Source organism: Lycium barbarum, chromosome 1 (genome assembly GCF_019175385.1).
Source record: "Lycium barbarum isolate Lr01 chromosome 1, ASM1917538v2, whole genome shotgun sequence".
NCBI lineage: Eukaryota > Viridiplantae > Streptophyta > Magnoliopsida > Solanales > Solanaceae > Lycium > Lycium barbarum.
The window spans coordinates 10,001-293,394 of record NC_083337.1 but is presented as its reverse complement, the minus strand read 5'-3'; the positions used below and the strand labels follow the sequence as shown (position 1 = coordinate 293,394).

Sequence of the window (283,394 nt, the reverse complement as noted above, 5' to 3'; positions counted from 1 at the left end):
TTTTGATTTCAATTTATCAGTTTTATGTTTTATTGCTTTTGAGAATATGAATTAGTGTAAATGGAATCGCTTCCAATATCATATCAAAAAAACCGAATTGAAAAAACCGAAACCGAAAGAACCGAACCGAACTAGTTGGGTTCGGTATTCGATGTCCACCTTCAAAAAATCGAAATCGAAATAGCCGAACCGAAGTTTGATAAAACCGAACCGAAGAACCGAACGCCCACCCCTAGAAGTCAGGTTATAATCCACAATTTACAACCATTAGAAGTCATATTTAATCATATATATATATATATATATATATATATATATATATATTTAGCTCAAAATATCTTTAAATGTATTCCAAAACAATCCATACTCCTACGCCTCATCCTTTACTTTCTATTCGTAGATTTCATATATTTTCTTCTTCATTTTTCCCACTAACACATGAATAATACCAATAATCATAGTGATCATATATTCAGGTTATAATCCACAATTTACAACCATTAGAAGTCATATTTAAACATTCAAAACAGCCCCTACAAAATAGTGGCTTAACTTAACTTATTTCGATACAGTCTTGCGGTGTTTAGCCTTAAACAACTTTATCAACATCAATTTAAGCCAACACACGACCAAAGAGGTGTTATACATACATTAAGCAGTGCATACAACCAAGAATCGCGGCTGGATCAGTTCAACTTCACCCTCAATCACTAGACAACACCATAGGTTTGCTACTCTTGTAGTTTCTAACTTTCTTGATGGAAGATTTGGTTGTTTCCACTTGATTTGGGCTGAAATTTCGTGGGTGGAGGTTGGGAAAATATTCTAGAGGGTTGGGGAATATTTTAGAGGTGTTGGATGAAAAAAATAAGGGTAAAACCCCTTTTCTAGAGCTCTAGAGTCGATTTGGACCGACCTAGGGTCTTCGCCTCTTCGGTTACCGTAGCAGCGCGCAATGTAGCGCGCGTTTTTGCTCTGTCAGCCTAACTTTTAATGTCCAACGTTCTCTACTCCTATGTCGTATCGACGAGCAGTTTGTTGCGTTGGAAACTAGACTCGACGAACTTCATTTTAGGTTTTTGAAACACCTTAAAAGTCCTAATATATTAGGAGATATACCTCTCCAAAGTTGACTAAAAATCTGCCCAAAATTCTGCCAGCTTTTTCCAGATTTTCGACAAATTTATTTTCTTCGATTTGCTTGGTCCCGGAACTTTTAGACACTTGCTTAACACTTGTTAAGAGTATTCATTAACCTTATAAGAGTTCCATGACCTCTCCGAGCTTACTTTAGTTTACTTACAACGCAAACGGCGCGATTTTTTTTCGAGGTGTAACACTTTTATTTTTAGTTTATCCAAAAAAATGAAATATTTTTATATTTGGAAATAATTTAACTTAAAATTTCTCCTTTTACCCTTAATAGTTTCATTTACAATAACACAAATATTTAAGTCTTTTTTTAGACCACAAATTTTAAGAATCTTTATTTTTTTCTTAAATTTAGTGTCTAATCAGATTATATCGCATAAATCGAGACGGGGGGAGTACTTAGGGCTCGTTTAGCCATGAATTTTTTTTACTTTTTCCCGAAAAACATTTGCACTTTATTTGAAAATCAACGTTTGTTCATGAATTTGGAAAATACCAAAAAAATAACTTATTTTTACTTTTTTTCACTTTCAATACATTGAAATAACCAAATATTTTTTTGCAAAAATTATAATCCAACACAACTCCAAAATACCAAATAAAATGAAAAATATTTGATTTTTCATGGCCAAACGCCTACTTAGTTTTTGGGTTGCAATTAAAGCAGAGGACTGTCTTTTTCCCAAAGATGGATATGGATAAATAACAGCTGCTACTTCTCTAATTGCTAACATCAATTTGCCCAATATTTTATTCCAAAGTTGGAAGAAAATATCATGACAAGTGTTGCTGCCAAAGTTGCAGTCATCGGTAGTGGAAGTAAGCCCACCCCCCCCTCCCCCGCCCCCCACCCACGCCATCCACAAACCCAAAAAAGATTTACTAAAAAGTGATCAAAAGGGGTTTTTTATTTTCAGTTTAAGGAGCTAATTGTGAATATTTGACTTAAAACTGATTTTAAAAAAAGGGCTCTTTTTCTTTTTTCAGTTTCAGGAGCTGTTTGTGCGTCCACTTTGGCCAAGAATGGAATTTCAGTTACCCTTTTTGAATCTGCAAGAGGCCCAGGTGGCCGTATGTCACAAAGAAGGTGCTCTACTATTTTTTTTTAATGAAAAAATGAATCTTTTTATTCATTTAAGTAAATGGGGTTTCATAAAAATTGAATCTTTTTTTGAATTTAAGTAATGGGGTCTCATAAAAATTGAATCTTTTTGTGAATTTAAGTAATGGGGTTTCTTAAAAGTTGAATCTTTTTTTTTTGTGAATTTAAGTAATGGGGTTTCTTAAAAGTTGAATCTTTTTTTTTATGAATTTAAGTAATGGGTTTCTTAAAAATTAAATCTTTTTATTCATTTAAGTAATGGAGTTTGTTACTCCATTACTTAAATGAATAAAAAGATTCATTTAAGTAATGTAGTTTGTTAACAAACGAGCTCGTCGCACGGGCTTGTCTAGTGCGGGTTTCCTCTTTGGTGTGGTTTCGAAGCTATTGCACAGGAGTTAGGTTTACCTGTGCGCACCCAAAAGGTAGCGATTGCGGTTCCATGTCATAAAAAAAAAAAGTAATGGAGTTTGTTAAAAGTTGAATCTTTTTTTATGAATTTAAGTTATGGGGTTTCTTAAAAATTGAATCTTTAATTAGAGAAATGACAGAAGATGGGAAAGAGCTACATTTCGATCATGGGGCTCCATATTTTTCAGCTAGCAATACTGATGTGCTGAGACTTATTTGTGAGTGGCAATCAAAGGGACTTGTTGCTGAGTGGAAAGAAAAATTTGCTACTTTTGATTGTACTTCCAAGCAATTTCTTGATATTGAAGAGGTAGTTTTATTTTATCTTCTTTGTATGTTCTGGAATGGTTTTGAATGCTGACTGCTTTCATTTTTTAATACATTCAAGATTATTTCTTTATAGCTCATGTTTTGAATGCTTTCTTTTACTTTATTACTATTTTTTCGAAATGAGTTTGAATGGTTGGTAGATTGTGTTCACATTGTTAATATTTTAAGGAGAAAAAGATAGAAGATTTGTACACGTTCTTGTTGACTATACATGTGGATTGCTATACATTTATTCAATTTATTCACAAGGAAAGGTTTTCTGTTCAACAAAGGCTGGTATTCTTACTTTCTCAAATTTTGATTTTATGAGACCTTTGATTGTATCTTATAATAAAAGCTCTTTGATAAACATTTTGTAGATGATTCGATTTTAATATATTACTTAGAATCTTCGTGTGCACTTGTTGCCTGTCTTATTCGGCTAAGGCTGGCAAATCCAACTATTTTTTTGTTAAAAGGAGATCTCAAATCAAGGGCTATCGACCTGACAATGCTCCGTTACTTTTATGCACATGTCATAACTAAGGGATTAGTAAAGGTGTCTGGAGTTTATCTTGGGAAGTTCTGAATAAATGACCATGTATAAGATTATTGAGATAAAGAACATTGTTATGCATGGAATATAGTCACTAAAAGTTGTGTGTGGTATTGAGTTCCCAGTTCCCACGAGTCTTCCTATTATGTGGTTTATTTTTTAGAGCTTATGTCCCAAAGGATTCTTATGCCTTGCTCACAGGGGCAGAGTTAGAGTATTACTTACGAGTCCGGACTTTTGCTTAGACCCAATATTTGTATTAAAAAATCTATTAAATAGGCATAATATTAATTGCGTACCCATTAACTAAGACGAGTTATGAGTTCGGTGGCAGTTCAGTCGTAATCTTCAAATCCTGGCTCCGCGGGTCAGGCTTAAGTGCTTGCATTTCATACATGGTTTTGAGAGAACAGCTTAAGTACAATATCGGAAAATGATAAACGCAAATGTGTTTCCTTTGATGGAAAGTTTGCACTTTACTTGCCATAGAAATTTAATAATAGCACATAGCTATAGGGACTCGGGGTCAAATGCATATAACAATAAGGTTTTACTGGTACTTCTTTCTCTTACTCTTATTTTAATTCAGGAAGGTTTAGACAAGAAATACGTCGGTGTTCCAGGAATGAATTCAATTTGTAAATCATTATGCCAGGAGCCTGGTATGTGACTGATATCTCTAAATTTCATCCTTCGAATCTTTTTTCACTAAGACGAACTACTATTACCTATCATGTTTACTTTTTTTTTTTTTGAATTATGTAGGTGTTCAAAGTAGGTTTGGAGTAGGCATTGGGAAGTTGGAGTGGTTGGATAATGAAGATTCATGGTCATTGATGGGTTTAAATGGTGAAAGTCTTGGTTACTTTAAGGGAGTGGTGACATCAGATAAAAGTACATTTTCACAGAGGTTCACTCATGTAACAGGAAAACCTGTACCTATTGGTAAGACATATCTCTAAGTTTTTTTGGTTGGTTAATAATTTCATTGGGTTGACTTAATGTTTTGATTACAGTTGCATTTTTTTTTTAAGATCCACATAATAAGAAATATACTTCCTCTGTCCCAATTTATGTCATGGGTGTTTGACTGGACACGGAGTTTAAGATGAAATTAAAATTTTGAAACTTGCGGTCCAAAAGAAATCATCTAATTATGGGTAAAATGGGTATTTTAAAGTTAAATTGTTACTAAATATAGAAAGGTATCATTCATGTCTAATTTTTTTCCAATAAAGATATGTAATCTGACCTTCCTTGAATCAAGACATGTTAGCAAGGTTATCTATTAGATTTTGCTCCTTTTATGTAGACATGGGAAAATTCCCAGAAATACCGTTGAAGCTGACGGAAATTCCTGCTAGTCCATGCTTTGCTCTCATGTTGGCTTTTGAAGAGCCTTTGACAGAGGTAAAATGTGCTCTATAACCATGGATTTCATTTTGGTGAATGTCAAAAAATCTTTTAGTTTACATATGTCATCAGTTACATTTTCCAATTTTCAGTGCTACCCCCCCCCCCCCACCCGCCCCGCGCGCGCTCATTTCTGTTTAGATTCAGCTATACTTCCAAAGTGTTTTCCTAGATTATATGTAAATGCTTTTGGGAAAATATTTTTCCGCTTACTTATCAAACACTAGAAAATAAGTAAGAAAACCACTTAATTTCCAAGAAAACATTTTCCTTCACGCCAAACACACCCTTAGCCTCAACTAGTTGAATTGATACTATTGACAAGAATTTGTCTTCCTGGCTTATTTCCTGATAGAATATGTCTCTCTTTCTATCATATTTGAGATACCAATAAGAGGCTTCTCATTCAAGAGCTCAAAAGTTTTGCATCGGGCATTCTGTGACAGCAGCAAACCAGGGCGTTCACGCAATAGGTATATAAGTTTATGTTGTTAATGAGCAGATCAATATTCTAAGCTGACAACAATAAAGAAAAAAACTTGAACATCATATTTCCACCCATATTATCGCTGTATTTAATCATGTTGTTCTTTTCTTTTCCCCGATGAAGTGAATGCTGGGTGTTGCACTCCACGCCGGAGTATGCTCAGGATGTTATTGCCCAGACAGGACTTCAGAAGCCTTCCAGTGCAACACTAGCAAAAGTAGCTGAAGAACTATTTCAAGAATTCCAAAGCACACAGCTCAGTCTACCTCATGCATTTTTTAAGAAAGCTCATCGATGGTTGGTATCTGACATATACAAATTCTCATTTCAGTTTCAGATTTAGTTAGCTGCATGCATTCCTTCATCTGAAACAGACGAAATCCGTCTTCCAAAATTACCAGATACGACATTTCTTGTAGAGATATACCCAACGACCTAATACCGAATTATGTCATTCTTTTGGGACTGATTAAAAAGGAAAAAGTGTCACATAAATGAGGACGGAGGGAATAACAATTTAACTTCCAACTTCTCATTTTACTCATAGAAATGATTTATAGCCACAGAAATTTCTATGGCTTATTTTAGACTACAAGTTTTGAAAGTTTTCCCTTTTCACTTAAATTTTGTGCCCAGTCAAACACTTCAGATAAATCGGGACAGAGGGAGTAATAATCTATCAGCTGAAATTACGTCTTGGAATCTTTTAAGGCATGAAATAAATCTCTGTTGGTGGCTTGAAGTACTTACAACATGTATTCCTAGAAAATGCTGAATTGCATTATCAACTTTCCGCCCTCTCAAAGAAAATAGTTAGAATGAATTATAACAACACCTTCCTTTCTTTTTGCTCCTTGCTGTACTTATATTTCGCGTCATAGTTATATCGCTGTTGCATGTGAATTTCTCAGGGGCAGTGCATTCCCAGCAACAAGCATAGCAGGAGAAGATAAATGCCTTTGGGACGCGAAGAAAAGGCTGGCAATATGTGGAGACTTTTGTGTTAGTCCAAATGTTGAAGGGGCTATCATTAGTGGCTTGGCTGCTGCTGCAAAATGTTCTGAAGTGCTTTGTCGCTTATAGAATGACATATTATGTGTATCATCAAATAGACATTTTACTCGTTTCGTCATACTTGACTGAGAATATGAAATTGCAATAAATTTTACCTTTATTTAAAAAAAAGTATATGAAATTGCAATAGAGACCATAAACAAACTTTGTCATTCTACTATATTGTGGCAGTAGAGTCACATTGACCTATCAGTCCTAGCTTTGGGCCAATGATTCTGCATGAAAACTCATGTTCTACATCTCTGTTTTATCTGACCATTTTTTTTTTCTGTATTATTGGCTAAACTTAACTGAGCAATCTGTCTGTGACACTGTATTTTTGGAGTCTAAATACGAAAATTTGCAACTCGATTTGGACTAAACGTGCCATTCGACTTTCTAAGAGTATGAAATCTGTACAATGTTTGTATCTGACACTCACATAGTGATATTCTGCTTTTGGCCTAGGCTCGCAAGGCTTTAAAATGTGTCACTTAGGTTTTTCTGAGAAAAGGACATAAATGGTCCCTTAACTATGAGAGTAGGTTCAAAATAGTCCCTTAACTATGCACTTAACGGTTTTGGTCCTTTAAGTTTGCCACAAGTTAACAAAAATGGTCCCTCAACTATGAGGGTTGGTTAAAAATAGTCCCTTAAGTATGCACTTAACAGTTTTGGTCCTTTAAGTTCGCCAAATGTTAACACGTTTAGTCTTCGACAAAATATTCATCGAACTCTGTTTGTTAGATTTGACGAGAACTATGAAAAAATTAGCGAGAACTCACATTTGGGTGTACGCATTACTAAAGAAAAGGCCAAATACCTCAGGATAAAATCGACGGACATCAGTCGGTTATAGGAAAAAACAGAGGAAAAACCTACAGACTTGATAATGTCAGAAAATAGTGTCTCGGAACACAAAGACCGACGGACTCTGTCGATTAAAACCGACGGACTCCATCGGCTAAGTAAAATACACTAGACTCATTTTTACTGAAAACCCGAAAATAAATTCTTTCATCATAGTGATTCTTTTTAAAAAAAAAATAGTTTCTGCGTATTTTCCTTGAAAATAACCGACGGACGTTCGTTGGTTTTCGTAAAAAATAATAAAAGCTAAAAAAAATTAAAAAATAGTGTCCCTCGATTTTATCCATCGGTTTCCGTCCATCGTTTTTTTCGCTTGTTTTTAGTAGTGATAATTTTTGTAGCTTCTGCTATTTCTAATTTATTTCTAAGGTCTAGTGTATTTTACTTAGCTGATAGACTACCTCGGTTTTAATCGACAGAGTTCGTCGGTCTTTGTATTTCGAGACACTATTTTCTGACATTATCAAGTCTGTAGGTTTTTCCTCTGTTTTTTCCTATAACCGATTGATGTCCGTCGGTTTTATCCTGAGGTATTTGACCTTTTCTTTAGTAATGTGAACACCCAAATGTGAGTTCTCGCTAATTTTTTCATAGTTCTCGTCAAATCTAATAAACAGAGTTCGATGAATATTTTATCGGAGACTAAAAGTGTTAACATTTGGCGAACTTAAAAGACCAAAACTGTTAAGTGCATACTTAAGGGACTATTTTTAATCAACCCTCATAGTTGAGGGACCATTTTTGGTAACTTATGACAAACTTAAAGGACCAAAACCGTTAAGTGCATAGTTAAGGGACTATTTTGAACCTACTCTCATAGTTAAGGGACCATTTATGTCCTTTTCTCGTGGTTTTCTTATATATCCGCATCATCTCGCCCCCTGTGCTTTTGTCATTGTGCACATAAACCCTCTTAGGGACTTATTATCTAGTTGATATTTGCAACATTATTGCCTAAGGTTGCATGTTGAGTGGCTCGAATACATCTGTAACAGTCCAGTCCAGTCCAGTCCACTAGTGATATTGTCTCATTTAGGGACTCTAAGCAGGCTGATATTGTATGATTGAGGCCCAACCCAAGTCTTGGATCAGTGGCTCATTATATGAAGCATTGGACTCTTTTAGTTACAATCAGTTAGGCTTTAGCTAGTGCCGAAAGATTGGTAGTACATTCAGCATATCCACTTGCACTTTTAACAGGTAGAATTTCGCAATGGAAAATTAGATACTAATATAATTGAGGATTGGCACATCATAACAGCTTATTCAGTTTTTTTTTTTACAAGAAATCTGAATCATAGGAATAATAGCTTTTTCTATTGTTAACATCATAGTAAGATTAAACAAGTTTGACAGAGGTGTTTAGTTGGAAGATTATACGGAAACAAACAACTACTTGACAAGACCAGTCCAGTTTTTGACAAGATTTTAGGCCACTTCAAAAAGCTAGTCCAAAATTCTGATAACTAAACTAGTGCAAAAGCTCAATTTACTTTTTGGAAAGAACTAATGTTCATGTACAACTTTTGGCAGTGATAGACAGTTTAAGAATAGCAGGTGTGACTACATTTGTTTCATTCAATTCGACTAGTTAATTATATATATGTCGACTAATTGTAAAATACATATCTAATTTTGGATAGTCTTGGATTTCCTTAACGTGTGTTAATAGTCCATGAAAAATAAAAGAGGGATAACAGTAGGCGCATAAATGCTAGAACAAAAGCTCACAAGCGATTTCAATATTTGAAATTTATAACAAATAATTATAATTTAAATTAATATATAATAATAATTGAGTTTATCGTCAATTTTATATATATATATATTTGCATGTGAACTGCATTTAAAAGAGAATCAGAGAGCAGAAAACCGACAGTTCCTTTTAATATATAGATAAAAAGACGCAAGATATGATAACGAGCATACTGATATCGAAAGAGCCAAAGACAGTTCACAGTGTAGTACTGTAGTCATAATAAAAATATAATAGGAAAAAACAAAAGAAGCAGATTGATATAATCAAGGCAGGCTGGAGCTGGGCTGGCTGTCTAGCTGAGACTTTGAACTGCACAAACTTTAATTTTTGCATGTGTCCCACACATTCTGAACCCTTTTATATTTTGTATTTCTTGCTTTTGCAAATGTTTAAACTGTAATGCACCACAAAAATGTTTAAATTGTAAGTACCTTTTTCTTTTTTTTTTTTTTACTATGCCAATTCATGGAATGCCTTGCTTTCTTATCCAATCGTTCCTAATCATCATTAATATTTAGTCGCTAGCTAAATTTCTTTATAATATATGGTATGGAAAGATTCTATTCTTTGAGCCGAGGGTCTTTCGGAAATCACCTCTCTGCCCCACAAAGGCAAAAGTAAAATCTGCGTACATTCTACCCTTTCCAGATCCACTTATGATATCATGCTGGATATGTTGTCGTTGTTGTTGGTATGAGAAAGAATCGTCTAATTTATTTATATCAACTTGTAACAATTTCCTTCATTAACAATTGCAGCGTGAATAATCTTTACATTCCAAATTTCTCATCCAGTAAGTGAATCAGTTGATCCCTTAATCAGTTTCTGTCAGTTAAACAGAAAAATGAGGATAAAATAATACTGCCTCCATCTCAAATCATTTGTCATTTTTTTTTTGTTTTGTTTTACACACCCTTTAAGAAATATTAATTAGGAGGGGTATTTGACTAACTTTATCCTTATTTATGATAAGTTATAATCTCTAACCATTAAAAGTTTACCTATTATTGTGTGTCATCTTTGTTAATGATAAAATTTTACTAAGGGCAAAATGGGAGAAAAGATAATTAATTGTGCCTTAAACTTCTAAAATGACAAATGATTTAAGACAATTATTTTTAGTAACCACGACAAATAATTTGAGACGGAGGAAATAATCTTTTATAAAGTATGGGAATTTTTCCTTTCCCTTTTTGTGCCATAACAGAAAGAACTCCATTGCCATTTGTACCTGAAATATATTAGACATGTGAGGAGGGGCTTGGTTGCAGCACAATTATTCATGACCGACCCCTCTGTCTGAAATGCAGTGAGGGAAGGTGAAAAAGTGAGCAGACCAATGGTCATAGCCAAGCAACTTGTCATTTTGAAATCACAAATTGAGTGTTTGGTACTTGAAATTACTTTGTGTTGATTACAATATTCTCACAATTTTTAGAACAGCAAATTAAACTGGTTACTTATAGGTGTAGTGTAGAATGAGCGTTGTCTTCTTTGCATGATCATGAACAATGAGTGTGTTGTCTTCTTGATCTAATTTTAAGTAGAGTTAGATTGAAGATTTACTTTTTTTTTTTTTTTTGGATGATTTTAAGAGTCAGACCAATCCTGATTCTTGATTTATTCAATATTGACACTCTATAATTACAGACACGGATTCAGGATTTAAAGTTTATGAATTCTTACAACGAATTCAAGTTAATATACAATAATAACTAAATTAATTATAGTCAAATATGTAATAGATTTCTAACTATATGTATAGGATTTGTGCAAAATTTACTGAATTCCATTGAACATGTATAGTGTACTCTAGCTCCACCTTTGCATAACGATATATGTTGTTTACGCTCTATAATTCTACCCTTGTTATGTACGTATTTCTTTCTCTAGCAATATGATGTACATTTTCTTCTTCCTTTCCTTCTTTTTTAAAATTATCATTTTTAATTATTTTTTTGGTGAGCGATACTTATATTAGGGCTGATTAAATCCGAATTTATATCGGAAAGTTCTAAAAATAGGGTGTAAAACGTTCCCGATGAAGACGAGTCCATACCAAGGAATCGAATCGGGACCTTTAATCTGAATTTGAAATTAAATTCTGAGTTCATACCAAGCCCGAGTAAATTTGAATTTGAATTCACACAATAAAAATCTTATATTGGGAATAAAGTGCTCTTTAATAAAACGAGTCCCTACACTCAGAATTGGCATGCACTTAATTGTTTGTACACAAACGACACGCAGTTATTTCTCAATTGGAAAAATAAATGGTCCAAAACACCATTTATTTCACACTTGCAAGTACGTCCCAAGACATATATACAGTGATCATTCATCACAATGGACTGTATATAACAGACAGACACCACATGATAAAACATCAATCCTGCAAATGAAGAAACTCTGATGTAATGAACCGGATTTTATTCGGTACTACGGATCACGAAAATCTTTATACCAACCACAGCAATATTAGTAATCTTTCTTTCACAGTTTCCCATCTTCCACCATTAAAAGAAACTCAATAATTCATGATGCACGGGCAATTAATTAATTAGCACTCCATTCATCCATACATTGGGGTCGTTTGTTTGCTGGTTAGAGTTATACGGCGATAAATTATGCAGGATTTAGTAATTTATATAGTATTAGTTACTCACCTATTAGTTATTCTATATTTTGCCCCTGATAACTTAACACTTTACTTGGTGTGTTAAATTTTATCTAAAAAGCTATTCCCTTAGTCCCAAAAAAATTGTCTTACTTTCCTTATTAGTTTGTCCAAAAAAGATTGATACAGTTTTATATTTAGAAACTATTTAACGTTATGAGATGATTTACATCCACACAAATATCTAAGACTTGTTTTGTACAACACATTTCAAATGTCTTCCTTTATTTCTTAAATTCCGTGTTAAGTCAAACTAAGATAATCTTTTTGGGACAGAGAGAGACCAAATAGTATAATAGTAGCTTTGCTAATTTAGTACACTCTTCCCTTTTCAGACCCCACTTATGAGATTAAATTGGATATGCTTGTTGTTGTTGTTCCTAACCAACAACCAAACGACCCCTTAAGTTTCATGAGAATTATGACCGTCTCATCGATATGTTTACTATCTTTCATTAGCGCATTTTGAATATTGTAATACAGCATGCCATATCATTTTTATATAGAAGTGTCATCAAAGATCAAATAAAAATGTTGAGATTCAAACTCAGTACAGTCAAACCTCTTTATAGCAGTATCGTTGGGTTTAAATTTTTTTGACTGTTATAGAGAATTGTTGTTATAGACCTATAACAACATTGACATTTAAATAATATTTCGTTGTTCTAAACAAAAATGATGCATAAATTCTAATTTTTCATTTTTAATTGTCAAATTCTATGTTTAATCACATTTGTATAATGAAGGAAAATCTTTTTTCATCATAAATAGTGTATTAAAGGATCAAATATTTGATCAAAATCTCTACACTTATTATTGGTAATCATAGATATTATATTTTTATAAAGATGGTTAATTACTATATTACCAAATAAAAAAAAAATTGTTATATGGGCTAATTTTACAAAGGATGAACTGTTACAAAGTTAGTTGTTGCTGTTATAGGTAAAATGTTGTTTTAGAGAAGTAAAATATAACATAAAAATCGATTTCGAAAAAACTTAACTGCTATACAGAGATGCTGTTATATGCAGATATCGTTATAGAGAGATGTTGTTATATGCGGATGTCGTTATAGAAATATATTGTTATATGCGGATGTCGTTATAGAGAGATCTCCTACTTTATCCTTTGCTAATAGGCGCCTATAAAGGAACGTAAGCTAGGTAAATTAAAATGGATGAAGTAACAGTAGAGTAGCATCAAAAGGATGTACCTAGTAATTAATTAATTCAGCAGCTATTAGGTAATTTCTTCTCATTTGTCTGACTGTCCAAATTTTTGTGAACAAAATATTACCCGATACTAATAAATAGCAAGTATTTCTTGAATTAATCAAGATACGTGTAAGTTGGCCCGATTATAACGGACAAAGAAAGGTGCCAAAACTAATGCATGGCCACCTGCTCGACGCAGAAATGCTACAGTACTAAAAGCAGAAGCAACACGTGCTTTCCCAGTAGTTGCAAACAGAATCACACAAAACTCACAAGCCAACATCATCATTATGAAAAGAATCTAAACACTTTTCTAAAAGCTGAATCACACATTCCCTAATTAAATAAGATAATTTGACTAAACTCAGTCTAATTAAATAAATATTAGGATTTTATCATATAACATTTAATAGAGATAAATTTAAAAAAATATAATTAATTTTTTTTTAATTTAATAAGTGGACACTCTTTTTTATCCGGAAGAAATAATAGATTAAATAGCTTGCAGGGTAAAGCAAACACAAAAAGCAACTTTAATTCAACGATTCAATACACAAAAATCTAACATCAATAGCTCTCACCCTCATCATTAGTTAGCTAAACAAAAAAAGGAAGAAAATCATCCATGTAAACAAGAGTTAATTAACTCCCTGCATAGTTACATAAATCTTCTAAGCCTTGTAGAATGAAAAAAAATGAAGCTCTAAATTTTAGAGATTGAAATTGTTCTTCAAAGGTTAGGATTAGATTAGCTTTTACTTCAACTTCAACTTTATAAATTTCAAATAAAATGAAAAATATTTTATTATGGCCAAACCCCTACTAAGAAAAGAAACTTTTCTAAAAGCTGAATCACAGAATAGATTCCATAGTTTTCAGGTAAAGCAAAAGCATAGAAAGGATCTTTAATTCAACGATACAATATACGTAAGAATTGAAAAATTCTACTCCGTACAACATTAGCTTTCACTATCAAAGTTAGTTAGCTAAACAAAAAAGGAAGAAAATTGTCCATGCAAACAAGAGTTAATTCCCTGCATATTTACATAAATCTTCTAAGCCTTGTAATCCCACGAGTGGAGTCAAGGGTGGTAGAGTGTGCGGAGATCTTATCCCTACCTTGAGAAGTAGAGAGGTTGTTTCTGACAGACACTCGGCTCAAGAAAAAGCATAATAAAATCTTCTAAGCCTCGTAGAATCGAACAAAAGAAGGGCTCTACTGTTCTTGAAAGCTGAGGAATTAGATTACCATTGTAGCTTATACTTCATTATTTGATCCGATCAGTTCTCGTCTTGCTGCTACTATGATTTCTCTTGTTAATAACATTATAATTACCACCACCATCTTTTTTCTGCTGTGAGGAAGAAGAAGAAGAAGAAGAAAACAGAGGAAATCCAAATACACCAGATTTTGAAGAACCTCTAAGAGAACTGTATACTGGAACATTAAGAACTGGAGTAACACGAACATTAGCTGAATATGACCTTTCTACCCCTCCTCCTCCATGTTTATACCTTGGCCCACCATTGAAGCTGCTTGGACTACTTGAACATCTTCCTAAGTTGTGAAAAACAATCTTCCCTGAAGAATTCATTCGAGGACTATCGTCAATTGAAAGTCCGCGTACAATACTGGTACCTGTAGACAGTAGCAGATTCAGGATTTTCACTAAGACAAAATTACGTTGTGTCTACGGGGAGAAAATATTTACGCCACTAGCTCCCGGTTTACCCCATGTTTGTATATAAACACCTTTTATACACTATTATATACTTTTATACAAGGTTGATACATTATGTGTAATGCTTTTCCCAAGGTATAATGTTGTATAACACTATTGTATATTGGGCTAAGTGGCGTAATAATTTGGTGAAAACGTCTAATCTTGCATTAAGGGGATTCAAAATCTCTACATGTATATAAAAAATAAAAAATTATCATAAGGTAAAATTACCTGTAGAATCAGGTGGTTGTCCCAATCTTGTAGGGATAGGATTTTCCGACGATAAAGCTCTATGTTTCACTAATCGAATTCTAGGAGGATTAGTATTAATGTTTTGAGTGTTATGGCTAAGTGAACTTGGTTTATCGGAATCAAGTGAAAGTCTAGGAAGATCATCGTGTTCGTGGCCTGATGAGGAAGATGATGAAAGTGATAATCTGGAACTAGTAATTGATATCGACTCGTTATCATAGTCCTTATTGAGTAACGGAAGGTTAATAGAGGAGTCATCAATGGAAGAATAATTGGAGGATTTTGAGCTGCGATTGAGGAAATTTTTCAGAGATTTATGTGTGCTGTTTGTGCTACTGTTTTTTTGACCTTCGACCACACGGTTAAGAGCCTTGCGTTCTGCCAACTGAGCTAGACAATTTTTTTGAGCTTCTAGCATGTCGTTGGGCAATTTCTTCAAGCCTAGAAGCTCTCTCCACCTACTAGAACATCTAGGAGCTTTGGGAGAGAACTCCGTACGAGAAATCTCATTTCTCATACGGAGTTTTGGCGTCTCTGGCGATCTAACACCGGCTGAGGTAGAGGTTGCTACCTCTGCCGGACGGATCGCCGGGAGCTGCAGAGGCATGAGTTTTCCGTCAGAGAAAAGCTCATCTGCAGGCAACATATTCACTGGATCTTCGAGTCGAAACTCGAAATCTGTCATTTCGTTTAGGGTAACTTCTGGATCTAGTAATACTTCCGGCTTATCTGAAGGAGTTGTTTTTTCATTGGAGATTCGAGGACTTAACCAGCTGTAGGAGTTGTATTTGGTTGGAGAACAATCGGGAAAATTCTCAGGTGACATACTTATGTTGTTTATGCAAGCTGAAGCCATAGACTCAAGTTCATACAAATCTAATTGGTTTAGTGAGAAAAAGGAAACAAACTTGGAATAAAATCAAATATGCAGTTGAAAGAAGAAATTAATGTAAGGTATTGTTTATAAAAAAATGAAAGCTGGGAATCCCAAACAGCTTCATTTATATGGAGTTGCAGAGAGAGAGAGAGAGAGAGAGAGAGGAGATGAGGGATAGCTAGGGTTTAGAGTGGGGGTTGTGATAATATGGTGGAGTTTGGTTGAAGCTAAGCATAGCATAGCAAGTGTAGTGAAGTGAGTATGGTGTGGCGCCTAGTATTAGCAGTGTTGAAAATAGTGATTTTGCCTAGTATTAGCAGTGTTGAAAAGAGTGATTTTCTTTAATAACCTGCATTAATATTAGTACTTAGAAATTTGTTACTTAGTTGGATTAATTTAATTTGCTTTTACACCCATATATCATACTCGTTCCCAGGGGCGCAGCCAAGCGGATGCAATACATATACTCCCTCTATTTTAATTTATGTGAACCTATTTCTTTTTTAGTCTGTCTAAAAAAGAATGATTTATTTTCATATTTGAAATCAATTTATCTATATGTAATGATTTATAGCCACACAAATATATGTGCCTCATTTTATACCATAAGTTCAGAAGTCTTCTCTTTTTTCCTAAACTTTGTGCCCAGTCAAATGACTTCACATAAATTTAAACAAAGGGAGTATTGTTGGGTGTGTGAACAAAGTACCACACTGGTAGCTAAAAAGAAAAAGGAGCTACTTATAAGGAGTTAGATACTCCTAATGATGTGAGGCCTTTTGGGAAAAACCGTGCAGGCTTGGCCCAAAGCGGACAATATCACATCATGTTCAGAGTATCTTTGGACCATTTAGCCTAACAACTGGTATTAGAGTCAATGGTTTGGCAGGACGAATACGAAAATGGCGGAGTGTGGCGTGGGGCCAGGCTTAGTGCCTTTGCCCGCCTATCGGCAGGTTTACAACCTTTACCCGTAGCTTTGAAGACGCATACACAACCTTTGGGCTTCAGTGACCGTAAATACTCTGACGATGTGGGTGGCACATTGAAACGTTGAATCTCTGACCCGTAATGAGTCATGTGGATCGGTTTACCCCGTAGCCTTGAAGACGCATACACAACCTTTGGGCTTCGGTGACCGTAAAAACTCTGACGATGTGGGTGGCACATTGACACGTTGAATCTCCTTTGGGCTTCGGTGACCGTAAAAACTCTGACAATGTGGGTGGCACATTGACACGTTGAATCTCTGACCCGTAATGAATCATGTGGAACTTAGTTCTAGGGGGAGATTGTTGGGTGAGCGATTGGTAGCTGAAAAGAAAAAAAGAGCTACTTATAAGGAATTGGATACTCCTAATGATGTGAGACTTTTTGAAAAAAATCGTGCGGGCTTGACCCAAAGCGGATAATATCACATCATGTTTAGAGTATTTTTGGACCGTTTAGCCCAACAAGTATAATGTTAAAATTATATTTTATGTATATATAGTAGATATTGAATTTTCTTAACTTCGTATGCTTATTTTATTGTATTTTGAACCCCTTAAGTAAGAATTTTCCGCCAGTGCTCGTCCAATTGAGCTATTATAATCAAATATTGAAAAGTCTTTTCGAAGTGACAGAAGGAGAGAAGGCGTGCCAGCTAACATAACAATTTGTCGAAAGAACTTAGCAAGTTAGGCGGTTGCACACTGGCTTTCTCTGATAAAGACTTTGCATTTTTAAGCTCCGTACAACTTATACAAGGTGCAGACACATGGTACATGGTTGCCGTCAACTCATAGCGTGAAGTGTTGAGTTAAGTTCCAAAACAAACGCAACCCTTATGTTTAGTAGTCCTTATTGAAGTATTCTTCTATTGGATAGAATATTTCAAGAAAATAAAGCTAGAACAGAATGCGTGGTAGTCCAATTCTACGTAGTTCTGTAATCTACCTGATGAAGTGCTTCTAACGAACCGAATCGAAAGAAAGAAAGAATTCTCTTTGAAGGCTATTGGTGTTCTGGATAAAGTTCGTTAAAGGGAGATAATTTCAAAGAAAGATGCTTGAAAGCAAGTAGAGATTAACATTTTTTTTTTTTATGTATATATAATAAATGTTGAATCTCCTTAGCTTCTTCGTATGCTTACTTCATTATATTTTGAATCCACTTAATTAAAATTTTAAGTCCGCCACTGCTCGTTCGAATAAGTCATTGTAATCAAATATTGAAAAATCTTTTCGAAGTGATAGAAGGAGAGAAAGTGTGCTAACTAACATAACAATTAGTTGAAAGATGTTAGCTAGCTATTGGGGTGCACAATGACTTTTTCTGATAAATACTTTGAATTCCGTCCAACTTATACAAGGTGCAAACATCTCTCACTACAATAAAAATTATATTTGGCAATAATTTTTTTTTATTGTCATAGATTGATTATTGTTACAAAAAGTACTTTTGATAATAAAAAAATATATTTTGTTGCATGAACTTTTCCCAACGGCTATTATTGCAACAACGAGCAACAATTTTTTTTTGTTGCCAAAAGTACTTTTTGCAACAATAATTAATACTATGACAACAAAATTAAATTCTTTGGCAACAAAAAAATTATTTTCCAATAATAAAACTAAGTTATTATCAAATATAAAAAAATTTGTTGTGATTTCTATATTTTTTTGTAATGTCATGGTGCATGATCGTCGTTAGCTCATAGCGTAAGGTGTTGAGTTAAGTTTCACGACAAACGCAACTCTTATGTTTAGTTGTCATTATTGAAGTACTCTTCTACTAGGTAGAATGTTAAAAAAAAAAAAAACCAGAATAAAAGGTGTGACAGTCCATTTCTACACAGTTCTGTATTCTACCAGATAAATTGCTTTCCAACGAATCGGACCAATAGAAAGAAAGGAATATTTTTTCAAGGCTATCGATGCTGTTCATGGAGTCGGCTAAAGGGAGATAATTCCGAAGAAAGACGCTTGACAGCAACTAGATATTTTTTTTTCCTATTCAAAACACAAGAAAAAAGGGATAGGGTAGAGCTCGATAGAGGGTCCGAAAGTATGACAAGGTCATGTCCTTGTTAAGATTAAGATAATAAAAGAGTTTCAAATCTCTATGCATGCATCTCCTTACAGGTGATGCATATAAGTTTCCACCAGAATGATTGAGAAAGTTTCAACCAATTTGAACCATTTACAATAGTAATAATGTAAAGGTTGTGAGTCAGGGAGGCCATGACATATGCTTATTAGTGTCACATATCTACTACATGAACAACCCAATTATGCCTTACATGTCGCTTCCTTATTAAAAAATTCATTCTGAATGTTGAAACTTGAGACTTTTGACCAGGTGGATCTGAGTCATCCCACAAAAATATGGATAATAGCATCAACGGTACAGTGGGGTCTAGCTAGTGCATTGAGCAAATAGGGAGTTGCCATGTGGATACTTAGTCAAACAAAGGTATGTCACTTGAATTCTTCTTTCTTTTTTGGGAGATAGGGAAAATCCAAAAAAGAAAGGAGAAATAGCCTTAATTAGAGGAGGATGGTTCTTGGAAGCACCCGAATGTAAATGTAGAATATAAAAGGACAGGTGGGTGCTGCCACTATTGCTTTGGTTTTAATAAGTTTAAATCAACGTGCTGTGGAATAATTTTACCGCCATCCAAGATTTTTCTTCAAATACCAAGGTAAAACCCGCATCTTATTCTGATGTCTTGAAATCTTGTTTGTCATAAATATTATTTTAATATCCACAAATATTAAACATTTACCGACAATGATTATTATAAAGTGATATGTAGTCATTTAATTAAAGGATTGGAATTGAGCATTAACCATCTTTATTAGAGACCGTTTTATTCTTAATTTGGAACTTACCGAATGTGAAATTGGAACTTAGTCGGGTCCAAATTTAAAAAACTAAGAAAAAAATATTTAACTTCTTAATAATAAACCCTCATGTTGCACTTTCTTATTAAGTTCATGCCTTGTTAACTTACGAAATATTGAACTATTTTAACATATACAAATGCTAAAGTTCAGTGCTTGAAAATACTAGCTTAATTATCAAGACTGTAATTATTGAATTTATTATTTGAAATATTAGTATAAAATTATTCGATAAGTATTTCAACTTAAATAAGTATTTTTTATTACAAATTTTTCAGTTTTTTCAGGTAAAATTGATGTATAAATCTTACTAACTTTTAACTTTCTTTTTAAGCTTCAACTTTAAATGGAGAGTCCTTATTTTTCACTCAACCTCAATAAAATATTGTCCAATATCCTATAAAACCCGGGCCAGCATGAGAGCATCATTTGGATAACGACTTGAAAATTATTAGAAACGACCACCTTTCACTTGTACTTTGTCTTTTTGTGCTTTGTTTTCCTGAGACACGTGATAAATAGTAGTAGCCAAATACAAATAATTGTACATGCATCTAAAATAATGTCAACTAATCCACCATAATCAATTAAATTATATTGATATGACAAGAGTTATATAACATCCACCCTCCAATCTTTGCAATTGCATTTTGCTATAACCAACATATTTTCTTAAAGAAACTTTTCTATAATAATTTTTTACTTATAACAAAAACGTCCATCACAGAATTGAAAAATCACATCTATGTAACAAATACACATTTTCTGTATCCTTTCTAAAATAATAAGAAACAATCTATTAATTATATTTTATTGGAGATATAACTTAAAAATTCATGTGAACTTAAAACAAGAGAAATTAAAAGATGAAGCGATGAAGTTTTTGCATTTTGCCATTTTCCCACACATAAATATAGAAAAAATATTTTGTGATATTTTTTTTTCATAACAATCAAATAAGATTTAAATATCAAAATGTTATAGATGTATAAAAACCCATTTATATAGCATATATACAAAGATGATAGAAATAAGATTGTTATGAAGAGATTTGACTGTTAGATATTTTAGGTTTTAGTTGAGTAGCCTATGGGGTTTTTGGTAAGTAGTCGATCCTAACCTATAAAATTTTATGATTTCGTAACACGTTTTACATTACATTTATTTATTATGCTTTTATCAGTTCAAGATAAAGAAGCAAGTACAAGAATAGTGATTGAGATTTTTCAGTAGACTATCAACTTCCATATAGCAAAAGTAAAGTAGCACAACTATTTTGAATAGAAATTTGTTAAAAGTCAGTGTCCGTTTAATTCAGTTGATATCATTATTGAGGAAAGTCTTAATAAGAATAGTGATTCATAATTTTTCCCTGCTTACTTTCGTGGAATACAATTAATCAAATTAGAATTATATATCTAGAATTCAAGACACATAAGTTATCTGTCATGTGGAAAATTGATTGAATATTTGGATTCTTGTTTAGAAATCAAAATTTCAGTAGTGTAAATTTATTATGCAAACAACTCAGTTACTTAAAATTTTCTTTGAAACTTTTCCATTTAATATTCTGAATGTTTGACTGTCAATTTGAGAGCCTATTCTAAGCTTTTCACAAAAAAGTTTAAGAAGTAAGGGGTCGTTTGGTTGCTGGTTAGGAAGTGATTTATTTATGTATGAAAACGAGCATAACTAGTACCATGTTTGGTAGCATTTAGTTGCTACGTATAAAATCCAACAAACCAAGTACGATGTTTGGTTACCGGCTTACAATCCCGCATAACTGATACATCTATAAGTTACGAGGGAATGTATGTATTACTTACACAGGGTAAAAGATGGAATAACTGATATATAAATAGCCAAACCCTGGATAAATAATTCTTGTATTGCTAATACTTACATAACTCTAACTAGCCACCAAACGACCGCTAATTACACAAAAATTATTATGGATTTGGCAACCTTTCACTAATAGTACTAGATGATAAAACTTTGAGATGACTAGTTTGGCCATTAATGCAAACAGTGACGGAACGAACAAGGTATTTAAATTGGATTGGACTTTATGTTGCTGATGGTGAAAAGGTTACGGCGAAGCCCAATTAAGTAGTTTAAAATAAATTAATAATAATCAACCAGAAAAAAGGTGATGTGGCTGCTGGGATTCGAGCCCAGGTCTCCACGGCCACAACGTGGAATTCTCACCACTAAACTACAGCCACTTCATGTTGCCAAATGATTTATTTGACCTATTAGGACGTAGTTTACATATTTTTTTTGTCAATACTTCTATTAGAAGTAGTAAGTAAGATGGGTTCCATTTTGATGTCCTTCAATCTTTTTGAATGTTCTCTTTTCATTTCATCTTTCCTTTAGTTATATGTCCTTAAATTTTAAGGAGTCAAAAAGTAAACAATAATTTATCAATTTATGAAATGAATATGACGTCTATCCAAATTAACGAAAAATTATACTTTTCATGCTCCTGTTATATCAGTCATTATTACTCTATTACTTTTAACTTTCCATGCCTTTTTCCGTAGTTTCATACACGTAACATGATATCAACACATAATTTAACGGAACAACAATATGCTAGCTTTCATTTTCATTTTAGTTGATTGTTAACCCAATAGTTATGGATTTGTTGAGCATGGAGAGAACAAAAACAGATGCATATATAATGTAACGTTACATGATATGTACAACATCAATGGTCCAAACCTCTCCATGAAAGTAAGAGAACTCGCAATGCAATCAAATACAACACGAAAACTAAACACAAACCAAATCATAATACTTAAGCAAAAAATTAATGTGACCCCAGCGTCAAGCTAATGCACCATACATGAGTAATTAATTAATCAGGGCATAAAGTTCGTTTAATTAATTAATTCTTAGGAGGTGGTGGAGCGAAAAATGGGATTGATGAGATAGATGGAATTGTCGGGAAGGAAGGGAATGAAGAAGGCATTGGTGGCATTGTGAATTTTGGAAAATTAATAGTAGTTGGGATTGATGGAATTGGCGGCATTCCCTGTATTCTTGGAAAACGTGGCATGCCCGGGATAGTGGGAAAAGACGGTACAACCCCTGAGCCACCTGGCGGATTAATGTTGGTCTGCAACAGTTGACGAGCAGCTTCAGATTTCTCATTCATTGCCATGAACATCACAGCAACCATTAAAATGCAAGAGCAGACAGTTCTTGCCATAGTGTGTTGTATTTTGTGTGTATATGATAGCTAATAAGCTGATGAACTTGAAGAGATATTCTGAGATTCTTGATTAGATGATGATGAAGAAACTAATTGGTTGAGGTATTTTATACTGAGAGATTGATTGGGCTTTTGATGTAGTGATCATGCAATAAAATTGTAGTAGTAGTTAATTTTGGTTGTGACTTTTGATTGGTTGGTTAGGAACAGACAAAGCCTGATGGTGCATTCTTCTAGTATAAATTTAGTCCAAATTGTCAAAGTCTAAACAAACCAAAGCTACAGTTAAACAAACTATGTGTCTCTTAAATACCAATAATCTGTTGTTGGTTTTAATCAGGGAATTTTGGACTGGAAGTTGTTAAACGACCATATACTAATATGATGATGATCTTATCATGTTTACCAGACAAATGTAAAGATTATATGGAACTGACTATGTGGCTGCAAAAGTTTTGGCATGCTTGCACAAGTTTATGAATCCATATATATATATATATATATATATATATATATATATATATATATATATATATATATAAACAAATATGTCAATTCAATTGAAATGTCGCCTGTGGAGCTGAAAATCGAACCTTCTAATAAATGTCTGCAATAGTCAAATGAGTTCTAAAGAACGAATAATTATGTATTGGATAAATAAATTAGAGTCATCTAAAATACAAAAATCTACTTACAAGCTTGTTTGGCCATGAATTTTGGAGCTCAAATTTGAAATTTTATGATATTATTCATGAAACTAGATTATTGATAACTAAGGGAGCCACTCTATCTCATTTTAAAGGGGCTTTTACAATAATTTGGAGGGGAAAGAAGAGGACATGATGGGAAATACAAAAAAAATGATGAATTACTAGAATGTCCTGTCCTAATGTACGAATAAACTTGTTTTAGGAATTAGGGTTTCTTATACATCATATAAATTGGAAAAGAGGCCATTGAATTAGCCAAAGATCCCAACTGAGCTATCAGCGAAAGTTGTTGAAGAAATTTGAGCGAACATGAGGGCCAAGGTTAGTTTTTTTATTTGCTATCTCTTTCTATGCATCTGTATTGCTTTCTTATTTGCTTAGTTTCTGCCTGCAAATTATTGTATCAATGTGCCAATTAAATGTTTGGGAAGTAATAAAAATAAAAGCAAGTTCCTTTTTTTTGGATCAATCTTGTTGAGGGCGATTAATGAATAAAAATGTCACCTTGATTTGTTTTTCTTTCTTCGTCTTATATGCTTAAATTTATGCATTATTAAATGTTTGAGAAGTAATGAAAGTAAAATCAAGTTCCTTTATATTTTTTTGAGCAATCTTGTAGAGGGCGATTAATGGATCAAAGGGCTACCTTGATTTGTTTCGATAATCAAATAAAGATCTTTTTTTTGGAGGTGGTTAACCGGTGCTTAGAGAACTACCTGGGATGCTTTACAAGCGATATTCCAAAGGAATGGGAACATTGGTTACCATGGGCAGAATAGTGGTACAATACCACTTATCATTCGGAAACCAAAGAAAGAGCGTTTGAAGTGGTATATAGGCTCCAACCACCTCTAATTAGGTCCTATACTCATTAGTCCGACAAAGTGCATCAAGTTGATTGCGACTTACGCTAGGGATTGTGTTTGCAACTTTGAAAGGAGCTCACTATCAGGACGGACGGGTATAAGCGATTAGCGATAAGCTAACGTTTTTCAAAAAACAAGATTTTCCTTCCTTTTTTCGCTTTGTTTATTATTTTTTTTTTTTTTTGGATTGATTAAGGGCTTGTATTGTTTTTGTGCTTAAATAGATCCTACACTTTGGAGAGAGTGAGTCCTAGAACAATGGGTATCTTTGTATATTTTGATAACTGATGTCGTGGCCAGCTTGCGTGCACATAGAACATTGGGACGTTAATCCTATTCTCGAGCCACTTTAGAATTTTTTTGATCAATTATCAGTTGCCCGAAGGGATCATTTTGTAGATGAGGAAATATAATGAGTTCAACGTAAAATCATACAAGAGAGTCCAAACAATAATACTACGAGATTATTACTGTCAGCTTCACCTTTCGCATGCTTAATGTCTAATATACACCAGATGTATAATTCTCAGAAGTCACAACCGAATGTTTAAAGAAGAAAAAAACCCGCTAATATGTGATCTTTTTATAACTTCATTTTTAGCTCAATACATACTGTGATTTTGGAAGTTGAATGTCTTGTTTAATGTGGAGAAACACACTATCATCCTGTACCAGTTTGTAAAACTGCTTTTTGTGATCTTGTTTTAGTTCTGCTTTTAGCTCCATATATTGAAACTGAATTTCCTGCTTAATATATAAGGGAAAACCTCTATTTGACCAATTGGGGACGGCATTTCTTCAGTTAGCTTTTATTCTTTCTTGTGTTCCATCTAATGCTGTTAAAAATGCTTTTGTGTGGGTGGATTGTTTATAAGAAAGAAGTGTTTCATGGGCCTTATTTGTGTTTATGAAATTTCACCTCATTCATGTGTTCTTCAAGAATTTATGTGCTGGTCTAGTGTTTGGATCCATTAGTATTTAGTTCTAGTGAAAAATTCAGCCCAAGAGATTCAGAGGAGAACAAAAGTAAAGGAGATACTTTTCAGTCTCAGAAAATAACTAATATTGTTCTGTTATTTCAGTTGGGAAGCAGTATTTTATCCGTTAGTTCTTTTTGGTGTATAGAGGATTGGGTATCAATTGTAGAAAACCGTCTCTCTTTGTAGGTTTTCTGCTGTTTTGGTAAACCTCTTGTATATGGGCATGTTATATGCCCTTTCATTCATAAAATTTATTACTTTATAAAACAGATAACTAATGTTGTTCAAGTTCATTATATATCCAAACATTTGTTATGCTGTTGCAAATGGTCTTGAGAACAAACTTCAGCTACCTGCAGAATATTGTTTTCTTATATTGCTGTACTCGCAATGATTACTGATGTTTATCACTTATGCAGTGGAAGAAGAAGCGTATGAGGAGGTTGAAGAGGAAGCGCAGAAAGATGAGACAGAGATCCAAGTAGGGCAAGGATATGAATTATTAGGACGGCTTCTGGTTGAACTTGCTGCATCTTTTTCTATTGATGTCTGTCTTACGGGCAGTACTGAAGAATCGATAATGCTTGTTGTAGGAAGCTGATCTAGTCATATATTTTTGTTTTTATGAAGGGTCTGGTTCCAGTTTCATTTCATCCTCAACGATAATGTTTCTGTTCTGTTCTTGAGGTGTTTATTAGTCTTCATGTAAAAGATATTTAAGATTATGTTGATCTATTTCATTAAAGCTGAACTTAAATGGAGCATTATGGATGGGATTTCTGTTTGTCTTCTGTCCTATGAAACTTGATTAGGCTTCTGTTTTTTATTTGTTAAGTATTGTTGGAAAGTGCGCTTTTACTGTTTTTCATACTATCATTTTTCAGTTTGCTACTATTCAAAGTACTTATTTTGAAACTCTTAACTGATTTCAAAATTAAATAGATCTTTGAGGTTTGACTAATAGTTTAAAGCTTATGATTTTAATAGAGATATGTTAACTACAGCAAATTTGGAACAGGTAACTAAAGAAAGTATTCCCTCAATAATAATTTATGTGACAACTTATTGCTAGTTTGTCGAAAAAAATGAGACATTTTTATATCTAGAAGCAATTTAATTTTATACTCTTCATTTTATCTTAAATGTGATAATGTATAGCCATATAAATATACATGGTATATTTTATATCACAACTTATAAAAATATTTTTACTTTATTAAATTATATTCCCAATCAAGTACCTCATGGAAATTGGAACAAGGAAGTATAAAACAATACATTTCTTATACAAGGATTATTTTAAACCGCCTCACATTTGCTATTGATTCCAACATAACACCAATCTAAATCTTACATAAGGGTAATTTTTAACCATAGTCAAAACTAAATCTATAAATCTGGATCATTTTTCAGAAGTTTTTGACACATGAATATTTACCCAACCTACCTAAAGCTCTGTCATAGTCAAGTCCTATATGACTAATACTTTCTTATGGGAATTTTCAGTCAAGGTCTGATTTTGTTGGCCTACTCTTTGACTTATATAAAATCTAATCTCGTTCTAAATAGGGTGTCTTGAATTTTTTGGAGTAGCTTTTGATGAGAAGTAATCCCTCCATCCCATATTATTTGTCTACGCCATTTAAAACTCATAAATAAAAGTATATTTTTATTCTATTATCCTTACCTCTTTCTAATTAAATACACTCTAATCAATATTGATTATTTTGAAAAACAATTATTGTTAGGGCAAAGTAGAAAAAACTTAATGAATTCTATCTCGATTTTGTAAATGGACAACAAACAAGTATTTTGAGATGGATATTAAAATAATGTGGATAATTAATATGGGACGGAGGGAGTAGTGAAGTACACAAGAAAAACAAGGATCAACTAGAGCATTCAATAAAATTCTTACAAATCACATTTACTGATAATAATAAATAATACAATTTTAATTTATATGGACCGCATTAGACGCCATTTATAAGACGAGCGTGAAAATGCAATTTATAAGTGGTACTCCCTCCGTGACGAGGTGGATCTACAGCCCATTGCGGATGTTCACCCAAACACTTTTGATAAAAAATTACATTGTATATATAAAGTATTTTTATATATTTTATGTATATATATAGATTTTAAACACCCTGAGTTGATTCAGTAGTTTAAGGGTTTTAAAATTCACCTTGAGGTTTCAAGTTCAGGCCTTAGGTATTATATTTTTATTTTTTGAACCCCTCCGAGAATATTCTAGATCCGCCACGGCTTTCGTCTCATATTAGTTGTTCACTTTTCTATTTGCACATTTCTTAAGAAATTATAAATGAAAGATGTATTTTTACTATTTTACTCTTATTTTTCTCTAATAAATACACTCTAATCAATCTTGAGTAAGACAAGAAAGATTTAATTAATTTTCTTTTTATTTTTGTAAATGAATAAGTAATTTGAGAGATGTATTTTTAATAATGTGGATAAGACAAAGTGAGTATTTGACAAATGCGCGGCGACACAACAACCGACTCATCTCTTCTTTTAATAGAGTGCAGCAATTACAAATACACAAATTGCGTGTGTTTTTTGTCAAATTGAGTTGCAAAAATGAGGTCTTCATCTTCATCAAAGCAAGGTGCAGAAAACAACAGTAGTCGGGGTATTAGTGGTCACATATTAACACTTCATAAGCGCCTTTACCACGCTCTCAATCTCGGCACTAGGTAAATAAATCCTCTTATTTATTTTTCTTATAACTTTTCTCTCTTTACATTATGTAGAGCAGATTAGGTATGGATGATTGTTATGGTTTGACTTATTGATTGATTGATTAGAGATTCATACAACTTGGACCCGCAAGGGTGGCTTGGGCTTTCATAACGGAGGTCTCAGGTTCGAAACACTTTGCCTACGACAGGAGATTTGCTTTCTGTGTCAAGCTCTTCACACAGGACTTGCCTAGTGCGGGCTATTCTCCTGTGTGGTTTGCGAGCTATTGCGTAGGAGATGGGTTTACCTTGTGCGCACCCGAAGGGGTAGCGACCGCGGTTCCCATGTCATAAAAAAAAATAGAGATTCATACAACTTGGGGGGAATTTTGAATTATTGGGACTCCCATGCTTTTTTATGATGTACATATGATTTTTTTTCTCCTACAAATTGTAATATGTATTGGAGTTCCCAGAGCTTTGGTTCAACATAATTGGCATTCATAACTTTCCAAATTTATCCCTTCTACACTCAGAGGCGAATCCAGTATTTCAAGAGTGCATTTAGTAGGATTCGATCCCACAACCTTAGCACTTTGCCAGTGCTCCATTCGGTCTAGTTTGAGCATGTGTTTTTTTTAGTTAATATTAGATATATTTTACGGATTATATACATAATATACCTCGGGTGATCATGTGTTCACGTGACCCATTTTTTATACCTGGATTCGCCCTTGCTTCTAGTCCATTTTTTAGCTCTATGTATGTACAATATATTCCCTCCGTCTTAAAAAGATTGTCTTAGTTTGATTTGACATGAAGTTTAAGAAATAAAGGAAGACTTTTGAAATGTACGGTCCAAAACAAGCCTTAGATATTTGTATTGTTGTAAATCATTTCATAAAGTTAAATTGTTTCTAAATATAGAAATGTATCAATCTTTTTGGGACAAACTAATAAGAAAAGTAAGACAATCTTTTTGGAACAAAGGAAGTATTAAACTTTGGAATGTGTGCTTCCTATTTAAGTGGAGAAGGGTAGAGATATGGACTCATTATCTGCGGAGCTTCTAAGCTGGAAACAACAGATTTCTAGGTCATAAGAAAATAGTAATGACATCAAATGTGGATTTCTCCTCATAGTACAACAACCCAGTGTGATCCCACCACACGTGGGGGTTTGGGGAGGGTAGTGTGTATGCAGACCTTACCTCTACCTTGAGAAGGTAGAGAGGCTGTTTCAGATAGACCCTCGGCTCAACGAAAGATGAGAAAGGAAGGCAGGAGCTGATAATTTTGTTTCTTTTTGTATTTAGTCTTGGATTGAATTATTTATGCTTGGTTAGATTCGGCAAAGGCAATTGTGATTGGTTTCGTTGTAATTCGACTAAGAGAGCATATAAATTGGGTGTAGAGAGGAATGGCAGCGGAATATTTTGTTCGCCATTAGTGTATGTAACTGAAACAAGTTTAGCTGCATTGTGCTACACGACTGGGTCTAGCTAATCGCGGTGTGAAGGGGAAAAAAGGAGAAGACAATTGGTTTTCAATAGGTTGACTAGAGTTTAATGCTGTAAAGCAAGACGGAACTTATGTCTGCCAATTAAATGATGGATAAAGGAGAAGCACTTGAAATGCTTAAACCAAGAGGTAAATTAATTAATATGGTCTTGCTTCAAAATGTGGAATCTCGTTATTTTAAGCATGGGTATGATATGGAAACTCTGATTATATACAAGATAGCTATGGAAAGAGGTTGTCTTATGTGCACTAAGAATGGGTGAGTAAGTTTGCATCTTCTAGAATTTTTTTTAACATACAAGACCATAACAGTTAGTTCCGGTCTGTGGGCAAACAATTTCGGCCATAACCGAAGTTCAGCAGAGAGACAAATAGGTGGCCGTAAGGAAGTTAATAAGAATATAGAATTCTGAAGCCTAGTAAGCATATTGTGTGCCACATTGAGTTGTTCCAAGCTAACCAATACACCAAGCATACATAACTAACTTGTGGATGGGTGTGAAGAATTCCTGCTGACCCTCATTGTCAACTACACATATATTGCTTCATCCAGTATCCCCTCGCTGCTTGTTGGAGCTGCTGATTGGGAAAAGGGTTCAGCAGCCTTTTGCCACTGCTTGGAATTCGATTGATAGAACAAAATGGACAAATAGGTCTGGATGCATTGGCAAAGGGCAACCTACAAGTCCTGTTTTCCACCACACTTTAACAGCATATCGGAGATGTTCTTCGTTTTCTTTCTAGAAGTTAATTTATCCTCTGATATTACCGCTATCAATTGCAATCACTCACCACTTCTCTATCCAAAGTAGCTGGAGTTGGCCATATGAATCCTCTAATATTTTTCACAAATAAAAGTCCACTTGCCTTTGGATATAACTGATACGTATGCTTCATTTATCTGAGACAGTGCTGAATTGATAGCTCTAGCTTCACTATAACAGAGGAATTCAGGGTTGATAATCAGAGTGAGCATATTTTTCATGATTCCCTTGATATGCGATAGTCCTAAATTCTCTTTCCAGTTTTCCTCAAAGATCAAACTTGAAACACCATTTGCTCCTATGGTCAGTGAAAACTGAAGACATAACAAGCGCATGTTTCTGCTGGGGCGACAATCATTTTAATATGACTCATCCTATTCTTTACTCATTTACTTGTTTCTTGTAGAAATTGCGATGACAAGGGTCAAAAGTGGCATTATTCTGATATTGAGATTCAAAGGCTGGTGGTTCGTTCAGTTGATGCATTTCTTGATAGTATATCTGCTGAATCATTACAACACCAAGTTGTGAAGGTAATTTGTCTTCCACTTACCAACCTTGTATGAATTTGGAGAACACACGATCTCGTACTCGTTTGGATCGCCTATTATCTGTTGCTAAGAACGTGCAAGAGACAGAAATGAACTACAAATTGGAGATGCATCATGTTCATGCATATTTGATTAGAATGTTTTTGCTTTTGTAAAGCAGAAGATGTTTTATGGAAACCTTTAGCCTTCCTGAATAAAGTTAACTGGAATAATAGATCTATGTGATGAAAATCACCCTGAAAGGCAACCTCAGTGTACTAAGCTCACTTTGTGCATCCGGACCACCTTGCTACCCTTGCTTTCAGTGCACTAAGCTCCCGCTATGTGCATCCGGACCACCTTGCTACCCTTGCCTTTCAGTGCACTAAGCTCCCGCTATGTGTATCCAGACTACCTTGCTACCCCTAAAAAATTTCCTCAGTTTACAGAAAGAGTGATGAAATTTAGGTTGTCTTTGTAACAGCGAGCTTTGATGTTAATTCTCCAGTTGAGAGACCCAACCTCGTATATGTGAATGTGGATAGAAAACCGAAAACAAAGGGTTAGATTCCAGATAGTCTGTTGATTTCTTCGTATGAAAAGAACATAGTTGTGAGTATTCTAACTTGTAGATACTGGTGCCGAAAAAAAAAGAACGCCATCTACCAATACTTGGCTTCTCACTATGTTTTGCCTTCTTTTTTCCTTTAAAAGCATACTCATAAGTAATTCAAATTTACTATTTATTTTTGGAAGGCAATATAGACTTTACTGGTGCTATTTCCTGCTAGTTCTGTGATCTCTTGCGGGGATCTATACCTGTTTGAATAACTCTCTGTCTCTGGTATTTTCTTTCCATACCAGGAATCAGTTGGTGACATTGTTGGAGCTGTAGGAAGTATTCTAGCATCAAAAAGTGAAGCCACAATGAGATTGGCCTCAGATGTAGCTGTAAAGATCATCCACGTGATACCAAGTTCAATGCTGCAACCTCAGTTTTCCAATCTCATTCATCCTTTATCATCCTTGTTGAGTTTCCGGCAATTACGAGTAACCATATCTTGCGCCTCTGCCTTGAATTTGATTTTATCAAATCTGAGTTCTAAAAGAGAGAAAGAGGTTTGGAAGATCTTAAAAACCACAAATGTGGTTGGTGATCTAGTCCAGAATGTAAAAGGATACTCCACGGAAAATAAGCCGACTGAGTACTTTCAAGAGATGGCTTCTCTGCTAAGTAAAATTTTGTGGCGTTGGCCTCCTTCTCGATTCCATGTTTGGACTGATAAGAAATTGTTGAATATCTTAGCAACTTTCAAGCTCAACCCTGACTGCTCCATAAGAATTGCTGTTATGCAGCTATATTCTGCTTTAGGTATTCATATTATCCTGCAAATTTCTTACCTCTCTCCTCTCTGTAGCTTAGACTCATGATATTGCATTCTTACTTTGGGTGGCAGCTCTATGTGGCAATGGAACTGATAAGCTTTTGGAGGATGGGGAAGGTCTTGTAAAAATTATGGTGGACAGTTTGGACAGTTCAAACCCGTATTCTGTCCAGAAAGAGGGATTAAGACTTGCTCAATGTTTAATGGTAGCAATTGATACTGAACTGTTATCCTCTATCCTGCTTAGGAGCTCAATTTTTGTCCCTCGCTTACATTAATATATTTTGCTAATTGCTCAGACAAGTGAACAAGGATGCTCAAAAATTATTAAATTGTCTTGTGAGCCCATTGTGAAAGCCATTATTACCTTAATGAGTAACTGGAGTTTGGATGCGGGAAAGCTTACCAAGGGGAAAATGTCCATACTAGTCGAGGCATGCCGTTTAGCTCTGATCGCTCGTTGGGCAGGGGACCACCACTTCTATTTTTGGAAGGCAAGAGTTGATGGGGTTCTTCTTAGACTTCTCATAGGAAATTCTGACACAACTCAGCAGTCTCTACATAGCTTATCTCTACAAGAACAAATCATCAAGTTAGAAGAAGTTTTTGATACACATGTTCTTCTTCCACTGAGACCATATGTTTGGGATATCCTTGGATGCCTTGCAGCGAATTGTATGGAAGATTTCTTCCCCAAGATGCATGGAAATGAGACTTGGTTTAATGTTCTCATTGTTTGTGCATGGTAAATGAACCCAAGATCTTGGTACAATTTCAATTTTCTCCAAGTTTATCTATATGTTTATATATTCACATACACCACATATATACATAACATACACCCACATATGTGTGTGTGTATATGTGTGTGTGTGCACGCTCGCGTGCGTGTATCAAGTTACTTTGTTTACAGTGTGTAGAAGTGTAGAAATCCCTAGTGAGTGTAGTGATGTGAAACATTCCTAATCACTGTGCATGTGCTTCTGTTTGTTTTTGTCTTTGAAAGCTTGGCCTTCGTGGACTCTATCCTCATGTCTCGCCAAATTTCTCAAGGGAGTGTTTGTCATTCATCGGAGAGTGAACCAGCATCTAGAGCAGTCCTTATGATGATTTATTCTCCCAGCAAGTACATTGCTTCCAAAACAAGATCCATCCTATCTGAAGTTCTGGCACTAAAGGGAAAGGACTACGTGGGATATTTACTGGATAGTTTGAAAGCCGCATCTTCTGGAAACAAGTTTGCAATACCGAGTAATTTTAGACTTGTCATAAGCTTGATAAGTCTGGCATGTTATTCAGCTCTGCCAAAATATCATAAGCATGTAATTCAGCATGGAGGAATAGCCACTCTGTTGAGCTTCATTAGTTGGTGGTTAGACAATCCTGTCCACCTAAATAGATCTAGTGTGGCTCCTCATGTGCAAAACTTTTTCAGTGAAAGGACTTGTTGCTGGCCTTCTTCAGAAGATTGGGAAGGTGAAGATATGCTTTTACTTTTTGGACTTGTGGCTCTTGGTGAATTGATAAATGCGGAAAATTGCTGTGGCATCTTTCACGATCAGATGGAATTGCGAGCTGCTTTTATAAGAGATATCCAGAATATCTGTATAAACAATTCTAACTCTGGACCACGATGGTACGCTGCTTATATTCTTCGCCATCTTGGATTATATGGTTTTCCAAGTAAGTTCGGGAGAGAATGTCGGGAACTCCTTGCTGACAACGAGCATTCTGATGTGGAACTTATAATTAAAAATCAGGAAGCCGTGCATGTTCACGGTGTTGTTCTTCTGGTTAGATGTCCATCATTATTACCTCCTGAAAAATTGCTTAAAGAGAAAGCATTTGATTCCTCTTTAAAGCAGGAGTCAGATTCATGCAATAGGTTAATCACCAAAGTTCGTCTCTCAGCTCATGTTGATCGACAGTCATTGACAAAGTTATTAGAGTATATTTATTTGGGGTCCTTTGAAGCAGGAGAAGACCTTGTGAAGAAGTTGAAAATTTTAGCCAAACATTGCAATTTGCAACCTCTAGTACAATTGCTTTCTGGAAGGAATCCGAAATGGGGAACTCCATTCCCAACTTTCGACTTTACTTCTGCTCTTGGGCCTGCTGGACGTAATTTTTCGTATGAATCCTTTTTTCACAATTCATTTCGGGCATGTGTATATCGTATTAAACTTCTTTCTTTGTGTCTTTTTGGTTTAAATTCTCTTCCAGAACTCATTTGCAGGCATTTTTATGTTGTGGTGGGTGCATAGGTACAATAGTTTATTTAGCATGAGGCTGTTCACTGACTAAGAGCATGTAGACTTTATAAATGGATAACATTTGAATCTATCTTTAATGTTTTAAGCGTGCTTATAGATAAATGCTAAAGAGTTTCTAATATGAGCTGTTGGAATTTTTCTTTGACTTCTCTACTGTGTTAGCTATGTAGAGACACCTCAAGGTGTTATAATTTATCCTGCCTCTCAGTCCTCGAACAAACTAAGATATGACAATTTTCCCTTTTTCTTCTTGCAAATCAGGGATATTATTTTGGAGGCTGAAACTTCCCGACCAAGTAATCAGGAGTGCAATTCTTGCTCAATATCTGTTTTGCACCTGCATGTTCACAAAGTTATATTGTGGTCAAGTTGTGAATACTTAAGGGCCCTCTTTCAGTCAGGAATGCAAGAAAGGTATCCTAATAGGTTGCTTTATCATAATATGGATTCAGAGTTGAAAAACTTGGTTTACTCCATTGTTGGGTTGACTGTAGCTCTAACTTTTATGCCCTTCCCAACCCCCTGTTTTCCTGCATTATGTGCCTTATGACTGATGATTCTGGCCAATATATAGGCTCGAGTAGCATAAAATCAATTGAGTCTGCATAATTTTCCAAATATTGGATGCAAGATCTATTTCTTGAATTGAATTCAAAGACGGTTTCTCCAGGTGTTTTGCTGTAGGCAATTTTTCTCTCCTGCTACTGAAGATGCTAGGACTGGTATTTACTGATCCTAGTTCTCAAAGTGTCAGATACTCCTTTTTCTCAAGTTAAGGAATATTGTTTTTGTTTTCTGAATTTAGAATAGGAGAACCACCCAAAAGAGAAGAATAACTCCGTTATAGATAGGAGGTTATGGAGGACACGAATTTGGGTAGAAGGCTAGCAGGTGGTCGAGTGTTGTCCTACTTAGTCGTAGCTTTTCTGTCCTTTGATTTCTGCTATTGTCTGTTGTTTCTTGTACTTCTATTATCGTATTCTTATGTGGTAGTTACTGCTTCTCTGTTTTTCAGATAGCTTTTTCATGCTTTTTACAGTATTTTGTTCATGTCTTTTATACTGCTTTGAACTGCTTGTCCTTGTGCCAAGGGTCTACCGGAAACAGCCTCTCTACCTCCCATGGTAGAGGTAAGGTCTGCGTACATTTTACCCTCCCCAGACCCCACTATGTGGGATTTCGCTAGGTATGTTGTTGTTGTTGCTACATTAGCTTTCTCACTTCTCAAATGTTTAGCTGATTCCACGTTTGTTTGGTTTTGTTTCAGCCATTCACTGACCATCAAGGTGCCAGTTTGTTGGGATTCCTTGGTTAAGTTAGTCAGCTGGTTCTATTCCAGTGAGTTGCCTAGACCAATATCTGGCTGTCTATGGGATAATCTGACTAAGGAGGAAAAGCTACACGAACTCGAGCCCTATGTAGAACTATGTTCGCTTGCTCAATTCTGGCTCTTAGAAGACTTGCATGACAAATGTTTTAGACTGATTGTATCCATTTTGGATTCCTATCAGTACTTGTCTATTAAAATTATCCAGATGGCTGCTAACCTCAATCAGTGGAAACTGGTCGAAGTAGCAGCAGAGTATCTGGCCCCTATGTATCATCATCTACGTAACTCAAGTGAGTTTGATGCAATGGATGAGCATCTCATTGAAATTATTCGTGTCGCCTCAGTTCAGTTTTCTCGAAGAAATGGCCACTTGACATGATGTTTCCAGTCAGATTTTATATAACACGTCCTTTTGGACACGGAGAGCATACTTTTCAGGCATTGACAAGAATCAAGATTGGTTGAGTTTAAGGAAGATTGGTTGAGTTTAAGGTGTTTAGTAATAGATTGGAGGATCTGGTGGCCATACTTCATTATCTGTCCACTCAAGGTGTTGCAAGCAAATGGCTTGATTCAGTCTATTGATGCTGCTAACTCAATCAATCAACAATATTGACTAGCTGTCCCGATAGATTCAAAGTGACTCTGTGTTTGTGTGGACATTGAAATTTTTCTACGAGAAATATACATAGGTAAATGTTACCTTGTACAGCTCTGTATCTGTTAGAGAATAAACTTGTTCGGTGGTAGACCTTGCTCAATTTTGCTTAGTAGGGAGCATATTTTCTGTAGGAGTTTTAATTCGATGCTGATAGAAGCCTGAGCATTCGTGCATATTTTGCTGCCCCTGCTTTGATTTTACAACTTTGCATCTGTTATAGACGAAAGTACTGTGTGGTGTTAGACCTTGTTCATTTTTGCTCAACCAGAGTAAGGAGCATCATTCGAGTCGTTGCCACTTGTTGCTGCCCCTGCTTTGATTGTACATACCATAGTGCACATCAAGAATTCAGACAGTGTATATATAAATGGAAGTATCATTCTGGTTTAGTACTCTTTTGAGCTGCATTAGCTCTTACCGCGCGTGGGAAGTGTTACTCTTTTTTCCTTCTAGTGTCATCTTATCTTTTACGTGGGCAGAGGGCCTTAATGACTAATGTGCTGATCTTTGTGGTTAGCCTAAATTTGCTGTGAAGCGGCTGGCACTAAGTAATGATTTCCTATTATTCAAATCGCATATGGGTGTTTTTGATACGACTGGAAGTTATTTTTCAGATTACCTGTTTTTTAGGAAGTCATTTCCTCAAGAAAGATGTCTGCTGTTTATATAAATATATACAATATGTTACCTTCTCAAAAAAAAAAAAAACATTAATCCGAAACAATTTTCTCTTTTTAAAAAGTAAATGTATAATTCAAGTTAACTCATCACATGAATCCGTATGAATATTACGGTGCCAGGACAAACTAGCAACCATGCATAGTTTGCATGACAAGAACATGCATATGAATAACGGATTTAATTGGAGAAGACACTAAAATAAAGAGACAGGATAAACAAAGATTAAAGCATTTAACATTCAGAATTTCATCCTTTATACTTGTAATATTTGTTCCTTCTTGAACTCACATTAAGCCATCTACAGCCTTAGTAACATGAAATTTTCTGGGGCGTAACATTCAGACATGCATTGTTTTACCTAAACTTCAAGTAGAAATTTGAACTGGATAGACATACAAAATTCTTTAATAGATAAGTAGTACATATTACTTCATTTTTTGTTTATGTTGCATTACATATACGGTAGGGCCCATTCGGAGAAAACGCGATTTTTTCATACCCAAAACTCGAATCGAGACCTCTAATTAAGGGAGGACCAACCTCACACATTGCACCACATTCTTTAGTTGCAACCTGCAAAGCAGTAAACATTACATTACATAGAGCCCGTTTGAATTGGCTTATAAGTTGCTTATAAGTTTTTTTCCAGCTTTTTTGAGTGTTTGACTGACCAGCTTAAAGTCATTTTGTGCTTAAAATAAGTTCAAAAAAAATAATTGAGCCCATTTGACTTAGCTTATCTAAAACAGCTTATAAGAAAAAAAAATAAAATTAAACTACCCAACTTATTTTTTTTTAGGTTATAGGCATAAGCCCATCCAAACAGGCTCATAGTAATAATGTACAAATAGGCTACCCTTGACATTTTTACCACATTTCACATTGGATCACGTTTTACTTCAACAGCCCACTCGGCCCATTTTATTTATCTTAAAAATTTTACCCCGCCCAGAGACCCGATAAACCTTTTTCGCCCAAATGTACATACAACATCCCATCTTTAACCCCTCCAATTCCATCAAACATCTCTCTCTATCCTTAGGGTTTATCATCACAGGTGGGTTTCTCAGTAGTACCTTTTGCCAACAATGGCGAAACCAGGTCGAGCCCGTGCGGCTTCACCATCAGGCTCATCTTCTCGTTCGCGGTCTCGTTCTTACTCTCCTTCAGACTCTCGCTCTTCCAGTTCGCTTTCGCGTTCTCCGTCGCGATCTAGATCGCGTTCGAGGTCAATTTCGTCATCTTCATCTGTTTCTCGTAGTGCCAGTTCTCGTAGCCCTAGTCCTCGCCCTCCTCCTCAGCGACGAAGGTAATATATACTCTCTCTCTCTCTATTTAAACATTTATAAATATGTACTTTAGTAGTAATTTTCCGCTTGATTTTGCATTAAGGCCGAAAAGACCGTTGCATTTGACTGTTTTTACGACATTTTGGTTGTTTAGAGATTTGCTTGCTAATGAAACACATATAGATAGACAGTACTGAATGATATGCATCCTCAACGACGAATGTTTTATACGCTCTCTTTCAACGCCATTTAAATATTGTAGTAGTTACATAATGCATCTTTTTATTATCATTTTTCGTACTAATGCGGAAAATCCCGTTGTATGTACCTGTTTGAGCGTGATATTGGTTGTTTAGAGATTTGTAAAACACATACTAGAGGACAAATTATAGAGTACTGAATGGAACAGGGCGAAACTGAGAGTCTTTTATAGGCTTTTTGTCACACTAAGGCTGAAAAGCAATCTGCATTTACCTGTTTTAGCGTGATATTTGTTGTTTAGATATTTGTATGCTAGGAAACCACTTGGACAACCTCTCCTTTCACGCCATACAAATATATAGTAGTTACATAATACACTTTTATAGTCATTTTTTTTCGCACTAAGGCTGAAAGCCCTATGCATTTGCCTGTTTTAATGTGATATTGGTTGTTTAGGGATTTGTATGCTAGTAAACCACTTAGAGAACTTCTGTTGTTGGAGAATTAAATGAGTAGTAGTTACATAATGCACTTTTAATAGTCATTTCCGCGTAGGTTTGCAGTAAGGTCGAAGGCCCTTGCATTTACCTGTTTTAATATGAAATTTGGAGTATTAGATGACAAATTAAAGATTAGTTGGTTCCAAATGTGGAACGCATATAACTCACCTATACTTCTTGGAATTGAGATGTAGTAGTTGCTGCTGTTAGTTAATGTGTGATAAAGGTTCTATACTCTCTCTTTCACGCCATATAAATATTTGTAGGAGTTACATATGCATTTTAATAGTCATTTTCCGCTTAAGTTTTGCACTAAGGCCGAAAAGCACCTTTTATCTGCCTATTTTAATGTGATATTTGCATGCTAGTAAAATACTTAGGGCTCGTTTGGTTGGGAAACAACTTATCCCGGGATAACTAATCCCGGGATAAGTTATTCCACCCTCAAGGTGGGATATAATAAGGCTACAATCCCGGGATTAGTTATCCCGGATTTTTATTCCAACCAAACATGGGATAAGGAGGCACTAAAATTTTATCCCGGGACTATTTTTGCTTATCGTTCACACCAAACGACCCCGTAGAGAGTACTGAATAAAACACAGGTTCTGTACACTCTCTCACGCCATACAAATATGTGGTAGTTACATCATACACTTTTATAGTCAATTTTTTGCACTAAGGCTGAAAAGCCCTATGCATTTTGCCTGTTTTAATGTGATATTGGCTGTTTAGAAATTTGTATGCTAGTAAAACACTTAAGAGAACCTCTAGTGTTGGAGATTAAATTACAAACTATAGAGTGCTGAATGAAATGGGCTCAAATGTATAATTATGATTCATATAACCAAGAAGATTTGGAAGATGATACCAGCTGCCATCTTTTGGACTATATGGAATGAAAGGAATAGTAGATGTTTTGATGGTCTTTCAACTAGTCAAACTATGCTCAAAGCTAAATGTCTTTTTTATTTACATAGTTGGGCCTTTTTATCCCCAATAGATTCCCTTGATAGCCTTTTAGATTTTGTTTGCTCTTTAGTTATGTACTAGAGCTGACTTTCTAGTGCTCAATCTTTTGTAACTACTTTGCCTCTTCTGGATGCCTTGAATAGAATCAATTACTTCATCAAAAAAAAAAAAAAAACCAACCTCAACTTCTTTGAATTGAGATGCAGTAGTTGATGCTGTTAGTTATAAAACACTTAGATAACGTCTAGTGTTGGAGAATCAATTGACAAACTATAGAGTACTGAATGAGACCGGCCCAAATGTACACTAATGATTCATATGACCAACCTCAACTTCTTTGAAATGAGGTGCAGTAGTTGATAACTGTTAGTTTAAAATACTGAGAGAACCGCTAGTGTTGTAGAATTTAATGACAACTGAATGAAACGGGCCTAAATGTATGGTAATGATTCATTGAACCAACCTCAACTTCTTTGAATGGAGGTGTAGTAGTTGCTGCTATCACTTAATGTGCATATGGCTGCTCTAGTTATGTTAGATTCTCAAGGTTTTATGACATTGAAATGTTAAGGTTGACATGCTACATTCTATGCTAAGCTCCAAGTTCACTACCCTAATTAGGTGTCCTGATATTTTTTTTTTCATTTCTAGGATTTCTTTAGCACGATAAAAGTTCAATCATGCCCGTTGATACATTAAGAGTGTTTGGTTATTGTATCTTTAGATATGGCAGCTGGTTGAAGTTTTCAGATATTTGTAATCAGTGGTTAAAAGAACATTGTTAGGCACTACGTTTACAAATTTGGGTATATTGGGCTTAGAGTAATTCGGACACACATTAAAATTGCTGGTTGCTTTTGTTGGTGCTGAGTCTGAGTTCCGACTGTTGGCTGGTTAGATATAGGATGGATAGAGATTCTGTAGTTTTGCATTCCAAACATTATATAGGTCGAGAGGCCAGTTAGAGGCTTATAACTATCCTCCGTGGTTGTAATTCATAGTTGTTCCGTACCGTTCCACTGTCTGAAGAGTATAAGCTCTGCCCTCTATTTCCTGGGCTGTGTGACACAATTCTATGCTGTTATTCGTTTCTGCAAGTGCAGATGATTTATAGTTTGATAATTTATAGCTTTTCCTGCTGCTTTTCTTAAGTTGTCCCAACAGGCAGGTAACAAAAGTGCAAAACTAGACCATTGATTGCATATGTTTTTCTTTTCTTGCTCTTCTTACATTTAGACAACTAAAACTGATTGCAACACTACAAGACTATAAAATAGAGTTGGAAACAACACTCCAGGGCGTGGCATAATGGTCAATGAAATGGGTGAAAACCTTGGAGACCAAGGTTCAAATCCAACAGATATAAAAAACGCTAAGTTGATTCTTCCCATCTGTCTAGCAAGATATTTAAGCCTCTGATAGGCAGGGTTATGGATACATGTGTTGGTGGGGGATAGTAGGTACCTGTGGAATAGTCGAGGTGTGCTCAAGCTGGCCTGGGCACTATTGGAAAAAAAACTGGAAACTAGTTATACTATGGTTAATCTTGAAGACTGGCCTTGTTTTCGTCTTCATATATATTTGTTTATTTGTTATTGCGCTTAGACAGGTTGAACTAGCATGAAAATGTCTTGTAATGCTGCTGTGCCATTAGTTTTCCTTTCCGGCAAAACAGCTAAAGTTCTGCTCCAGTCTTCTTATTGCTGAATGATCCTAACCCTATCTTTTGTTGTTAATATGGTTTTGTTAGCCCTGCTGGAGTATCTAAGCGAGGACGCTCACCGCCACCACCACCACCACCAGAGTCTAAGAAAGCTTCTCCACCTCCAAGGTAATGTTTGTTGCTTAAGCTGAGATCCGACTTCAATTTATTCATTCAAACAACTACACACAAACCTCTTTCAATATTTAATGTGAAATCCTAATTCCTGTTTTCTTGGGAATTGCTTTCTTTTCCTTGGTTTTGTATTTCTCCTCTTCCAAGTGAAAATAAACATACCCATGGTTGTTGAAAATTATGAGCCATTTTGAATGTGGACTCACTTGCATTTGTCGAGATCTTTTTTGGGAGAATGCATTGCGGTTGACTAGGATCACTCAATAAATGATTTCGAATGCTCTTCAGTTCCTTTCCATCCGAAGTGCCCACATAGACGCAAGTGCTGGTAGTACAACATTCAGCCTCCACTTTTTCATCGTTTGATGAATGATGTTACAGTCAGAAAATAAATGCATGACCTTCTTTTATTGGAGTTTGATTGTCTTACTCTTTGCAAAATTAATTTTAGTCAGGCAGGAAAAAAAACCTATCCATTTTGGATGAAGTTGGTAAACACCAATATTTTCTTATAATGTAAAAATGAATCTGCATATAGCACTTTTGACAGATGCGGTTGTAGGTTGTTTTTTTTCTTTTCGATGTGTAACACTCCGGATCTGATTCCAGGAAAGTATCTCCTATACCTGAGTCGCGTGTGATTCATGTGGATCAGCTCAGCAGGAACGTCAATGAAAACCATTTGAAAGAAATATTTGGTATGTTCAGCACCTCTTTCTGATTACTGAAGTGCTTATCTGCCAAAATTGTAGAAATGATAGTCTAAGCTATGGCTGGAAATTTCAACCGATAACCCATCAACCCGGCCAGAGTTCATTGAGTTGGGCTGATGACTGGTATATAGACGGATCAAGATGGACTGAGCCCACAATTTCTCTGCATAGATATATGTTGGTATGTGTTGGACCTAGTGGCCTTAGGGTTTCTGACCATGCCCACTGATAATTTTAAATCACATAATACATGCTGAATCAATTTGTGAGTTATGATTTGAGTTGGACCAAGCTAATCTTAACCCTCACATTTCAGTTTGTTTTTTCCTTTCCCCCTAAATTTTTAATCCTTTAAGTATCCACTGAAATGCTAATGTCAATATGTTATTCCGGGAAGAAATTGGGGTGCAATGTAGTTTATTTCTCCTTTTCTGGATTTGTTTCCCTATGGAGAAATAAAAATCTGAGAAATATGAGGATGCATGATAATTTTCATATCAGAAAAGTATTCATGACGGACAACAAATGCTTTTACTTTTAGAAATCATATAATACTACTGCTAAATTGTTAATAAATTCATTTCAAAGAAATGCATATTCATTTGGGCAATGAAGATGTCTAATTTACATGTCGTGGACTCTTAATTTCATAAAATAAAAGGAATGTGACATTTTCCTACCTCACAATATTGTTTATATTTGTGTGGTTCGTAGTTTTTCCCAGTGAATTGTTTGGTGGTAAGTCTCCCATAGTTCTTACTTAGTTCTCTGCTTCTCTAATATCAGAATCGTGGCCTCACTTACCTGATTTTTTTTTAATCAGAATCGCGATCAAAGAAATGAATCTGTTTTGGGCAATAACAGATAGACTATGTACATATCATAGAGTCCTAGAAGCTTAGGAATATGAGTTGTTCATATCTTACTAATTGCTTATTATCCCACCCGGTGGGATTATACTGGGTATGTTGTTGTTGATGTTGTTGATCCATACTGGGCACGTGACCCATGACTAACCCAGCACACAATTTTCCTGCCAGCAAGCAAGGGATTTTCATTATTGTGAACCTGTTATTACCCACTAAGTATATCTAACTTGCTCAATTTCCACCCATAAAGGTCCATCCTTTTATAGATGATGTTCTTTCTGTTTACCTAGGTAGTTATATGTCATACGTTCTAGTCTAACTCTGTCATTGCAAGTTAGTAACAGTTTAAGGGAAGAGAGAACTGCTATTTTGGAAGCAAGTGTATGCTTGGTATCCTCATGGCGAGTGGCGACTGAGTCTTTTTCTCATTATTTTGGTTCTCCCAGAAGTAGCTAGTGTAAGCAAGCCAATCAACATGTTTGTATGGTGTGCTAGTTCCAGTGCATATCAATTCATGTAAAATAAATACATGGGCATAAAAGAATGGAGCAGAATTGCTCTGAAAATAGTATCTCCAGGTCTACAGGATATGGTTGACTGGATTTCATCAATTAGTTGATTTGAATACACCGGCACAGCAAGATGAATTTGCTCTGTCTATCTCACGGTCTTCATAACGGTTAATGTGTATAACTTTTCCTTTTGTAGGTAATTTTGGTGAAATTCTTCACGTGCAGTTGGCCATTGATCATGTTGTAAGTTAACAAGTGCCATATTCGTTAAACGGTGTACAGCGTAGCGTATGTGAGATTTTTTCTTCTTTCTAATATTATAAGAATTTACTTATTGCAGGTTAATCTTCCAAAAGGTTTTGCTTATATTGAGTTCAAGACTAGAATTGATGCTGAGAAAGCCCAACTACACATGGATGGTGTATGGTTTTAAGATTTGTACATTCACTTGGTAACTGCATCCAATCATTTAGATTGTTGAAATGGGGGATTAACTAACATGCTTCTTTGGTGTTAATGCAGGCACAGATTGATGGGAAAGTAGTTCATGCCAGGTTCACCCTGCCAGAGCGGAAGAAGGCTGCTTCACCTCCAAGGGCTGTTGCAACTTCCTCTAGAAGAGATGCTCCAAGAGCTGATAATGCCCCTGTTGATGTGGAGAAGGATGGACCAAAGCGGCAACAAGAGTGTATGATGCCCTCGTCATATTAGGAATTGTTCATTGTCTGTATGATGCATCAATTAATCTGGTTGTTTATTTTGATATAATCAGTATCTCCTCGTCGGAAACCTGCCTCTCCACCTCGGAGGTCTCCTATGGGACGAAGAGGATCTCCTAGACGTGATCCAGATTCTCCTGCTCGTCGACGTGCTGACTCTCCTATTCGCCGTCGAGCAAATTCTCCTTTTAGGCGTGGCAGTCCACCTCCCCCGCGGAGGAGGCCCACATCTCCCATTAGGCGCCGTTCACCATCTCCTCCACCAAGACGTCATAGGTCACCTCCTAGGTTCGGTATTTCATATTTGCTTTTGAAATTTTGATGTGGACCTTTACTGATTAAATCTTCAGCAGGGGCTCTCCCAGAAGAATTCGTGGCAGTCCTGTTCGAAGACGTTCTCCCCTTCCGCCAAGGCGACGGTGAGTTAGTGTTTTGTTTTCATAAACTGGAATAGTTGAAATAAATGATGATAATATCTTCTCCCTCACTCCATAACTAGAAAGTCCTATAATGTTTTGCATAGTGCTGTAGGGATAAGGTTCTTTAAACTGTTAAACCTGTGTGGTAGCATATACACTGTGGAACTGCTGTTTTCCCATGGTGGCGGCAATTGTTTTTCTTGTTAGTTGTAGTAGTACTTGTTATACTAAAAATATAGTCAACTGCAGCCGGAACTATTAAATATAGTCAACTACAGCCTGAACTATGTAAACACAGCTTTGATTTGTGTTTTCTAATGCACGTTTATTACTGAAAGTGGTAATTCATGGTATCGTTGTCTTTGTTTATAGTTCTCCACGACGTGCTAGAAGTCCACCCAGAAGATCTCCGATTGGTCGTCGGTCTAGCCGTTCACCTATTAGGAGGCCTATCCGTTCACGATCAAGATCCTTCTCTCCTAGGCGGTAATGCATAAATTTGTATCATTTTTATCATTAAAGTGTGGTGGCTAATTAAGGCAAATTTTGTTTCGTGTCTTTGGATTACTTGTCTGTAGTTTTCCTTTTATGCTCCCTCATTTTAAACTTACATACTTGTGCCTAGCCACTTCCTACATGGCATGTTCTGATGCCTGGTTTTTTCTCTTGGGTGTATCTAATCTCCACCACAATATTATCAGACATAATGATATTATCAAGGACCCGTTTGGCCATGAGAATTATTCACCTTTTTCCGGATTTTCCCCCCTACTTTTTTCACTTTATGGTTTTCTCCATAAAAATTCCAAAATTTGGAAAACAACTAAAAACTTGTTTTTCACTTTTATGTTGCTCAATTTTTACCCTAAAAGTTCATACAATTTTTTTCACTGGTCAGAGGCAATTTGTGTTGCTCAGTTGCTCTCCAATCCAACAAACATTGAACATCATGTGCTAAAAAAAAGCCTTTAAAAGAAAAGAAGCAGGTGGGAATTTTGCAACAAAGTCATATTTAGAGATGTTATATTTTCTGTGTACACCACTAAGCTTCGTAGTTGCAACCTTTTGATGGAAAAGAAACCATCAGTCTTGAGCACTCCACAAGCTGATCTCGAGTATAGTTGCTATATTTCTTGCACTTGTTATGTTTATTAATTGCTTTGGGTGGTTTTGCTAGTTTTTAGAAAATAGGGGTGCAAATCATATTTCATGTTTTTTAGAAAAGGTACATTTCAACAACCAAATATTATTTGCAAAAACTATGGCCAAACACAACTCCAACTCCCAACAAGTTCAATTTTTTTTTTTTTTTTTTTGGGTTTCTATGGCCAAATGCGTACTAAATTTAATAAAGAATTTCATTTCCTGTTTATATGAACAAGTAATATTTATTTGTGAACCCTTCATTTATAGGGGAAAAGGTCCAGCCGCAAGACGTGGGAGGTCATCATCTTACTCTTCTTCTCCCAGTCCTCGCAAGGTCTGTGTTTGGAACTCTATTTTAACAGACTTATCCGTTAGATTCTTTGTTTTTCCTTTGGGTCAACCCATTAGATTGTTTGACGTTGATATAATTTGCTGATTGTTTTAGGGAGGACCGCGTAAGATTTCAAGGAGTCGCAGTCCTAGAAGGAGGTGAGTTCAGTTTAATCTCTTGTTAGTTTGTACAATAGTATCTGTTTGTGTGCTTGCCATTGTTTTGGATTTATGAATTCTTGCTTTAGTTGGTCATTCAGATGGTAGGTTTTTCCTTACAATTAGAGAAAACTAAACTTTAGAGCTAAGACACTTATGTAGATAGTATTGCAATTTCAATACAGAAATGCCTGAAATACCTGAACGACTGAGAATTATCTTATTATTATGTTGTCGGTTATGATATGCTGGTGCTTCATCAAATTGCAGGCCTTTAAGAGGGAGGAGCCCCAGCAACAGTGACAGCAGCAGTTCGCCCCGTAAGCCCTAGGTTGTTGCTCATGCAAGGAAGCCCTATATATCTTACGACATGGGCGCTCTAAGGGATCTCCTCTTAATGGATGAGCTTTGTAATCTTAATTCTGCTGGAGAAAGAAGTCCATTAGGACACACCCTTCATCTCACTTGATTACTTCCTTTGAACGTATGAATGCGAGTTATTTTAATGGTTGTATACTATTGTCCAAATTCACATTATTGTGGTTGGTTGCACTGCTGTGCTTCATAGGTCTTCCCACAGAGTTTACAGTTACCAGTTTCAAAAAAGTGAAAAGGAAGAAGAGAACATTAGAAGACGAGTCTTGCTCGTTTAGTCAATGCTAACTCGCGTTAAAATTCATTATTAGGTACTGTAAATTCATGCGATAATTGGTTCATTAGATTCAAATCAAATATTCATATCTTAACTGTGTGCATAGAATTGGGGCCTTGCACAATGCGAGAGATCTTCATATAATACTTCCAATAAGTATATGCAGAATTTGAAAGTAGATAAGTGCACTATTGTAAACATCCAAATGCGGGAGCCTAAGGCCCGTTGATCTTTTATTTTTAAGTCAAAATAGATTATGCATTATTTTTGACAGAATTAGTGCTTAGACTATTAGCAAATGTATAACTAATCGTTATATAACAGGTCCCCGTATAACTCCTGCCAAACAAACAACCCTGGATTTAAGAACTAAGATCTCGAATTTTTTTTCGTGACCCATAAACGCTAAATAAGCAAGGTTAGTTACGACAAAGCTATTAGTATTAGTCACCAGACCATCTCCATCAAGTTTGGGTCTAAACAGAACTGATCGACTTCTTTTTTTCCAAAAATCTGTGACCTAACACATTGATAGCTGAGATGATCTCGAATTTGTGTGTCGTGACCCAAAAATGCTAAAAAAGCAAGGTCAATCATGATGAAGCTATTAGTATTGATCACCAAGCTATTTCCCCCAAGTTTGTATCTAAAGGGAGCCGATCATGTTATTTTGAAGAATATGTGAACTAACACACCAAACATTGAGATAATCTTGAATTTATGTTGTGTCCCAAAAACGCAAAATAAGCAAAGCCAGTCGTGATAAAACTATTAGTATTGGTCACCAGGCCATTGCCATCAAATTTCGATCTAAAGGGATTCGGTCATGTTATTTTGAAGAATCTGTGAACTAACACACCAAAAGCTGTGATGATCTCGAATTTTTATTTCGTAACTCAGAAACACTAAAACCACGACGCCAGTCATGACGAGACTATTAGTACCGGTCACAAAGCCATTTCCATCAAGTTTGGGTCAGAACGGAATCAGTCAATTTTTTTTTTTGAAATGTATATGGACTAACACACACCGAAGCTGAGATGATCTCAAATTTCTGTTTCTACACCAAGAAACGCAAAAAAAAAAAAAAAAAAACCAAGGTTAGTCATAACGAAGCTATTAGTATTGGTCACCAGATCATTTCCACCAATTGTGGGTCTAAACAGAGCCGATCGACTTTTTATTGAAAAATTTCATTGACGTTCTCACCGAAAGCTAAGATGACCTCAAATGTTTGTTTCGCGACCCAGAAATGCAAAAAAACCTATGGTAGTCACAAAGAAGCTATTAGTATTGGTCACCAGGCCATTTGAACTAAATTTTGATCTAAACAGAGCCGGATGATTTTTTTTTTTTTTTTTTTAAAATTTATGGACTAACACACACTGAAAGCATAAATGACCTCGAATGTCTGTTTCGTGATCAAAAAACGCAAAATAAGCGAGGTCAGTCATGATGAAGCGATTAGTATTGGTCACTAGGCTATTCGTACAAAGTTTGGGTCTAAACGGAGCCGGTCGATTATTTTTGAAATATCTATAGACTAACACACATCGAAGCTGCGATGATCTTGAATTTTCGTTTCTAGACCGAGAAACGTAAAAAAAGTGAGGTTAGTCTTAACGAAGCTATTAGTACTGATCACCAGATCATTTCTACCAATTTTGGGTCTAAACGGAGCCGATCATCTTTTTATTGAAAAATTCATGGACTAACAAAACTCACCGAAAATTGAGATGATCTTGAATTTATTTTTCGTGACCCGAAAATGCAAAAAAACGAGGCTAGTCATGATGAAGCTAATAGAATTGGTTACCAGGACATTTCCACAAAGTTTGGGTCTAAACGGAGCCGATCAATTTTTATTTTTTTTGAAAAATCAATGGACTAATACATACCGAAAGCTGAGATGATCTCAAATTTCTATTTCGTAACACAGAAACACTAAAAACGCGATGTCAGTTATGACGAAGCTATTAGTACTGGTCACCTGACAATTTTCATCACGTTTGGGTCTAAATGGAGTTGATCGATTTTTTTTTTTTTTTGAAATATCTATGGACTAAGACACACCGAAGCTGAGATAATCTCGAATTTCTGTTTCTAGGTTAGTCTTAACGAAGCTATTATTATTAGTCAGCAGGTCATTTGCACCTATTTTGGGTCTAAACGGAGCTGATCGTCTTTTTATTGAAAGATCCATGGAAGCACCCATTGAAAATTGAGAAGATCTCGAATTTATTTTTTGTGACTCAGAAATACAAAACAATGAGGCCAGTCATGACGAAGCTAATAGTATTGGTTACCAGACCATTTCTACCAAGTTTGGGTCTAAACAGAGACGGTCAATTTTTTTTTTTTTTTTTTTGAAAAATCAATGGCTAACACACAACTGAAAGTTGAGATGATCTCGAGTTTCAATTTCATAACTATGAAACACTAAAAACGCGACGTCAATCAACACAAAGCTATTAGTACTGGTCACCAGACCATTTCCATCAAGTTTGGGACTAAACGGAGCCAGTCGATTTTTTTTGAAATATTATGAACTAACACTCACCGAAAGCTGAGATGATCTTGAGTGTCGGTTTCGCGACACAGAAACGCAAAAAAATCTATGTCAGTCATGAAGAAGATATTATTATTGGTCACCAGGCCATTTGAACCAAATTTGGATCTTGACAGAGCCGGTCGATTGTTTTTTAAAAATCATAGACTTAACACACACAAACCTATGACTCAGAAACGCGAAAAAACGAGGTCAGTCATGACGAAGCTAATAGTATTGGTTACCAGGTCATTTTCCCAAGTTTGGGTCTAAAAGCAGGGGGTCAATTTTTATTTTTATTTTTTTGAAAAATAAATGGACTAACATACCGAAAGCTGAGATGATCTCGAATTTCTATTTCGTAAACACTAAAAGCTCCACGTCAATCATGACGAAGCTATAAATACTGGTCACCAGACCATTTCCATGAAGTTTGGATATAAACGGAGTCGGTTGATTTTTATAGAAATATCTACGGGCTAACACTCATTGAAAGCTGAGATAATCTCGAATGTCTGTTTCGCGACCCAGAAACGCAAAAAAGGCTAAGTGAGTCATGAACAATCTATTAGTATTGGTCACCATGCCATTTAAACCAAATTTGGATCTAAATAGAGTCGGTCGATTGTTTTTCAAAAAACATTATTGACTAAAAAACACCGAAAGCAGAGTTGATCTCGAATGTGTGTTTCGTGATCCAAAAACGCAAAATAAGTGTCACTCATGGCGAAGCGAATAGTATTTCTCACCAGGATATTCATTCAAAGTTTGAGTCTAAACAGAGCCGGACAATTATTTTTGAAAAATCTATAGACTAGCACACATCGAAGCTGAGATGATCTCGAATTTTTGTTTCTAGATCGAGAAACGCAAAAAAAAGCGAGGTTAGTCTTAACGAAGCTATTAGTATTAGTCACGAGATCATTTCGACCAATTTTGGGTGTAAACAGAGCCGGTCGTCTTTTAATTGAAAAATTTATGGATTAACACTCACCGAAAGATGAGATGATCTCGAATGTTTGTTTCGCGACCCTGAAACGCAAAAAAACCTATACCAATCATGAAGAATTTATTATTATTAGTCACCCGGCCACTTGAACTAAATTTGGATCTAAAAAGAGCCAGCCGTTTTAAAAATAAAATAAAAATTATGGACTAACACACACCGAAAGGAGAGATGACATCGATTGTCTATTTCGTGATCCAAAAACGCAAAACAAGCGAGGTCAGTCATGACGAAGAGATTAGTATTGGTCACCAGGTTATTCATAGAATGTTCGAGTCTAAACGGAGCCAGTCGATTATTTTGAAAAATCTATAGGCTAACACATATCGAAGCTGAGATGATCTCGAATTCTTGTTTCTAGATCGAGAAATGCTAAAAAAGCGAGGTTAGTCTTGACGAAGCTATTAGTGTTGGTCACCAGATCATTTCCACCAATTTTGGGTCTAAACGGAGCCGATCAACTTCTTATTGAAAAATTCATTGACTAACACTCACCGAAAGCTGAGGTGATCTCGAATGTTTGTTTCATGACCCAGAAACGCAAAAAAACCTATGTCAATCAAGAAGAATTTATTAGTATTGGTCACCAGGCCATTTGAACTAAATTTAGATCTAAAAAGAGTCGGCCGATCTTTTAAAAAAATTTATGGACTAACAAACATCGAAAGTAGAGATAACCTCAAATGTCTGTTTCGTGATCCACAAATGCAAAATAAGAGAGGTCAGTCACGACGAAGTGATTAGTATTGATCACCAGGCTACTCATACAAAGTTTGGGTCTAAACGGAGCCGGTCAATTATTTTTGAAAAAATCTATAGATTAACACACATCAAAGCTGAGATGATCTAGAATTTTCATTTCTAGATCGAGAAACGAAAAAAAATGAGGGTTGTCTTAACGAAGCTATTATTATTGGTCACAGGCCATTTGAGCTAAATTTTGATCTAAGCAGAGTAGGTCGATTTAAAAAAAAAATATGGCCTAACACACACCGAAAGCAGAGATGACCTCGAATGTGTGTGTCGTGATCCAAAAATGAAAAGTAAGCGAGCTCAGTCATGATGAAGCGATAAGTATTGCTCACGAGGCAATTCATACAACGTTTGAGTCTAAACGGAGCCAGTCGATTACTTTTGAAAAATCCATAGTCGTTACACATCGAAGCTGAGATGATTTCGAATTTCCGTTTCTAGATCGAGAAACACAGAAAAAGCGAGGTTAGTCTTAATGAAGCAATTAGTATTGGTCACCAGATCATTTCAACCAATTTTGAGTCTAAACGGAGCCGATCGACTTTTTATTGAATATTCATGGACTAACACTCACTGAAAGCTTAGATTATCTCGAATGCTTATTTTGCGACCCAGATTCGCAATAAAACCTATGTCAGTCATTAAGAAGTTATTAGTAGTAGTCACCAGACCATTTGAACTAAATTTTAATCTAAACAGAGCCGGTCAATTTTTTTTAAAAAATTTTATGCACTAACACACACCGAAAGCATAGATGACCTCGAATGTCTATTTCATGATTCAAAAACGCAAAATAAGCGAGCCGGTCGATCATTTTTGAAAAATTCATCGACTAACACACATCGATGCTGAGATGATCTCAAATTATCGTTTCTAGACCGAGAAACGCAAAAAAAGCGAGGTTCGTCTTAACGAAACTATTAGTATTGGTCACCAGATCATTTCTACCAATTTTGGGTCTAAATGGAGTCGGTTAACTTTTTTTTTTTGAAAAATTCATTGACTAACACTCACAAAAAGCTGGGATGATCTCGAGTGTTTGTTTCGCAACCCAGAAACGCAAAAAAACCTATGTCAGTCATGAACAATTTATCAGTATTGGTCACCAGGCCATTTGAACTACATTTTGATCTAAACAGAGTCGGTCTATTTTTTAAAAAAATATTATTGACTAACACACACCGAAAGCAGAGATGACCTCGAATGTGTGTTTTGTGATCCTAAAACGAAAAATAAGCGAGGTCAGTCATGACGAAGCGATTAGTATCGGTCAGCACACTATTCATACAAAGTTTGAGTCTAAATGGAGCTGGTCGATTATTTTTGAAAAATCTATAGACAAACACACATCGAAGCTGAAATGATCTCGAATTTCTGTTTCAAGAGCGAGAAAAGCAAAAAAAAATGAGGTTAGTCGTAACGAAGCTATTAGTATTGATCAGCAGATCATTTCAACCAATTTTTGGTCTAACCGGAGCCGGTCGTCTTTTTATTGAAAAATTCATGGACGTTACACTTATCGAAAGCTGAGATGATCTCGAATGTTTGTTTCGCGACCCTGAAATGCAAAAAAACCAATGGAAATCATAAATAATTTATTAGTATTGGGCACGAGGCCATTTGAAGTAAATTTGTATCTAAAAAGAGTAGGGCGATTTTTTTTGAAATTGTTTTGGACTAATACACACCGAAAGCAGAGATGACCTCGATTGTCTGTTTCGTGATCCAAAAATGCAAAATAAGCGAGATCAATCATGACGAAGAGATTAGTATTGGTCACCAGGCTATTCATACAATGTTTGGGTCTAAACGGAGTCAGTCGATTATTTTTGAAAATCTATAGACTAACACACATCGAAGGTGAGATGAACTCGAATTTTCGTTTCAAGACCGAGAAATGCAAAAAAGGCTAGGTTAGTCTTAACGAAGCTATTAGTATTGGTCACCAGATCATTTGGGTCTAAACGGAGTCGATCAACATTTTATTGAAAAATTCAATAACTAACACTTACCGAAAGTTGAGATGATCTCGAATGCTTGTTTCGCAACCTAGAAATGTAATAAACCTATGTCAGTCATGAAGAAGATATTAGTATTGGTCACCCGGCCATTTGAACTAAAAAATTTTTTTATCTAAAAAGAGTACGTCAATTTTTTTTTTTAAATTATGGACTAACACGCACCGAAAGCAGTGATGACCTCGAATGTGCGTTTCGTGATCCAAAAATGAAAAATAAGCGAGCTCAGTCATGACGAAGCGATTAGTATTGCTCACGAGGCAATTCATACAAAGTTTGTGTCTAAACGGAGCTGATCTCGAATTTCCGTTTCTAGACCAAGAAACTTAGGAACAACGAGGTTAGTCTTAACGAAGCAATTAGTATTGGTCACCAGATCATTTCCACCAATTTTGGGTCTAAACAGAGTCGGTCGACTTTTTGTTGAATATTCATGGACTAACACTCACCGAAAGCTTAGATGATCTCGAATGTTTGTTTCGCGACCCGAATTCGCAATAAAACCTATGTCAGTCATTAAGAAGCTATTAGTATTGGTCACTAGACCATTTGAAATAAATTTGAATCTAAACAGAGCTGGTCGATTTTTTTGAAAAAAAATTATGGACTAACACACACCGAAAGCAGAGATGATCTCGAATGTCTATTTCGTGATTCAAAAACGCAAAATAAGCGAGGTCAGTCATAACGAAGTGATTAGCATAGGATAAAATTTCATTCCATTTTATCATTTTTGGTACAAAAGTACTACTATGTTCTGGATTTGATTCCATAAGCATAGTAACACCTTTCGGACTCATATTTTTAGCTTTTGGGGCTAAAGTAGTTTTCATTAGTCTGTAATATACTCTGTATATAACAGCTATTTCTTTGGTATTAACTTTGCTATTCATATTTCTTGTTTTAATGTTAAGAGTTAAGGTATCCAATATATTCTGGTTATTGATGTCAACCTAATAATTTGGATAACAATTAAAGTAAACCGAGCCATTAGCTAGGTTACTTTGCAGAACTCCTAACAAGGAATCATTAATGAATTTGGGTTTCTGACTCATAAATGAAAAATGAAGCGAGTTCAAAAATACCGAAGTCATGGGTATCCATCACCAGCCTGTTTGTGATGGACATGTCAATTTTTAGGGCATTCATACTCCGACGAATGGATTGAAAAAAACCCGTGTGCTAATACCCACCGAAAGTCCCAAAAATCATGAATTTTGGTTTCTGGCTCATAAATGCAAAATGAAGCGAGTTCAACAATAACGAAGTCATGGGGATCCACCAACAGCCTGTTTGTGATGGACATGTCGATTTTTAGGGCATTCATACTCCGACGACAGGATTCCAAATAACCCGCGTGCTAATACCCACCAAAAGTGCCAAAAATCAACAATTTGGGTTTCTGGCTCATAAATGCAAAATGAAGCGAGTTCAAAAATAACGAAGTCATGGGTATCCACCACCAGCCTGTTTGTGATGGACATGTCTATTTTTAGGGCATTCATACACCGACGACTGGATGGAATAAAACCCGTGTGCTAATACACACCGAAAGTGCCAAAAATCATGAATTTGGGTTTCTGGCTCATAAATGCAAAATAAAGCGAGTTCAACAATAACGAAGTCATGGGGATCCATCACCAGCCTGTTTGTGATGGACATGTCGATTTTTAGGGCATTCACACTCCGACGACAGGATTCCAAATAACCCGTATGCTAATACCCATCGAAAGTGCCAAAAATTATTAATTTGGGTTTCTGGCGCATAAATGCAAAATGAAGCGAGTTAAAAAATAACGAAGTCATGGGTATCCATCACCAACTTGTTTGTGATGGACATGTCGATTTTTAGGGCATTCATACTCCGACGACAGGATTCCAAATAACCCGTGTGCTAATACCCACCGAAAGTGCCAAAAATCAAGAATTTGGGTTTCTGGCTCATAAATGCAAAATGAAGCGAGTTCAAAAATAACGAAGTCATGGGTATCCATCACCAGCATGTTTGTGATGGACATGTCTATTTTTAGGGCATTCATACACCGACGACTGGATTAAAAAAAATCCGTGTGCTAATACCCACCGAAAGTGCCAAAAATCATGAATTTGGGTTTCTGGCTCATAAATTCAAAATGAAGAACAATAACGAAGTCATGCGGATCCATCACCAGCCTTTTTGTGATGGACATGTCGATTTTTAAGGCATTCACACTCCGACGACAGGATTCCAAATAACCCGTGTGCTAATACCCACCGAAAGTGCCAAAACTCATTAATTTGGGTTTCTGGCGCATAAATGCAAGATGAAGCGAGTTCAACAATAACGAAGTCATGGGTATCCATCACCAGTCTGTTTGTGATGGACATGACAATTTTTAGGACATTTATACTCCCACGACAAGATTCCAAATAAGCCGTATGCTAATACCCACCGAAAGTGCCAAAAATCAAGAATTTGGGTTTCTGGTTCATAAATGCAAAAAGAAGTGAGTTCAAAAATAACGAAGCATGGGTATCCATCACCAACCTGTTTGTGATGGACATGTCGATTTTTAAGGCATTCATACACCGACGACTGGATTGAAGAAACCCGTGTGCTAATACCCACCGAAAGTGCCAAAAATCATGAATTTGGGTTTCTGGCTCATAAATGCAAAATGAAGCGAGTTCAACAATAACGAAGTCATGGGTATCCATCACCAGCCTGTTTGTGATGGCCATGTCTAATTTTAGGGCATTCATACTCCGACGACGGCGATTCCAAATAACTCGTGTGCTAATACCCACCGAAAGTGCCAAAAATCATGAATTTGGGTTTCTGGCTCATAAATGCAAAATGAAGCGAGTTCAAAACTAACTAAGTCATGGGCATCCATCACCAGCCTGTTTGTGATGGACAGGTCGATTTTTAGGGCATTCATACACCGACGACTGGCTTGAAAAAAACCCGTGTGCTAATACCCACCGAAAGTGCCAAAAATCATGAATTTGGGTTTCTGGCTCATAAATGCAAAATGAAACGAGTTCAACAATAACGAAGTCATGGGTATCCATCACCAGCCTGTTTGTGATGAAAATGTCGATTTTTAGGGCATTCATACTCCGACGACAGGATTCGAAATAACCCGCGTGCAAATACTCACCGAAAGTGCCAAAAATCATGAATTTGGGTTTCTGGCTAATAAATGCTAAATGAAGCGAGTTCAACAATAACGAAGTCATGGGGATCCATCACCAGCCTGTTTTTTATGGACATGTCGATTTTTAGGGCATTCATACTCCGACGACAGGATTCCAAATAACGCGTGTGCTAATACCCACCGAAAGTGCCAAAAATCATGAATTTGGGTTTCTGGCGCATAAATGCAAAATGAAGCGAGTTCAACAATAACGAAGCCATGGGTATCCATCACCAGCCTGTTTGTGATGGACATGTCGATTTTTAGGTCATTCATACTCCGACGACGGGTATTCAAAATAACCCGTGTGCTAATACCCACCGAAAGTGCCAAAAATCATGAATTTGGGTTTCTAGCTCATAAATGCAAAATGACGCGAGTTCAACAATAACGAAGTCATGGGGATCCATCACCAGCCTGTTTGTGATGGACATGTAGATTTTTAGGGCATTCATACTCCGACGACAGGATTCCAAATAACCTGTGTGCTAATACCAACCGAAAGTGCCAAAAATCATGAATTTGGGTTTCTGGCGCATAAATGCAAAATGAAGCGAGTTCAAAAATAACGAAGTCATGGGTATCCATCACCAGCCTGTTTGTGATGGACATGTCTATTTTTAGGGCATTCATACACCGACGACTGGATTGAAAAAACCCGTGTGCTAATACCCACCGAATGTGCCAAAAATCATGAATTTGGGTTTCTGGCTCATAAATGCAAAATGAAGCGAGTTCAACAATAACGAAGTCATGGGTATCCATCACCAGCCTGTTTGTGATGGACATGTCTAATTTTAGGGCATTCATACTCCGACGACGGCGATTCCAAATAACTCGTGTGCTAATACCCACCGAAAGTGCCAAAAATCATGAATTTGGGTTTCTGGCTCATAAATGCAAAATGAAGCGAGTTCAAAACTAACTAAGTCATGGGCATCCATCACCAGCCTATTTGTGATGGACAGGTCGATTTTTAGGGCATTCATACACCGACGACTGGCTTGAAAAAAACCCGTGTGCTAATACCCACCGAAAGTGCCAAAAATCATGAATTTGGGTTTCTAGCTCATAAATGCAAAATGAAACGAGTTCAACAATAACGAAGTCATGGGTATCCATCACCAGCCTGTTTGTGATGAAAATGTCGATTTTTAGGGCATTCATACTCCGACGACAGGATTCGAAATAACCCGCGTGCAAATACTCACCGAAAGTGCCAAAAATCATGAATTTGGGTTTCTAGCTAATAAATGCTAAATGAAGAGAGTTCAACAATAACGAAGTCATGGGGATCCATCACCAGCCTGTTTTTTATGGACATGTCGATTTTTAGGGCATTCATACTCCGACGACAGGATTCCAAATAACGCGTGTGCTAATACCCACCGAAAGTGCCAAAAATCATGAATTTGGGTTTCTGGCGCATAAATGCAAAATGAAGCGAGTTCAACAATAACGAAGCCATGGGTATCCATCACCAGCCTGTTTGTGATGGACATGTCAATTTTTAGGTCATTCATACTCCGACGACGGGTATTCAAAATAACCCGTGTGCTAATACCCACCGAAAGTGCCAAAAATCATGAATTTGGGTTTCTAGCTCATAAATGCAAAATGACGCGAGTTCAACAATAACGAAGTCATGGGGATCCATCACCAGCCTGTTTGTGATGGACATGTAGATTTTTAGGGCATTCATACTCCGACGACAGGATTCCAAATAACCTGTGTGCTAATACCAACCGAAAGTGCCAAAAATCATGAATTTGGGTTTCTGGCGCATAAATGCAAAATGAAGCGAGTTCAAAAATAACGAAGTCATGGGTATCCATCACCAGCCTATTTGTGATGGACATGTCTATTTTTAGGGCATTCATACACCGACGACTGGATTGAAAAAACCCGTGTGCTAATACCCACCGAATGTGCCAAAAATCATGAATTTGGGTTTCTGGCTCATAAATGCAAAATGAAGCTGGTTCAAAAATAACGAAGTCATGGGTATCCATCACCAGCCTTTTTGTGATGGATATGTCGATTTTTAGGGCATTCATACTCCGACGACATGATTCCAAATAACCCGTGTGCTAATACCCACCGAAAGTGCCAAAAATCAAGAATTTGGGTTTCTGGCTCATAAATGCAAAATGAAGCGAGTTCAAAAATAACGAAGTCATGGGTATCCATCACCAGCCTGTTTGTGATGGACATGTCTATTTTTAGGGCATTCATACACCGACGACTGGATGGAATAAAACCCGTGTGCTAATACACACCGAAAGTGCCAAAAATCATGAATTTGGGTTTCTGGCTCATAAATACAAAATAAAGCGAGTTCAACAATAACGAAGTCATGGGGATCCATCACCAGCCTGTTTGTGATGGACATGTCTATTTTTAGGGCATTCGCACTCCGACGACAGGATTCCAAATAACCCGTGTGCTAATACCCACCGAAAGTGCCAAAAATCATTAATTTGGGTTTCTGGCGCATAAATGTAAGATGAAGCGGGTTCAACAATAACGAAGTCATGGGTATCCATCACCAGCCTGTTTGTGATGGACATGTCGATTTTTAGGGCATTCATACTCCGACGATAAGATTCCAAATAACCCGTGTGCTAATACCCACCGAAAGTGCCAAAAATCAAGAATTTGGGTTTCTGGCGCATAAATGCAAAATGAAGCGAGTTCAACAATAATGAAGTCATGGGTATCCATGACCAGCCTGTTTTTGATGGACATGTCTATTTTTAGGGCATTCATACACCTTCGACTGGCTTGAAAAAAACCCGTCTGCTAATACCCACCGAAAGTGCCAAAAATCATGAATTTGTGTTTCTAGCTCATAAATGCAAAATGAAGCGAGTTCAACAATAACGAAGTCAAGGGCATCCATCACCAAACTGTTTGTGACAGACATGTCAATTTTTTGGGCATTCATACACCGACAACAAGATTCCAAATAACCTGTGTGCTAACCCACCGAAAGAACCAAAAATCATGAATTTGGGTTTCTGGCTCATAAAAGCAAAATGAAGTTAGTTCAAAAATAACGAAGTCATGGGCATCCATCACCAGCCTGTTTGTGATGGACAGGTCGATTTTTAGGGCATTCATACACCGACGACTGGCTTGAAAAAAACCCGTGTGCTAATACCCACCGAAAGTGCCAAAAATCATGAATTTGGGTTTCTGGCTCATAAATGCAAAATGAAACGAGTTCAACAATAACGAAGTCATGGGTATCCATCACCAGCCTGTTTGTGATGAAAATGTCGATTTTTAGGGCATTCATACACCGTCGACTGGCTTGAAAAAAAACCCGTCTGCTAATACCCAACGAAAGTACCAAAAATCATGAATTTGTGTTTCTAGCTCATAAATGCAAAATGAAGCGAGTTCAACAATAACGAAGTCAAGGGCATCCATCACCAAACTGTTTGTGACAGACATGTCAATTTTTTGGGCATTCATACACCGACAACAAGATTCCAAATAACCTGTGTGCTAACCCACCGAAAGAACCAAAAATCATGAATTTGGGTTTCTGGCTCATAAATGCAAAATGAAGCGAGTTCAAAACTAACTAAGTCATGGGCATCCATCACCAGCCTGTTTGTGATGGACAGGTCGATTTTTAGGGCATTCATACACCGACGACTGGCTTGAAAAAAACCCGTGTGCTAATACCCACCGAAAGTGCCAAAAATCATGAATTTGGGTTTCTGGCTCATAAATGCAAAATGAAACGAGTTCAACAATAACGAAGTCATGGGTATCCATCACCAGCCTGTTTGTGATGAAAATGTCGATTTTTAGGGCATTCATACTCCGACGACAGGATTCGAAATAACCCGCGTGCAAATACTCACCGAAAGTGCCAAAAATCATGAATTTGGGTTTCTGGCTAATAAATGCTAAATGAAGCGAGTTCAACAATAACGAAGTCATGGGGATCCATCACCAGCCTGTTTTTTATGGACATGTCGATTTTTAGGGCATTCATACTCCGACGACAGGATTCCAAATAACGCGTGTGCTAATACCCACCGAAAGTGCCAAAAATCATGAATTTGGGTTTCTGGCGCATAAATGCAAAATGAAGCGAGTTCAACAATAACGAAGTCCAGGGCATCCATCACCAAACTGTTTGTGACAGACATGTCAATTTTTTGGGCATTCATACACCGACAACAAGATTCCAAATAACCTGTGTGCTAACCCACCGAAAGAACCAAAAATCATGAATTTGGGTTTCTGGCTCATAAAAGCAAAATGAAGTTAGTTCAAAAATAACGAAGTCATGGGCATCCATCACCAGCCTGTTTGTGATGGACAGGTCGATTTTTAGGGCATTCATACACCGACGACTGGATTCCAAATAACTCGTGTGCTAATACCCACCGAAAGTGCCAAAAATCAAGAATTTGGGTTTCTGTCTCATAAATGCAAAATGAAGTGAGTTCAACAACAACGAAGTCATGGGTATCCATCACCAGCCTGTTTGTGATGGACATGTCTATTTTTAGGGCATTCATACACCGTCGACTGGCTTGAAAAAAACCCGTCTGCTAATACCCACCGAAAGTGCCAAAAATCATGAATTTGTGTTTCTAGCTCATAAATGCAAAATGAAGCGAGTTCAACAATAACGAAGTCAAGGGCATCCATCACCAAACTGTTTGTGATGGGCATGTCGATTTTTAGGGCATTCATACTCCGACGAAAGGATTCCAAATAACCTGTGTGCTAATACCCACCGAAAGTGCCAAAAATCAAGAATTTGGGTTTCTGGCTCATAAATGCAAAAAGAAGTGAGTTCAAAAATAACGAAGTCATGGGTATCCATCACCAGCCTGTTTGTGATGGACATGTCGATATTTAGGGCATTCATACACTGACGACTGGATTGAAAAAACCCGTGTGCTAATACCCATCGAATGTGCCAAAAATGATGAATTTGGGTTTGTGGCTCATAAATGCAAAATGAAGCGAGTTCAACAATAACGAAGTCATGGGGATCCATCACCAGCCTGTTTGTGATGGACATGTAGATTTTTAGGGCATTCATACTCCGACGACAGGATTCCAAATAACCCGTGTGCTAATACCCACCGAAAGTGCCAAAAATTAAGAATTTGGGTTTCTGGCTCATAAATGCAAAATGAATCGAAGTTCAAAAATAACGAAGTCATGGGTATCCATCACCAGCCTGTTTGTGATGGACATGTCGATTTTTAGGGCATTCATATACCGACGACTGGATTGAAAAAACCCGTGTGCTAATACCCACCGAATGTGCCAAAAATGATGAATTTGGGTTTGTGGTTTATAAATGCAAAATGAAGCGAGTTCAACAATAACGAAGTCATGGGGATCCATCACCAGCCTGTTCGTGATGGACATGTAGAATTTTGGGGCATTCATACTCCGACGACAGGATTCCAAATAACCTGTGTGCTAATACCCACCGAAAGTGCAAAAAATCATGAATTAGGGTTTCTGGCGCATAAATGCAAAATGAAGCGAGTTCAAACATAACGAAGTCATGGGTATCCATCACCAGCCTGTTTGTGATGGACATGTCGATTTTTAGGGCATTCATACTCCGACGACGGGGATTCCAAATTACTCGTGTGCTAATACCCACCGAAAGTGCCAAAAATCATGAATTTGGGTTTCTGGCTCACAAATGCAAAATGAAGCGAGTTCAAAAATAACGAAGCATGGGTATCCATCACCAGCCTGTTTGTGATGGACATGTCTATTTTTAGGGCATTCATACACCATCGACTGGCTTGAAAAAAACCCGTGTGCTAATACCCACCAAAAGTGTCAAATATCATGAATTTGGGTTTCTGGCTCATAAATGCAAAATGAAGCGAGTTCAACAATAACGAAATCATGGGTATCCATCACCAGCCTGTTTGTGATGAAAATGTCGATTTTTAGGGCATTCATACTCCGACGACAGGATTCGAAATAACCCGCGTGCAAATACTCACCGAAAGTGCCAAAAATCATGAATTTGGGTTTCTAGCTAATAAATGCTAAATGAAGAGAGTTCAACAATAACGAAGTCATGGGGATCCATCACCAGCCTGTTTGTGATGGACATGTCTAATTTTAGGGCATTCATACTCCGACGACGGCGATTCCAAATAACTCGTGTGCTAATACCCACCGAAAGTGCCAAAAATCATGAATTTGGGTTTCTGGCTCATAAATGCAAAATGAAGCGAGTTCAAAACTAACTAAGTCATGGGCATCCATCACCAGCCTGTTTGTGATGGACAGGTCGATTTTTAGGGCATTCATACACCGACGACTGGCTTGAAAAAAACCCGTGTGCTAATACCCACCGAAAGTGCCAAAAATCATGAATTTGGGTTTCTGGCTCATAAATGCAAAATGAAACGAGTTCAACAATAACGAAGTCATGGGTATCCATCACCAGCCTGTTTGTGATGGACATGTCTAATTTTAGGGCATTCATACTCCGACGACGGCGATTCCAAATAACTCGTGTGCTAATACCCACCGAAAGTGCCAAAAATCATGAATTTGGGTTTCTGGCTCATAAATGCAAAATGAAGCGAGTTCAAAACTAACTAAGTCATGGGCATCCATCACCAGCCTGTTTGTGATGGACAGGTCGATTTTTAGGGCATTCATACACCGACGACTGGCTTGAAAAAAACCCGTGTGCTAATACCCACCGAAAGTGCCAAAAATCATGAATTTGGGTTTCTGGCTCATAAATGCAAAATGAAACGAGTTCAACAATAACGAAGTCATGGGTATCCATCACCAGCCTGTTTGTGATGAAAATGTCGATTTTTAGGGCATTCATACTCCGACGACAGGATTCGAAATAACCCGCGTGCAAATACTCACCGAAAGTGCCAAAAATCATGAATTTGGGTTTCTAGCTAATAAATGCTAAATGAAGAGAGTTCAACAATAACGAAGTCATGGGGATCCATCACCAGCCTGTTTTTTATGGACATGTCAATTTTTAGGGCATTCATACTCCGACGACAGGATTCCAAATAACGCGTGTGCTAATACCCACCGAAAGTGCCAAAAATCATGAATTTGGGTTTCTGGCGCATAAATGCAAAATGAAGCGAGTTCAACAATAACGAAGCCATGGGTATCCATCACCAGCCTGTTTGTGATGGACATGTCAATTTTTAGGTCATTCATACTCCGACGACGGGTATTCAAAATAACCCGTGTGCTAATACCCACCGAAAGTGCCAAAAATCATGAATTTGGGTTTCTAGCTCATAAATGCAAAATGACGCGAGTTCAACAATAACGAAGTCATGGGGATCCATCACCAGCCTGTTTGTGATGGACATGTAGATTTTTAGGGCATTCATACTCCGACGACAGGATTCCAAATAACCTGTGTGCTAATACCAACCGAAAGTGCCAAAAATCATGAATTTGGGTTTCTGGCGCATAAATGCAAAATGAAGCGAGTTCAAAAATAACGAAGTCATGGGTATCCATCACCAGCCTATTTGTGATGGACATGTCTATTTTTAGGGCATTCATACACCGACGACTGGATTGAAAAAACCCGTGTGCTAATACCCACCGAATGTGCCAAAAATCATGAATTTGGGTTTCTGGCTCATAAATGCAAAATGAAGCTGGTTCAAAAATAACGAAGTCATGGGTATCCATCACCAGCCTTTTTGTGATGGATATGTCGATTTTTAGGGCATTCATACTCCGACGACATGATTCCAAATAACCCGTGTGCTAATACCCACCGAAAGTGCCAAAAATCAAGAATTTGGGTTTCTGGCTCATAAATGCAAAATGAAGCGAGTTCAAAAATAACGAAGTCATGGGTATCCATCACCAGCCTGTTTGTGATGGACATGTCTATTTTTAGGGCATTCATACACCGACGACTGGATGGAATAAAACCCGTGTGCTAATACACACCGAAAGTGCCAAAAATCATGAATTTGGGTTTCTGGCTCATAAATACAAAATAAAGCGAGTTCAACAATAACGAAGTCATGGGGATCCATCACCAGCCTGTTTGTGATGGACATGTCTATTTTTAGGGCATTCGCACTCCGACGACAGGATTCCAAATAACCCGTGTGCTAATACCCACCGAAAGTGCCAAAAATCATTAATTTGGGTTTCTGGCGCATAAATGTAAGATGAAGCGGGTTCAACAATAACGAAGTCATGGGTATCCATCACCAGCCTGTTTGTGATGGACATGTCGATTTTTAGGGCATTCATACTCCGACGATAAGATTCCAAATAACCCGTGTGCTAATACCCACCGAAAGTGCCAAAAATCAAGAATTTGGGTTTCTGGCGCATAAATGCAAAATGAAGCGAGTTCAACAATAATGAAGTCATGGGTATCCATGACCAGCCTGTTTTTGATGGACATGTCTATTTTTAGGGCATTCATACACCTTCGACTGGCTTGAAAAAAACCCGTCTGCTAATACCCACCGAAAGTGCCAAAAATCATGAATTTGTGTTTCTAGCTCATAAATGCAAAATGAAGCGAGTTCAACAATAACGAAGTCAAGGGCATCCATCACCAAACTGTTTGTGACAGACATGTCAATTTTTTGGGCATTCATACACCGACAACAAGATTCCAAATAACCTGTGTGCTAACCCACCGAAAGAACCAAAAATCATGAATTTGGGTTTCTGGCTCATAAAAGCAAAATGAAGTTAGTTCAAAAATAACGAAGTCATGGGCATCCATCACCAGCCTGTTTGTGATGGACAGGTCGATTTTTAGGGCATTCATACACCGACGACTGGCTTGAAAAAAACCCGTGTGCTAATACCCACCGAAAGTGCCAAAAATCATGAATTTGGGTTTCTGGCTCATAAATGCAAAATGAAACGAGTTCAACAATAACGAAGTCATGGGTATCCATCACCAGCCTGTTTGTGATGAAAATGTCGATTTTTAGGGCATTCATACACCGTCGACTGGCTTGAAAAAAAACCCGTCTGCTAATACCCAACGAAAGTACCAAAAATCATGAATTTGTGTTTCTAGCTCATAAATGCAAAATGAAGCGAGTTCAACAATAACGAAGTCAAGGGCATCCATCACCAAACTGTTTGTGACAGACATGTCAATTTTTTGGGCATTCATACACCGACAACAAGATTCCAAATAACCTGTGTGCTAACCCACCGAAAGAACCAAAAATCATGAATTTGGGTTTCTGGCTCATAAATGCAAAATGAAGCGAGTTCAAAACTAACTAAGTCATGGGCATCCATCACCAGCCTGTTTGTGATGGACAGGTCGATTTTTAGGGCATTCATACACCGACGACTGGCTTGAAAAAAACCCGTGTGCTAATACCCACCGAAAGTGCCAAAAATCATGAATTTGGGTTTCTGGCTCATAAATGCAAAATGAAACGAGTTCAACAATAACGAAGTCATGGGTATCCATCACCAGCCTGTTTGTGATGAAAATGTCGATTTTTAGGGCATTCATACTCCGACGACAGGATTCGAAATAACCCGCGTGCAAATACTCACCGAAAGTGCCAAAAATCATGAATTTGGGTTTCTGGCTAATAAATGCTAAATGAAGCGAGTTCAACAATAACGAAGTCATGGGGATCCATCACCAGCCTGTTTTTTATGGACATGTCGATTTTTAGGGCATTCATACTCCGACGACAGGATTCCAAATAACGCGTGTGCTAATACCCACCGAAAGTGCCAAAAATCATGAATTTGGGTTTCTGGCGCATAAATGCAAAATGAAGCGAGTTCAACAATAACGAAGTCCAGGGCATCCATCACCAAACTGTTTGTGACAGACATGTCAATTTTTTGGGCATTCATACACCGACAACAAGATTCCAAATAACCTGTGTGCTAACCCACCGAAAGAACCAAAAATCATGAATTTGGGTTTCTGGCTCATAAAAGCAAAATGAAGTTAGTTCAAAAATAACGAAGTCATGGGCATCCATCACCAGCCTGTTTGTGATGGACAGGTCGATTTTTAGGGCATTCATACACCGACGACTGGATTCCAAATAACTCGTGTGCTAATACCCACCGAAAGTGCCAAAAATCAAGAATTTGGGTTTCTGTCTCATAAATGCAAAATGAAGTGAGTTCAACAACAACGAAGTCATGGGTATCCATCACCAGCCTGTTTGTGATGGACATGTCTATTTTTAGGGCATTCATACACCGTCGACTGGCTTGAAAAAAACCCGTCTGCTAATACCCACCGAAAGTGCCAAAAATCATGAATTTGTGTTTCTAGCTCATAAATGCAAAATGAAGCGAGTTCAACAATAACGAAGTCAAGGGCATCCATCACCAAACTGTTTGTGATGGGCATGTCGATTTTTAGGGCATTCATACTCCGACGAAAGGATTCCAAATAACCTGTGTGCTAATACCCACCGAAAGTGCCAAAAATCAAGAATTTGGGTTTCTGGCTCATAAATGCAAAAAGAAGTGAGTTCAAAAATAACGAAGTCATGGGTATCCATCACCAGCCTGTTTGTGATGGACATGTCGATATTTAGGGCATTCATACACTGACGACTGGATTGAAAAAACCCGTGTGCTAATACCCATCGAATGTGCCAAAAATGATGAATTTGGGTTTGTGGCTCATAAATGCAAAATGAAGCGAGTTCAACAATAACGAAGTCATGGGGATCCATCACCAGCCTGTTTGTGATGGACATGTAGATTTTTAGGGCATTCATACTCCGACGACAGGATTCCAAATAACCCGTGTGCTAATACCCACCGAAAGTGCCAAAAATTAAGAATTTGGGTTTCTGGCTCATAAATGCAAAATGAATCGAAGTTCAAAAATAACGAAGTCATGGGTATCCATCACCAGCCTGTTTGTGATGGACATGTCGATTTTTAGGGCATTCATATACCGACGACTGGATTGAAAAAACCCGTGTGCTAATACCCACCGAATGTGCCAAAAATGATGAATTTGGGTTTGTGGTTTATAAATGCAAAATGAAGCGAGTTCAACAATAACGAAGTCATGGGGATCCATCACCAGCCTGTTCGTGATGGACATGTAGAATTTTGGGGCATTCATACTCCGACGACAGGATTCCAAATAACCTGTGTGCTAATACCCACCGAAAGTGCAAAAAATCATGAATTAGGGTTTCTGGCGCATAAATGCAAAATGAAGCGAGTTCGAACATAACGAAGTCATGGGTATCCATCACCAGCCTGTTTGTGATGGACATGTCGATTTTTAGGGCATTCATACTCCGACGACGGGGATTCCAAATTACTCGTGTGCTAATACCCACCGAAAGTGCCAAAAATCATGAATTTGGGTTTCTGGCTCACAAATGCAAAATGAAGCGAGTTCAAAAATAACGAAGCATGGGTATCCATCACCAGCCTGTTTGTGATGGACATGTCTATTTTTAGGGCATTCATACACCATCGACTGGCTTGAAAAAAACCCGTGTGCTAATACCCACCAAAAGTGCCAAATATCATGAATTTGGGTTTCTGGCTCATAAATGCAAAATGAAGCGAGTTCAACAATAACGAAGTCATGGGTATCCATCACCAGCCTGTTTGTGATGAAAATGTCGATTTTTAGGGCATTCATACTCCGACGACAGGATTCGAAATAACCCGCGTGCAAATACTCACCGAAAGTGCCAAAAATCATGAATTTGGGTTTCTAGCTAATAAATGCTAAATGAAGCGAGTTCAACAATAACGAAGTCATGGGGATCCATCACCAGCCTTTTTTTTATGGACATGTCGATTTTTATGGCATTCATACTCCGACGACAGGATTCCAAATAACGCGTGTGCTAATACCCACCGAAAGTGCCAAAAATCATGAATTTGGGTTTCTGGCGCATAAATGCAAAATGAAGCGAGTTCAACAATAAAGAAGCCATGGGTATCCATCACCAGCCTGTTTGTGATGGACATGTCGATTTTTAGGTCATTCATACTCCGACGACGGGTATTCAAAATAATCCGTGTGCTAATACCCACCGAAAGTGCCAAAAATCATGAATTTGGGTTTCTAGCTCATAAATGCAAAATGAAGCGAGTTCAACAATAACGAAGTAATGGGGATCCATCACCAGCCTGTTTGTGATGGACATGTAGATTTTTAGGGCATTCATACTCCGACGACAGGATTCCAAATAACCTGTGTGCTAATACCAACCGAAAGTGCCAAAAATCATGAATTTGGGTTTCTGGCGCATAAATGCAAAATGAAGCGAGTTCAACATTAACGAAGTCATGGATATCCATCACCAGCCTGTTTTTAATGGACATGTCTATTTTTAGAGCATTCATACACCGACGACTGGATTGAAAAAACCCGTGTGCCAAAAATCATGAATTTGGGTTTCTGGCTCATAAATGCAAAATGAAGCTGGTTCAAAAATAACGAAGTCATGGGTATCCATCACTAGCCTTTTTGTGATGGATATGTCGATTTTTAGGGCATTCATACTCCGACGACAGGATTCCAAATAACCCGTGTGCTAATACCCACCGAAAGTGCCAAAAATCAAGAATTTGGGTTTCTGGCTCATAAATGCAAAATGAAGCGAGTTCAAAAATAACGAAGTCATGGGTATCCATCACTAGCCTTTTTGTGATGGATATGTCGATTTTTAGGGCATTCATACTCCGACGACAGGATTCCAAATAACCCGTGTGCTAATACCCACCGAAAGTGCCAAAAATCAAGAATTTGGGTTTCTGGCTCATAAATGCAAAATGAAGCGAGTTCAAAAATAACGAAGTCATGGGTATCCATCACCAGCCTGTTTGTGATGGACATGTCTATTTTTAGGGCATTCATACACCGACGACTGGATGGAATAAAACCCGTGTGCTAATACACACCGAAAGTGCCAAAAATCATGAATTTGGGTTTCTGGCTCATAAATGCAAAATAAAGCGAGTTCAACAATAACGAAGTCATGGGGATCCATCACCAGCCTGTTTGTGATGGACATGTCGATTTTTAGGGCATTCACACTCCGATGACAGGATTCCAAATAACCCGTGTGCTAATACCCACCGAAAGTGCCAAAAATCATTAATTTGGGTTTCTGGCGCATAAATGTAAGATGAAGTGGGTTCAACAATAACGAAGTCATGGGTATCCATCACCAGCCTGTTTGTGATGGACATGTCGATTTTTAGGGCATTCATACTCCGACGACAAGATTCCAAATAACCCGTGTGCTAATACCCACCGAAAGTGCCAAAAATCAAGAATTTGGGTTTCTGGCGCATAAATGCAAAATGAAGCGAGTTCAACAATAACGAAGTCATGGGTATACATCACCAGCCTGTTTGTGATGGACATGTCTATTTTTAGGGCATTCATACACCGTCGACTAGCTTGAAAAAAACCTGTCTGCTAATACCCACCGAAAGTGCCAAAAATCATGAATTTGGGTTTCTGGCTCATAAATGCAAAATGAAGCAAGTTCAACAATAACGAAGTCATGGGTATCCATCACCAGCCTGTTTGTGATGGAAATGACGATTTTTAGGGCATTCATACTCCGACGACGGCGATTCCAAATAACTCGTGTGTTAATACCCACCGAAAGTGCCAAAAATCATGAATTTGGGTTTCTGGCGCATAAATGCAAAATGAAGCGAGTTCAACAATAACGAAGTCATGGGTATCCATCACCAGCCTGTTTGTGATGGACATGTCGATTTTTAGGGCATTCATACTCCGACGACGGCGATTCCAAATAAATACCCACCGAAAGTGCCAAAAATCAAGAATTTGGGTTTCTGGCGCATAAATGCAAAATGAAGCGAGTTCAACAATAACGAAGTCAAGGGTATCCATCACCAGCCTGTTTGTGATGGACATGTCGATTTTTAGGGCATTTATACTCCGACGACGGCGATTCCAAATAACTCGTGTGCTAATACCCACCGAAAGTGCCAAAAATCATGAATTTGGGTTTCTGGCTCATAAATGCAAAATGAAGCGAGTTCAACTATAACGAAGTCATGGGTATCCATCACCAGCCTGTTTGTGATGAAAATTACGATTTTTAGGGCATTCATACTCCGACGACAGGATTCCAAATAACCCGCGTGCTAATATCCACCGAAAGTGCCAAAAATCATGAATTTGGGTTTCTGGCTCATAAATGCAAAATGAAGCGAGTTCAACAATAACGAAGTCATGGAGATCCATCACCAGCTTGTTTGTGATGGACATGTCGATTTTTAGGGCATTCATACTCCGACGACAGGATTCCAAATAACCCGTGTGCTAATACCCACCGAAAATGCCAAAAATCATGAATTTGGATTTCTGGCGCATAAAAGCAAAATGAAGCGAGTTCGACAATAACGAAGCCATGGGTATCCATCACCAGCCTGTTTGTGATGGACATGTCGATTTTTAGGTCATTCATACTCCGACGACGGGTATTCAAAATAACCCGTGTGCTAATACCCACCGAAAGTGCCAAAAATCATGAATTTGCGTTTTTAGCTCATAAATGCAAAATGAAGCGAGTTCAAAAATAACAAAGTCATGGGTACCCATCACCAGCCTGTTTGTGATCGACATGTCGATTTTTAGGGCATTCATACACCGACGACTGGATTGAAAAAAACCCGTGTGCTAATACCCACCGAAAGTGCCAAAAATAATGAATTTGGGTTTCTGGCTCATAAATGCAAAATGAAGCGAGTTCAATAATAACGAAGTCATGAGGATCCATCACCAGCCTGTTTGTGATGGACATGTCGATTTTTAGGGCATTCATACTCTGACGACAGGATTCCAAATTACCCGTGTGCTAATACCCACCGAAAGTGCCAAAAATCATGAATTTGGGTTTCTAGCGCATAAATGCAAAATGAAGCGAGTTCAACAATAACGAAGTCATGGGTATCCATCACCAGCCTGTTTGTGATGGACATATTGATTTTTAGGGCATTCATACTCCGACGACAGGATTTCAAATAACTCGTGTGCTAGTACCCACCGAAAGTGCCAAAAATCATGAATTTGGGTTTCTGGCTCATAAATGGAGAAATTTATGGACTAACACACACTGAAAGCAGAGATGACCTCGAATGTGCGTTTTGTGATCCAAAAACGAAAATTAAGTGAGGTCAGTCATGACGAAGCGATTATTATTTTTCAACAGGCTATTTATACAAAGTTTGAGTCTAAACGGAGCCGGTCGATTATTTTTTAATAATCTATAGACTAATAACACATATCGAAGCTGAGATGAACCCAAATTTTCGTTTAAAGACCGAGAAACGCAAAAAAAGCGAGGCTAATCTTAACGAAGCTATTAGTATTGGTCACCAGGTCATTTGCACCAATTTTGGGTCTATATGGAACCAATCAAATTTTTATTGAAAAATTTATTGACTAACACTCACCGAAAGCTAAGATGATCTCGAATGCTTGTTTCGCAACCTAGAAACGTAAAAAACCTATGGCAGTCATGAAGAAGTTATTAGTATTGGTCATCGGGCCATTTGAACTAAATTTTGATCTAAACAGAGTCGGTCAATTTTTTATAAAAAAATTATGGACTAACACACACCGAAATCAGAGATGACCTCAAATGTGTGTTTCTTAAATCCAAAAATGGAAAATAAGTGAGCTCATCATGACGAAGCGATTAGTATTACTTACTAGCCAATTCATACAAAGTTTGAGTCTAAACGGAGCCGGTCGTTTATTTTTGAAAAATCTATAGACTAGCACACATCGAAGCTAAGATAATCTCGAATTTCTGTTTCTAGAACGAGAAACACAAAAAAAAGCGAGGTTAGTCTTAAAGAAGCAATTAGTATTGGTCACCGGATCATTTCCACCAATTTTGGGTCTAAACGGAGCCGGTCGACTTTTTATTGAATATTCATGGACTAACACTCACTGAAATATGGGATGATCTCGAATGTTTGTTTCGCGACCCAGATTCGCAATAAAACCTATGTCAGTCATGAAGAAGCTATTAGTATTGGTCACCAGACCCTTTGAACTAAATTTCGATCTAAACAGAGCCGGTCGATTTAAAAAAAAAATATGGCCTAACACACACTGAAAGCAGAGATGACCTCGAATGTCTGTTTCGTGATCCAAAAACTGAAAATAAGCGAGGTCAGTCATGTCGAAGCGATTAGTATTGGTCACCAGGCTATTCCTACAAAGTTTGAGTCTAAACGAAGCCGGTCGATTATTTTTGAAAAATCCATCGACTAACACACATCGAAGCTGAGATGATCTCGAATTTTCGTTTCTAGACCGAGAAACGCAAAAAAAAAAACGAGGTTAGTGTTAACGAAGCTATTAGTATTTGTCACAAAATCATTTCCACCAATTTTTGGTCTAAACGGAGCCGGTCAACTTTTTATTGAAAAATTTATTGACTAACACTCACTGATAGCTGAGATGATCTCGAATGTTTGTTTTGCAACGCAAAAACACCTATGTCAGTCATGAAGAAGCTATTAGTATTGGTCACCACGCCATTTGAACTAAATTTTGATCTAAACAGAGTCGGTCGATTTTTTAAAAAAAAATTATGGACTAATACACACCGAAAGCAGAGATGACCTCGAATGTGTGTTTTGTGATCCAAAAACGAAAAATAATCGAGGTCAGTCCTGACGAAGCGATTAGTATGGGTCATCAGGCTATTCATACAAAGATTGAGTTTAAACGGAGCCGGTCGATTATTTTTGAAAAATCTATAGACTAACACACATCGAAGCTAAGATGATCTCGAATTTACGTTTCTAGACCGAGAAACGCGAAAAAATGAGGCCAGTCAGGACGAAGCAATAATGCTAGTCACCAGAACATTTCCACCAATTTTGGGTCTAAACCGAGCCGGTAGTCTTTTTATTGAATATTCATGGACTAACACTCACCGAAAGCTAAGATGATCTCGAATGTTTTTTTTTACCCAAATTCGCAATAAAATCTATGTCAGTCATGAAGAAGCTACTAGTATTAGTCACCAGGCCATTTGAACTAAATTTGGATCTAAACAGAGCCGGTCTATTATTAAAAAAAATTATGGACTAACACACACCGAAAGGAGAGATGACCTCGAATGTCTGTTTCGTGATCCAAAAAATGCAAAATAAACGAGATCAGTCATGACGAAGCGATTAGTATTGGTCACTAGGCTATTCATACAAAGTTTGGGTCTAAACAGAGCCAGTTGATTATTTTTGAAAAATCTATAACAACACATCGAAGCTGAGATGATCACGAATTTACGTACCGAGAAACGCAAAAAAATAGAGTGAGGTTAGTCATAACGACGATATTACTAATTGTCACCAAGTCATTTCCACCAATTTATGGTCTAAACGGAGCCGGTCAATATTTGATTAAAAAATCCATGGAGTAACAATCACCGAAAATTGAGATGATCTCGAATTTATTTTTCGTGACTTAGAAACGCGAAAAAATGAGGCCAGTCAGGACGAAGCAATAAGTGCTAGTCACCAGACCATTTCCACCAATTTTGGGTCTAACCGGAGCAGGTCGTCTTTTTATTGAATATTGATGGACTAACACTCACCGAAAGCTGAGATCCCGAATGTTTGTTTTGACTCAGATTCGCAAAAAAATCTATGTCAGTCATGAAGAAGCTATTAGTATTAATCGCCAGGCCATTTGAACTAAATTTGGATCTAAGCAAAGCCGGTCGATTGAAAAAATAAATTATGGACTAACACACACCGAAAGCAGAGATGACCTCGAATGTCTGTTTCGTGATCCAAAAAATGCCAAAATAAGTGAGGTCAGTAATGACGAAGCGATTAGTATTGGTCACCAGGCTATTCATACAAAGTTTGGGTCTAAACGGAGCCAGTTGATTATTTTTGAAAAATCTATAGACAACACATCGAAGCTGAGATGATCACGAATTTGCGTTTCTGTACCGAGAAACGCAAAAAAATAAAGTGAGGTTAGTCATAACGAAGCTATTAATAATTTTCACCAAGTCATTTCCACCAATTTATGGTCTAAACGGAGCCGGTCAATATTTTATCAAAAAATCCATGGACTAACAATCACCGAAAATTGAGATGATCTCGAATTTATTTTTCGTGACTTAGAAACGCGAAAAAATGAGGCCAGTCAGGACGACGCAATAAGTGCTGGTCAGCAGACCATTTCCATCAAGCTTGGGTCTAAACGGAGTCGGTCGATTTATTTATGAAATATTTATGGGCTAACACTCATCGAAAGCCGAGATGATCTCAAATGTCTGTTTCGCGACCAAGAAACACAAAAAAGGCTATGTGAGTCATGAAGAAGCTATTAGTATTGGTTACCGTGCCATTTGAACCAAATTTGGATCTAAATAGAAGCGGTCGATCGTTTTTGAAAAATTTATTGACTAAGACACACCGAAAGCAGAGTTGACCTCGAATGTGTGTTTCGTGATCAGAAAGCGCAAAATAAGCGAGGTCAGTCATGACAAAGCGATTAATTTTGGTACTAAGCTATTCATACAAAGTTTGTGTCTAAACGGAGTAGGTCGATTATTTTTGAAAAAACTATAGACTAACACACATTGAAGCTGAGATGATCTTGAATTTCCGTTTCTAGACCGAGAAATGAAAAAAAAAAACTAGGTTAGTCTTAACGAAGCTATTAGTATTGATCACCAGATCATTTCCACCAATTTTGGGTCTAAACGGAGCTGGTCGTCTTTTATTGAAAAATTCATGGACCAACACTCACCGAAAGCTGAGATGATCTCGAATGTTTGTTTCGCGATCTTGAAACGCAAAAACCAATGCCAATCATGAAGAATTTATTAGTATTGGTCACTACGCCATTTGAACTAAATTTTGATCTAAAATGAGTAGGCCGATTTTTTTAAAAAAAATTATGGACTAACATACACCGAAAGCAGAGATGACCGCGATTGTCTGTTTCGTGATCCAAAAACGCAAAATAAGCGAGGTAAGTCATGACAAAGAGATTAGTATTGGTCACTAGGCTATTCATACAAAGTTTCGGTCTAAACGGAGCCGGTCGATTATTTTTGAAAAATTTATAGACTAACACACATCGAAGCTGATATGAACTCGAATTTTCGTTTCTAGACTGAGAAATGTATTGGTCACCAGATCATTTCCACCAATTTTGGGTCTAAATGGAGCCAGTCAACTTTTTATTGAAAAATTCATTGACTAACACTCACGGAAAGCTGAGATGATCTCGAATGCTTGTTTCGCAACATAGAAATGTAAAAAAAACTTATGTCAGTCATGAAGAAGCTATTAGTATTGGTCAACACAGTGGGTCAATTTTTAAAAAAAAATTATGGACTAAAACACACCGAAAGCAGAGATGACCTCGAATGTGTGTTTCGTGATCCAAAAGCGAAAAATAAGCGAGCTCAGTCATGACGAAGCGATTGGTATTGCTCACCAGGAAATTCATACAAAGTTTGAGTCTAAACGGAGCCGGTCGATTATTTTTGAAAAATCAATAGACTAATACACATCAAAGCTGAGATGATCTCGAATTTCCGTTTCTAGACCGAGAAACGCAAAAAAAGAGAGGTTAGTCTTAACGAAGCAATTAGTATTGGTCACCAGATCATTTCCACTAAATTTGGGTCTAAACGGAGCCGATCGACTTTTTATTGAATATTCATGGACTTAACACTCACCGTAAGCTCAGATGATCTCGAATATTTGTTTCGCGACCCAGATTTGCAATAAAACCTATGTCAGTCATGAAGAAGCTATTGGCTTATTTTTCGATTGTGGGTCGAAAAAAAAGTCATGACTATGCAAATCTGGGTCGCGAATAAACCAATAGCTTTTTTTTTTGCATTTTTCAATAAAAAGATGATTGGCTCCATTTAGACCCAAAATTGGTGAAAAAGATCTGATGACCAATACTAATAGCTTCATTAAGACTAACCTTGCTTTTTTGACATTTCTCGGTTTAGAAACGGAAATTCGAGATCATCTCAGCTTCGATGTGTTTTAGTCTATAGATTTTTCAAAAATAATCGACCGGCTCCATTTAGGCTCACACTTTGTATGAATTGCCTGGTGAGCAATACCAATCGCTTCGTCATGACTGAGCTCGCTTATTTTTCGCTTTTGGATCACGAAACACACATTCGAGGTCAGCTCTGCTTTCGGTGTGTGTTAGTCCATAAATTCTTTTTTTAAAATTGACCGACTCTGTTTAGATCAAAATTTAGTTCAAATGGCCTGATGACCAATACTAATAGCTTCTTCATGACTCATATAGCCTTTTTTGCGTTTCTTGGTCGCGAAACAGACTTTCGAGATCATCTCAATTTTCAATAACTGTTAGCCCATAGATATTTCAAACAAAAAAAAATTCATCGGCTCCATTTAGACCCAAACTTGATGGAAATGGTCTGGTGACCAGTACTTATTGCTTCGTCCTGACTAGCCTTGTTTTTTCGGGTTTCTAAGTCACGAAAAATAAATTCGAGATCATCTCAATTTTCGGTGATTTTTTGTCCATCGATTTTTTAATAAAATATCGACCGGTTCTGTTTAGACCATAAATTGGTGGAAATGACTTGGTGATCAATATTAATAGCTTCGTTATGATTGACCTCGTTTTATTTTTTTGCGTTTCTCAGTATAGAAACACAAATTCATGATCATCTCAGCTTCGATATGTTGTCCATAGATATTTCAAAAATAATCGACCAGCTCCATTTAGTATTGGTTACTAGGCCAATTCCGCCAAGTTTGGGTCTAAACGGAGCTAGTCAATATTATTTTTATTTTTTGAAAACCGAATGGACTAATAGTAACTCAAAAAGCTAAGATTATCTCGAATTTCTATTTCGTAACTCAGAAACACTAAAACACGACGTCAGTCATGATGAAACTATTAGTACTGGTCACCAAACCATTTCCATCAAGTTTGGATCTAAACGGAGTCGGTCGATTTCTTTTGAAATATCTATGGACTAACGCTCACCTAAGCTGAGATGATCTCGAATTCCTGTTTCTTGACCAAGAAACGCAAAAAGAGCGAGGTCAACCATAACGAAGCTATTAGTATTGGTCACCAAATCATTTTACCAATTTTGGGTCTAAACGGAGCCGATCGACTTTTTATTGAAAAATCCATGGACTAACACTCATCGAAAATTGAGATGATCTCGAATTTATTTTTCGTGACTCATACGCAAAAACACAAGTCCTATCATTACGAAGCTAATAGTATTGGTTACCAGGCCATTTTCACCAAATTTGGATCTAAACGGAGCCGGTCAATTTTATTTTATTTTTGAAAAATCAATTGACTAACACATTCCGAAAGCTAAGATGATTTCGAATTTCTATTTCGTAACTCAAAAACACTAAAAACGCGACGTCAGTAATGATGAAGTTATTAGTACTGGTCACTAGACCACTTCCATCAAGTTTGAGTCTAAACGGAGTACGTCAATTTTTTTTAAAATATTTATGAACTAACACACACCGAAGCTGAGATGATCTCGAATTTCTGTTTCTAAACCGAGAAACGCAAAAAAAGCGGGTTCAGTAATAACAAATCTATTAGTATTGGTCATCAAGTCATTTTCACTGATTTTGGGTCTAAACAGAGCCGGTCGACTTTCTAGTGAAAAATCTTTGGACTAAAACTCACTGAAAGCTGCGATGATTTCGAATGTCCGTTTCGCAACCCAGAAACGCAAAACAAACACCGAAGCTGAGATGACCTCGAATTTCTATTTTAGACCGAAAAACGCAAAAAAAACGAGGTTAGTCTTAACGAAGCTATTAGTTTTGGTCACCGAGTCATTTCCACCAATTTTGGGTCTAAACGGAGTCGATCGTCTTTTTATTGAAAAATTCATGGACTAACAATCATCGAAAATTGAGATGATCTCAAATTTATTTTTCGTGACTCAGAAACACAAAAATACAAGGTCAATCATGACGAACCTAATAGTATTGGTTGCCAAGTTATTTCCACCAATTTTGGGTCTAAACAGAGCCGGTTAAATTTTAAAAAAAAAAAAAAAAAAAACAATGGACTAACACATGCCGAAAGATGAGATGATCTCGAATTTCTATTTCATAACTCAAAAACATTAAAAACGCGACGTTAGTCTTGAAGAAGCTATTAATACTGGTCAGCAGACCACTTCCATCAAGTTTGAGTCTAAACGGAGTTGGTCAATTTTTATTTTTTTTGAAATATTTATGGACTAACACATATCGAAGCTAAGATGATCTCGAATTTCTGTTTCTAGAACGAGAAACACAAAAAAGGCGAGGTCAGTCATAACGAAGCTAATGTATTGATCATCAAGTCATTTCCACCTATTTTGGGTCTAAACGGAGCCAGTCGACTTTCTATTGAAAAATCTATGGACCAACATCAATTTGATTATCATCTGCTGATCCCACAGCTAGGTGTAGGATGATGATGTAGATTTAAATAAAAAAAATGCAATAATATACAGAAAGCATCCATGAAATATTGAAAACCGAAAACTTAATATCAATTCATCAGCTAGAGCATATTCTGCACCAGTCCTTGTTAACTACATCCCTTATGAACTTTTGCGCAGCGAGAAAGATCTCTTTGTTTTGATTCTCTTTGAAGTGCTTGTACCAAGTTGGACCATATCTGTGAAAATTTCGTATGATCTTAGTCAACTTTAGACACATGCAAAAACAATCAAGACACCAAATAAATGTCTCCATAATATTATGACCAAAAAAAAAAAAAAAAGATGAGACCACATATACCCATGTTCACTGATTCACTCTGTTGCTTTCACCGAGCACTACGGTTAAGCAAACCTTGGAACGACAGATAAAGATCTTTGTTATCTGTCCCGAAAATCTCTTCTGCTTTTTTCAAAGTTTCCTACATTTATAAAGGCAGAAAAGGAATAGTAGAAAGCATTCAGTTACTGAGTAGACAAATAAGAGGAATTCACAGGACGCTAATAGCCTAACGATCCTAATTACTTTCATCACCTCACGAGATTGCTTTTGTGCATTTAATTCCTTAATGTTGGTCAGAAATGCACTGAACTGCTCATAGGATAGACGACTCCTGCATCAGCAACATGCAGATACTGTCAGGTGAAAGATCCTTACTAAAAAAAATTAAACAGAAAGAAGGTAGTTTAGCTATCCACCTAGCTTGTCGGAAGAACTCCTTCCCATCAATTCGGGGAGTTTGACCTGGTAATTCGCATTAAGGAAACCGAATCAAATGATCATATGTAAACCAGTCAGTAGCATGATTTTTCAAAATGATCTCGACCAAAAATACAACAACAACAACCCAGTGAAATCCCACATCGTGGGGTCTGGGGAGGGTAGAGTGTACGCAGACCTGACTCCTACCAAGGTAGGACGGCTGTTTCCGAAAGACCCCCGGCTCAATAAAAGCATAAAAAGAAGTCAGATAAGGTTAAGAGATTCGGATAAGAGATTTAAAGCGATATGGAAATGAAATAATGCAAGCGACACAGATAACACATGATAATCAGAGCACAGGAAATAACAGACAATAGCAGAAATCGGGGCAGATGACACAAGATAACCAAAGCACAGGAAATAACAGATAATAGCAGAAATCGGAGCACAAGAAATTATATTGCAATAATGCGACTACTAATAAAAACGGATAACGAGACTATCTACTAGCCTTCTACCCTAATTTGGGTCCTCCAAACCCTCCTATCTAAGAATGACTTTCTAAATATGCAACACCATAAATGCAAGAGAACAGATAGCAGTAACATTTCCACAGCTCACAAAAGGAAACTTAAAAAGTCAGTTCTTAGTTACCTGGCAATGGGCGTGCCTTTGGAGGAGAGTTAGCTGCTGATGACTGTTGACTTGATGGAAAATAAGATGACATTGAACCTCGTCCGTCATATTGAAAGTTTGTTGGAGAATTGGCACCGGATGTCCTCTGAGGAGATCCAGCAACAGAATATCTTCTAGGAGATACGCTAGTTGAAATTATTTTGGGAGTTCCAGTTGGAGTAAGACGCGGTGTTATGTAAGGTGTCATGGAAAATCTTTGCACAGCTCGCTTTGAGGCTGGATCCAAGAAAATGGAAAAACGTTCACTGCTTTTGCTACATCATATTATAAGAAGCAGAATGTAATGTGCAAATACCATCATCATTAATTACTGTGCTGTCCATAGAACCACCGAAAGAATGGTGTACTCCATAGCTGTTCACCTCCTCTGCAGGATATAATTAGCAAGACCAAATTTAGAACATCAAAGACAGAACTCCATATCTTGAAGCAGCCAAAAGTGTGACATAAAATCTTGAACATGACCAGATGAACACATCACAGGAAATACATATAAATTGAAGCCAAGACTTACCCTTTACAGAATAGGCCTTATGGGTAGATTGGTCGTAAGTGCCAATATCAACAGTTTCAGCTTGCTGAAGATGCAGAAACAAGATTGGCAATTTAGTCCAGCGGAAGCACAGGATAGGGGGGAAAAAAAATGGTCTTGCTCTACTGATACAAGTAATGGGAATTTGCCTAGCGCAAATATTTGAATTCCAACATTATTACCAAAAACTTCTTTTAGGAAGTTTGATTAGGTGTTTGGATACGAATTTGATGATATTTGAAAAAAGTAGTCTTTCAAGTCTAGTTGAAAGGGGGCATGTGAAAATTGGAGTTGTGTTTGAACATGCATTAAGCTCTATAAGGGAATTCTGTTTTATTACCACTTCTTCAAACTTGAAAAACTCAACTCTAGTTGGAGTGAAAAGTTGACTACAATGTATAACCAAACAGTTATTTGAAAAAGAAGGACAATATTGGTATGTCTAATGGGCCCTAAGTTACTCTCTTCATGATTTTCCCAAAACGAAACACAAAGAGATTAAGATTCCGAAATCTTACCGATGAATTATCATCACTAAGAGACTGCACCAGTTGCCGTTTAAAAGTCTCCAACTGTCAAAAAAAGAAAGCAAGTTTATGCTGCTGCAATCAAAGTAAGCAATATATGATATAGCAGAGGCAGAAGCTACAACAGGAGTTTCAATCAAATGATCAGAGCTATGGAAACCACTTATGTAGGGTGAGGATATATTGATAAGTCTCTTCTCCTTAATGCCCTGACTCTATCATCGGAAGCGGCTCCCAGTGAAGTAGTAAGAATATCAAAGGACGAGACCGCTTTCTCATCACAAGATATAGATATGGAAGGTGACACGGGTAATGAACAAGAACTAATACAAGAATTATGCCATTGTTAATGGGAAGGTCTATCAGCTCATACACCAAGCTGTGGATTTGGCTGCATTGAGGAAAAGCATAATATTACCTGAATCACTTATCTGTAAGGTGGAAAATTCTCACTATATAAGCCAATTTAGGCCCATTTCTCAGTCTAATGTGATTGATGATTTATAAAATAATGACCAAAGTCTGGGCTAAAAGCTAATTCCCCCTGTGAAAAACTGCTCAAACCCTTCCAATGAAGTTCATACATAGCAGCAGTACTATTGATAACTTATTTTTGGTCCAATAGTTGATTGATGGGATAGGAAAATCTAAGGATGACAGAAGTACGGCTATCACAGAGCCTTGACAATGGGCCAATGTGCTAGCTTTAAATATAATTATCATTGTGTTACCTTCCCTAATAAGTTCATTACTTTTATCATCTATTTCTTTCCTTGCTATTCATTACAACGGGGATCTCAGTGTCTCACTGACCTAAAAGAGTTATACTTATACACAAAAGATAATTCATTCCCTAATTTTTTGTCTTGTATTTTGGAAAGGTTATGCTTATCAATTCATAAAGTAAAGAATATGTCATCAGCCAGTCACTGTTAATGTGGGTTAGTTCTTGTTTGTCATCACTTTACTGCTAAAACATGTTAGAGAAATAAACCAGTTCAACTTTAGTTATGAAAAGGTTCCCAAAAAGATTTATAGTCTCTTGAGCTACTCCACTCATAACCTTAAGATTTGGGTTCGAAATTCAAATTGTATTGAGCGTATGCTCTAATCTCAAGACCCAAACTTCAGCCTGTTGGTCACTTTGGATTAATCAAAAAGGTCTAAGCCCGTAAGAAAATCTTGCTTTCTTCATAGAACCTAGTTAGACTAACTTTAGGTTTTATACCAAAAAGAAAAGAAAGTTTTAGCAATGCATATCAAAAAGAGGAGGGAGTCCAGCACATTGGAACAAGGGACACTTATAAGTTCACCAATTAAGTTGAACTCAATGTACAAAGTCTTGCTTTCATCAGATAACCTAGTAAAACTAACTTTAGGGGCACAACAGCATAGAAAATCAATCTACTAATTGCCAGTGAACAGAGGTTTCATAGTCATCTCTTTGAAATCGAATATATAATCTAAATAAGGGGAACAATGCTCTCTTTGTCCAATTTACATGACAGTCTTTTCATTTTAGGACATCCCAAAATGTAACTTTCACAAAGAATTCAAATTTATTTAACTATCAAAATTTTAATTTTAAACATTGATGGGATGATATTTCAAAATCAAATTAGCTTTTCGGTAATTACTATAACGTTCTCGTCACTACAACTTATATAATATATACGTCAAATTAACATTTTAAGTTCAATATACAGTCAAATACCTTACTAGCAAATGGGACAGAGAGAGTGCCAAACAGTAGCATTAACCCAAGTCTAATTAAAGCATAAACCTCTAAAAAATCATTAAAAAACTTTCAACTTAAATAAGATTTTTAACTATATGCAGAACAAAATTTAAAAGAGATAGCAGGGGAATAACAAATTTATCACCTTTGCCAAATCTCGACCCATTTTCTTTGCTGTCATAGCCAATGAATCCCTCTCCTTTGAAAGCTTCATCTGTCATTTAAAAAAAAAAAAAAAAAAAAGATTGAGGCCTTTTCATTCCAAACAAATGCAATAACAACAACACCCAGTGTAATATCACATGTGTCTGGGGAGGGTAGAGTGTACGCAGACCTTACCCCTACCTCATAGAGATAGAGAGGTTGTTTCCGAAAGACTCTCAGCTCAAGTAACTCATATCAAAGCAATTTGAAAATGAAAATAAAGTAAAGCGTCTTGCAAATACTTCCTCTGTCCCAATTTATGTGGCACACTTTCCTTTTTAGTCTGTCCCAAAAATAATGACACCTTTTTTGTATTTAAAAACAATTTAACTCTATGAGATGATTTACAGCCTCACAGATTTCAAAAGTATCCCTTTTTTTCTTAAACTCCGTGCCTAGTCAAATGGTGTCGCATAAATTGGGACAGAGGGAGTAATAGGGAAATCATTACATAGCATTCAGAAAAAAAGAACACTAACAACAACAAAATAATGCGATAACCGAAGCAAAGAAACAGCAGGATCCCAAACAAAACGCAAGAGGTAGAAATGAAAAGTAAGGGCAAATAAGCATTACATCTTCAACACTGAATTTCAACCACCAATAAGGCTTTTCCATTCCAAACAAATGCAATAACAACAACATGCCCAGTGTAAAATCACAAGTGGGATCTAAGGAGGGTAGGATGTACGCAAACCTTACCCCTACCTTTGTGAGGTAGAGAGGTTGTTTCCAATAGACGCTTGGCTCAAATAAAATAAGACAGCAAAATAACAAGATACAACAAAACAAATGCAGCAATATAGATAGTAATACACATTGAAGAATAAAAAACTACGCAATAAATAAATACAACAACAACATACCCAATATAATCCCACAACGTGGGGTCTGGGGAGGGTAGAGTGTATGCAGACCTTACTCCAACCTTGAGAGGTAGGGAGGCTATTTCCGATAGACCCTCGGCTCAACGCGATAAATAAATAATACTACTAAAAATAAGGAACGGCGCGATAACTAAATAAAAATGCAAGGGATAGAAATGAAAGACAAGCTAAATAGATGCAGTACATTATCTTCACAAGTGAATTTCAACCGCATTTCAGTTTCATGACAAGCTTGTTCAAGCTGAGACACTTTATCCTGGAGCTCCACAATAACCCGATCCTTTTCATGAACCTTCTGACGAAGCCGACCCGTTTCCGACTCGAGTTTCGTAACCCTAGAAGCTATAGCCATTGAAGTAATCTTCCTAGCAAGATCCAATTGGTCATACGGGTCAATCGGAATAACCGAAAGTATTTCATCGGAAAGATGAAAGTCCGCCCCGGAAACCCGACTGCTATCGCTACTACTGCTTAGCGACATTGAAGAATTTCCACAAACCCTAAATGTGGATTTCGGAGAATACAATGGAGAGTTTGGAACAGAAGAAAATGATTAATTGGATGTCAACTTTGTAACAGAACGAATTATGTAGTATTAATTATATTAAAATGATTCCGTTTGACTTATGTCTTTGAATTAATAATGAGTTAATTAAAGAACAAATGGGACATGCTTTACGGTGGTTTGTCTCTATTCTGGGTTTGAATTTATGCTTTGGATTTCCCTCCAAAGCTTAAGCGTCCTTTTCGGTTAGGTCCGCTTTGGACCCTGGGCCCTAATATAAACCCGCTGTACTTTTCAAAATTTGATTATTTACCTATCAAAAGTGAAAAGTTAAAAGGAAAAGTTACACATTAGGCCGCTTAAAAAATCATTAGCATTTATTCAAATGTACAAAAAATATATACTAGTTATATATAAAGTACGGAGAAAAGGACAAAATTGGTCCCTTAACTATGATAGTAGGTTCAAAATAGTCCCTTAACTATGCATTTAACGGTTTTAGTCCTTTAAGTTTGTTCAAGTTAACAAAAACGGTCCCTTAACTATGAGAGTAGGTTCAAAATAGTCCCTTAACTATGCACTTAACGGTTTTGGTCCTTTAAGTTTGCCATAAGTTGACAGTTTTAGTCTCGACAAAATATTCATCGAACTCTATTTGTTAGATTTGACGAGAACTATGAAAAAAAGGGAAAAATTAGTGAGAACTCTAGATCGGTCAAATAACTCGGGACAAAACCGACGGACGTTAGTCGGTTATAGGATGGACTTCCGCGCATTTTTCCTCAAAAATAACCGATGTACTTCCGTTGGTTTTCGTAAAAAACAATAAAAAATAAATAAAAAATAGTGTCCCTCGATTTTATCCATCGGTTTCCGTCCATTGTTTTTTTCGCTTGTTTTTGGTAGTGACAACTTTTTTAGTTTCTGCTATTTCTAATTTATTTCTAAAGTCTAGTGTATTTTATTTAGTCGATGGATTCCCTCAGTTTTAATCGATAGAGTCCGTCGGTCTTTGTGTTTCGAGACATCATTTTCTGACATTATCAAACCGTTAAGTGCATACTTAAGGGATTATTTTTAACCAACCCTCATAGTTAAGGGACCATTTTGTCAACTTATGGCGAATTTAAAGGACCAAAACCGTTAAGTGCATAGTTAAGGGACTATTTTGAACATACTCTCATAGTTAAGAGACCATTTTTGTTAACTTGAACAAACTTAAAGGACTAAAACTGTTAAGTGCATAGTTAAGGGACTATTTTGAACCTACTATCATAGTTAAGGGACCATTTTTATCCTTTTCTCTAAAGTACGTGTGTGTATATATACAAACACATATACATTAATATACCAAATAAAAAGAAATATTTTTCTATTATTATTTTAGTTGGCGGTATAAGCGATAGAATTCTTTAAAAAAAAAAAAACTGACCGCGGTAAAACAGGAATGTAACCTGTCCATTGCGATAGGGGATAGCCAAATATAAGAAATACTTCTTCCAACGCCATTTGGTTCCATTTGTTATATGTTCTTACAAAAATAATGTGAAAATCAATACTTGTATATGATTCATCAATTCAATTTTAACTTGAAATATAATAAGATTATTTGGATAGATAATACTTTTGGCTCGTGCTCTTGGGAATATAACAGCTCAATAATATTGCATGACTTAAATAGCTTCCAATTAATTATTAAACTCAAATTTTACCATAAAAACACATTCTTGTTAGTGGATATTAAGTGAATAGATCATCGAACGGTAGTTTCGAGAGTTTAACAAGAAATTTATGGTAGGTCACTTACCCATCATATTAGCCACTAATATGAAATATCTTGAATTTAATAATATTTGTCATATGTCAATACAAATCTCCTATAGAACGTGGAGAAACAATTAATACCAAGTCCGTTCGTTTAGATGTCATGGCGTTCATGATTGATGGGGCACCATTACTCTCATTGCTTCTGTTAACAGCTCATTCCAATTTGCAAACAAGCATAATGCAACCAATCATAGCCTATCAGTTTTCCTTGCATTATGATTGTGTTAGATTAAAGTTTCACAATGCACAAGATGGGATGGCACTTAAAAGTGGTATATCAATTTTATAGACAGTCCATACTGTACATAACAGATATGCATCTACTGCCAACAACTACCCAAACTTAAAATTGCAGACCTCGGCCCAATCCTTATGGGCTAACCAATAATAGAACTGAAGCCCATATTAATATAACTTCTCACTTTATCATTTACCTACTACCCTTCTGGAGGCCCATTTTGGCAATCCACATTATTTGTGACAAATTTAAAAATTTAGTCATTGTTTTTTGAAATATAATAAGGAATTAGCTGCTCTTTTGGCATGAAAAAATATTTGAACAAAAATATCCTAAGCCAAAAACAAAAAACACCAGACTAGAGTTTGGTCATTTCTCAGTTCAAACTCCAGGAACGATTGTTGATATTATATATGTTGTTTAAAAGACATACGATCTAAAAAACAACCGAGAAAATGTAGCAATAACACGAGCAAATAATTTGATAGAGAAGTAGTTATAGGAAACAATTCTATCTAGAAATAGTTATAGATGGAGAAGATTGTGGCCTGATCGAAAATGGTAGAAAAATGGTCTTGAGCTAATTTGTAATTAGGAAAAGCTGTTAAGAAGGTTTTGCATCTGTGATGTACATATTAAAGCAACTAAAATTGAGTACCTTAAGAATGCCATATATGCACGAATGAATGTTAGTAGTTAAATGATTATATTCATATAAGTTGATCGACTAGAGATAAATTCAAATTTTAATTTAAAGTCAGTAAAATCAGAGGAAGGACAGTACTCGATTTTATACGTAGTGCTTGTGCACATGGAAGACGTTTGTAATTCTGATAATGATTATAGGCGTTAGATATAAGAAGAGTCAAAGCAGAAAGGGAGCGGGTGAGCTACTTAGTACTACTACTGTATTAAATACTTATAAGTCAGGCCAGTAGCAATTAAGTTTTGCTTAATGAGTTAGTCAGTTAGGTACACAATTGAATGAAGACATTAATTATGCACCTTGAATGAACCATAAGATATACCATACCTATATTATGTAGCATCCGACGAAACTTACAATTTTGGTAAACAGACTTTTCAATCATTTAATATGATTATTAATTATGCAGCTTCCTACCCTATTGCATGGCGTAATTCTAGAGCGTCTTATATTTGTAGTGACTATGTGCATATGTAACACGAAGTATTGACTTAGATAAAGATTCACGCATCTAATATTCAACGATTTCCTTTTCTTGCTGGTTTCTCCTTCACACAAAATTCGAAGAAAAAGAAAAATACAGGGAGGGTTGGCTTTCGGGTTAACCATGGAAGTTTATAAAAATGGGAAGAGATTGTGAGACATGTTTAATTGTTTTATGTTTTAAGAACTGTTATATTTGTCACAATCTAAGTTCATGACACGTATTGTTCGCTTTAGTGTAATAGGCATTACAGGTTTATCACTCAGGCTACACCATTATCAATCGAGCCAAAAGCGCACATACCATGTGAAATTTATGTTATCCCTTATAAAGGTCTTCACTTAGTCTGTTAGTCTTTATCTTAGACCCGCCTTCGTCATCCTCCTCTGTCATGGGCGTAATACGAGTAAAAAATTAAGACTTGAAAAAGACTTTCTTATTCTTTAAGAATGAGTGGCAAATTGAATGTCCAAATTTTATTTTCCTAATGACACAAGAATAACCTATTATAACTAAAGAATCTGACTCCACCTTTGGTTAAGACCTCCGGATAGATAGTAGCCGTTAGTTGTGCTACTTTGAAAGACGAAACGTGGAAAGAGTAATTCAGTAGTGTTATTTAATGGAAGTTAGGTACAAAATTGAAAAAGGTAAGAGTAAATGCACAGTTACGATGAACAAAGGAAGCAAGCCCTGATCAGCTCTTTTATTTGGCAAAATTAATTAGGTGCCTACTCTTTTCAACCATTTAATTTTGGACCAGAATGCCTTTATTACTACTCCTACGTCACACGTACACAAAACTATGCTGTATCCACCCTCCTTACAAAAGTAAATACAATGATAAAGGTCAATGTATCCAAATGCACATGCGATTTCATTGGCAATACAACTGCAACATTAATAAGCAGATATGCAGTGCAAATTAAGATTCATCGAGAGTTAACTAAGTAATCTGACTTTAATTTCCTCATATATACTCCAATTGTATAAACGCATCAAATAGCAGACTTGCAAATAGAGTATAATTAATTATGCATAAGTCTCAACTCTCTGTTTATTCTCATTAATTCATACTGTCAGTATTTACTCTACTGCTCTTTTAATATTCTTTTCATCTCTTTGTTGATTGACAAAATTAAGGCACTCTTCCTTACCTTACTACTTCCTTCACCACCAGATGATAGCTGAAATGTGCCTGCTCATCCACATAAATAAAGATCTAGTTACCTAATGGCCTTAACCCGTACGTGAATTAGTATTATCATTATTATTGTTATTATTATTAATGTTATTGTTATTACTACTATTTTGAGCCGGCCTTTCTAAGAAAGTAGTGAAAGTTGCACGACAAATAAATAGGTTTCGTTTATTAAATGTTGGTTGGTTTTCCGCAACTGCAAGAGGGGTGATTATACTGACCCCTTTCAGCATTTAATTTTATCATCATCTCTTAGCTAAACACCATTTTCAGCTAACAATACATTAAATTTTATGTTCTGCATGCAGTAGCGCACACATTTAATACCCCACATCCATCCGGTAGCTCTTAATGCCCTGTTTCATGCTTTTATATCCACCTTTGCAAATTACAGCTTGAACCTCATGTCCAGTATTTCAATAGCTGCACTCGATATCTACTTTGATTTAGAATCCAGTAAATTAAACGGGATTGGGATAAAATTATAAATTTGAACACATAAAGACTAAATTAAATGTTTAATACGACCTGACTCTTTCTCGAACCCAGTGCATAGCGAGCTACTTAATGCGCTGCTTCCATTTATAATGCCTAAATTACAATATTAGTCACCGTGACAATTACTAAACTATAATAGAAGGTTGAAAACGGAGTTGCATCGTGCCAACGACAACTGAATAATTAATGATCAAGCATACAAAAATATATATCGACATCAAAAGATTTTTTAATATAGGCCAGCCACTTTATATCGAATCTTTTGCAACATTTATAGTAGTATATAGATATAATATGTTCTGTAACATACAAGACTATGTATCTCTATCTTTACAAAAAGACTAGGTAGTTCTCTTCACATGTAGTTGTTTCATGACTTTTAAATGGATATGTTAAGGTCAATACGAGGTTTCTTCATGCTGACATGAGGTAATAGTGGAACAATTGTATTGCATCGAGGGCATCTAGGATTGGTCCTTGATATCAACACGTAAAGCAGACAACTTGGACAACCAGCAGCAAATGAGCCATTAGTGTCTTCGTCAACATTGATTGATGATATTGAGGAATTTGAATTGGGAGATGATGATGACATGCACATAACTGATGATAATGACATGGACATGAATGATGATGATGATATGGAGCTGCGCTTCCTCGTTGATTGCTTCTCTGCCCTTTCTAAAGCAGATTTCACTTTTTCAAGGGTGCATACACTATGATAATTACCAGCTGATGATGATGGTGATGATGATGATGGTGGTTTTAGGTCTAGCTTAGTGTCCTCAAAGAGACTGAGCGGTAACTTTGTAGCTGGAGCGTTAACTGTTTGATAGTTGCTATGTTCCAAAGTTGTTGACGAGGAATAATTCGAAGAATTGCTCCTCTGTAGATACACTTTACCTGACTGTTGCAAAATTCACCACAATCTTTATCAACTTCATTATTCATAACCCTAAGCATATAAGAGTTTAAGTTTACGCACTATTCGGTAGAAAAATAAATATTTCCCAATGAGTCCATCTAAAGCATTTTAAAATACGTGAATGGTGTAAAAAAAAACTATTATATCGTTCTGTGTATAGAACTTAAAATCCATATTATGAAATTATTACCTCTCAAATGAAATACTTACTCCAAACTTCATAAATGGATATAAACATCGTTGTTATTCACACCAAATCAATAAAGTATACACAATAGAAAAGGTACCTTCAAATCGAGGCGCTTTTCCCAGCCGGAGGGAACCTGCAAGTCAAGGTCCAACTCCTTAGAATCAAGGGTGCAACATCCACCAAGCAAGTCTCTAGTGATCAGGGCCGTCGATTTTGATGATGATGATGATTCATTCATGTAACTCCTACCACCACGGTTCATTATCCTTATCAAAGTGCTAACTTCAGCCACCATGATCCCCAACCAACAACAGAATAATTTTTTAGTACCGTAATAATATTGTGTCACAGTACTTAGAAGAAGAACCTGCAATAGCAGTAGGTGTATGAAAGGACGGAAAAAAAGGGACTTGAAAAAATATTTGGAACAGAGAGATAGAGAGACAAAAAGGAAGAGGTGGAAATGGGTCAATAAATAAACGGGGAGAAGCAAGTGAATGGAGTCCGTTATGCATGAACAGAGGGATGATAATTGGGGGGGGGGGGGTGAATTTAATGTAATTTTATAATTAAGTGGATTGAGATTAATACTATGAGGAGGAGGTTTGAAAGAAGGGGCAGTCAGTAATGGGGGCATTGAAAGATAGTAATGGCATTACTCGACAGGTGTGATTTATTGCATGCACATTTTCCCCATTAACTCCTCCTCAGACCTTTTAGCCTCCTTTACGTAGCTCCATTTAATGCTTATCTCTAATTAATAAATTACTACAACTACTCTTTTTGGGTTTTCTATTTTCCGGTTCGTCCCGATCTCATCCACTTTCTTATTCTTCGTTATTTAAGTCAACAATTTAACATTACCAAAGGACGGTGAGGATTCATAATTCAATTTTATAAGTTCAAACTTTCAGATTTTAGCATTTTGTATTTCTAAAATTATAGGTTTAGATCTACTATTTATTATAATTTTAATGGATATTTACATATAAATTTATGCTCCTGATCAAAAGTACGTGAATAGATGAACCTGATATTGCTATGATGCATCCACCCCCGCTGGCTTGAGTTGTAGTTGGCGAAGAATAGTCAAATATAAATATTTTTGGTGAAATTTCTGACTTTGCTGTTGTTTTTAAATTTTTTTTACTCATATTGACATCAAATCATATTAATTTATAATAATTAAATAACAAATTTAGGTTAAAATGTGTACTGATAATTAATAATGGCTTAGTGATAACAAGGCACGTGAAGGTATATGATAAATTGGTATGGATCTTTGGTGATAATCAGGGGCAGAGCCACATACGACTAAGGGAGCTCATCCGAACTCCTTTCGGAGGAAAATTACACTGTTTATATATTGCTAAAATTAACTTTTATATATAGACAATAGATGTTGAATCCTTTTGAACTTTTTTGTGTGTAAACTTCTTCATATTTGAAATCGCAAATCCTGACTCTGTCACGTGACAACATATGTAAATACGCATTTTATAGTGTAACTCCCTAAAGTCATTCGTCCTAAAGTTTAAATTTAATCTCCAGTGAATCATGGTAGTTCTTTAGTCAGCCAAAAAATGGTTGCAATAATTCTAGTTTGCGAATTCCTTCTATAATATCTCTATTTGACTTTGGTTGCATATGCCTTCAATCATATCTCTATTTGACTTTGAGTGAGCATTAATAGAGAGTGTATTTTTTTTTATTTATTATATTTACTCATCAATTCCCATGTTACGCTTCCGTTTGCCTTTGCTTGGTTAGTTCGACGTGGGAATTAATACTGATTCTTCATGCACGGCGCAGATTGTTGCTGCACGTACGATGATCACCAAAGTCAGCCCCCGATTATTGAGTCAATCACTGAGATATTACGCTTGAATTCCACGAAACTTTGAAATTGTCTTTGACAAAAATGAAAGTTACATTTAGGATCACATGCATAATTACTCTATAACCTCAAGAAAGAAAGGGAAAAAGAAAAAAAAGAACAAGGGACGAGTTAATACCCTCATCTTCGATTTAATGGGGGTACATCCACATACCTGAGAACTAAATTCTGCATGCACATTATCAAGATTCATAAGGTAATATGGAGATTTACTGTGTAACATTCAAATTATTTTTTTTAAAGAAAAATATATGTGCCTCCAAAGCTACGAGTAAAGGTACTCCCTCCGTCTAAAAAATAAGTGTACTTAGCAAAAGGTATTTGTCCGAAAATAAGTGTCATCTTAGGAATTCAAGACAAAAATTGAAAAATATTTCCAACAATGCCTTAGCATTGAAGGAGTTGTCCTCTTTAAAATTCCTGATCAATGCTAAAAAAATATTTAATAAATAAGGGTAATGTAGTAAACTCCACATTGAATTTATTGATTTCTTCATGAGCGTGATTTTGCTAAGGTGACACTTATATTGGGACGGAAAGAGTAGTAAATTGACTCATAGAGAGGCAAATAAACTAATTAAGTCGGGGCAGGTCACTCTGCGACAATCGTCAAACCATTGATTCTGATAATTAATTGTCAGCTAAACAGCTTTGAACTAAGTCCGCGCGGTTTTTTTCTCAAAAGCCTCACACATTAAGATTATATCTACACATTATATATACATAACTTTCTTTTCCTTTTCAAACTATCAATGTAATATTTTGTTTGTGCACTCAACAACTAGTAGATATGTCCGCTTAGCATAAAATTTTTTGATATACATATTATTCTTTATAATCCATTTTGTTTGAATAGTCAAAACTTATAAAGTCGAGCAAAATGTTACAGTAAGTACTTTGATTGTTCTGAATCGAAATTGAAGTTTCTTTTATTGGCAGAGAAATGAGGGTAAAAGCAGAATTTTAAATTGTATGGATATGGATCCACATGAATATACATGAGCACGGTGAGGAATTAATTTCACCCCCTTTTGCTGTCTCAATTAATCAAAAAATCGAATGCTTGCTAGTGCCAAGGACATGAACAAGGCCAAGCCTTTTAAGTTTTGCATTTTGGCTTTCAATATCTGCATTAATGATTCAAATTAATTAACTTCCCAGAATAACACTACTCACCAGCCCATTTCCCACTACTTCTTGCCTTGGTGAAGAGTGGAAGACTAGTCATATCTCTTTGAATGCTACATTTAATGTTGCCAAGTTAAGGGATTTGAATCTTCCTCATCACTCCCCCCCCCCCCCCCCCCCCCACACACACTTTCTATTTTCAATAATTAATACTACGTTTCTACTGTTGATAAAAAGAAAAGGAAAAAAAATACCAAGACCCAAAAATCATTGCGTCTCTCTACGGAATTGAAGTGTGAGAGTGATGAGACTTCATAACAGAATATTCACCTAATTTACTACTTGTTGATTTGTACCTTCAATGTTGGGCCGTCAAACAAAACGAAAATTAACTCCACCTGTGTTTGTTTTCAATAGCATATTCCTAAAGCTAAATAAAAGTTAAAGAATTCAACTGATTGACAGTCAACATAAAAATAATGTAATCGTGACCAATTATCCAATAAGTGAGCACTGCTAAATAAAAGTTAAAGAATTCAACTGATTGACAGTCAACGTAAAAATAATGTAATCGTGACCAATTATCCAATAAGTGAGCACTTAGTAGGCACTTGGCCATGAATTTTCAAACTAGCGTTTGGACATGCGTTTGAAATCAAGGTTTGAAATCATGATTTCAAACCCCAAATTTTAACTTTTTAAAATATAAAATTTAACCTATAAGTTTATATTTTGTAAAAAAAGACTCATAAGTTGGTAGATATTTTTAACAATTACCCCCATCAATCATTTACCAATCTCATTAACTTCCACCAAATTTTATTTATGTCAACCAACCTTTTAGTTTTGTAAAAAAAGACCCATAGTTTAATTTTATTTATTGAACTAAAATTTGATCAATTGATGTTGTATTTTTAGAAAGGTCTTCTAGTATTGATTTTGAGCCGGTTGTTATGAATTAGCGTATTAATTTTGTTATAAACTATAACTTGCTCATTTGGTAAGATTCTATAAGAATTTGAGAATGTTTTGATAGTTTTCCCAACTTGTGGGGTTTTTATGTCTATAAGAGAAAATACTCCTTAAAATATCCAAATTGCATGTCCAAACATAGTTTCAAACCACGTCCAAACGGGTTAGAATACATTGAAGGATGTTGACACCCAATTTTGTCCCGCCTCTCCTCCGAAATACCTATTTGCGCTTCTAATATTTTTTTTAGAAAATTAAAAATACATATATTTATTTTTGTACTAAATTATTAGCCTCTTATCAATACCGGCACTTCATTATTCTATTACAGTTACTATCATTATTATTATTATTACTATTATTATTATTATTATTATTATTATTATTATTATTATTATTATTATTATTATTACTATTATTATTATAGTTCACAACTTTTATCATTTCAGTATTTTACCAGCTTACGCACACGCATTTCATTTATCTTTGCATAATTGAATAAGAGTATTTATTTCACTGAGGATTTTCGGAATATTATTGCACGGCTATTACAACGCCATTTTTTTTATCTGAGCATTAATGATTGCATATTTCGTATTGAGCAATATTTTAATACAAGTTACTTAAACAGGTCCGTCGTTTAAATTTAGAAGCCAAACTATTTCGTGCACTCAATCCGTATTTTTTGACTTATCAGATCCCAAATCAAAGTCCAATCAATTCATAAATATTTTTAACCAGCCTATATTTTTTACCTTAATTTTTAGACCAGTCCGTGTTTTAATTCGTTAGCCCATTCTTTTAATACCCGGTCTAAAAAATCAACCCAGTCCATAAATGGACTGGGTCCGACCCGTAGCAAACAAAATAAGGGAAACCCTTAGGTTTCCCCTCATTTTTTCCTCCACCGCCGCATCTCCTTCACTCTTTCCCCCTTTCCTCTTCCTCTCCGCCGTCTTCTCAACCTCCGCACCACCACCTCCGCCTTCCACTCCGTCGCACCATCTTCCTCACCCCACTGCTTCATCGTCCACACCCATACCCCCACTTCACCACGTGATCCCCACTTCACCACCGACATCCCACTCGCCTCCGACACCTCTGTCACACCCATCACTCCACTACACCACGCGTCTGACGCCACTCCCACCACTCCTCTGACACCCTCCACTACACCACGACACCCACACCACTGTCATCCCCACTCAATTTTGTTCCCCACGCCGCTCTCTCTTTCCTTCAAGAAACCCTAGATCTCCCCTATAAATATTGATTTCTATGATCGTTGAGGAAGAGGTTTTGGATTTGAAAAACCCCTACAAGATAAACTCTTTCAATACCTGAAACCCCTTACTAAAACTCGGTCTTGGATCCCCAAAATCCCTTCAAGAAACAGGGGAAAATTCTAACCAAGGCAGTCTGAAAACCCCCTAAGAATCGAAGTGCTTGAATCGCCAAATTTCTCTAAAAGATACGAGTCTTTAATTGTTCTAGTTCCCCTGTTAAAACCTCGGCTTTCGATTTGCTCAATATCGTCATAAATATTAGATCCTATTCTTTTTTTTGCTGTGGATATTCGTCCGAATCCGAACATACACGAGTTCGAATTTCAAAGTGTTCGAGTAGGTATCGAGACCTTCGCCTCATTTCGCTGCACCCCCAAAAGGTCAGTGATCCTCATTCTCCCTTTGCTTCGGTTCTGTTCTATGTAAACTTGTGTAGTCTGATTAGTTTAGTTTCGTATTGATTTCCGATTTAGCATGAGGATTAGTTATTTTGCTAAGTATGTTTACTGATTCAGTTTGCCCTAGATATAAGAATCATATCATGTGTAGTTTAATTTGCCTTAATAAAGTTATATGTGTTAGCTTATTTGATTGTTGAGCATAATCAGATAAATAATGCTCTCTACCTTTTCTAATAGTTAAACCTGTACGGTATTCCTGGATTAGCTTAAGATCAGTAGGTCCTATATGATCATTCCACTCCGCTAAGCATGATTATGCATTAGTTATCATAGTCTTCTTTGTTTGGAATGCTTAGGTGTGGGTCTGCTTAGTATGATTATCTGATAGCTTGGATTAATTATGTTCCAGCCAACATGTTCATGTTGGTTTAGTTTATTTTACACAGTCGAGATGATGTGACTTGAGAATCATCAATTTCCAGACCCTATTGCTAGCATATATTTAACTAAATTTCGTGTCTTGATTATCTGAAGTATATTCTACAAGATCTGGGTATGTTGTTAATTCATTCATGTGGCAAATATTGGTCCTTATCATGTGTCAGTAGTATAATGAGGTTGTATGTATGAAGTCGAATTGGGGTTTAGATATGCATATAGGAGTTTGAATCAAAATTCTTACTTGGCCTTCCAACATGTTTAGCTCATTGTTTGACTCCATCATCAGATTAGTATTGCGTTACTTTCCAATTTCACTTCAGCCTTGCTCTACAAACTTGTTGTTTTGTGTCTATATAATTTCCCATTTTTGGCATGGCTTGGTTCAATTTAAAACTTGTCCATGACTGCCTGTGTTGCTTTTTTATAAGTTTGTATTTAGCTTGTTTGAATATGGCTGAATATTCATTATGGTTCATGTGCTAATATTTTGCATATGGTGTTATTTGGCTTTAGCCCATGTTGAAACACTATTTGGTTGATAATTATAGGTGTCACTCTTATCTAATATAGACAAGTGATATTGGACATCGACATGTTTGTCTCTATTACTTAAGATAATCCTGTGGTATGAATGGTAATCTTGATACACATACACTTTGCCCAGATTTGTCAAATAAGATTATAATTGATCTCTGCTTCACTGCTTAGGACAGTGTCTGTTTTAAACTTTAATATATCGACTGGTTGTGTAATTAATTGGTCATCATATTGTGTTTGCTGAATGTTGAAGCTGATCATTTGTTTCTCTGGTAGTCATCAGTTGGTATGAATGAGAGTAAAGAGTAAATGGGTTTGTCTATCTGAATATGCAACATTACAAGATGAATATTTTCGGGTGTTCATTACTCATATGCTCCCCTCATCTCAAAATACCCAGAATTGACTGATCTGTTCTTTTAGGATATTGATTTGCTTAGGCTGTCTAAATGTTTAGTCCTCTTTATTGAGAAAGACGAAAGGATATGTTTGTCGGTCCTAATCGAAAACTACGAGATATACGTACAACCTGTTGGTTCTACCATTTGTGAATACCTTTTATTTCACCTTTGTTTTGGGTCATTATCTGGCAGAGGGATTCAGAATCCTGCCCTGCTCATTGTGGTGATATGTTCATGTGTGATATTAGATGATTCGTAAATCATTCATAATTTGAAAATCCTCCGTTACTGCTACCGCGATGCAGATTCTTCGTCTTCGCGCATTTGTAGTTAGTTTTGCAGTGGTCATTGGCTGTTGTGTGATTGATTGGAATATTCCCAATATACCTATAAGTGCCTTTTTTTTTTATATATATTCATTTTGTTAAGGCAGTGAGGTGGTATATCCATGTTTATGTAAAGTATATTCCAAATATACGTACAATCTACCTGCATGGCTAACTTGTTTGGGTATATCTAATGTGTTTGACCTCGTTTATTCGATTATATCCTAATCCTTTTCCTTTTATTTTTGCATGACTATCGCGTATGAGTCCAAGCGACTCGTCATCTCCCGCATTCAGCGTCGGGCCAAGGCCCAACAAACTCTCCTTCCGCGTCAGCCCAAATCTGCAGCCTGCAGGAATAAAAATGCATTGGGCCGAGGCCCAAACGACAGAATATATAGCAGCATATATTCAAAAGAAATAAATGAATTTTGGGCCAAAGCCCAATAGCGTGAACGGATCACAACAGCCTGTCTTAAAATGGGCTGAGCCCCATTTAAATTATCTCTTCTTCTATTTTTCTTGTGCACTTAATTTATATCATGTAACTAACTCCTTTTTTTTATTAGTTTGGATAAATCGTGATTAATTAGTAGGTTTAGTTTTAGTCGCGGGTAGTTAATTTAAGTGAGGTATTAACATTAGTTTCATAAGTACCACTCCTTCCTTTTCATGTTAAAATCCCTTACAATGTCTAATATTTATTATGTTTAAAAAATCAATTTACAAAATAGGATGGTTATATATATATATATATACATATATGTATGTATGTATGTATATCAAGTAAAGAGAATCATTTTATTCTTATTACCTAAACATTTCAAAACGTCGTCAATATGCAAATATAAATTCAAGTATATTTATAAACAACTCTTCAAATTTGGAGTCAATCATGCATACTTTTAACTGGGCATAATTAGTAAGAAAATTCACTTCCTTTTGAATCCTATTATAAGTTCAGATTTTTTATTTTTTTTACATTGCTACATTCACGTTATATTTTCTACAAGTCTTATTTTAAATAATAGTTACTATATTTCATATGAAATCTTAGCAACATTTTAAGCTTTATCTAAACATCTAAAATTCCCTTTTATGCAAACTATCTTTTCATAAGTTTTCATTTCCAAAATAGCATTTCATTTAAAGCCGTAGTAATATTTATGAGTTTATTTAAAATAGCATTTAAAGTCCTCTTTTGTGTAAATCTTATTCCAACTAACATTATTTTCTTTTAAAAACTTCAGCAATATTTTAAAGTCATTTTCTAAAATTTATATTTAATCTTAATTAATTAACCTAAGTTGGTCGGACAACCGTAAGTTAACGGATTCTAAAGGATGCCTAACCCCTTCCCTTTAGGATAATATAGAGCCCTTACCTAGAATTACACTGGTTAAGCAGACTATTAACTGAGGTTTAGTTTTAACTTTGCCTTAGTTAACATTTAGGTGTCCTAATTCACCGTTAAATTAATTAGGTGGCGACTCCTTAAAAAACAATAAATAGGAATCACCAATACGTCATACTCCTAAATCAACCCGGTTAAAATGGGGTGTGACAAAGGATACAAAGTATTACTAATATAGTAGTTTATCACCATTGTATTGAGTAGAGGTGTACATGAACCGGGTTGGTTCGGATTTTTTAAACACCAAACCAAACCAATTGCGTCGAGCTTTTAAATTTATACACCAAACCAAACCAATAAATTTCGGGTTTTTCAACTTGGGGTTTTCTCGGGTTATTCGGCTTTCTCGGGTTTTTTGATTTTTTTTTCCAGAATCGTCTTGATACAAAACATATAACCTTTACTTCAAATATTTCTTTAGTCCTAGTAAGATACAACTATATAATTAAGGTGTTTCTTAAGAAAATAACACAAATGTGAGAAGAGTGATGACATTGTATTAAAATAATCAACAAAAAATAATAAAATCGGTTAAAATAAATATTGCTAATTAATAAGCCATAAAGAAAATGACCATAGTCTAAAAATACTAAGTCATACTAAAATAAGTACGGCTAATAAGTATTAATTACATGACAAAGAAATAAACTTAAGTTATATATTATCACTCTATAAACCAATTATGCAAAGCTAAAAAATAGATATCGAACATTATTGTCATTCCTAGTGGTAAATTGAATTTCTTTTGTTAGCATTAGTGTTGAGTTGGTTTTGGTTTGGACTTTATTTGAATTACTAACATCCATAGGATATAAAACTTATTGACATTCAAAATTCTAAGTTCAAACTTGAATGATATAATAATAGATAAAAAAAACTACGAAAAAATTTAAGAAATATTTATAAATTACATTACAAATAAATATTTTTATGTATAAAATATTTTAAAAATTGAATACATGTAATGTCGGGTTGGTTTGGTTCGGTTTGACTTTTTTTAGCTAAAACCAAACCAAACCAATTATGGTCGGGTTTTTTTTTTCAACACCAAACCAAATCAGATCAGACCACTAGTCGAGTTTTTTTCTCGATTTGACTCAATTTATCGATTTAGTGCGATTTGTCGGTTTACTTTGTACACGCCTAGTCTGTTGAGTGATTGACCAGTAATATAAAGGCTAGTGCTGGACAGTTACATGGGTTTAGATCATTTGAAGGCTAGTGCTGGACAGTTACAATATGGAATACCAGCCCACGTTGACGAGATGATTTTTTTTGCGCGGATTGGCCTTCATTTGGGGTGGTCTTTAATTTTTGTCCTTCAAATTAGTAATCTTTAATTTTTATCCTTCGCCTAATACCTCGAGATTATGGGTTCGAACCCAACTCAATAAAAAAAATGAAATTTTCGCAAGGCATGCAAAACTCTGCCTTAAGACAGAATTTTCAAGGTTTTGCATGGGCAGAATTTTGTGTACAAATTTAGCATGATAAATAAAGACATTAAATCAAGGGAATGAAATAGAGAGACAATATGCATATATGTACCTGGAAGACAGACCAAAAGTTTCTTGCAAACTATGCCTTATCAGTAGAGTTTGCTAAGGCATAGTTTGCAGGCAAACTCTGCCTCATCTGGCATAATTTGCCTGCAAACTATGCCTTAAGGTAGAGTTTTGCAAGCAAACTATGTCCGGTGGGGCAGAGTTTGTAGGCAACCTCTGCCTAGCGAAATTTTTTAAAATTTTCTCCTGAGCAGGGGTTCGAACCCGGAATCCTGAGATTTTAGGCGAAAGGAAAAGTTTAAATACTTTCATTTGATGAGCAAAAATTAAAGACCGACCCAAAATAAGGCCATTACTGCGAATTGCCCACCACATGTAGGCCCAATTAGCCTTTCTAATCTAATTTTAGGCCCACATTTGATAACATGAGTTTGGACGATCTGCAAGAGTTGGTCTAACGCATTTTGAGTTTAACAATGATAAGAAGAACCATAAATCGTGTTAACAAATAATTTCATTTTGATACCTAAAACTTTTATATGATTCAGTTTTACGGTAATCATTTTCTTGAAACAAAAAACAACCCAAAGGCAAGTAATATTGTGTAACAAATATATATATATATATATATATATATAATCCAATTTTTCTTCAAAGAACTCGTGCTCATAAATAAATTCAAAGACAGACCTTTACCATATTTGTTAGTTAAAAACCTTAAAAAAAATAAAACTAAAGTCCATACCAAAACCAAAACCAAAACCAAAACCAAACCGTTCCTAATAGCATGAGGAGAAAAAAAAGGGTTATAAAACAAAGGAATATAGCAGAAGGGGTCCATAATTCAGAAATCTCTTTGTTTTAGGTCCAATCCAATAGAAGAAAATATAAAGGGAGATTGGGAATAAAAGAGGAAGCAAATAAATAGCGACCTATTCTTATTCTTATTTCATCCGAACGAATTAAGTTAGCGTCAAAGGAACGAGGTTGTCGACGTCTGTGTTTGTGTTGTGTTGGAAAGCAATCAAATCATGCAGATCTTCGTGAAAACCCTAACCGGAAAGACCATCACTCTTGAAGTTGAAAGCAGTGATACCATCGACAATGTTAAAGCCAAAATTCAGGTGCCTTTTTATTCTCGCCCTTCAATTGATTTTGTTTTGCTTCGTGCTGTTTTTTTTTTTTTTTTTAATTAATTTGGGTTCTTGTGTTTTCGATTCTTCTTTTACTAGGATTGCTTGTTTTTATGTATGTGTGTGTGGAGATTGATACATATAATAGCTCAACGTGTTTGGCGATTCGTGTTGTGACTTATGTTTCTTTTGAGATTTATGATTTATATTCTGCTAATAGTTGCACGGTGAATAATCTAGTTAATTGAAGTGGTGGTCGTGATAGTTTAAAGGTGCTAATTTTACCTCTTACATACTATTGTGTTTTAATTTTTGTTCTTTCTCTGGTCAAGATGCAATTTTTTGAATGTGTATATAATGTGTATGTGGAGATTGATACGTGTAATAGCTCAACATGTTTGCAAATTCGTGTTGCGTATTATTTTCTTCTGGGATTTATGATTTATATTCTGTTAATAGTTGCATGGAGAATATGAAGGAAATTGGTGGTCATGATAATTCAAAGATGCTATTTTACATCTTACATACTACGGAGTATGAGCATTGATCTTTCAAATTGCCGTTGAAGAAAAATAGAATTTGCTTCTAAGCTATATCGTATCAGCTCCTAATATGCTGTCAAATACAGTACAAAAAGCACTGCAACACATGCTTCTTGGCACATATAATGCACCAAGTAGCTTCTGTTGATTGTCATAATTGTGCAAAAACGGGATATGCACTTCAATTTGGATTCTTCCTTGTTATACTTGCTTGTGTTTTTTTTTTTTTCTTTTATCCGATAAAGACAATTTTTATGTATGTGTCTATAATGTGCGAGTCAATTTGTGTTGCGAATTATGTTTCTTCTGGATTTACTGTTATTCTAATAGTTGCACGGCTCATAATCTAGTGAAGAAAAGTGGTGGTCGTGATAGTTTAAAGATGCTAATTTAACCTCTTATATGCTATTTGTTTTAATTTTTTTTTTCTTTCTCTGATCAAGATGCAATTTCTTTGAATGTGTATATACAATGACTGTGGAGATTGATACGTATAATAGCTCAACATGTTTGCAAATTCGTGTTGCGAATTATGTTCTTCTGGGATTTATGATTTATATTCTGCTAATAGTTGCACGGAGAATAATCTAGTGAAGAAAAGTGGTGTCGTGATAGTTTAGAGATGCTAATTTTTTACATCTTACATATAATTTTTATTTTACTAGTCTTGATCTTTCAATTGCCGCTGATGAAAATCAGAATTTGCTCCTCCTAAGCTATATCCTATCAGCTATGGATGTGCTCAATGGATATAGACTTATTGGCACATACAATACACCTAGTCTGGATTGTCATAATTGTGCATAAATGGGATACGCATTTTTACGTCATTTTTCTCTTCAAAACAAAAAAAACTTGACTGTTGCAGCCATACAAGTGGTTAAATATATTGCATTAAGTATGGCCAGATGTACATGCATGAGATTGTGAATGCATACTTTCAGAAAATTGGATAGAAAACAAATAGAATGTACTCTTTTTGTGTGATTGATGGTGACTTGAGTTTATATATTCTATTATTTATTCTTTTCTTGTTGGTAGATAAGACCTAATAGTTTCATGCCCACTAATCATGCAATTCTATTTTTTTCTGGATCATTGTTGCTCCCAAACGCACACGCAAGTATACGTGGTCGTACAAGTAATATAGACTGTTAAGTCCAGATATCTATCTCACAGAGATTTAGATTCTACTGTCAAACTAATTCAAATTCGAATGAAACTATTCAAGAAAGTGAAAATCAAGATTGTTTGTTGTACTAAACTAAAACTTGAAAAGTAAACAATTTGTGATGGGTGTTTTTATGACTGGGACTATGTGGACAAGGACTGTAAGAATTTTCAGATGAGAGAAAGATCTAGAGTTATGGCTTTCGACAATCCAGTTGATCTCAGACAATTCCACCTATTTTGTTTCCTGGGTTATTAGTTAACGGGTTAATTATGCTTTATGATATTCTCTCGAACTACTCACAAGCTTGTAGATGTTACTATAACGCCTATATCTCTATGGTCATCAGAGGCAACAAGAACGCGTTTATTTCTCCGTATTCAACTAAGTAGGGCTAAAGGGTATATCTCTATCCTCATTAGCGAAACGATTAAATCGAACAAACTCTATTTATTCTTATTACGTACGTGAATTCCCTTTCTCAAGTTCAATTCACGCACCACAGATAGTGTCTAACTATTGGCCAGATAATCAAACAATTGAAATCAAGAATAAATAAGCAACCCATAATATGGAAAATCAATAGATAATAATTGTCATCACATCAACTTTCAAGTCTTTCGCCACAACCCTAGAATTAGGAGATTAGCTACTCATGGTTCGATCATAGACAAAAGAAGCCATGAATAAACTAGGGTTGAAAAAGATGAAAAATAAAATAACCTAGAAAGAGAAAAAGGAGAACGGTGGCTTACAAATCCTTGAATAATCCCAGCACACCGTTCTCAGCTATTAAAATGTCTATATATAGGCTAGGGTAAAAATAATAAATAAGGAATCCAAATCCTAGTCTAATCGGGAAAACATCCGCAGATCCCCGCTTTCCTTCCGCATCGCGGAAGGATCGCGCAATGTACTGCAGGTTCTCGCTTTCCTTCAGCGATGCGGAGGGATCGCGCAACACTGATGACTGAGTGGTTGTTCCGCTTTCTTCACGCGATGCGCCTCGATGGCCTGAAGTTCTGAAGCTTCTCGAGATCCTTCCGCGATGCGGAAGGAAAGCGGAGTCTCTTCAGTCGGTTAACTCCTTTTAGTTCGTCCTTTGCGATCTTTGCCTCGTTACCTCAGCCAATCGACATATGCTACGAATTCCAATCATTTCAAGCACAGTTTCCATCGTTTGTCGTCATCGTACCTATACACATGAAATATAACGACATAAGTTCAAATACGACGGTTACGTCATGAATTAAGCGATAAAAGTCATAAGAAGAAGTTGTAATACGACACAAAACATGATATTTGTGCCAAATATCAATCATCTTTTTATTTGTGATAAATATTTATTCTGGAGCAATTATCACTTGTCTGTACAAATAAATTCCCTGTTGCACTTTCCAGTGTTTTCTTCCTCCCTGCTGGTCTTTTCCAATCTTCCTCCAGATATTATTGGAGTGAATGTGCATCATGTGAAGACAACTGACTTCTCATGTGTGTTTCTAGTTTGTGATTATGTACCGTGGATATAAAGTTATAAACACTAGCACCGTGTTTGCCTACATAAACATCAAAATTTGAGATGATGCCTCTGGGAACCGGTGATATTATTAAAATTTGAAACTCCAATTATGTGCTTGTATATTTATGTGATCTCGATGGATATTTCTACTTCATTTAGCTACATGTTTCCTCGTGCAAATTTGTGCTACCACACTCTTGATTGTATCCCTTCGGCTAATGTTACAAGATATTTACCATTTTGGAGCTTGTTTTGAAGCCTTTTGTCTTGTTTACACTTGGTTTAAAGGAACTCCTTGTCAAGTAGGTCATGAAGTTGGTCTTGCAGTTCTTTTGGCTTAGATGGAACCAACTGTTGCGGAAGGATAGAGATAGGGTGTGTGCTAGAGCTCTATGCTCACTCAAGCATGGTCTTTTTTTCTATTTTATGATCTAATACGGCTTAGGATTATGGTTATAGTTTTTGATTTGGTAGCTTGTTTATTTGAAATCAACCTTAATATTATCAAATCCCACACTCCTAGAATATGACCTCTAATAAGACCCCCCCCCCCCCCCCCCCCCCAATGTAAGAGCTCCCATAAACGTGTAATAGTCAATCATGTGTTGTTTTCATTTTACTTAGAGTTGAGAAGATTATGGTTGTGTTGTCTACCAGGATAAAGAAGGCATACCTCCTGATCAGCAGAGACTGATTTTTGCTGGGAAACAGTTGGAAGATGGTCGAACCCTGGCTGATTACAACATTCAGAAAGAATCAACTCTTCACCTTGTTCTGAGGCTCAGAGGAGGAACTATGATCAAGGTGAAGACTCTCACCGGAAAGGAAATTGAAATTGACATTGAACCCACTGACACCATTGATCGGATTAAAGAACGTGTTGAGGAGAAAGAAGGAATACCTCCAGTGCAGCAAAGGTTTGTATTTCTTTTATTCCGTTCAAATTGTATACACTAGATTTGTGGTTTTCAATGTTTGTTTATGCTCCTCTTGTCCATGCCATACTGCCTCCTCTCCTCCTCACCATGACACAAAAAGAGCAGTGATGTTGTATGTGTGATGCTTTGTTCCTGACCTTCAATTTTTTTCCGGAGTTCTAGTTGGATCTCTGTAGGTTATCATTTTTCTCTTTCCTGCTATTTCCAGCATTCCGTAATGACGCTCCTTTTTTTAGAATACTCTTAAGACTTAAAATTATGCAATGCTCCACTATGCCTGTTTCCGTAATGATAGCCGTCCATCGTTGTGTCATTTGAATGTCACCTATGGGTTTTGCTTAGATGCAGTATATTTAAGGACAAAGGGAATGCGAAACCGTCATGTCCATATTGTAAAAATGTTTTTGAGAAAAAATAAATCAATAAATAAATAAATGTTTTTGAGACATACTTTAGGGTTTTGGAATATACAATTAAACTTTTGTGTAGTTACTTGACGCAGCATATGATTAAAGGGCTTAATTTACTTAAGAAATGTCAGTCGAGATCTAGGAAAACCGGTTGTCCCTGGCCGAGCATGGTAAATATTCTATGGGTCTAACAGATCTTGATCTGCAGTTCTGCATTGGTTAAGACATTGTCTAGAAAACTCAGTAGGTCTGATGACGTTTATAGATCTTTCATCTGCATTTGCTCTGATTAGCCAATTTCAAACATCATTTGTTGCGCTCTTACTACTAGACCAAAGCCCGGTGGACTTTCAATCTTTTCTCTCTTCTTTGTGAAAAAGATTGCTCACCGTCTTGGCTTCTTAGAAGTGTTTTCTTGCTAGTTGACCTAAATGTAGTTTGTTACAATAAGTTGGACTGTTTTGCTTCTTACCTTAGCAGTGATGGTGAATGCCAAAACAAAACGATGCCCTTGGTCTGTCCGTTTGTAGCTTAAGCATTGAGATATCAGAAAAGATGAAAACATCATAATTCTATTCTTTAACACTTTTGGTAGACTTTTTGTGTATATTGTACAATAGGATATGTCTTTTACTGGAATACCATTTCTTAGTTCACATAAATCCATGGTAGTATACTAGTATTGAGATGTTCTATGATTTCAGCTTTATTTCTGCTGTCTTATGGGCAGAAAGTGAATAGTGGCGCGGAGATATTAAACTTGTTCCTATGTTTATTTTTGTGAACTACTCAATTTACCCATACACAATGCGATATATAAGTACTGTGTTCGTTGTTTTGTTATTTTATTTCTGTTGGCAGTTTGAGACAGTGGACTTACACTTTCTACATTTGGTTTATTACAGGCTTATTTATGCTGGAAAGCAGCTAGCAGATGACAAGACAGCCAAAGACTACAATATCGAAGGTGGTTCAGTTCTTCACCTTGTTCTTGCACTAAGGGGTGGCAGACTCTAGGTTGCACTTAACTTGGTGAAAACTTAGATGCGTCTTCCATGAACTTGGGATGATCATCTCTTCTCCTCCCCTCTTCCCCTCTTTTGCTTATTTACTATTGGAACAAACAGGAAAATTTGTGGTTGAGTATGTTGTGATTGATTGCCCTTTATATGTGTTGGATTCGCGCTTAATTTGCTATTTCTGGTTCTTTTTCATTTCTGGCCTCAATGGTTTAGAGGTTTACTCCCTTTAAATATGAACATATTGTGAACCATGTATATTATACCCACAGAATGATCTACCTTCTCCCCTTTATCTAGGAAAAGTTGCTGAGAGATTAATTAAGATTTGCCATTGAGTTATTAGTGGTAATAAACTCCACTGCAGACATTGTCATGGTTGTTGGTAAAGATATTGGACTCTTTAGTTTGTCAAAGAAAGCTGCAACCAAAAAGAGCAAACGTGGTTTCTTTTTTTCAGCCGTCCTTTCTCTAATTAGGATTATACCTACCGACGCAAAAGATCATTGACTCTCCAAGAAATGGGTAGAGAGTGGTAAAGTTGTATGTCAAACCCCCTCCCCCACTGTCCCCGTCCCAAATATAAAGTACAGCAATCGTGATAGTGCACGGATCCTTTACCTGCCAATGTGTGAACACTTGGAAAATTTAGGAGCTTAAAAGTTCAAACCACAAAATTGACGTGATGTTAAAGCGTTACGGATTTAGTTTGCACGCAATAGACAGATGCCTTTCAAAGACAAATTGCAAATTGCATTCAGTGTTATTGTTAACGTCATCTCCCATGTGTCCGTTATGTTTGTTTGTAGTAACAGCTTGTAAGTGGCACTCTACTAATGTATAATGTGATTTGCACCTTTGTTGAACTCATACCAAAAGAACACAACACTGGTTTGGCCGAGACTGCACATTTTTGAGCAAAAATTCCGGGTCATAACTACAAGTGACAAAAAAAGTGTATTATCATCAATAGCCGCCTTTTAATGGGGAAAATGTGAACACGTTGCCTTTCATTCGCTTGGGCCTCTATTGTAATTTGTAGCTCTCTCCACGCACTAGGAAAATGTGATTTTTATTCCTGTGATCATAAGTAATTTTTAAACACTTTTGCCACTAAATTAGAGTCTTCCCTGTATCAAGAAGATTTAAGAATTTATATAGTATATGATTAAAAAATATCTTTTTACTCCATCTACACAATATAATTTTCAGCAAAGAAGATTTAATTGAACCATTGCCACAATCTAGCTCCAACCTTAAGTGTATGTAGTTGAGTTTTCATGTGTGGACTTGAATGTTGCAATATATATATGTTGGGATTGTGAGGAGAAGAGTGATAGTTACCTATATTAACCTATTGTAAGGCATCGCCAAAAATACTTAAAGATGCGTTTATTTGATTTGTGTGTGAATCAGAGACAGACATAGATTTGTGAAAGTTTATTTAACATTGTTTTTAATTAGTACCTAGGGTAACAGTATTATATTCGTAATAGTACTATAAGAGCTTGAATATCCATGTGGCTAACACAATTTGATGCGTGTCAAACATTACTTGCCTTTTGTCAAACACTGAAGCTGCTCACCCTCCTAAATAAATTCCACGCATTAACCATATTATAGTGCATGCATAATTAAAAGAAAAAGAAAAAACAAAGTCAAATGCTACATTTACTAACACCATAGCGAATCAGCGATGATAATTAGTTTCAAATTTTATTATTAGTACGTGCCAAGTCTGTGGGAAATGGCATTAATTGTGATGGTTCCCCAAATCCAACTGGTGACTTTTTGTTTCATTCTCAAATATACAATTCCACTATGCTTAGACTAATCATGTCATCAGGTTTTCTGGTCACAGAAAAACACAAATTGCAAAGGAAAGTGTGACACGTGTCAAGACAGGTAAGCAACATTTTTTTGCAAAAATTTAATGATGATAGTATAAGAAGTGGCAACTCCCGAGGATATTACGGTCTAGTCCCTTTCTTCTTATTCACTTTTACAAATATAAAGATCGATTTTATGATTCATTATAAATATAATACTATTAATTATATACTTGATCTTTTCACAGGAAAATGGTAAAAATATTGTAACACTTGAGATCTATAAAAAAGCATATAAGATTAGAAGCCTCCAATCTAAGCTAGAAATGCAAACAATGCCATAATAGAAATAAAGAAAATTAACAATTGAATTGGCTATATGTGGAAAACATGGACTCTAGGGGAAGTTACCCATTTAATCCTTCTACTACAAATATTTACAGCCACTAATCAGTATATATTATATATTAATTATGCATATATTATATATTTGTTGGTTATTCTTTGAGCTGATAACTGTTTGAGTTAATTTCCCTTCTAAAAATTGCCTTTAGAGAGAAGAAGAAAAGACATTAAAGAGTAATCTAAAAACAATGGGATATATGTATACATAGATTAGCTCAGCTACTAGTGAGGCAAATGCTAAATGCATGCCTGCTTCTTATCCATTTTCATTATTATGTTTATCATTTTAGAATTTTGAAACCGCCTGACCCATGCATTTCTTTTTCTAAAAATTATTTTTTCATCTCTTTTCAGTGTCTATCAACAATGGTGGATCACCTAAACTTTTCACATACTCCTCCACCTTCAAATTAAGTTTTCCAACTAGCTGACTGAATTAGTTCTTCTATAATTTAAAATAAATAAATAAGAAGAATACAACTTTACCACTATGTGGTATACAACAATATTTCTATTGCAGGGAATAGGGACACTTCGAATCTAATTTCAAAGTTCGTGGCCCCTTTGCCATTAAAAAATGAAATCCCAATTAGACTAGATACTGTAGCACTGTGCACATCTTAATTAATTCAGCCATCACTGCCTTTAATACTAGTACAAGACAAAAACAGTTTAATTTGTATAACAAAACCGGATGCATCTCCTAAGTTTAGTAGGACAAAAAAGTAGGAATATGTTGAAGTACAAAGTTTCAACTCTTTAGGAAATCCTACCAAACTAACTGTGTGAAAAGACTTTACAAATAATATCTCAAAGAATTTTGGTGTCCACTCTTGGTCTAATGTAGGTAAGAAAATCAACACTAATCTTTGAAAACCATGACTCCATAGAATAAGACGTGTTGTAGTTTTGTTATTTATCATTAAGGAGTAGGTAAAAAAAACCTTTTTGGCTACTTCTAGTAAAAAGTCTTTACCTTATATCAGGACAATGAATTTAAACAAAAGGAACGTTGAAATGGATAGCTTATAGTGAGTTATTTGCAACTAAACTACATAGTATAAAAATGGGTCATGATATTTATGTACACACCAGGAAGTAATATTATTGAGAAATCTTACTATGTATATTTTGTTTAAGCATTCGATATCCGAAATTCATTTGACCAACTTAATTACTCCTTTTGTCCCAATTTTTGTGATACAATTTTATTTTTGTTCTTTCCCAAAAAGAATGATACATTTCTGTAAAACTTCTTATTTTATCATGAATGAAATGATTTAGAGTCACACAAATATTCTGGCTTGTTTTAGACCACAAGTTTCAAAAGTCTTCCTTATTTTTTAAACTTTGTGTCTAGTCAAACTATATCACATAATATTTATGGCTTGATTCTTCGTACTCAGAAGTTTTCTATTATCGAGCTCAAATCACGACTTCTTATTAAAGGTCGAGAGATTCTATTCATCCCACCACACACTTTCCTCATAATCTTATATCGCGAACGTAAGTTGATAAAAAATTGTGTGATTAATTCTATTGGATATTTCTCAATTAGAAAACGAACGGAATTAGCTAGTTAGCTTAACTTAGGAGGTTGACCTTTTAAATTTGCAAATAGTAGGAGTAGTGAATCTTCTGGTCCACTTGAAATTCTTGGGAGGACCCCACGGCCCCTTTTCCTATAAGTTAATTATTTAGTGATGTAGATAAGGCATGTAAACTAAGGCGAGTTATATATAAGGAGAGGAGGGGCTAAGAAAGAAACCAAGTTATATATAGTAGACTGAGAGCTGGGAATATCAAGGATTAACATTACTGTAATACATCAAATCATTAGCTTGTAATAAGTTGATTATAGAGAATATAATGGGTAAAGGGAGAGCACCTTGCTGTGATAAAAGTAAGGTTAAGAAAGGGCCTTGGACACCTGCTGAAGATTTGAAGCTTATTTCTTTCATTCAGAAGAATGGCCATGGCAATTGGCGCGCCCTTCCCAAACAAGCTGGTACGTACTTTTATATTCATGTTCATCTTTCAATATTCTCAATAAATATATGTTCATATTATAGTCCGACTATGTTTAAAATCTTTATGACATTCTTCATTATCTGTGTGTATCAGTGTATGTTATTTTTCCCCTACCTTCAGTGGCAGGGTGATTTCATTAAGGGTATTCAACTTCTATAAGAATAGGATCATATATATCAAGCTTCTATTTCAAGTCAAGGGGATTCAACCCATGCATTTTATTGTTTTTAGCTCGTAATATACATGTATAATAAGTAAATAATTGAGCTAGGGGTATCATATGAAACCCCTTACTCGAACGCGGTATCCTTTGTATATTGGTATATCTCACTAACTTATAATTTTCAACAACGTAAAAGATGTTTTAAATACTATTACTGTATTTTAGGAGTAATAAAACATGTTGAAATAGATAATATATTATTTTTTTGGAGGTTACTCATTTTGTATGTCTTTTGTTGATGGATATATAGGATTACTGAGGTGTGGAAAGAGTTGCCGTTTAAGGTGGATTAACTACCTTAGACCTGACGTAAAGCGAGGAAATTTCACCCCACAAGAAGAGGAGACCATTATAAAGTTACATCTCTCTATCGGAAACAGGTATATATATAGTACTATCAATAATCGTCCTTGTCACGAAACATATATAGTCATATTTTTTGTTCTTGCTAATTGGTATCTGAAGCTATTGCATTAATAAATACAGGTGGTCAAAGATAGCATCGCAGTTGCCAGGAAGAACTGATAATGAGATTAAAAATGTGTGGAATACCCATTTGAAGAAGAGAATAAAGAAAGAGGAATATTGCAACATGAAAAACAATTCTTGCGTTTCATCACCATCTTCCTTTTCTTCTTCATCAACTTCAATAGTACAACCACCTTCTATACATCAAGATGATCATATTCCCTGTCAAGAAGAATTGGGAGATCATAACATGAAGGGCCAATGCATAGATACTTTATCAAGGTCTTGCTCTCCCAGTACTACTACTTCTTCATTAAACCTCTCCAACGTTGATCAATTTTCGATGGACAATCAAGTAAATGAAATCCCATATTCATCAGTAGGGGCAGTCGACGATAAAATTATTGATTTTTGGGACTTGTTGGATACTCCTATTGATTTGGATACTGATATAGATATGGACATTACTACTCATCAGCTGCCAGCGGCCCAATATACACCACAAGGCTCATCAGATGAATATGAATGTCAAAAGTGGTTGAGATACTTGGAAATTGAACTCGGACTAACAACTAGTAATAATGAACAATGTTGTGACGGTTTTGCCTCAGGAGACCAAAATAGCGTCATGCAAGTCTAGTCTCTAATTACAACTAGCTAGGCAATCTTCATGTCTCCATGTAGTACTATATCGATAGTGTCTATTATTATGGCAATTAATTAGCCGGGGAGTTTAAGTTTTATACAAACGTATGTCTATGTAAACAATTTTAAGTTTATACTGACGGTGCATATTACTTAAACACATGATTTGGTCAAGAGACCATAGGAGTAATATATATTTAGTATCTAGCTAGCGCACAAAATCGTTGTATGTTCAGCTGGAAATTAATAAAGGCATGCGTGCATGTTCACACTAGTTACTGGCAGCATAGTTTGGTTGTTTCTGTTGCTACGTATAATTAAGCAACATAAATTATAGTTTAGTTGTATATATGGCCGGTGCATGAGTCACAGTAGTAGATTCATTACACCATTCATGTTCTTCTAATGAGTATAAACATTTATTTAACCACTTAACAAGAGGATGTATAATTAGTGCTCTTACTCAAAAGTAAGGCACTATATATATTTACTACATAATGCATGAAAAGCTGAGACTTTGGCAGCTATATAAATACCCTGACGTCTGACGATCAACGAATTAAAAGTCGGAATAATCTACTCCTTTTCATTTCGTGAAATTTTGAACTAATCAAAACAAAGATTAATCACAACTACAATAGTATAATAATTACACCACTACTCATCATTTTTTTGCGCGGATTGCCCTTCGTTTGGGGTGGTCTTTAAATTTTGCCCCTCAAATTTGTGGTTTTTAAATTTTGCCCTTCATATTTGTGGTCTTTAAATTTTGCCCTTTGCTTGCAAAGATGGGCGAATACATGAAGTTCTGGGTTCGAACCCCCGCTCAGGCATAAAATAAAAAAAAAAATTCGCAAGGCATGACTGGGGGAGTGTATGCCGGATCCAGCATACAATCTTTAAGAAAAAGTTAAAGTTATGTCGGATCCGGCATAACTAAAAGTCTGCCCCTCAAGGCAAAGTCTGCCCCCTCCAGCAGACTTTTAGTTAAACATAACTAAAAGTCTGCCAGAGGGGGCATACAAAATTTAAACTTTGTCTTATAAGACAAACTTTTAGTTATGCCTTAAGGAAAACTTACGCCTTATGGGGCATACTTTTAGTTATGTTTTATGGGCACACTTTTAGTTAAGGCATTACTAAAGGTTTACCTTGAAAAGTTAAAAAAAAAATACATATATATGCTTCAAGGCAAAGTTTGCCCATAAGGCATAAGTATGCCCCCATCGGCATAAGTTTGGTAATTCTTTAACAAGTTTATGCCGTTGGGGGCATACTTTTAATGGACAAACTTTTATGCCAGATCCGGCATAAACTTGTGAAGGAATTATCAAAATTATGCCGGAACCGGCATACTTATGCCAAGTCTGCCCATAAGGCATAAGTATGCCGGGTCCGGCATAACTTTGCTAATTCCTTCACAAGTGTATGCCGATGGGGGCATAGCGAAATTTAAACTCTGCCTTACGAATTTTTTTAAAAATTTTAACTGTGTGGGGGTTCGAACCTGAAACCCATGAGATTTAGCGAAGGGCAAAATTTAAAGATTTCAAATATAAAGGGCAAAATTTAAAGACCACCCCAAAAGAAGGGCGAATTGCCCACTACTCATTAAGCAAATGAGGTTTTCATTGAGTGTGGAAGGATTTTGTCTCACTAATAAGGAGTTGATCGCGTGGCCTAATGGATAAGGCGCTCGCCTCCGGAGCGGGAGATTGTGGGTTCGAGTCCCACCGTGATCGTTACTTGACCCAGTATTCCCTCGAAAGCCCAAATTAATTCTGATTTTACTTTCTCTGCCATCATTTTGGTTCAAAGTTCAAACTGGACACAAAGGTCTTTTCACTAAAAGGGACTTGCTTTAAACAATTCTTACTTCTCCACTTCATTTTCTAAGTAATCTTTCAACATCATCATTCGAAAATGTATGAGGAAATTTTTCCTACTTACAACTTCTATACAAAGTAAAGCTTCTTTCTTGCTATCTTCAAATAACAAACTAATAGTTTCACTGGCATAACAAAGAATCATCAAATATCAATACATATCCTCCTAGTAAAGTTAGCAATTTAGAATTTGGGGATATATCATTACAACTTAAAAGGCACGTGACCTCAGAAACATGATAACAAGTTTCGTTTCGGTTACACAAAATCTTGTCCTATTTTTTGAATAAAAATATCAGCATGGGAGCTAGTGGGCGATTTAACGTTTGTAGTTTGCAACAGTTCCAACCCTCAATCGGTAGTCTGGAAGCAAAATCTTCAATCTTCTCAAACTCCTCCCTACACGATAAACAAATGTAAATATGCATCTAACATAATATATAACCATTGCAAATAGAATATGTAACAGTACACGCAAGATGATCAACTAGAGATAATCATACAACTACCTTCCTTATAGAGAGGTCATCAGAAAAGTTAAAGGGAGTTAATGGATGATGATAAGGAAGACCATTGACCCAGAGCTTTTCCTACTTATATGTCAAGATGCTAGAATATATAGTCAGCAAGCAGATATACGATGACTCTCAAACAATAGAAATGGGACTTTCAGCTGAAAATTAAACATAAGGTTCAAGAATTTACCTCCCACCCGGATGGCCAACATAAGTTACAATACTGATGAGTCCGCCAGGTGCCAAGATTCTCTTAGCAGCCTCCAATGCAAGCACAGTTGTTTCGGACTTGGTAATGATCTTTTTGTCCCCTCCAGGAAGGTAACCCAAATTGAAAGCAACTAACCTAACACAAGCATGGTGCCAAAAAAATTGTGACGATGGAATAGGTGCAGCCATGTAAAGATCACTGTCACAGAAACTAGATGATGTACACCTTCAGAGTTTTAAATCATTAACATCCTTTAAGCGAGCAAAAATACCTTACAGCCACATCATTTGGAACAATGTCCTCCATTTGACTATGAGACATAACAAATAGCTCAACAAGTTCTTTCTGCATGAAGAACAACAGATGTGCTTCAAATGTATGTATAATTGATGAAGTGGGAGAAAAACTATCATTTTTTAACGAAAGGAGATAACTAAATAATGGTCATAAAAGAAACTACATGTGAGAAATAGTTGGATATCGAGAAAAGAAAACAAGTGCTGCCATTTGACACATCCTGGATGCAAAATACACTTCATCACATGTTAATGAACTAGAATAAAAATGTAAAAGGCATCTACCCACTAGACACTGGTAAAGAGGGTTAGATCCATTCACTCATGTGGAAGCACTTTATGATTTTGGGGTTGCAAACTTTCCAATTGAAGTCTTATGGTGAGCCTCGCCGTCCATAAGCACACTTATGGAACAGACTATCGTTAGTGATATTTAGCTGGTTCTAGTAATTTCGGAGTTTAAAGTAGAGTTACCAGGCAAGATGCCAAGACCTGACTTTTGAAGTGGGAAAATGGAAGTGAGGGCTGAGACAAACTACTTCACTCTTTTAGGCTGGCAGTATATCTTTAAAGTAAGATTATATAGTATAAGCAAGCAACTGTTAACTATGTGCTTATATCATCAGGTTATAGATAGCTTTAAACCAAAAAGTCAAACAGAGTTTCAACTTTACGGGAAAATGTATCCAAGCCACCATTTTCTCTAGCTTCTGTCTAGATAGTCGTGATGAACTATTTATTGGATCATCATCGATAAAATGCCACCATTAATTAGGCCAGAGATACAAACAGAGGCGGAGCCAGGATTTTTAGTTTATGGGTTCTAGACCATAATTATTTTTGCTTATTGGGTTCTTGATAGATTATTTGTACATATTCAATGAACTTAACACAAACGCAGGGTTTGAACCAAAGCTACTGGGTTTTGCCGAACCCATAACCATCATTGTCGATCAGCCTCTGGATACAAATAAGCAGAAGCCGTACCTCATCTGGACTAGCAAACTGGTCCAGTAAGGATGAAGTGCTTTCTAAAGCAACTTTCTGAACATCCATGCCATAAACTCGACCTCTTTGTGTCCTATCAGCAACCAGTTTCAACAGTGCCAAGGTATCGTAACCATTTCCACAGGTGGCATCAACAACTGCATCCCCCTTCTGAACAACATGCTTCCAGACACTGCCAAGAAAGGAGATTATTCGCTAAAATCTTTAATTACCCAATTAGAGAAAGAGGTAAGCTAGTATCTAAAGTATACAAATCATACAGCTATAAACTCAAAACAAGGCAACGCCGTTTAAACCTTAACAACTATCTCTTCAAAAGTTGTAAACAATAAGCAATTGCTGAGACATTAAGTAGTCAAAAGTTAAATATACAGAAGGAACTTTTGAACAAACTTGAGAGTTCAGAAATCTAATTGATTAGTTGAAATATACAAGACAAATGCTAACTCAATATATCAACTTAATTATCGATAGCGTCTCATTCCACTATACACAGATCATATGATTCATATACCTCTAGGATGCAGTCAAGAACTCACATAAAATAAATGACTAAGGGTTAGTCCCATTGAGCAATATTTTGCAGAATAAAGAAATCACGCCATCATGTTTGCTACCAACCAAATCGTGAGTATAAAGAAACAACTTTGCACATTGCATGTAGGAAAATGTACCCAAATAATGTTGAACCACAAACATAGGCTCTAAATGAGCTGAAGAAAAAAAGGAATCCGAGTACCTACTAATGAGCAACTTCAGTTGCTTTTTTTCGCCCAAAAAGATATTCCACCATTACTTGCTCCATAGACCCTGAGAAAAGTTAACCACTGGATGAATTACTTGATTTCTACAACAGTAACTGAAAGTTTGTGAAAAGCTGGGAAAAAGAAAGAGTTAATGATCAAAAACACACCTGAACTATCACTTTTTCGCGAGTTTCACATCTCAATTATCAGTTGTTCCCTTTTCCTACATGAACTATCACCATCTATGTATTACTCCCTCTGTTTCAAAATAAGTGGTGTTTTTACCTTTTTTTGTTTCAAAATAAGTAATGTTTCACGAAATCAAGAAGCTATTAATTTTTTCTTCCAATTTTACCCCTATTTAAATAAGTTGAGTTTTACATAACCTGTTATATATATGATAATATATATGTGTTATTTAATAATAATAATTAAATAATAAAAGAGAAGCAACACAAACATTAAAGGCATCTCTTAGGTTCTAATTTGAAATTGTGTCTCTTGTCTTTTACTCCCTCTATTTCAATTTATGTGAACCTATTTCCTTATTAGTCCGTGCCAAAAAGAATGACCTCTTTCTATATTTGGAAACACTTTACCTTTATGCAATGATTTATAGCCACACAAAATATATGTGACTCGTTTAGGACCACAAGTTTAAAAGTCTTCTCTTCTTTCTTAAGCTCCGTATCCAGTCAAATGGGTTCACATAAATTGAAACGGAGGGAGTATTATTTAATTATTATTATTAAATAATACATATATATTATTATATATACAACAATCCCCCACTTATTATTTAATAATAATATGAGGACTTAAAAATGCATGAAGGATATTATTGAGTATTGTTGGCTAACCAGCCTTGAACCTTTGGCTTGAATATGAAAATAAGATTCATATTCGTATTATACATGAGTTCTTGTCTGCAATGGCGGCACCGATTAATATGGGCCTTGCTCTCAGTCCTATTCAGCAAGTTCTCTAGGATTCACCATTTAAATCCCCAGAAAGTGGCCTCTCACTTTCTTACTTGCATAGGCAATCTCATAAAGGGTGTCCACAACTGCTCTATCACCCCACTTTGTAAGCTCGAGATTGTTAAGAACAAAGTCCAGCCTTCTCGTTGTGTGGAAATCAGTGCATATAGTCAAACTTGGGCTTTAAAGGAATAGCAATTCTTCTGTATGTATTATCACCCCACTATTCCTTGAGTATATTTATGCTGGAAACGTAACCTCGGCGTTAACGCTTCTTGGATAATTCTTGGTGACTTATCCTTGAACTCTTAAAATATGAATTTCCAATATGACTGAATTCACATGAAAGAGTAGACGTCATTCCAGATTATCTCTATTAAAATGGTAATAGCCCAATGTTTCCCATCACTACACTATCTTCTCACATAATAAATGTTTAAATGAGAAGATCTGTCACTATTTGATTATAAACTACACTTAATGCAGTATCACAATACATAAGAATGGTTAGCGTCCTTGCGTGACCACATTTTAAGTGTCAACCATTCTCTTCTTCTTTATCTCAAAATCTGCTTAATTAGCCTCAACAAGATACTCACCAATAATATTTTTCGTACCTTTTCTTCACAAGAAGTATTTTGTCATGTGATTGTGTCTCGTCTTCAAAGTACTTACCAAACAAATGAAAAGGAGATTTATCCTCTATGAGGAAGAACTTTTGCCATCCTTCAAAACCTCATCATCAATATCTACGCTGAAACATCGATTTTGTTCACCAAGCATGAGTCATTTCTCATCATTTTTCAACAAAAAGTATCTCATACCAAAATAAAATTTAGAGTAAGAATCACTTAAAATAAATCTCGAAATATAGTGTTTCACAAGTGCAAATAATTGCCACCAATATTTCTCACCACATTTCATCAATTCACATGAATAGATAATCTCATATTTGAGGATTCACATTGGTTCCTGATGGCTCCTTTTTTTTTCTATTTTATTTTATAAAACTATATAGTTTTAATGATCCTTTATATAGAGGATCAATATAACAAACTGCTAAAATAAGAAACAGTAAAATGGCCGACAAGATAAAAAGAAAAAGGCACAATTATTCGGATGCCTTTTGAAAAAGAAGAAAACTACAAATAACTTTATGAAAGCAACTTTATAAAAGTTTGACGTTCTCTTTCAGCATTATTGTTGGGTGTTGTGCCCCTTCTTAATTCATTTTTTCTTTCCCATTGTCTTTGGTAGAGGCGGAAAATTCCTTCGGCTCTTGAATTTTTCAAAATATTCTTCAATGTCTTCTGTATTATCGAAGCTTTGAGACTCTCCTGCTAAACAGTTATGGTCCTCATCATCATTATCCGTTGTATTAGTTGATGTCATTGATATGTCTGAAGGCACCTCTATATCTAGATTTTGGATTAAATCCTTTTTAACTTCTTCCATATAAGAAGCTATCATTTCTGATCTAGATATGATTCCTTTCTTCATTTGAAGTCTTCTGGATATATGCTTGAAAGGACTATGAATTTCCTTTTGTTGCCTTGAATTGATTGAATCTCTATAACTGGCTATAGTAGTCGTAATCTGATCAACCACTTCTTGTCCATGGATATTATCGTCAGCTCTCTTTTGAATGAGTTTTTTCCAAAACTTAGTATAAAAAAATCTATTAAGGCAAGGAATATTTTGAGGGGTATAACCCACTTCGACAGACCATTTCATGATTCATGGAATTGAAAATTCTATGAAGAAATACATATTAGCCATTCCTTCAAAAAATGTATTATTATTTTCCAAATCTATTAACTTGGGAGAAACTTCGACCCATTCAGCGTATAAATTCTTTAAAGGTTCTGATAGTATTTTAACTGATGGACCATAATTAATCCACCATCAACAAAACCAATTTGGTATGCCTTGTTTATAAACATTACAGAAGACATTGAAGAATATTTTGAAAAATTCAAGAGCCAGCTGGAAGAATCTTCCGCCTCTACCAAAGACAAGGGGAAAGAACAAATGAAGTAAGAAGGGGCCCAACACCCAACAATAATGCTGAAAGGAAAAGTCAAACTTTTATAAAGTTGCTTTCAATTTTGCTTTCATAAAGTTATTTGTAGTTTTCTTCTTTATAGTTTTCTTCTTTTTCAAAAGGCATCCGAATAATTGTGCCTTTTTCTTTTTATCTTGTCGGCCATTTTACTATTTTTTTATTTTAGCAGTTTGTTATATTGATCTTCTATATAAAGGATCATTAAAACTATGTAAGAGGTAGGTTTTCAGAAACCACTCTCTCTCTCTCTCTCTCTCTCTCTCTTGTAAAAATATCCGCCCATATAATAAAAGTTTGCAATGTTAAAAGATATCAATTTCTTCTGAGCACAACTTTCAGTTTTAGCTAAATTTTCTTTTATTTTATTTTGTTTCAAATTTTATTTAATATTCATATTTAGCCTAGATGATAGGCTAAACACCTTGTGTTGAACCATATCACACTAGACTACTAGGTATTATGGTGAAAATACTTTAATTAATTAAGGTTCACCAAAGATGGTACTGAGGTCAGCCAGAGAATAACCCAGGCGGAATGTCCAAACTCAAGTTGATGGTCCAGTTTGTATGCCCGCTGAGCCGAGGTGGCGTTAAGGTTGTTTTTGGGTCTGCTCTGAGTTAGACAACCTCCATGCCAAGGTTATTGACCTAGTAAAAGTTCCTCTGTAGTATCGTCTCACCGTGCGATCCGCCCCTATTTATGGTAGAGCACAGAGCATCATTTCCATTTCTGTTTTCCCTTTCACAACAACAATGGTGAGAAAATTTCACCCTCTCTTCCGTGCCAAAATTAGAAAAATTGTTCCAAACAGAAACAGAGAACAAATTAATTCAAACAACAACTCTCTTCACCTCCTCTTCTTCACTTTGTTTTCCATCATAGTCATTCTCCTAGCACTTTATTGTGCTTTGAGAATCATTAACTAGCTTCTTTTTTTCCTTTTGTCTAGTTAGTTTGGTTTAGTTTTCTGATTCTAGAGCTCAAAAAATGTTTACAATCAATTATTTAATTATTATTATAAATAATACATATATATTATTCTAATTTAATTTCTAGAGTAGGCATAGTATCCTGGGGATGTACTTTCCCGTTAACCACTTGTATAGTGTGGGGGAAATTATATCCTAAATATAGTTTCTTGGTAGAGTCTTGCCTACTCGTTTCGTGATTTCACAGATTTTTGTTTACATATTTCTCTGTATTGTTTATTATTTCACTTGCACAATTTCACTCCATTGTATTATTTTGAATATTCTACAACATAACCAAGAAACCACTAAAGAGCTACTTCTTTTTCAAGGCATTTGATTAAGGTAGGTTAATAAAAATAGTTCTTACTTTCTAGGAGTAAGTAGTTTTTTAACGGGTGTGCCCAAGCTAGCACCACTTATTATGAAACACGGAGGGAATAAAATTCAAAACACACCTTGAAGTTGACTAGTTCAACAATTTGTTCCCTTTTGCTACCTCAATTATCATCATCTACTCAACTATGTGTATTAAAATACATAGATGGTGATAGTTCGGGTAGGAAAATGGAATATTTGATAGTGGGGGTGTGAAAATCGCGAAAAAGTAATAGTTCAAATGTGTTTTTAAACACTGTATCAAAAGAAAAAGGGAAACTTGAATGGGGAGTCGCGGCAAATAGGGCTCGACAAAGAACTGTGGGCTCCAGCTACTGAAATGGAGGTTCCATTGGACTGCGACGAACTAGCAAATACTGCTATATTTCTAGTATTTATCTTCGATGACGATAATGATGGAGGAATATAGTATTTGAGGTTCCATCCGCATTTCACAGTTCTTCGACCTAAAAGCGAAGAATATGATTACAGATTCCTTTGCAGCGAATACAGTGCTGCTGGTCGCGTTAGGGATAAACACAAAATCATACGAGGGCCATGTTAAGGCTGCATTTGGCATTGAACGTTTGCTTGCTAAAAGTGAGTAAGGGAAAGAGCAAATGAGGAACCGTTTGGACATAGAATTTATTTTTGAAAAAAAAATAAAAAAATTAAAAGTATTATCTGGTTATATATAAAACGGAAAAGGGCCAAATATACCCCTCGTTATACTTTGAGTCTAAATATACCCATGCTGTTATACTATTGACTCAAATATACCCGTTAAAGTTGTCCACCTTGGACATAACATCTTACGTGGCAGTGACATTTGATGAGGTGTATGCCACGTGGAATTGCCACCTCATCACCCCAATCCATTTTACTCCTCCCCTCTTCCGCCAATAAAATTTCCAACCCCTCCACCAACATTGCCACCATTACTGCCATATAGGTACAGCTCTATTAAAAAAAAAAAAAAAACTTTTCCAATTCCATGAGTATTGTGTTTTTTTTTTTTTCCTCAAAGGGCAATTTCACAAACACCTGGTGTGCGTTTTGGGAAAATGGGGAAATCAAACAGTACTGAATGTGGGTTTTCTTCAGACCTAATGGGTAATTTAAAACATACCTTGAAGACTAGTTCCACTATGAGTTATTCCTTTTTCCTACCTCAACTATCACCATCTACATAAACTAAATAGATGGCGATAGTTCAGGTAGGAAAAGGGAATAGTTCAGATGTGTTTTTAAACATTATCTCAAGAGAGAAAGGGAAACCTGAAATGGGGCAAATAGGGCTCGACAAAGAACTGTCCGCTCCAGCTACTGAAATTGAAGCTCCATTGGTCGCAAATACTGATATATTTCTGGTACTTATCTTCAATGATGGAGGAATATAGTATTTGAGGTTCCATTTGCATTTCACAATTCTCCGACCTAAAACCGAAGAATATGAATACAGATGATTCATTTGCAGCGAATACAGTGTTGCTGCTCGAAATAAACTCGAAATAATATGATAAGGCTGCGTTTGGGTTCACCCGCTAAAAAGCGGCTAAGGGCGAGAGCAAATAAGGAACCGTTTCGTCATTGAACTTATCTCAAAACTAAAAATAGTATTTGGTCATATACTATATTAAATTATTGGGGGATCTCAGTAGTTTAGCTGACTACCTGAACTTTCATATCTTGTTGGTGAGTGTTTTATTCCTCATCTTGTAATTTCTTCCCCATTTCTCCTTCCCCTATCCCTATGCAATAAAACAAAATTTTTTTAAAAAGTGTTTGGGATAATTTCAGAGAACACCCCCGTTTGGCTTCATTACACGAACCTCCCTCGTGGCTTACAATATTACGCCTCCCTCACTTCTTTCATATTTGGTGTAACAAAACTATTATCTAGACAAATTTGCCCCTTATTTTGTTATTTTCTTCCAATTTTATATAAAAAAACCATTATTCTAATTTTTATTTCGATTTATACATTTAATTTGTCCATGCCACAAAACTTCTCTAAAACACAATTCATTATAAACCTTCCTAATTCTTTCTAGTTTTGTGCAGAAAATCTATTAGTAGTTGATTTACAAATGGAAATTTTTGCTACTTTTACTTTAATTTGCTCTTTTACATAACAAAAGTATATTCCTTTTTTATTGGATATAATTCAATTCTATCATAGTTGTAATTCATTCAATCCCCTTTTTGTTTTGTTTTGACATTCAAATTATAAGTAATTGGTTAATTAATAAGATAAATTAAGATGATTAAAAATAAAAATAAAAATATTATAAAACAACACCAAAAATGTACCCAGTGCAAAAAAACTAAATTGTTAACTAGAGAGAGAGAGAGAGTAGGGAATATTTTATTTTTTTATTTGTTTCATTTTGTTATTTCTTCATATTTTGTTTGTAACACAATGCCACAATATTATAATAAAAGTTTTTTTGGTAGAATATTATAAAACACTTGCTAACCCAACAATCCTCCTCAATGATTTGTACCAAGGAACTGGTTACGCAATATTTATCTGTTGATGATTTCTTATATATAGTTTGAGGCAAGGAATTCTTTTCCCCACTGTATGAAGCATTTCCTTCACAAGAAGCCTTTTTTGTTAAGCAATTTGCGGTCATATTCATTTTCCGATAGCGTGGAAGACCTCTAAATAATTTGTAATTATGTTTTATCACTTATTATTCATGGTTATCATTCAAAGGAATTGTGTGACATGAATATATTATCTAGTTGCAGCAGTAACTAAGAAAAGTGAAAGAGTGTATTGTCTTACTGACTAGAAAAGAAAATATCAACATCGTAGGGGCAAGCTTGTCGATATTTTAATCGATTAATAGTTTTGTTACACTACCCGTTTGGCCATAAGAATTATTCACTTTTTTTCGGAAATTTTTTTCACTTTTTTCAAAAATCAGTATTTGGCCATGAAAATTCCAAATATTTGAAAAATAAGAAAACTTCCAAATATATATATATATATATACACATACATACATACATATATATATACTACTTCGAATTTCAAATGTTGTTTACAACTTCAACTTCAAAAATCTTACTATATTTTTTTCAAATATCAGTCAAATTTATGTCCAAACATGTATTAAAGCTCAAATCAATTTGTCGTGACTAACCTTGATTTAGATCAAATCTGAAATGGTCATTTGATAACTAAAACTAAACTTATTCAGAAGTAGCCTTTCAACGTTTTAGGTGAGTCCAATCGAGATATAAATTAGTGTATCAAATGGGAAGGTTAGACAATTTAGACGTAATAAAATAAAGTTATATATAAATATGGATCATGATTCAATTCATACAAAGATATGTTTAAATAAAAATAAATTGAATCTGTATGAGCTAAATCGCGAGCATTACTTAATTTAGCTCAATTAAACTATTTTATGGATTCAGAATAAAACTTACTCAACAACAATATGTCCAAAAAGATAACTCGAAAATTAATCTTTGTATATGAGCTAGGTTAAGGAGCTATAAAAAGAAGAGAATCAACTCCTGAGCAAAAATTAGGTGTCATGCTAAAAAATGATAGTTCAACGGCGTCGCTACTAATAAGTTTGTAATAGAAGACAGTCGACAGAGCAATGAAATTTCATTTGACTGTTAAAGATAATAGTCTCACAAATTTACTAATGTGTTAACTTTGACCGTAAAATTTCCCATACTGACACAATTTGATACAAATTGACTTAGCAACAAAATACACTCACCTCAACATTAAAATTTAGACGAATTAGATCAGTTTGCACATTGTAGATAAAATTCAACACTTAAAATATAGATAACAATTGAGCATTACTTATGAGGACAATTCGACTATTTTTTTTTTTGTAGAGTACGAGACTTAATTTATGATGGAGTCGTTTCTCAGGTCTTGATTTTTTCATTTGATGAGTGTTTTGTATGAATCATTCAAATTTCAAGTTATCAAGTGTATTTGTTTTACTTTACAGTCAGATATTTAATTTGAAAGTATGTCTAATTCAATTATGTCGTACCGCTAGGTTGATAATGTCATGAGATATTCATATTCGATGTAGTCACTGAAGCATTAAAAGGACCCTTTTTTTTCTGGTATGAGACGATCGATCAAGGATCCACCCCCTACCATATTATCTATTATATAAATAGGCTAATGTTCCTCAAGGCTGGAATCTTATTTTTAGGGGACACCTAAATGACTGGGAGGTGGAAAGAGTGGTAAATTTTTTGAACGATATTGAGGTTTTCACAGGTACAACAAATGGGGATGATACTATCAGATGCAGACATAATCCTGATGGTGTCTTCTCTGTTAGTAGGATATACAAAAAAATTAACAGGGCTGCTTGTATAGGGAGATCAGTTTTATAAACGTTTGGGAGAGCATAACACTATCCAAGGTGAAATGCTTTACTTGGCTGGTTACAAAAAGAGCATGTCTAACTCATGAGGTTCTTCAGAAAAAGGCCACATTGTTGTGCCCGGACGTTTTCTATGTATGGAGGCTAGAGAAACAAATGGTCATCTCTTCGTTCATTGTAGATTTACAGCTCAAATTCGGACAATATTCTTCAGTCTGATGGAAGTCAAATGGATAATGCCTGAACACAATGTTGATCTATTGAGTTGTTGGATAAGAAGAGGGGTGGCAAGAGTCAGAAGAAATGCTGGAGGGCAATTCCTGTAACAATTTGATGGTCAGTGTGGAAGGAAAGAAATGAAAGATGCTTTGAAGATATATCTTATTCCGTTCATAAAGTGAAGTGGAATTGTATTGTATCTTTATATTTTTTGTGTGAAGAACGTTATATAGATGATCTAGTAGTCTTCTTAAGGATCTCTTTGAGTTTTTCATTCTTGCTCTTTTCTTTGGAGGTCTCCAGCATATTCTTGATGATGAGGAATACAACAGTATCAAATTTTAAAATATATATATATATATATATAGGCTCATGTTCATTTTCATATAAAATAACAATATTACAATTGTGTGGATATAATGTATATGTAAATATTAGTTTGCTTAAGGAGATTCACATCATAAGTTAAATGAGTGTTGACAAATAACACACTCACAATAAATAGGAAGAGTATAATGATATTATGAATGGCCAATACAAATACTAGTAAAAATACCAAGACATAATTTTATTTTATTATTCTTCTACATATGTCTCTCCACATATTTGTGTGCATTCAAAGAGGACAGATTTTCATCATTTTCAGAAAAATAAAATAAAAATTGTAGCCATAGCAAGAGGAAAAAGGCTTTAAGAATTTGCACCATATGAGATATCACATCATCCGGGGAATCTTAAATGTTACCTGAGTAAATGGAAGTCATCGAATATGTTTAATGTTTAAAATCATCAAAATACTCATTCATTGAAAAATTATCATGAAGTTGACATTTTATGACTACTTTATTTACAATTATTACATAATCATTACCAACCACTTTGATCGTCAAACACCAGTGCACAACCACCACAACAATCATCAGCCAAGTTTCATTGCTCAATCACCACCGCCAACCACTATCATCATCAATGAACTACATCGACTACTTTCATTATACCAAAACTAATGCTACCATTGACCTACACCATCAACTATTTTACCACCAACCATCATTGTCAACCACCTTCAACTGTTCTCCCCGATCAATTTCTACAGGACAAACACAAAAATCAACTACCATCGTTACCTACTTTCACCATTAGTCTATAACGTATGACCATCATCCTCAACTCATCATTGGCACCGATTATCTTTTACCAACACAACATTATATTCAAACTCGTTTAAGTACGTCACCTTTTAAAATAAACATTTATTGAAGTTAATCAAAACTTAAACCCCATACATATATTTTGAATTATGCATTATATATCTCAAATTTAAATTAATGAAAAAAGAACACTAATAATCCAAAAATTCCAAATGTAGTAAATTTTGCTCTCCAATTTTATTAGTATTATATATAAGCAAGGATATACAGCTTTTGTCATCCTCACATACCACAATCCATTGGTGATGATTTTGCCACATGGGCTGTTGTTTGCGTTTTCCTGCAAATATTTACTTTTGTCATTGTTCCTTTCTTAAGACCCATAGGCCACATAGGCCTTTGTTATTGGTCAATATTGGAGTAGTAACTTTTTGTAATTTTTTTGTTCCTTTATTATTTTTTACTCCATCCCAAAATATCTAACATGTTTCACTTTTCGAGGATCAAATTACATAAATTTTAACCAATAGATCTTTTTAAAAAATCACTATATTGATATATTTTTCGTGTAATTTCAAATATCTAAATTTTAATTTTAGAATATTGAATTAATCTAATTCAATTTAGCTCTAAAAATTAGTCAAATTACCTTTCGGAAACGAAACGTGACAAATATTTGAGACGGTATTATTTATCCTATACGTTCTGGTTAAATTTAAGCTACTTTGAAACTTTTTTTTTTTAACAACTGAAGCATTTATTAGGTCTTATTGTACCTTTTATCCTTAAACTTTCCATAATTTGTCTATAGTGAGCTCATATGTGCTTATAGAGGTCCTTAATTTATTTTCAGGTATAGTTTTAAATTTTTTTACTTTATTCATTTACTTTAGTTATTATTTATTAATATTCTTGTAAGACAATTAGGTTAATTTGTGTAGAAACTCGAAGCTAAAGTTGTAAATATTGTTGTACTATAAATTGGGAGATGTTAAAAAATTTATTGTGTTAGATGATTCTAGAAGATGAAAACATAAGTACTTTTCTTAATACAGGTGAAAATAAAACAAATTATTAAAATCTTAAATGAGTTTAAGATAAGCACAAAATGAGTTTGAAGCAGGCTGAAGTTAGAGCGTTGGCTATGAGTTTGGTCGGATCCGGAAATTTTGATTTTAACTATGCATTTGTTTTAAAAATTCATTGAATATGTATTGATTGTTAATTTAGAATCGAATAACTTAAAAGATTAGAATTCAGAACTCATAAACTTTAAATCCCGACTCCTCTTCTGATTTGAAGTAAATAATTTCAACAATGAAAGTTAGAATGTTAAAGGAGTGAAATGAAAGTTTTGCTTTCATATATATTACAAATTTAGTTATTTGAAATTTTAATTATTATACAGTAAAAAAGTGTAACTTAATTATATTTCTTCAATTACAATTTTTGCTTTTATATCTTGAAAAAGTAGTTAGTACCATAATCTGATTGGGGGAACCAAAAGACTCCTTCCTTTTCCAGGAGGTATTAAAAGAAAACGGGTCGGGTCGGGTCCGGTCGTGTATTTGCACAAGGGTTTTGGTGAGTTGTAAGAGGTATAGGTTAGTTGAGGCCACTGTGCGGAGTGCAAAACCCTGCCCGCCTTTCCTTCCTTTCATTTGTAAAGAAAAAATGAGCAGTTGGAAGAATTTGCTTTTGCGACTGGGCGAGAAGTGCCCTGAATACGCTGGAAATGCTGACTTCAAAGATCAAATTGTCAGTACACACAATTTTCACTCTCTATCTTGCTTCGTATCGCTTTTATTCCTAACACTAAATGTTGCTTTCACTTTTTTCTAACTGTAACCCTTTTTGGTATTGCAGGAGGCATGCTTTAGTGTGGTTCGCCGGGAAATTGAGCATTCTGGGGACGATGTTTTCCCCGTAAGAATCTATTCATACTCCCCGCTTTTCCTCTTTGTAATTTCACTTTATGTATAAAATGGAGCATTTTAACTTAGTAGCAACAACAACAACATACCCAGTGTAGTGTTATCTCACAAGTGGGGTTGGGGGAGGGTAGGATGTACGCAGACCTCGCCCCTACCTTTGTGGGGGTAGAGAGGTTGTTTCTGATAAACCCTCGGCTCAAAAGAAATGTAATCAAAGCATGATAGAAAGAAAAAATACCGGCAGAAAAATAGCAAGATAAACAGAGCAAATGAAGCAACAAGTATTAACATAAAAAACAAAATTTTGGATTAGTTTCTTATGTGTAATAAACTGAACTCATAAAACTGTCAACACATCCTCCACTTGGCACGAGTTGGGATTAATTTCAAATGGATACTTTTTACCTATCGAACAAAAAAAGCTAGTTGTGATAAATTTTGTTGGTGTATTGACCTCTCTTTATAATGTAGTGCTTTTTGCGTTATATTTTCATGGGTGTGTATACATATAATAATATAGTTGGATTTCAGCTTTTTGGCTATCTCAAGCGTATCCTACCCCTCCCTTTATTGAAGGGTCCTCCCTATCTACAACTCTTCATGCCTAAGAGTTCCTTTGCAGTCAAAGCTTTGCGCTATTGCCATCACTAATTAAGAGTTACCCAATTTATGCTTACAAGGAGGCTTATTGTTATGGCTTGCTACTATTGAGTTGTGTGCTGAATTATGTATTTTATTTCCCTATACCTTTGCAGTTCCTTCTCCAGTGTGCTGAGCAGTTGCCTCACAAGATACCTCTGTATGGAACACTGGTAGGTTATCCTGTCTCGCCTTTTTCTCGATTGAGTTCTGTTTGGTGCATGTTTTTCCTTCTTGATTCTTATTTTTTATCCTCTTAGCTGTCTTCTTCACATACTTATGAATGTATATGCACTGATGCCAAATATAGACAATTGATAGTCAATAAATCTATATTCTTAAAAGCAACATTGATTCAGCTTTTCACAATTGAAGCTTAAGAAATAGGTGCAGCTGATAGTCTTTGAAACACTTTTCCAGTAAGGCTTAAGGTTCTTTTGGCAATATGTATTTTCATTCTCCTGATCAGGAGTAGACATATTGTATATGAATCAGGAATATGATTCAATGGGAGAATATGATCTAGTACCAGACTCAATGTTAGTATCAGTTGTCTTTTTTTCTTCAATTTTTGTAAATTATACACAAGGGAAAGGGGAGGGGAAATGAGTGAGGGGATTATAAGGTGGGGATACCCAGCATCAAGGTGGAAGCTCAAGTAGCAAACCAACAGGCCACCATGTTGCCTTATTTTTCCAGGCGAACTGTACGTTATCACTATATTTCTTATCACCAAAGAATCTGTATAGGCTATTACCAGTAAACCTGTATAGGTTTATTTATTTGGCTACACTCACATCAGGGCTCGTGCTGGGCAGGAGGCTATATTTGTATCCGGTGTAGGGCAATGTGAAATTTAGAGAATCCTTTTATAATTCCCCTTAGCTGTCCTACAAGTTACAAGTCAAGATTATTGGGCGTTGGAAGAAATGGTTTTCAGATAGAGTGGAAGGGGATATATAAGAGATTCATATAATTGACTGAAGTAGTATATTTGATTAATTGATTGATCATTTCGTTTATTGGGATATTTTGCATTTCATGCTTATAATCATATTAATTATTTTTCCCCAGACCCACATTGTGGGATTTCACTTTCACTGGGTATGTTGTTGTTGTTGTTGTAATCATATTAATTATTTTATGTTTCCTTTTTACTGTTTTATAATCTTTCTGTTTTTTACCTTTTCTCCTTCTCTCTGCATTTACCACGTCTGTCCATCTGCAGATAGGCCTTTTGAATTTGGAAAACGAGGAATTTGTCAGGAAATTAGTGGAGAATGCTCAAATTAATTTACAGGTCAGCAAGCCCCAATATTTGGTCATTCTTTAACATTGGGAAGAGTGGTTGCCTTTTTAGGAAAAAATTATTTTGTGATAAATGAAGTGGCATTTATCTTATTTTGCATCTTTGAACTCCATATCTGTTATTGCATACAGCTTAAGTCTTGTTACCCCGGGGTTATCTGCTACATTATTGTTCATGAGTTTTTACACTATAGAATCAACTTGCCAGACTCATTTGGATTCATTTTTTCAGTTTTCTTTTTGCTGCTTTCACTAATAATGCGCCAGGCGGTGCTTAAATTTTTTAGAATATGGTATACAAAGGCGGATCCGGGATTTGAAATCTATGGGTTCCTGTACTAAACTCAAATTAATTTACAATGATGACTGGATTCACATTTTTTTTTTTTGATAAGGTAAGATAACTGGATTCACAATTAAATATTTATAAATAATTAGTGGATGTTTTAATACATATATAGTGTTGATCCGTGATGATATATTAACTGACTCATAGTTCTAGCAAACTCGCCCATGTGTGAATACAAAAAGGTATCTTGTCTATATACCTACACTATAAGTTAAACAGACGTGAATTTCTTATGCTCATTCAAATTCCTCTCCATGTCTTGAAGACGTTCTCTTTTGAAACTTTTCAATTTTTTTTTTTAAACTATGTTCTTTTATTTCAATAATTCTTAATTGATTACAGAATACAACGAAGTTGCTTTCCGTAATACTTCTCTATTCGGTTTAACCTCCAACTTAAACTGCCTTCGCCACTATTCTGGATAACACTTAGTGGATGAAATACTTTTTTAAAAAGTGCGAATAACGACCTTTGTGACTATCCAGGGTAACACATTGTTGATGTTAAATAATTAAAAGAGGAGTGTGCAAAACTGTTGAGCAATGATGCTATCGAGAAATGGTCTATGTGCTCCCACTCGCTGCATGTACAACATCAGCTGAAAGAACTATATTTGATGACACACACCATGTAGGCACTTCAGGAAGAATTTAGTGGAACTAGATATACAAACACAGATATAAAATTGTTCTATACATTAGAAGGGGCTTGCTTACACATGACATATAAGAGAATGGGATAAGAGCAATGTTAACATTGTCAAAGAAAAAGAAAAAGAATGGGATAAGTACGTCTTAACGATATAGGCTTACCGTCTTTTGCTAGAGAAAAAGACCAGTAGTAGAGGAAAGAAAATTCTAAGACCTTAATTTTGTATAATCTTAAATAAAAAAAAAGTTAAGTACTGCTGGTACCTTGGTGGACTACTAGATTGTTCATCTCATGTTTTCTGTTTCTTATATTTGCTAAAGCTAGCTTTAGAGGCTGAAAGTCTGAAACCACCGTTAAAACATTTGGTTTGAAATGTGAAGTTGCAATTTTACTGGTTGTAATCAAGTGTTGGTGGTGAAAAATAACTGGATCAACTGTGATTAGTTTGATACTTAGAGAATTCTTTTGTTTATATGCTTTTGGTATTTTCATCTCTTCGTAGAAGAAGGGTGTGAGAGGAGTTAAAGGAAGTTCCCTCAATGTTAATTTTGCAGTCAAATTTGTAATATGGGCTTATATTACTCTGGATAAGGTGTCCTTTCGACAATTGCTGTTTTCCTTTCGTTTCAGGATGCGTTGGAGACTGGACAGTGCAACAAGATCCGTATATTGATGAGGTTTTTGACTGTTTTGGTATGTTCTAGGAATCTGCTAGTATTACTGCCTTGATGTTTTACTCCAACTAAGTGTCCTCTGAAGTTTGTCTATTCTGTTCTTTATTCGAGTTTGAAAACTAAGTGGTCTGAGAGCAGGGCGTTTGGTAGCCTTTTGGTTAAGGTGTGAAGATACATGGAAGAGGATGGAAGTATGCATAAAGTAACATTTACCAAAGTTATCATCTATGATTCCGATCTTTGTGGGTGAAATTATCCCAGCATTCAGAACATTCCTCGAGACCAAGTTCATTCATAACCATAATTTTCCCTCTCTCAGCAACTTTGTTATGGTTTTACTCTATCAATTAGGATTGAGTGCAATATTGGAACATCAATTGAGTTCATTTTCTTCTTCACTCATTGTCTGCTTAACCTGAAACCTTGCATCACATTTGTTCGTGTCCTCACAGACAATTATGAGTATGATCTGATGTAGCGAGTTAATTGGTAGACGAAACCGTCCTGTTTTAACTATTTTGTACTTTCAGTTGTTAGTGAGGTTAATACATGGTTTGTGTTGTTAGATGTGCAGCAAAGTTATCCAACCAAGTGCACTAGTGGTTGTTTTCGAAAGTTTACTATCATCAGCAGCGACTACTGTGGACGAAGAAAAAGGAATTCCCTCTTGGCAAGCACGTGCTGACTTCTATATTACTTGTATCTTATCGTGCCTTCCTTGGGGTGGAGCTGAACTTGTTGAGGTAACAATATGCACTTGATCAAAATGCTAAACCTTAACAATTCTTGCCTGCAATTGGCTGGCGGGCTTTTTTGTCCTGCTTCTACTTTTTCCGGTTACTTTTTCCTTTACGAATCGGAGCAGCAAAAATATGAATCTTAGTGATTCTTCGTAGCATGGCCTCTCTGCCTGTGTTTACTGCAGCCAAAATTGTAACTAAGCTATAACTGCACATGTTGGGGTTGGCCGATTGGCAATATAAATGGGGAACTAGGGAACTTTATCCCAAAAAAGGGAATTGGGTAAAAGATTTACGACAGTATGCCGAGTAGTTTGACATTGAGGCATAGTTGATTGATCTCAAAATTAAGACATCTGTTAAAAGGTGCAAAATGTGGGAATATATTTCTTTTTCTGTTGCTTACACTAGTAAGTTCATTACGCATTGCGTTTTTTTGTTTGTTTTAGAAATGGTATAGATTTCATTACCAATAAAGTTAGGGTTATATTGTTGTTTATGAGTATATACTGCGTACTGATATATGTCTGAGGTCATCATCATGAAGGCCTAGAGGCTTGTGCCTCAACTTATTTTGTATTATTGTTGTTGTTGTTGTTGTTATTATTATTATTATTATTATTATTATTATTATTATTATTATAACTGAGATATCCCGAGGTCAGTGGCGCCCAATCCGAAACTTGGTGGATAATGGGCTCGCCCCTCCACACTTATCCTCTTTTATCTGTGACGGACTGACGAGTTTGAACCGTGATGCTTGCCTAATTCACATCACATGTTCACTCTTACCACTAGACCAAAAATCGGGAGGTTTTGTATTATTTCATTTTTTTTTTGTTTGGTTGTCGAATTACTTTTTTATTATGAAGACTTAAAGACTGAGAAGTAACTCAAAGTGTCTTGAAGATTGTTAATCATTTTGGTTTTTGTGCTTCTCATGGAATTTATGTTTTGAATATGTTTATATATATATATTTCTGGAGTTATATTTGTGGTCCTCTTTTAGTTTTGTAATGTGTCAAGCCGTCAATTTTCTTCTTTTCCTTTACTAAATCATACGTTTGCTTTCTTCTCATTTACTTCGTCTTTCTCGGCTAAAGCTGAATTACCTACCTCTCATCTCAATTTTCAGCAAGTTCCTGAGGAGATCGAAAGTGTTATGGTTGGTGTAGAAGCCTATTTAAGTATTCGAAGACGTGTGTCTGATGCTGGGGTTTCTGTCTTTGAGGATATTGAAGAAACCAATAATGCTGTCAATGAGAAGGTATAGTTGTAATAGATGTTCATTCTTTTGATGAGTACACGTGAAAATTTTCCGTTTATGTTAAACTAGCTTGTGTCTTTGCACTACAACAACATACCCAGTGAAATCCCACAACGTGGGGTCTGGGGAGGGTAGAGTGTACGCAGACCTTACCCCTACCTTGGGAGGTAGAGAGGTTGTTTCCGAAAGACCCCCGGCTCAAGAGAAAGCATGACCAAAAAAGTCAGATAAGGACAAGCAATTCAAAGCAGTATGAATATGCAAATAACGAAAGCGAATAAGCCAGCTGTTGTCTTTGCTCTGTCTGCTTATTTTCTTTAAAGACCTTCAACATCATATAGCGTATGTATCACTATCATGGATATTAGTATCATAGAGACAAAAGTCTAAGATTAGTGGGTGACATGAATTTCTTCTCTATGTACTTGACCCTCGAACAAATACAGTTATCAGCATCAAACAAAAGATGTAAATTCTTCTTTGTAAAGAACTTGTTCATCTTCTTTAGTAGTTTCTGCCTCAAATCAATTTTACCTCTTCCTCTATGAATTGGCCAAACTGAATGAGCATTCTCTAAAAATGATTGATCCAGAAGCTACTTTATTTGACAAAGTGACGAAGCCTTGTTGTATATCTTTTCTATTTGAGATTTGTTAAATGGGGAAAATATAGATGTTTTCTAACAAGCTTCACTCCTCATGAATAGGACCTTGTTTATCCTTTTGAAAACTGGTCACCCTTTCCCGTCTTTCTAAAGAAAAGAACTTAGGAATAAGGTAGAAACTTTGCAGTGTGCCTCATTGGTGTTCACTAGTAGTTTCTCTAACAAGTGTTTTATCATTTTGAAAATAAATCACCCTTTGCCTTCTTCTGAAGCAAATAATTAAAGAAAAAAGCGAAGAATTAAAGGAGAATATAGGAACTTTGGTACCATGCCCTAGTGGCGTGCACTAGATTGACGCCGTTGTCTGATTTAAAAGGAAATTACTGAAAAAGGATGTGGTTGAATGTGCACGACTTGGTGTCTGATTGTTGTCAGTGGCCAGTTTGAGTACAACTTGAATCAGTTTGCAGCCTTGGGTTTGGTGTCTTTACGTTCTAGAATCTAACAGAATAGTTTTCTTTGTGGTTGTTGATGGGTTTTTTCAAATTATCAATGGACGGACTTGAGTGACAGAAATTGCTAAACATGAGAGATTTCTTAGATAAGCTTAGTGAATATCGCTCTTCAATCAAAATAGTTTGTTGTTTTCCCCCCTCTTATTATTTATATGCATATGCAGCAATGTTTATACTATTAAGAGTTGAAATATTTGATCTACAGGATTTCTTGGAGGATTTGTGGTCTCGAGTTCAAGATCTGTCTAATAGAGGGTGGAAACTTGATAGTGGTATTCTTACTTTTTATTTATCTTAAACTTGCTTTGATCCTTTCCACTGTCAACATTACAAATTATTCCTCTTTTGATAAAGAAAAAACTGTCTTTTTTCTGCTCCAAAGTAGGCAAAACACTCGCCCAAGAAAGGATTAATGAGTTAATAACTATGAATCATCAATTGCTATTTTCCCTACATAACAAATTAACAACCATATCATTAAACTCCTCTAGGGATGTAAAATAAGCTGAGAAGAGCAACCATCTTTGATGGAGCAGAATCTCATGTTTGAGAGATATGCATTTTCCATAGATTGGAAGCTAAATGGCGAGTGATTGCTGTCCTAAACCTAAGAGATGAGAGGACTTCGGGTTAGCGCTTGGATAGATGTTATAATTTTCTTTCTGTTGAAAGGAGAGATTATGTTTTGGTCTTGAGAGGAGAGATTAGGATTTCAGTGTTGGAATATCTTCTACACACCTAAAAAAAGGTAGCTCAGTGCACGAAACATCTCACGCAACGGCCAAGGAAGGGCAGCATCCCAAGGGGGTTTGATGTAGGCAACTTACCGTGAGACATATATATGTATTATGTGTAGCCTCGAATGATTCTCTGATAAAGTTGTTAGTGAAGTGATATGAAACATGAATTATGCTGAATAAAGATGTGATGGAATAACTGATCGATAGCGTTAGTTTGATCCTTTTATATTTTTCTCTTTTTTAGTTCAGAGGACTTCACTTCCTTTCATCTCTTTTTTAATTCAAGAGTTTGGACATGATAAATGTAGATCGTCTGCCTGACATTAGCCCGTTACTTGTTCTAGATTTCACCCTGAAAAAGTGAACTTTTCATCTGCCTTTCCTCTTCTCACATTTGGAATATGTCAAGAAGATGAAAGGGGACATTTTCTCTGAAAATGGGTGTGAACATGAATGAAGAATTTTTTGTACCAAATAGGTTTTTGATCGTAACTCGGTTCTTGATGGAGTTACAAGTTTACTCTTTTATACTGGAGAGAGGGACTTGAAACCAATACTGGACTATTATTTTTCCTGGATTGTGCAATTTGACTTTTTTTGGTCAAGTGTGAATTGTGACTTCTGCATTTCTGGACTTACTCTTAATGTATGTCTTTGCAATTCGTTTTTGTCTTTCCCATTATGAAGTTAATGTTAAAAGTGGCATTTTATCTTGTCTTGAAGTTCATTTTTCTTTTTATTTGGAAAAAACTAGTTCCCAGACCACACCTATCTTTTGAGGCACAGCTGGTTTCTGGAAAGTCTCATGATTTGTCTCCAGTAAGCTGCCCTGAGCAACCAGGTCCTCCCGGAGTTTTATCTGGAATTGCTTTCGGTAGACAAAAGCACGAAGCTGAGTTAAAATATCCTCAAAGGATAAGGAGGCTTAACATATTTCCTTCAAATAAAACTGAGGTAATTGATTAGTTTATGTTGTGTTAATTGAATTGATCCTAGGGAAGGAAAGCATGCTGGCTGATCCGTTGAGAGTTTTGGATTTGCATTTATCCAGGCGTATTAGATATGATGGAGTTTGTTCTTAATTATTGTAGTTTTAATCTTGTTGTTTATGCTGCCTGTTCTCCCTAGAATCTCCCCTCCCTCCTTCATCCTCTTTTCAGGAAATCTTCTACCAATTGTCGCAATGTATCGGTGTATAGTGCAATTTAAGAGATTTACATAGTCTAGTGGCTACTATAGAGCCTGAATTTTGGAATTTAGACTTATGCCGCGGATGCATTGTTCAAGGGTTAATTTTTGGGGATGAGTTACTTTCACTTGTTATTTTACTTGCTGATCTTGCCTGTTCTTTTTGTTTTGAATAACAGGATCTTCAACCCATTGATCGCTTTGTTGTGGAAGAGTATTTATTGGATGTGCTTTTCTTCTTGAATGGATGGTTTGTGACTCTCCCAATTTAGGTTCTTTTAATTTTAAGTAGGATTTTCTGTTTCATTTCATTTTGTTTGGGGTAGGGTTTAGGGTTAGAGGTGCCCTTGTGTATCTATGCTGCGCCTAGTTGCTATGTGCCTTTGTAGTATATGCTGAAGTCGATGATTTTTCTTATTCCTTTCTTTTTGGTTGATGCAAGCTAGTCGAAAGGAATGTGCTGCGTACATGGTTGGGCTGCCTGTACCATTCAGATATGAATATCTTATGGCTGAGACAATATTCTCTCAGGTAAGGACAGATGCAGTTGCTTACTTATAACGGAATTTTTGTCCCATAATATCATATCTTTTCCTGAAGGGGAGCCTTGGCGTAACTGGTAAAGTTGCTGCCATGTGACCAGGAGGTCACGGGTTCGAGTCGTGGAAACAGCCTCTTGCAGAAATGCAAGGTAAGGCTGCGTACAATAGACCCTTGTGGTCCGGCCCTTCCCCGGACCCCGCGCATAGCGGGAGCTTAGTGCACCGGGCTGCCCAATATCATATCTTTTCCAATCAATTTGATATGGCATCAGCCATATAGAATAAAGACTTCTTGTAGGTGGGGGTATTAGAGAATATTAAACTTTAGCAATGCTATTTTCCTTCCTTTCTTTTTTTTTGATGAAGTATTTTCCTTCCTTTCTTAGTTACTTGTTGCTATAACTCCTAGACCCCCACCCTTTCTTCCTCCCTCCCTTTTTGTACATTATATATATATATATATATATATATATATATATATATATATATGTATATATGTATATATATCTATATGTATATGTATACATATATGGGGTTAAGAAAAGGCAGTCCGGTGCACAAAGCATTCTGCGTTAGCAGGTCCGGGGAAGGGCCACACCCCAAGGGGGGTGATGTAGAAAGCCTACCCTAATACAAGCACTGGTGGCTGCTTCCATGGCGCGAACCCATGACCTATAGGTCATACGGAGACAACTTTACCGTTACCCTTATATATATAGATAAGATAACTGCTAAATTTTCTGCCTAGTGACAAACTCAGATATATTACCTGTAGTGCCATCACCTTCGTCTCCGTATGCTTGCTAATTCATGAAACTTCTTCTTCATCTCTCCTAATATCTTTTAAATCTTGCAGCTTCTCTTGTTACCCCAACCGCCATTCAGACCAATATATTACACATTGGTTATCATTGATTTATGCAAGGTAATCCATTACCTTTTTAGAGTTGTCAGCTACTTATGTATTTGTTTCTTAAAATTCCCATCAACTGTTGTGGAACTCAAAATTTTCACTTGAAGATACTTCCACTAACAAGTCCTCTGATTGCATGTTTCTCATTTTAGGCTCTGCCAGGGGCCTTTCCGGCGGTTATAGCTGGAGCTGTCCGTGCTCTTTTTGATAAAATAGCAGATCTAGACATGGAATGTCGGACACGTCTTATCCTTTGGTTCTCACATCATCTGTAAGTTGAAATGCTAGGGATGTTCCATTATTACTCAGCAAGTTCTCGTTTTTAATAGTTAGCTAGTAACGGCTCATTGCTTTCATGAAGAGTTTACTTGATGTTGCTGAAGTGGCATATTTTTGTTACTTATTGGTGTTTTTAGCTTATTTGAGGATACTGGGTTTCTGTTCATGAACATGTTGGAGGTGTTAATTCTGAATTAACCATTACAGAAGCCTTTTAGATGTTGAAGTGTGTGATCATCTTAGATGAGATGGTCACACATTCAACATGGTATTAGAGCTAGACCTATCCGAGAATTTGCTCGATGTTATAACCCATATTATATTGTCCACGCTCAGGATGTCCAGTCCTAGGCGTGCGAGGTGGTGTTGAAATCCCACATCAGTCATGAGTGGGAAAATTTGTCTCCTTATTTAGTCTTGGGAAATCCTCGCATGTTGAGCTAGCTTGAGTTAGGCCTAAGGTCTATTTCGTAACTTGGTAGCAGAGTAGGCAGAGGTCCTAGGTTCGAGTCTCACTGCCAGCCGTTAGAAAAAATGAAAGAGAATGTTCACATGCTCGGCTCATGAAAAAGAATCAAGCCCGCACGTGAGGGGGTGTGCTGAAGACATTACAACAACAACATACCCAGTGAAATCCCACAATGTGGGGTCTGGGGAGGGTAAAGTGTATGCAGACCTTACCCCTATCTCGGAAGATAGGGAAGCTGTTTCCGTAAGACCATCGGCTCAAGAGAAAACATAAATATAAGTGTGCTGAAGACATTATTAAATAAATATAAGTGTGCTCTCTACAGCTTAAGCATTTAAATGTGATGGTCACTCTTTAACAATCGAGTCAAGTTTGTTTATGTACTGAGATCACTCTGTTTGAAATTGTGTTGCAGGTCAAACTTTCAATTTATCTGGCCATGGGAAGAATGGGCATATGTGTTAGATCTTCCAAAATGGGCCCCACAACGTGTGTTTGTTCAAGAGGTTTTGGAAAGGGAAGTCCGTCTTTCGTATTGGGACAAAATCAAGCAGGTATCTGGTCACATAGTGGAAAATTCGACCAGCTTATTGCAAATTGATTTTGAGATTCTTAATTTTGTTGTTTAAGTTATTCAAAAGAGTTAGACGACACTAATGGGTGCTGGTACTTATATTTGACCACCTATAACAAGTTAGATGTTTGCACTAAGTTATATCCATGGCAATTGTATTATCTTTTTTTATTTTGAAAGAATTTCACCAACTTGTCACAGCTAGCACAAATTTATATTTTTTCTTTAATTCATTCCAGTTACCTTCAATAAATTGTCATTTTTATTCTTTGCATTCTTGGTGGAAAGCTGGAAGTTTTTTCTGTAAAATAAGTGGATTCGTGAAGTTCTTTGAATACTTGCATCAGTCAGAAAAGAGAACATACAATAAAGCTTAAAAATAGTTTCTTTAATGGGATTAGAATATTATGTAAACACATATTTTTCTTTCACATAATGTTTCAAGCTTATAATTTTTCATTATTTTTGTGTGCTACACTCTTCAAAGCAATAAAGCTTAATCTGTAAGACAAATGAATTAGTTCGCTTGGTATGATTCCTTTTTTTGGTCTCAATTTGCAATCTTTGATATTCATTTTTGTTTAACCTGTAGACATAACAAGTTGATAGCTAAAAGCAGTATTGCGTGAGGTTGGGTAGACGTTTGGCCTGATTTTACCACATTCTTTTAGGCGATTTGGAGAAAAGTGGACAATATTCACTTAAGATAAAATGGGTTGCTCAAACAAAATCTAAAGACTGAATTGCATGAATTAATAATGAATATGTATATTGTGTGATACTACTGTTGCTTCTATGAGTATCAATTTAGAAGTAGTTATATTGTAAGTTCATGTAAAAGGTTTTTGCTAAATGCATTTTTTTATTTTAAATTCTTCACATGTATACCATGCTTGCAACAACAACAACGTACCCAGTATATTCCCTCAAGTGGGGTCTAGGGAGGGTGGGGTTTACGCAGATGTTATACCATGCTTGCATTTGCTTTTATATGAGCTGCTAATTGAAGCACTACATGAACATGTTATAATCTTTAATTTTACCTCTATATATCATTAGATAATTTTTTAGATGGTGTAAACACTATAAAGAAGTTAAGTGATGTTCTTTTTTCTTGGGAAGAATTTATAATCTATTTCCTTATGCTTCTTTTAACGCAATTTATTTTATATTTCTTCTTTCATTCATTTTCTATAGAGCGTTGAGAATGCCCCTGCTTTGGAGGAGTTACTTCCACCAAGAGGTGGTGGACAATTTAAATATGGTGCAGAAGATGGTACTGATCCAACTGAGCGTGCACTTTCTTTAGAACTTAAGGACATGGTCAAAGGTAGGAAAACTGCCCGTGAAATGATTTCCTGGGTAGAAGAAAATGTTTTTCCAGTCCATGGTTTTGATGTTACCCTCGGAGTTGTTGTTCAAACACTTCTCGACATCGGATCCAAAAGCTTTACTCATTTGATTACTGTCTTGGAGAGATATGGCCAAGTCATTGCAAAGATGTGCACTGATGATGATCAACAAGTTAAGCTAATTGCTGAAGTAAGTTCTTACTGGCAAAACAATGCTCAAATGACAGCTATAGCGATTGACCGGATGATGAGTTATCGGCTTATATCTAATTTGGCCATAGTGAGATGGGTTTTCTCTTCATCGAGTCTTGATCGATTTCATGTTTCTGACAGTCCATGGGAGGTAAATCACCTGATTTTTCTAGTGTGGAGTCATTTACTTACGGGCATATTCATTTTCATGTAAATTTTAAGCATAAGGTCTCTTGGTAAAACTTCACCCACCTACTCTTTGTGTTGATGTGCTTAGTCTGTAAGCTCTCATGTCTAAGTAATTCATACCCCTCCAACTTGCACAGATTTTCCTTCTACACACCATCAATACATATGCAACATTATACACATATATGTTTGTAGCTAGTACCCGACTTTTTTACCTTGGACACTTTTATGCTTGGAAGTGCATGACACGCCAATGTAGCATGACACTTGTCATTACGTTTAGAAAAAGCTAAAATTATCCCTTACTCGTAAGTTTTATTAGTTACAATTAACCCCAAAATAGCTCTCTTGCAAAATTACCTTCTTCCCTCCTCTACCACTACCACTCTTCTCCTCCATCTGGTTCTCTCTGTCACAGCCTCCACCACCAATAAAACCACCATCGTCGAAATATACCACCAGTCCTTGCTTTACAATAATTACGACTTCTCAGTCTGAACTTCCCAGGTTTACAAACAAATATAAGCTTTCTTTTTGTTCTTGTATATCAAAGATTCTCTCTCATTTGGTCGTGCCACCTAGTGCAATAGAAAAATGATATGGTAGAAAGGCTTTTTCTTGGCTTATCTTGATGTTTTCTTCACAATTGGATTCACTTCTATGGTTCTTTGTTTATGCGTTTTTCTGGTTTGGAAGAGTGAATAGATGTCAATGAAAATGTTGGTGTCTTTTGTCTTTTTTTGATTTGGAGGATGTGATCCAGGTTTTGGTGGTGGTAGAGGCTTGGGAGAAAGGTTTGGAGGTGGGGCTGGTGTATGTCTTAGAGGTGGAGAAGGATTTGGGCGTGGTGGAAGTGGAGGAGTTGGTGGTGGGGCAGGCCTGGAGGAGGGTGTGGAGCTGGTGGTGGAGTAGGTGGAGATGCTGTCGCTGGAGAGGGCTGTTAGGAGGTGATGGTGGAGTAGGTGGGGTGGTGGAAAAGAATGATTAAAAAAGAAAAAATTAAGAAAATGAAGAAGGTTTAGACCATTTGATCAAAACTTGAATTCGTTTCATATTTCTTAACTTTTAGCCCTTCACACGCTAGAAATTATGGGAATAAACGCACCTCCTATGTGGTGAAAATGTGGGTATTAGCTATGGAATTTTCAAGTTATGGTGTGTAAAAGGAAAATCTGGGCAAGTTTGCAGGGATGAAGGTGGGGATATTATAACCCCACTTAGAACTATTTGGGATAAATGTTTTTATCCTTTCCCTTTATTGTTTTTGGGGTTTTTTTTCTGTTCTTGCTTTGGCGGGATTGTTTCCTACGGTTCTAAATCCACTTGCCATTCTTTATTGGCTTTCTGCTGTTCCTTTCTTAGTCTTATGATCTTGAAGTTTAACTGGCCATCAAATGGATTTGTCAGAAAATGGCAGTTCTGTTTTTAATGGAAACCTGTAATTTAGTGTCTGCCTGATTATTGTGATATGCTACTGGGCACCCGCTGCATTACTAGCTTCCTTTTCTTTTCCCTCTCCAGCACTACTTCCGGCGTTGTTATGATCTACTTTGAGTTATGAACCACGATTAAGTGTTTTGTGTGGCTGTAGATCCTCAGGAATGCTGTCAGTAAGACGTATAATCGGATTTCTGATCTAAGGAAAGAGATCTCATCCCTTGAGAAAAGTATTGTCTTGGCAGAAGGAGCTGCATCTAGAGCCAGACAAGAGTTGGAATCTGCCGAGTCTAAGCTGAGTATCATAGATGGGGAACCTGTTCTTGGTGAAAACCCTGTAAGAATAAAACGGCTAAAATCATATGCTGAAAAAGCAAAAGAGGAGGAGGTATCTGTTCGTGAATCTTTAGAAGCAAAGGAAGCTCTCCTTGCTCGAGCAGTTGATGAAATTGAGGTATTTTATGTTGGTCATGGATATAGATAAAAAAGAAGTTGAGTTGTATCATATCTGAATATCCTGGATCTGGAATGAGTGATCAAGTACTGACAGAATTATGTTTGGTGTTACAGGCTTTGTTCCTTTCACTGTATAAAAGCTTCTTGGCTGCTTTAGCGGAACCCCTTCATGATGCATCCAGAGATGGAACCTTGCGGCCCTCTGGTCATGCAGATGATATGGCCATTGACCTTGAAGATTCTTCAGTGATGGAGTTAGACAAGGATGACGAAAGACCAAAGAAAAGGTGGTGTATCCATTAATTATACTCTTCATTGTGATGTTATTAGGACAAGGGATTTTATCTTATTTTGTTCTTTCTTCTGGTTTCCTTTGGTCCTTTATGATTTTTAATTTTTTTTCTCTTTTATGTGGCGAGTTACAGTCATCCTAATGGGAGCAGAGAAAGAAATGGCTATAATCTTGATGAAAAACAGCAATGGTGTTTAACAACTCTGGGTTACCTCAAGGCCTTCACCAGGCAATATGCTTCAGAGGTAATAACTTGTCATGTAACAATTACCATATCTGACCTATACCTGCTACCATTAGTTTTGTCAGCCAAAGTGATATGAGCCCTTTTCTTATGACAAAATGCCTAGAGTTGTCGTGAAGAGTGAAAAATAACCCATTTTTAAAAAGAATAATGCCTAGAGTTTTGATGAAGAGTGAAAAGAATAGTTCAACCTCGCAACTAAATCCAATAACTGCAGTCTGCAGCTAGTTATCTATCCAATATCACTTAAAGTGTTAATTACTTTTGTGCTGCAAATTCATGGACCTAACTTATACAATTTCTTATACTGTTTTTTTTTTCCCTGTTTCATTTGTTTGGTGATCTACAGATATGGCCGCATATTGAGAAGTTGGATGCCGAGGTACTAACTGAAGATATTCATCCTCTGGTTCGAAAAGCTATATACTGTGGATTGCGAAGACCTTTGGATGAATGATCTATAACTTTGTCAGTTTCTTTTTATTTTGTTCTATTGCTTGTGCTTGATGTTCCTGATGAGTATTGGATTTTGTTATGTAGATTAGATGTTCATTTTAGTTGAATGTAAAATAGTTGTAAAAGCAAAAGTTGTAGGAAGAATGGTGTATTTTTCAGACTAGAGAATTCGTTTCGTTTAATGATATTGGATTACCATGCATATTTATACCTTTGTTGGGCTATGACTAGTTATGCAACCTTCGTGTGAGAGGTATGATGGGATAGGATAAAATGACATACCACGTTGGCTCATGTTTTACGTTTATTATTGCAGTTATCTATAATCAAGGTTTTCCACCTACATGCGAAACGGATGCAACATTTTCTAAAGTCTCTTTGACATTGGCTGTTATGTTAAAATTGCAATCGAGTATGCCTGGGAACGGATAATTGTGAGTAGTACACGAGCTTGTTAGTACGTCTCTATGAAGTAGAGTGACCTCATCTTGTTTGCTTTTAGTGAAGCTTTATACATGTGAAAAAGTAGAAGTGAGGACCTTGAAAGATTTGTGCATATGCAAAAGAACATTAAAACCAAAGATTTATAAACTACAATAAGCAAGCAAAACTTGAGTTGCGTGATGTAAGTGGTTAACTTATCTGCTTAGTATTTTGAGGACACGTGTAATTTTTTTTTTTTTTCTGATTTTTGAAATGAAAGTGTCTAATAAGATCACTTTATCATCTGTTCAATTTTTATAAGTATCTCATATTACGATGAAATTTATGAAAATTGACCCACCACTTCTTAGTCTGGCCATAGAAATCCTGTCTAATTCACTAATTCGGAGGAAGACACTAAATTAATTACAACAAGTTGTAGTTCGAGTGTCTAATGAAATTTGTTGACAAGTTTGAGGGTTGTCGATATATTAAGCTTAATTAATTATAAAAATTCTTCAAAGATACTGAATTAGTTGCAACAAGGTGTAGTTCGAGTGTCTAAATAAACTTTGTTGGCAAATTTGAGGGGCTACAATAGGGCCGGGTCGCACCTCTTAAAAGCAAATGGTGAGATATTGACAAGTTGTTTTCAGAAGTGTCCAATCCACGCTAAACAAAATCTTGATGACCTTAACTTGAAACAATTTGTTCAGAAGAAGTTTCGTTGCCATCAAGTATAAGTTTTAACTTATGCCTTATGGGTAACAAAAGCTTTCCTCTGTTGCCCATCGAGCATAAGTTTTAACTCATACCTATGAGGCATGACATGTGATCAATTGACCAGGTTTTTTAAACAACACGACTTATGCCCTAAACCAAGACGAGTCCGGAACCAAAATGCCCCCAAAAAAACATTTTGAATCAAAATACCCCAATAAAAAAAAAATACCAAAGTACCCGTAGCGCAGTAAAATACTGCGCTATAGCACTAACGGAGACGGAGCCGTTAAGTGCTATAGCGCAGTATTTTACTGCGTTATAGAAAAAAATTATTTTTTTTGGTACTTCTATAACGCAGTAAAATACTGCGTTATAGAAGAAACAATTTTTTTTCTCTCTATAATGCAGTAAAATACTGTGTTATAGAAGTACCAATTTTTTATTGTTTTTGTATAACGCAGTACAAAAAAAAATAAAATTGGCCAACTTTATTTTTTGCAACACTTAGTGTTATTTTCCATACTTTGATCAATGATTAGTCGTGTGTCAAGACTCCGAAACGTCAATATTTTATATAGAACTTGATATTTTTTTCTGCGTACAATAATGTAGGCCCAATACATCAAGGATACGTAGACGTTCGAATCGTCATTTTAGGGGTTGAAAAGGTGTCCGAAGTAAGTTTTGTTTGAAAAAACTTAGTGTTTTTTTCATACTTTGACCAATGATTAGTCGTGTGTCAAGACTCCGAAACATCAATATTTTATCTAGAACCTGATATTTTTTTCTGTGTACAATAATGTAGGTCCAATACATCAAGGATACGTAGACGTTCGGATCGTCATTTTAGGGGATGAAAAGGTGCCAGAAGTAAGTTTTGTTTGATAAAACTTAGTGTTTGACTGTAAGGTTAGTTTAGTCAACTTTATGTGTAGAGAAAATTAGTCAGCTTTATTTTCAAAAATTGAAACCGTAGAAGTGAAATTGACATTCACAGCTACATTACCCCGGGATTTTTACGTTGAAATTTATTGCGTATCACCATCTTATAAGTAAATAAAACTGAAAATTTCATGCCAATTTGGGGGAAAATCGAAATTGAATGGGATAAAAGGCGTTTTTTTAAAAATCGGCTCGGCCAAACCGCCTTGTCCGCATAGATCTCGAAAAAATACGCAAGTTAAAAAAAAACGCGTAAAACGGACGTCCGAGCGTAAAGTTATAACCATCTAAAGTTTGACGACTTTACAACTAGTTTTTGTCCCTATATTTTTTAGAATTATATTTATATTCAAAATAAAGTTATGTCTTGATTAAAAAATAACACGCTTAAATCAAAATCTTAAAAAATAAAACACCCTAAAGTTTTCAAACAAAACTTAGTTCGGGTACCTTTTCAACCCCTAAAATGACTATCCGAACGTCTACGTATCCTTGATGTATTGAGCCTACATTATTGTACGCAGAAAAAAATATCAGGTTCTATATAAAATATTGACGTTTCGGAGTCTTGACACACGACTAATCATTGGTCAAAGTATGGTAAAACCACTAAGTGTTTTCAAACAAAACTTACTTCAGGCACCTTTTCAACCCCTAAAATGACGATCTGAACGTCTACGTATCCTTGATGTATTGGACCTACATTATTGTACGCAGAAAAAAATATCAGGTTCTATATAAAATATTGACGTTTCGGAGTCTTGACACATGACTAATCATTGGTCAAAGTATGGAAAAAACACTAAATTTTTTCAAACAAAACTTACTTCGGGCACCTTTTCAACCTCTAAAATGACGATCCGAACGTCTACGTATCCTTGATGTATTGGGCCTACATTATTGTACGCAAAAAAAAAATATCAGGTTCTATATAAAATATTGACGTTTCGGAGTCTTGACACACGACTAATCATTGGTCAAAGTATGAAAAAAACACTAAGTTTTTTCAAACAAAACTTACTTCGGGCACCTTTTCAACCCCTAAAATGACGATCCGAACGTCTACGTATCCTTGATGTATTGGGCCTACATTATTGTACGCAGAAAAAAATATCAGGTTCTATATAAAATATTGGCGTTTCAGAATCTTGACACACGACTAATTATTGGTCAAAGTATGGAAAATAACACTAAGTGTTGCAAAAAATAAAGTTGGCCAATTTTTTTTTTGTACTGTTTATACAACGCAGTATTTTACTGCATTATACAAAAAAAATAAAATTTGGTACTTCTATAACGCAGTATTTTACTGCGTTATAGAAGTACCAATTTTTTTTTCTATAACGCAGTAAAATACTGCGCTATAACACTTAACGGCTCCGTCTCCGTTAGTGCTATAGCGCAGTATTTTACTGCGCTATGGGTACTTTGGTAACTTTTTTTTTGTTGTTGGGGTATTTTGGTTCAAAATGTTTTTTTTTTGGGCATTTTGGTTCCGGACTCAACCAAGACCACCTTATGGAGTCATAAGGGCATTTGTGAACTTTACCCAACCAAACGGACCTATTTTGGGCTTTTGGATCCCGAGTCTCCAAGTCAAGTCTATTTTATAACACTGAAAAACTAAAAGCTTCGTTTCAACTGTCAACATTACAAGCGGGTAAACCTTGGGAGCTGCGAGCAGCTTGAAAATTCATTCCAACATCACGCTTTATAAAGTCTTTTCTCTTCTCAGCATTCCTATATTCACTTCACTCTTCTCAGTTTAGGGTTTATTAAATATTGCTCTTAAAAAAAACCAATAAACAGTTTCTAATTGAGCTGCTCTATATACAATGGAATACGAAGAAGAAGTGCTAGTGGATCAAAACTTCCCCTTATTCTCCCGTAAATCCAAACCCACCACCAAAAAAGCCGTCCCAGCTCCAACCTCCATCGCCGAAAACCCCAAGCAATTTGACAAGGAGACCAACTCTAGTCCCACACCTAGTCATATCACCTTCTCTGACTTAGGCCTCGCCGAATGGGCCGTCCAGACCTGTAACGAATTGGGCATGAAAAAGCCCACTCCAGTGCAGCACCACTGCATCCCTAGAATCCTCTCGGGGCAGGATGTGTTAGGTTTAGCTCAGACCGGTAGCGGAAAAACAGCGGCATTTGCATTGCCGATACTGCATCGTTTAGCTGAAGATCCCTATGGGGTTTCGTGTTTGGTGGTAACGCCTACTAGGGAGCTTGCTTTCCAGCTTGCTGAGCAGTTTCGAGCGTTGGGATCTTGCTTGAATTTGAGGTGTGCTGTGGTGGTGGGAGGAATGGATATAATAACCCAGACCAAGACACTGATGCAAAGACCACATGTGGTGATAGCAACTCCTGGAAGGATTAAGGTTCTCATTGAACAAAATCCTGATATTCCTCCTGTCTTCAAAAGAACTAAGGTAAAGTCACCTCCTTTCAGTTCCCATGTAATTGTTTTCCGGTAATTTATTTGTCTCGTTTTGACTTGACACGACGTTTAAGAAAGTAAAGAATGACTTTTGAATTTTTTGGTCTTAAACTAAAGATATGTAGAATGTACCAAAATGTCCTATAATCTTGTGGTTTTAAACATGTCATGTGGAAAGTTGGAATTAAAAAAAAGTAATGTATTTCTGGTAAACTCAACTTTGAGATACTATAATGTGAGGCCAATTGAGGATTTCTTAGAATTCCATTATTGTAGTTAAAGAAACTTTTTTTGAGAGGAAACAAAAAATTGCAGCTGAAGAACTAATGAACAAGGTCCAAAGTTTACATTTTTAACGAGATTCCATATAAGAATGCATGTTGGAAGATTTGGATAGATCAGTGCACTGTCCAGTGCTGTGTTTGTCCAAAATAATTCAAAAGGAGCTTCTTTTCTCTTTGATAAGTAATGTTCGAGAATTATTTTGAGATGTGGGTACACAAAAGTACCAGTAGAGCGTCACAGGCTAACATTTTTTGTGCCTTGATTCATCCAAAAGGTTGGTAAAAACTAAGACTTTTTGAGAATGAACAGGCAAATAGCACCAAGGGAGATTTTGTAAAAAATATGTTCCGAATTTGTGTAGTGATCATCTATGATCCCTCTGAGATCTATGTATCTTATTCCATAAGTGCCAGGACAGACAGTTTTCTAACAAATGAAGTTTTAGACACGCTTCATTTTCCACGGAGACCAGCAGAGCAACAATTATTTGCCTAAGCAGGCATATACCTTTTTTTCTGTTTTTATGACTGGGATCTTGTCCTGAAGGGTGAAAGTTCATTCCTTTATTTACTTGTAGTCCCATGTTCCTGCTTGGCTCCTGTACTATACATTTTGTCAAATATTTGAAAATGCACAGAATGGATCCTCTCCAATTGTGAACTCTTATCTGTATGTTGCCTTTCAGTTCCTCGTCTTGGATGAAGCAGATAGAGTTCTAGACGTAGGGTTTGAAGAGGAGTTAAGAGCAATCTTTCAGTGCTTGCCGAAGAATCGACAAACTCTTCTATTTTCTGCAACAATGACTAGCAACCTACAGACGCTACTTGAGCTTTCCGCAAACAAGGCATATTTCTATGAGGCATATGAGGGATTCAAGACTGTAGAATCACTGAAGCAGCAGTACATTTTTATTCCCAAAAATGTGAAGGATGTCTATCTGCAATACATTTTATCCAAGATCAAAGATATAGGCGTTCGCTCTGCAATCATTTTTGTTTCCACCTGCAGGTAAAATCCTTTCTGAAACCCTATAGAATCATTTTACTAATTAAATTTCTATTCTGTAGTCATGCAATAGTTTAAACTACGGCGGATATAGAAAGATGTTTTCCATACAATAGACTCTTGTGTTTGATTCTTGTTGCTAATTATAATTATAAGGTTCTCATGAAAAATGAATTTGGTCACACATAAGGAGGCGTATCGGAAAAGTAAATTATCTACCCTCTCAAGTATCTAATAGTTTAAATTTCTTAGTAAATGAAAAATCCAGTAAACCTTTCACTAATAGCATCCCGATCAGTGTGACACTCAACTACTCTGATCTACCAAGACCAACTGTTACACCAAACTATAGATGAAACAAAAAAGATTTTATCACATTTCTAGCATCTATTCACTAATCTGGAAGATTCCCTTATACCATTAATTCCAATAAGTGAGTATGTGCAACACAAGGCATGTAAAGTTGTTTTCAACAAGTATCATGATCTGTAGAGGTTAGAGTACCCAATGATGCTTACCTTATTAATCCTAAAAAAAGGAGCACCCTATGAGGACATTACAATTATGTTTTACTACTTTGACTAGGAGCTGTCAGCTTTTGGGATTGTTGTTGGAAGAACTCGAAATCGATGCTGCCGCATTGCATTCATACAAGTCCCAGTCACTGAGGCTTTCTGCACTTCATAAATTCAAATCTGGACAGGTCCCAATATTGGTCGCTACTGATGTTGCCAGTCGTGGTTTAGACATTCCAACGGTTGATCTGGTGATAAATTATGACATTCCAAGGTGTGAATATGATTGGATGTTCCATTACAAGTTAATTAAAAAGATTTTAGTGTGGTAACTGTAGCGATTGTTTGCTGCAGGTATCCACAGGATTATGTTCATCGTGTTGGACGTACCGCAAGAGCTGGACGAGGTGAACTTGCTGTCAGCTTTGTTACTCAGGTGAGAAGTCTGCAGATTTGTTTTAAGTTTGCAATTTAAGCACTAGGTGTAAGAAATCCATCCTTATCCTACTCGTTATCATTGGTTAAACAATTCTTATCTTGGAAGTTCCATTTCTTCCAACACCTGAATGATAGGAAGACAAGCGATCATAACCACCCTTTTGACTATTCTTTAATCCATAACTCCTTTCTACTCCAAAGTTACTCAGACTTGGAGCTTGTATCCTTCTACAACGTTTTTATCTCATACTCTGTTTGTTTTATACCTACAAGGGATTTCTGTCCTGCCTGTTTATTTGACTGGTAAAAGTTCCATTGGAGAAGGCATTTACTTGGTCCATAGTTCATGAAATTGCACACCAATTACCTGCCTTGATTGTTGCATTATGTGTATCAAGAGCAATACCTTATCATCAAATTTAAAATTTGACAAGCAATGAAGCTTTGTGGCGAAGTTCTTTTAAAAAAAAAAGTCAAGGAATATCCCCCGAAAAGTCAGAGGTATATGGTTTTTTTTTCTTCTTGATAATGTAAATGTATGTGGGTTCTTCGAGGAATCTTTTTGCTGTACCTACATGTGTGAGTTTTAAACTGTTAAGTGGGGTTTGGTTGTAGCATGGTAAATCCTATGAGAGAGGGGTTAACTATGGGGGACTTGGTTAGAGCGCGATACTAGATCCAATTTCTTGTTTGAGAGAATGAATCGTTGCTCTTGATCCATCTTATTTGAATTAGCACCATCTAAAGCCAATACCAGCCTTTTGTTCTCTTCTTCGCATTTTTTTATGTTGTTGCCTGGGCTTGCCATGAACATCCTCCAGATGACTAAATTGCTCCTCCATTTTAGAGTGTCCGCGAGCTTCCTGTTTTCATCATATTTCCAATGGCATTCATCATTGTCTTTTAGCTCTTTGCATGCTTTGGCTCTCCTATGAGGCTATGAGCTTCTGAGGACTTATTCTTCTGTGAAATCTATGCAAATTCCCCTAGCCTCTCAATATCTTGTTTGAGAGAACGAATCCCATATTGGTTTAAATGAAGAAATTGAAGTGACAGACCTTCAGTAAAGAATGTGTTACTAATAGTGTGATTCAGTATTAGTGTTGCTTTCTCTGACTGGAGTCGTTCCATTTTCCTTTTATTTTTCTCAAGTTTACTTACTCATATCGTGGAAAAGGGGTATGACAATATGTGATGTTTGCTGCATTTTTATGTATGTTTTTCTTTGTCTTAGGACTGATCAGGAACTTCTAGGACTTAAAGCTTGTTAATTTCCTTTCTTCAACTTTGCTTAGTTTAAAGATTATTTGTTGCAGAATGATGTGGATCTCATTCATGAAATAGAAGTCGTGCTTGGGAAGCAATTGGAGAAATTTGAATGTAAAGAGAATGAAGTGCTTGAAGATATCACAAAGGTAAGACAGCCCCCTTCTTATCCCCCCTTTTTTTGAAATGTCTGGTCAATTTTAATTAAGTTTATTTGAGGAAAGGATTTGTCATCACTTGCCAATACCTTAAAATTACCTATATTGAGTACTTTTATGCAATACCCAACAGGCTTAAAGGGTGTGTTTGTTATGGCAGAAAATATTTTTGAATTCCCGAATTGCGAATATCTTGATGCAATGAGTACCCGCAGGCTTAAAGGGTGTGTTTGGTATGGCAGAAAATATTTTTCAGAAGTCTAGTTATTTCTTATATTTTGATATTTCTGGGAAGATGACTTCTCTCACTTCAGGTGAAAGTCATTGTCTTTCATAACTCTTAGGTGAATCATTGCCTTAACCAACACTTGGACAATATTGTCAATCTTTAATATTCAAAAGTTTCATCAGACCAATATCCCGTTTGCTTATATTATTAATAATTTAATTGAAATTTCCGTTAAGAAAATGTTCTCCACTCTTCAACCAAACACCTGAAAACATTTTTCGGGAAAATATTTGCAGAAAATAAGTCATTTTCCATAAAATGACTTATGTCGGACCAGTTTTAGATTCCTATGAATGTCCCCCTCCAATCTGAAAGGTGGTTGAAATTCTTTTAGCTTCACATGAATTTTTTTTCCATTTGAAGGTTTACAAGGCGAAGCGTGTCACATCAATGAAGATGATGGATGATGGCTTTGAGGAGAAAGCAAAAAGTCGTAAAGCTCAGAAACTGAAAATGCAAAACGAGAGAAAGGGAAGGAACAAAAAGCAGAAAAGAGAAAGAGTAGCAAAAGATATAGAAGTTTGAGATCTCCTATAATTGTGAATGGCAGAGAGTTTAGACGTGGGAGCTGCATTTTGCACAAGCGGCTGCAAAAGGAGTTTTTGACTTATTTCTCCACTCATCAGCCAAAAAGGAGAATCTCTACATTCATCTTAAAGTCTTACACCATCTTAATGTCCAATTTATTGTTATTGATCAATTGGTCGTTCTTGACAGCAGTGGAAGGGATCAACGTTTCAAATAAGGGCCGTGACATCTCTTAGCGCAACTAATCTGCTTGACCCCTTGGGCTGAAAGTTACTGCTTCTATGTAATTTGGTTTGAAATATTATTTATATACACTTCGTGAATTTTTTTGGCTGAGAATGTTTTGACCATTTGGATCTCATGAATTTTGTAATTTTAGAAAAGTAACGAAGGAATTGTAGATGAACTTGAGGTGCATTACATGCTCTCAAACAAAAGTAATGGAGATGGAATCGAGGTGCCAATTTGGCTTTTACAGCTGAAAATGAACATTTCTGTGTTGGTTTGTGAATAGAAAATATAGGAATTTCTTAGAATCGTCTATGACTTTATATATTGATTTCTTAACTTTTTGAATTGAAACTGTGCTTATATAATCATACGAAGGTATAGTAAAACATCTCTATAATTGTTATTCATTATAACAGCATTTCACTCTAATGTCCTGATTTTTTTCGAATCGATTTTTCATGTTATATTTTACTTCTCTATAACAACGTTCTACCTGTAACAATAATTATATTCATTATAGCGGTACATTTTTTGTAAAATTATCTTTTTATAACAATCATACTCAAATATTACCCGATAACATTTTGTAAAAAATATATTATGTATAAGAATATAATATTAAAATATTTATGGTAATCATCATTAATGTCATGCAAATAGAAAATTGCAAGAGACATCGGATGCAGAAGGTGACAACGAAAGTATTGATGAAGAGCCTCAACCTACTGCTACTTGGGGTGAGATAGAACCGTCAATTGTTGAGCTCTTTTTGTTGAAAGCTTGGACAAAATTCTTTATCAATTGAAGCGTTATATTATTAATAAGAGAATAGAATTTAAAAAACAACCTAGCTACAATTGTAATATTCTTACATCAACCTTCAAATATTTAAGTTCTCAATTAATTTTAAATGCATATCTTCGTTAGATTTTATTTCTTAATCGGTATGGTACAACTAGCTATGAATTTATTTAGTGGTTTATTAGTCTTTTTAATTTTTAATTAATGAGGTATAAAAATCAATTGAGATTTTAAAATTAACAAGTGGAGTATATTGTTAATGAGATCTAAACATCAAATGACAATATACATATATAACAAAATCTCGCTATAACAGTTATAGAATTTCCGGACAAATACTGTCATTATAGAGAGGTTTAATTGTATTACTACTACATATAAATTATAAATGTAATGGTCTATCATAGTTAAAAGAATTATTTCTGGGTCTAAATTATAATTTGAAAGGTGTTTCTTTACTTCACATCATCAGGATTCAGGTACAAATCCAACATCCATCCCCTCTGGCACGTGTTGGTAGATGCTTCCAATTTAGTCCCACCTAACACGCATCTTGCGGGCCTCTTCAGGTTAGGCCCGGCCCAGCTTGCCGCCTCACCCCTATTTTGTCCGTCTCATAGCGACATCGAACGGACCATCACATGTATCCGTCTGGCCTTCCTTACCAATTTTGGTACTTGAGTGTTTATTTTGTCCTCCTCCTAATGACAATATTGTACTAATTGGATCGTTTGAATGGACTTATCTAAATCAGCTTATAAATTAAAAAAATAAGTTGGATAAAAAAAGCAGTTTATAAATTGAAAATATTTAAGTCAAAAGAAAAAGTTGGGATAGCCCAATTTATATTTTTGGCTTATAAACTGTTTTCAGCGTATAAATTGATTTAGATAAGCTAAGTCAAAGGAGTTTAATTATTTTTTAAACTTATTTTAAGCACAAAATGACTTATAAGCTGACCAGTCAAATTTCAGCAACTTATAAACCAATCCAAACGGGCTTTTTGTCCGAATCCTCTGAAGTTGAAAGCGTATCCTTTATGTCACTCGCTCATGAAACATGAGTTTTTATGCTCAAAAAGTGATGCGGTATTAAAATTAACAAGTCAAAAAGGCAAAAACGTGCTGGTCCAATGGAATGGACAGGAAGGCGGGCCCCATCTGTTAGTCCAGTCAACTACAAAACGCAGACATGTGTGCACGGGTTGGCCGTCAAATGAACTGGTCTTTAATTTTGCCTTTAACTAGTGAACTTATGCTTATTGGGCGTAAATTTTTTAATGGAGCGGATCATAATTTGTGGGATATTATTATGTAAAAATGAAATTGATGCCCCGCGAAAAAGGTTTATTTATTTTGAGGAGTAAAATTAAAGACCAGTACAAAAATTGGGATAAAAGTGCATGCATAGAACAAAAGACGACAACAGTAATCACGGCCCGGCCCATCATGGATGCCTCACTTCCCCTTCCTTGCTGTCAGGTATGACTATGTACTGTACAACAACAATACCACACAGCTTATTCTAAGAATCTCCGCTCTTTCTCATTTTAATATTCTTCTTCTCACCAAAAAAGAAAAACTGTCAACATAACCTCTCTTCTCTCTCTCCCCTTAGGGTTTCTGGCATAGTATATAGTATATACATAGAGATTCATTCACCAAACTCGGGAAGCTGTCGTTTGCATTTACTTGAAAAATGGCCTTCTCTTCTCTTCTCAAACCTAGCGCCTCCCTTGTTCGACCTTCCCATCGCTCTCAGGTAAACCACTCAACACTGAATATATGCTATTATTTAGATCTAAATCCCTTCCTTATTATGCTGTTTCATTTTCGTCAACTTTGTCAATATTACTTATATATGTCTCCACTTTCTCTCTTCTATTCTGTTTGTTGCTCCTTTGCGTCCCTCATAAGCTTTTAACGGTGTTCCATTACTGACTTCCAAATAACATCAGAAAGATCCAAACTTCAAATATTTGATTCGATCTGAATTAAAATAAAAATACTCTCTTTGTCCGGACTTTTCGCTTCACGAACATTTTAAGATAGTTCAGAAAAATTGCAACTTATAGTACCTCTCATGTAGTTTTCAAACATATACCAATTTGTTTGACACTTTCCATTTTTTTGAGAGTTAAACGAGTTGTTTTTTGATCATAATTTTTTCATATATTTTAAATATGTTAAATTATCAATTATGCTGACTTATAGTACTTTTTACGTAGTTTCCAATTATATATTTATTTCAAACAATTTAAAGATTCTATGTTCAAACACACGGTCAACATTAAGAAGTTTGACTCTCGAAAAGCAAAAAGTGTCAAACAAATTGGGATAGAGGGAGTAAGTTAATCTAATCCAATTTAGCTTTAGAGTTTAGTATCGACTCTCGAAGAGCGAAAAATGTCACATAAATTGGGATGGAGGGAGTAGAACTTTACGCTTTTGATGATAAATCCATACTAAAGCTGCTTTTGAATTGTTTACATTGAGATTGGTACTATCCTTTTGTTTTTCATCAAGTTTATCGATTAATGGAAGTTGTTGACTTTTATGAATGTGTTCAGGCATCATGTGCTGGCCTTCATCACAATGCTAACTCTGTCAAATTTCAATCGTCCGTCTTCGGAGATGCTGTCTCAGTCGTGCAATCTTCATCCTTACAGTTGAGTGAAAACTGTTCTCTTAATTGTGTTTTACTATCCTCGGCTCTCCTGATTTGGCTGCTATAGCGAAATGTCGCTGTTATTTACAAAGAACATATAATATATGATATAACATGAAAGATCGGTCCCACAGAAAATATGGTTGTTATAGTGAAATGGTGTTACAGAGGATGGCTATTATAGAGAGGTTTATCTGTCCTTTAGAAAGGAAAAGAAAAAACACAAATAAATATAATGCAAACATTTTTTTTAGCTGATATAAAAAGCTGAACCTGCAGAAAATCTGGTGCCTGCAGCATTCAACCCATTAGAGCAACTGCTACTGAGTTGCCTCCAACAGTTCCAAGTAAGGCTTCTTACACTTCTACCTTAAACCTTATGATTTGATGATCAAACCTATTGCTGATATGCTCAAATTTGTTTGACATTTGCTCAGAGTCTCGGAGCGGTGGGAAGACAAGGGTTGGTATAAATGGTATGTTGCTTTGTTTTGATTGCTCTGGATTATGTGTTTCTCAAGGTTCTGAAGTTAAGAACACTTCTGATGTCTCTCAATTTTCTGTTCCTTGTAGAAGTTTATCAGTTTCTTGTGTTTTCATATACAGTTTTTTGCTGAATATTATGGTAAATGCATGTCTAAGATGTTCAATCCTTGCAGGTTTTGGAAGGATTGGGAGATTGGTATTACGAATTGCAACATTCAGGGATGATATTGAAGTGGTCGCAGTTAATGACCCATTTATTGATGCAAAGTACATGGTAAAAATATATCCCATGAAATTATGGTGTTTGTTTTTACATTAAATTGGGATTGGTAGAGTTAGCTCCTCCGGTATATAAGCTCTGTATAAAGAAATAATGCATTGCTAGGAAATTCGGCTGACGTTTTGACGTCTAACTTAAGGGTTGCTAAGTGAATGGGCTTTCCTGATATATATAGCGATACATTTAAAAAGCAGAGTCATTAAATAAATAGTAGACACTGTCTCCAAACATTAACTGGAAAAAATGGCAAACATAGCATAAGATAGCCCTATCCTTATTTTTCTTTTTTTGTTATTGTATTTATGAATAACAATCAGCCATCCTACCTTGGTAGGAGTAAGGTCTGCGTACACTCTACCCTCCCCAGACCCCACGTTGTGGGATTTCACTGGGTTGTTGTTGTTGTATTTATGAATCACTTCCTCCTCTTGTGGTCTATTTGATGCTTTCATCTTCTGATGGAGCCAACGCCTTTCCTTCCTGCTGAATATCTCTGTTCTCTATCGTTCTTTATGTACTTATGCGAGTAGATTTCTAGCCCTCTGGGGTATATCTGACAAGGAAGTTATAGCCTAGTAATGAAGAATCTCTAAATATAATTTATCACCAAGGGAGAAACGTTGAAAAGGTCCACTGTTAGGCTCCTGTGCAGGGGTTTTAAGGGATGGAGTTTATCATATCAACAGAAAAAAATCTGGGTTAAAGCTGTAACACTGCTCATTCGTTTTAGGCTTACATGCTGAAGTATGACTCCACTCACGGGGTCTACCGTGGATCCATCAGCGTCCTGGATGACTCTACTTTGGAAATCAATGGGAAGCAGATTAAAGTCAGCAGCAAAAGGTATGATAGTTAAGTTACAAAGTCTAAAAACAATTAAATAAATCAAGTTAGTTTATTGCTATCACTCATGCAAACTTCTCTTGACGCAGGGATCCCGCAGATATTCCATGGGGTGATTTAGGTGCAGATTATGTTGTTGAATCTTCTGGTGTCTTCACAACTGTTGATAAGGCCTCAGCACATAAGAAGGTTGAGAAAATACTATTGCTGGCCTTAAGCGCTATTTCCTTGCCCACCTCCTTATTCATGCAGCTTTTCGTGTTGATACTTTTAGCTTTATTGTGCAGGGTGGTGCAAAGAAGGTCATAATCTCAGCTCCATCAGCTGATGCGCCTATGTTTGTAGTAGGAGTGAACGAGAAAACTTACAAACCCACCATGGATGTTGTTTCTAATGCTAGCTGCACTACCAATTGTCTTGCTCCCCTTGCGAAGGTTTGGCTTAAGAAATGGCTTAATTGAAAACAACCACACATGATTTGCTTGTTGTCCACTTTTGAGGGTCTTTCCCTTGCTGTTGCTTGTGCAGGTGGTTCATGAAGAGTTTGGCATTGTTGAGGGATTAATGACAACTGTGCATGCAACAACAGGTATGTCTCTTCTTGCTGAACACTGGTGTAGACCATTTCTACCTTCTCTTTTGTTTGTTTTCGTTCTCCCTATGTTGAATTTAAATTGATGATGTGTTCAGCTACCCAAAAGACTGTTGATGGGCCATCAATGAAGGATTGGCGAGGAGGCCGTGGTGCAGGACAGAACATCATCCCTAGTTCAACTGGTGCTGCTAAGGTATTACATAAGTTGTTGATAGATTATTTTGTTTTCCTGCTTCCCTTTTTGTTCTTTTCATTATTTTGGAGGGGGTGGGGGGTGGGGGGTGTTGGAGAGGGCAAAGTTCGCGGTTGTGACGGAAGACTAATATTCCTATTTGAATTATAGGCAGTAGGAAAAGTTCTGCCGGAGTTGAATGGGAAGCTCACTGGAATGGCATTCCGTGTCCCTACACCTAATGTCTCTGTTGTGGACTTGACTTGTCGGCTAGATAAAGACGCTTCTTATGACGATGTGAAAGCAGTGATGAAGTATGCCTTCTATATGCTCTACACATCTGGATCTTGTAGGCTTCTCTGCCTAATTTAGTGCTTTCTTTGCTCTAGGTATGCATCAGAGGGCCCGCTTAAAGGCATTTTGGGTTACACAGACGAGGATGTTGTCTCAAATGATTTTGTTGGCGATTCCAGGTAAATTTTTGCATTCTTCTCTTTTAATCTGACACAGTAATCTTAGGGAATAGGGGTCATTTGCCAGCATGCCTTTGAGGTTTTCGCACTCTGCAGTCTTTTTCTTATATATGTTTCTGTAAAATTATCCATGATCTGCCACAACAGCTTTGGTCTAGCGGTAAGCGTACAATGCTTGATATATGAATTAGGCGCATGTCACGAGTTCCAACCCTGTCATAGTCAAAATCCGGGTATTTATCTAAGTAAGGATGCAAGAGGCGGGCCCATTATTGACCGAGTTTCAAACCATGCGCAAGCTAGCCCTCGTTAATTTCTCGAATTAAAAAATTATCTGTGATCTTAATGTTGAGAATATAATTAAGTAAATAAACCGTACACTCTCTAACCACTTAGGCTTTTGATGTAGGTTCTCTCGTTGGTAGACAGCTTGTATACGGGGTCTTTTTACCCCAATTGTTAATAAAATTATTACCTTATCCCAAAAAAAAAATTAAAAAAAAAAATTGAGATATTCCTCCATGTCTGGAGAGTGGAGACTGTAAGTGGAGTTGGATGACAGTTTGTTCTCTCTTTTTAATTTTGTGGAAGTGGAAGATTTCTCGCATGCATGCAAGCAGAATGTTTGTTGTCTTGAAAAAGTTGGGAGCTTACTTAGTATCTAAATTGAGTTGCCAGAAAGTACCTAAACTCGGCTGCCCGCCCTATCATCCTGCATCTCAACCAACTTTTTTCTCATCTTCAAATTCAAATCTTTATTTTGGCTTTACATATGGAAGAGGACAAAAGGTTGATATGCCGTCCTCTTCTCAGCTACATAACTAGAGGAGGATATGATGATATGGGTGCTTGAACAAGCTCATCTGAATAGAGGAGGCAGTAATATCTGAGCTTCTGGTGCTCTCGTATAAGACACTTTGACCTCAAGTGTAAGAGTATTCTGGAGTAGCTAAAATCTCAACTTTCGCTGAATAAACAACACATTTTTAATATGATGCCAGAATGATTTAGTAACAATAGAAAATCCCCCCTAAAAGTACAACTATCCAAAGAAAAAAGAAGGGTGGTACTATAAACTAAGTACACGACTATTAGAGGACAGTGCCGTGTAGGATATAAGTGGACAGAACTGCAAATGTTTTCAACTGTGAATGATATACTACTAACTGCTGATTTGAAGCTATGCCGAATTACTAATTAATTGATCTATATGTAGGTCGAGCATATTTGATGCAAAAGCTGGTATAGGCCTGAGCAAATCATTCATGAAGCTTGTCTCCTGGTATGATAACGAGTGGGGTTACAGGTATGACCTTTTATCTCTGTAGCCAACCATCCCCAACCCCCAGCAAGAAAAAAAAGCAGTGATAATAAAAAGTTGAAACTTGAAATATTTTCCATAGTCCTATAGCACAAACAGCTGACAAGGTTGTACTGGATTTTAAACCTTTGCAGCAACCGAGTGTTGGACCTCATTGAGCACATGGCATTGGTAGCAGCCACCAATTGAAATACAAGATCGGAGCTACTGCAGAATTTGGCGCAAGCAACAATTTGTGTTTGAAAAAGTTGTGGAGCTCTAATGCTCCGTTTTGTTTATGGAGTGAGTTTCAACACTGTCATATTTGAGCACAAATTGAGTTTAAAATAATGAATAGTTGGACATGTATGATTCTATACACTTTTTCATAAGGATGTGATTTTATACACTTGCCGCTATGGAGAGGTGGAAATTTTTGTTTCCTTAAAAGGAGAGCTTAATATTTGCATCACGCGTTGGAGTAGTCTTGTTCTCACAAAGAATTAAACTGTTGACCATGTGACAGTAGCAGTAGCATTTTCATTAGATAAGGAAGAGTAGAGATGTATACACAACATGTGTGCCTGCCGATAGGGCTCGTAGTTGAGGGCCCTTGCAACAAAACAGCCAATCTTGGCCATTTTTTGCCGATCACCATTGAGACTTCTCCGTGCGGCCCTAAAATGTCTCTGTATATCCAACTCCAAAACAGAATAGAGAAGAAATAGCTTATTCTGCTAAGCGCTAACTAAGCACACCTGTTAACTTGACAATTGCTGCCGGCTTCAATTGTGGGGGCATGCAACAGACTGATTCTCTTATCTATCATGTTCTAGAAGTTTGTCACAGTGAAGGCTTAAGACGTCAAAAGATAATTAGTTTTAAAATCAGTGCTTCTGATTTGTACTCTTTTATTAGATGCACTTGGAATTGAAAAAATCTCCAGGTTTTAAGTGCTTCTGATTAAGCAATTGGAATAGAAAAGACAAAAAAACAAAGATTAGTGCATATTTTTGTTTCACTTTTATTTTTTAAAAATGTATAATGGATAATGATGCACAATAAAGCCAAAATAATAAAAGAAATAAGAGGAAGGATGAGAGATTCATGCAGTGACTAATATAAGTATTTGTGGAATGAACGGTGTTTATCATGATAAGGTATTGAGGAGCAGTTGCTTTTTTGCCAATTAGTAAAAGTTTGTGAGCTTGAATCATGTATTCCGTGTTTCTTATCTGATGCTGACGCGGGCACAACAGATAAAGATACTAGCAGAAATTAAGGAGTACGACTTTTATAATTATTGAAGAAGAAAAGAATCTTATTTTAATTAGACCTAAAACGTGATTACCACAAGTGGAAGTCTCTTTTTGGTCAATCTCTATATTTTTTAAATTGAAAAGGCAGTATAATATTGGGAAGTCGGCAACAAAGAGATTTGTAATCATTCCACGTGCAAAAAAGTGGGAGGAAGGTAAACAGAGAGCGACGTTTCAGTAATGGAGTAGGAGGGAATAATACGTAATGTGTTAGCATGAGAAGGTGCGGCCTTGGGGAGTTTGTTCTTACCTCTTTGCTTCATGTGGCTCTCCATTGTTGGCTACTTAGTTGTTTTAAATTTTTAAGAAATGGTATGTGATGGTTCCTTTGTCTTGTCGCGGTGCAATTCTCACACGCATCCCCACAATCCCACTTCCCCATTTCATATTCCAATCTGCCAGTGAAATTCTAGGAGTGTAGTTTCCAATATACCTGTGAAATTCTAGGAGTGTAGTTATGTTACTAAGAGTAAATTTCATCACTATGTCGAAAGCAGTTCTAGAAATATCAAAGAAAAAACTAGGAATAAGAATCACACGAAAATGGGGTTTGGGGGTGGGGGTTGGGGTTGAAAAAGTTAACATCTGATTTTACAATATGTTTGTGATTTGCAGTAATAATAAATAAATTAAAATGTCAAACTATCTCAAAAGTTGGACTTTAATTTATTTGCCACAATATGGTTTCTCACATGAACAAAAATATATTTTGCCGACAAAAGTGAATAAAACCAACAACATCATTTATTATGTGCAGTAACTAACTTAATTCATCATCTTTGCATGTTTAGAAGATATTGAATTAAACTGTTCTATCATTATTGTAGGATTAATATTTATTTTCATCCTTTAAACAAATTTGCATTTATTTTATCGTCAATTCTATTTTTCAATAGTTTATTATATATTTTTACTTAGGTACCCTAAAAGTATTATTTTAAAAGGAATGTCAATAGAGGGTAACATGAAAATATTGGAATTCAATAGAGGATGACACGAAAATATTGAAATTCAATAGAGGGTGACACGAAATAGTTTATTATATTTGTATAAATTTTTAGTTAGGTACACCATAAGTAGTTTTTATAAGGGACATTCAACAGAGGATAACACTAAAATATTAAAATTCAATAGAGGGTAACACGAAATATAAATTTTTACTTAGGTAAGGGAAATTCAATAGAGGATTAACACGAAAATATTGGAATTCAAACGTAGAGAAGTTCTTTATCAAATCAAATACGTAAACTAAAAAGTAAATTACTAAATGGAAACACGGTTGGATAGAGATGTTATTTCCTCTTAGATTAAGCAATGATACCACTGTATATATAAACAAGCATGGCTCCTATATAAACATTTAATGATACCATTAGAACCAGAGGAATTATCAGTACGTAACCTACTGCTCCACTAAACATGGAGATGAGTCGCAGTAGTAATGTCAGTGGTGGTGGCGTTGGCAGCAATGACGGCCCTCTGTTCGACAGTTTTAGGACGGAACTGCTGTCTCCGGCTGCTCAGGCTGCAGTGGATCATGAGTCTTCCTCATCTTCATGGAGGCTTAAAGTTAGCGAATTCCGTCTTCCTGAACGCCGCTCCTCCGATCATCACTCCTTCAGTGTCCGTCGTCTACTTCCCACTCCCAGTATGTATATGTTTTGTTATGGAAATGTTTTCCAATTTTTATGGTTAAAATGTCATGGAAAATGACTTATCTAATGAAACTAGGGAAAACAATATCTATATCCACCAAACGCCCCCAAAAAGAAAACTTGTTGAAAACACTAGAAGATAATCAAACGTTATAAATGCGTGAGGAATCTTTATTAGTAGAGTAGTATATTCTTATGAGCTAGCTAGTCCAGGGAAAACTTACATGATGATCCGACAATTAGCCGTTCATTCTTTTCCTTTATCCACCTTCCAGCACTTGTTTATTTGTCTATGCCATATAGACCTAGGTGAATCTAGGATTTTGAGAGGATGAGTTCACCTTAGAATATTTTTTTTAAAAAAATAATAAGACGCAAAAGTGCATTTAGTTGGGTTCAATCCCATAACCTTAAGGGATTAAAGGTAGCACTTAACCAGTGCTCCATTCAGTCTAGTTTGACCATGTGTTCCTTCAGTTAATATTAGATATATTTTAAGGATTATATACATAATATACCGAGTTTAGTCGGGTGACCATGTGTTCACGTGACCCATTTTTAATACATGGATTCACCCCTGCATATAGAGTATATTTTAGTTGTTATGGCTGGGAAGAAGAGTATGATGGCCATTTTATGTATGTACATATATCTTCCTTCAATCGTACAAGACAAGCACGTGGGTAAACTTTTTGAATTGCTGAAAGAATTGATTAGCACCAAGGAGGATCGACTATAAATCTAAATACCCCACAAAGGAATTTTTTTTTGCAGGAAATGGATCATGTATCAGGGTTGTATTGCTTTGTTGATATTATAACCTTTCAGTACTATATATGTTCAAATTAAGGCGATTGTTCTCATATTTGCAAAACATTACTCTGCTTATGCATCCCATTTGCAGGCTAAACTACAGTGTCTAGGCTGTCATGAGTTCTGGTGTGCTTTTCATTTTGAAGTTTCTGTCACTGATCATTACGTTAAATTTGAAGATGAACTTTGTCATGAAGTCATTTCTTATTTTCAGTTCAATTAATATCACTGTAAATTCAACTAAGACTTGTTATGCATGATGAGGGAAGTATAGATGTTAGGCCGTGCTCTTATATCTATGGCAATTAGGTTTACATATCATCTTTGTTGGACTGGAATTCGGCTGGGAAGGTGCAGTATATATTATGGTGAAGTAAGATAAAATGTGCTGTAAACAATTGACAGTGAGACACTGCCTTTTGGGGATGGCCATTTTAGTACTAGATTATGAAGACTGATGAGTGAAAGGGACAAGGGTGCAAGTGGCTACCAGAGCTTGCAGCAGTATCTGATGAGTACTAATAGGCTTAGATACAACTTTTTCACACCTGATTAGTTGGTCTGAAAAGCTTCCTAGTTTTCCATTTCTATTTACAAAATCAACATGACATTGTTTACTATAAGAATTTGAGAATTAGGATAAAAATAGTGGCCGTCTTCTGGTCCTAATTATGTAGCCACCGTCTAACAAGGACCATTTTGGAAGCTTCCTCCCATTCAATTCTTTTTCGGGGTAAATCCTTAACCCTTTCCCTCTAAGACTACAAAATGTTCTTGTGAATAATGGCCTATACCAATCCTCCCATCCATAATTTACTATATATGTCATGTTTATGATATATATTAACTCAAATATGACACCTGCAGTAAGTGATTTAGAAGATCAAATTCATTTTTCACTTCGTAATTCCAGTCTCAATTTTGAGTTTTCCTTCTCTTGCATGAATTTACATCATTCTAAATTCGTCTATAGGGAAACAGGGTAAAATTGCTGCATACTACAAAAAGCAAGAAAGGCTGGTTGAAGGGTTCAATGAGATGGACACCATAAATGAATCTGGTTATTTACCTGGAAGTCTAACTGAGGTTTGTTTCTTTCTCCTTAAACGATTAGAAGATTCATCAGTTTGTAGCATCAACTACAAGGTCACGTAATTTGGAAGCCGTTGTTTCTTAATTCACCCTTCTCTTCTTCAACAAAAAAACCTTTTCCATATAATCTTTAGAGCATATTAGCACATTCTTCAAAATAGTTGGTTTCTGATATCTTGATAATTATTGCAATTCATGAAAAAGTATATGATTTTTGTATCCACATACCGTGTTTGGCAGGACGAAATGAAGCAACTTGCTAGGAGTGAAAGGATGGCTATTCATTTATCAAACATGGCTAATGTGGTTCTTTTCTTAGCAAAAATCTACGCTTCTGTTCAGAGTAGATCTTTGGCTGTAATCGCATCAACGTTGGACTCCCTCCTGGACCTCTTGTCAGGGTTCATTCTGTGGTTCACTTCTAATGCCATGAAAAATCCAAACCAGTATCGCTATCCTATTGGGAAAAAGAGGATGCAGCCAGTGGTGAGTCATTAAAATCCAGTATCTCTGGCATTTGTTCTGTTTCGTGTATTTGCAAGGTTGTTTTTACCTGATTTAAAAGGAAAGCCCCGGAACTTCAGTCTATTTCTCTTTCACTCAGAAAAAGAATTTAAAGACGCAAAACATCTTCTCTGTCTGAGAACTTCCCTTATGAGGGGAGTTGTTTGGAGGGAAGACTCTCAGGCCTCAGGCCTCTTTTTTCCCTGCTATTTTTGCCGACAATAGATGAAATCTGATTGTTAAACAACTTTGTAAAGAACATATTATATCTCCTCTCTTGTAAACCGAAAAGCTCTCCATCCGTGACATGTATTATAAGAGGATCCTGCATATTCTTTTCAACAGTTTGCCCAAGAAGCAGCAACTTAAAGAATACCAAACAAATCATATCATATTGGTTGGTTAATCGACCATTCAAAGTAAATGACCTTAATGTTCAATTCATGGATCACGGTTTACCTTGTTCCTGTAGAACCCTTTTTGCATCATGCTAGTACATTTTACTCATTGGTTGCAATTTGTTCAGGGTATTATTGTTTTTGCATCTGTAATGGCCACACTAGGATTACAAATACTATTCGAGTCTGGCAAAGAACTCATAAATAAGGTATGTGAATTGCTTCACTTCAACTATGCTGAGAATTTTGCAGAGCAGCAGGTACCTATGGTTGTGTTGGTAGAGTTTTGAATTTCTGAACTCTTTTACTCAAGACAATACTTCATGGTGAAGACTTTTCTCTTACCTGAAAATTTAATTTGTTTTTTTGACTGCAATATGATGTTTATGTCTTGTCAATAAAGTGTGAGTATACCAACTTCAGAAGTCATACTTGTAGTCATCTTTCTTTTGTCTACTAAGAAATAGTAGACTGAATACTTATCACTAAGAAATCGAAATTACTAATTATAGCTGACTGGATGAGCGACTTCTTATCGATTTTATACTTCTGCAATCGTTTTCGGTGCTTCTAGAGTTAAAATTGTCCTCTCACCATGACAAATAGTATATGATATACGAATGGTAGACGTTTTAACCAAAAAAAAGCAATTTATAGGAAACGAAAGGGCGAAAAGGGTGTTGAGTTACTACTTAATTGAAGTCGCAGTCAAAACAGTCAGGCCAAAGATGTTTACAAAAGATAAATTAGGCAACTGTATCTGGTTTTGGTATTTCTATGGGTGTTGCATTAGTACTACTATTACAATTTCACTAGCAACTGCATAACACTTACTTTTTAACCTAATTTTTTGTTTGGATGGGTCTATGCTTACGATCAGTCTCGCCCTGAAATGGACCTTGAGAAGGAAAAATGGATGATTGGGATTATGGTCTCTGTCACTGTGATCAAGTTTCTGCTTATGGTCTACTGTCGAAGGTTCAAAAATGAAATTGTAAGAGCTTATGCCCAAGACCATTTCTTTGATGTTATCACCAACTCAGTTGGATTAGTGACCGCTGTTTTAGCAGTCCGATTCTACTGGTGGATTGATCCTATGGGTGCTATAATTGTGAGTTCACAATCACAAAAACTTTCATCTAGTAAAGTTGTGAGATAATTGTAAGAGTCTAATATATTTTGTATTTCCAGATAGCTGTGTACACAATTAGCACATGGGCGAAGACAGTGGCTGAAAATGTCTGGTCACTCATTGGAAGAACAGCTCCGCCAGACTTCCTTACGAAATTAACATATCTTATATGGAATCATCATGAAGAGATCAAGCTCATTGACACGGTCAGAGCATATACCTTTGGCGCACATTACTTTGCGGAGGTTGATATAGTGTTGCCAGAGGACATGCATTTGCACCAGGCACATAATATTGGTGAAACACTGCAAGAAAAATTGGAACAACTCCCTGAAGTTGAGCGTGCTTTCGTCCATATAGACTTTGAGTGCACTCACAGACCAGAACACAAAATCACAGTGTAATGACATATTGGTTGCATCAACTACGAATAACACCCTTACTCAAAATAATATTCATGTTGTCTTCTTAGAGTTTTTTGATAATTTTTTTTTTTTTTTGGGTAAATGTTGTCTTCTTAGAGTTGAATCTATGAATTATTCGGATCTCAGGGATTACAGCTTATGAGATGGAACATTAGCATCCCAAATACCTTGTAGCAATGAAAGTTTTCCTTGATTACCATTTGAGATATCATAAAAGGTATGAGATTAGTTAAATGTAAAGGGGAAGGAAGATATACAAAATTGGAGTTGTTTAAACTATAACAAGGCTAGGAGTCGTGATCTCACTTGATGATTCAATTCTTATTATGATTTAGAATGTTTCTTGTGAATATATTCGTCTACTAGAAAATGTCTAATTTGAACCATTCCTTTCGCTTATGCTACTAAGTATAGTTCTATGAGGGCATTAAGTATGAGTTGAACATATGATTCATTTCATAGTAACTTAGTCAAGTAGAAAAGCCGACCTGAGAGCAACGGCAAGCCGGGAATCAGCTGAGACTTACGATTCGAAAACCAGGTCAGATACTACTAGATGTCTAACTCTCAACTAGGATAGAAGTGCAAGACCTCTCTCAATTATCTTGACTAACACAATTACTGCTAGATCTAAATTTCTCCTCTCGGTTAAGGCAAAGGTTTATATTGATAGCATTATGAAGGGCTAAATAAAATTTCAAGTTAAATCTTCTCACCCTTTAGAACACTGTTCTGTTCACATGCTCTTCCTATCTCATTTCCTTCATTGGTTTCTCAAATTTCAAGTTGAACATTCAGAAAATCGAAGGTTCACTTCAACACTTGCTTTTTCACGACAATACTTGCCTTAGTTTCGCCCACACACCGCACTTATCACTTCAAAATAGAGAAATTATGTGCTCAGAAGTGAGAACCCTCTTCCAACGTACGCATAACAGGTTTAGAGTTCAAGATCACAACAACTAAAAAAAATTAATAAAACAAAATTTACCACAAAAGTGTCATTAGGCACCAAGGACTCCAGTTCATACCTCTTCCTAAACTTTGGCTACTTAAAAACTAAATTGTTAACACTTTACCTTTTATATACTATTTCAATTTTCAACAAAACATTTACAGATAGGTATATATAAGTAAATAAATAGATAAATGCGACTTAATGTGTACTGATTTCACTAATGCAGAACCTTAGCCTTAACCCAGATGAAGAAATAATCTGCTTAAAGTTACTTCGTATGTGCACGATTCATGATTTCTGTTGTTTCAGCTTTCAGAAATGCAAGTTATGGGGTTCAACTTTAGTTTGATCAGAGAGATCCTTGGCCTTAGTCCAGATGAAAGAAAGAATCTGCTTAAGCTTCTTTGTTTGATAAGGTAACAATTTTATTAATGAAGTGTGCAATAAAAATGCCTGTATACACAAGAGGTAAACCAAAAAGTAGAAAACCTAGAAAACGGAATGTTTTTCTACAAATGACACCCAATCTTCTATACAAAGAGGAATATCATGGGTGCACCAAAAGGAATGAGGGACAAAAGGCTACTCCTCAACTTTACAAAACTCACACCTTTAAAAGCTCTCCTGTTTCTTTCTCTTAACACAGCCCACAGTGCAAGCGGTGCCACCCGACCTCTTACACATAAAACAACAAAGGATTTCCCACCACAACCTCAAAGCCATCGGACCAACAAAGGATTTCCCTCCACAACCTCAAAGCCATCGGACAATGAATGAGAAGATCAATAATTTCACCCAACCTCTTACACAGAAAATACCAACTAACATAAGTAATTCCCCTCTTTCGCTAGTTCTCAGCTGTCAAGATCGCCCCCCTCTAGTTGCTAGCCAAGTGAAAAAACATGCCTTCCTCAGAATTGAGAATCTGCTTAAGTTTCTCTCTTTATCGTATGTCACGTGATTCTTGATTTCTGCTGTGTCTAATTGCACCAGACTTTAAATGCTAAATTTGCATATTTCGGATTACAATCAAGTAAGAAAATGAGAGGAACTCATAAAAACTACTTCCTCCATCCCAATTTAAGTGTCTTAGTTTGACTAGGCACGGAGTTTAAGAAATAAAGAGAGACTTTTGAATCTTGTGGTCCTAAATTAAAGATGTATTTAATGTACTAAAATCTCCTTTGAATCTTATAGTTATAAATTTGCCATGCATGATGTTTGAATTGTCAACTTACTAAATATTGAAAGAGACACTCTTTTTGGGACGGACCAAAAAGGAAAGTAAGACACTTAAAATTGAGAAAGAGGGAGTACATTTTATGGAAGGAAAGATGGAAAAATAAACATCTTTCTGATGACCTGTGATGGTGAAAGATACAATTTGCTTTAGCCCTGGCAGTCCCAAAAAACTGAAAGGAGCACAATAATAAGGAACAAGGAATTTTGACATGCCATTTCACTTTTTCCTTAATGAGATGTTCAGCAGGAATTTTAACAACTTTCACAGTTAAATTCTCCTAGCAAGATGCTGATGTCTTATTCAGGGGTGAGGGTGGGGGTGGGGCGGCACTGTCTAATATCTTCCCTTCAGGATTACATTAAGAAACAAACTGGAGTCAAACGTCAATTTAAACCATACAAACGGGGAAGATCTTGCCAGACATCGAAAAGCAAGATACAAGTAGCTCATATTGATATTCTTTTCATTTACACTCTGAAATCAGACCTGGAAAGAACTCACCTGCATTAGCTTTGATTCTACTGTTTGATGAGAGCACTGAACTTTTGGAAAAAGCATTCACTGTGGGTTTCAGATGTAAGAATAAAAAGTCCAGATATCCAACATGTATCTTGTATGCAATATATATCTTTAGAATGGACTCAGATTCCAATCCACTATATTAGAACTTTGATACATGAAAATAGTATCTCCTGCACATCTTCACGCACCAGCAAAAGTGAAACCAAATCTCTAAGATGGACTAGCTAGGCCATTTTACACATAGGAAATAACTACATTGCTTTTCCAGCAACAAGAGGTTTAGGAGGGGACAGCGACCTGATTTCAGGTGCAGATGTTGGAAAAAGTATGTTGAGTTTATGCATTAAAATATCAGCCCTTGATGGAATCTCATTTAAAAGAAATTGCTGAACAATTGGTTTCTTAAACCAATCCAGGACGGCATCTCCTGGAGCCCTCAAAACAACCTTACTAACCTCGAAGGGCGATTCCACCGAGCTTAACATCTGTGCGACCACAATTTTCAAAGTTGGCCCGGTAACCAATTTGATCCGCCTCGGGACAACACCATAATACAACATCCGTTTCCTAAACCTATGAAGAGTATGTACCACTGCAACAAGAGCTGCTCCGACTGACAAGTTTCTAACATCAAGGGACCAGGCAATATGTTGATCAAACACTATAGCCTTGGGGAAAAGCTTGTTTTCATAGGCAACTTTCCATACACAACGAGCACGATTTATTTGTCCCATGAGAACAAGATAGTTAAGGAGAACATTAACAAAATACCTTGAAGCTCCTTCTTCCAGCTCATAATCAATGCCTTGGAAGAATTCCCTCACAAAAGACAAAACTGGTTGTTTCCTCTGCTCTGGCCCAGTAAAGAGCCCACACATGAAAGTGTGAGCCTTGTGTCTTGTAGCACTCAAGATTGACATTAAATGCCTCTCATTGTTCTCATCTTGGCATCTTACTAAATGGGCTAGAATTGAAGTGTAAAGAATGAGGTCAACTTTGGCAGCAGAGTTCACATATGTTTCAAGGAGAGGCTTGGCTGACTCATACAACCCGTTCTTCATGCATGATTCAAAAAGCTGCCGGATAATGAAATTATTTGTCCTGATGCCTGATGAACCCATGAACTGTAGCCATCTTAAAGCAAGATCAACAGAACCGTCTTTAATGTAAACCATCAAAACATCACTAGCATTCACATCAACCGAATATCCCATAGCCTTCATTTCTAGTAAAATCTTTGCAGAAACGTCCAAAAGCTTCTTTTTGGCAAGAAGGGTTAGCAAGGCTGTATAAGTACTCAATCCAGGTCTCAGACCTGCATTTGTCATCGAGTTATAAAGCTTCATCGCAGCATCTACATTACCAGAAGCAGAATGCATCTCCAGGAGAGAAGAATAGGTGGACGGAGTGGGCAAAAATCCTGCCTTTTCCATATCTGAAAAGACAGACATTGCAACATCAAGCTTCCCTGATTTTGCATGGGACTCAACAATCATGGTATACAGCCCATAGTTAGGTCTAAACCCTGATGTCTTCATTTCATCCCACAGCCTTAGAGCAGTCTCTAATTTTCCAGCCTTCACAAAAGACTCAATCAAGGATACAAACATAGTGGCAGATGGCCTCAGCCCAAAGCCCTGCATTTCAGTATATACCTTAAGTGATGTGTCCAACCTCCCAGCTTTACCCATCGAATCAACGAGCGAGGCAAAGATCCCAAAACCTGGTCTGAAGTTATTCACTTTCATCTGTTGGAAGAGCTTGAATGCAGCATCAAGGCGTCCTGACTTTGCAAGGCTCGGAATCATTAACTCATAACTCGATGCATCTAACGAGCATCCCGCTTTTTCCATATTCTCATATATCTCAAACGCCTTATATGGCAAACCGTTGTTTAGGAACACAGTGATAAGGGAATTATAGGTCCCGGTATCAACTACACAACCCGATTCTTGAATTTTCTTAAAACAACAAAATGCTACCTCAAATTTCTCTGCCTTGGCCAGGTATTGAATGACTCGATTATACGCATTAAAGAGAGATGCTGCCCCGTTTTCGCCTGAATCAAGAACCATGTCATCAAAAACGGATTGAATTCCATCAAAATCTCTAGTTTGGTTCAATTTATCAAACAATGTAATATAACATTCATCATTAGGGTTATACCAAGGTTGTCGCTTGGCCCAGCGGAATAAACTTAAGGAAGCATCACTGTCTTGCATAACTTTCAATGCTTGCATAATATGAGTCATATTAGGTATGAAATGAAGCTTATCCAATTGTGTCTCCATATCAGGACCCCATCTCCACCTCTTGACAATCTCAACAAGCTTTGCTACTGCAGAAGCATTTAAAATAGGCTTTTTAAATCCACCCACCATTACATGGTCATCAAGACCCGGCTCAACGGACCTTATTCCTTTACCAGAGTAAATTATACTCCCTGATTCATCCACATATTCTACGTCTTCAGTCCATTCCTTTCCAGAACAATAATATCTTCTACAAAAGTCAATCTTCCCGTGATAATTCCGAACCAAGTTCGGGGTATATTTCAGGTTTCTATAAAAGACAAGGTTACAAAACATCATGGTGCCACAATTTATTTAGCCATAAATCTTGTGAAACTTGAAAGAAAAGAGTTTTTGAACTTGTCTTCAAAAATAGTTTTCAATTTTTCAAGCTTCCAAAATGTATGGCCAAATGGAGCTTACACTGAATGAAATGTTTCTACTAGTCTGTTGATGACGAAAAAGTTGGAGTTATTGGGTTCTTCTTCTTCCCAGTTACACAGAGACGAGCTTTCTTAAACCCTAGACCAATAACGGGTCGGGCGGGCATCTTAGGAAATTTACGGGTCATTTGCACTTTTGTCCCTGTTTTGTACCAGTATTTAATTGCTGTCCCTCATAACATATAATAACTTTTTCACGGGACATAAATTTATATTAATGACCAAATTCATTGCACTGGCCAAGACTTATCTTTAGTACCATTGTTTACCCCCAAAAATGAATAACAATTAAATTTATAAATGGTTAATAGGATATGTGATAATATAAGATAATAGCAAGTAAATATTAGTATATTGATAAATAATGGTAAAGGAAACTTAGGAAGTCAAATTTGTAAGTTCTGAGAATTGGTCCGGTTTGGAAGTTGCTTTCTTTAACCGAGCCAAAGTACTTGAGAAGATTTCACTGCCACTTTTCTGATTACAAATGTATAGAATAATGAAAAGCTAACCTAAAAAAGAAAAGGGTAGACCTCTATTTATAGCTAACATATATGGGCCTTAGTACAATGGATAAGGCTAAAATAAGAAAAAGCCATTCTAGAAAAAAACCCTAAAATGGATAAGGTTGCGTCCGTACGGTCTAACACCCGTACTATTGTCAGCTCAAATGGCGGAACGGCCAACTGACGCGTGGCTTGTTCTATAACGGACTCTCTGAACCTACGTTGAGTGTGCTCTCTTCAGGCTCGGGTTTTCTGTACACATCAAAATACTCACGGTTTTGACACAGAGTTGAATGTGCTCATGACCCGTCGGTTTTCATTCCTATCGATTGTTACGACCCTACTCTCCATCGATCTTATATCGGACGGCTTTGAACTTTACTTCGGTTCTTACCGAGTACAAGTTGCATCGGTTTTTACCGTATACAACCATGCTTCATAAAATGATTCTGCCAACGCTAATCAAAGTAACACATGTATATTGAAAATTAGAATTCCTTCCCTCATTCTTCTTTTGACATTCTTTCACTTGACTTCTAATGACGTGCCTCTTTAGCCATTTGACTGAATGCACGATTAAGGATCAATTCTATTGAATGCACGATTAAGGGATCAATTCTATTGTCCTTGCAGCATGATTACATTGAAAGAACGACGTCTAATTGTTTACGTTAGGAGTAGTTTGTACTGTGCTTTTGCCTATATCGTGTTCAAAGAAAATCTCCGAAGCTAACTTTGTCGACTCTCTTTACGGACAAATTAATATCTTCATTGGTGAACAACAACAAATAAATCATTTCTAGTCCTTGAAGGGCAATTGTCCCATAGTAAATGATGCGATGATTCAAATTTTGCATATAATTTCGCCATTTGATAAAAAGATTTCAAATATGATCTTTCCGTCAATCTAACAATTCAAAAAGCAACCAACTTTCGAAATTGATAATGTATATTTTTTTTGATATAGCAAAATTTTACTTATGACAATAACATTTCATGAGACATATAAGATAACAAGGCAATAGGAAAGGCCTAATTTATTCTTAAAATTTTCAAGCATCGATAAATAATTATTCTTTTAAAAAATAAAATAAAAAAAAGAAATATATTTTTAATCCTTACGAAAATTTAAGAATAAACTATTAGCAAAACAACTCAAATTCTTGTCCAAACAACTCAATTCTCAAAACGTTAGGGGTAGCTTTTGTCATTTTTCGTACGTTTATTGACCAAACAACTCAAACTTAATAAGTGCGTAACCTCACTCCGCCAAACATGCCATTTATGAGTGAGTTATTCACACAAATGGCCCTATTTTGGGGTGGTCTTTTAACTTTTGTCATGCATCACTTTGGGCGCGACATAATTAAATTTCGATCGGCATAGTTAGTGTTTAGTTGCAGCACATGTATCATAACATCCACATCTTATATTGGAATGGTAAAACTTTCAACATTCAGCATAATCTAAAAAATGACATAAGTTTAGACTTCGCTTGACATAGTTAACGTTTAACTTTAATATAATGTATCATCTTATCCACACAAATTATACTGAAAAAGACAAACCTTTCAACAGTTAACATAATGTGAAAAATATTATTACGATACAATTTATGCCCCGTAACTTAATTTGTACGGAACTTATGCCGAGCAGTTCGGAGGATATGTAGATATTTTTTTAAATGAATAAGCGGGGACAAAAATTAAAGAGCAGTGTGTTTGAAGGACAATCCGTGCAAAATAAAATTTGTTTATTGGCACTCGCCGGTAAGGAAACCGGAAGTGGAAGCCCTAAAGCTCAAGGGAATTGAGGGCACCGAAAACAAACCACCTCCTCCGGCTGCCGGCCACAAAATACTATTCTCTCGAATTACCGTTGCTCCATTTCAGTTAAGTACATTCGAATATGGGACAGCCGACTCCGTCATCAGCAAGCAGTTGTAACAATAACAATAGCGGTTGTCAAGTACGATGTGCTGGTTGCAAGATGATATTAACAGTCGCTTTTGGACTAACTGAGTTTGTTTGCCCTACCTGTCAATTGCCCCAAATGCTGCCTCCTGAACTCATGCCTCAACAACAACGGACCAGTGCCTTAGCTCATGGCATTGATCCATCTAAGATCCAATTGCCTTGTGCTCACTGTAAGGCTATACTTAATGTCCCTCATGGTCTTTCCAGGTTTTCCTGCCCTCAATGTGGGATCGACCTTGCTGTTGATACCTCCAAGATCAGGCAATTTCTTCCTCAATCATCCAATCCTGCTGCTGTCCGCCCCCCTGCTCCGCCTCTGCCTCCGCCTCAGGAAGAAGTCAACGAGGTACTTACTGGATTTCTCCCTTTTATTTTATGAATTGCCTTTTACTAACTGTTTTTTGGTTGCTTTTAACCAAAATTTTCCACATAGAGCACTGCAGAGAACCTCACCTGACAAACAACTATCTATCACAATTAGTTAATTTCCAAAAAGCTTAAGGTAAAAAATTAAGTAAAAGGTCATTGACAAAGTTTGGATGCCTGACGTCTCTGTTGAGAGCATCTTATAAGGATTATCCTGTGTAGAATCCAATGAGAGAGAGGCTTGAGAAACATCTTGCGTGGTGCGGAAAGAGTTGAAAGAAGCTGTGAATCTTGATGAGAGTATTGTCTGGTGCAAGGGGTTCATTCGGATCCCCTTTGTTGGAAAATTATACTATTTGTATATACATCTTTATGTAGATATACTATGTTGAATCCCTTTGGCATCTTCGTGCCATAGTGAAAATAGTGGCTCCACGACTTTTCTAACATACTGATCTATTGCATATCTTTGATGTTCATCCTTGTGATTGTGGTGCAAAAGTTGGAAAGAACGTCGAGGAGCTTCTGATGGAATGAACATGGGGAGGTGAAAAATTATCATTTAGTCAAGTGGGAGATCGTGGCATCTCCTAGACTCTAGTGATAAGGGACTTGATGGTGTTCAATAAAGCATTACTTTGAATATGGAGGTGTGGGCTAAAAGAACATTCATTGGAGAGTAGAGTGATTGCGGGTAAAAATAGAGTGGAACAAAAGAGAGATAGAGAACAAACAAGACGACCAAACCTAAATATAGAGTGGAACAAAAGAGGGATGGAGAACAAACAAGACAACCAAGCCTAAGGAGTTGCTTTGTGGATATGCATTGAGAGGGTGGAGAGTTTCTATGGCAATGTCATGCTCAAAGTAGGTGATAGTGGATAGGCCTAGGTGGAACTTTCTCTATCCTTAGAATTCTAGTTAAGAAACAACATAATTACTTGGTTATGTAACGGGGTGGTAGAAAGGATGAAATCCTTCTATGATGGCTGTTAAACGGACAGTTTCCTCATTCATCCTTATGGGTTCCTAGAGCGCTTTTTGTCTAGATCAAACAATTTGTGAGATCAATCTACATCAGTTGGTACTATAGGTGAAGAACGTAGTGAGGATGTTAAGTGTCAAAACTAAGTAAGCAGTAAAGTTTCCTAAGTAAGCAGTAAAGTTTCTATCTCAAACAAAATTTACTTACAAAATGAAGTTAATGAAGAGGGGTGAGGGGGAGAGAGGAATATAATCAAATAGAGACTTCAGAAATAATGAGAATGCATAGTTAACCATGAGAATGCACAATAAGTTTCATATCACTCATCCAAAGTAATGTTTGGTAAAATAGCTTACTTATTACTTAATACCAGTCTTACCTTTCTTATGAGCACATCAGTGGAAAAGCTTGGAGATTGCACCTTGTGCAAAAATAACAAGGGCGCACTCCTCCTAAACTGGCATTGGTTTCAAGTTACCCATGTCATACCCTTTGATCTGGAGTCTCCGTGAAGTGGTGGATCATCTCCAATATGAGAAGGGGGCAATTTCATAAGAGAAGTACTCATAACGTCAACACACTATACCTCCTATGTGAATTTTGTAAACATCATCTTTTACCAGTGTAGCAACAGAAAATTGTAAATGTCCAAATATAAGATCCGTGAACACGTCATCTTTCCACAACTCACGTCCCTTCATAATTTCAGGTGGCTATATCGTAATGTACTATATATATATATATATATATATCCTCTTCCACTTATGTATTAAGTCGAAAAAAGTGCCAGGAGCCAATATAGGTAAGTATATGAAATATTTGTATGGAATCCAAAAAAATACTTTGTTGTGTATCAATGTTTAACATCAGAATTCTTAAACCGAGGATGTAAATATAGGACGAAGGAGAGAGGGGAAAATTGGAAATCATATCAAGTCATTCGAACATTCAAAAGAAAAACTTTATGGAAGGAAAAGTCATTTGGACATTAGGATAGCTTAAAGTGGGAACAATGCCACAATTTCAAAACAACAATAAAACTACTGATTTGGTTAGCTTAAGGAAGATACAAGGAAACAATTAAAATTCTGTCCTTCTTCTCTTTTTTTTCTTCTTCAAAAAAGCCCAGGATATTCATATGATGAAGTATATCAAACCAAACTGGTTAAAATGATTACCTCATTGTCTGTTGTAATTTTTCAACAACTAGCTTGTCCTTTATTCTTCATTGACACACCATCGCTTCTATAAATACAACAACAGCAAAAACATACCCAGTGGAGTCCCACAATGTGGGGTCTGGGAAGGGTAAAGTGTACGTAGACTTTACCCCTACCTTCCAAGGTAGGGAGACCGTTTTCGAAACACCATAGCTTCTATAAATAGTGTTTAATTTTCTTTGGGACGCGGTGGATGGGACAACAAAGTTTCACTTGGTGCGGTGAGAGATTGTCACATCTCCTGAAATCTGGGAATTAAAGACTTAAAGGTATTTCACAAAGCTTTGTTGAGCAAATGGCTTTGGAGGTTCGGATTGGAGGTACAAGCTCTGTGGAGAGAGGTGATAGTAGATAAATATGGCGTATTGGAAGGGGGATGGGGAACTAAAGATGTTACTTTGCCTTTTGGGTGTGGATTGTGGAGGAATATCTTCAAGGGATGGGATTATTTTTGTGAAAATATCTCATTTAAGGTAGGAGATGGGAGGAGAGAAGTTTTGGGGACATAGCTGGTGTGGGAGTTTTTTATTGAAAGATGAATTCTAGAGATTTGACAATTCAACAGATTTGGGGGACACAAGATGGCGAGATTTTTTGGGACTTGAGATTTAGAAGGGATTTCGAAGATTGTGAGGTGAATGAGTTTCAAAGAATGGTTGCTCTTTTACATAGGCAAGCCACTCCGGTTGAGAATCTAGATGCATAGTGGTGGGGATTGGGGAATAATGAGTGTTTTTTGTGAAGTCTTTTTATGAGCAACTTTTGATCAGGGAGGAGAATGTTTTTCCATGTAATACTTTATGGATTCCAAAGGTGCCGAAAAAGGTGTGCCTTTTCACCTGGCTTGCTACTAGAGGGGTGATTTTGACAGCGGAGAATCTCAGAAGGAGGAAGTTGTGTGCGTCAGCTGGTGTTACATGTGCAAGAAAGCGGGTGAAGATGTGGATCATTTACTTCTACGTTGTGGGTTAACCATGCGGTTTTGGTGGGATATGTTTAGGTGGTTGGAACCCCATGGGTAATGCCAAAAACAGTGAAAGACTTAATGTTCAGCTGGAGGAGCTGGCGAAGGAGGAGAAGACGCAGGGCTTGGAATTTGGTTCCACTTGCAGTAATGTGGGTTGTTTAGAGAGATAGAAATAGGAGAGCCTTTGAGGGGATAGAATCGAGTTCTTCTCAATTGTGGAGTAGCCTCCGATCCTTTATTTTTCTTTTGGTGCACCCATAGAGTTCCTAGTTGTATAGAAGGTTGGGTGGAGTTTGTAGAGAATCATATTTTGTAGATCCTACCTTTTGGTATATCTCTTGTACATGGCTAGTCTTTTGGACATGTTTATGAATGAATATTCTTTTACTTGATAAAAACCAGTGTTATCAAAGGCGCGCTTAAGCCCTGAAGCGAGGCTCAAAACATGTTGAGCGCTTCGCCTCGCTTTATGTGCGCTTCAGTGTCATCATGAAGGCCCTAAGACATACTTTTCCTTGCCAGTGAGCCTCTTTTGAAGACATGACACTAGATAATTGATATTTCACTTTATCGTAATGTTTTTACAATTTCTTTGTCCATATATTTGTTATTCATGCTTATTATTATTCGTTTTGGACTAAACATATATATATTTGTATTTTTGCACCATTGCGCTTTTTTATATTAAAGCCCACACTTTATTTGCGCTTAAAGCCCCAGCTGAACTTAGAGCTTTTTTGCGCTTTTGATAACTGATAAAAACTAGTGTTTAATCAAACAAATCTTGTCAATTATAAAATACACCAAGTCAAACTTAGTTATCTCATTTAAGAAGAGGATTAAAATAAAATTCTAATTTTCTTCTCTAATATGAAAGAATAATAAAAGATTTGAATAGTGATTTTGTTTGTAAAGATCAAAGTCTGTTTAAGGTATGCGTACATGATTTTGTAGTTTTGACTTCACAATTTCTCAAATAAGGAGATTGGAAGAAGTTAACAGAAATAATTTTATGAAGCACGATAACAATAATGCATAAGGGGATATAAAAAGAAAGTTTCCAGTTTACTATTTGATATTGCATTTGCTGCATTATATTATTGCGTTATCTTTACGGAGTCAATCTTTTGTTTTCTGCTCAGTGTCTACTAGTAGAATAATTACATTATCTAACACTACTATAAATCTAAGTTGACTCGGGTGGGGGTATTGGATTCGGGTGTGGGTCTGAAGGTCGGATTCTCCGTCACATATATTTTAGGATTAGGGGATGTGGATCCGAGTGGGTTATGGGTGCTGGGATACGCCGATAAATGTATATTATAACATATAAAGTATATATCTTGACTGATTAAAGCTTTTGAACTAAAACTAATAAAATTTAATTCTTTACAAACACCTAGTATTTTATTCATAAGATATTTCGTGTAATATCAAAACATTCTCATATTTTATATGACTATACATTGCAAAATAGCTGTAAATCTGTGGAGCATGTTCTTATGTTTACTTGGAGTGAGTTGGGTCATGCCAAAGACCACTTTTGAACTTTTGAATAGCTGGAAAGGAATTGGAAAAAGAAGATCTGAGGAGAACTGGTGGGAGAATATACCAGCATGCATCTGGTGGACACTATGGAAAGAAAGGAATGCAAGATGTTTTCATGATAATGGCAGCAACACTCAAAAGATCAAGATGAAGTGCCTTAGTTTACTTTATTTTTGGTGTAAACAGGATATGGTGGGGAAGTAGAATCTTTAGTTGATTTTATAGGACATCTGTAAGCTCTAGTTTTTTTTTTTGCTGTTTCAGGGTAGTTTCAGCCTACCAAGGGATGTAAGATTATACCTCATCACCATATGATGAGTTTTTTGTGTGAATATAAAGTTACCTTTTACTCAAAAAAAATAAAATATATGACATAAACCCAAAAATCAAACCAAATACCCAATCAATCTATACTTCGTGCCTCGGTCATAGATGTAGTCAAAGAACCCAAAGTAAGTTGACCAAATATGGTGTGGATCCCACACCCACACCCTTGCCGTGTCGACACGGGTGCAACATGGATTTTGAAAATATCGAGCAACATACCTATAAATTACATGGTGTCCTTACTCAGACATAAAACTCCTTTCAAATCCTTTCCCTTTTTCCCTGCCGCAATTGTGTTGTCAAATGATCAATTATCAATATTGTTTTTTGTAGGGCTAGTGATAGTTATTGTTCTCTAATCTACATTTTTTTTTTTGATGGCATGGGAACCCGCAGCCGCTGCCCTTTGGGTGCGCACAGGGTAAACCAAGCTCCTGTGCAATAGCTCGCAAACCACATAGGAGAGATAACCCACACTAGGCAAGCCCTGTCACGACGAGCTCGACCCAGAAGGCAAATCCCCTCCTGTTGTAGGTAGGGTGTTTCGAACCTGAGACCTCCATTATGAAAGCCCCATGCTCAACCAACTGAACCACCCTTGCGGGTTCTCTAATCTACATTCTAACAATGCATTCTTTAATCTCTATTTGTACCCGGTGATGCGAAATTCTTTGCTTTGCCTGATGTTGATGATACTCAGTCAGAAGCAAAAACTCGATTTCCGTATCCAACATCTATCTGGTTTATCAATGCCCACAAATTATCTCTAGCACATTAGATCATTTCAGTATTAACTCATAAGAAACAAAAGGAAAAAAACATTGAGGACACATAAAATCAATTCAACATTAACTCATAAGAAAAAAATAGAGACACCCAGACGGAGAAACAACAGAAAAATTAACCTTTTGGGAAGAGGGGTGGATGCATGTAGAAACAGAGAAAACTCATAAAGGGTTGACAAAAATATGAACCGAATGCTGACAATAAATAATTCCGGACAACACTAGATCAAAGAGGAAAACAACATGACCAATGAAGATCAGGTGTACTGGAAATAGTTGAGCCCCACCATAACATCGTTGGTCTTCAGCAAGAATCGATCAATAAGCGTAGACTAATTTAGGGTTAACAACTGCAACAACTTCTCGCTGAGGAATTTTGTATCCTCTGCTTAAAAAATCAAACAGTGTAAGAATTAGTAACAGAAAAAAATAAAGATGTAAATGAGAGAGTAGAAATAGAAGAAAAGAGAAAAGATATCCGTACCAAAGACATATGTCCAATGGTGATAAAAAAAGAGTTAGGTTCCAGTACACAATTTACATTACTTTTGGTACAATTGTCCAGTGCAATGTTCGTACATCCCCTTTGTACAATTTTTATTACTTTTGGTACAATTGTGCAGTGCAGTGTTCATCCTGCCCATCCTCATTTATATGTAGTAGAAAGTATAAATGTAAGTAGCATTTTCCGTAACACTAGAATAGTGGTCTAAGGAGAATGGTTGTGCTCAACAATTAGGACTTTTGGAACAATTTTTGATGGATCAGGCACAGTAATAGCAAACTCTTCTGGTTCAATTATTTCTGCCACTCTCTTCTGATCAGATGATGTATATAGACCAATTGACCTTATTTATCTTGTATAGGAAACTTTGTTCCATATTTTTCAGTTCTCAACATTGCATTGTGATTTTTCAGGTGGCCATTGAAGTAGAACGTGAAGAAGATGAGGGTGGCATGGCTGGAGAAACTTTTATGGACTATGTATGTTTTCTTTGCAATCTCAGCTATTTACTCCTAGTATTGTAATAGTGGGAGAAATATGTGTTTGTCCTTCAATTTTCTTATCTTCTTTTTATTATGTAAAATTCGGTAATGTTGGAGAAGAGAGAATGGGAAAACATGAAAGCTGTGATAATGGCTGTAGAGAGTGGGAGATTGGAGTAAAAGGGAGATGGTTATGTTAATTTTGTTACAATGACTTTATTAATTGTTCAGATTTCTTTGCTAGTAAGGTGGTTGTAAGCTTATCATTGGAGAAACTTGTGGCAATGTTTCAAGGGTGCTAACTCCAAAAATATCATCATTTTTTTAAAACATAATATCATCGTTGATTATAACCTTTTGAGATTTCATGTTAGTATATTACAAGTTGATGGTTGATCCTCTTCATTCTTATTTTCTTCTCCTGATTCAACACAGCGGCCTCCCAAGCTATCTATTGGACCTCCACATCCTGATCCTATAGTGGAGACATCTTCCTTATCTGCAGTACAACCACCTGAACCCACCTATGATCTTACAATCAAAGAGGACTTGGAAAGCTCAAAAGCATTGTCGTGCCTACAAATTGAGACATTGGTTTATGCTTGTCAGGTTGCTATTCTAACTCATGTTACCCGACTCTGTTCGTAGGCTCTTACCTTATGGTTACTATTTTCCTGTAACAGAGACACCTTCAGTTCCTTCCAAATGGTACCAGAGCAGGATTTTTTGTAGGTGATGGTGCTGGCGTGGGGAAAGGACGAACAATTGCTGGATTAATATGGGAGAATTGGCACCATGGTAGAAGGAAAGCATTGTAAGTTCTCAAATAAAAGAAGTGCATTATTGTACCTACCACTTAAAAAAGTGCATTATTGAATCTGACCCTATTCTAACATCCATTTCATGGTTGTCTCCTTGTTGCTAAAATGATGGCTGTGCTCCTAAAGGATCTGGTGTTCTTCGTTTATGATCAAAATATTTTAGTTTCTAAAATTAAATGTAATTGTTTCCTCATAATTCTTTTCCCCAGGTGGATCTCTGTTGGTTCGGATTTGAAATTTGATGCAAGAAGAGACATGGATGATGTGGGCGCTATGTGTGTAGAAGGTAGTTATTGAGAGTCTTCGATATGGTCTCAGGTTAAATGCTGCATGCGATTTACTTCTTTCCTTCTCTGTTTGTTTATATTAGTATGAGCTGTTGTGTTCTTTGATGCTTACCTTTAAAGAGAAGCTTTTGTGGTCTCCTAGGAGTCTCCGACCCAAAGGAATATAAACTTCAAGCCCCTTTGTGCTTTCTATGTTCTTGTTTCTGGGAACTGCAGAGATCAACTGATAAACCGGGGAGCCTGGATAGAGGCTGCTGCAATGAGGCGTTAACTACTCCATTAGAATCTAAGAACAGTCAAAGCCGATAAGATGTTGACTTTTTAGTTTGGGACAGTGATGAATATCTTTTGATATTTGTTCCTGGGCTATTTGTTGTAAGTGGTCAAACTTGGTTATTTTGGGTCAATTCGTGTTGTATATGGACCACATTCTTCTGTTTTCTGTGGTGGGTTTTACCTGTCGGATGCAATAAGTTGCTTTTGTTGGTAGAATTCTGCTTAATATTTTTCTGAGTTAATCAACTGTAATGTGTGATATGGTGATATAATGTATGTTTTTTTATGCATTTTTTTCTTTTGTCGTTTCCGATTCCAAATGGTTAATGACTGAATCTATTTTGTAACTGTAAATCTATAACTTTCTCTTGTAGTGCATGCTTTGAACAAGCTACCTTATTCTAAGCTTGACTCGAAGTCTGTTGGCATCAGGGGGGGAGTTGTTTTTTCAACATACAGCAGTCTGATAGCATCTTCGGAGAAAGGTCGGTCCCGTTTGCAGCAGCTTGTACAGTGGTGTGGGCCAGAATTTGACGGTCTTGTCATATTTGATGAGGTATAATTTTCCTTTTGGACCAAGTTCAGTATAGTTTGCAACAAGAATTGTATCCTTGTAATGGATTTTTGTCAGTTGTGCAAATTCTTGAAAGAAAGAGACATCCAATTTGTCGCACTTAGCTATACTTTTACTATTTATTTGTAGTGTCACAAGGCAAAAAATTTGGTCCCTGAAGCTGGGGGACAGCCAACACGAACTGGTGAAGCTGTACTTGAAATCCAGGTTTGTTTTTCAAATATCGGTAAAATGTGGTTGCCACCCAAATTGAGCCATGAAATCTCATGTTGCCAAAAAAATATGCGTCTCATAAGTTATTTAATAAAAACAAGAAACTTGTGTTATAACTTATATATATTCGAAAAGTGTGTGTCTTATAAGTTAGGAAAGTGAATGCATATAGTACAGTGGAAAGAAGTTAAGTGGAAGATTTGCACTCTCAAAAGCAAGTTAGATCTCTTCCCTGCATTATGTCTTAACCCCCACCCCCCAACCCAAGAAAAGAAAAGAACAAATGGTGGAGAGCCATCCTTGGCATCAATATTTTCTGGATCCAATTGTCTTACTAGCATTAGATAGGAAATGCTTTTACCAAAATATTTGGAATTTTTTGATATATCATGGCAAAATATTGCGGTCACATAATCATTGTAAATTAAAATACCAAATGTTTATTTGCTTGAGCTAATATAAAGAGAAGTATAAAACGTAAACCAATTATACCATATCAGCTTATCTCAATGAATGCATGACTTGGTTAGAAGCACCAATATCAGAACACTCTAGAGAGCAATAGCGATGAAAGTAGATAGCTTTTTAGTTTTCCTTCAGGTTCTTTAATTTAATCCTATTGTTTAAAACTAATTACATGTTTCTTTTAAGTTTGGGCTCAAGTGCCAGCCAAGTCAGCCTTATGAGGCTGCAGGCTAACTGGGGCTGGTCTTAATATATAGAGAAACAGCGAATGAGAAGAAACTCCTTCAGTGCTTATGAGAATCATAAGGAGAGAGAGACGTGAGAATTTTTAAGGAATAACATAGCCTTTTGTACAAATTAGGGGTTCTATTTCTTTTCTTGTACATTTTTGAGTACCTAATTAGCATATATAGTATTTCTTGATCAGCCTTTTCCTGTTGATATACATAATTTGATGTTTTTTTAACTCAATGAATGGATGGATAACTAATAGAAATTTTGGAGGAGCAAGCAGGAATGAAAGTTAGCTAATCATAGCATGAAAATTGCTCCGTCCTAATCGTGATAAACCCTTAGCTGTACGTTTTACAAGGATTCTAAAAACCTTTATCTAAGATTTCCTCTCAACAAAATCCCTAAGTTACCCCAGCCTTTGAGTGGTATAACCTCCAAGAGAAGCTAGAGAATGAAACCTAGTCTGATCAACATTAACACCTGCAATCCCCCATTTAGCATGTTTATATACAGTGATGAACATTGTACAATATGTTCGTAAAGTTTGTCCTTTCCAATATGTTTGCATAATCATTGAATACAGTTGCTATGTTGGGTTTATTTGACACAGATAATCTTGGGTCGTTATACCTACTGGTCTTGATATCATTAGCACATGAACAACTATACGACTGATCAAATTAGTTTTACCTGTCTTATTTTCTTGGTAAGTTAGATTCATGAGCTAGTTGCATTTTGTCTAACAGGCTCGTCTTCCTCAAGCTCGTGTTGTTTATTGCTCAGCAACTGGTGCTTCTGAGCCTCGCAATATGGCCTACATGGTTCGCCTTGGGCTTTGGGGAGCTGGAACTTCTTTTCTTAATTTCCGTGACTTCTTAGGTTAGCCTTCTGATTGCTAAAACTAAATGTTTCTTAGCATAGTTCTTTTTATTAAAAAAACATTGATCAGTAAGCAAGATATATTATAGACGGTTAACAAAAAACATATTATAGAATGAACAGAAAAACCAGCACTAAGGAGGTGGTGGTGTTCTGAGCATACAACAACAACGACAACAATACCCAGTATAATCCCACCAGGTGGGGTCTGGGGAGGGTAGAGTGTACGCAGACCTTACCCCTACCTTGGGAGTAGGGAGGCTGTAGAGTGTACTAAAAAAATTCTTATTATTTTGAAAAAAGTCCGATCATGAAGTTATAACCAGCTGAGTCATCTCACTTTCAGTGACTTCTTTCTGATGTACTAAATCTTATATCTTATTCATATGGTGGCCCAAGAAGCAAGAGAAAAAGGTAGGAACTTGATGATAATATATGAGTGGTTGTGTTATGCTGAATGCTGTGTTAGAGTCTATGTTGCCGGGACTCTTCAAAAATAGCGTGGGTGCGTGTCGGATACTCCAAAAGTAGTGTATTTTTGGAGAATCCGACACAGGTGCGGCAACATTTTTGGAGAGTCCGAGCAACATAGGTTAGAGTATTGATTGCTTTATCTGCATCCTCAAATACTAAAGTTAATACTTGCCTGGATATGTGCCTAGTGGGGATATCATAGTTGGAATTAAATGTTGTGGCCATTTCAGCAATTCTTTGTGGAGGAGATGAAATAGTATCATCTTTATTACTTGTTGAGAGAGGTATTAATCTAATGTTTCACTAGGCTTGTGTCCTTACTTTAGTATGATTTAACTTAAGCATTTTCAACTCAAAAAACGGAGGTATTGGCCTCTCATCCTTCTGGTTTTTGGACAAGGCATACATGGGGAAATTTTAACTTCACTTGTCCTCCATCTGAGTGCAGGAGAAGAAGACTATAATTATAAATATGTATACGTGGATTTGGGGAATTAGTTGCTTAACTATTCCCTCAAATTAACTTTACAGGGGGTACGATATAAGGAAAGAGAATAAGGGAAATAATTACATTCCTACAAAATCTCTTAATTACCTAATTACTGGAATTTGGGAATCTTTCTCAATTTCCATAATATCTTTTGCCATATTTATCACTTCTTTCAAGCTGAAGCGTACATATCATATGTGCTCTTAATGTGCCACAAATATAGTCAATTATTGATCCTCGGAGTGATTTTGTGAAGATATACGCGAGCTGGTGCTTTTAGTTGTCAAAACTCATTACAATGCAACCAGATTCAGTTTTTCTGCTTAATGAAGTGACAATCTATGTCTATGTGCTTCGTCCTCAAATGAAACATTGGATTTGAAGCAGTGTGTAGTGCGGCTTGAATGTCACAAATTAATTTCATTGGTTCAGCTCCTTAAATCTTCAATTCTTGAAGAAGTTGGCTTAGCCAATTAAGCTCGCAAATAGCCAAACCATACCTCGATATTCAGCTCTGGTGCTTGATCTAGCCACAACATCTTGCTTTTTTAGTTTTCCAAGATAATAGATTTCCTCCAAGTAGAATACAATATCCTGAAGTGGACCGTCGATAGGGAGATCCTGCCCAATCTGCATTGGATTACTCAACAATGAGTGCCTTCCCCGTGTCTTCATACAGGACATCTTATTGGAGAAATTGGCTAACTGATCAAAAGACAAACCATTTGAAAAACCGGTCCAAAAGCAAACAACAATTCAGATGAAAGAGCGTGGACCCGATCCTAATAGGCTAATACAAGGGGCAGTGAGCGATGGAGCAAAGGCTGAGCCTTTTATAATAAAGCCCCAAGTATACCAGCCCAACATTGCAAGAAAACTTCGCCAAAATATGATATAAGCCCAGAGCTTATAAGACCCAACCACTTTTTTTATGAAACAAATATGGACCTAGTTGAGATCGAAATTCAAGCTCATCTAAGCAACTTGAAGAATCAAGTCTGGCTTTACCATCAGCTACAGTGAATCAACCAAGGATAGAAGAAGGAGAATTCAATGGTGAGGAGGGTGAACCAGTGCAAGATGGCTCTTACCTGGGGGATTCTGAGTTTTTGGCTGGACATAAACTCAACAGGAATAGCTTTTTCAGAAAGCGAAGTTTCTATAGCTACAGATGGAGCTCCTTTACTACCATGGTATGGGGAAACCTTTGGTATGCTAGATGATGACGAATCACTTCCAGTAATTGACATCCCAGATGGTTAAAAAGAATATGATAAAAGTAAGCAAGCAATTGTGGGTAAATACTGGGGTTTTGAACATTGAATATTTGATATGCTGTTGAGAATGGAGAATAGAAGAATATAGAAGATGCTGCAGATGGTATCAAAGCCATCATGCAGTAAGAAGAAAAAAGGTCAGATGGAACTAAAAGGTTGGAGTGTACGTTGAACCAAGGGATTACTGAAGGCAAATGGAGGGGAAGGAAAGGAAAAATTGTGTCACAATGATTATTGAAGTCCTAAGCCGGAACGTTAGAGGACTTAATGAGTCGGCAACAAGAAGTACCATTAAAATGCTTATGCGACAATGGAAGGCAAACATTGTTTGTTTTCAAGAAACTAAATTAGTTTTTCAAATACTTTAGCTCGCCAAGTATGGGTTAATAGATGGGCAAATTGGGCAGAAATTCAATGCAGAAGGCAGCAAGGGGGTATAGTGATTCTTTGGGATAATAGAATTTGGACGCTAGTGGAAAAACAACAGGGTACCTTTTCTACATCCTGTATGTTTGAAAGCCTAGTGGAACATTTCAGATGGATCTTTAATAGGATTTATGGTCCACATACACCAGCAGAGGGGGAAGAAATTTGAGATGAGTTAGCATCAAATAGAGGTTTGTGGGAAGGTCCATGAGTGATAGGGGGAGATATCGATATGGTATGGTTTACAGAAGAAAGTAGAAATTGCACAAGAAGCTGAGGGCGAAGAAGCTTAACAGATTGAGGAGGGATTTTTTGTGGAAGGGAAACAAAGAGGGTAGAGGCTATAATTTAGTGAAATGGGATGTAGCATCGCTGAGCAAGAGCCGGTGTGGACTTGGCGTCAGAAACTTGAAGATACAAAACAATTGTCTGCTAATGAAGTGGTTATGGAGGTTCAGTAGTGAGGAAACAGCTTTTGGAGGGAAGTTATCCAACATAAATTTGGCCAAACCAGCCCTTGGTGTTCCAATGAGGTCAATACTACTTATGGAGTGGGAGTATGGAGATCAGTCAGATCTAGGCCAAAACTACAGGGGAATTCTACCATTAAGGTGGGAAATGGCACCAGAACTATGTTTTGGAAGGATATCTGGATTGGTCATGCTCCTTTAATGGATTCCTTTCCTGACTTATTTTTGCTGAGCAACAGGCCTGATGTCACTGTCAGTGGTTGTTGGTCTTCTCAAGGTTGGTCCTTATCTTTCAGGAGTCATTTGAATGATTGCGAAGTGGGGAGGGTGGCAACCCTGCTGAAGGAGATTGAGGTATATTTTGGCATTTCAACTGAGGCAGATTCATTGAGATGGAAACATACTTTGGATGGGGTTTTCTCAGTCAACAAGATCTATCATAAGGAGATTAATGCAGAGATGGGGACCTGTACAAGGACTTGGAAGAATATCTGGAAAAGTTTGGCACCAACTAAGGTGAAATGCTTTACATGGTTGGTGGCAAAAAGGGCTTGTCTCACTCATGAAGTACTGCAAAAGAAGGGTATGCCATTAGTGACCAGATGTTTTTTATGCAATGAGACTGGAGAGACCAACAATTATCTATTCCTACATTGCAAATTCACTGCTCAAATGTGTACTATGTTCTTTAGTCTCACAAAGATCAAGTGGACAATGCCCGAGCACACTGCAGATCTGATGAGTTGCTGGACTAGGAGAGGGGGCAGTAAGACTCAGAAGAAGTGGTGGAGGAGTATACCTTCTTGCATTTGGTGGGCTGTTTGGAAGGAAAGGAATGGTAGACGGTTTGAAGATAAAATCAGTCCATAAACAAAGTGAAATGGAATTGTATTGTATCTTTATTCTTTTGGTGTGAAGAAAACTGTATAGAGGAAGTAGGTGATCTGGTAGATTTCTTAGGAGCCTCGTAAATTTGTCTTTTTTTTTTCTTGTGGCTTTTTTTTGGTTTTTTTTGAAACTAGTAAATTTGTATTCCTCAGCATATGCTGGAGACCTTCAAAAGTGTCAGTCTAAAAACAGAAAGAGAAAAGAGATACTTACAGGGATTTTAATAAGTCTACAAAATGATCTATATCCTCTAATCCTATTTCTTTACACCAAAAGTAGAAAGATACTATACAATTCCATTTTACTTTCTGAATGGAATTGGATCTATCCTTAAAACACCTCCCATTCCTTTCTTTCCAGATGGTCCACCAGATACAATGTGGGATCATCCTCCACCACTTCTTTTGACTCTTGCTGCCTCCTCTTCTCATCAACAACTTAGTAGATCTGCAGTGTGCTCTGGCATAGTCCATGTTGTCTCTGTCAGGTTGAAAAATAGGGATCATAGTTCTGCTATGAATTTGCAGTAAAGAAAGAGGTGGTGGTTGGTTTCATCAGTTTCATTGCATAGAAAACATCTGGAAATTGATGTTTCCTTTTTTCTTCAACACTTCATGAATCAAACAAGCCCTCTTTGCCACCAACCAAGTGAAACATTTCACCTTGGTTGGTGCTGGACACTTCCAAATTTTTATCCAAAATCTTTGGTGCTCCCCTTCTGCCCTATGTCCTCCTTTCTGTAAGCTCTGTTTACTGAGAATTGTTCATCACTATTGAGTCTCCATCTCAAAGTATCTACATCAGTGTTGGTACCTTGGAAGTTACCAATCCTGCTCAACAGATCAGCCACCCTATCTATCTCCCCATCATTTAAAGATCTTCTGAAAGTTAAGTCCCATCCCTGTACACTCCATATTTCATTTATAGTCACCTCTGGGTTATTGCATAAAATGAACAAGTCTGGATAAGTATCCATAAGCGGGACTTACTCATTCCAAGCATCCTTCCAGAACCTTTTTTTTTTCCGATCACCTACTTTCATCTTCAAGTTTCTTTCCAGCTTTGGCCAAAGTGCTCTTATAGTCTTCCAAACTCCAACTCCATACGTTGCATACATTTGTACACCAGTGATTGAGTTCACCAAACTTGCATTTGATAACCTCCTTCCACAATGCATTTTCCTCAGTGTTGTATCTCCATAGCCATTTCATCAATAAGCTGTTATTTTGAGACCTCAAGTTTCTTATACCCAGCCCACCCCTTTCTTCCCCTGCATTGCAACCTGCCATTTCATCAATTTGTAACCTTTTCCCTCTTTATTCCCTTGCCACAAAAATTCTCTTCTAAGTCTGTCTAATTTTTTTCTGGATGTTTGCTGGTAAGGGAAACAGAGACATAACATAAGTAGGCAAAGAATCCAGAACAGAATTGATCAGGGTAACCCTTCCTCCCAAAGATAGGTATTGAGCCTTCCACCTAGCCAGTTTCTTTTCTGTTTTCTCCATTATCCCATCCCAAATTCCTTCTGTTTTGTGGTTACTGCCTAGAGGCATGCCAAGATAAGTTGTAGGCAATTTCTCCACTTTACACCCTAAAATGTGAGCAAGCGTTTGTAAGTTTGGCACCTCCTTAATTGGAAACAGACTAGTTTTCCCCAGTTGACCTTCAGCCTTGAACAGGCCTAAAAAACTGTCAGAATCATTCTAATGTAGCCAATCTGTCCAACTTTAGGTTCACAAAAATCACAGTATCATCTGCATACTGCAAATGACATATCTCCTTTATCTGCCCCCTGTTATCCCCTATTTTAAAGCCTTTGATCCTCCTGTTCTGCGTAGCTATTCTCATCATACTATCAAATCCCTCCATATCTATTATAAAGAGGAAATGAGACAATGGATCACCCTATCTGAGTCCCCTTTCTGATGGGAAAACACCTACAGGTTCTCCATTCACAAGAACAGAGACCCTGACAGTTTTAATGCAACAATCAATCCACTTCAACCATATGTCAGCAAAGCCCATATGTCTCAGGATGTTCAACAGACATTCCCAATTAACATGGTCATAAGCTTTTTCAATGTCCAGTTTACACATAACCCCTGTTCAGCACCTTTAAGTCTTGAATCCACACATTCACTAGCAATAAGTGCAGCATCCATGATTTGTCTCCCTTTTATAAGTGCCATCTGATGCTTATTTACTAGATTGTTAACTACCAGCTTAAGTCTTTCAACTAATCAGCCAATAATTTTACCACAATCTTGTAAATGCCACCTATGAGACTTATAGGTCTGAAGTCTTTCAATTCTGAGGCACCTGCCTTTTTGAGAATTAATGCTATGAAAGTTGGATTGAAGCTTCTCTCAAACTTCTGATTGTCATGAAAACACTGAATAGTTTTCAGCAAGTCATCTTTCAGAATCTCCGAGAAGGCTAAGTAAAATCACATAGGAAATCCATCAGGCCCAGGGGCCTTCTTCATGGCACATAGTTTAATGCACTTCAATATCTCTGCCTCATCAAACTGCCTTTGTAACCACTCTTGCTCTTCCTCTGAAATCCTTGTTGCTTCATGTAACCCAAACTCTGGCCTCCACCTTTCTGTTTCCTTGTAAAGATTCTTGTAGAAATTCTGGATTGCTGCTTTAATTTCTTCAGGATCTGTCACCTCCTCATCCCCACCTTCAGATAATCAATTGTATGAACCCTTTTATGGGCAGTAGCAATCCTGTGAAAGCATTTAGTATTTTTGTCTCCTTGTCTCAGCCATTGAATCCTAAATCTCTGCTTCCAAGCTATCTCCTCATTTCTAGCTACTTCCTCAAATTCCAAGGCTAGATTTGATTTCTGAATTAGCTCATCATCTGTTAAAGCTCTTTGTTCTTGAACTGTCTCCCAGTTAGCCAATTGGTTAAGAATGTCTTCCTTCCTCTGTTTCCAGTTGCCCCTATTATCTTTGCTCCACCCCTTCAATTTTTCTTTCAGCAATTTCAGCTTTTCAGTCAAAACAAAACCAGCATTTTCAGCTTTTCAATTTTTGGTTGAACTCTGTCTTCTTTTGGAGGTGGCCAGCATACCCTTAATGCTGAGGAATACGATAGTACCAGTTTCCGAAATAAAAAATTTTCATCCAAGACACGGATCTAATGGAATTTGGAGAGTGCATGCAGAACAATTCATATTTTAAGTTTGGAAATATGCAGCTCCAAGTAGAGGGTTTTGTGGAGAAATTAAGTGGGTATAGGGGAAGTACTTAGTAACAGGAAGTCCAGATGATATACTTATCCAGAAATTGAAGTTTTGGGATACCAAAAAATGGAACAGTGAGGAATTTGGGAGAATTGACAAGAAGTTACTTTCAGTGCTGGGAGAAATCAATCAAGTAGCTGATGATAGGCAGTTGTGCCAGGAAGAACAAATTAGAAGGAAGGAAATATAAATGAGTGATGATAGACAACTGTGCCAAGAAGAACAAAAATAGAAGGAAAGGAACAAAAATAAAGTTGGAAAAAATAGCAAAAGCAGAAGAAACATTGTGGAGGCAGAAATCTAGATTTTTATGATTGGAAGAAGGGACATAATACTAAACTTTTCCAGAAGATGGCAAACTCACACAAAAGGAGCAACACAATTGGTAAATTGCCGGTAGGAGGTCAAGTGACTGAAGATAATCAGCTGACTAAATTTGAGGTTCTGAATTTCTATCAGAATTTGTTTAAGAAAGCAGAACCTTGGAGACCTTTAATAGACCTAGATTTACAGAGTGCCATTAATGAAGAAGAGCAAAGTTCGTCGAAGAGAAGATTTGAAGAAGAGGTCTGGGAAACACTCAAATAGTTTGCTCCAGGTAAGGCCCATGCCAAGATGGGTACAGGATGACTTTTTATCACAAGGCGTGGGGCATAATCAAGGAGGACATAGTGAGAGCCATCAGTCATTTCCAGCAAAATTGTAGATTTTCCTAAGCTTGTAATGCATCCTTCATAACTCTAATCCCAATTAAAAAAGGAAAAGAAGATTTAAAAGACTTTAGGTTCATAAGTCTCGGTGAAAGTGTGTATAAGATAATTGCCCAGGTGCTAGCAAAAAGGTTAAAAAGGTGATGGGAAAATCAGTGGTGGTCAACAGAATGCTTTTCTGAAAGGAAGACAAATTACTATTGCTTCCGCCATAGGCAATGAAGTTCTGGATTGGAGACTGAAGTAAGGTTCCAATGGTATGCAAGCTAGATGTTGAAAAGGCATACGATCATGTAACTGGCTATTCCTTTTCAGTACACTACAACAAATGGATTTTGGAGAAAAGTGGATAAACTGGATCAAATTTTGTGTAACAGTGAGATACTCGATAGTGGTGAATGGAGAACCAGTGGGCTTTTTTCCATTTCAAAGGGGATTAAGGCAAGGAGAACCCATGTCACCCTTCCTATTTATTCTGGTGATGGAGGCAATAAGTAGAGTGTTTGATAAAGCTGTACAATATCAGGGGATAGGTGGTTTTAATGTGGGTAACAGAGCATGAGAAGTTATAACAGTCTCACACCTTCTTTTTACTGATGATAATTTGGTTTTTTGTGGGGATGATCGAACTCAACTATGATATCTGAAAATGTTGCTCATTATATTTGAAGCAGTATCTGGATTGCACATAAATACATAAATTTTGTACATATCTGTTTTATACCTGGTAAATGCAGTAGATAACCTTCAGGAGTTGGCAGGTATTTTTGGATGCAACACTGGTATTCTGCCACCACATACCTAGGGTTACCCATAGGTGCAAAGTATAAAATTTCACAAGTTTGGCGAAGAGTAATGAAAATTTTGAAGAAAGACCGGCAAAAAGGGAGTCTCAGTCCCATTTTCCTATCCTAGGAAGAGTTCTAAATCAGTTGGAGAAGATAACAAGATGGTTCCTATGAGGGGGTAATAATTCACGAGTTTCATGTAGTGAAATGGGAGAACGTGATTATGGCAAAAAAGGAGGAGTGGGAATCAAAAACTTACTATCACACAACAAGAGCTTGTTGATGAAGTGGTTATGGTCTTATGGAGATATAGTAGAATAGAGGAAGCACCAGTACTTATCAAAAAAAGAGAATAGAGGAAGCACCAGTACTTATCAAAAAAAAAAGAGAGGAGGGAAAGCACTGTGGAGGAAAGTGACGAGCTAAACATGGAGGTAATAGCCACTGATGCACAAATATCACAAAAAAGACTCATCGTGTGGGTCCTTGGAAAGATATTAGTAAATTATGGCAGCAATTTAGTAACAAAGTGAGGTTACAAGTTGGTGATGGTGAAAATATCATGTTTTGGGGGGGATAAATGGTGGGGCAACGCATCTCTCAAGGATGAATTCCCAGGTTTGCCTGGCTTTACAATGACATTGATGCTACTGTGAAACAACTCAGAGTCAACTGATCATGGGATGTCAATGTGAGGAGACATTGTCGCGACTGAGAAGTAGAAAACATGGTGGAATTTTGTCTAAAATTCACAGCCCGCAAACTTAACAGCAGCAGAAGACAAATTAGTTTGGGGAAAGAAAGATAATAGAATCTTAACACTCAAGGAATGCTATGAAGAATTAGTTAACAACAGTAACATCATTGAGGAATGACAGAAATTATTCTGGAAAACTAAAGTCCCTACAAAGGTAGCTTGCTTTAGTTGAGTTTTCCAAAAACAAAGCTCAGGAAAATCTGAATAGGGTAATTGAAAGATGTGAACAGAGGCTGGCAATCTGGAAAAGTCAAGACTTATCCTTGGGTGGAAAAGTAGTATTGGTAAATGGGTTAGATGCACTCCCCACATATATAATGTCTTTGTTTTCTTTACCTTGCAAGTTGAGGAAAAAATTGATGCACTAAGGAGAAATTTCACAGGACAAGGTAATAAAAATAAGCATGCTATTCATTTGGTTAATTGGACTTATCACAAGAAATATCAAAGGGGCCTAGGCATTAAGAGCCTTAAAGCACACAATCCAAGTTTACTACTGAAGTGGTTATGGAGGTATAACTTGGAGGAAAATGCCTTGTGGAGAAGGGTCAACTGTAATATGATCAAGATGGGCAGTGGTGTTCAAAATCTATTAACAACACATATGGGGTTGGGGTATGGAAGTCTATCAAATTTTGCTGGAGATCTCTAGCAGCTAATACCACCATAAAGGCGGATAATGGAAGGAAGATACTTTTCAACATTGCAAAATCACCTGTAACAATGCTAGACACAGTAGGGGGACAACAAGGCTGGAATGTTACTTGCAGGAGGGCTTTAAATGACTGGTTAGAAAGAGTGGTAGATTTCTTTAAGGCCCTGGAAGATTTCCAAGGTCTCACAGAATTTGAGGACAGACTCTTATGCAGCTTTTCTAGGGATGGGTTTTTTTACTGTCAAGTCTGCATATATCTCAGCATGTGATTCAGACCAACAGAGAGCACAGTGGCCTTAGGGATACATTTTAAAAGTTAAGGCACCTACCAAGGTTTTGTGTTTTTCATGGTTAGTGATAAGTGAAGCCTGTCTAACCCAAGAGAACTTGAGAAGGGGTTTCCAACTATGCTCTAGGTGTTTTTTTTTTTTTTTTTTTTTGTTTTCCGGATGAAATTGCTCTAGGTGTTTTCTACATTGTAACCTTTTACTGACCTACTGTGGCAACTTTTCCTTAGTATAGCGGGCCTCAAATGGTGAATGCCAGCAAACACTTGTGATCTGTTGAAGTGCTCAAATTATAATGGGGGTACAGTCAGACAGAAGAAATGGTGGAGATTGTAGAGGAGGCAGAATCTCTAGTAGATCTGATAGGTGCACTGTAATTTTAGGTGGTCATAGCTGGTTTTTGTTCTCTCTATAAATATGGTTTGGCATTGTCCTAGTGTTTTCTTTTTGTTAATATTCATGTTACCATTATTAAAAAAGAAGATATGAACACTGAAATAATTAACTGTTTGTTTTCTCAACATCTGAATATATAAAACTTTTTTTTGTTAAATATTAATATAAAATTCAAATAAATATTAAATTAATACAAAAAATTATATGGCAGTTGGTGGTAGTGATGGCTAACGGTGGTAGTTGTTGGTGCCAATTGAGGATTGTGTTGGGTGACGTGTTGGCGGTTGTGAGTAGTACCTAGTGGTGATGGTGGTTGGGGATAGTGAATAATGGTGATGGTTGATCATGGTAGTTGGTGGTGGCAGCAAATAATGATGGTAGACGATAGTGATAGCTAATGGTGGTAACTGTCAGTAGTAATTAGCGGCTGTAATGGTGGTTGGTGGTGATAATTGTAAATGGTGACCAACGGTGGTGACAACTGACTATGGTGTTTGACGACGGTGATGGTTGTGGGTGATGGTGGGCAACAATGACGATTAGCAGTGGAAGTGGATGGAGTAAGGTGCACTGCCATAGTTGTAGAATTCTATATTAATGATATTAAGACTTTGTTATAGATCTTAATCATTCAGAGATATTAAGACCCATTAAGTGATTTTAAAATTAGAAAAACAAACACACTTAATGATTGAAATCTGAATGATTAAGTTCAGATCTAAAAAACAGACTTAATGACTAAGATCTGAATGATTAAGAATAAAACCTTCATGAAGTGCAGTACGAATGAGGCCTGAGACTGCTTTTTAATTCTTAAGTCCTATTTTAGTATGTAGTGGTTTAAAATGTCCATGTGGTAAAAACTTTTGAAGCTGATTTTGTTTTGACCCCTTACAGGTGCTATGGAGAAAGGTGGCGTGGGGGCACTTGAACTTGTTGCCATGGACATGAAAGCAAGGTTTTTTCTAACTATCTATGTCTAAGTTATCAAGTCAGTCTATGTATATACTATCTAACCTCTTGACGTATTAGGGGTATGTATGTGTGTCGTACGCTTAGCTACAAAGGTGCAGAGTTTGAAGTTGTTGAAGTACCTTTAGAAGCCAAGATGCAGGTATGATTTTTTTTTTTTTTTTGGGATGACGATTGGTAAGATATGGTTTCTTGCTGACACTGATCTAGAATGAGATCACACTAGTGCTACTAGGTGTGAGAAATTGTATACAACAACAACAACAACATACCTAGTTTAATCCCACAAGTGAGGTCTGGGGAGGGTAGGATGTACGCAGACCTTACCTTTACCTTTGTGGGGTAGAGAGGCTGTTTCTGATAGACCCTCGGCTTAGTGTGAGAAATTGTATCGGTCTTCCTAAATCTCAGCGGCAGAATAGTGTCAGACTTAGGTTCCTTGGATTAGCGGTTTGTATTCCTCTAATTGGAGCATATTCCCCAAAATAGAGTCTTTATTATGAAGTCATTTACTGCTATGTATTGCTTAATAGGATAACTTCCTGGAGTTATGGATCCTTGAAAGAGAACAACAATGTACTTGATCTTAACCATGCAGTCAAATGTTTTTTTCTTGATATGTCAACTAAATATGCATTTGATGTTTTAATACTTCATTTGTTTGTTTTATGCTTTAAACGGGAAACATACTTTTTTTCTTCTTTAGCTTATTCATGGGCGGAGAAATATGAAGAACTGAAATTGCCAAGATATTCTGCCACTTTCTTCATAAATTTTGATTGTGATTTGTTACTTTAAGCTTCAGTATGCTTGAGTTTTTCGAATATTTTAAGGGAGCATGTGCTACTTTTTTTGGTGCATACCCCTGACCATAATGAAAATTTTCCCTTATGTTGATGGCCAATTATTTTTATTTTGCTGTTTGTGTTTTTTGTCGATTTGACTCTCATTATATTATGTTCTCAGGACATGTATAAAAAGGCAGCTGAATTCTGGGCAGAGCTTAGAGTGGAATTGCTGTCAGCTGGTGCATTTCTCAGTGATGATAAGCCCTCTTCTAATCAGCTCTGGAGACTTTACTGGGCTAATCATCAGGTTTAGGATCTCCGTGTTTTATGGCTCAAAAGCTACTTTATGCAAACAATGTCTTCATGTTTTAAGAGATAATATGTCTAAGTTACCTCCTTTTTTCTGTTCTAAAATGTAGCGCTTCTTTAGACACATGTGTATGTCCGCTAAGGTGCCTGCAGTAGTTAGAATTGCAAAGGATGCATTGACAGAAGGTAAATGCGTGGTCGTAGGCCTTCAAAGCACTGGAGAAGCAAGAACTGAGGAAGCCATTTCAAAATATGTAAGTCACATGTCTTGCATCATGTTTCTTCTCTCTGTATTTACATGTATCTACATTTTTTGAAACTTCTTTATTCAGGTTCGGAGTATATACCAAGCCACATATGGGAATTGTGTTCCTTAACCTATCTTCTTGTGTTTCTTGAAATCTTGATAGGGTCTTGAACTTGATGATTTTGTTTCTGGACCTCGTGAGTTGTTACTTAAATTTGTAGAAGATAATTATCCATTGCCTGAAAAACCTGAACCACTTCCTGGTATGTGCATCTGTAATGTCTTTGTGTATCGTCCTCCAATGGCCGCCAGTTTTGCTTACTTTCTAATTCATGCATAGAGGAAAGTGTCAAAGAGCTTCAGCGAAAGAGACACTCTGCAACACCTGGTGTATCATTTACAGGGAGAGTGAGAAAAGTTGCTAAATGGCAAACGGGTGATCAGAGGAGTGATGAAGAATCAGATAGTAAATCTCTACTCCTTGAAATCTGTTTTTTCTTTTGTTAGTTATGCCTTTCTCTTCCAATTGGGTATTTTGGTATTTGAGGTAAGCTGGCAGTGGTTTGCTATGTAACATGTTTTGCAATTCAACTGTTAAATAGTTTCCAACTAATTTCTCGCAATTAAGGAAATTTTGGGAGACAGCTTCCTTCCATGCCCAAAATTGATGCTTCGATATTATATATATGGTAAATAAAACTTTCCATATACAGTATTGATACTAGGGGGTTATCATACATGTATCTAATTTCTTATAATAGTTTGTTTGTATGCAGCTATGTGTAGTATGCTATAAGCTCTGGGATTCAGCATTTATATTCTAATATTTCAAGACCACTGGATCTTTTTGAAACCCTCTGGTTGTAGATGATATATTTTTGCTAGAAATAGATTGAACTTTACACAACAATTTTGTATCACAGGATGCACTGCTAGTGAAGGTTCCACATACATAATAATTTCTTCCCTCTTTATCAGTTAAGGTGTTTAAATTGGATTATCTATTGAAGTTTTCCCGAATTCTCTTAGCATGGTTATAATTTGCAGAGTACAATGGATGATGCTTCATAGAGTTTGCTCTTGGCATTTTCTTGCTGCTGATTTTTTTTTTTTAATAAGTACAGCTGATTCCGAATATGCATCTACCGAGTCTGATGACGATGAATTTCAGATCTGTGATATTTGTAATTCGGAGGAGGTACTAGTCTCTGAATCTTGACACTCCTAATTCTCTTGGTTTTGTTTGGTTCTTTTGTATTGATCTTCCTACTGCTATCGGTGGTCATCCAATTAGGAGAGGAAAAAATTGCTCCAGTGTTCCTGTTGTAGCCAACTTGTACATCCGGCATGTTTAGTTCCACCTGTTGCAGAGTCAGTTCCTGCGGATTGGAGTTGCCATTCTTGCAAGGAAAAGACAGATGAATATATACAAGCAAGACATGCCTATGTTGCTGAACTATCAAAAAGGTCGAACATGTGAAAATTTGGTTCTTGTCTGGTTATGTTCACTTTTGCGCTTCATGATTCATCATAGATCATCTCAGTCAATGTTGTGGAAGGTTCAAAACTGACTACCAATGTGATGTGATGTTAAGGTATGAAGGAGCTGTCGAGAGAAGGTCCAAAATTTTGGATATAATTCGTTCTTTGGATCTTCCAAACAATCCGTTGGATGATATTATCGATCAGGTTCTTCCCTATTCTTCATTTGGTAATCCCTCTCTATGTGTTGAGTGTGGGTGCGCTCTGTGTACTCATTCACAAGTTTCCACATTTGCACCGAACCAAGCGCCTCTTGGAGGCATTATATAATCACAGATTTACATATTTTAACTCTTACGCAGCTTGGGGGCCCAGACAAAGTGGCAGAAATAACAGGGAGAAAAGGCATGCTTGTGAGGGCCGCTAGTGGAAAAGGTGTCACCTATCAGGCGCGAAATACGTGAGTTTCCGATGTTCTAAATCAAATTATATATTTTTTTTCTCATAATGGCTGAGCAATTTTTTGTTGCTTCAGGAAGGATGTAGCCATGGAAATGGTCAATATACATGAAAAGCAGCTTTTTATGGAAGGGAAGAAGCTGGTAGCTATAATATCTGAAGCTGGATCGGCTGGTGTTTCTTTGCAAGCTGATAGAAGGGCTTTAAACCAGGTAGCTTTTTGTTTTTTTTTAAACCAGGTAGCTTTTTGGTTTTTGTTTTCATTATTTACTGCATGGCCACTTCAATGAAGATAGTAAAAGATATCCTCTCTTATATATGTGTGTGTGTAAATGTATTAGACATACTCTTTTCTATATTTATCTTCTGATCCTTAATGGATGAGCTTCTTTTGATATTCTGATTATGTTGTTTGAAATCCTTCCATTGTGTCAGAGAAGAAGGGTTCATTTGACTCTGGAATTACCTTGGAGTGCTGATCGGGCAATTCAGCAGTTTGGAAGAACTCATCGCTCAAATCAAGCTTCTGCACCCGAGTATAAGTAGGTACCGTGCTGGTTATAAGTCAATATTGGTTGTGCTATATGATGGCAAACCTGGATTATACAATACAACTTGCCATTGTAATTATCTGACAGCGTACCTGGAGTGTTACAAGTTGCCATTAAATATTTTTTTCATACTTCCCAAAAATCAATTCCCCTGTATAAATCACTTGTTTCATATTTTGCACATTCAATTTACAGGCTACTATTTACTAATCTTGGTGGTGAACGGCGGTTTGCATCCGTTGTTGCCAAGAGACTTGAATCACTTGGGGCACTGACCCAGGGAGATCGTCGGTGAGTGCAATATTGTTTAGCATATGTTGCAAGTATGATTATGAAAACATGCATGTGAATCAGTGATGGGCTGTTTTCATTTGCTCTTGATATATTGCAGAGCTGGACCATCTCTTAGTGCTTATAACTATGACAGTTCCTATGGGAAGAGGGCCCTTATGATGTTATATAGAGGGATCATGGAGCAGGTGTCTGACTTTTGCTTGATACTGTCATTTTTATCTTGTATTCCATTCCTTTCCCACTTTAGCATGTATGTGTACAAGTCAAAATTCAACATGCTATGGTTTGCAGGATCCCTTGCCACTTCTACCAGCAGGTTGTTCTGCTGATATTCCAGATGCTATACAGGATTTTATTTTGAAGGGGAAAGCTGCACTTGTTTCTGTCGGAATAATAAGAGACTCTGTTCTTGGTACTGCATTTACCTTTTTAAACGAATCAATCTAAGGAATTGTTAATGGAGCGAAATGAATGCTAGCATAAGAAGTTTATCAATCTAAGGAATTGTTAATGGAGCGAAATGAATGCTAGCATAAGAAGTTTATCAGGGCCATCCAAGTCATCGCAGCCTCTCAATCAAGTATCTATAACTGTGGAAAACTTTTTTAAGCAATAAAGGAAGTGTAAAGGATGTTCTGTTAAACCATTTGGTAAGAACTTAATGGCTACTTGCTTATTGGATCTGCCTGCTATATATGTAGTTCTTTCGGCCCTCAATAGGATTAGTAAGGTAAGGTCTAGTCCCGTTGCTTGTACTTCCCTATGACAATAGCTTTGTCTCAGTCCCAACCACGTTGCGGTTGGCTAATTGAATCCTCATGTTTCTTAATTAAAATAATAATAGGCCAACATTTTAGAAAATAAAAATTAAAGGTATTAGTTGAAAGTTCGCTATATTTGCTACTGCCATAAGAATCTCTAATAAGGCTAGAAGACTCCTATAAAGCATAAGACCTAAGGTAAACATAGTAACATGATTAAAATAACTTTCAACTAATCGGTATCGTCTATATAAATCTTCTTTTTTCCCATTTTGCCCTATCTTTTGCAGTTCACATTGATTCCAAGAGTCATGGTTTTTCGAGACAACTTTCTTTCATGTGATTTTAGGTCTACCTTGTCCCCTTTAAACACCTTCCCTCACCGTGGTTTCGGACCTACAGAACAGTGCATCTAGAGGTCAATACGAAACCATCTCAAGCGACTCTCTCTTTTTTTATCCTTAATATTTGCTACTTGCACTGTCTAGCGAATGTGGTCATTTTTAATTTTGTCTAATCTTATACATCCGCACATCTATCTTAGCATCCCCATTTCTGTGACACCCATCTTGGGGATGTGCCGGACTTTAGCATCCCCATTTCTGTGACACCCATCTTGGGGATGTGCCAGACTTTAGCATCCCAACATTCACTCCCATATAACATTGCTAGTCTTATAACCGTTTGATTCGACGTGTAACATCTTCATTTATCATTTCATTCTCCTGAAATAACAACCTAGATATCTAAATTATTTGCAATTAAGCCCGAATTTGTTCTAGATTCACTTCAAGCTACGTGTTTGGGGTCCGGAAAGGCTGTTTATGATTCTAGAGGGGTGATCGTGGGGTTGGTTTAGTTGGGAGCTTTAGCCAGGGGAACAAGAAGAATATTTTGGGAGAGAATTGCTATAGTTCTTCTTCTTCAGCTGTTGGCGATCAAATGGCTAATTTAGAGACTGTTGGGGTAGATGCTAAGCCTATTCTTGAAGGAATCATTGAGGGGGAGGGAAAAATTTCCAAATGGGCAAAAGAGTTCTTGGGGGTGTCTTTTGAGGGATGGAGGGGAAAGTCATAGATCTATTGAATAGTATTGATCAAGAAAAAAGATTTGCTAGAGAAGTCCAAGAAAAAGTTGGAGGTTCAACAAGGGGGTGGCAAGCTTATGGTGTATAGTAGGAGGAATAGGGAGGTGAACAGGGTCATTGTGGGGGAGCGGGGGGAATAAAGTTTGTTGATGAATTTCAAAATCATTAGTTGGAATATGAGCGGATGAATGACCCAACAAAATGGCCATTATAATAGCAGGTTTTACAGAGTGGGGGCTGATTTGGTTTGTATTCAGGAGACGAAAATAGAGACTTTGATGGAGTGTATTGTGAGGAGTGTGGGGGGAGGAAGATGGGTGAATATGATTATATTTTGGCCCGTGGAATGCGGGAGGCATACTATTTCTTTGGGATGATAGGAAGTTGGAATGCATGGAGGTTACAAAGGGGAGTTTATGCTTGGGGTGAAGTTTTTCTTTTTTGGTTTCTTTTTGTGAAGGTAGCATAAGTTTAAAAGATTTGGGGGTATTTATGGACCTGTAGGGGATCCAAGGAAACGTTTTGGGAGGAGTTAGGGCAGGGTTGGTGAGGTGGGATACTTGGGTGTTACAAAGGGAGTTTATGCTTGGGGTGAAGTGTTTTTTTTTGGTGAAGATTACATAAGTTTAAAAACACCGGCAATGGGTTTGAATGAGGATTTGGGGGTGTTTACGGACATGTAGGGGATCTAAGGAAAGCTTTTGGGAGGACTTAGGGCAGGGTTGATGAGGTGGGAGATTACTTGGGTGTTAGGGGAATTTTTATACTATTAGATTCCGGAGGAGAGGTTGGGATACAGGGTGATATCTAGGGTCATGGCGGAGTTTTGGGGTTTTATTGAGAACCATCTTCTTATTGATTTACCTTTGATAGGTGCCACTTTTACATGGTCCAGGTCGGAGGACTCATCTTCTAAATTACGACCATATAGATTCCTTGTGTACTTCTTGGGAGGAGATGGCACCAAGTGTGATCAGTTCTCTCTCCCTCGTTTGACCTCAGATCATTCACCTACCATGTTGGCTGGTAGTAGGGGGGAGAAGAATGAGATCTCCTTTTAGATTCGACAACCAAGTGATTGTGAGCGACAAACTTTGAGGATAGTGTCTGGGTGGTGGAGCAGCTATGCTGCGGAGGGGTGACCTTCTTTCAAACTTGCAAAAAAATTGAAGATGCTTAAGAAACGCATAAGGGTGTGGAACAAAGAAGTGTTTGACTTCTTTGGCTTCGACTCAAGAGGCATGTTGGAGACAAAAATCGAGGGTGTTGTGGTAAGAAGGGGGGGATTCGAACATAAAATTCTTACATGGGGTAGAAGTTAAAAATCGGAGGAGGAATTTGATAGAGTTGGTGGAGAGATACATGTGTAGGGGGAGGAAGTAAAGGGGACAATTGTTTAGTTCTACGAGCGATTGTTCAAACAGGAAACAGAGTGGAGGCCAAATTTTTGGGGGGTGGGGTGGGGGTGGCGGGCTATGTTGCTCGGACCCTTCACTTTTGCCGCCGTACCCGTGTCCGACACGACACGACACGGGTTTTGGTACGGAATTCGTGTCGGATCCGGTCAATAGAGATCGGATACTTTGACCGAAATTCATGACCAAATTAAAGAAAATTTTGAGATTATGATTTCTTAAGATAACAAAAAGTAGAGATTTGAAGACATGAGATGGCATACCTTCAATATTATGTAGAAAATTTAACTAGTTTCTCGGAGCACGCAGTCTAGCACCTAGTAGAATGGAAGATTGAATCACATGTCTGATACAAACTACATGTAGGTGCTTCCACAAAAAGCTCTCATAATCTAGGCATATTCTTGTAGCTATATTATTAGAATTTTGAATTATTTTTGCCGAATCCCCCCACCCGTATCCGTACCCGGATCCGTACCCACGAATTTTAAAATTTAGATCATGCCGAGTCCGACCTCTAGATCCATACCCGTATCCGACACCCGCACCCGAGTCCGAGCAACATAGGTGGCGGGTGGGGAATGGATTTCAATCAGATTGAAGGGGATAATAGTATTTGGTTAGAGAGGGCTATTGTGGAGCAGGAGGAGGTGTGTAAGCTAGTAGAGTGTTGTGTGGGTGACAAAGCCCTAGGTTTCTCTTTGGCTTTCTTTCAGCATTGTTAGAGCACGATCAAATATGATGTTTTGAGTACTATTGAGGAGTTCTAGGAGGGGTGAGTTTGAAAAAGCTTAAATGTTTCTTTCATTGTCATTATTCCTGAAAAGGAAGGGGCTACTAGCATTAGGGATTATAGACCTATTAGGGTAGTGGGAAGTATCTACAAGATTATTTCTAAGGTGCTTTCCGATGAACTTAAGAGTGTTCTACACGAGACTGTTTCTTCTTTGTGAAATGCTTTAGTCAAAGGAAGACAAATTTTGGATGCAGTTTTAGTGGCTAATGAAGTGGTAGATTCAAGGAAAAAGAAGGGTGAGCCGGGCGTTTTGTGTAAGTTAGATCTTGAGAAGGCTTACGACCATGTAAATTGGAATTTCTTGGATTTTTTTATCGTGGTATCCTAGCCAGCTTGCCCACACCTCAACTAATTTCATGAAATACATGCCACCTCCTACCAACAACAAGTATCAGGTAACTCTGTCCATCAAGGCTAGAACAAATGGGAAGAAATCACCTAGTATAATTGTACTCTTTGAAGAGGATAACATATAACATTAACATGCTTGCTCAAGTTTTGCATTGTAGGGTCCCTACTACCTACCCTAAATTACTGTTAGGTAAGTTGAATAAGGACATCAGTGTTTGGAACCCGGTCATTCAGAGGGTAGAGAAGACTTGATGTTTTTCAACAAATCATTATTGGGTAAATGGTTTGGGAGATTCAGGATGTAGGGACAAGCATTATGGAGAAGGGTGATAGCGGACAAATACAGAGTAATGGAAGGGGGATGGAGAGCAAACATGATTACAATGCCTTTAGGGTGTGGTGTGTGGAGGAACATAATGAAGGGGTAGGAAGCTTTTTTGGTAACATTTTTTTTCTAGGTTAGGGAAAGGAGTAGAGTTAGTTTTTTGGGTCAAAAATGTTGGGAAGATTTGGTGCTGAATGATGATTTCTTGGGCTTGTATGGGGTTTATCCCCTTGTATCTCCCTTACCTGTTGAAACTTTTTGGAACTTGGGGTTTAAGATATTGCTAGGTCTACTTCATAAGCAAACTGAGCTAGTCAACCGACCCAATGTTTTGTGTTGGGAGGTGGAGAATAACGAAGTGTTCTTTCTTAAGTCCTTCTATGAAAAGCTACTATTTAGGGTAAAGGATAGCTTTCCATATGATTCGGTTTAGACACCTAAAGTGCCGAGGAAGGTGTGTTTCTTCACTTGGTTAGCTGGGGGGCAGGGGGCGGGGGGTGGGGGTGATTGACAACAGAAAATCTTAGGAAACGAAAGGTTTTCTGCATAAGTTGATGTTTTCTCGGTAAGGAGGAAGATGAGGATGTGAATCATATTCTGTTACATTGTAGGTTAGTCACGAGGATATGGTGGGATATCTTTAGATGGTTTGGCATTTCTTGGGTAATGCCAATATCTGTGAAGGAGTTGATGTTCAGCCGGAAGAGTGGAGCTAGGAGAAGAAGGCACAAGTCGTGGAATGTTATTCCTCTTGCCTTGATGTGGGTCCTTTGGAGCGGGTAGTAGGAGAGCTTTTGAAGGGGTATAGATGAATTTTGCTCAGTTAAGGAGTAGCCTTTATTCACTCATTTTCTTTTGGTGCACCCACGTAGTTCCTGATTGTATAAAAATTGGGTGTCTTTTAGGGAGAACCATATTGTGTAGGTCTCTCTCTTTTGGTATACACGACCAAGTTGGCCTTGTTATCATTATTGAAATCTTTTACTTGATAAAAAGCACCATAATCCCATTTAATCTCACTCAACCTCACTCTTCTTATGCTGACTTAACGTGCAGTGCATATATTCAATCTTATCTACTTATCCTAAAACTCTTACTCTTCAGAGTGCTTCGTCATAGTTCAAGCTTTTGGTTGACACTCTCGCTAGTTTCGTCAATTATCACGATATCATCAGCAAATAGCATACACCTTGGGACCTCATCTTGTATTGACTATTGTATTGGTTAGCTCATCCATAACTAAGGTAAACAAGTAGGGGCTTAATGTTAGGGGTGTGAATAGATCCTTAAAAATCGACTTAGTCGACCGAACCGTACCGTACCGGACCGATTATTAGATTTGTTTTGATAATACCGTTTTATATTAATCTATAACCGTACTGAATAATAGGGTAGGTTTTAAATTTTATAAAAATAAATCGAAAAAAATACCGAACCGTACCGATAAATGTATATTTTAAAAATATATTTTATATATTAAGTTTAAAAATAATAAAGCACTAAATTTATTTCCTTGGACCTTTGGATTATGAAATTATTACAAGCCAACGAGTAATTAAAACCAAAAGTTCCTACTCCCAAACCTATTTTGCTACTGTGTTGAAACTAAATTCAAACTTCGAACATATTCTTAATCTTTTGACTTACAAAGAGTAGTGAGATAAATTTAATTTTCATAACATACCGACTACTAACTGCTAAAAGAGAGAAAGGTTCAACTTCGACCATATTCTTAATCTTTTGATATACAAAGAGCAATGAGATAAATTTAACTTTCATAACATACCAATTACTGAACTGCTAAAACGGGAAAACAAGTATTATGATGTTTGCACAATGCATATCTTTTTACTAGTGTGATTTATATGTTTCTCGTCTTTGCTTAATTTATTGTGTTGCTATAAAATAGTGGATTAAATCTCTATTATGAGCATCTTTCATATTCCCTCGATTCTTCAACTTTTGAAAGTAAATGTGCCTAGTGAGTTTTGCTAAAGTCCTGTGCAAGTATGCATGTTATCGCGTTCTAACTTTTACTAGCGACTCTTACATAATGTCTTTAAAAAACCCGAACTGTATCGATACCGAAGAGAAACCGAGATGATCGGTACGGTTTTGAAAAGTTGAATTTTGGTTATACAAAATAGAGTAACCGAAAAATTGGTACTGTATAAATTTTATAAAATAACCGACCGAACCGAACCATTGACACCCCTACTTAATGTTGCACGGTGATGGAAAACTCCTCTGTGTCTTTTATCACCGTTACGCCGATGATGGCTTCTTCATACATGTCCTTTATGATATTTATATATTTAACATGAATTCCTTTCCTCTCCAACACCCACCAAAGAACCTTTCTTGGCACTCTTATCATATACTTTCCTCCTTGATGTTTTATAATATTAATAGAAGGCCACACGAGCTGCCTGACTGGGTGGTGTTAGATTTTTTTTTTTGGCTTAAAAATGAACCCTTATAATTTGCTTTCTTTAAGTTGGAGGACTTTTACTTGAGACTCTTAGGAATTTGTATACTTCTATGCCCGCACACATGCTTGTGCATTCATGCATCTTTATTGCCACTGGTGTTTGTTCTTGTTTCCTTTAAAAGAATTATTTTCCGTTGTTCAAAGCAGCTAAAATTGCCTTTTAAAAGAAATAGTCAAACTTGTTTGTGTTTGGTGACTACTACTTCAGTGTTCATCCTCTCATACCAAACGTACGCTTTTCTGCTCTTTGCTTTTGCTGATTGTTAAGGTAAGGACTCTGGAAAGCTTTCTGGCCGTATAGTTGATTCAGACATGCATGATGTTGGGCGTTTCCTTAACAGGCTCTTGGGGTTGCCACCTGAAATCCAAAATAGGTCTATTCTTTATCAATTTAAATGTGGATGCTTGCTATCCATGTCTATAATAATAAAAGTTTGTTTTGAATTCAGGCTATTTGAGCTATTTGTCAGCATACTTGATCTTTTAGTTCAGGATGCACGCCTTGAAGGACATTTAGACTCTGGAATTGTTGACATGAAAGCTACCACTGTTGAACTACAGGGGACGCCAAAGGTTATGCTGTTCCTGTTTTCTCTCTGCTTTCTTACACAAAACATGTTGTGACATCAACCTATTTCAGACTGTTCATGTTGACAACTTGTCTGGGGCTTCAACCATATTGTTTACTTTTACATTGGATCGTGGACTGATGTGGGAGGTATATTACCATTATAAACTTGATTAGATAGTTACCATTATAAACTTGATTAGATAGTTACCGTCCAATTTTGCTTTGTAACCTTTTATTCTCCACCTGTAGTGTGCATATGCATTGCTTGAAGAGAAGCAAAAGGACGAGTCTAGTTCAACTAATAGTGGATTCTATGAATCCAAACGAGAATGGTTGGGAAGGCGACATTTTGTATTAGCATTTGAAGGGTATGGAAATTCTTGATTGGTGATTTTCTATTTCTGTATGTTGATATTTTGGTTTGCAAGTGCAGTCAGCCTAATTCAACTTGGTTCAATGCACCGGATTGTATTCCTTTTGCATACACAATGAATTATGTCTAGATCAATGAGGCAACTACGTTTCAATCCCGTAGAATTTGTGAAAGAAGAAAAGGTTTCTTTGTATTTCAGTGCATCCCATGAAAAGGGGTATTTATACAAGTGAATCCAAACTAATTAAGGAAAGACAATCAATTATAGTAACATGAAATATTTTGTTCCTATAATTATGTTAGGAGAAGGAAAAATAAAGTCTCTGTACGTTATTATTTTCTTCCATGTGATGCCTAGGGTACTGCAGAGTTCCTTTACAAAATCCTTTTGATGAGGCCATCAAGTTTTGTCGTTTGACTCCTAATATCATCGTTTATGGGTGAAATATTGTTTGACTTGCAAGGTAGGAATCATTCTTATTTCCAGGTGACTTGCTGTTAATTATGTTAAGACATTGATTACTCTTGCTAGATTCTATAAGGAATTAGTACCCTGACAAAATGTTAGCTTCATGAGTGTAGAATTTGAGAAAGAAGATATATCAGTAAAGGGCAGCCCGGTGCACTAAGCTCCCGCTATGCGCTAAGCTCCCGCTATGCGCGGGGTCCGGGGAAGGGCCGGACCACAAGGGTCTATTGTACGCAGCCTTACCTTGCATTTCTGCAAGAGGCTGCTTCCACGGCTCGAACCCGTGACCTCCTGGTCACATGACAACAACTTTACCAGTTACACCAAGGCTCCCCTTCAAAGAAGATATATCAGTATGTCTTTAAATCCCATGAGAAGGGGTATCTATAAAAATTGAATCCTAGCTGATTAAGGAAAGACAATCAACTACAATAAATGAAAATATTCTATTCATATAATTACTCTAGATAAAGGAAAAATAAAGTCTCCTAAAATCATGCTAATTAATTAACACATCAATAAATCCCAATCCCAAATCAGATGGGCTACATGAATGAATTATATCCTCTCCCTTCTGTCAAGTCCATTGCCTGTGCATAGCAGAAGTTTAGTGCATAAGGTTGCCCTTTAAGACATCTTTAGGATTTTCTATATCTCACACTTACGCTACACGGATAACTAGTTTAATCCCAACTAGTTGGTAGATCTTCTGTAGATCCATTTTGTTTTATTTTTAATTATGTATGCATTTATTTGGAGAAACTTAGGTTTTTTCTGACGGTTAAAATAGGAATAGGATTTGGATATAGTATTGGGATGTAGTGTCTATAAATAGGACTCAATGTAATAATGTAGATACACAATTCAATAATATTATTTTCTCCCATAATTTCTCACATGGTATCAGAGCATTGTTGCGAAATATTCAAAAATACCATCAAAGTTCGGTGCATCAATTCCGGCGCCTGTTTTGCGTCACTTCTCTTATGTTGAGTGTTGTGCAAAATCCTACAACACCACAACATTGATCAGGTTCAGGCACAAAACCCCAGAAACCACACTTTCGGAATCGCCGGCACGCGCCAACCAAAGAGTCAGCTTCAGTCGAGAGTAAGGATCACGCACCGGCATGTGCTGCCTATCCTGACCAGATTCCGGCGAGACTTTTCTTAGGTTGTGCTCGCCCCTCTGTTCCGGCCAAACCCCAGTATTTTTCCTGATTCTGAGCACTCTCCGGCAATCGGATTTGCTTTTTCTGGCGACAAACTTTTTTACTTCAGATCCGGCTTCGAGTTTGATTATTTTCTTTTTCCAGATTTTAGGCTACAAATTTCAGGTTTCACAATATATCTCTCGGATTTGATACTTTTAACTCTAAAAACACAGTATTTGGAAGTTCAAGCCCTGTGATCACTTCAAAACCGTTAATGGGAAGTTCAAACCATTTAGCTTGGGCTCCCTCGGTTGATTTGTGGTGCAAGGGTCAAGGTGTTCAAGATCACTTAACGCAAAAGGCTATTGTGGTTGATGAAAAAGCAAAGGCTAGTGAGACAAATGAAAAGGACAAAGCACAGTTAGAGAAGGTTGACGCTAAATTATGTAGTCTTCTGTGGCGATCTATTGATCCTAAGTTTATGCCTTTGTTTTGTTGCTTCCAGACATGTTATTCTGTTTGGGAAAAGGCTCTCGCTTTATACACAATGATATATCTCGGTTTTATGATGTGATATCTCGATTTTATGATGTGATATCTCGGATGACCAACTTAAAGAAACATGAATCATATATGTCTACTTACTTGGGACGGGTACAAGCAGTGATGGAGGAATTTGAGCAGTTGATGCGAGTCATTACAAACGTTGAAAAACAACAGGAGCAAAGACAAATGATATTTCTAGTTCTTTCACTTACTGGACTTCTTACTGATCTTGATTCAGTGCGTGATCAGATTTTGGCTAGTCCTATGTTCCTACAATTGATGGACTATTCTCTCGTTTTCTTCGCCTTGCTACGCCTCCTAATCACACTGTGGTCTCATCACCGACCGTTGACTCCTCTGTTCTCGCATCCCAAACCATAGAGAATCGAACATCTCAGTCTATGGATAATCGATGTGGAGGAGGTCGTTTTGGAAAACCTTAAACTAAGTATAGTTATTGTCATAAGTTTGGACACACTCGTGATGTATGTCGTGCTCTGCATGGTCCACTACCCAATGATGCTCATTGTAGTTATTGTCATAAGTTCGGAAGCACTTGTGGCGTATGCTGTGCTCTGCATGTTCAACCACCTAATAATGGTCATCTTGCTCAAACTGACACCGCAGGAAATCAGAGGTTTTTATCTGAAAGGGAATATAATGAGTTCCTTCAGTATCAAGCAAGTAAACAAACATCTCACAAGTAGCCCCCGGATCTCAGCCTAATACCTTTGTTGCTGGTTGCTTGTGTTTCACAGTCTAGTGCCCTTGGATCGTGGGTCGTGGACTCAGGCGCTTTTGATCATATCTCTAGTAACAAATCACTTTTGTCAAATATTTTTTAGTTACAGTCTCTTCCTCTTGTTACTTTAGCCATTGGGATCCAAACAAACCAAAAGGAGTTGGACAAACTAATCCCCTATCTTCTGTCACTCTAAAATTTGTTCCGTATGTCCCTGATTGTCCTTTTAATCTTGCATCTGTCAGTCGTTTGACGCGTGCCCTAAATTGTGCCATAGCATTTCTTGATGATTCTTTTGTTATACTGGATTGTAGTACGGGACAAATGATTAGCGCAGGCATGAATCAGATGGCCTCTACTATCTTACCTCTCCTAATTCCTCCATGCCCCGTTACAAATCCTCCGAACCAGTGTTTTAAAAGGCGGGGGCGTAAGGCGGGGCGTTTTACATACGCCTCGACGAGGCGTAAGCCTCGAGGCATGGGGCGTAAGCCCCATGGGTATTTAATTTTTAGTATTTCTTAAAATAATATAATTACAATAAATATTTTTAAATAGGTAAAATTACATAAAAAAATAAAAGAAAACTGTAAATAAATGAAATATATATATATATATATATATATATATATATATATATATATATATATATATATATGTGTGTGTGTGTGTGTGTGTGTGTGAGCGCGCGCGCGCGCTTGATCCTCACAAAAAAAATGATCAAAGCCTATTATACACTGCTTATAACTTATAATTATATATAACATAATTTTACAAGTATAAACAATACAATGAAATAAAAGCTATTATGAAATACAACACAATTCTAACATTTTAACTTTCAAACACGGAAAAAAACACAATTTCTTAAAACACTATTACTATCATACTATTCATTTTATCTCCCTATAAGCAAATAATCAATAAAATTTATCAATATTATAATTAAACATAACTTCTTCATGAACAAAAAATAAAATTATATGATAATTCTGATACATAGGACTTATGACCAATGACAAGTGAAAATGAACAATTCCGCTATGGGTTTTTTTTTAAAAAAATAAGTGATATTCACCCTCACGACGTTTTCAAATAGTAAATATCCAATACTACGACTTGTTATATGAGTTACACCCAATCTTCTATTTCTATAGATGAAAAACTATTAAGTATCATTAGTTTGTTAAACAATTATGAGGGTGAATGATTTTAATTAAGGAATTTAAAATATAATTTGTGTAAGAATTGTTAGGCGAGCCCTGGGCGTTGGGCGTTAGGCGTGTTTAAGGCGTATGGTTGGGCGCTTAGGGCGTAAGCCTCATAGGAACTAAGCCCCGCACGTTAGCCCCAGGGTGTTTTGCCACTGCCCTGCCCCGAGGCGAGCCCCGGGACGAGTCCTGACACTGCCTTTTAAAACTCAACTCCGAACCTAATCCACAGATGTTTGGGACATTCGATTCTATCCAAGCTACAAAAGATGGTGCCTAGTTTGTCTAGTCTATCCACATTAGATTATGAGTAGTGTCAATTTAAACACACCCGCACTACCTTTCCACGTAGTGCCGAGAGTCGTTCAGAGTTTGTTTTTTCATTAGTTCATTCTGATATTTGGGGTCCAAGTAGAGTCTGTTCAACTTTAGGATTCATTTGTTTGTGAGCTTCATTGATGATTATTTGGGATGTACTTGGATTTTCTTAATGAAAGATCATTCTGAGTTATTTTCTACATTCAGGAGTTTCTGTGCTGAAATACAAAATCAATTTGCTTTTTCTATTCGTACTTTTCGTAGTAATATTGCCTTAGACTGCATATCCTTCTAGTTTCAGCAGTTTATGATTCACCATGGAATTATTCACCAGACATCTTGTCCATACACCCCTTAGCAAAACTGGGTGGCAGAAAGGAAGAATAGACCCCATAGTGTGCATAAATTAGCCCCTCGTTCTCTCAAATGTGGCTTTCTTGGTTATTCTCGGGTTCCAAAGGGTATCGTTGTTACTCACTTGATCTTCGTCGGTGCGGTGCTTTATGTCAACTGATTTCACATTTTTTGAGTCTCAACCTTACTTTACATCTTCTTTTGATCATCTTGACATAACTGAGGTGTTACCTATATCGGTTTTTGAGGAATCTACGATTACTTCTACATCTCCATCCACAGTGCCACCAGTCATACCCTTATCGTCTTTTGAGGAATCTAGAGTTACTTATACGTCTCCATCCACAGTGCCACCACTTGTTACTTATCATCGTCGAATGCGTCCAGCATCAGGCTGGACCCTGCACCTACTTCGGACTTGTCTCCTTCTGATCAACCGATTGCACTTTGAAAAGGTATACAGTCCACTCGTAATACTAGCCCCCACTATACCTTTTTAAGTTATCATCGTCTGTCATCACCCCATTATGCTTTTGTATCATCTTTGTCCTCTGTCTCCATCCCTAAGTCTAGAGGTGAAATACTTTCTCATCCAGGATGGCGACAAGCTATGATTGACGAGATGTCTGCTTTACATGCAAGCGACACTTATTTTAGGACAGAGAGTATAATTAGTGCATAAGTTGAATCCTTTTTCTAATTAAAAATGTTCGTACAAAAAAGAAGATATACCTTGATATATCGTTTACTCTTAACACGCTGCATGGAGAGAAATGTAGCCCCTAGAAACATTGCCCACTAATTAAATCAATATCATAGGAGAATTAGTATCCATTATCTTCATTAAATAGTATATTGTTTGCATATATAATTAATATATTAATTGTTCTTATCATTTTGTAGTTCTTTTTTTTTTTTGTGCTAAATGTTCAGTTTTGAGTTCTTTTAAGCATGTAATGTTAATTTTATTCATATAAGTACCTTTGGTCCTAATGCCCGTGATTTTGATATTTCTGTTTCGTGGTTGCTCCAGTTCTGCTTCAGGAATGTACAAGGTATTTCGTCCTACTGTTGGAGAGGCCCTTAGGTACTAAAGGCTTTTAATTTTAGGCTTTAGGTTAACTTCTTCATTTTAGGAATTGACTGCTTCATGCTCTGCACCTCTTCCCTTTCCTTGTGTATGCCTTACTTAACACTTCTCTATGCTTAGGGAGATGCCCCTCGTAGAATTGAAAGACAAGTACCGGAAACTATCATCCTTAGAAAAGGCTCGTCATGGATGGGAAGATGAATACAACGTTTCATTGAAACAGGTAAAATTCTTATATATCTTGCAGGATGCCCTGATGTAAAGTGCACTGGGCAGGTTACTTGATCTTTTTATGTGATAGGATACAGTCTTATCATAATCACAGAATCAGCATTCTCTGGTGTTTTTCTGCATCCTAATTTCACTTATAAACTGTTCCTTAATCCTTACTGTAAATCTTCTCTAGGCGGATCCACAGTAGGGGGTGCGGGTTCGCGGGAACCTAGTAACTTTTTCCTAGACCCTATAGTTGTATTGAAAAATCTATTAAATATATAACAAATTGTAGATGGGAACCCACTAACAAGATCGATTATTGGCTCAGCGGCTAAGAAGGGTCCCTCTAAAGTGCCTCCTCACCAGTCTACCTGGGATCGAGTCCCCTGGGCTCTTTTTTCACTTATTAAACTCATTTTTGTATTCCAAAATACCTTTGCTGGGAACCCATAAACTTAAAATCCTGAATCCACCTCTGCTTCTCTGCAGAATGTGTTGTGAATTGCTCATTTAAGAGCAAATAAAACTCCCATTGAACTTCAATTTTTGCTTCCCTGGTATGGGAGAGTTCATCTGATAGAAAAAAGACCTGGGCAAAATGGAGCAGTTCAAATTGCTTCATTGAAAACTATTAATTCCGATCCTCCTTCCTGACATCATCTCTTCTAGAATAGGAACCAGCATGGGATTTTCAGCAGAATTCAGTATTTCCTGAGGCCCCGATGGGGAAAAGGCTAAAATCTGTTGATGAATATTGTCAGAGAACTCAAAGTCTGGAATGCATCTTTAACTATGATCGATTAGAAGAGGAAGAAAGACAATGATGTACCCTGCTGAATAAAAGATTAACCTTGACAAGTAACTCGTATTTTTGTTTGCGGAGAGTACTAGGTACATGATGTGGATTAAGATGGAATATCTTTTAGGTTTTAGTTTATAGATTGTTGTACATAGCTGGTATGTCATGGTTTGAACAGATGCATCCCTCCTTTCAATGTTTTACTTCTACACTTTTATTTGCCCGTAAATAGAAAATAAAATAAAATAAGAGCAATTTGATGTGAAGCAAACTTGTACTCTTTTTTTTTTTTTTTTTTTTTGATACGTGGTGCTATTTCAACGGAATACCTGCTATCTCCCACCATCACAAGTACTGGGTAACTCTGTCCACCAAGGCTTGAACAGATGGAAAGTGAATCAAACTTGTACCTTCAACACAAAAATGTTGATTCCAGGTAGGCTTCATAGAAAAGAAAACAAGAGGATCACCTTTCAGAGTTTCTAGCAGGCCATGAATGTTACTAAAAGGCATGCTCAGAGAGTGGGATCACCTTTACTGATAATGAAAATACCCTTGTAGTATTTGTGGATTGGTTGTTTCTGATTTTTTTTTTCAAGCATCAAATGCTGTCAGACCTCACTCTGGGTTTTGTCTGCAGTGCATGCATGGCCCAAAATGTAAGCTAGGCAGTTTCTGCACAGTCGGTAGAAGATTACAGGAAGTGAATGTGTTAGGTGGGCTTATACTTCCTGTGTGGGGAACTGTTGAGAAGGCGCTTTCTAAGCAAGTAAGATACTCTTCTTTCATGTGTTTTTCAATATCATTTTCCTACATTATATTCTCTGATATACCTTGGAGATGTGCCAAAAAGATAACTCATCTTTGGTTTCAGGACGACTATCTAACAATCCATAAGTGCTAATTTCGACTAGGAATATGCAAAAAAATAAGAGTAAAAAAAATATTCAAGAGATGGAGAAAGTCTGAAGATAAAGAAAGTTGATAATGAATAGAGTTCAGAATCATTTGTTTTTTGTGATCAATTAATTGGTTTTTTCATATGAATGCCATTGTTTAAATTTCGATTTTGATTGTGAGCCATACAACTTTGATTAACCCTGTTTCGCCATTTTTTTGGCATTAATCTAGACCATCTAACCTGAGAGCAGTTTCAGCTGCAACAAGCTCAAAAAGTTGGGAGATTTTCTAGACTAGTTTAAAGAATGGTGCTCGCTCAGAAAAAACGAAGTGTGTGAACATTCTGTCTTAAGGCTATAAGAATTTGTTGCATGTTCATTGAAACATCTTCTCTTCTCTCATTCAATAATGTCCAACCAAAAGAAAAGAGTAACTGCTTTCCACAATTTCGATAGTTTCTTTGGTACTGGATTTCCTTCCCACATTTTGGTAAGTATTCCTCAATTGAATAGCCATCGTTCAGTGAAGAAATAAGTGTGTCATAGTCTCATCCTTCTTACTGCTCATGAGGCATCTGTTAGCACAATGTGTAAGGCTACTTTATGCATCCTGTCCAATGTCACTAATGCGTCCGGGGCTGCTATTCAACCAATAGGATTCCAGTGAAAACCTGTCCTCCTCTGTTTTTTTCTTTTTCTGTCAACTGATAAACTTGAGTCTGGATATCCAGCCAACCTCTCATGCCTATTCAATAACCATATTTCCCAGTCATTACCTCAGTCTTTTTGTCCCAACACTATAGTCGATTATGAAGCTCTTATGTTGTTTGCAATTGTACACACATGTTGAACAAATCTTGGAGTTCTAAACTCTGTGTTTGTCCATCAAACCAGAAAACAATTTCTAGCTACCTCACACCAACATGATAATGCCTCCATCCCTACTATTTTCATAGATTTTGTGGCTGGTTCATTATAAATGGTTTTATCTTCTGATCTGAAGGTTCTGGGTTTTGGCTCTTCGTTTTTTCTCTTTACATGTAAATTTCTTTGTGAGGCAGATACATGACTGACCTTTTCTGTTTTTCACTATGTAAACTAGCACAAGTGAAGTTACCAATGGATTAGATAGCATATTGTGCCAGTCTTTGGCTGGAAATACTTGCCTGTAAATTGAGTTGATTTATCAAGGTTCAACAACAGTATTTCAACTGTCAAATAGCACTACCATTATTTCCACACAAAAAGGGAGTTTGTAGGTTTAGAGTGAGCAGGCTCAATCTGAGATTTTGAGATTTCTCGAGGCAACAAGAATTTTGCTTAAGATCATCTGGGCTTTATTTCTTGCATGGAGAAAGATAATCTACTTTTAAAAGGGTCATTGCACCAAACTCACTCGTTTATTGGTTTTCAATTGTTGTTGGATACAGGCTCGCCTAAGCCATCGAAGAATCCGCATTGTACGGATTGTGACAACTACTGAGAATCAACGAATTGTGGGGTTGCTTATCCCAAATGCAGCAGTAGAATCAGTGCTTCAAGGTTATATTCTCGATTCTCTCCTTTCACAATTTTATGTTTGTCATCCTCCATTAAGTAATGGGTCACACAACCAATTCTGAGGGTTTATTCCTTGTGTGAACTGTCCCACATTGGGTGAGGGATGGTTTCTTTGTCTCCTTAAATGGTTTTGGGTAATCCTCACCTCATGAGTTATCTTTTTGGGTTGAATTAGGCCAAGGTCCATTTCTTAACATGGTATTAGAGTCAGGTCCATCCCTGTTATTGTGTTTCCCAATGTTGGGCTCCCATGTTATGTTATCCATGCTCTAGTTGGCAGGCATGGGCAAATGAAGGGTTATCTGTCATCTTATATGATTTTGGGTAATCACACCTCATGAGCTACCTTTTGGGGTGAGTTAGGCCCACGGTCTATTGTTTAACACATCTAGACATGCCCTCACGTCAATTGGCATTGAATAAGAAAAGTTTCATTAGTCTGTCATTTTATCTTGCTGGATGGCAAACCAAATTAATGTCTTGTCGGAAACATCTTTTGTACGTGTTTGTATCTGTCATTTATGTGTCTAGGGTAGAAAATTTAAGAGTTCGATATGAACACAGAAATGAAGTTGGTCACAAAATGGTTTCCAGATTTCCAGGCGACACTGTCTCGCAATGGTAATGTTTAGTTTGTAAATTCAGAGTGCTAAAATGATTGATTCAGTGAAATCCACTATTCATCACTCGTCTGGTTGCCTCACTATTAATACGATATTGATAACTCCTATATTTTGTAAATGATATGCCTCTATTTGTTATATTTTGTAAATGATATGCCTCTATTTGTTAAAGATGATTTGTGTTCAACTTTCAATACCAGATTTGGCATGGGTTCAAGATGTTGACGAATGAAAGAAGCGAAATGAAGCTTCTTTGTGTCAAGTATATCTGATTGCAAAAGTTTCTGGAATAGACTCGCAAGTTGCAGTGTCTTTATGCACTTTCAGAATGAAGCTAGCCCCTGCATTATATGGTGGTAAAGAAGCAGTCTTAGTTACAAGGTCCAGGGAATGAGATTGAGCACCTTCGCATTGCTGTCCAAATTCTTTCTGCGTCATTTTTTTGGATATCAATTCCTTGTAAATTAAATTATAGGGCAGTTTAGGGATTGCTGGAAGTTCTGCCATAGTTTTGTATCTAACCTTCAAGTTAGAATTCAATACAATTATCTCCCGGTTCATCTGACAGCCAAAGGACCACAGCCAAATGATGCAATTTGAGTACTAACTTGTTGGCAACTAAAAGCAGACCAGGTGCACTGGAATGATTATAACATATTTTCTTACGGAATTGGACGTCATTAAAGTTATTTCCTTACCGCAGGAAACAAGACCATGGTGTCAGCAATATATTACTCCCTCCATAAAAAACACGCATATTAAGAAATTAATAATGTAATGTAAAGTTTATCAAATTATCTCTATATAATAAAATAAGTTATTTTTTCTTCTGATTAGAGCATGCACAAGTAGTAAATCTTTTGACATTGAGAATCGAACAATATCAAGTTACTATGTGGTTTTTTCAATCATTATCTAGACGTTATTTTAACTTGTCAGTTTTTATCTTAGAGTAGATTTGGAAAAAATTAGTCAATTTATCCTCTGGTTTCCTTAGGTGACACTTATTATGGAATATTTTTTTTTTTTGGCTAAGGTGACATTTATTGTGGGACGGATGGAGGTAAAAGGTTTTGTAGTCCTTAATTATATTATAGTTATATGGTTACTTTGTCAATTAAAAGGGTTTGCTCTTCCAAATATGCCTTTATATTTGTTATTTATGTACCAAAGAATATTTTCAATATATCACGATATATTTTCAATAAAGCATGATGCTTTCAAACCCTTTAGGTAATACATAGCCCCTTCGTCTGGCTTTTTGTAGGTGAAGCATGTACCATAATTATTTTCTCTGTCTTATTTTTGCCTCTATTTTATTTCATTTTTATTTGGGTCGCCACATTCAATTTGGCAAATAAAATAAACTTTCAACCTAAAAATGCTTGCATGAAAAGTTGTGAATGGTGGTGATGTCATCTAATAGAAAAGACAATGCACATAAATAATGTAAAATGGTGATAATATTAACTTAGAATAACTCATTTGGTTTACGATGCTTTGCTTGAAATCGAGAATCATGAATCTTTAACGTAAATATCCACCAAATAATTACAATCACATGTTTACTTATGTGAAGATGAGCTAATACACACGACGAGTCACCTAACGAGGGTCCTCGTTATTTAGACCAAATAAATGAAAAAATAAGCTACGTCGTGCCCGTGTAAGCCAATCGCACAGGTCCTCAGCTCGTTTGGTACGGACCGGTGAAATTTTGGACAAAACAGAGCCGACTCATCCGATCTCGCAGAATCCAGTGGCTAATACACACGACGGGTGTCCAAACGAGGGTCCTCGATGTTTGGACCAAATAGATGGAAAAATAAATCGCGCCCTGCCCGTGTAAGCCATCCGCACAGGTCCCCAGCCCATTTGGTACGGATCGGTGAAATTTCAGGGCAAACAGAGCCGGCTCGTCCGATCTCGCAGAATCCAAAGGCTAATACACACGACGGGTCTCAAAATGAGGGTCCTCGATGTTTGGACCAAATAAATGGAAAAATAAGCCGCGCCCTACCCGTGTAAGCTATCCGCACAGGTCCCCAGCCCGTTTGGTACGGACTGGTGAAATTTCAAGGAACACAGATCCGACACATCAGATCTCAAAAAATCAATGAGCTAATACACACGATAGGTCTCCACAAGAGGGTCCTCGGTGTTTGGCCAAATAAATGAAAAAAATAAGCTACGTCGTGCCCGCGAAACCAATCCGTATAGGTCCCCAGCCCGTTTGGTACACACCGGTGGAATTTCAGGGCAAACAGAGTAGACGCATAAGAGCTCGAAAAGTCACGATGTCATGGGCATCTATCACCAACCTGTTTGTGACGGACAGGTCGATTTTTAAGGCATTCATACACCGACGACGGGATTAAAAAAAACACGTGGGCTACAACCCACCGAAAGTGAAAAAAATCATGATTTTAGGTTTCTGGCTCATAAATGCAAAATGAAGCGAGTTCAACAATAACGAAGTCATGGGTATCCATCACCAGCCTGTTTGTGATGGACATGTCGATTTTTAGGGCATTCATACTCCGACGACAGGATTCCAAATAACCTGTGTGCTAATACCCACCGAAAATGCCAAAAATCATGAATTTGGGTTTCTGGCTCATAAATGCAAAATGAAGCGAGTTCAACAATAACGAAGTCACGGGCATCCATCAATAAACTGTTTGTGACAGACAGGTCAATTCTTTGGGCATTCATACACCGACAACAGGATTCCAAATAACCCGTGTGCCAAATAATACGAAGTCATGGGCATCCATCACCAATCTGTTTGTGATGGACAGGTCGATTTTTAGGGCATTCATACACCGACGACTGGATAGAAAAAAATCTGTGTGCTAATACCCACCGAAAGTGCCAAAAATCATGAATTTGGGTTTCTGGATCATAAATGCAAAATTAAGCTAGTTCAACAATAACGAAGACATGAGAATCAACCACCAGCCTGTTTGTCATGGAAATGTCGATTTTTAGGGCATTCAGACTTCGACGACAGCATTCCAAATAACCCGTGTAACCCACCGAAAGTGCCAAAAATCATGAACTTGGGTTTCTGGATCATAAATGCAAAATGAAGCGAGTTCAACAATAACGAAGACATGGGAATCAACCACCAGCCTGTTTGTCATGGACATGTCAATTTTTAGGGCATTCAGACTTCGCCGACAGGATTCCAAATAACCGGTGTGATAATACCCACCGAAAGTGCCAAAAATCTTGAATTTGGGTTTCTGGCCGATAAATGCAAAATGAAGCGAGTTCAACAATAACGAAGTCATGGGCATCCATCACCAAACTGTTTGTGATGGACAAGTTATTTTTTTGGGCATTCATACACCGACAACAAGATTCCAAATAACCCGTGTGCCAATACCCACCAAAAGTGCCAAAAATCATAAATTTGGGTTTCTCGCTCATAAATGCAAAATGAAGTGAGTTACAAAATAACGAAGTCATGGGCATCCATCACCAGCATGTTTGTGATGGACATGTCGATTTTTAGGGCATTCATACTCCGACGACAGGATTCCAAATAACCCGTGTGCTAATACCCACCAAAAGTGCCAAAAATCAGCTAATACCCACCGAAAGTGCAAAAAATCATGAATTTTGGTTTCTGGCTCATAAATGCAAAATGAAGCGAGTTCAACAATAACGAAGTCATGGGTATCCATCACCAGCCTGTTTGTGATGGACATGTCGATTTTAGGGCATTCATAAACCGACGACAGGATTCCATATAACTCGTGTGCTAATACCCACCAAAAGGGCAAAAAAATATGAATTTGGGTTTCTAGCTCTAAATGCAAAGTGAAGCGAATTCAACTATAACGAAGTCATGGGCATCCATCACCAAACTGTTTGTGACGGACAAGTTATTTTTTTGGGCATTCATACACCGACAACAAGATTCCAAATAACCCGTGTGCCAATACCCACCGAAAGTGCCAAAAATCATGAATTTGGGTTTCTGGCACATAAATGCAAAATGAAGCGAGTTCAACAATAAAGAAGTCATGGGTATCCATCACCAGCCTGTTTGGGATGGACATGTTGATTTTTAGGGAATTCAGACTCCGACGACAGGATTCCAAATAACCCGTGTGCGAATACCCACCGAAAGTGCAAAAAATCATGAATTTGGGTTTATGGCTCATAAATGCAAAATGAAGCGAGTTCAACAATAACGAAGTCATGAGTATCCATCACCAGCCTGTTTGTGATGGACATGTCGATTTTAGGGCATTCATATTCCGACGTCAGGATTCCAAATAACCCGTGTGCATTAACCCACCGAAAGGGCAAAAAAACATGAATTTGGGTTTCTGGCTCATAAATGCAAAATGAAGCGAGTTAAACAACAACGAAGTCATGGGTATTCATCACCAGCCTGTTTGTGACTGGCTTGTCGATTTTTAAGGCATTCATACTCCGACGACAAGATTCCAAATAACCCGTGAAAGCATTCTTTGAAGCAAAAATTCCGGTAAATCAAGCCTGCGTAGAATACGACAAGATTCCAAATAACCCGTGTGCTAATACCCACCGAAAGTGCCAAAAATCATGAATTTGGATTTCTGGCTCATAAATGCAAAATGAAGCGAGTTCATCAGTAACGAAGTCATGGGTATCCATTATTAGCCTATTTGTGATGGACATGTCGATTTTTAGGGCATTCATACTCCGACAACAGGATTCGAAATAACCCGTGTGCTAAAACCTAACGAAAGTGCCAAAAATCATGAATTTGGGTTTCTGGCGCATAAATGCAAAATGAAGCGAGTTCAACAATAACGAAGTCATGGGTATCCATCACCAGCCTGTTTGGGATGGACATGTTGATTTTTAGGGAATTCAGACTCCGACGACAGGATTCCAAATAACCCGTGTGCGAATACCCACCACCGAAAGTGCAAAAAATCACGAATTTGGGTTTATGGCTCATAAATGCAAAATGAAGCGAGTTCAACAATAACGAAGTCATGGGTATCCATCACCAGCCTGTTTGTGATGGACATGTCGATTTTTAGGGCATTCATACTCCGACGACAGGATTCCAAATAACCCGTGTGCTAATACCCACCGAAAGTGCAAAAAATCATGAATTTGGGTTTCTGGCTCATAAATGCAAAATGAAGCGAGTTCAACAATAACGAAGTCATGGGTATCCACCAGCCTGTTTGTGATGGACATGTTGATTTTTAGGGCATTCAGACTCCGACGACAGGATTCCAAATAACCCGTGTGCTAATACCCACCGAAAGTGCCAAAAATCATGAATTTGGGTTTCTGGATCATAAATGCAAAATGAAGCGAGTTCAACAATAACGAAGTCATGGGTATAAACCACCAGCCTGTTTGTGATGGACATGTCGATTTTTAGGGCATTCAGACTCCGACGACAGGATTCCAAATAACCCGTGTGCTAATACCCACCGAAAGTGCCAAAAATCATGAACTTGGGTTTCTGGATCATAAATGCAAAATGAAGCGAGTTCAACAATAACGAAGACATGGGAATCAACCAACAACCTGTTTGTCATGGACATGTCAATTTTTAGGGCATTCAGACTTCGCCGACAGGATTCCAAATAACCGGTGTGATAATACCCACCGAAAGTGCCAAAAATCTTGAATTTGGGTTTCTGGCCGATAAATGCAAAATGAAGCGAGTTCAACAATAACGAAGACATGGGAATCAACCACCAGCCTGTTTGTCATGGACATGTCAATTTTTAGGGCATTCAGACTTCGCCGACAGGATTCCAAATAACCGGTGTGATAATACCCACCGAAAGTGCCAAAAATCATAAATTTGGGTTTCTCGCTCATAAATGCAAAATGAAGTGAGTTACAAAATAACGAAGTCATGGGCATCCATCACCAGCCTGTTTGTGATGGACATGTCGATTTTTAGGGCATTCATACTCCGACGACTGGATTCCAAATAACCCGTGTGCTAATACCCACCAAAAGTGCCAAAAATCACCTAATACCCACCGAAAGTGCAAAAAATCATGAATTTGGGTTTCTGGCTCATAAATGCAAAATGAAGCGAGTTCAACAATAACGAAGTCATGGGTATCCATCACCAGCCTGTTTGAGATGGACATGTCAATTTTAGGGCATTCATACACCGACGACAGGATTCCATATAACCCGTGTGCTAATACCCACCGAAAGTGCAAAAAATCATGAATTTGGGTTTCTAGCTCATAAATGCAAAAGTGAAGCGAGTTCAACAATAACGAAGTCATGGGCATCCATCACCAGCCTGTTTGTGATGGACATGTTATTTTTAGGGCATTCAGACTCCGACGACAGGATTCCAAATAACCCGTGTGCTAATACCCACCGAAAGTGCCAAAAATCATGAATTTGGGTTTCTGGCATCATAAATGCAAAATGAAGCGAGTTCAACAATAAAGAAGTCATGGGTATCTATCACCAGCCTGTTTGTGATGGACATGTCGATTTTTAGGGCATTCAGACTCCGACGACAGGATTCCAAATAACCCGTGTGCTAATACCCACCGAAAGTGCCAAAAATCATGAATTTGGGTTTCTGGATCATAAATGCAAAATGAAGCGAGTTCAACAATAACGAAGTCATGGGTATCCATCACCAGCCTGTTTGTGATGGACATGTCGATTTTTAGGGCATTCAGACTCCGACGACAGGATTCCAAATAACCCGTGTGCTAATACCCACCGAAAGTGCCAAAAATCATGAATTTGGGTTTCTGGCTCATAAATGCAAAATGAAGCGAGTTCAACAATAACGAAGTCATGGGTATCCATCACCAGCCTGTTTGTGATGGACATGTCGATTTTTAGGGCATTCAGATTCCGACGACAGGATTCCAAATAACCCGTGTGCTAATACCCACCGAAAATGCAAAAAATCATGAATTTGGGTTTCTTGCTCATAAATGCAAAATGAAGCGAGTTCAACAATAACGAAGTCATGGGTATCCATCACCAGCCTGTTTGGGATGGACATGTCGATTTTTAGGGAATTCATACTCCGACGACAGGATTCCAAATAACCCGTGTGCTAATACCCACCGAAAGTGCCAAAAATCATGAATTTGGGTTTTTGGCTCATAAATGCAAAATGAAGCGAGTTCACCAATAACGAAGTCATGGGTATCCATCACCATCCTGTTTGTGATGGACATGTCGATTTTAGGGCATTCAGACTCCGACGACAGGATTCCAAATAACCGTGTGCTAATACCCACCGAAAGTGCCAAAAATCATGAATTTGGGTTTCTGGCTCATAAATGCAAAATGAAGCGAGTTCAAAAATAACGAAGTCATGGGTATCCATCACCAGCCTGTTTGTGATGGACATGTCGATTTTTAGGGCATTCATACTGCGACGACAGGATTCCAAATAACCGATGTGCTAATACCCACCGAAAGTGCAAAAATTCATGAATTTGGGTTTCTGGCTCATAAATGCAAAATGAAGCGAGTTCAACAATAACGAAGATCATGGGTATCCATCACCAGCCTGTTTGTGATGGACATGTCGATTTTAGGGCATTCAGACTTCCGACGACAGGATTCCAAATAACCCGTGTGCTAATACCCACCGAAAGTGCAAAAAATCATGAATTTGGGTTTCTGGCTCATAAATGCAAAATGAAGCGAGTTCAACAATAACGAAGTACATGGGTATCCATCACCAGCCTGTTTGTGATGGACATGTCGATTTTTAGGGCATTCAGACTCCGACGACAGGATTCCAAATAACCCGTGTGCTAATACCCACCGAAAGTGCCAAAAATCATGAATTTGGGTTTCTGGCTCATAAATGCAAAATGAAGCGAGTTCAACAATAACGAAGTACATGGGTATCCACCACCAGCCTGTTTGTGATGGACATGTCGATTTTTAGGGCATTCAGACTTCCGACGACAGGATTCCAAATAACCCGTGTGCTAATACCCACCGAAAGTGCCAAAAATCATGAATTTGGGTTTCTGGCTCATAAATGCAAAATGAAGCGAGTTCAACAATAACGAAGATCATGGGTATCCACCACCAGCCTGTTTGTGATGGACATGTCGATTTTTAGGGCATTCAGACTCCGACGACAGGATTCCAAATAACCCGTGTGCTAATACCCACCGAAAGTGCCAAAAATCATGAATTTGGGTTTCTGGCTCATAAATGCAAAATGAAGCGAGTTCAACAATAACGAAGACATGGGTATCCACCACCAGCCTGTTTGTGATGGACATGTCGATTTTTAGGGCATTCAGACTTCGACGACAGGATTCCAAATAACCCGTGTGCTAATACCCACCGAAAGTGCCAAAAATCAGGAATTTGGGTTTGTCGCTCATAAATGCAAAATGAAGCGAGTTCAACAATAACGAAGACATGGGTATCCACCACCAGCCTGTTTGTGATGGACATGTCAATTTTTAGGGCATTCAGACTCCGACGACAGGATTCCAAATAACCCGTGTGCTAATACCCACCGAAAGTGCCAAAAATCATGAATTTGGGTTTCTGCTCATAAATGCAAAATGAAGCGAGTTCAACAATAACGAAGACATGGGTATCCACCACCAGCCTGTTTGTGATGGACATGTCAATTTTTAGGGCATTCAGACTTCGACGACAGGATTCCAAATAACCCGTGTGCTAATACCCACCGAAAGTGCCAAAAATCATGAATTTGGGTTTCTGGCTCATAAATGCAAAATGAAGCGAGTTCAACAATAACGAAGACATGGGTATCCACCACCAGCCTGTTTGTGATGGACATGTCGATTTTTAGGGCATTCAGACTCCGACGACAGGATTCCAAATAACCCGTGTGCTAATACCCACCGAAAGTGCCAAAAATCATGAATTTGGGTTTCTGGATCATAAATGCAAAATGAAGCGAGTTCAACAATAACGAAGACATGGGTAATCCACCACCAGCCTGTTTGTGATGGACATGTCGATTTTTAGGGCATTCAGACGTCCGACGACAGGATTCCAAATAACCCGTGTGCTAATACCCACCGAAAGTGCCAAAAATCAGGAATTTGGGTTTGTCGCTCATAAATGCAAAATGAAGCGAGTTCAACAATAACGAAGACATGGGTATCCACCACCAGCCTGTTTGTGATGGACATGTCAATTTTTAGGGCATTCAGACTCCGACGACAGGATTCCAAATAACCCGTGTGCTAATACCCACCGAAAAGTGCCAAAAATTCATGAATTTGGGTTTCTCGCTCATAAATGCAAAATGAAGCGAGATTCAAAAATAACGAAGTCATGGGCATCCACCACCAGCCTATTTGTGATGGACATGTCGATTTTTAGGGCATTCGGACTCCGACTACAGGATTCCAAATAACCCGTGTGCTAATACCCACCGAAAGTGCCAAAAATCATGAATTTGGGTTTCTGGATCATAAATGCAAAATGAAGCGAGTTCAACAATAACGAAGACATGGGAATCAACCACCAGCCTGTTTGTCATGGACATGTCGATTTTTAGGGCATTCAGACTTCGACGACAGGATTCCAAATAACCCGTGTGCTAATACCCACCGAAAGTGCCAAAAATCATGAATTTGGGTTTCTGGATCATAAATGCAAAATGAAGCGAGTTCAACAATAACGAAGACATGGGAATCAACCACCAGCCTGTTTGTCATGGACATGTCGATTTTTAGGGCATTCAGACTTCGACGACAGGATTCCAAATAACCCGTGTGCTAATACCCACCGAAAGTGCCAAAAATCAGGAATTTGGGTTTGTCGCTCATAAATGCAAAATGAAGCGAGTTCAACAATAACGAAGACATGGGTATCCACCACCAGCCTGTTTGTGATGGACATGTCGATTTTTAGGGCATTCAGACTCCGACGACAGGATTCCAAATAACCCGTGTGCTAATACCCACCGAAAGTGCCAAAAATCATGAATTTGGGTTTCTCGCTCATAAATGCAAAATGAAGCGAGTTCAACAATAACGAAGACATGGGTATCCACCACCAGCCTGTTTGTGATGGACATGTCGATTTTTAGGGCATTCAGACTCCGACTACAGGATTCCAAATAACCCGTGTGCTAATACCCACCGAAAGTGCCAAAAATCATGAATTTGGGTTTCTGGATCATAAATGCAAAATGAAGCGAGTTCAACAATAACGAAGACATGGGAATCAACCACCAGCCTGTTTGTCATGGACATGTCGATTTTTAGGGCATTCAGACTTCGACGACAGGATTCCAAATAACCCGTGTGCTAATACCCACCGAAAGTGCCAAAAATCATGAATTTGGGTTTCTGGATCATAAATGCAAAATGAAGCGAGTTCAACAATAACGAAGACATGGGAATCAACCACCAGCCTGTTTGTCATGGACATGTCGATTTTTAGGGCATTCAGACTTCGACGACAGGATTCCAAATAACCCGTGTGCTAATACCCACCGAAAGTGCCAAAAATCATGAATTTGGGTTTCTCGGCTCATAAATGCAAAATGAAGCGAGTTCAACAATAACGAAGACATGGGTATCCACCACCAGCCTAGTTTGTGATGGACATGTCGATTTTTAGGGCATTCAGACTCCGACGACAGGATTCCAAATAACCCGTGTGCTAATACCCACCGAAAGTGCCAAAAATCATGAATTTGGGTTTCTGGCTCATAAATGCAAAATGAAGCGAGTTCAACAATAACGAAGACATGGGTATCCACCACCAGCCTGTTTGTGATGGACATGTCGATTTTTAGGGCATTCAGACTCCGACGACAGGATTCCAAATAACCCGTGTGCTAATACCCACCGAAAGTGCCAAAAATCATGAATTTAGGTTTCTGGCTCATAAATGCAAAATGAAGCGAGTTCAACAATAACGAAGACATGGGTAATCAACCACCAGCCTGTTTGTGATGGACATGTCGATTTTTAGGGCATTCAGACTTCGACGACAGGATTCCAAATAACCCGTGTGCTAATACCCACCGAAAGTGCCAAAAATCATGAATTTGGGTTTCTGGCTCATAAATGCAAAATGAAGCGAGTTCAACAATAACGAAGACATGGGTATCCACCACCAGCCTGTTTGTGATGGACATGTCGATTTTTAGGGCATTCAGACTCCGACGACAGGATTCCAAATAACCCGTGTGCTAATACCCACCGAAAGTGCCAAAAATCATGAATTTGGGTTTCTGGCTCATAAATGCAAAATGAAGCGAGTTCAACAATAACGAAGACATGGGTATCCACCACCAGCCTGTTTGTGATGGACATGTCGATTTTTAGGGCATTCAGACTCCGACGACAGGATTCCAAATAACCCGTGTGCTAATACCCACCGAAAGTGCCAAAAATCATGAATTTGGGTTTCTGGCTCATAAATGCAAAATGAAGCGAGTTCAACAATAACGAAGACATGGGAATCAACCACCAGCCTGTTTGTGATGGACATGTCGATTTTTAGGGCATTCAGACTTCGACGACAGGATTCCAAATAACCCGTGTGCTAATACCCACCGAAAGTGCCAAAAATCATGAACTTGGGTTTCTGGATCATAAATGCAAAATGAAGCGAGTTCAACAATAACGAAGACATGGGAATCCACCACCAGCCTGTTTGTGATGGACATGTCGATTTTTAGGGCATTCAGATTCTGACCACAGGATTCCAAATAACCCGTGTGCTAATACCCACCGAAAGTGCCAAAAATCATGAATTTGGGTTTCTGGCTCATAAATGCAAAATGAAGCGAGTTCAACAATAACGAAGACATGGGAATCAACCACCAGCCTGTTTGTGATGGACATGTCGATTTTTAGGGCATTCAGACTTCGACGACAGGATTCCAAATAACCCGTGTGCTAATACCCACCGAAAGTGCCAAAAATCATGAATTTGGGTTTCTGGCTCATAAATGCAAAATGAAGCGAGTTCAACAATAACGAAGACATGGGAATCCACCACCAGCCTGTTTGTGATGGACATGTCGATTTTTAGGGCATTCAGACTTCGACGACAGGATTCCAAATAACCCGTGTGCTAATACCCACCGAAAGTGCCAAAAATCATGAATTTGGGTTTCTGGCTGATAAATGCAAAATGAAGCGAGTTCAACAATAACGAAGACATGGGAATCAACCACCAGCCTGTTTGTGATGGACATGTCGATTTTTAGGGCATTCAGACTCCGACGACAGGATTCCAAATAACCCGTGTGCTAATACCCACCGAAAGTGCCAAAAATCATGAATTTGGGTTTCTGGCTCATAAATGCAAAATGAAGCGAGTTCAACAATAACGAAGACATGGGAATCAACCACCAGCCTGTTTGTGATGGACATGTCGATTTTTAGGGCATTCAGACTTCGACGACAGGATTCCAAATAACCCGTGTGCTAATACCCACCGAAAGTGCCAAAAATCATGAATTTGGGTTTCTGGATCATAAATGCAAAATGAAGCGAGTTCAACAATAACGAAGACATGGGAATCAACCACCAGCCTGTTTGTGATGGACATGTCGATTTTTAGGGCATTCAGACTCCGACGACAGGATTCCAAATAACCCGTGTGCTAATACCCACCGAAAGTGCCAAAAATCATGAATTTGGGTTTCTCGCTCATAAATGCAAAATGAAGCGAGTTCAACAATAACGAAGACATGGGAATCAACCACCAGCCTGTTTGTGATGGACATGTCGATTTTTAGGGCATTCAGACTTCGACGACAGGATTCCAAATAACCCGTGTGCTAATACCCACCGAAAGTGCCAAAAATCATGAATTTGGGTTTCTGGATCATAAATGCAAAATGAAGCGAGTTCAACAATAACGAAGACATGGGAATCAACCACCAGCCTGTTTGTCATGGACATGTCGATTTTTAGGGCATTCAGACTTCGACGACAGGATTCCAAATAACCCGTGTGCTAATACCCACCGAAAGTGCCAAAAATCATGAATTTGGGTTTCTGGATCATAAATGCAAAATGAAGCGAGTTCAACAATAACGAAGACATGGGTATCCACCACCAGCCTGTTTGTGATGGACATGTCGATTTTTAGGGCATTCAGACTTCGACGACAGGATTCCAAATAACCCGTGTGCTAATACCCACCGAAAGTGCCAAAAATCATGAATTTGGGTTTCTGGATCATAAATGCAAAATGAAGCGAGTTCAACAATAACGAAGACATGGGAATCAACCACCAGCCTGTTTGTGATGGACATGTCGATTTTTAGGGCATTCAGACTTCGACGACAGGATTCCAAATAACCCGTGTGCTAATACCCACCGAAAGTGCCAAAAATCATGAATTTGGGTTTCTGGCTCATAAATGCAAAATGAAGCGAGTTCAACAATAACGAAGACATGGGAATCAACCACCAGCCTGTTTGTCATGGACATGTCGATTTTTAGGGCATTCAGACTTCGACGACAGGATTCCAAATAACCCGTGTGCTAATACCCACCGAAAGTGCCAAAAATCATGAATTTGGGTTTCTGGCTCATAAATGCAAAATGAAGCGAGTTCAACAATAACGAAGACATGGGTAATCAACCACCAGCCTGTTTGTGATGGACATGTCGATTTTTAGGGCATTCAGACTTCGACGACAGGATTCCAAATAACCCGTGTGCTAATACCCACCGAAAGTGCCAAAAATCATGAATTTGGGTTTCTGGCTCATAAATGCAAAATGAAGCGAGTTCAACAATAACGAAGACATGGGAATCAACCACCAGCCTGTTTGTGATGGACATGTCGATTTTTAGGGCATTCAGACTCCGACGACAGGATTCCAAATAACCCGTGTGCTAATACCCACCGAAAGTGCCAAAAATCATGAATTTGGGTTTCTGGCTCATAAATGCAAAATGAAGCGAGTTCAACAATAACGAAGACATGGGTAATCCACCACCAGCCTGTTTGTCATGGACATGTCGATTTTTAGGGCATTCAGACTTCGACGACAGGATTCCAAATAACCCGTGTGCTAATACCCACCGAAAGTGCCAAAAATCATGAACTTGGGTTTCTGGATCATAAATGCAAAATGAAGCGAGTTCAACAATAACGAAGACATGGGTATCCACCACCAGCCTGTTTGTGATGGACATGTCGATTTTTAGGGCATTCAGACTCCGACGACAGGATTCCAAATAACCCGTGTGCTAATACCCACCGAAAGTGCCAAAAATCATGAATTTGGGTTTCTGGCTCATAAATGCAAAATGAAGCGAGTTCAACAATAACGAAGACATGGGTATCCACCACCAGCCTGTTTGTGATGGACATGTCGATTTTTAGGGCATTCAGACTTCGACGACAGGATTCCAAATAACCCGTGTGCTAATACCCACCGAAAGTGCCAAAAATCATGAATTTGGGTTTCTGGCTCATAAATGCAAAATGAAGCGAGTTCAACAATAACGAAGACATGGGTATCCACCACCAGCCTGTTTGTGATGGACATGTCAATTTTTAGGGCATTCAGACTTCGACGACAGGATTCCAAATAACCCGTGTGCTAATACCCACCGAAAGTGCCAAAAATCATGAATTTGGGTTTCTGGCTCATAAATGCAAAATGAAGCGAGTTCAACAATAACGAAGATCATGGGTATCCACCACCAGCCTGTTTGTGATGGACATGTCGATTTTTAGGGCATTCAGACTCCGACGACAGGATTCCAAATAACCCGTGTGCTAATACCCACCGAAAGTGCCAAAAATCATGAATTTGGGTTTCTGGCTCATAAATGCAAAATGAAGCGAGTTCAACAATAACGAAGACATGGGTATCCACCACCAGCCTGTTTGTGATGGACATGTCGATTTTTAGGGCATTCAGACTTCGACGACAGGATTCCAAATAACCCGTGTGCTAATACCCACCGAAAGTGCCAAAAATCATGAATTTGGGTTTCTGGCTCATAAATGCAAAATGAAGCGAGTTCAACAATAACGAAGACATGGGTATCCACCACCAGCCTGTTTGTGATGGACATGTCGATTTTTAGGGCATTCAGACTTCCGACGACAGGATTCCAAATAACCCGTGTGCTAATACCCACCGAAAGTGCCAAAAATCATGAATTTGGGTTTCTGGCTCATAAATGCAAAATGAAGCGAGTTCAACAATAACGAAGATCATGGGTATCCACCACCAGCCTGTTTGTGATGGACATGTCTATTTTTAGGGCATTCAGACTCCGACGACAGGATTCCAAATAACCCGTGTGCTAATACCCACCGAAAGTGCCAAAAATCATGAATTTGGGTTTCTGGCTCGATAAATGCAAAATGAAGCGAGTTCAACAATAACGAAGATCATGGGAATCCACCACCAGCCTGTTTGTGATGGACATGTCGATTTTTAGGGCATTCAGACTTCGACGACAGGATTCCAAATAACCCGTGTGCTAATACCCACCGAAAGTGCCAAAAATCATGAATTTGGGTTTCTGGCTCATAAATGCAAAATGAAGCGAGTTCAACAATAACGAAGACATGGGTATCCACCACCAGCCTGTTTGTGATGGACATGTCAATTTTTAGGGCATTCAGACTTCGACGACAGGATTCCAAATAACCCGTGTGCTAATACCCACCGAAAGTGCCAAAAATCATGAATTTGGGTTTCTGGCTCATAAATGCAAAATGAAGCGAGTTCAACAATAACGAAGACATGGGTATCCACCACCAGCCTGTTTGTGATGGACATGTCGATTTTTAGGGCATTCAGACTCCGACGACAGGATTCCAAATAACCCGTGTGCTAATACCCACCGAAAGTGCCAAAAATCATGAATTTGGGTTTCTGGATCATAAATGCAAAATGAAGCGAGTTCAACAATAACGAAGACATGGGTATCAACCACCAGCCTGTTTGTGATGGACATGTCGATTTTAGGGCATTCAGACTTCGACGACAGGATTCCAAATAACCCGTGTGCTAATACCCACCGAAAGTGCCAAAAATCATGAACTTGGGTTTCTGGATCATAAATGCAAAATGAAGCGAGTTCAACAATAACGAAGACATGGGTATCCACCACCAGCCTGTTTGTGATGGACATGTCAATTTTTAGGGCATTCAGACTCCGACGACAGGATTCCAAATAACCCGTGTGCTAATACCCACCGAAAGTCCTAAAAATTATGAATTTGGGTTTCTCGCTCATAAATGCAAAATGAAGCGAGATCAAAAATAACGAAGTCATGGGTATCCACCACCAGCCTATTTGTGATGGACATGTCGATTTTTAGGGCATTCAGACTCCGACTACAGGATTCCAAATAACCCGTGTGCTAATACCCACCGAAAGTGCCAAAAATCATGAATTTGGGTTTCTGGATCATAAATGCAAAATGAAGCGAGTTCAACAATAACGAAGACATGGGTATCCACCACCAGCCTGTTTGTGATGGACATGTCGATTTTTAGGGCATTCAGACTTCCGACGACAGGATTCCAAATAACCCGTGTGCTAATACCCACCGAAAGTGCCAAAAATCATGAATTTGGGTTTCTGGCTCATAAATGCAAAATGAAGCGAGTTCAACAATAACGAAGACATGGGTATCCACCACCAGCCTGTTTGTGATGGACATGTCGATTTTTAGGGCATTCAGACTCCGACGACAGGATTCCAAATAACCCGTGTGCTAATACCCACCGAAAGTGCAAAAATCATGAATTTGGGTTTCTGCTCATAAATGCAAAATGAAGCGAGTTCAACAATAACGAAGATCATGGGTATCCACCACCAGCCTGTTTGTGATGGACATGTCGATTTTTAGGGCATTCAGACTCCGACGACAGGATTCCAAATAACCCGTGTGCTAATACCCACCGAAAGTGCCAAAAATCAGGAATTTGGGTTTGTCGCTCATAAATGCAAAATGAAGCGAGTTCAACAATAACGAAGACATGGGTATCCACCACCAGCCTGTTTGTGATGGACATGTCAATTTTTAGGGCATTCAGACTTCGACGACAGGATTCCAAATAACCCGTGTGCTAATACCCACCGAAAGTGCCAAAAATCCTGAATTTGGGTTTCTGGATCATAAATGCAAAATGAAATGAGTTCAAAAATAACGAAGATATGGGTATCCACCACCAGCCTGTTTGTGATGGACATGTCGATTTTTAGGGCATTCAGACTCCGACGACAGGATTCCAAATAACCCGTGTGCTAATACCCATCGAAAGTGTCAAAAATCTTGAATTTGGGTTTCTGGCCGATACATGCAAAATGAAGCGAGTTCAACAATAACGAAGACATGGGAATCAACCACTAGCCTTTTTGTCATGGACATGTCGATTTTTAGGGTATTCAGACTTCGACGACAGGATTCCAAATAACCCGTGTGCTAATACCCACCGAAAGTGCCAAAAATCAGGAATTTGGGTTTGTCGCTCATAAATGCAAAATGAAGCGAGTTCAACAATAACGAAGACATGGGTATCCACCACCAGCCTGTTTGTGATGGACATGTCAATTTTTAGGGCATTCAGACTCCGACGACAGGATTCCAAATAACCCGTGTGCTAATACCCACCGAAAGTCCTAAAAATTATGAATTTGGGTTTCTCGCTCGTAAATGCAAAATGAAGCGAGATCAAAAATAACGAAGTCATGGGCATCCACCACCAGCCTATTTGTGATGGACATGTCGATTTTTAGGGCATTCAGACTCCGACTACAGGATTCCAAATAACCCGTGTGCTAATACCCACCGAAAGTGCCAAAAATCATGAATTTGGGTTTCTGGATCATAAATGCAAAATGAAGCGAGTTCAACAATAACGAAGACATGGGAATCAACCACCAGCCTGTTTGTGCATGGACATGTCGATTTTTAGGGCATTCAGACTTCGACGACAGGATTCCAAATAACCCGTGTGCTAATACCCACCGAAAGTGCCAAAAATCATGAATTTGGGTTTCTGGATCATAAATGCAAAATGAAGCGAGTTCAACAATAACGAAGACATGGGAATCAACCACCAGCCTGTTTGTCATGGACATGTCGATTTTTAGGGCATTCAGACTTCGACGACAGGATTCCAAATAACCCGTGTGCTAATACCCACCGAAAGTGCCAAAATTCATGAATTTGGGTTTCTCGCTCATAAATGCAAAATGAAGCGAGTTCAACAATAACGAAGACATGGGTATCCACCACCAGCCTGTTTGTGATGGACATGTCGATTTTTAGGGCATTCAGACTCCGACGACAGGATTCCAAATAACCCGTGTGCTAATACCCACCGAAAGTGCCAAAAATCATGAATTTGGGTTTCTGGCTCATAAATGCAAAATGAAGTGAGTTCAAAAATAACGAAGATATGGGTATCCACCACCAGCCTGTTTGTGATGGACATGTCGATTTTTAGGGCATTCAGACTCCGACTACAGGATTCCAAATAACCCGTGTGCTAATACCCACCGAAAGTGCCAAAAATCATGAATTTGGGTTTCTGGATCATAAATGCAAAATGAAGCGAGTTCAACAATAACGAAGACATGGGAATCAACCACCAGCCTGTTTGTGATGGACATGTCGATTTTTAGGGCATTCAGACTTCCGACGACAGGATTCCAAATAACCCGTGTGCTAATACCCACCGAAAGTGCCAAAAATCATGAATTTGGGTTTCTGGATCATAAATGCAAAATGAAGCGAGTTCAACAATAACGAAGACATGGGTATCCACCACCAGCCTGTTTGTGATGGACATGTCGATTTTTAGGGCATTCAGATTCTGACCACAGGATTCCAAATAACCCGTGTGCTAATACCCACCGAAAGTGCCAAAAATCATGAATTTGGGTTTCTGGTTCATAAATGCAAAATGAAGCGAGTTCAACAATAACGAAGACATGGGTATCCACCACCAGCCTGTTTGTGATGGACATGTCGATTTTTAGGGCATTCAGACTCCGACGACAGGATTCCAAATAACCCGTGTGCTAATACCCACCGAAAGTGCCAAAAATCATGAATTTGGGTTTCTGGCTCATAAATGCAAAATGAAGCGAGTTCAACAATAACGAAGACATGGGAATCCACCACCAGCCTGTTTGTGATGGACATGTCGATTTTTAGGGCATTCAGACTCCGACCACAGGATTCCAAATAACCCGTGTGCTAATACCCACCGAAAGTGCCAAAAATCATGAATTTGGGTTTCTGGCTCATAAATGCAAAATGAAGCGAGTTCAACAATAACGAAGACATGGGAATCACCACCAGCCTGTTTGTGATGGACATGTCGATTTTTAGGGCATTCAGACTTCGACGACAGGATTCCAAATAACCCGTGTGCTAATACCCACCGAAAGTGCCAAAAATCATGAATTTGGGTTTCTGGCTCATAAATGCAAAATGAAGCGAGTTCAACAATAACGAAGACATGGGTATCCACCACCAGCCTGTTTGTGATGGACATGTCGATTTTTAGGGCATTCAGACTCCGACGACAGGATTCCAAATAACCCGTGTGCTAATACCCACCGAAAGTGCCAAAAATCATGAATTTGGGTTTCTGGCTCATAAATGCAAAATGAAGCGAGTTCAACAATAACGAAGATCATGGGTATCCACCACCAGCCTGTTTGTGATGGACATGTCGATTTTTAGGGCATTCAGACTCCGACGACAGGATTCCAAATAACCCGTGTGCTAATACCCACCGAAAGTGCCAAAAATCATGAATTTGGGTTTCTGGCTCATAAATGCAAAATGAAGCGAGTTCAACAATAACGAAGACATGGGAATCAACCACCAGCCTGTTTGTGATGGACATGTCGATTTTTAGGGCATTCAGACTTCGACGACAGGATTCCAAATAACCCGTGTGCTAATACCCACCGAAAGTGCCAAAAATCATGAATTTGGGTTTCTGGATCATAAATGCAAAATGAAGCGAGTTCAACAATAACGAAGACATGGGAATCACCACCAGCCTGTTTGTGATGGACATGTCGATTTTTAGGGCATTCAGACTTCGATGACAGGATTCCAAATAACCCGTGTGCTAATACCCACCGAAAGTGCCAAAAATCATGAATTTGGGTTTCTGGCTCATAAATGCAAAATGAAGCGAGTTCAACAATAACGAAGACATGGGTAATCAACCACCAGCCTGTTTGTGATGGACATGTCAATTTTTAGGGCATTCAGACTACGACGACAGGATTCCAAATAACCCGTGTGCTAATACCCACCGAAAGTGCCAAAAATCATGAATTTGGGTTTCTGGCTCATAAATGCAAAATGAAGCGAGTTCAACAATAACGAAGACATGGGTATCCACCACCAGCCTGTTTGTGATGGACATGTCGATTTTTAGGGCATTCAGACTTCGACGACAGGATTCCAAATAACCCGTGTGCTAATACCCACCGAAAGTGCCAAAAATCATGAATTTGGGTTTCTCGCTCATAAATGCAAAATGAAGCGAGTTCAACAATAACGAAGACATGGGAATCAACCACCAGCCTGTTTGTGATGGACATGTCGATTTTTAGGGCATTCAGACTCCGACGACAGGATTCCAAATAACCCGTGTGCTAATACCCACCGAAAGTGCCAAAACTCATGAATTTGGGTTTCTGGCTCATAAATGCAAAATGAAGCGAGTTCAACAATAACGAAGACATGGGAATCCACCACCAGCCTGTTTGTGATGGACATGTCGATTTTTAGGGCATTCAGACTTCGACGACAGGATTCCAAATAACCCGTGTGCTAATACCCACCGAAAGTGCCAAAAATCATGAATTTGGGTTTCTGGATCATAAATGCAAAATGAAGCGAGTTCAACAATAACGAAGACATGGGAATCAACCACCAGCCTGTTTGTGATGGACATGTCGATTTTTAGGGCATTCAGACTTCGACGACAGGATTCCAAATAACCCGTGTGCTAATACCCACCGAAAGTGCCAAAAATCATGAATTTGGGTTTCTGGCTCATAAATGCAAAATGAAGCGAGTTCAACAATAACGAAGACATGGGAATCAACCACCAGCCTGTTTGTGATGGACATGTCGATTTTTAGGGCATTCAGACTTCGACGACAGGATTCCAAATAACCCGTGTGCTAATACCCACCGAAAGTGCCAAAAATCATGAATTTGGGTTTCTGGCTCATAAATGCAAAATGAAGCGAGTTCAACAATAACGAAGACATGGGTATCCACCACCAGCCTGTTTGTGATGGACATGTCGATTTTTAGGGCATTCAGACTTCGACGACAGGATTCCAAATAACCCGTGTGCTAATACCCACCGAAAGTGCCAAAAATCATGAATTTAGGTTTCTGGCTCATAAATGCAAAATGAAGCGAGTTCAACAATAACGAAGATCATGGGTATCCACCACCAGCCTGTTTGTGATGGACATGTCGATTTTTAGGGCATTCAGACTTCCGACGACAGGATTCCAAATAACCCGTGTGCTAATACCCACCGAAAGTGCCAAAATTCATGAATTTGGGTTTCTGGATCATAAATGCAAAATGAAGCGAGTTCAACAATAACGAAGACATGGGTATCCACCACCAGCCTGTTTGTGATGGACATGTCGATTTTTAGGGCATTCAGACTTCGACGACAGGATTCCAAATAACCCGTGTGCTAATACCCACCGAAAGTGCCAAAAATCATGAATTTGGGTTTCTGGATCATAAATGCAAAATGAAGCGAGTTCAACAATAACGAAGACATGGGCATCCACCACCAGCCTATTTGTGATGGACATGTCGATTTTTAGGGCATTCAGACTTCGACGACAGGATTCCAAATAACCCGTGTGCTAATACCCACCGAAAGTGCCAAAAATCATGAACTTGGGTTTCTGGATCATAAATGCAAAATGAAGCGAGTTCAACAATAACGAAGACATGGGAATCCACCACCAGCCTGTTTGTGATGGACATGTCGATTTTTAGGGCATTCAGACTCCGACGACAGGATTCCAAATAACCCGTGTGCTAATACCCACCGAAAGTGCCAAAAATCATGAATTTGGGTTTCTGGCTCATAAATGCAAAATGAAGCGAGTTCAACAATAACGAAGACATGGGTATCCACCACCAGCCTGTTTGTGATGGACATGTCGATTTTTAGGGCATTCAGACTTCCGACGACAGGATTCCAAATAACCCGTGTGCTAATACCCACCGAAAGTGCCAAAAATCATGAATTTGGGTTTCTGCTCATAAATGCAAAATGAAGCGAGTTCAACAATAACGAAGACATGGGTATCCACCACCAGCCTGTTTGTGATGGACATGTCGATTTTTAGGGCATTCAGACTTCGACGACAGGATTCCAAATAACCCGTGTGCTAATACCCACCGAAAGTGCCAAAAATCATGAATTTGGGTTTCTGGCTCATAAATGCAAAATGAAGCGAGTTCAACAATAACGAAGACATGGGTATCCACCACCAGCCTGTTTGTGATGGACATGTCGATTTTTAGGGCATTCAGACTTCCGACGACAGGATTCCAAATAACCCGTGTGCTAATACCCACCGAAAGTGCCAAAAATCATGAATTTGGGTTTCTGGCTCATAAATGCAAAATGAAGCGAGTTCAACAATAACGAAGACATGGGTATCCACCACCAGCCTGTTTGTGATGGACATGTCGATTTTTAGGGCATTCAGACTCCGACGACAGGATTCCAAATAACCCGTGTGCTAATACCCACCGAAAGTGCCAAAAATCATGAATTTGGGTTTCTGGCTCATAAATGCAAAATGAAGCGAGTTCAACAATAACGAAGACATGGGTATCCACCACCAGCCTGTTTGTGATGGACATGTCCATTTTTAGGGCATTCAGACTTCGACGACAGGATTCCAAATAACCCGTGTGCTAATACCCATCGAAAGTGTCAAAAATCATGAATTTGGGTTTCTGGCTCATAAATGCAAAATGAAGCGAGTTCAACAATAACGAAGACATGGGTATCCACCACCAGCCTGTTTGTGATGGACATGTCGATTTTTAGGGCATTCAGACTCCGACGACAGGATTCCAAATAACCCGTGTGCTAATACCCACCGAAAGTGCCAAAAATCATGAATTTGGGTTTCTGGCTCATAAATGCAAAATGAAGCGAGTTCAACAATAACGAAGACATGGGAATCAACCACCAGCCTGTTTGTGATGGACATGTCGATTTTTAGGGCATTCAGAATTCGACGACAGGATTCCAAATAACCCGTGTGCTAATACCCACCGAAAGTGCCAAAAATCATGAATTTGGGTTTCTGGCTCATAAATGCAAAATGAAGCGAGTTCAACAATAACGAAGACATGGGTATCCACCACCAGCCTGTTTGTGATGGACATGTCGATTTTTAGGGCATTCAGACTCCGACGACAGGATTCCAAATAACCCGTGTGCTAATACCCACCGAAAGTGCCAAAAATCATGAATTTGGGTTTCTGGATCATAAATGCAAAATGAAGCGAGTTCAACAATAACGAAGACATGGGTATCCACCACCAGCCTGTTTGTGATGGACATGTCGATTTTTAGGGCATTCAGACTCCGACGACAGGATTCCAAATAACCCGTGTGCTAATACCCACCGAAAGTGCCAAAAATCATGAATTTGGGTTTCTGGCTCATAAATGCAAAATGAAGCGAGTTCAACAATAACGAAGATCATGGGTATCCACCACCAGCCTGTTTGTGATGGACATGTCGATTTTTAGGGCATTCAGACTCGACGACAGGATTCCAAATAACCCGTGTGCTAATACCCACCGAAAGTGCCAAAAATCATGAATTTGGGTTTCTGGCTCATAAATGCAAAATGAAGCGAGTTCAACAATAACGAAGACATGGGAATCAACCACCAGCCTGTTTGTGATGGACATGTCGATTTTTAGGGCATTCAGACTTCGACGACAGGATTCCAAATAACCCGTGTGCTAATACCCACCGAAAGTGCCAAAAATCATGAATTTGGGTTTCTGGCTCATAAATGCAAAATGAAGCGAGTTCAACAATAACGAAGACATGGGTATCCACCACCAGCCTGTTTGTGATGGACATGTCGATTTTTAGGGCATTCAGACTCCGACGACAGGATTCCAAATAACCCGTGTGCTAATACCCACCGAAAGTGCCAAAAATCATGAATTTGGGTTTGTCGCTCATAAATGCAAAATGAAGCGAGTTCAACAATAACGAAGACATGGGTATCCACCACCAGCCTGTTTGTGATGGACATGTCGATTTTTAGGGCATTCAGACTCCGACGACAGGATTCCAAATAACCCGTGTGCTAATACCCACCGAAAGTGCCAAAAATCATGAATTTGGGTTTCTGGCTCGATAAATGCAAAATGAAGCGAGTTCAACAATAACGAAGATCATGGGAATCCACCACCAGCCTATTTGTGATGGACATGTCGATTTTTAGGGCATTCAGACTTCGACGACAGGATTCCAAATAACCCGTGTGCTAATACCCACCGAAAGTGCCAAAAATCATGAATTTGGGTTTCTGGCTCATAAATGCAAAATGAAGCGAGTTCAACAATAACGAAGACATGGGTAATCCACCACCAGCCTGTTTGTGATGGACATGTCGATTTTTAGGGCATTCAGACTCCGACGACAGGATTCCAAATAACCCGTGTGCTAATACCCACCGAAAGTGCCAAAAATCATGAATTTGGGTTTCTGCTCATAAATGCAAAATGAAGCGAGTTCAACAATAACGAAGACATGGGTATCCACCACCAGCCTGTTTGTGATGGACATGTCGATTTTTAGGGCATTCAGACTTCGACGACAGGATTCCAAATAACCCGTGTGCTAATACCCACCGAAAGTGCCAAAAATCATGAATTTGGGTTTGTCGCTCATAAATGCAAAATGAAGCGAGTTCAACAATAACGAAGACATGGGTATCCACCACCAGCCTGTTTGTGATGGACATGTCGATTTTTAGGGCATTCAGACTCCGACGACAGGATTCCAAATAACCCGTGTGCTAATACCCACCGAAAGTGCCAAAAATCATGAATTTGGGTTTGTCGCTCATAAATGCAAAATGAAGCGAGTTCAACAATAACGAAGACATGGGTATCCACCACCAGCCTGTTTGTGATGGACATGTCGATTTTTAGGGCATTCAGACTCCGACGACAGGATTCCAAATAACCCGTGTGCTAATACCCACCGAAAGTGCCAAAAATCATGAATTTGGGTTTCTGGCTCATAAATGCAAAATGAAGCGAGTTCAACAATAACGAAGACATGGGAATCAACCACCAGCCTGTTTGTGATGGACATGTCGATTTTTAGGGCATTCCGACTTCGACGACAGGATTCCAAATAACCCGTGTGCTAATACCCACCGAAAGTGCCAAAAATCATGAATTTGGGTTTGTCGCTCATAAATGCAAAATGAAGCGAGTTCAACAATAACGAAGACATGGGTATCCACCACCAGCCTGTTTGTGATGGACATGTCGATTTTTAGGGCATTCAGACTCCGACGACAGGATTCCAAATAACCCGTGTGCTAATACCCACCGAAAGTGCCAAAAATCATGAATTTGGGTTTCTCGCTCATAAATGCAAAATGAAGCGAGTTCAACAATAACGAAGACATGGGTATCCACCACCAGCCTGTTTGTGATGGACATGTCGATTTTTAGGGCATTCAGACTCCGACGACAGGATTCCAAATAACCCGTGTGCTAATACCCACCGAAAGTGCCAAAAATCATGAATTTGGGTTTCTGGCTCATAAATGCAAAATGAAGCGAGTTCAACAATAACGAAGACATGGGAATCAACCACCAGCCTGTTTGTGATGGACATGTCGATTTTTAGGGCATTCAGACTTCGACGACAGGATTCCAAATAACCCGTGTGCTAATACCCACCGAAAGTGCCAAAAATCATGAATTTGGGTTTCTGGCTCATAAATGCAAAATGAAGCGAGTTCAACAATAACGAAGACATGGGTATCCACCACCAGCCTGTTTGTGATGGACATGTCGATTTTTAGGGCATTCAGACTTCCGACGACAGGATTCCAAATAACCCGTGTGCTAATACCCACCGAAAGTGCCAAAAATCATGAATTTGGGTTTCTGCTCATAAATGCAAAATGAAGCGAGTTCAACAATAACGAAGACATGGGAATCCACCACCAGCCTGTTTGTGATGGACATGTCGATTTTTAGGGCATTCAGACTTCGACGACAGGATTCCAAATAACCCGTGTGCTAATACCCACCGAAAGTGCCAAAAATCATGAATTTGGGTTTCTGGCTCATAAATGCAAAATGAAGCGAGTTCAACAATAACGAAGACATGGGAATCCACCACCAGCCTGTTTGTGATGGACATGTCGATTTTTAGGGCATTCAGACTTCGACGACAGGATTCCAAATAACCCGTGTGCTAATACCCACCGAAAGTGCCAAAAATCATGAATTTGGGTTTCTGGCTCATAAATGCAAAATGAAGCGAGTTCAACAATAACGAAGACATGGGTATCCACCACCAGCCTGTTTGTGATGGACATGTCGATTTTTAGGGCATTCAGACTTCGACGACAGGATTCCAAATAACTCGTGTGCTAATACCCACCGAAAGTGCCAAAATTCATGAATTTGGGTTTCTCGCTCATAAATGCAAAATGAAGCGAGTTCAACAATAACGAAGACATGGGTATCCACCACCAGCCTGTTTGTGATGGACATGTCGATTTTTAGGGCATTCAGACTTCGACGACAGGATTCCAAATAACCCGTGTGCTAATACCCACCGAAAGTGCCAAAAATCATGAATTTGGGTTTCTGGCTCATAAATGCAAAATGAAGCGAGTTCAACAATAACGAAGACATGGGTATCCACCACCAGCCTGTTTGTGATGGACATGTCGATTTTTAGGGCATTCAGACTCCGACGACAGGATTCCAAATAACCCGTGTGCTAATACCCACCGAAAGTGCCAAAAATCATGAATTTGGGTTTCTGGCTCATAAATGCAAAATGAAGCGAGTTCAACAATAACGAAGACATGGGTATCCACCACCAGCCTGTTTGTGATGGACATGTCGATTTTTAGGGCATTCAGACTTCGACGACAGGATTCCAAATAACCCGTGTGCTAATACCCACCGAAAGTGCCAAAAATCATGAATTTGGGTTTCTGGCTCATAAATGCAAAATGAAGCGAGTTCAACAATAACGAAGACATGGGTATCCACCACCAGCCTGTTTGTGATGGACATGTCGATTTTTAGGGCATTCAGACTCCGACGACAGGATTCCAAATAACCCGTGTGCTAATACCCACCGAAAGTGCCAAAAATCATGAATTTGGGTTTCTGGCTCATAAATGCAAAATGAAGCGAGTTCAACAATAACGAAGACATGGGAATCCACCACCAGCCTGTTTGTGATGGACATGTCGATTTTTAGGGCATTCAGACTTCCGACGACAGGATTCCAAATAACCCGTGTGCTAATACCCACCGAAAGTGCCAAAAATCATGAATTTGGGTTTCTGGCTCATAAATGCAAAATGAAGCGAGTTCAACAATAACGAAGACATGGGAATCCACCACCAGCCTGTTTGTGATGGACATGTCGATTTTTAGGGCATTCAGACTTCGACGACAGGATTCCAAATAACTCGTGTGCTAATACCCACCGAAAGTGCCAAAATTCATGAATTTGGGTTTCTCGCTCATAAATGCAAAATGAAGCGAGTTCAACAATAACGAAGACATGGGTATCCACCACCAGCCTGTTTGTGATGGACATGTCGATTTTTAGGGCATTCAGACTCCGACGACAGGATTCCAAATAACCCGTGTGCTAATACCCACCGAAAGTGCCAAAAATCATGAATTTGGGTTTCTGGCTCGATAAATGCAAAATGAAGCGAGTTCAACAATAACGAAGACATGGGAATCCACCACCAGCCTGTTTGTGATGGACATGTCGATTTTTAGGGCATTCAGACTTCGACGACAGGATTCCAAATAACCCGTGTGCTAATACCCACCGAAAGTGCCAAAAATCATGAATTTGGGTTTCTGGATCATAAATGCAAAATGAAGCGAGTTCAACAATAACGAAGACATGGGTATCCACCACCAGCCTGTTTGTGATGGACATGTCGATTTTTAGGGCATTCAGACTCCGACGACAGGATTCCAAATAACCCGTGTGCTAATACCCACCGAAAGTGCCAAAAATCATGAATTTGGGTTTCTGGCTCATAAATGCAAAATGAAGTGAGTTCAAAAATAACGAAGATCATGGGTATCCACCACCAGCCTGTTTGTGATGGACATGTCGATTTTTAGGGCATTCAGACTCCGACTACAGGATTCCAAATAACCCGTGTGCTAATACCCACCGAAAGTGCCAAAAATCATGAATTTGGGTTTCTGGCCGATACATGCAAAATGAAGCGAGTTCAACAATAACGAAGACATGGGAATCCACCACCAGCCTGTTTGTGATGGACATGTCGATTTTTAGGGCATTCAGACTTCGACGACAGGATTCCAAATAACCCGTGTGCTAATACCCACCGAAAGTGCCAAAAATCATGAATTTGGGTTTGTCGCTCATAAATGCAAAATGAAGCGAGTTCAACAATAACGAAGACATGGGTATCCACCACCAGCCTGTTTGTGATGGACATGTCAATTTTTAGGGCATTCAGACTCCGACGACAGGATTCCAAATAACCCGTGTGCTAATACCCACCGAAAGTGCCAAAAATCATGAATTTGGGTTTCTGGCTCATAAATGCAAAATGAAGTGAGTTCAAAAATAACGAAGATCATGGGTATCCACCACCAGCCTGTTTGTGATGGACATGTCGATTTTAGGGCATTCAGACTCCGACGACAGGATTCCAAATAACCCGTGTGCTAATACCCACCGAAAGTGCCAAAAATCATGAATTTGGGTTTCTGGCTCATAAATGCAAAATGAAGCGAGTTCAACAATAACGAAGACATGGGAATCAACCACCAGCCTGTTTGTGATGGACATGTCGATTTTTAGGGCATTCCGACTTCGACGACAGGATTCCAAATAACCCGTGTGCTAATACCCACCGAAAGTGCCAAAAATCATGAATTTGGGTTTCTGCTCATAAATGCAAAATGAAGCGAGTTCAACAATAACGAAGACATGGGTATCCACCACCAGCCTGTTTGTGATGGACATGTCGATTTTTAGGGCATTCAGACTTCCGACGACAGGATTCCAAATAACCCGTGTGCTAATACCCACCGAAAGTGCCAAAAATCATGAATTTGGGTTTCTGGCTCATAAATGCAAAATGAAGCGAGTTCAACAATAACGAAGACATGGGTATCCACCACCAGCCTGTTTGTGATGGACATGTCAATTTTTAGGGCATTCAGACTTCGACGACAGGATTCCAAATAACCCGTGTGCTAATACCCACCGAAAGTGCCAAAAATCATGAATTTGGGTTTCTGGCTCATAAATGCAAAATGAAGCGAGTTCAACAATAACGAAGACATGGGTATCCACCACCAGCCTGTTTGTGATGGACATGTCGATTTTTAGGGCATTCAGACTTCGACGACAGGATTCCAAATAACCCGTGTGCTAATACCCACCGAAAGTGCCAAAAATCATGAATTTGGGTTTCTGGCTCATAAATGCAAAATGAAGCGAGTTCAACAATAACGAAGACATGGGTATCCACCACCAGCCTGTTTGTGATGGACATGTCGATTTTTAGGGCATTCAGACTTCGACGACAGGATTCCAAATAACCCGTGTGCTAATACCCACCGAAAGTGCCAAAAATCATGAATTTGGGTTTCTGGCTCATAAATGCAAAATGAAGCGAGTTCAACAATAACGAAGACATGGGTATCCACCACCAGCCTGTTTGTGATGGACATGTCGATTTTTAGGGCATTCAGACTCCGACGACAGGATTCCAAATAACCCGTGTGCTAATACCCACCGAAAGTGCCAAAAATCATGAATTTGGGTTTCTGGCTCATAAATGCAAAATGAAGCGAGTTCAACAATAACGAAGACATGGGAATCCACCACCAGCCTGTTTGTGATGGACATGTCGATTTTTAGGGCATTCAGACTTCGACGACAGGATTCCAAATAACCCGTGTGCTAATACCCACCGAAAGTGCCAAAAATCATGAATTTGGGTTTCTGGCTCATAAATGCAAAATGAAGCGAGTTCAACAATAACGAAGACATGGGTATCCACCACCAGCCTGTTTGTGATGGACATGTCGATTTTTAGGGCATTCAGACTCCGACGACAGGATTCCAAATAACCCGTGTGCTAATACCCACCGAAAGTGCCAAAAATCATGAATTTGGGTTTCTCGCTCATAAATGCAAAATGAAGCGAGTTCAACAATAACGAAGACATGGGTATCCACCACCAGCCTGTTTGTGATGGACATGTCAATTTTTAGGGCATTCAGACTCCGACGACAGGATTCCAAATAACCCGTGTGCTAATACCCACCGAAAGTGCCAAAAATCATGAATTTGGGTTTCTGGCTCATAAATGCAAAATGAAGCGAGTTCAACAATAACGAAGACATGGGAATCCACCACCAGCCTGTTTGTGATGGACATGTCGATTTTTAGGGCATTCAGACTTCGACGACAGGATTCCAAATAACCCGTGTGCTAATACCCACCGAAAGTGCCAAAAATCATGAATTTGGGTTTCTGGCTCATAAATGCAAAATGAAGCGAGTTCAACAATAACGAAGACATGGGTATCCACCACCAGCCTGTTTGTGATGGACATGTCAATTTTTAGGGCATTCAGACTTCGACGACAGGATTCCAAATAACCCGTGTGCTAATACCCACCGAAAGTGCCAAAAATCATGAATTTGGGTTTCTGGCTCATAAATGCAAAATGAAGCGAGTTCAACAATAACGAAGACATGGGTATCCACCACCAGCCTGTTTGTGATGGACATGTCGATTTTTAGGGCATTCAGACTTCGACGACAGGATTCCAAATAACCCGTGTGCTAATACCCACCGAAAGTGCCAAAATTCATGAATTTGGGTTTCTCGCTCATAAATGCAAAATGAAGCGAGTTCAACAATAACGAAGACATGGGTATCCACCACCAGCCTGTTTGTGATGGACATGTCGATTTTTAGGGCATTCAGACTCCGACGACAGGATTCCAAATAACCCGTGTGCTAATACCCACCGAAAGTGCCAAAAATCATGAATTTGGGTTTCTGGCTCATAAATGCAAAATGAAGCGAGTTCAACAATAACGAAGACATGGGTATCCACCACCAGCCTGTTTGTGATGGACATGTCGATTTTTAGGGCATTCAGACTCCGACGACAGGATTCCAAATAACCCGTGTGCTAATACCCACCGAAAGTGCCAAAATTCATGAATTTGGGTTTCTGGCTCATAAATGCAAAATGAAGCGAGTTCAACAATAACGAAGACATGGGTATCCACCACCAGCCTGTTTGTGATGGACATGTCGATTTTTAGGGCATTCAGACTTCGACGACAGGATTCCAAATAACCCGTGTGCTAATACCCACCGAAAGTGCCAAAAATCAGGAATTTGGGTTTGTCGCTCATAAATGCAAAATGAAGCGAGTTCAACAATAACGAAGACATGGGTATCCACCACCAGCCTGTTTGTGATGGACATGTCGATTTTTAGGGCATTCAGACTCCGACGACAGGATTCCAAATAACCCGTGTGCTAATACCCACCGAAAGTGCCAAAAATCTATGAATTTGGGTTTCTCGCTCGATAAATGCAAAATGAAGCGAGTTCAACAATAACGAAGATCATGGGCATCCACCACCAGCCTGTTTGTGATGGACATGTCGATTTTTAGGGCATTCAGACTCCGACGACAGGATTCCAAATAACCCGTGTGCTAATACCCACCGAAAGTGCCAAAAATCATGAATTTGGGTTTCTGGCTCATAAATGCAAAATGAAGCGAGTTCAACAATAACGAAGACATGGGTAATCCACCACCAGCCTGTTTGTGATGGACATGTCGATTTTTAGGGCATTCAGACTTCGACGACAGGATTCCAAATAACCCGTGTGCTAATACCCACCGAAAGTGCCAAAAATCATGAATTTGGGTTTCTGGCTCATAAATGCAAAATGAAGCGAGTTCAACAATAACGAAGACATGGGTATCCACCACCAGCCTGTTTGTGATGGACATGTCGATTTTTAGGGCATTCAGACTTCGACGACAGGATTCCAAATAACCCGTGTGCTAATACCCACCGAAAGTGCCAAAAATCATGAATTTGGGTTTCTGCTCATAAATGCAAAATGAAGCGAGTTCAACAATAACGAAGACATGGGTATCCACCACCAGCCTGTTTCTGATGGACATGTCGATTTTTAGGGCATTCAGACTCCGACGACAGGATTCCAAATAACCCGTGTGCTAATACCCACCGAAAGTGCCAAAAATCATGAATTTGGGTTTCTGGCTCATAAATGCAAAATGAAGCGAGTTCAACAATAACGAAGACATGGGTATCCACCACCAGCCTGTTTGTGATGGACATGTCGATTTTTAGGGCATTCAGACTTCCGACGACAGGATTCCAAATAACCCGTGTGCTAATACCCACCGAAAGTGCCAAAAATCATGAATTTGGGTTTCTGGCTCATAAATGCAAAATGAAGCGAGTTCAACAATAACGAAGACATGGGTATCAACCACCAGCCTGTTTGTGATGGACATGTCGATTTTTAGGGCATTCCGACTTCGACGACAGGATTCCAAATAACCCGTGTGCTAATACCCACCGAAAGTGCCAAAAATCATGAATTTGGGTTTCTGGCTCATAAATGCAAAATGAAGCGAGTTCAACAATAACGAAGACATGGGTATCCACCACCAGCCTGTTTGTGATGGACATGTCGATTTTTAGGGCATTCAGACTTCCGACGACAGGATTCCAAATAACCCGTGTGCTAATACCCACCGAAAGTGCCAAAAATCATGAATTTGGGTTTCTGGCTCATAAATGCAAAATGAAGCGAGTTCAACAATAACGAAGATCATGGGTATCCACCACCAGCCTGTTTGTGATGGACATGTCGATTTTTAGGGCATTCAGACTCCGACGACAGGATTCCAAATAACCCGTGTGCTAATACCCACCGAAAGTGCCAAAAATCATGAATTTGGGTTTCTGGCTCATAAATGCAAAATGAAGCGAGTTCAACAATAACGAAGACATGGGAATCAACCACCAGCCTGTTTGTCGATGGACATGTCGATTTTTAGGGCATTCAGACTTCGACGACAGGATTCCAAATAACCCGTGTGCTAATACCCACCGAAAGTGCCAAAAATCATGAATTTGGGTTTCTGGCTCATAAATGCAAAATGAAGCGAGTTCAACAATAACGAAGACATGGGTATCCACCACCAGCCTGTTTGTGATGGACATGTCGATTTTTAGGGCATTCAGACTCCGACGACAGGATTCCAAATAACCCGTGTGCTAATACCCACCGAAAGTGCCAAAAATTCATGAATTTGGGTTTCTGGCTCATAAATGCAAAATGAAGCGAGTTCAACAATAACGAAGACATGGGTATCCACCACCAGCCTGTTTGTGATGGACATGTCGATTTTTAGGGCATTCAGACTCCGACGACAGGATTCCAAATAACCCGTGTGCTAATACCCACCGAAAGTGCCAAAAATCATGAATTTGGGTTTCTGGCTCATAAATGCAAAATGAAGCGAGTTCAACAATAACGAAGACATGGGAATCCACCACCAGCCTGTTTGTGATGGACATGTCGATTTTTAGGGCATTCAGACTTCGACGACAGGATTCCAAATAACTCGTGTGCTAATACCCACCGAAAGTGCCAAAATTCATGAATTTGGGTTTCTCGCTCATAAATGCAAAATGAAGCGAGTTCAACAATAACGAAGACATGGGTATCCACCACCAGCCTGTTTGTGATGGACATGTCGATTTTTAGGGCATTCAGACTCCGACGACAGGATTCCAAATAACCCGTGTGCTAATACCCACCGAAAGTGCCAAAAATCATGAATTTGGGTTTCTGGCTCATAAATGCAAAATGAAGTGAGTTCAAAAATAACGAAGATATGGGTATCCACCACCAGCCTGTTTGTGATGGACATGTCGATTTTTAGGGCATTCAGACTCCGACGACAGGATTCCAAATAACCCGTGTGCTAATACCCACCGAAAGTGCCAAAAATCATGAATTTGGGTTTCTGGCCGATAAATGCAAAATGAAGCGAGTTCAACAATAACGAAGACATGGGAATCAACCACCAGCCTGTTTGTGATGGACATGTCGATTTTTAGGGCATTCCGACTTCGACGACAGGATTCCAAATAACCCGTGTGCTAATACCCACCGAAAGTGCCAAAAATCATGAATTTGGGTTTGTCGCTCATAAATGCAAAATGAAGCGAGTTCAACAATAACGAAGACATGGGTATCCACCACCAGCCTGTTTGTGATGGACATGTCGATTTTTAGGGCATTCAGACTCCGACGACAGGATTCCAAATAACCCGTGTGCTAATACCCACCGAAAGTGCCAAAAATCATGAATTTGGGTTTCTCGCTCATAAATGCAAAATGAAGCGAGTTCAACAATAACGAAGATCATGGGAATCCACCACCAGCCTGTTTGTGATGGACATGTCGATTTTTAGGGCATTCAGACTCCGACGACAGGATTCCAAATAACCCGTGTGCTAATACCCACCGAAAGTGCCAAAAATCATGAATTTGGGTTTCTGGCTCATAAATGCAAAATGAAGCGAGTTCAACAATAACGAAGACATGGGAATCAACCACCAGCCTGTTTGTGATGGACATGTCGATTTTTAGGGCATTCAGACTTCGACGACAGGATTCCAAATAACCCGTGTGCTAATACCCACCGAAAGTGCCAAAAATCATGAATTTGGGTTTCTGGCTCATAAATGCAAAATGAAGCGAGTTCAACAATAACGAAGACATGGGTATCCACCACCAGCCTGTTTGTGATGGACATGTCGATTTTTAGGGCATTCGGACTCCAACTACAGGATTCCAAATAACCCGTGTGCTAATACCCACCGAAAGTGCCAAAAATCAGGAATTTGGGTTTCTGGCCGATACATGCAAAATGAAGCGAGTTCAACAATAACGAAGACATGGGAATCTACCACCAGCCTGTTTGTGATGGACATGTCGATTTTTAGGGCATTCAGACTCCGACGACAGGATTCCAAATAACCCGTGTGCTAATACCCACCGAAAGTGCCAAAAATCATGAATTTGGGTTTCTGGCTCATAAATGCAAAATGAAGCGAGTTCAACAATAACGAAGACATGGGTAATCCACCACCAGCCTGTTTGTGATGGACATGTCGATTTTTAGGGCATTCAGACTTCGACGACAGGATTCCAAATAACCCGTGTGCTAATACCCACCGAAAGTGCCAAAAATCAGGAATTTGGGTTTCTGGCCGATACATGCAAAATGAAGCGAGTTCAACAATAACGAAGACATGGGTATCCACCACCAGCCTGTTTGTGATGGACATGTCGATTTTTAGGGCATTCAGACTCCGACGACAGGATTCCAAATAACCCGTGTGCTAATACCCACCGAAAGTGCCAAAAATCAGGAATTTGGGTTTCTGGCCGATACATGCAAAATGAAGCGAGTTCAACAATAACGAAGACATGGGAATCAACCACCAGCCTGTTTGTGATGGACATGTCGATTTTTAGGGCATTCAGACTTCGACGACAGGATTCCAAATAACCCGTGTGCTAATACCCACCGAAAGTGCCAAAAATCATGAATTTGGGTTTCTGGCTCATAAATGCAAAATGAAGCGAGTTCAACAATAACGAAGACATGGGTATCCACCACCAGCCTGTTTGTGATGGACATGTCAATTTTTAGGGCATTCAGACTTCGACGACAGGATTCCAAATAACCCGTGTGCTAATACCCACCGAAAGTGCCAAAAATCATGAATTTGGGTTTCTGGCTGATACATGCAAAATGAAGCGAGTTCAACAATAACGAAGACATGGGTAATCCACCACCAGCCTGTTTGTGATGGACATGTCGATTTTTAGGGCATTCAGACTCCGACGACAGGATTCCAAATAACCCGTGTGCTAATACCCACCGAAAGTGCCAAAAATCATGAATTTGGGTTTCTGGCTCATAAATGCAAAATGAAGCGAGTTCAACAATAACGAAGACATGGGTATCCACCACCAGCCTGTTTGTGATGGACATGTCGATTTTTAGGGCATTCAGACTCCGACGACAGGATTCCAAATAACCCGTGTGCTAATACCCACCGAAAGTGCCAAAAATCATGAATTTGGGTTTCTGGCTCATAAATGCAAAATGAAGCGAGTTCAACAATAACGAAGACATGGGTATCCACCACCAGCCTGTTTGTGATGGACATGTCGATTTTTAGGGCATTCAGACTTCGACGACAGGATTCCAAATAACCCGTGTGCTAATACCCACCGAAAGTGCCAAAAATCAGGAATTTGGGTTTGTCGCTCATAAATGCAAAATGAAGCGAGTTCAACAATAACGAAGACATGGGTATCCACCACCAGCCTGTTTGTGATGGACATGTCAATTTTTAGGGCATTCAGACTCCGACGACAGGATTCCAAATAACCGGTGTGCTAATACCCACCGAAAGTCCTAAAAATTCATGAATTTGGGTTTCTCGCTCGTAAATGCAAAATGAAGCGAGATCAAAAATAACGAAGTCATGGGCATCCACCACCAGCCTATTTGTGATGGACATGTCGATTTTTAGGGCATTCGGACTCCGACTACAGGATTCCAAATAACCCGTGTGCTAATACCCACCGAAAGTGCCAAAAATCATGAATTTGGGTTTCTGGATCATAAATGCAAAATGAAGCGAGTTCAACAATAACGAAGACATGGGTATCCACCACCAGCCTGTTTGTGATGGACATGTCGATTTTTAGGGCATTCAGACTTCCGACGACAGGATTCCAAATAACCCGTGTGCTAATACCCACCGAAAGTGCCAAAAATCATGAATTTGGGTTTCTGGCTCATAAATGCAAAATGAAGCGAGTTCAACAATAACGAAGACATGGGTATCCACCACCAGCCTGTTTGTGATGGACATGTCGATTTTTAGGGCATTCAGATTCCGACGACAGGATTCCAAATAACCCGTGTGCTAATACCCACCGAAAGTGCCAAAAATCATGAATTTGGGTTTCTGCTCATAAATGCAAAATGAAGCGAGTTCAACAATAACGAAGACATGGGTATCCACCACCAGCCTGTTTGTGATGGACATGTCGATTTTTAGGGCATTCAGACTTCGACGACAGGATTCCAAATAACCCGTGTGCTAATACCCACCGAAAGTGCCAAAAATCATGAATTTGGGTTTCTGGCTCATAAATGCAAAATGAAGCGAGTTCAACAATAACGAAGACATGGGTATCCACCACCAGCCTGTTTGTGATGGACATGTCAATTTTTAGGGCATTCAGACTTCGACGACAGGATTCCAAATAACCCGTGTGCTAATACCCACCGAAAGTGCCAAAAATCAGGAATTTGGGTTTCTGGCCGATACATGCAAAATGAAGCGAGTTCAACAATAACGAAGACATGGGAATCCACCACCAGCCTGTTTGTGATGGACATGTCGATTTTTAGGGCATTCAGACTTCGACGACAGGATTCCAAATAACCCGTGTGCTAATACCCACCGAAAGTGCCAAAAATCATGAATTTGGGTTTCTGGCTCATAAATGCAAAATGAAGCGAGTTCAACAATAACGAAGACATGGGTATCCACCACCAGCCTGTTTGTGATGGACATGTCGATTTTTAGGGCATTCAGACTCCGACGACAGGATTCCAAATAACCCGTGTGCTAATACCCACCGAAAGTGCCAAAAATCATGAATTTGGGTTTCTGGCTCATAAATGCAAAATGAAGCGAGTTCAACAATAACGAAGACATGGGAATCAACCACCAGCCTGTTTGTGATGGACATGTCGATTTTTAGGGCATTCAGACTTCGACGACAGGATTCCAAATAACCCGTGTGCTAATACCCACCGAAAGTGCCAAAAATCATGAATTTGGGTTTCTGGATCATAAATGCAAAATGAAGCGAGTTCACCAATAACGAAGACATGGGAATCAACCACCAGCCTGTTTGTGATGGACATGTCGATTTTTAGGGCATTCCAACTTCGACGACAGGATTCCAAATAACCCGTGTGCTAATACCCACCGAAAGTGCCAAAAATCAGGAATTTGGGTTTGTCGCTCATAAATGCAAAATGAAGCGAGTTCAACAATAACGAAGACATGGGTATCCACCACCAGCCTGTTTGTGATGGACATGTCGATTTTTAGGGCATTCAGACTCCGACGACAGGATTCCAAATAACCCGTGTGCTAATACCCACCGAAAGTGCCAAAAATCATGAATTTGGGTTTCTGGCTCATAAATGCAAAATGAAGTGAGTTCAAAAATAACGAAGATATGGGTATCCACCACCAGCCTGTTTGTGATGGACATGTCGATTTTTAGGGCATTCAGACTCCGACGACAGGATTCCAAATAACCCGTGTGCTAATACCCACCGAAAGTGCCAAAAATCATGAATTTGGGTTTCTGGCCGATACATGCAAAATGAAGCGAGTTCAACAATAACGAAGACATGGGAATCAACCACCAGCCTGTTTGTGATGGACATGTCGATTTTTAGGGCATTCAGACTTCGACGACAGGATTCCAAATAACCCGTGTGCTAATACCCACCGAAAGTGCCAAAAATCATGAATTTGGGTTTCTGGCTCATAAATGCAAAATGAAGCGAGTTCAACAATAACGAAGACATGGGAATCCACCACCAGCCTGTTTGTGATGGACATGTCGATTTTTAGGGCATTCAGACTTCGACGACAGGATTCCAAATAACCCGTGTGCTAATACCCACCGAAAGTGCCAAAAATCATGAATTTGGGTTTCTGGCTCATAAATGCAAAATGAAGTGAGTTCAAAAATAACGAAGATATGGGTATCCACCACCAGCCTGTTTGTGATGGACATGTCGATTTTTAGGGCATTCAGACTCCGACGACAGGATTCCAAATAACCCGTGTGCTAATACCCACCGAAAGTGCCAAAAATCATGAATTTGGGTTTCTGGCCGATACATGCAAAATGAAGCGAGTTCAACAATAACGAAGACATGGGAATCAACCACCAGCCTGTTTGTGATGGACATGTCGATTTTTAGGGCATTCAGACTTCGACGACAGGATTCCAAATAACCCGTGTGCTAATACCCACCGAAAGTGCCAAAAATCATGAATTTGGGTTTTCTGCTCATAAATGCAAAATGAAGCGAGTTCAACAATAACGAAGACATGGGTATCCACCACCAGCCTGTTTGTGATGGACATGTCAATTTTTAGGGCATTCAGACTTCGACGACAGGATTCCAAATAACCCGTGTGCTAATACCCACCGAAAGTGCCAAAAATCATGAATTTGGGTTTCTCGCTCATAAATGCAAAATGAAGCGAGTTCAACAATAACGAAGACATGGGTATCCACCACCAGCCTGTTTGTGATGGACATGTCGATTTTTAGGGCATTCAGACTCCGACGACAGGATTCCAAATAACCCGTGTGCTAATACCCACCGAAAGTGCCAAAAATCATGAATTTGGGTTTCTGGATCATAAATGCAAAATGAAGCGAGTTCAACAATAACGAAGACATGGGTATCCACCACCAGCCTGTTTGTGATGGACATGTCGATTTTTAGGGCATTCAGACTCCGACGACAGGATTCCAAATAACCCGTGTGCTAATACCCACCGAAAGTGCCAAAAATCATGAATTTGGGTTTCTGGCTCATAAATGCAAAATGAAGCGAGTTCAACAATAACGAAGACATGGGAATCAACCACCAGCCTGTTTGTGATGGACATGTCGATTTTTAGGGCATTCCGACTTCGACGACAGGATTCCAAATAACCCGTGCGCTAATACCCACCGAAAGTGCCAAAATTCATGAATTTGGGTTTCTCGCTCATAAATGCAAAATGAAGCGAGTTCAACAATAACGAAGACATGGGTATCCACCACCAGCCTGTTTGTGATGGACATGTCGATTTTTAGGGCATTCAGACTCCGACGACAGGATTCCAAATAACCCGTGTGCTAATACCCACCGAAAGTGCCAAAAATCATGAATTTGGGTTTCTGGCTCATAAATGCAAAATGAAGCGAGTTCAACAATAACGAAGATCATGGGTATCCACCACCAGCCTGTTTGTGATGGACATGTCGATTTTTAGGGCATTCGGACTCCAACTACAGGATTCCAAATAACCCGTGTGCTAATACCCACCGAAAGTGCCAAAAATCATGAATTTGGGTTTCTGGCCGATAAATGCAAAATGAAGCGAGTTCAACAATAACGAAGACATGGGAATCAACCACCAGCCTGTTTGTGATGGACATGTCGATTTTTAGGGCATTCAGACTTCGACGACAGGATTCCAAATAACCCGTGTGCTAATACCCACCGAAAGTGCCAAAAATCATGAACTTGGGTTTCTGGATCATAAATGCAAAATGAAGCGAGTTCAACAATAACGAAGACATGGGAATCAACCACCAGCCTGTTTGTCGATGGACATGTCGATTTTTAGGGCATTCAGACTTCGACGACAGGATTCCAAATAACCCGTGTGCTAATACTCACCGAAAGTGCCAAAAATCATGAATTTGGGTTTCTGGCCCATAAATGCAAAATGAAGCGAGTTCAACAATAACGAAGACATGGGAATCCACCACCAGCCTGTTTGTGATGGACATGTCGATTTTTAGGGCATTCAGACTTCGACGACAGGATTCCAAATAACCCGTGTGCTAATACCCACCGAAAGTGCCAAAAATCATGAATTTGGGTTTCTGGCTCATAAATGCAAAATGAAGCGAGTTCAACAATAACGAAGACATGGGTATCCACCACCAGCCTGTTTGTGATGGACATGTCTATTTTTAGGGCATTCAGACTCCGACGACAGGATTCCAAATAACCCGTGTGCTAATACCCACCGAAAGTGCCAAAAATCAGGAATTTGGGTTTCTGGCCGATAAATGCAAAATGAAGCGAGTTCAACAATAACGAAGACATGGGAATCAACCACCAGCCTGTTTGTGATGGACATGTCGATTTTTAGGGCATTCCGACTTCGACGACAGGATTCCAAATAACCCGTGTGCTAATACCCACCGAAAGTGCCAAAAATCATGAATTTGGGTTTGTCGCTCATAAATGCAAAATGAAGCGAGTTCAACAATAACGAAGACATGGGTATCCACCACCAGCCTGTTTGTGATGGACATGTCGATTTTTAGGGCATTCAGACTCCGACAACAGGATTCCAAATAACCCGTGTGCTAATACCCACCGAAAGTGCCAAAAATCATGAATTTGGGTTTCTGGATCATAAATGCAAAATGAAGTGAGTTCAAAAATAACGAAGATATGGGTATCCACCACCAGCCTGTTTGTGATGGACATGTCGATTTTTAGGGCATTCAGACTCCGACGACAGGATTCCAAATAACCCGTGTGCTAATACCCACCGAAAGTGCCAAAAATCATGAATTTGGGTTTCTGGCCGATAAATGCAAAATGAAGCGAGTTCAACAATAACGAAGACATGGGAATCCACCACCAGCCTGTTTGTGATGGACATGTCGATTTTTAGGGCATTCAGACTTCGACGACAGGATTCCAAATAACCCGTGTGCTAATACCCACCGAAAGTGCCAAAAATCATGAATTTGGGTTTCTGCTCATAAATGCAAAATGAAGCGAGTTCAACAATAACGAAGACATGGGTAATCCACCACCAGCCTGTTTGTGATGGACATGTCGATTTTTAGGGCATTCAGACTTCCGACGACAGGATTCCAAATAACCCGTGTGCTAATACCCACCGAAAGTGCCAAAAATCATGAATTTGGGTTTCTCGCTCATAAATGCAAAATGAAGCGAGTTCAACAATAACGAAGATCATGGGTATCCACCACCAGCCTATTTGTGATGGACATGTCGATTTTTAGGGCATTCAGACTTCCGACGACAGGATTCCAAATAACCCGTGTGCTAATACCCACCGAAAGTGCCAAAAATCATGAATTTGGGTTTCTGGCTCATAAATGCAAAATGAAGCGAGTTCAACAATAACGAAGACATGGGTATCCACCACCAGCCTGTTTGTGATGGACATGTCGATTTTTAGGGCATTCAGACTCCGACGACAGGATTCCAAATAACCCGTGTGCTAATACCCACCGAAAGTGCCAAAAATCATGAATTTGGGTTTCTGGCTCATAAATGCAAAATGAAGCGAGTTCAACAATAACGAAGACATGGGAATCCACCACCAGCCTGTTTGTGATGGACATGTCGATTTTTAGGGCATTCAGACTTCGACGACAGGATTCCAAATAACCCGTGTGCTAATACCCACCGAAAGTGCCAAAAATCATGAATTTGGGTTTCTGGCTCATAAATGCAAAATGAAGCGAGTTCAACAATAACGAAGACATGGGTATCCACCACCAGCCTGTTTGTGATGGACATGTCGATTTTTAGGGCATTCAGACTCCGACGACAGGATTCCAAATAACCCGTGTGCTAATACCCACCGAAAGTGCCAAAAATCATGAATTTGGGTTTCTGGCTCATAAATGCAAAATGAAGCGAGTTCAACAATAACGAAGACATGGGTATCCACCACCAGCCTGTTTGTGATGGACATGTCGATTTTTAGGGCATTCAGACTTCGACGACAGGATTCCAAATAACCCGTGTGCTAATACCCACCGAAAGTGCCAAAAATCATGAATTTGGGTTTCTGGCTCATAAATGCAAAATGAAGCGAGTTCAACAATAACGAAGACATGGGTATCCACCACCAGCCTGTTTGTGATGGACATGTCGATTTTTAGGGCATTCAGACTCCGACGACAGGATTCAAATAACCCGTGTGCTAATACCCACCGAAAGTGCCAAAAATCTTGAATTTGGGTTTCTGGCCGATAAATGCAAAATGAAGCGAGTTCAACAATAACGAAGACATGGGCATCCACCACCAGCCTGTTTGTGATGGACATGTCGATTTTTAGGGCATTCAGACTTCGACGACAGGATTCCAAATAACCCGTGTGCTAATACCCACCGAAAGTGCCAAAATTCATGAATTTGGGTTTCTGGCTCATAAATGCAAAATGAAGCGAGTTCAACAATAACGAAGACATGGGTAATCCACCACCAGCCTATTTGTGATGGACATGTCGATTTTTAGGGCATTCGGACTCCGACTACAGGATTCCAAATAACCCGTGTGCTAATACCCACCGAAAGTGCCAAAATTCATGAATTTGGGTTTCTGGATCATAAATGCAAAATGAAGCGAGTTCAACAATAACGAAGTCATGGGCATCCGCCACCAGCCTATTTGTGATGGACATGTCGATTTTTAGGGCATTCAAACTTCGACGACAGGATTCCAAATAACCCGTGTGCTAATACCCACCGAAAGTGCCAAAAATCATGAACTTGGGTTTCTGGATCACAAATGCAAAATGAAGCGAGTTCAACAATAACGAAGACATGGAAATCAACCACCAGCCTGTTTGTGATGGACATGTCGATTTTTAGGGCATTCAGACTCGACGACAGGATTCCAAATAACCCGTGTGCTAATACCCACCGAAAGTGCCAAAAATCATGAACTTGGGTTTCTGGATCATAAATGCAAAATGAAGCGAGTTCAACAATAACGAAGACATGGGAATCAACCACCAGCCTGTTTGTGATGGACATGTCGATTTTTAGGGCATTCAGACTTCGACGACAGGATTCCAAATAACCCGTGTGCTAATACCCACCGAAAGTGCCAAAAATCATGAATTTGGGTTTCTGGCTCATAAATGCAAAATGAAGCGAGTTCAACAATAACGAAGACATGGGTATCCACCACCAGCCTGTTTGTGATGGACATGTCGATTTTTAGGGCATTCAGACTTCGACGACAGGATTCCAAATAACCCGTGTGCTAATACCCACCGAAAGTGCCAAAAATCATGAATTTGGGTTTCTCGCTCATAAATGCAAAATGAAGCGAGTTCAACAATAACGAAGACATGGGTATCCACCACCAGCCTGTTTGTGATGGACATGTCGATTTTTAGGGCATTCAGACTCCGACGACAGGATTCCAAATAACCCGTGTGCTAATACCCACCGAAAGTGCCAAAAATCATGAATTTGGGTTTCTGGATCATAAATGCAAAATGAAGCGAGTTCAACAATAACGAAGACATGGGAATCAACCACCAGCCTGTTTGTGATGGACATGTCGATTTTTAGGGCATTCAGACTCCGACGACAGGATTCCAAATAACCCGTGTGCTAATACCCACCGAAAGTGCCAAAAATCATGAATTTGGGTTTCTGGATCATAAATGCAAAATGAAGCGAGTTCAACAATAACGAAGACATGGGAATCCGCCACCAGCCTATTTGTGATGGACATGTCGATTTTTAGGGCATTCAAACTTCGACGACAGGATTCCAAATAACCCGTATGCTAATACCCATCGAAAGTGCCAAAAATCATGAACTTGGGTTTCTGGATCACAAATGCAAAATGAAGCGAGTTCAACAATAACGAAGACATGGGTATCCACCACCAGCCTATTTGTGATGGACATGTCGATTTTTAGGGCATTCAGACTCCGACGACAGGATTCCAAATAACCCGTGTGCTAATACCCACCGAAAGTGCCAAAATTCATGAATTTGGGTTTCTGGCTCATAAATGCAAAATGAAGCGAGTTCAACAATAACGAAGATCATGGGTAATCCACCACCAGCCTGTTTGTGATGGACATGTCGATTTTTAGGGCATTCAGACTCGACGACAGGATTCCAAATAACCCGTGTGCTAATACCCACCGAAAGTGCCAAAAATCATGAATTTGGGTTTCTGGCCGATAAATGCAAAATGAAGCGAGTTCAACAATAACGAAGACATGGGAATCAACCACCAGCCTGTTTGTGATGGACATGTCGATTTTTAGGGCATTCAGACTTCGACGACAGGATTCCAAATAACCCGTGTGCTAATACCCACCGAAAGTGCCAAAAATCATGAATTTGGGTTTCTGGATCATAAATGCAAAATGAAGCGAGTTCAACAATAACGAAGACATGGGTATCCACCACCAGCCTGTTTGTGATGGACATGTCGATTTTTAGGGCATTCAGACTCGACGACAGGATTCCAAATAACCCGTGTGCTAATACCCACCGAAAGTGCCAAAATCATGAATTTGGGTTTCTGGCTCATAAATGCAAAATGAAGATGAGTTCAAAAATAACGAAGATATGGGTATCCACCACCAGCCTGTTTGTGATGGACATGTTGATTTTTAGGGCATTCAGACTCCGACGACAGGATTCCAAATAACCCGTGTGCTAATACCCACCGAAAGTGTCAAAAATCATGAATTTGGGTTTCTGGCCGATAAATGCAAAATGAAGCGAGTTCAACAATAACGAAGACATGGGAATCAACCACCAGCCTGTTTGTGATGGACATGTCGATTTTTAGGGCATTCCGACTTCGACGACAGGATTCCAAATAACCCGTGTGCTAATACCCACCGAAAGTGCCAAAAATCAGGAATTTGGGTTTGTCGCTCATAAATGCAAAATGAAGCGAGTTCAACAATAACGAAGACATGGGTATCCACCACCAGCCTGTTTGTGATGGACATGTCAATTTTTAGGGCATTCAGACTCCGACGACAGGATTCCAAATAACCCGTGTGCTAATACCCACCGAAAGTGCCAAAAATCATGAATTTGGGTTTCTGGCTCATAAATGCAAAATAAAGTGAGTTCAAAAATAACGAAGATCATGGGTATCCACCACCAGCCTGTTTGTGATGGACATGTCGATTTTTAGGGCATTCAGGACTCCGACGACAGGATTCCAAATAACCCGTGTGCTAATACCCACCGAAAGTGCCAAAAATCATGAATTTGGGTTTCTCGCTCGATAAATGCAAAATGAAGCGAGTTCAACAATAACGAAGTCATGGGCATCCGCCACCAGCCTATTTGTGATGGACATGTCGATTTTTAGGGCATTCAAACTTCGACGACAGGATTCCAAATAACCCGTGTGCTAATACCCACCGAAAGTGCCAAAAATCATGAATTTGGGTTTCTCGGATCATAAATGCAAAATGAAGCGAGTTCAACAATAACGAAGACATGGGAATCAACCACCAGCCTGTTTGTGATGGACATGTCGATTTTTAGGGCATTCAGACTCCGACGACAGGATTCCAAATAACCCGTGTGCTAATACCCACCGAAAGTGCCAAAAATCATGAATTTGGGTTTCTGGATCATAAATGCAAAATGAAGCGAGTTCAACAATAACGAAGACATGGGAATCAACCACCAGCCTGTTTGTGATGGACCTGTCGATTTTTAGGGCATTCAGACTCCAACGACAGGATTCCAAATAATCGGTGTGCTAATACCCACCGAAAGTGCTAAAAATCTTCAATTTGGGTTTCTGGCTGATAAGTGTAAAATGAAGCGAATTCAAAAATAACGAAGTCATGGGCATCCATCACCAGCCTGTTTGTGATGGACCTGTCGATTTTTAGGGCATTCATACTTTGACGACAGGATTCCAAATAACCCGTGTGCTAATACCGACCGAAAGTGCCAAAAATCATGAATTTGGATTTCTCGCTCATAAATGCAAAATGAAGCGAAGTTCAAAAATAACGAAGTCATGGGTATCTATCCACCAGCCTATTTGTGATGGACATGTTTATTTTTAGGGCATTCAGACTTCCGACCGACAGGATTCCAAATAACCCGTGTGCTAATACCCACCGAATGTGCCAAAAATCATGAATTTGGGTTTCTGGATCATAAATGCAAAATGAAGCGAGTTCAACAATAACGAAGACATGGGAATCAACCACCATCCTTTTGTGATGGACATGTAAATTTTTAGGGCATTCAGACTCCGACAACAGGATTCCAAATATCCCGTGTGCTAATACCCACCGAAAGTGCCAAAAATCATGATTTTGGGTTTATCGCTCGTAAATGCAAAATGAAGCGAGTTCAACAATAACGAAGACATGGGTATCCACCACCAGCCTATTTGTGATGGACATGTCAATTTTTAGGGAATTCAGACTCCGATGACAGGATTCCAAATAACGCGTGTGCTAATACCTACCGAAAGTGCCAAAAATCATGAATTTAGGTTTCTGGCTCATAAATGCAAAATGAAGTGAGTTCAAAAATAACGAAGTTATGGGTATACACCACCAGCCTGTTTGTGATGGACATGTCGATTTTTAGGGCATTCAGACTCCGACGATAGGATTTCAAATAACCCGTGTGCTAATACCCACCGAAAGTCCTAAAAATTATGAATTTGGGTTTCTCGCTCGTAAATGCAAAATGAAGCGAGATAAAAAATAACGAAGTCATGGGCATCCACCACCAGCCTATTTGTGATGGACATGTCGATTTTTAGGGCATTCGGACTCCGACTACAGGATTCCAAATAACCGGTGTGCCAATACCCACCAAAGTGCAAAAAATCTTGAATTTGGGTTTGTGGTCGATAAATGCAAAAATGAAGCGAGTTTAAAAAAAATCGAAGTCATGGGCATCCATCACCAGCCTGTTTGTGATGGACCTGTCGATTTTTAGGGCATTCAGACTCCAACGACAGGATTCCAAATAACCGGTGTGCTAATACCCACCGAAAGTGCTAAAAATCTTCAATTTGGGTTTCTGGCTGATAAGTGTAAAATGAAGCGAATTCAAAAATAACGAAGTCATGGGCATCCATCACCAGCCTGTTTGTGATGGACCTGTCGATTTTTAGGGCATTCATACTTCGATGACAGGATTCCAAATAACCCGTGTGCTAATACAGACCAAAAGTGCCAAAAATCATGAATTTGGATTTCTCGCTCATAAATGCAAAATGAAGCAAGTTCAAAAATAACGAAGTCATGGGTATCTATCACCAGCCTATTTGTGATGGACATGTTTATTTTTAGGGCGTTCAGATTCCGACCACAGGATTCCAAATAACCCGTGTGCTAATACCCACCGAATGTGCCAAAAATCATGAATTTGGGTTTCTGGATCATAAATGCAAAATGAAGCGAGTTCAACAATAACGAAGACATGGGAATCAACCACCATCCTTTTGTGATGGACATGTCAATTTTTAGGGCATTCAGACTCCGACGACAGGATTCCAAATATCCCGTGTGCTAATAATACCCACCGAAAGTGCCAAAAATCATGATTTTGGGTTTATCGCTCGTAAATGCAAAATGAAGCGAGTTCAACAATAACGAAGACATGGGTATCCACCACCAGCCTATTTGTGATGGACATGTCAATTTTTAGGGAATTCAGACTCCGATGACAGGATTCCAAATAACGCGTGTGCTAATACCTACCGAAAGTGCCAAAAATCATGAATTTAGGTTTCTGGCTCATAAATGCAAAATGAAGTGAGTTCAAAAATAACGAAGTTATGGGTATACACCACCAGCCTGTTTGTGATGGACATGTTGATTTTTAGGGAATTCAGACTCCGATGACCGGATTCCAAATAACCCGTGTGCTAATACCCACCGAAAGTGCCAAAAATCTTGAATTTAGGTTTCTAGCTCATAAATGCAAAATGAAGTGAGTTCAAAAATAACGACGATATGGGTATCCACCACCAGCCTGTTTGTGATGGACATGTTGATTTTTAGGGCATTCAGACTCCAACGACAGGATTCCAAATAAACGGTGTGCTAATACCACCGAAAGTGTCAAAAATCTTGAATTTGGGTTTCTGGCCGATAAATGCAAAATGAAGCGAGTTCAAAAATAACAAAGTCATGGGCATCCATCACCAGCCTATTTGTGATGGACATGTCGATTTTTAGGGCATTCAGACACCGACGATAGGATTTCAAATAACCCGTGTGCTAATACCCACCGAAAGTGCCAAAAATCATGAATTTGGGTTTATCGCTCGTAAATGCAAAATGAAGCGAGTTTAAAAATAACGAAGGCATGGGTATCCATCACCAACCTATTTGTGATGGACATGTCGATTTTTAGGGCATTCAGACTCCGACGACAGGATTCCAAATAACCCGTGTGCTAATACCCACCGAAAGTCCTAAAAATTATGAATTTGGGTTTCTCGCTCGTAAATGCAAAATGAAGCGAGATCAAAAATAACGAAGTCATGGGCATCCACCACCAGCCTATTTGTGATGGACATGTCGATTTTTAGGGCATTCGGACTCCGACGACAGGATTCCAAATAACCGGTGTGCTAATACCCACCAAAGTGCAAAAAATCTTGAATTTGGGTTTGTGGCCGATAAATGCAAAAATGAAGCGAGTTTAAAAAAAATCGAAGTCATGGGCATCCATCACCAGCCTGTTTGTGATGGACCTGTCGATTTTTAGGGCATTCAGACTCCAACGACAGGATTCCAAATAACGCGTGTGCTAATACCCACCGAAAGTGCCAAAAATCATGAATTTAGGTTTCTAGCTCATAAATGCAAAATGAAGTGAGTTCAAAAATAACGAAGATATGGGTATCCACCACCAGCCTGTTTGTGATGGACATGTTGATTTTTAGGGCATTCCGAATTCGACGACAGGATTCCAAATAACCCGTGTGCTAATACGCACCGAAAGTGCCAAAAATCATGAATTTGGGTTTAACGGTCATAAATGCAAAATGAAGCGGGTTCAACAATAACGAAGACATGGGTATCCACCACCAGCCTGTTTGTGATGGACATGTCAATTTTTAGGGAATTCAGACTTGGATGACAGGATTTCAAATAACCCGTGTGTTAATACCCACCGAAAATGCCAAAAATCATGAATTTGGGTTTGTGGCCGATAAATGCAAAAATGAAGCGAGTTTAAAAAAAATCGAAGTCATGGGCATCCATCACCAGCCTGTTTGTGATGGACCTGTCGATTTTTAGGGCATTCAGACTCCAATGACAGGATTCCAAATAACGCGTGTGCTAATACCCACCGAAAGTGCCAAAAATCATGAATTTAGGTTTCTAGCTCATAAATGCAAAATGAAGTGAGTTCAAAAATAACGAAGATATGGGTATCCACCACCAGCCTGTTTGTGATGGACATGTTGATTTTTAGGGCATTCAGACTCCGACGACAGGATTCCAAATAAACGGTGTGCTAATACCCACCGAAAGTGTCAAAAATCTTGAATTTGGGTTTCTGGCCGATAAATGCAAAATGAAGCGAGTTCAAAAATAACAAAGTCATGGGCATCCATCACCAGCCTATTTGTGATGGACATGTCGATTTTTTGGGCATTCAGACTCCGACGATAGGATTTCAAATAACCCGTGTGCTAATACCCACCGAAAGTGCCAAAAATCATGAATTTGGGTTTATCGCTCGTAAATGCAAAATGAAGCGAGTTTAAAAATAACGAAGGCATGGGTATCCATCACCAACCTATTTGTGATGGACATGTCGATTTTTAGGGCATTCAGACTCCGACGACAGGATTCCAAATAACCCGTGTGCTAATACCCACCGAAAGTCCTAAAAATTATGAATTTGGGTTTCTCGCTCGTAAATGCAAAATGAAGCGAGATAAAAAATAACGAAGTCATGGGCATCCACCACCAGCCTATTTGTGATGGACATGTCGATTTTTAGGGCATTCGGACTCCGACGACAGGATTCCAAATAACCCGTGTGCCAAAAATCATGAATTTGGGTTTCTCGCTCATAAATGCAAAATGAAGCGAGTTCAAAAATAACGAAGTCATGGACATCCATTACCAGCCTGTTTTTGATGGACATGTCGATTTATACGGCATTCGGACTCCGACGATAGGATTCCAAATAACCCGTGTGCTAATACCCATAGAAAGTGTGATAAAAGAGTAACAGACTCAACCTGTACCTGTAACCAACTCTGATATATATGTACGTGCATATGAACTTTTAATGCAGCATGAGTATGTGTACGTATATATATATATATATATATATATATATATATATATATATATATATATATATAAAATGCATGCTTTCACCCTGTTAGCAGCCCCTTCGAGCATAATAGCATAATGGCCCCTTCAGGCAGCTGCTTCCGGCTTAATAACAATGTCCCCTTCGGGCAGCCGCTTCCGGCTTAATAATAATGGCCCCTTCGGGCAGCCGCTTCCGGCATCATCATCGTCGTACCCCTGTTGATTAGGTGGGTTGCGTATATAACGCCTTTGCCCTTTTCCCTTCCCCATGAAATGATGTCGTGCATGTATGTAAATATGCAAATGCATGAAGATTTTTAAAAAAAAAAAAAAAAACCTATCAAAACTCCCTTCGGAGCGATTTTAACTTCAAAACGGGAACTTCTCCCCTTTTTCTTAAAAAAAAATGGGAACTTCTTCCCCTTTCAGTTGTCTCCTTCGAGACTCAAAAATTTAAATGTAAAATGTACGCAACTTGTGAGTCATAAAAGACATCTTCCAAACATCTTTCAAGCGTGTCATACTTTACTTAGCTCTAGGACATGCCAAAAGAAAGAAAGAGTAAGCCTTACATACCTGCTCCGCCTCTTATTAGCCACACCTATTCGTCCAAGCTCGTAAGTCTACATTTAAAAGGATCCACACTAACGTTAGACTCTTTATTGCACACTTGTTCCAAATTTCAAATCAAACTATTTTATATTTTGCCGAAAATCAGGCAGCATCTCCCCTGTTTATATGCCTCCACGCGAATAATAAAACATCATTAAATTTATAAAATAATCTTTTCCACAGTATTTGGATATTAAAAATATTTTAGAAAATATTCTTAGCTTCACATCCGAATACATTCAATTCAACTTGTAATCCACAACTTAATTTTTTGTATTTTAAATATAGTTATTTTTTATATAATTAAATAGTAGGTGGTTTCTCTAAAAATGTGTAAAGAAGAAAAAAGAATTTCAATAAAATTGATCTACATCTGTGCATATATATCTATATGTGTGTGTGATATACACTCTTATTATGTAGTTAAATTTTACAATATTTATATATATTATTTTCTAGTGTTTCATTCCCTGCTTGATTTTGAGCTAGTTCTCTACTTTTCTTTGGTGCTTTGTTTTTCTTTCAAAAGGAAAAAATAAAGAAGAGTAAGGGCGAACCGTGGAACCCCAATTCACAAAATCAAACTGATTTTATTTTACTCAATTGTTGTCTTTATAGTTCATTTCCTTCTTTCCTTTCTTTCACCTTTTATCTTCTTTATTTCGTATTTTGTTCTTTTTCAGAGTTTTCTTTTTTAAACGTTCATTTATCTATTTTTCAAAAAGAAATTATAAGTAACTAAAAAATCCAAGTATGAGCTAATATTTTAGATATTGTAAACTGAAAAAATAAGACGAAAGGATAAAAATAAATAGATAAGCATTATGATCGAATAAAACGTAATCCACCCCTCTCACTTTCACGATTCTTAACATACACAAAACAATACTGATATTCCTAGGGCAAGAATATACAACTCCGTTTAAGCCATATTCAAAAATCACTTTGCCTCAAAGCTTATATATCTTTATAGGGCATATTATACGTAAAACAATAAAAGCCTTTTTTTTTATTTTTTATGAAAATCATATTTAGTATGTATTGAGAAATCACATCCACAAAAATAAAGCAATCCAACAGGAATAGCATATTTGCATTAACAATGTAATGAGACACTAAACTTAACTACAAGACAAATTTTTAATCTAACATGAACGTAATATGAAAATTCCAATATTTAAGCTAAAAGAAAGTAATTTAATTATCACTATTACGGACCAAAGAAAAACTAAGCAAATTGCTATATACCATATATATGAGTACACCCTTATAAATATGGAGAAATAAAAGGAGCAATGGGGCAAATAAAACACAAGACCGACTCTCTGACGTATGTACGACTTGTAATTACTTGTAGCAACCCAGGAAGATGAAAGGAATTACCAACAATGATTCACAACTTAAGAAAGAGTTTCAACCAATTTATGAAAGACTTTATTCATCCAAATACTTAGCCTCCAAAATACATAAATGCATTCACCAAAAACGCTATTGAATTATTTTTCACCATCGATTATATGAACCGGATCCCTTGTTCAAGCAAAATTCAACAGGAAGTAGGGGAAATCATTTGCGTTTGAAACACACAAGTAGATAATCAATTTATAATTTGAACAACATTGAGCCTTTCAATCATGAATACTTTTGGCATAGATGCATTTTTTAGAAGAAGAATCTAGTTAATAGCACGAATACTTGAAGGTGGGGCCTAGCCATGTTTGAAGCCTATCAAAATATAGGGTTCCTAAAATATATAGGATATGGACGTGAATGGTTTGTAATTAATTTGAAGGACACCAATCAAAAAAAAAAATAATTTGTAACTGATCCATGAGCACAGTAGCAAAAGGCTCAATTTTGGTTTTCGTTGAGAAAGCAAAGGGCCAAGTATTTGATAGATAAGATAGTGTGTATTTTTTTTTCTTGAGTTAAGAGTGTGAGTCTCTTTAATTTAAAAAACAGAAAGAAAAAAAGAAAGAGAAGAAGAAGAAGAAGAAGAAGAAGAAGAAAGAATTTGAACTTTCTTCAACAAAGAAAGGTTAGAAGACATTAAGCAATATTTTAACTGGTTAGATGACATAAAGTGCGCATAAACTCACACAATAATTCTTTTGGCGGTTACGAAGCTTTAGAGTTATGAATATAATTAATTAATAATTAAAAGTAGAAGTTATGAAATGTGAGTATAAGAGATAATTATTTAAAATGAAATAATTTTAAAAAATGAGAGAAAAAGTCAAAAAATAGAGAAAAAAGATAAATGCTAATGGAGATCATAGAGAGGTGTCACATAAGATTATCTATGCTTAACTTTATATTATATATAGATTTTGTGGTCTAACAAATTATGTGAGATGTTAAAGTTAAAGAGCTGGCAAATTAAAAAAAATATTGTGTTTTTGAAAATACTAAAAAGGGTCCAAATATGTAATGCTCAACCATTAAGTTAAAGTGAAAATTTATATGAGATATCCTAAAGTGTCTAGTTTTACAAACGAAAATGAGAAGTTTGTTTTTCAAAGCGCGGAGTAAATAATTTAAATAATTATATGACTAGTAGCCCGTTTGGATTGGCTTATAAGTTGCTGAAAACAACATATAAGTTGTTTTCAGCTTTTTTGAGTGTTTGACTGGCCAGTTTAAAGTTATTTTGTGCTTAAAATAAATTCAAAAAAATTGGACCTGTTTGGCTTAGTTTAGCTAAAGCAATTTATAAGCTTAAAATAGCTTATAAAGCCCGTTTAGATTAGCTTATAAGCTGCTAAAAACAGCTTATAAGCTCTTTTCAACTTTTTTGAGTGTTTGACTGACTAGCTTATAAGCTATTTTGTGCTTAAAATAAGTCCAAAAAAATAATTGAATTCGTTTAGCTTAGCTTATCTAAAGCAACTTATAAACTGAAAACAACTTATAAACTGTTTTTTTTTAAGCCCATCCAAACAGGGTCCAGACATTTTTGGAGATTTATCTTTTCATTATCAATCAAATTCCTAAAGTTTATTCAAATTTTAAGTTGGTTAACAAAGAAAAAAAACTTGTTTTTGATGTATGGCGGTAAACTTTGCTGGACAAGACAACTGGTTCACCTCTTCCAAGACTGATAAATGTCAATCAGCTCATTTCTCTCAAGAAATATAATGATAACACCAGCTTCAAAAATAAAAAGGCAAGTATGGAACTTCTACTAGAAGCTTCACTATCCTTTGAGACCCACCACCAACAACTTTCTTCTCTGCTTTGCAATTTTCCATAACGTGCAAGTGGGTCTTTTTTTCTTTTTCCTGTTTATTGCAGCTGAGGTGATCTGATATCTCTTTTTTTTTTTTTTTGGTTAAAATGTTTGATTAATGGAATTTATGTCTTGAGGTGATCTGATTTACAAGTATGATTGTATTTTAAATCTTTCAGGTGGTATAAGGTTATAGTTGATTTAACGTGTAACTTGAAACTTGAGTTTGTGTGAATCAAGACTGAAACTTTCTTAGTGTGTTTTTATCTGTGAATGGAGAAAAACAAACTCCTCTTAATGATGGTCCTTCATTTCTTCCAAGAAAAAGGCAAATATGGAACTCTCTGAATGATGGCCCTCTGCATTCTTCTTGTACATTTTCCCTCATGTAAATAAAAAAACGAAAATAGATAGAGATGGCTGTGTGAATGGAGATACACATTAGAGAGAGAGAGAGAGAGAGGATATGGATGAAGAGTGGAAAAACAGATGAGTCATATAGCTAATATATAGTGAAGAAGTGGATGGGGGTTTTCATGGTTGTAACTTGACAGGTAGAAGGGTGTTAAACAGGCCTTTATTGCTTGACACGCAGTGTTTGAAGATCTAGAACCTGAGAAGTACCAGTTTTGGACTGCTCAAGTTTTTATTTTTAGGTGTCTTATCTTTTTCTAATATCCTTATACTACCATTTCTTGGTGTTCATCATTTGATTTACCATTGTAATATTTTTTCCAGAATAAACTTCAACACTCAGAAAAGGATACTGGAGTAGCTCTGGCAACAGGTGAAGATCACAAGGTACCTTTTTTCTTTGTGAATACTGAAGATTTGAAAGATACTAAGAGCCTGTTTGGATTGGCTTCTGCTTATAAGATGTTTGCAATTTATAAGCTAAAAAATAAATTGAGGTAGTCTAATTTATTTTTTTGACTATCCCAACTTATTTTTTTAGCTTATAAGCTGCAACAGCTTATAAGCTGCTTTAGATAACTAAGTCAACTGGGCTCAATTATTTTTTTGAGCTTGTTTTAAGCACAAAATGATTTTAAGCTAACCAGCTAAACACTCAAAAAAGTTAAAAATAACTTATAAGCAATTTATAAGCCAATCCAAACGGGCTCTAAAAACTAAGTACATGAGATTCTCTTTCTATTTGTGGTTTGTTGTATACTATCCATTAAAAATGTATTTGTTGATGTGAGAGCTAATCAGACAATTATATACATATTATTAGTAGTTAAAGAAGAGCTCACAAATATATTTTCAATATATTGGTGTTCCATTATTTTGGAACGTTCACTCTGCTACCGTGACTAACGTGAATTGAGTAACATTGATGAGCTAAAGCATCCATCATGGTGGACCCTGTAAGTCACGTTTTATTTTGAACGTGTAAAATGGCCCTCTACTTCAGGGATCAGTTAAAATTCTTTTCAACTCCTTTCCTTATCTGAAACTGATGCCCAAATTATTAACTGTTGCCCGTTTAAAATTCGATCAAATAACTGTTCTTGATGGTAGAACAATATAAAAGGGAAGCATCGGTTTGGGTCCGTATGCACAAAAATTTACCCCCTAAAAATACTAGAGCATCTAGTGAGATATTCTGAGTGCTTAGAAGACTCATCGGAATCAGAAACAAATGTCGTCGGCGACTTCGACGACTCCGTAACAATGACTAGAGTTATGACGATCTTCTTTCTGCTGCGCTATTGCTCTGTGATGTCTTACATTTGGTATCAGAACAACCATTAACCTCTGTCTTGTTATTTTCGGAGCTTGAAAATTGATTAAAAAATGGTGTCTTGATTTTCGTATTTGTAAATTTTTGAACTTGTGATACAAACTAGTGTTAGAGATCATATGGAAATAGATTTTCTAACATTTTTGTGGTTTTATATATGATTTTCTGTGTCTATAATGATGGAGAATGTACTGGGTTTGCATATGGTTGAAACCGGGTTGACCCGGACAGAGGTTGAAGATGACTCGATAAGCCGACAGTGAGATATAAAAGCGCAAGAATGAGTTTCTTAAATGAGTTGGCAAAATTTAATTGAGCTGGCACAATTTAAATGAGCTGACACAATTTAATTGGCGACTTAATCTACGTAGGAGACGACTGGTATTAGTTTTGCTCAGATAACAGTGCAAAAAGTATCTAAGTGAAATAGGAATGACCTACTTGAAGTGTCTAAATGGAATAAAGGCCACTTAAGATGCTCAAGTAAAAGAAGTGGACAATCACAAGCGTCTGTCTAAACAATTACTAGGTCTGGACATAAATAAACTGAACTACTATCATCCAACAAGAGACTAAGATAAACAAACTAAAACGCTCACATAATAGACACAGTTAACATGTTAACTAACAAGGCAAAGTGAAAAAACCTTCTCATGAACCTAATTTGCCTAAAATATGCTAACAACCAAACTAAACATATTAGCAACTAACTAATCATGTATGATTACTGAACTGAAGCACCTGAACAATTAATGCTAAACAAAGCATGCTTAGACTAATCAAACAACAAATAAGCCAAATAAGTAAACTTCATAATTAAACACAAATGACTAATTAACTAAAATAACTAAAAAAAAATGGACAAAAAGGAAGAAAAATTACCTTTTTCAAGCGCAGCCTTGTCGAGAGTGGAATTGGGCATTCCACTCTCCTCAAATACCCCAACTCAGCCACAAGGATGAAAAGAAAATATTAAACTAATGCTCAAAATTTAGGGAAAATACTCAAGATGTCCAATTCAAGTTGGTCACCTCATAAACCGTAAGTTCGAGTTTTTTGTTGTGAATAATCGATATTCTAGGCCTGTCTGTTAGTGAAGGGTAGGGTTCTTTATATAGATTCTTAAATTCGAAACCCTTGCCTTAAATTTCAATGTGTGATAATCAAATTTGGTGGGAAAATCCTCTTGGTTTCGCCCTCAAAACAACTGCAACCAATGAAATTCGGGTATTCAAATTGAAAGTAAGACAAAAACAATTAAGAAATTGTATTCGTTTTACCGTTAATTTGCAGAAAAGTAAAGAAAAATGCAAAGGTATACTTCGTTTGGTGGTGTATTGACAGAGAGAGGGTAAATCATTAATTTCTTTACCTGGAATTGTTGAGCATAGACTGGATAAAGCGATTATACGCTGTGGTTTTGTTATTTTTGGCTGATGACGATGAGATAGAAGAAGGGGGTAGGGGCAGCGGCTAGGGTTTCAAATAAAACCCTCTTCTTCAACAAATGGAGAGGGATTAGGGATCGTTTGGTTACGTGAGACGTATAAGTTGTTATGTTGACACAAATTGGGTCGGGTCTAGCCATGTTAGGCTGGACTCGGTCCTGATTTTAAGGGGAAGGGAAAAGGCCCAAATTCGACCTATATACATGGTATACAGGGGTATACATGTATATTCGTGTATACCCATGTATACACGTGCGTATAAGGAGGGACAAAATGTGCCACTTTTACCAAATAGCCAAAATTAAACAGTGTCCATTAACTGAACCTTCCAATTATGACCACATTATAACTAATTGACTAATTAATTAATTTAAAATACGGCCAGTCGTATAAAAGAACTTATTGCAAATATATCCTTAATTGTCTTAAATCATGAAATTGACTATTTCAATTATAACCATAAGCAGTTTTCAAATATAATCACAATCAAGCGTCTAATTAATTATGGTTAGTTTTAAATTGTAAATGCAGACTATGATTATGCAATTTTGAAATTGAGAGGTAAAATGATTATTCATTTAATTAATCGAATTTCTTGAAATTAAATGGAGTAAAAATATTTGACAATTTGTCCTTTCGATAATTTAAGCAATTAATTGAATAATTGTTTCAAGTTATCTTCTAATTAGTCCTTACAAATACGTTAATATTAATAATAAAATATGTAAATCATTTTTAATG

General features: G+C 37.4%; 16 protein-coding genes, 1 long non-coding RNA gene and 2 other non-coding genes across 33 annotated transcripts; 12 read left to right on the top strand and 7 right to left on the bottom strand.

Annotated features, from left to right (window-relative positions):
* The first annotated feature begins 1,816 nt into the window (after positions 1 to 1,816).
* On the top strand, positions 1,817 to 6,762 carry LOC132627534 (uncharacterized). 3 transcript variants are annotated; one of them, XM_060342934.1, is made up of 9 exons: positions 1,817 to 1,971; positions 2,140 to 2,239; positions 2,795 to 2,975; positions 4,120 to 4,192; positions 4,296 to 4,475; positions 4,843 to 4,940; positions 5,328 to 5,416; positions 5,554 to 5,727; positions 6,342 to 6,762. In XM_060342934.1, the coding sequence occupies exons 1-9, from the start codon at positions 1,929 to 1,931 to the stop codon at positions 6,511 to 6,513; spliced, it is 1,110 nt and encodes a 369-aa protein (XP_060198917.1). In that variant the 5' UTR covers positions 1,817 to 1,928; the 3' UTR covers positions 6,514 to 6,762. The 3 variants fall into 3 exon arrangements, with proteins under 3 accessions (XP_060198917.1, XP_060198932.1, XP_060198924.1); XM_060342949.1 differs by having other exon boundaries at positions 1,835 to 1,971; positions 2,854 to 2,975; XM_060342941.1 differs by having other exon boundaries at positions 1,835 to 1,971; positions 2,806 to 2,975.
* Positions 6,763 to 13,878: 7,116 nt separating this feature from the next.
* LOC132627529 (uncharacterized) lies at positions 13,879 to 16,240 on the bottom strand. The gene is made up of 2 exons (XM_060342927.1): positions 14,962 to 16,240; positions 13,879 to 14,645 (listed from the first exon to the last, which is right to left on the bottom strand). Exons 1-2 carry the CDS (start codon positions 15,836 to 15,838, stop codon positions 14,275 to 14,277), a joined length of 1,248 nt encoding a protein of 415 aa, XP_060198910.1. The 5' UTR covers positions 15,839 to 16,240; the 3' UTR covers positions 13,879 to 14,274.
* A 5,659-nt stretch (positions 16,241 to 21,899) lies between these two features.
* On the bottom strand, positions 21,900 to 21,971 carry TRNAH-GUG (transfer RNA histidin (anticodon GUG)). Its single transcript has one exon. It is a non-coding gene; the product is annotated as a tRNA-His (tRNA).
* Positions 21,972 to 22,639: 668 nt separating this feature from the next.
* LOC132626873 (uncharacterized) lies at positions 22,640 to 22,963 on the bottom strand. Its single transcript, XM_060341898.1, has one exon. It carries the CDS (start codon positions 22,961 to 22,963, stop codon positions 22,640 to 22,642), a length of 324 nt encoding a protein of 107 aa, XP_060197881.1.
* A 588-nt stretch (positions 22,964 to 23,551) lies between these two features.
* Positions 23,552 to 26,306, top strand: LOC132627526 (uncharacterized). The gene is made up of 2 exons (XR_009577893.1): positions 23,552 to 23,997; positions 25,942 to 26,306. It is a non-coding gene; the product is annotated as an uncharacterized LOC132627526 (long non-coding RNA).
* A 1,721-nt stretch (positions 26,307 to 28,027) lies between these two features.
* Positions 28,028 to 37,266, top strand: LOC132627501 (BTB/POZ domain-containing protein At1g04390). Of its 5 annotated transcripts, XR_009577891.1 has the most exons (9): positions 28,028 to 28,242; positions 30,918 to 31,044; positions 31,906 to 32,413; positions 32,499 to 32,632; positions 32,726 to 33,171; positions 33,433 to 34,557; positions 34,961 to 35,113; positions 35,791 to 35,885; positions 35,967 to 36,093. XR_009577891.1 is itself a non-coding variant. In XM_060342879.1 (8 exons), exons 1-8 carry the CDS (start codon positions 28,127 to 28,129, stop codon positions 36,406 to 36,408), a joined length of 3,051 nt encoding a protein of 1,016 aa, XP_060198862.1. In that variant the 5' UTR covers positions 28,028 to 28,126; the 3' UTR covers positions 36,409 to 37,266. The 5 variants fall into 5 exon arrangements, 4 of the variants coding, with proteins under 4 accessions (XP_060198862.1, XP_060198881.1, XP_060198890.1 ...); XM_060342879.1 differs by lacking the exon at positions 35,791 to 35,885 and having other exon boundaries at positions 35,967 to 37,266; XM_060342898.1 differs by lacking the exon at positions 35,791 to 35,885 and having other exon boundaries at positions 33,433 to 34,547; positions 35,967 to 36,103.
* Positions 37,267 to 38,347: 1,081 nt separating this feature from the next.
* LOC132627484 (serine/arginine-rich splicing factor SR45) lies at positions 38,348 to 47,719 on the top strand. Of its 4 annotated transcripts, none has more exons than XM_060342877.1 (12): positions 38,348 to 38,680; positions 42,084 to 42,164; positions 42,780 to 42,868; positions 44,461 to 44,507; positions 44,605 to 44,685; positions 44,787 to 44,952; positions 45,037 to 45,259; positions 45,337 to 45,402; positions 45,775 to 45,888; positions 46,816 to 46,882; positions 46,994 to 47,037; positions 47,308 to 47,719. In XM_060342877.1, the coding sequence occupies exons 1-12, from the start codon at positions 38,460 to 38,462 to the stop codon at positions 47,366 to 47,368; spliced, it is 1,260 nt and encodes a 419-aa protein (XP_060198860.1). In that variant the 5' UTR covers positions 38,348 to 38,459; the 3' UTR covers positions 47,369 to 47,719. The 4 variants fall into 4 exon arrangements, with proteins under 4 accessions (XP_060198860.1, XP_060198852.1, XP_060198839.1 ...); XM_060342869.1 differs by having other exon boundaries at positions 45,334 to 45,402; XM_060342856.1 differs by having other exon boundaries at positions 45,037 to 45,271; positions 45,334 to 45,402.
* Positions 47,720 to 79,600: 31,881 nt separating this feature from the next.
* LOC132627472 (uncharacterized protein At4g15545-like) lies at positions 79,601 to 85,730 on the bottom strand. 2 transcript variants are annotated; one of them, XM_060342844.1, is made up of 10 exons: positions 85,200 to 85,730; positions 84,070 to 84,138; positions 82,178 to 82,231; positions 81,642 to 81,705; positions 81,423 to 81,494; positions 81,086 to 81,343; positions 80,428 to 80,473; positions 80,264 to 80,342; positions 80,053 to 80,150; positions 79,601 to 79,911 (listed from the first exon to the last, which is right to left on the bottom strand). In XM_060342844.1, the coding sequence occupies exons 1-9, from the start codon at positions 85,494 to 85,496 to the stop codon at positions 80,058 to 80,060; spliced, it is 1,032 nt and encodes a 343-aa protein (XP_060198827.1). In that variant the 5' UTR covers positions 85,497 to 85,730; the 3' UTR covers positions 79,601 to 79,911; positions 80,053 to 80,057. The 2 variants fall into 2 exon arrangements, with proteins under 2 accessions (XP_060198827.1, XP_060198821.1); XM_060342838.1 differs by having other exon boundaries at positions 79,601 to 79,907; positions 80,030 to 80,150; positions 85,200 to 85,728.
* A 4,927-nt stretch (positions 85,731 to 90,657) lies between these two features.
* Positions 90,658 to 92,127, bottom strand: LOC132630605 (uncharacterized). Its single transcript, XM_060349130.1, has 2 exons — positions 91,687 to 92,127; positions 90,658 to 91,381 (listed from the first exon to the last, which is right to left on the bottom strand). The coding sequence occupies exons 1-2, from the start codon at positions 91,882 to 91,884 to the stop codon at positions 90,854 to 90,856; spliced, it is 726 nt and encodes a 241-aa protein (XP_060205113.1). The 5' UTR covers positions 91,885 to 92,127; the 3' UTR covers positions 90,658 to 90,853.
* Positions 92,128 to 102,727: 10,600 nt separating this feature from the next.
* LOC132627467 (ubiquitin-NEDD8-like protein RUB2) lies at positions 102,728 to 108,824 on the top strand. The gene is made up of 3 exons (XM_060342825.1): positions 102,728 to 103,021; positions 106,920 to 107,179; positions 108,516 to 108,824. The coding sequence occupies exons 1-3, from the start codon at positions 102,929 to 102,931 to the stop codon at positions 108,625 to 108,627; spliced, it is 465 nt and encodes a 154-aa protein (XP_060198808.1). The 5' UTR covers positions 102,728 to 102,928; the 3' UTR covers positions 108,628 to 108,824.
* A 3,674-nt stretch (positions 108,825 to 112,498) lies between these two features.
* On the top strand, positions 112,499 to 114,503 carry LOC132598401 (transcription factor MYB58-like). The gene is made up of 3 exons (XM_060339355.1): positions 112,499 to 112,871; positions 113,368 to 113,497; positions 113,604 to 114,503. The coding sequence occupies exons 1-3, from the start codon at positions 112,733 to 112,735 to the stop codon at positions 114,223 to 114,225; spliced, it is 891 nt and encodes a 296-aa protein (XP_060195338.1). The 5' UTR covers positions 112,499 to 112,732; the 3' UTR covers positions 114,226 to 114,503.
* Positions 114,504 to 115,899: 1,396 nt separating this feature from the next.
* TRNAR-CCG (transfer RNA arginine (anticodon CCG)) lies at positions 115,900 to 115,972 on the top strand. The gene has a single exon. It is a non-coding gene; the product is annotated as a tRNA-Arg (tRNA).
* Positions 115,973 to 116,214: 242 nt separating this feature from the next.
* Positions 116,215 to 124,889, bottom strand: LOC132627454 (tRNA (mnm(5)s(2)U34)-methyltransferase, chloroplastic). Of its 2 annotated transcripts, none has more exons than XM_060342805.1 (6): positions 124,562 to 124,889; positions 118,890 to 118,956; positions 118,126 to 118,318; positions 117,114 to 117,187; positions 116,822 to 116,977; positions 116,215 to 116,515 (listed from the first exon to the last, which is right to left on the bottom strand). In XM_060342805.1, exons 1-6 carry the CDS (start codon positions 124,752 to 124,754, stop codon positions 116,392 to 116,394), a joined length of 807 nt encoding a protein of 268 aa, XP_060198788.1. In that variant the 5' UTR covers positions 124,755 to 124,889; the 3' UTR covers positions 116,215 to 116,391. The 2 variants fall into 2 exon arrangements, with proteins under 2 accessions (XP_060198788.1, XP_060198794.1); XM_060342811.1 differs by lacking the exon at positions 124,562 to 124,889 and adding an exon at positions 119,060 to 120,530.
* Positions 124,890 to 130,582: 5,693 nt separating this feature from the next.
* LOC132627445 (nuclear cap-binding protein subunit 1) lies at positions 130,583 to 147,244 on the top strand. The gene is made up of 19 exons (XM_060342796.1): positions 130,583 to 130,796; positions 130,905 to 130,964; positions 131,728 to 131,784; positions 132,840 to 132,911; positions 134,550 to 134,612; positions 135,160 to 135,336; positions 136,469 to 136,600; positions 137,925 to 137,991; positions 139,214 to 139,413; positions 139,827 to 139,897; positions 140,094 to 140,178; positions 141,046 to 141,114; positions 141,255 to 141,373; positions 142,266 to 142,404; positions 143,622 to 144,119; positions 145,749 to 146,048; positions 146,165 to 146,337; positions 146,476 to 146,587; positions 146,936 to 147,244. Exons 1-19 carry the CDS (start codon positions 130,713 to 130,715, stop codon positions 147,041 to 147,043), a joined length of 2,586 nt encoding a protein of 861 aa, XP_060198779.1. The 5' UTR covers positions 130,583 to 130,712; the 3' UTR covers positions 147,044 to 147,244.
* Positions 147,245 to 150,881: 3,637 nt separating this feature from the next.
* On the top strand, positions 150,882 to 156,573 carry LOC132627436 (DEAD-box ATP-dependent RNA helicase 36-like). The gene is made up of 6 exons (XM_060342784.1): positions 150,882 to 151,568; positions 152,547 to 152,869; positions 153,452 to 153,655; positions 153,736 to 153,817; positions 155,136 to 155,234; positions 155,896 to 156,573. Exons 1-6 carry the CDS (start codon positions 150,966 to 150,968, stop codon positions 156,055 to 156,057), a joined length of 1,473 nt encoding a protein of 490 aa, XP_060198767.1. The 5' UTR covers positions 150,882 to 150,965; the 3' UTR covers positions 156,058 to 156,573.
* A 2,033-nt stretch (positions 156,574 to 158,606) lies between these two features.
* On the top strand, positions 158,607 to 164,358 carry LOC132627418 (glyceraldehyde-3-phosphate dehydrogenase GAPCP2, chloroplastic-like). The gene is made up of 14 exons (XM_060342764.1): positions 158,607 to 158,853; positions 159,662 to 159,759; positions 160,039 to 160,106; positions 160,197 to 160,235; positions 160,419 to 160,519; positions 161,256 to 161,368; positions 161,458 to 161,557; positions 161,656 to 161,802; positions 161,897 to 161,957; positions 162,059 to 162,156; positions 162,307 to 162,449; positions 162,525 to 162,608; positions 163,825 to 163,914; positions 164,064 to 164,358. Exons 1-14 carry the CDS (start codon positions 158,791 to 158,793, stop codon positions 164,116 to 164,118), a joined length of 1,260 nt encoding a protein of 419 aa, XP_060198747.1. The 5' UTR covers positions 158,607 to 158,790; the 3' UTR covers positions 164,119 to 164,358.
* A 2,169-nt stretch (positions 164,359 to 166,527) lies between these two features.
* Positions 166,528 to 171,454, top strand: LOC132627427 (metal tolerance protein 9-like). Its single transcript, XM_060342773.1, has 6 exons — positions 166,528 to 166,875; positions 168,669 to 168,781; positions 169,028 to 169,273; positions 169,818 to 169,898; positions 170,570 to 170,800; positions 170,881 to 171,454. The coding sequence occupies exons 1-6, from the start codon at positions 166,647 to 166,649 to the stop codon at positions 171,223 to 171,225; spliced, it is 1,245 nt and encodes a 414-aa protein (XP_060198756.1). The 5' UTR covers positions 166,528 to 166,646; the 3' UTR covers positions 171,226 to 171,454.
* A 2,180-nt stretch (positions 171,455 to 173,634) lies between these two features.
* Positions 173,635 to 176,842, bottom strand: LOC132627409 (pentatricopeptide repeat-containing protein At1g79490, mitochondrial). The gene has a single exon (XM_060342753.1). It carries the CDS (start codon positions 176,558 to 176,560, stop codon positions 174,221 to 174,223), a length of 2,340 nt encoding a protein of 779 aa, XP_060198736.1. The 5' UTR covers positions 176,561 to 176,842; the 3' UTR covers positions 173,635 to 174,220.
* Positions 176,843 to 178,873: 2,031 nt separating this feature from the next.
* LOC132627389 (protein FORGETTER 1) lies at positions 178,874 to 224,808 on the top strand. 4 transcript variants are annotated; one of them, XM_060342719.1, is made up of 33 exons: positions 178,874 to 179,531; positions 186,302 to 186,367; positions 186,806 to 186,979; positions 187,054 to 187,184; positions 187,401 to 187,477; positions 188,129 to 188,310; positions 188,458 to 188,535; positions 189,987 to 190,119; positions 201,887 to 201,947; positions 202,022 to 202,103; positions 202,928 to 203,056; positions 203,169 to 203,312; positions 203,469 to 203,568; positions 203,646 to 203,771; positions 204,229 to 204,282; positions 204,430 to 204,503; positions 204,600 to 204,772; positions 204,901 to 204,994; positions 205,150 to 205,247; positions 205,323 to 205,458; positions 205,682 to 205,788; positions 205,993 to 206,088; positions 206,189 to 206,276; positions 206,383 to 206,503; positions 213,586 to 213,691; positions 213,767 to 213,890; positions 213,958 to 214,035; positions 214,138 to 214,256; positions 220,088 to 220,141; positions 220,265 to 220,367; positions 221,800 to 221,928; positions 223,489 to 223,600; positions 224,442 to 224,808. In XM_060342719.1, the coding sequence occupies exons 1-33, from the start codon at positions 179,118 to 179,120 to the stop codon at positions 224,471 to 224,473; spliced, it is 3,795 nt and encodes a 1,264-aa protein (XP_060198702.1). In that variant the 5' UTR covers positions 178,874 to 179,117; the 3' UTR covers positions 224,474 to 224,808. The 4 variants fall into 4 exon arrangements, with proteins under 4 accessions (XP_060198702.1, XP_060198709.1, XP_060198718.1 ...); XM_060342726.1 differs by lacking the exon at positions 204,229 to 204,282 and having other exon boundaries at positions 178,876 to 179,531; XM_060342735.1 differs by lacking the exons at positions 178,874 to 179,531; positions 186,302 to 186,367; positions 186,806 to 186,979; positions 187,054 to 187,184 and having other exon boundaries at positions 187,401 to 187,509.
* The last annotated feature ends 58,586 nt before the right edge of the window (positions 224,809 to 283,394 follow it).

Excerpts from the sequence above, each read along its gene's own strand:
- LOC132627436 (XM_060342784.1), top strand. The coding sequence starts at position 150,966 with ATGGAATACGAAGAAGAAGTGCTAGTGGATCAAAACTTCCCCTTATTC. Across the intron at positions 152,870-153,451 it reads ATTTTTGTTTCCACCTGCAG|GAGCTGTCAGCTTTTGGGAT; the intron begins GTAAAATCCTTT and ends TACTTTGACTAG. Across the intron at positions 153,818-155,135 it reads CTGTCAGCTTTGTTACTCAG|AATGATGTGGATCTCATTCA; the intron begins GTGAGAAGTCTG and ends TATTTGTTGCAG.
- LOC132626873 (XM_060341898.1), bottom strand. The coding sequence starts at position 22,963 with ATGGCAAGAACTGTCTGCTCTTGCATTTTAATGGTTGCTGTGATGTTC.
- LOC132627484 (XM_060342856.1), top strand. The coding sequence starts at position 38,460 with ATGGCGAAACCAGGTCGAGCCCGTGCGGCTTCACCATCAGGCTCATCT. Across the intron at positions 42,869-44,460 it reads CCATTTGAAAGAAATATTTG|GTAATTTTGGTGAAATTCTT; the intron begins GTATGTTCAGCA and ends TTCCTTTTGTAG. Across the intron at positions 44,953-45,036 it reads ACCAAAGCGGCAACAAGAGT|TATCTCCTCGTCGGAAACCT; the intron begins GTATGATGCCCT and ends TGATATAATCAG.
- LOC132627529 (XM_060342927.1), bottom strand. The coding sequence starts at position 15,838 with ATGGCTTCAGCTTGCATAAACAACATAAGTATGTCACCTGAGAATTTT. Across the intron at positions 14,646-14,961 it reads ACAACCACCTGATTCTACAG|GTACCAGTATTGTACGCGGA; the intron begins GTAATTTTACCT and ends TACTGTCTACAG.
- LOC132627534 (XM_060342934.1), top strand. The coding sequence starts at position 1,929 with ATGACAAGTGTTGCTGCCAAAGTTGCAGTCATCGGTAGTGGAA. Across the intron at positions 4,941-5,327 it reads TTGAAGAGCCTTTGACAGAG|ATACCAATAAGAGGCTTCTC; the intron begins GTAAAATGTGCT and ends ATCATATTTGAG. Across the intron at positions 5,728-6,341 it reads TTTAAGAAAGCTCATCGATG|GGGCAGTGCATTCCCAGCAA; the intron begins GTTGGTATCTGA and ends TGAATTTCTCAG.
- LOC132627454 (XM_060342805.1), bottom strand. The coding sequence starts at position 124,754 with ATGAATCATCTGTATTCATATTCTTCGGTTTTAGGTCGGAGAATTGTG. Across the intron at positions 117,188-118,125 it reads AGTTTGCTAGTCCAGATGAG|AAAGAACTTGTTGAGCTATT; the intron begins GTACGGCTTCTG and ends TTCTTCATGCAG. Across the intron at positions 116,978-117,113 it reads CCAAATGATGTGGCTGTAAG|GTTAGTTGCTTTCAATTTGG; the intron begins GTATTTTTGCTC and ends TGCTTGTGTTAG.
- LOC132627418 (XM_060342764.1), top strand. The coding sequence starts at position 158,791 with ATGGCCTTCTCTTCTCTTCTCAAACCTAGCGCCTCCCTTGTTCGACCT. Across the intron at positions 162,450-162,524 it reads GATGTGAAAGCAGTGATGAA|GTATGCATCAGAGGGCCCGC; the intron begins GTATGCCTTCTA and ends TCTTTGCTCTAG. Across the intron at positions 162,609-163,824 it reads GATTTTGTTGGCGATTCCAG|GTCGAGCATATTTGATGCAA; the intron begins GTAAATTTTTGC and ends ATCTATATGTAG.
- LOC132627501 (XM_060342879.1), top strand. The coding sequence starts at position 28,127 with ATGAGGTCTTCATCTTCATCAAAGCAAGGTGCAGAAAACAACAGTAGT. Across the intron at positions 32,633-32,725 it reads GACTTGCTCAATGTTTAATG|ACAAGTGAACAAGGATGCTC; the intron begins GTAGCAATTGAT and ends CTAATTGCTCAG. Across the intron at positions 33,172-33,432 it reads GTTCTCATTGTTTGTGCATG|CTTGGCCTTCGTGGACTCTA; the intron begins GTAAATGAACCC and ends TGTCTTTGAAAG.
- LOC132627472 (XM_060342844.1), bottom strand. The coding sequence starts at position 85,496 with ATGTCGCTAAGCAGTAGTAGCGATAGCAGTCGGGTTTCCGGGGCGGAC. Across the intron at positions 80,343-80,427 it reads GAGTTCTTCCGACAAGCTAG|GAGTCGTCTATCCTATGAGC; the intron begins GTGGATAGCTAA and ends TTGCTGATGCAG. Across the intron at positions 80,151-80,263 it reads CACAAAAGCAATCTCGTGAG|GAAACTTTGAAAAAAGCAGA; the intron begins GTGATGAAAGTA and ends TTATAAATGTAG.
- LOC132598401 (XM_060339355.1), top strand. The coding sequence starts at position 112,733 with ATGGGTAAAGGGAGAGCACCTTGCTGTGATAAAAGTAAGGTTAAGAAA. Across the intron at positions 112,872-113,367 it reads CGCCCTTCCCAAACAAGCTG|GATTACTGAGGTGTGGAAAG; the intron begins GTACGTACTTTT and ends ATGGATATATAG. Across the intron at positions 113,498-113,603 it reads CATCTCTCTATCGGAAACAG|GTGGTCAAAGATAGCATCGC; the intron begins GTATATATATAG and ends TAATAAATACAG.
- LOC132627409 (XM_060342753.1), bottom strand. The coding sequence starts at position 176,560 with ATGATGTTTTGTAACCTTGTCTTTTATAGAAACCTGAAATATACCCCG.
- LOC132627445 (XM_060342796.1), top strand. The coding sequence starts at position 130,713 with ATGAGCAGTTGGAAGAATTTGCTTTTGCGACTGGGCGAGAAGTGCCCT. Across the intron at positions 130,797-130,904 it reads CTGACTTCAAAGATCAAATT|GAGGCATGCTTTAGTGTGGT; the intron begins GTCAGTACACAC and ends TTGGTATTGCAG. Across the intron at positions 139,414-139,826 it reads TTCCTTCAAATAAAACTGAG|GATCTTCAACCCATTGATCG; the intron begins GTAATTGATTAG and ends TTTGAATAACAG.
- LOC132630605 (XM_060349130.1), bottom strand. The coding sequence starts at position 91,884 with ATGGTGGCTGAAGTTAGCACTTTGATAAGGATAATGAACCGTGGTGGT. Across the intron at positions 91,382-91,686 it reads AAAAGCGCCTCGATTTGAAG|TCAGGTAAAGTGTATCTACA; the intron begins GTACCTTTTCTA and ends ATTTTGCAACAG.
- LOC132627427 (XM_060342773.1), top strand. The coding sequence starts at position 166,647 with ATGGAGATGAGTCGCAGTAGTAATGTCAGTGGTGGTGGCGTTGGCAGC. Across the intron at positions 168,782-169,027 it reads TACCTGGAAGTCTAACTGAG|GACGAAATGAAGCAACTTGC; the intron begins GTTTGTTTCTTT and ends CGTGTTTGGCAG. Across the intron at positions 169,274-169,817 it reads AAAAGAGGATGCAGCCAGTG|GGTATTATTGTTTTTGCATC; the intron begins GTGAGTCATTAA and ends CAATTTGTTCAG.
- LOC132627389 (XM_060342719.1), top strand. The coding sequence starts at position 179,118 with ATGGGACAGCCGACTCCGTCATCAGCAAGCAGTTGTAACAATAACAAT. Across the intron at positions 205,789-205,992 it reads GCTTCTGCACCCGAGTATAA|GCTACTATTTACTAATCTTG; the intron begins GTAGGTACCGTG and ends TTCAATTTACAG. Across the intron at positions 214,036-214,137 it reads ATCGTGGACTGATGTGGGAG|TGTGCATATGCATTGCTTGA; the intron begins GTATATTACCAT and ends CTCCACCTGTAG.
- LOC132627467 (XM_060342825.1), top strand. The coding sequence starts at position 102,929 with ATGCAGATCTTCGTGAAAACCCTAACCGGAAAGACCATCACTCTTGAA. Across the intron at positions 103,022-106,919 it reads ATGTTAAAGCCAAAATTCAG|GATAAAGAAGGCATACCTCC; the intron begins GTGCCTTTTTAT and ends GTTGTCTACCAG. Across the intron at positions 107,180-108,515 it reads ATACCTCCAGTGCAGCAAAG|GCTTATTTATGCTGGAAAGC; the intron begins GTTTGTATTTCT and ends GGTTTATTACAG.